General features: G+C 38.9%; 1 protein-coding gene across 1 annotated transcript; it reads left to right on the forward strand.

Moving 5' to 3' along the window:
• The first annotated feature begins 14,606 nt into the window (after nucleotides 1-14,606).
• Nucleotides 14,607-240,550, forward strand: fstl5 (follistatin-like 5). The gene is made up of 16 exons (XM_036568782.1): nucleotides 14,607-14,862; nucleotides 48,777-48,915; nucleotides 61,935-61,968; nucleotides 99,392-99,640; nucleotides 138,021-138,217; nucleotides 144,692-144,812; nucleotides 167,493-167,659; nucleotides 181,902-182,022; nucleotides 195,058-195,219; nucleotides 197,620-197,754; nucleotides 215,180-215,206; nucleotides 215,422-215,540; nucleotides 221,980-222,129; nucleotides 226,518-226,625; nucleotides 228,270-228,394; nucleotides 238,196-240,550. Exons 1-16 carry the CDS (start codon nucleotides 14,840-14,842, stop codon nucleotides 238,896-238,898), a joined length of 2,580 nt encoding a protein of 859 aa, XP_036424675.1. The 5' UTR covers nucleotides 14,607-14,839; the 3' UTR covers nucleotides 238,899-240,550.
• Nucleotides 240,551-288,358: the final 47,808 nt, after the last annotated feature.

Below are 288,358 nucleotides of genomic sequence, written 5' to 3' on the forward strand. Positions count from 1 at the left end.
TTGTATCACTTTGTATCACCAGCATCAAATCACATTTTCCAAGACGCAGAAATTAATGGATGACAGCAGTATTTAAATGTGCATTCTTGGTGAGCTTTTCTGGAGGAAAAAGAAATGATTAAACATACATGGAAAAGTGCTAAATGGCTTCAGCATCTAATCTAACAGCATGTTTCCAGTTTCTATGCATAAGCACAGGTCTAACATGAGACTACAGAGGGACTTATCATCATTAAAAAGCTATTTAGAAAAAGGACTGAAGATGTCAACCCCTGGACCCTAGGGGTCCGTATATGAGTTCACACTCCAAATTCACACTTTAATAACTTATGTATAAGCTTCATAGTGGAACACCTGTTCCTGAATAATACATTTTAAGAATAATGACCAAATAATAAGCTCACAGCTCGAGAGATTAAAGCAATTAAATGGAAGTTGTTACTCATGTCCTGAGTTTCTGTACATACATCTTACTTTGTAGTTCTCTGTATGTGAACATCAGACATTTTCAAAGTAGTGTAAGCCACTGAAAGCACAGACAGCTCAACAGACTGTGCTCTAAGTAGCCTGTCTAATAAGCTGGACTGTTTGGCTCCAGCGGCCGGCTTCATAGAACCAAGCAGACTGGAGATTCTCTTGGAAGCTGTCTGCATGAGGTCCAGATAATGAAGCAGCCACATTCTGCGCTGGGCAGATGACAGCATTCTCAATTGGTGGCATTTTACAACCAGAACCTTTTCATAGCTCATGAGATCAGTACAATGCAGGAATATCAAATGTGGTCATTTTTCCTAAATTTGGCGAATAGATAGCTGAGATTGGTCAGATGGTATTAGCCTCTGATGTCCAGCGTTTGGGCCGACTGCATGTGGATCCACACTTAAGTTCCTCACTTTCGTACATAACTTACAAATAACATTTAACAGGGACTAAATAATTTATATTAGTTGGTCCATTAACATGTCCTAAAATATCCAAATGACCCCTCTTATGATTGGATTTAGATACTTCAAGGTTCACCCATTACTGACACACAGGTTGTATAATCTCCATAGAAAAGCATTGAGAATAGAATGTGTTGGTCTGGAGTCCCCCAGCACTGGGCTGTGGAGCATTTGAACTGTGTTCTGTGGAGTGATGGAGCTCCATCCAGTACCTTTGGGATGAACTAATGCTGTGTTCACATGTTTACATTGAAAAACTGAGCTCCTGATGGAACGTTCCGCTTACTGCTATGGTCTGCAGAACGTGTGCAGGTACGAGTGGATCAGACACAGCAGTGCTGCTGGAGTTTTTAAACACTGTATCCACTCACTGTCCACTCTATTAGACACCCCTACCTTGTCAGTCCACCTTGTGGATGTAAAGTCAGAGACGATAGCTCATCTGCTGCTGCACAGCTTGTGTTGGCCATTCTCTAGTCCTTCATCAGTGGTCACAGGACGCTGCCCACAGGACACTGTTGGCTGTATATTTTTGGTTGGTGGACTCTTCTCAGTCCAGCAGTGACAATGGGGTGTTTAAAAGCTCCAGCAGCACCACTGTGTCTGACACAACACAACACACACTAACACACCACCAACACCATGTCAGTGTTACTGCAGTGTTGAGAATGATCCACCACCCAAATAGTACCTGACCACTAAAGAAGAGGGTGAAAGGGGGCTAACAAAGTATGCAGAGAAACAGATGGACTACAGTCTGTAACTGTAGAGTTACAAAGTGCACCTACATAGTGGAGCTGATACAATGGACAGTGAGCATAGAAACAAGGAGGTGGTCATAATGTTATGCCTGATCAGTGTGTATATATATATATATATATATATATATATATATATATATATATATATATATATATATACCTGGTGAACAGGCCAAATTATACTGGTAACTGTAGTCAATACTGCTCTACCAATGAAGTTTATTCACTCTTATGAGGGCTGAAAGCAGTGAACCTCATAGACCAGGCATTTCCAGTTTATCAGGCAAACATTAATGCCTTCCAACTCCAGCAGCAGCACCCCATAACAATCCCTACCTGAAATCTTCACCCATTCACTTGAAAGACCCCAAGGCTAGCTAGTTCTACCCCAAGGCTGTAGACTGGGGTAGAACTAGTTAGCCTATATATTACAAAGGTAGTTTGGTGCCTTCCCCCACCGTGGATGGTAGAACAAGCTGAACATGATCGCTTCTATCGGACTAACGGTTGACACCAACCACACCACACCCTCCTCCCAGAACGCAAATTACAGCACCCTAGGCTATTTGTGGGGTGCTCCTGTGAGGCGGAAAGCATGTTTCTTTCTAGTATAATTGTGGCCCGTATATGCATTCATCAGAGTGTTAGTTATCTCCTCATTATTTAGGACTGCCGCAACTAGATTTTGTCCTGACTCACTCATAGCCACGCACAAAAACAAGCCGCAGTTGTGACTAGTGGGACCAGTAGGCCTGTATGTTAAGGGGTTGAGACACAGGGCATGAGCTATGCTATGACTATGAAATTAAATATCGAAGCTTACTTTTCCAGTTGTAAATAAATAAATAAATAAATAAATAAATAAATATTGTGTTGATGTCCTGCTGACAAGGTCAGTCTCAGCAAGTTTCTCTCTTCATTTTTCTCTCTTCATTCCACATTCAGGTCCAGTCTGAGGTCAGAGCAAATGATAACATGCTGTACCTCAGTTACGGTCTCTGGATTTTCTTTCATCATGAACTAGGCTGCTATAAAAAGATCAGAGAGCATCATTCATTTTCATCATATCTAGTCAAAATAGAAATAAAGTTATTCATTTTCAGGAGATATTTCTGAGGAGAAAAACAAGAGTCTCCAAAACGTTTAAAATGATTAAAAGCTACAGAGACAATGGGACTCCTAACAACCATGCTAGACATGGTAGACACTAAAACTGTCTCCATCAGATAAACAGCACTTAAAGCTTTTATCTGTGAGAGAGAGGAGAAAATCAAGCCCCACTCTTACTTCAGATCTAAAAAAATCCACAGGTGTTAATGTCCATCCTTCCGCAACTCAACAGTACGAGTCTAAAAGGATGTGTAGCTGTCAAGAAGCCCTCAGTCCAAACCTCAACATCACTAAATGTGAGATTACTTGGATTGTGAGAAAATGCAACCAACTTCTAAGACTGAATTTTGGAGGTATGGAAAAAATCCCTGCAGATTCCTTTGAAAAACTGAAAACAAGCTTCCTGAAAAGAATGAAAGCTTTTTTTTTTTTGGTTGAAGCTTCTGTGTAACTACAGATGCTTTAATTATCAACAAAACTCTTCAGTGAAACTCAATTGATTAGCAACAGTTTAAAGGTTAGGGTTGACCTTCGGATTGGTTTTAGGCTTGGAGTTAAAGATAAGGATTAGGGTCGGGTTTGGGATTGGTTTTAGGTTTTGGGTTAAAGATAAGGATTAGGGTCGGGTTTGGGATTGGATTTAGATTTACAGTTAAAGATAAGGGTTAGGGTCTGGTTTGGTATTGGTTTTTGGTTTTGGGTTAAAAGTAAGGGTTAGGGTCGGGTTTAGGATAGGTTTTAGATTAAGAGTTAAAGATAAGGGTTAGGGTCTGGTTTGGTATTGGTTTTTGGTTTTGGGTTAAAAGTAAGGGTTAGGGTCGGGTTTAGGATAGGTTTTAGATTAAGAGTTAAAGATAAGGGTTAGGGTCGGGTTTAGGATAGGTTTTAGATTAAGAGTTAAAGATAAGGGTTAGGGTTGGGTTTAGGATTAGTTTTAAGTTATAAATTAAAGATAAGCCTAGGATTGGGTTTAGGATTAGTTTAAGGTTTTGGGTTAAACATAAGGGTTAGGGTCAGGTTTAGGATTGTTTTTAGGTTTGGAGTTAAAGATAAAGGTTAGGGTCAGGTTTGTGATTAGTTTAAGGTTTAAGTTAAAGATAAGCCTAGGGTTGGGTTTAGATTCAGGTTTAAATTTAGTCGAATTTGTTGTTTCACACCTACTTAACTCTCAAAATAAAGTGCTGTATCATGAATAATACTAAACAATTATTTAATCTCACCTCAGCCCTGATTGCCGTATGTGAATAAATAGTTTTAAGGTGACTTTTTCATTAATTTATTTATGCACAAACTCTAGGGCTGTTAATGTCCAATCCATTTTTATTGTACAGATGTCTTCAGCACAGGCCCAATCACTGAAATACCCCACACTGATGAATGACAGGATGTCTGCAATCTGAAAAACCTAAATTTAGATAATATCCATTCTCTGAGGGCACAGATCAATATCCCAGCAGGTCAATCAGAACATTACTGGCATACAGCCTGCAACTACACATGCTGATGTGGCATCTTTGACAGTATTGGTTGAGGTGGATAATAGGAAAGCAAACAATGAAAAAACAAAGCATTACGTTTTGATTAAATTAATTTATTAAACACAATTAAAATGTGTATATCATTTATATATGATACACATTTTTTCCTTCCATCATATATGTAGCGCCCCAGCTAGGTACCCAGTAGATAGGTGGTTATTTAAACGATTAAATACAGCTGGGGGCCCTGGGTTACTCAGTGACTTCTAAATTTGGTTAGGCATAAGTGACCTTAAGTGAGCCTTAAGTTAGCACTATACACTCATTATGAACATGAAATACAATTATAGCACTCACACATAACTTCTGAGTATGCACAAGATAGAACACATCCAACACTGTAGATTTTAGTTTAAAATATTAAATATTTTAAAACAAATTTAAAAAGGGCCCACACACACTCTCACACGCACAGCTCGCTCTCAGTAGAGTCTCCACTAGTTAAATGAACCAGTTCTCTACCCCCCTCTTCGCAGGCCTGATACGTGGCTCGGGTGCGCAGTGGCCGAGAAAACAAATAATGCAACTGGCCTCTTCACTCTGAAGAGCAATAAGCAAAACAAAAGTTACCTCTGCAGGAGTGGCTCCATCTCTCTACCGCACCTCTCTCACCCTCTCCCTCGCTCCCTCCTGTTCAGACAGTCGTTCACTCGAACAAAATAAACTTTAGGTCGCACATATAAGCTACGAGCGCCATTTAGTTCACTCCGTCTCCCTGCTCTTTTTTCTGCTCCTTATCGTATGTTTTTTCGTCTCTCTCTCTCTTTTTTTCTTTTTTTTCTCTTTCCCAACTCTGCTGTTGTCCCTCCCACTGACCCTGTGGATAGGCTAATAAAACGCCCCGTTGGATGTTATAGGCTCAGAAAGAGGAAGAAGTAAGAGTTATTTCAGAAACATACTTAATCAAATAACCAAACCTTTAGATACACATGAGTATAAACATTTGAACTGATAAATCAATTAAAAAAATAAAATAAAATAAAAAAACTGAACCGAAAGTTTCAACTGGGCTACATATGAAAAATATAAACACATCTAAATCAAGTAAACTTAATGCATCACTTTTTCAGTGGATATTAACATACTGTAGCTAAGACCCTAAATGCTAAATCTCCTTTGCTGTTGCTTACAGAGCTCTGGACTAAGGCCATATCAGCTATGGTGGAACTTAAATGGCATTACATAGCAGCTTTTAGCTGTATAAATTTGTGCTCTTTTGAGTTTTCTACCCTGTTCTTCAATACTCAGGGCCACCACAGATCAGGCATTATCTGGGTGGTGGATCATTTTCAGCACTGCAGTGACGCTGAGGTGGTGATGGTGTGTTTGTGTTGTGCTGGTACGAGTGGATCAGACACAGCAGTGCTACTGGAGTTTTTAAACAGTGTCCTCTCACTGTCCACTCTATTAGACACTCCTACCTTGTTGGTCCACCCTGTAAAGTCAGAGATGATAGCTCATCTGCTGCAGCACAGTTTATATTAGTCATCCTCTAGTTCCTCATCAGTGGTCACAGAACGCTGCCCACAGGACGCTGTTGGCTGGATGTTGGTTGGTGAACTATTCTCAGTCCAGCAGTGACACTCAGGTGTTTAAAAACTGCCTGATCCACTCATACCAGCGCAACACACATTAACACACCACCCCCACGTCAGCGTCACTGCAGTGCTGTGAATGATGTGTGAATGAAAACTTTTGTATTCATTTAGAAAGGAAACACTTTCACTAGGACTCTTTTGATCCAAGCTGCAGTCGTCTCCCAGAAAGACAAAGAAAAAGAATGAGACTACAGTACCTGATAGGAGAAGAGGAGCCAGAGAGAGATAAGGATCTGTATAGCAATGCAATACAAGACGGCGAGATGCAAGAAATGGATGACAGAGACAGATGTGGAAATGGAGGAACAGCAGTGTGAGGACGGTGTGATTAGAAAGTGAGGAAATGGGGAAGGAGAGTTAACTGATTTAGAGACAATCCTGCAGTCTTTCGAGTCCTGCAGGGATATTTTACTGCCAAGTTAATTCCAGCCCCAATCTAACACCTCTCAATTAAAAACTGGGAGGAAGATGGAGATAGATGCAGTACTGTGAGACCACCCTTCATTTATTTCATTTCCAGCCAAAATTTCCATTAAGTACAAGTTTTCAGAAAATGTATATTTAACAGAAAGTTACACAGAATCCTAAACAACTAAATATAATATGTTTTTATCATATTTAGTGTCTCCTCTTTACCTTTATTACAGCTTCCATTCTTTCAGGAGACTCGCTTTCAGTTTTTCAGAGAAATCTGCAGGGATATTTTTCCACACCTCAAAAGTTCAGTCTTAGAAGTTGATTACATTTTCTCACAATCCAAGTAATCCCACCTTCAGTGATGTTGAGATCTGGACTCTGAGGTGGTCAGTCCATTGTTCTGAGAACACCAGCAGCTTCTTTTCGCCTGCTAATGTCCTTTTTTGTCTGTCTCCTTTTATCAGTGAGGCTTTTTGATGGGTCCACATCCTTTCAGACCCACAGCGCTGAGTTGTCCTCTCACAGTGGAAGGATGGACAGAAGCACTGTGGATGTTTTCAGATCTGAAGCAGCTTGATTTTCTCCTCTCTCTCAAAGATGAGAGCTTTAAGTGCTGTTTATATGATGGGGGCAGTTTTGATGTCTACCAGGTCTTCCAGGTGGTTGTTAGGAGTCACATTTTCTCTGTATCTTTTAACACTTTTCTGAGCTCTAGTTTTGGAAACTCCAGCTTTTTCCCTCCCTTTTTTTCCTTCCTTATTAAAGTTGATTATCTTACTTCTAATTTCCTCAGAAATGAAATAGAGTATATATGAGCAATTTATTATTAATGACTATTTTTTTTTAACTGGGAATTAAATAAAAGAATGGTGGTCACTGATTTTTGTCCTGTAGATGGATGAAATAATTGACAATGTTCTGAAGTCTGGAATAAATGTTTTAATTAATATGGAACCAATTTAGTTGCAAATAAGATTCGTCAGTATGTTAGTGTTGTGCAACTAGTGCCAAATGATAGAATGCTGCAAAAAATGGAGAAATTTGAGATGTGCTAAGAATGATTAACTTCAGAAAAGTCTGAGAAAACTGTAGGAAACCAAGAATGAAGTTAATGTCTTGTATTTCAAAAGTGGTGGAGCAGATAACTTGGGAAGATATTACTATAAATAGGCAATTACTGTGTATTATTTACCATTTAATAGCTTTTTAAATCCTGAAATACTTGAAATGAAAGCTAAAAAAGACTTTTAGTTAATTTATGTTTATGACACGGTAATGCTAATGTTATGTAGCATAGTTTAGGTAAACCCATTTTTCCAAAATTTCTCTTACAATTAAATAGTACAGAAAATGGTTCTTTGGAGCAATTCCATAGAAGAATGACTTTCCATAAATAACTTGTCCACAGAGGGAGCCATTTATGTAAATGAGATATGTGAACAAGAAGAAACTTTTTAAATATAAGGAATTTCCAACAGAGAGAGAGAGAGAGAGAGAGAGAGAGAGAGAGAGAGAGAGAGAGAGAGAGAGAGAGATCCTTCAATAGCATCAGAAACCGTACAGTGCCTTGTTGTTTACGCCCTGAGGCTCAGAGCTGGCAAGAACGTCCTGTCCTTCATCACGCACAGCCAAGCTGTGAGCCTCCTGAGGTCACTGACATTTCATCCTCATCCTCAGCTCTTCGCTCTGTTACATACCCTCACCGTTCCCTCTGGCCTCATTACTGACCCAGTCACCAAGGCTACACACATCTAATTGCAGCTGTTGACTGCACTCGGGTCTGTGGAGAGTTCTGTTTTCGTGTTGACTCATTTCCCTTGCGGGACGGACCGCAGGTGCTGGAGCATCTCCGGAGAGCAGAGCTGTTGTGTTCAACAGGTGAGGAGATAAAACAGCCATAAAGCGTAAAACTCCGCTTGCGGTGCGACTCCAACAAACACGTTCAAGATTTGCACAACTTCAAACGGCAAAATTTAATTATGCAAAAGATAAATACATGCGAAAAGCAATTTGAGATTCATTAAAGGAAATGGAAAAAGCTGGAGCTCTCATTCTTTGAACTTTTGGCAACGTTTTAAACTAAATTAACCTTAAAGCTTGATCCATTTGTTATAACCTTTAGCTACTAAGTACATATCAACAATAAATTTGTAACAAATTACATCATACAATGTAATTATAATTGTGTATCTGTGTGTGTGTGTGTGTGTGTGTAGCGTTTCTCAACTGAGAGCAGGCAATTAGCTTGCTGCATTGTGTGGGTGGTTAAATCCTGCCACATTTTCTCTCTCTCTCTCTCTCTCTCTCTCTCTCTCTCTCTCTCTCTCTCTCTCGCCATCACTTTGATTTTGTGAGTGCTTTGATCAACTTCATTATGCTGAATGTGCCTATATCATCAGCCTGGGCCAAACGCAATCAGTCATTTACTCCTCTTTTTTTCCTCCAGTCTTACTGTAGTCGGGTGGGATTAGATCAGGGCTGCCCCACCTTCACCCTGCAGAGTTTAGCTCCAACACTCACCTAACAACACCTGACTCAGATAATCGGAGAGTTGTAAGATTAGATTATATACATGTATGTAAGGTTTAACTTGAATGTTTTGGATCTCTGGCAATGCCACAGCCATTAGCCAGAAAACACTGTATTTAACCCCTTAAATGGCCAGAGCCCACCAGCAGGCCCAAAGTTCTATTACACACTTCTATAACCTATGAACATCTCAGCCAGTTTGCAGTGAAGTCCCTGCAGTTACTGAATAATAAGACTTAGCATGTAATGAGTCTGGGATTTCAAGGGATTGAGTGTGTTCTCTGTAGAGGGTGTGTTCACTTATTTTCACGTAGATAATCAACAAAACACGTAATTTGTAATTTGATCAGTGGAACCAGACGTCCACATGTGAAAGCTTCCTCACAGAAAGTTATAACTTACTATAATATAGTTAGACATATGCTGCCTGATGTCTAACACATTATTGTATGATAGTTTTATGATAAAGTTGTAACTTAAAAATGTATTTTAATCCATTTAAATTAATCCATTCATGGTGACTGGATACATGCAGGGTGTTACAAAGCACAGTAGTCCCCAAAGAAAACTTATTTTTTTAGATTTATGGCTATTTAACATCAATATTACTCTAGAACTCAGACCTTTACATTTACATGCATGGCATTTGGCAGACACTCTTATCCAGAGTGACTTGCAATTTGATCATTTTACACAGGTAGGCGAAAGTAGTGTTAGGAGTCTTGCCCAAGAACTCTTATTGGTATAGTGGTCGTTGGTCAGTAGGCTATACACAACCCCATCCACTATGAGCAGTCCTAGTTTACATCACAAAGGACTTTTGACTAAAAGACCACGGCTACCTTTGCATCAGTGTAGGCTTCACCAAATGGTGCAGTAAGGGCATCTATAAACCCCAAAATTGGAAAAAGTCAAACAAAATAAGTAACACTTTATTTCAGTGGTCTCCAACCCCAGTCTTAAAGTAATTAAGTAATTTAGTCATTTCCCACACCAGCTGCAGCTAATCAACCACTTCCCAAGTCCCTGATTGGCTGAATCAGATGTATTAGAGTTAGGTAAGGGGCAGGGCAGCTTATTAAATACAGGCTGGGAGCAAACTTTATTTGGATAGCACATGTTATATGCTTTGCAGATACTTAACCTACTTTCAACTTACATTCAGCTAAGTATCGACTAAATTCCACAATCTTCCCTCATCTGAAAGCCTTAACCGTAAATCTAACTTCAACCTCGACCCAAAACATAAACATGACCCTTTACCCTGGTGCTAACCTGGTCCAAATCCTAGCATCACACTGTTGATAATCTGTCAAGCTCAGATAGTTTGTGTAAACTTTTAAAAACCCAGGGCTCACTTGTGGGCCCAAAGTGTTGTTACACACGTCTACTAATAGCTCAGACAGTTTGCATTGAAGTCTATGTAGTTGCTGAATAATAAGCCTTAGAATGTAGTAAGCCTGGGATTTTGAGGGGTAAACAATTTGAACATCAGTAAATCAATAGAGTATCAACAGGGGTCTACAGTGTACCACACAAATAAACTAAAGTGCAACCCAAATCATAGACTTTGTAAACAGTAAACCACTTTGTAAACTCTTTGTAAACAGCTTAACTCCCTCCCACTCATTATTCGACCCCCCTAACCACCCACCCCAAGATGACCAATGTCATACTGTTTGCCTGACTGCATTATTAACAGTTACAATATCTTAATGTGGAGATAATTTAATTTTTAATTTCTCATTAAAGTGCATGCTTTGTGTACACTATGTTCTTCACTATCTGGTGTCTGTATGTTTATAGGACAGTATTGCCTTGAGTTCTTTACATCATTAAATGGTGCCTAGATTAGCAGTTAGCAGATATCAATCTGCAGTTAGCAAATTATCAAGCTAAAGTTATCTAGAGTTCTGAAATCCTTAGCATGTTGCAAATAGCCTAATGCACATTATTGCGCATAGACATACAGTTATAAAGAACCAAGGCATCTAACTCACATTTGAAATTTCAAACTGTAGCAGACTCTGATGGCTCCACCTCTTCTGTTACGTATGGCATCTTGTGGTCTCTAAGTGCAAACAGTAGCTGTGTCCCAATTCAGGGGCTGCATTGTTCAGAGGACACGGTCTATGACGGCGTGTCCTTTAAAGGCTGTGTAGACCCGCGAAGACCGAACCGAATTAAGATGATCACAGCACCGCTGTTCACGCCCTTACCTTTGCATCGTGAAATGCCCCTCCTGTTGAGATCTTTTAAAGATGGAGCCAGAAACTTTAATTTTATATATTTTTTATTTTTTCATTTATTAAAGCTGGAGTGTATCACTACCTATTCGACTCGGTTTAAACCCAATACTTACATTAAAAAGTGTACTCCCTCAGCCGCGGTTCGCTCCTCTGCTGACGCTGCCATGTTCTTGAATCCTCGCTGGCACGCACTGAACCTCGGGATATGTTGGCTGGTGAAGGATCCACTCGTTGGGTCCTTCGTTGCCATGGAAATGAAGGACATATTTCTCAACTGCATATGAAAGAGCCTTCGAAATGGTCCAGCCTAGTCTCACCGCTGTGATGCAATCGGCCTTCAAATGCAGCCTCTGAAGTTTGCAGCCCCATGAATTGGGACACAGCTAGTCTGCAGTGCTCTAAACTTCATTAATAAAACAATCAGTTATTTATGTCACTATTTTTTATACCTTTATTGCATTTTCCTAGTTTGACCATTTAAACCATCTACAGCAGTCCAGGCTGAAACCCAGCTGCTCGCATTCTCTATGTTCCCCAATATGTTCCCAGTTGCATTCTTTTCACTCAAATATAGCTTTTAAAGTGCTGCCTTCGTCACCTTCAGCAGACCACACTGGACAGTGCTCATGGGAGAACGATGGATAAATCAATGACGAGCAAATTAACAGCAAAATGGAAAGCTCCACTTTCACCTTGAGAGCCTTCACTGCAACACGAATCCACGAGTTCTATGAACAACAGAAAGATGCAACAATTGTGGAGGAATTGGAGCCTCTGACTGCAGTGGTGTCTCTGGCACAGAAAGCCTGGTGGGGCACAAAAACTGTAGGGGCAGCAGCCGACTCGTCAATGAAACTACACACAAACCTGATTCAAACTCAAACACACTCCATCAATGAACTCACACATTAGTGGTGCAGTTGTTAGTGGAAGTGGAGACAGGAAAATGAATGGTATGATAACGACATTAGACCTCATAAAACCTTGTTATACAGCATCACATTACAAATCCAAAGTTATCTATCAATGTATGATCATTGTGATCTGCAACTACACACCCAAAGCAACATATCAGAGCAGGGAAATATGCTGCTTTCCGGGAATTAGGAATAACGCGTCTTGTAATAATGCAAAATGACTCACCAGTGACGTTCACTCCCCGAAAAGACAAGATGCATGACGATCTTTCATCTTGGCAAACTCGCCAAAAACTTTCCACCAATCCATGAATGAATTCAAGTGATAGCATAGCAAGGGCAGGCAAGGAAAGCAGATGAGTGTTTTTAGCTACACTCACAGTCAGCCATGTTTTTCTCTTGAACCTCTCTGGATTAAAGGAGCAGTTTTTTGTCCTTCCCGGACTGGATTATGTGGAAATCATCTGGCTGTTGTGTCCCAAATGTTTAACCTCTAATTTCTGCTCTAATGGCTGGTACCAAATTTAACTTGTATTACGACTCGACTCGACTCGTTATATTTCCCTGCTATTAGGAGCAGCTACCACAACTGATGAGGAACAGTGGTTAGCTGCGGAGCAACTCCCATACCCTAAACGATGTTTACTAAATGTCTGGACGTATGTAAATGTATTGTGAGCCCCACAGCTGGTTACTGAAAGTCCTAACTGCTCACTTGGTTGGATGAATGCTGACGGGCTCCACGCTCACCAAAGACTGCTAGGTGGAACAGGTAGCCTACTGGCATTTACACAACAGATACAGGAAGATATTTGGAATGTTTCTCCAGCTCTACCATTGTCATATGTTATATATGTGCAACATTGTTAATTACAACAAACAATAAATGTTTATTAGTTGTTATACTGAATTGTTGATCATGTCACGCACTACTCCACAGCGACATCTGGTGGAGCCCGGCCCCACCAGACCCTAATGTAGAGATGCCCCTGACTGACTGCATATATGATAATTGTGAACTTTAAACTGAGTGGTTGGAACATGCGGTCACTGTGGCTCTCACTGGACAGAAATGCAATTAATCAGAATTAACTGCACAAAGTAAACGATTAATCACAATTAATTATGTTAATTGTCTGACAGCTCTAGTTCTAGAGCAACATATGGATATTAGCAGTGCATTATAACCTGTTTCACTAGACACTGTGGGCAATAGTGGCTAGTACACTGAAGTACTCGATTTGAGACATGAGGACAGTGTTATGAAGAACTCGTGAGTGACCCATGATATGTCAGATGCTGAGAGTTTGAACAGCCTTCGTGTCTCCAGTGGTTGCATTAGCGTCTCGCTGTGGGGCGCACATCACACCCTTTCCCATCATATATTACAGAGGAACATGAACATGCTGTCATCTTGCAGTCATTTCCAATCAGCATCATGAAGAATAGCCTCAGTTATGGTAAAATATGAGCGTGAGATGACAGTCCAGGCGCACGTGGCATGAATGTGTCTGGAGCCTATAGAGCGAAAATACGTGGCGACTATTAATCAATCTAAAGCTTCACTCAGTGCTCAGAATGATGATGGTGACGTGTGTTACAGTCACAGTGGAGCAGCAATCAGGCACAAACACACACACACACACACACACACACACACTCTCTCTCTCTCTCTCTCTCTCTCTCTCTAGTCAGTCTCTTTCTTTTTCTCTTTCCTTGTCTCTCTTTCTATCTCTTTCTCTCTCTCACTTAAACTGTCTGTCTCTCTTTTTCTTTTTCTCTCTCATTCTATTTTTCACTTACACAGACCTCTGTTTGTCTTTCTTTCTCTCTTTTTCTTTCGCTCCCTCTCTAATTCTAACTGACATAGACTTTCTCTCTCTCTCCTTTAATCTGTCTGTTTCTCTGTCTCTCTCTCTCTCTCTCTCTCTCTCTCTGTCTTTGTCTGTCTCTCTCTCAGTCTGTTTGCCTGTCTCTCTCTCTCTTTCTAAGTCTGACCGTCTCTCTTCCTGTCTCTGTTTCTCTCTCTCTGTCTCTCTCTGTCTCTCACTCACATAGACTCTCTCTCACTCTCTCTCTCTCTTACCCTATCAGTCTGTTTGCCTGTCTCTCTTTTTTCTCTCTGTTTCTCGCTCTTTCCTCTTTCTCTCTCTCTCTCTCTCTCTCTCTTACCCTATCAGTCTGTTTGCCTGTCTCTCTTTTTTCTCTCTGTTTCTCGCTCTTTCCTCTTTCTCTCTCTCTCTCTCTCTCTCTTACTCTCTCTCTCTCTCTCTGTTTTTTTTCCTCTCTCTCTCTCCCTCACACACACACACACACACACACACACACACACACACCGGCCCGCGCGCACGCGCTCCTCCTTCGTCGGTAGGAGGAGTCAGTCTGCACTCTAACTCAAGGGCGATTCATTTGGAAAGGCTCCGCTCTTGCCAGCCCGCTGCATTTTGATTGGCTGCCTGCGTGATTGTATGCAAATGTGAGCGGGACGCAGCCAGTAGGCGCGGAGCTGCGCTGCTGCTTCAGTTAGCGCTGGAGACCCGAGAGGAGCTGTCCGCGGACAGGGTGCTGAAACCCGGACCCGCACTCCAGCTCAGGGACCACAGCTACCGCTCTCACAGGAATACAGCGACCTGCTGAACTTCGTTTGGAGGATTTAGGCACTACGAGGACTTCGGGACGAAAACAGACGGAGCTGGCTTTACCCGCGCCGCTCATACTGTTGCTCTGAAGTCACACTCTTATTTTTGGAGTATCTCTGTTGGGATTACGCTTCTGAATGAGCTGCAGCGGGACACACAGGTAAAGCCTTGCTTTTATATGTTTACACTCATTTAATATGCTGCTTCTGGGTGGCGAAATATTGCTCAGGAATGTTGCTTAAGTGGAGTCGTCCATACTGACCCAACAGGGAGTAAAACACTTTGCTTGTGCACTTATTATTTTTTTATATAATAGATATTGTTAAGCCTAGCAGCTACAGCTAACTGACACCCGCGCGAACAGCCACCGTCGAATGCAGTGAAGTTGAACGAGCGACGCTGTTACAGAGTTAAGTTTGCTCTGCGGTTGAAATGTGAGGAGACAAAACGTCCCTCAAAGCTAAAGCGGGCGCTGGTTAAGCGTGAAGGACCTTGGGTGAAGCTTCGTGACGGTTAGATGCCCAAAGCTTAGCGGGTTATTTTTTTCCTCCCGGCGCTAATCCCTAATCTCACGGGGATTATACTCTTGTTTTTTTTTACCCTCCTTTGCTTCCATCCCCGTGATGATCGGCGGTAACCGAGCTGTTGTCGGCTGAGTGAGTACCTGCTCGCGGCCCGGGACAGAGATCTGTTAGAGAGTGGCTGAGACTTCATTTCTCACACTTTCCTTTCGTTTTAACTCATTTTCATTGCATGAAGGTCAACAGTTACATCAGCAGCTAATCTTAGGTCTCCTTCTTCACCATCATCAGTGTTCAGAGACAGTCGCTCCCAGAGTTTGGACGTTTCTGACTTACTTGGGACACTGATTTGCATTTGCTTTGGAGTTACCAAGAATAAGCCCAACCCCCTTTTTCTGTTTTATTTTTTTATTTTTTTATTTTTACTTTCTTTCATTCAGCGGCTTTAAAGTCGTTCTTTGAATTTAGCCTTTCAGTGCTTTCCTAGAATTTAGCATTCTATATGTATTTTTAAAGCACTTCTACTCAACACACTTAAAATGAATGGTTCTTTAGTAAAGGCAATGGTTCTATATAGTACCATGAGTTCCATATAGAACCATTTCATGCTTAAATGATTCTTTGTATGGTGAAATGGTTCTTGAGATAGATATAATAATAGGGTTCTGTTATAGTTATGATGTCAAGCTTGTAGCAATAGATGCTTTTTTGAGCTATATAGAACCAATTTCCAAAATGTTCTATATAGAACCATATGCAACACATTCTCTATCAATCTGAAGAACCATTCCACCATGCAAAGAGCCATTTAAGTGTGAAATGGTTTAATATAGAATTCACTGTTTTAAATAGAACCATTCCTTTTACTTAAGAACTCTTGAAGAACCGTCTTTTTTAGGAGAGTGTACATTCTGAAGTTAAAGATGTTAAAAGGGTTTGTGGAGCGATGCCATAGAAGAAGAACCTCCTTTAGTTCCCTACGGAAGCTTTCAGTAGATTTTTTTAACTCCAGCATTTTTAAACTTCAATCTTTATGTGCTGCATCTGTTGTAATCATTTCAGTGCTACTTATTATAGGGGAGACAGGGAGTTGGGGGGGGTTACATGGTGAGTTGTAACACTCCAAGTTTGGCCATTTTTTCTGGACACATGTCTGAGGAGACACAGGTGTTTCCAAAATTGGACAAAAATGATTATAAAATGCAGAGAAAATGGGACGACTAAACAACCGTGGAAGACCTGGTACACACCAAAACTGTCCTCATCACATTAACAGCACTTAAAGCTTTCATCTTTGAGAGAGAGGAGAAAATTAAGCTGCTTCAGAGCTGAAAACATCCACAGATGTTTCTGTCCTTCCTTCCACTGTGAGAAGATAGTTCAGCGCCATGGGTCTGAAAGGATGTGTAGCTGTCAAGAAGCCCTCACTGAGAAAAGGAAACCACCCCAGATTGTAGACGTCAACATCACTGAATGTGCTTGATTCAGTTGCTTGGATTGTGAGAAGCAGAGAATGCAGCCAACTTCTAAGACTGAACTTTGAAGGTGTGGAAAAATATCCCTGCAGATTTCTTTGAAAAACTGAAAGTAAGTCAGCTGAAAAGAATGGAAGCTGCAATAAAAGTGAAGTGTGGCCCAAAAAATGCTGAAAAATAGTGATATTATATTTAATTATTGAGGCTTTTGTTGTTGTTGTTGGAGTAATTTTTTTGTTAAATATGTTTCCTGATGCTGAAAAATAAACACGTTTGATATAACTATGTTGTCTATATTGTCTATATAACTATAGTTTTAATAACTATATTGACTTGAAATTAATTAAATGCCAGGTAGTTCATAAATTTTATGCACTACAGTCTTTAAAAAGACGGCTCTTTAAGGGTTCTTCAGTAAAGGGAATGGTTCTATTTAAAACCATGAGTTCTATGTAGAACCACTTTATGCTTAAATGGTGAAACTGTTCTTCAGATTGACGGAGAATGTGTTGTATATGGTTCTGTTTGGTGTGATCTATACCAAAAAGGTTCTGTTATTGTTGGGATGTCAGGTTTTTAACAATAGAAGAACCCTATATAAGAAAGTTCTATAGAGAACCATATACAACACGTTTTCCATCAGCCGGAAGAACAATTTCACCATGCAAATAACTATTTAGTCTTGAAATGGGTCTAAACAGAGCTCATGGTTCTAAATAGAGCCATTCCCTTACAAAGAACCCTTGAAGAACCATAATTTTAATGAGCGTACTGTAAATGTGGTTTGGTCAACAGATTTGCTTTTGTTTAAATAAATAATAAGGAACACGTGTCAGTTAGTGGTCTAGGTAATTGACAGTATGCTACAGAAGTGGTAGGTTGAAAAGTAGTGCAGCACCAAAGAACCACTTACTGAAAGGTTCTTTAAGAAACCAGAGGTGGTTTTTCTACCGCATCTCTCCACGGAACCTTTCTGGCGCCTCTATTTTTAAGTGTGTAGACCCTGTTTGTGTCCAGACTACAAGGATCTTAGTGTTTGGTGCTGGCCCCACGCCCCATAGTGCCGTGCATGATTGATGAAGCCTGTGGGTAAAGTTTAGGGTCAGCTTCTGAATGAGTTCCCATGCTTTCCTGTCTGAGTGAATCTGATGTGCACAAGCTTGTATGTCAGATACATACTATAGATCCACGTTCAGCCTGGTCCTTTCATCGGCGCTCTCTATTGAAGCGCATGCTGTTGGAAGCCGCATTGAAAGGCTGTCCACGAAATATAGAGAAGTTAGACAAACAGTGTGCTCTCCCACACACACTCCCCTACTCTATTTATCCTAAAGCATGCAAAGACCACCACACACACATACACACATGCATAAAACAATGCAGCCTCTGATACTGCACTCCAAAGTGCTGCTGAGAGAGCTGTCCATTTAGAAACACCTGCAATGTTGATGGCTCTCAAAAGCAGTCCGGCTCATAAAGACACAATAAAATATGGGTAAAAAAAACACAATCACTGAACCGCTGCAATTTACATGAAAAAGAGGCGGCTAAAGTAACTGCAGCCTTGGCTTTGTAGAACATCTTTTCACACAAATAAACATCAGAGGCTTATTATTATCACAGCCTGTATGCTTGAAATAATTCACCATCTCTGTTCAATTTTTTTTATACTTCAGGTCAATTAGCATGGCTGCCTTCCATTCTATGGATAATCTGTAGTATTCATGCATTGAACACTGTAAAACAAATGAAAAGTCAGCTCAGTTCATAATTCTAAGTTAATTACACAGTGTTTCTTGAGTTAAAGCTTCAGGAAACTAGTTTACTCAGCTCAAACATCTTAGTTCAGTCAGAAGTTCTGCTACCTCCTATTTTTTTAGCTCTGCGTCTCAGTTAGGTAAACATTATGACTTGTTATATTCAATTTCCCCACCATCTAGGGCTGCGACAGACATTCTCTGCTTTTCTAATCCCACTTATGGATGGCTGAAGCATCACCAGGGTTCAAACTCACAATCTCCTGATGTTCTCCTGAGAACAAGTGATGGTTGCACCACATGCTACTGCATTGCTTTAAAACAACAATGTTGTGTATTAAATAATTTTGGATACAGAACATCAGGGGCCCCCGATTGGTACAGCCATAGATATGTATACCTAGATACCATGTTGGGTCCAGCCAGACATGTCAATGGCGCCACCATTTTGGGGCGGTCAACATTGCTGCTGGACTGCATTCAGTACCATTACAGAGCGGCAGTTTAAGAAAGATACTGTCCAAAATTACACTATTTCAACAATATTGAACTCAGAAAGTGGGATAGGATTATGTAACGGAGGGAACACAGTGATCCAGGCTCATGTTTGTGTGATGCGTATTGATTGTGTGATGTTTATGTGTAGATATGTCCGTGTGGTTGGTGAAACACAAAGAATCTGTTCATGTGATTGTTTTTCTCTGGTTTTATATTAAGCTTATTTCATTTAATTCAATTATTCAGGGGATCTTAACTTTATGTAGTAGTTATTTATTTACAGTGATGATTTGGTAAGTTATAAGCATTCGTTAACCTGTGTAGATATTCATAATAGATTAATGTTAGCAGCTTCTTACGCTAACCTGAAGTCAACATCTTATTTGCCAGCTTCTTGTTTGAATTTTCTCATTCCACCTTAAATGGGGCTACAGTCACTTTCTGGTTCCTGAAGCTGCACCGTTTAAGGTGGAACGGGAAAATTCAACCAAGAAGCTGGTGAAAAGGAAGCCGACTTTAGCTTCGTCCTTCTTACTGAGTTTTGGGGGGTTTATTTTATTTTTATCTGTATGAAGATTAGAAGTGATTCACGTGTTGATGGATTTGCTGAAGTGTGTGAGATTGTGTTTCTACCGGAGTGCTGAACTCGTTTTTAACGTCAGCTGCAGACTGAATACTTTCCTGCTGGTCTGGACGGCTAATTATCACGGTCAGTTGTTAAAGTAATAAAAACTACTGAGAGCAGTCTGTGCAGCCAAGATTAATCTATGTCTGAGGATTATAACAAAACAAATTTAGTGAAAAATCGGTTGAGTAATAAGGAAGTTGTGGCCAATTTAATCCTGAGACTCATCATCTTTCAATACAAGTGAATCTGTTCAAAAGCGGATCTTGACCATCGCTCCAACATCGTGGACGTGCAGACATATCACCTTAGATAGAGAACAACAGACAACACGGCATCTAGTTATGTATATCTATGTGTGCAACCTTCTACACGTTCACCCCAACATCAGGTGGTTGTAAATTTGAACCCCATCAAAGCCACAGACATCTGTGGGAGCCCAAGAGGTGAAAATGCCTGGTCAGACTGTTTGATTTCTGACTTGTACTCCCTTAAAATGAAGGTACTTCAAGGATTCTTTAGTAAACACCATGGTTCTATATGGAACCACACTCAAAGAACAATTAGCAAATGGCAAAATGTTCTTTGCATCATGAAATCATTCTTCAGACTGATGGAGAATGTGTTGTATATGGTTCTATGCAAGGAGCCCTATAAGCATGCAAATGGATCTTTAAACGCTCATTGTTTTTATTGAACTATTGTGTTTACTTACAAACCCTTGAAGGGCCATCTTTTTTTAAGAGTGTAGGGAAATTGAGCAAAAAGGATATTTATTGGTTACCTGACTGAGATATGAAACTGAAAAAGAACTTAAATTAAGAAGTTTGAGTTGGGTTAATGAGTGTCCACAAGTTGAGTTAACTCATGAACGTTGCCTCATTATTTTAAGTTTGGCGCACTTTCACTGGGGGCAATCCCACTAAGCATGGCTGAAACTAGCATGAGGACTCTGAGGTCTGGACCTCTGCAGTTTCAGAAGGGTTTTATGAGAAACAGCAGTGGAAAAAGTTGCAGAAAATGCAGAAAAGATTCCATCTGAAGGCTACCCAGTCAGCAGTGATTGGTTCTCCGCTGACCTCAGAACAACTGTGGCCTGTGTTTGGCCATAGACTTAAGTGCCTATGTTATCTCTTTGAGACGCTTTGCTATCCAGAGTAACTTTCACTTCTTGGGGTGTTCAGGTATGCGACACTCATACTGTAGGCTATCATATGACATTGTTATGATAAAAAGGTGATTTTATGAGTTTATTTGACAGATTTTTTGTAAAAATGCAAACCGTTTTAATTTGTTTTTATTTGGACCACTCTTCAGCTAAGTTCCAGCAACTGCTCAGTTTGGGCTACAAGCTTCATAGCTGCTATATTAGCAATCGAATGAGAACTTAATGGTACTGCAAAGTTACAGTTTCATAACACACAACAATGAGCACAGGGCTGTATTATGCCTCATTAGTTTACCTTCCTGTTAGCTGGGGTTTGGTAGAGACAGGCTTTTATAAAATATTTTTATCGTATGCTTTTTCAGTCATCAATGAGAATCAATAGGCAAAAGAAGAAGAGGTAAATGAAACAAAGTCAATGTAAAACAATCAACTGATTTTGTATATCACCGCTGTCAGAACCTCGTATCTCCAAAATGGTAACTTTACAGGACAAGGAAAAAACATACTTTACTTTTAATGTAGGTCAAATAATTTTGGGTCATTTCTTTTGGTCAATTCATCTTGAAATCTACACACAATATAAAGGACAGTAGTTTTTTTCAAATTATGTCAAAAAGTGAAAAACAACAAAAATGGAGATACAAAGTTTTGGTCAGACAGCAGTGATGTATAGTTTTTGATATGTATTCTGAGGTAAAAATAAATGGGTAAATATATAATTAACCCAAAGTTTTATTACCCATTTCTATAAGCTAAGAACAGCTCAACTAGTTTGCATTGGAATTCCCTTTAGTTAATGAATAATAAGCATTGGTATGTAACAAGCCTGGCATTTCAAGAGGTTAAATGTGTTCTCTGTAGAGAACCAACCAAACATGTAATTTGACCAGGGGTGTCCATACTTTTGCATATGACTGTGTCTCTTCTGCTGTGTCGGTCAGTTGGCTGTACATAACCCCATCCACTAAGAATGTATATAATGTAAGGATTTTAAGGGGTTCAATAATTTACCGAATAAATGTAAAGAAGGTAACTGGAGTCAAATCAGTCAAATCAACAGTAACAGCAGTTTTATAAAAGAATGGAGTTATGGGAAATGAACAAAAGAAAGGAAAAGGTAAATAAACATTATGCATGGATAAAAGCTGAAATTAGTTCATCTTATTTTTCCCCACCCACCGTGCCAAGCGACATAATCAAGACTCAGAATATATTGTTAATGCGGGTAAAACTCTCATGGTCAAAAAAGAAATTTTGCCTTTCAAATAAAATGCTGACCTGTCTTGCTTATAATGACCAGCAGCGTGGCCTGACAAGATAAGGTCAATTTTGATTTCAGGCTGTCTTTAAGTGGCTCCTGCAGCACCGCGCCTCAGATCTGCCTGAGCACAGCGCAGAGGAGCAGCTCAAGCGTAATCAAAAAGAACATGTGATTTTTCCACTTGCGTCAGATGCGGTCGATCAACCATGATTGGCTTCGAGTTCATGCTTGGCTTCTGTAGCTGTGCATTGGAGCAGAGAGGATGGCAATGACTAAGAGAGCAGCGGTAAAACTCAATGCTCAACTCATTGTTTGGTAAAGTAATGACACAAAGTACCTTCTTTACTGCTCAGGTGATGACAGATGAAGTGCCAAAATAGAAGTCATTTGTAAATAATTAGTTTTTTATAACAAATGAATGGTAATAGTGTACCTATACACTCTGCCTGAAACTAGTGCATGAGCCTAAACGAGCAGTTTATGAGTTGTGTAGATGGGAAAATTTGTCTGCATTTGTCTGCCTCATGCATATGAATTTTAGGGAAGACGTGAGAAGATCAAGCAAAAAGTAGGCGGAGGTATTACACGTGTGGCTGGTTACATATTCTAACTAATTCGCCAAAGTTTGAGCAACTTGTGGAGAGTTTGAAACCAGATGTATATGTCGCATTAGAGTCTCGACACACTGTTGAGAGACTTCACTTAACAACGGCAGCAGACACAGCTGGTAGACGGCGGCACAAACCTCGAGCATATGCTGAAACAGTGTTTACAGAGTCAGAATAATATGTAATGATGTGGCTGCAATATGCGTGCAGTCCGTGTTATTGCTTCACAAACTTTATTTTCTTAGCTGGTGTAAAATAACACCCCTGTAGAATGTTTTGCTGGGAAATTATTTCATTTTTGAGCACTGATATTTCTTCCTCACTGATCTTTCATTTTCTGATTCATCTTGAGCTCACTGACAGCTCCATAGTTCTACTGCCTTGTTTAGACCCTGTGTCATGAGGGAGCAGTTAGTGGGTGGGGCTACATGCAGTCTGCATAAGCTGCATGCATCGGCTTGTTCAGACTGCCAGCCCAAATCTGATTTTTGGCATATCCAGATTGTATCTGGATTGATTTTTGATAGTCTAGACAGCAAAACAACATAAGAAATTTGATTTCTGCAAATCAAATTCAAACCACATTTAGAGGTGGTTTGAAATGCGATTCCAATCAGATTTTTAGAGATGTGTCTCTGTCTGCTCTGTCTGGATTTCAAAGTATCTTTTGCATCACTTGCAACACAGGAAACAACAACAATGTAAGATCTAGAGTGACAGAAAGGCTGGGATTCTAGAAGAGCACCAAAGATTCAAACTTATGCCAGAGAATTTTGGGAGGGTGGGATGATGCACCTCCTGCATCCGGGTTTAAAGTCGGTAACACCAGCGTAGCTATGTATTTACTGACACCTTTTGTAACCACGGCAACCCATGCAGATAGGTAGGTAATGTCTGGACACATAAATCCGTTCTGATCACTTGCAAATAACAGTGTGATCAGGTGTCTCAAAAGATCTGATTTGAGAAAAAAATCTGATTTGTCAGCAGTCTGATCCTAGTAAATCACCAAATGGTGTCTTGTTTTGCTGACTTAGTTTCTTCAAGCTACATTGAGTGATGGTGTACCTATTAGTCTATTAGCATTTGGAAGTGCTGTTGGGAATTTTGCTTTGCTTTTAATGGAAATCCAGGATTCTTAAAGTGTTTCAAAGCAATTTCTGTGCGACATGCAGTTTGTGTGAAAAGCTGAAATTCTGTTAAATGCAGGTGCATTGTGGGCACAAATTGTGGTCATATAAAGGCACATTTGCTGTGTATACTGTAGGTGTTTAATGATAAACACTCACAATATACACAGCAAATTGTCTTAAATCCAGTCAATACATTTAATATTTCCTGTCTTGAGATTAGTGCAAGCTGATTATAAGTCAAATCCTCTCACTTAAGTGGCAGATTATTCTACTTGTAAGAAAAAAGTTTGAAAAACAAAATGATCTGCCAGTACAGTTAGATAGTTTGACTAAAATCACTAAAACAAGTAAAAAATATCTAGAAATAAGTTAAATAATCTTATAATAAGCTTACAAGAATCTCACAAGGAGAAATATTAGATACAGTGACTCGATTTAACATAATTTCACTTGCTAAGATCATTTTTTGCAGTGTAGGTGGACTTTGTAGGCTTGCAATTACTAGTTGTAGGCCATCTATTGTGTTGCACAATTGATCAAATTCAACCCCCTCCACCCCCACCCCCACCACCCCATTCTTAGCACTGACACTGACATAACAGTGGCATATCAAGTGTATCAGTCACTGCCCAGTTAGATGTTTCCAATAAAGTGGCCAGTAAATGTGCACAGTCGTTAAAAACCTCATCAGCGTCTCAACCCAGCACCTTTTTTCTTTATGGTGTTTTTGAGAAATGAGGGCCTGATGGGAGGCACTGTCAAAAACTTGTCAAACTAAAGAAGCAATTATTGCACATTAAAATGACAACCAATCATCAAAATTATCCATGTTTAAAGACAGACAGATTAGTTTGATATGGGCCTAAAATGTAGGGGGAAAGCAGGGCACAACCTAGCGCATTTTGGATGTTGCTTTATGATTTTATTTAAGCAAGATCTCTTTTTATACAGTCAGCCTACACATCTCTGCTGCAAAAGCTTTCTTTCCAGCACCAACCGTTTATGAACAATTCAGCCAAAAGTGTCAGGAGTGCAAATGGTACAACTAACCCTATAGGTGGGGTTAATTGTAATAGACTGAGGGACTAGTTGTTACGTCGCTAAAATGTTTGATAAATTAATCTAATACAACTCAAACTAGACAGGATGTCCAACCCAAATACATTTTACAAATCTGCATCAAAATAAATATAATTAATGAAAAAAAAGAGTGTCAAATTTATTTTTGACCACAAAGTAGAACAACAAATATCAAAAAATCAAAACATATTGTATTTACTTCACATTTGTTGTACATTTTTGATGCATCTGTGCATAAAACTTCCAAATGATGTGTTTTGAATCAATATGGGGGATATGTGGACTCATCCCATTCTTTCTCTTGGGAGGCTTAGATGTCACACAGTATGAAAACTAACCCCAGCATGTGGAGGCTGTACTTTAGCCTGGTTGTCTTTCACTGTGGGCTTTTTACATGCTTCAAAATGATGCTTGGAGCCACCAGAGGGAGAAGGAAATAACATAGAATGTGTGGATTCTGTGGCTTATACACATCTCAGTGATTAAAATAATGTTAATGTTCAAATACATAAATTATGTAATTTACTGTGGGCTAGTTAGTGGCCGTCTCTCTCCCAGTACAGAGTATTTTGTCACTGTCAAAACAAAACCTCGTATCTCCAAAAATAGAGTCTGGCTGCAAACATGCACTCTCAGGTTTTTGCATGCCAGCGACGGTTTAAACCCGCCTGCAATGCACACTTTCAGTGTTAAATTTAACCCTGATTAAAATTCACTCTACAAGTCTGAATTTCCTCTTATCTTGAAGACTACCAATCCACATATATCAGAATCACAGAGCTGAGCAAAATCTACAGCCTCTTTAATGATTCCTGACATCACACGTTGGTCAGGTCAGTACAATCCTCGACAAGCCCTGAATAACACACCTCAGCGCGCTGCAGACAGAGCTATCTTGCAGACTTACTTCAAACGAGGAGCTGGAGTTTTCCTTTCCGTGCTGAGAGTTGTGTGTGAATGTTTGAAGCTGATGTGAACTGCTTGGAAGGGATTATTGAAGAGAAATTGGAATAACAGATCTAGATGTTATCTGTTGATAAAACCTGACATTATAAATAGATTTTTCTTAATAGTCATTAGTTGCAGAGTAAATTTCAAGTGTCGGTTTATCTATTTGCCTCTTGGTATTTGGAAGTGCTGTTGGGAATTTTGCCTTGTATTTTATGGAGTTCCAGGATTCTTAAATTGTTTAAAAGCTAGTGGAGGAATCTTTAAAAGTTGCGTTTATGTCCGTAATATTGACTGTAAACTTTTAAGGATTAACAGATATGAGTGTCAAAGTTTTGCTGAGGAACGTTCATGAAGAAGTTCTTGATATTGGGTTGGCCTATATGGAGTTATGGAATAACTGAAGTTTGGGGGGAGGAACATGCCTGAAACCCCTCCTCCTTCTAATCTGACATCCTATAAATTCACATCCTTACATTTCCTGTGAAATTCTTGCAATCCCCACCACCTTCCATCTCCTTCGTGTTCCTTAGTCCTATGACAGTCCTACCACAGTTACAAGGGTGGGTCCAGTCCTCTAGCTACAGGCAGAAGCTGCCCAGAACTCCAGCCAAAGTTCCCAGAGTTCTCTCCCCTTCTTCAATCAGTCTCATACTACCACCGCCATGTGTCGAAGCAAATTATCTATCAGCCACTGGGATTCCTGCTCTGTGTTAGATGGTCCAGACTATTAAATGCAATGACTAAAATGTTGTATTATGTTGTATCAAACTTGTTCTTTAGAGAAAATCTTTTTTGGTGTAGTTCAACAAACTTTGAGGTTCTCTGGAGGCCAAGAGACGTAACTTCCTGGAGAGAATTTTCAGATGCACTGTATTTGTTTAGCACTGCTTTCAGAGACGGCAGGCGGAATGTGGGGGCTGGCAGTCTGCTGCCATTGTTATGTTGTGTGTGTGCATACACTCCAGTCAGTGTAACTTCTGGAGCGTGCCAGCCTCCAGACAAAAAGGCCATTCTCAATGGGTCAGTGCAGAACTATGTAACTCGCTCCGCTGCCGTCGTTGGTTAAGAGTTTCTCTCTGTATGTCTCTCACACTCTCCCACTCTGTATTGGAGGTGTGTCTTTCAGCGCAGTGTGAACACCTCAGCCTCGCCAAGCCGCGCAGCCAGGCATCGCATTTTAATGGGCACGGGTTGCAACCGACTGCACGTCGCAACATCTGTCCTGCGCCGTGCAGCTCAGGCTTTGGAAACCCTTGCATCTGTTGTGTAATGTGGCAGAAGCCGAGAGCTCTTCTTTCTAATCTAACCTCCGCTGGACACTACAGTCACATGTGTCCAGCGCTTGCACAGCATAGCTTACCAGGAAAAGACACTATGAGCCCTTGCTGTGCCTTACATCTAATCTGCAGCCAGACAAATCTGTTACCCCTCACACACAAGCAGAGCAGGGCAGAGTAGCTTAAATCCATAGAGCATTGACACTTCAGTGAAAACATTTTAAATATTTAAATTTGAATCTAAATTTAAATGCTTAAAATGAATTCTACAGATTTTTTAATTGTTAAATTTCAACAGATGTTTATAAAGTCAGTCAGAGTGGTTAGATGTGAAATGCTACATTCTGGAGAAACCCAGTCAGAGTTCACAGTTGTGGTGAGAGGAACCAGATGTCTGCCTCTAAAGGCTCCCTCACAGAAAGTTTTACCAAGAAAGGTTTATGAATATACTTGGGGTCTGAGACATTGTTTTCTGATAGTTAAGAGATCAGCTTTTGGCCAAAAACTTTTTTTTTTTAATTGATTCATGGTGAAGGGATAAAATGCAGGACATTGTAAGGCAAAATGGTCCATATTTATCACTGTTTTACCATCAGCAACATTACATATAAAGCTCAGAAGACATGTGTAGGTTCACTGGTCATGCATAGTAAATGCAACCAATTAATTTGTGTTATAGACGTTGAGAACCCTGGTTCCTATCACCACCACTGTAAAGAGGTATTAGAGTTTCTTTTCTGTGAACCAATTAATGTCAAACTGTTCTGAATGACTTTGTTTAACCCCTTTAACAGCTTAAAGGGGTTAAACAAAATCATTCAGAATGGTTTGACTACATGGGTTACACTACACGGCGTTTACCCCAATTTTAGCTCCAATTTTCAGTCCCGATTTTCAGTCGCTAAGTCTGTGCTTGTTGGCACTAGTCTGCAGATTTTTGGGTCAGTCAGAGTCGACAGTTGGAGAGAGAATCGAGTAGTGTGTGAAGGGCGCAGACTCAGATTTTTGGCCTCCTGATCATGTTTCAGACAAGTCGGAGTTTGTCACACATCTGATTTTTTCAGCCCGAGTCTGAGCGTGAGCTAGTGTAAACTGGTCAACGACTAAAGGATTCCTGCAACAGCCAATCAAAACAGAGAATGTGAAAGAAGAAAATGCAGCAAGTAAACAAAGAAAACTGGCAAAAAGTCACTCACATGTGAAGAAAAGCTTTTAAATGGGTTGAATTTAAGGCACAAACACAATTGAGTTTATGTACAATTAAAACTCTAAGTACCAAACTTATCACATGTTTACATCCATGATCCTCACTTAAACATGTTTACCTGCTGCTTCATTACTGTGTCAGCGCAAATGGCAGAGAAAACACCAGCAGCATCTCCACATTTATTTATTTGCGTCTCCTAGTAACAGGAGAATGCAAGAGTTTTCATGAGTTCGCAAGTTCAGTGAGCTCCATTCGATTCAGCAGCAGCTGAAAAGTTGAGTAGTATGTGATTGGTTAGTTTGTGATCCCCAATATTTCGGTCGCAAAAACCAGTCAGATAGTGTGAGATGCCCAGTTTTTATAATCTGTTCAGGCTTTAAAAGTCATGTAGTGTACCCAAGGCTTTAGATTGCAGGACTATTATTCCTTAAGACTTGCTACCTTATTAATTTTTAATTATTGGAAAATATGTAATTGGCAAAAAAGGCAGCATTTATAAGAATACATTATTCAACATAAGCCTTTTTTCCTGACAACTACATAAACATTTACAAAGGCTTATTCCAACAAGTGTCAGTTATCATAAAGTTTTGTTCTGTCTACTTCAATTTCAAACTGACATCACACTTATATCAATAAATATCATTTTTTTCTCAATATTGTGTGTTATCACAACACTTTACACTTTTTTACACACTAGTTTTCTCAAAGATTCTGACATTCTCCAGTGTTTTCTTATTTTTTGGGATTTGTTCTTAGATACGAACAGAAGCTTCACAAACTCAAGAGCACAATGGTGAGAACAGTTCTGCGGCTTAAGAACATGTCATGAACCTGACATAGACTTTTTCTCAAGAACACATTTGAGAAAAAACTTAGGAAGATACTGGTGAATGAGGCCTATAGTTCTCCTGTTTCTATTAGTGTTCATACTGGACTTGTCAATGTTAGTTTGGGCATCACTTCCAGATCCTTGCACATTTCCTAACCCACATATTCCCATAAGACTGCACAGATATCTTGATCAAAGCAGCTTTATGAAAACTGATGCTTTATGTCAGTTGTCATAAAAGGCTTCTGTAGGTTGTCATGTAGCCTTGTGAGTGCTGCCCATCAGTAAATGTTACCTAATAGGCTAATATGTAAGTTGTGTAGGTATGAGAGCGAGTAACTGAGGTGTGGGCCAACATACAGGGCCTTGTGGTTTAATCAAATTTAAAGCTATATATTTTGCAACTGTCAAAACTTACTTAAACTCAATATACAAAAACTTTCCCCTTAAACATTACCCTGAAGAGATTTCATTCAGGTCTCTTCAGGTACAGCTACGCTGTATGGACAAAAGTATTGGGACACCTACACATTACACCCACAGGAGCTTTTATGACATCCCATCCTAAATCCATATGCATTGGGGACCCTTTGCAGCTATAACAGCTTCCACTCGTCTGGGAAGCTTCCTACAAGATTTTGGAGTGTATTTGTAAGAATTTTTGCCCATTCACCCAGAAGAGCATTGTAAGGTCAGACAGTGATGTTGGACGAGAGGGCCTGGCCTCTAAGGGGCTTCCACTTCGCAATAATAGCACTTACAGTTGACAGGACAGAAATTTCACAAACTGGTTTCTGGCAGACTTAGCATACTATGACAGTGCCACGTTTGAAGTCACTGGGCTCATCAGTATGACCCATTCTACTGCCAGTACTTGTCTGCAAGGCTATGTGCTTAATTTTATACACCTGTTAGCGATGGGTGTGGCTGAAACACCTGAGAATTAGAAAGGGTGTCCCAATACTTTTGTCTATATAGTGGGTGTTTAAGTGAAATCTTATGGCTAAAATTCACTTTAGATGTTTTATGAAAGTGACCGCAGAAGAAAGAACAGAAGGATTAAAAAACACCTTGGTATTGTGAATTCTTAACTCATTGTCAATGGTTAAAGTAAAGGTAATCTGTCCTACTGTCATAATACACTTGCTTAAGCATCAGTAGTTTTGTCTTATCATACTTCTTGACAGTTTTCCTTGAAAATGCGAAAAATCCCATTGTTTCAAACCCCATTATAAGAGAAAGAGATTCAGCAGTACGGAAAGCAGTGCTATTCACTCAGTTGAATCGGAAAAGGGGCCCAGTGCAGCTGACAGTGTTCCATCTGAGTACCACCAGAAACCACATGTATATTTCATGGCAGCTGTTTTTTTAGCACTAGGTTTGGAACAGCCGAGCAGGATCAAAGCCTGGCAATCCCACAAGAGAGAGAGAGAGACACTCGCAGATGAGCTGGAGCCACGCTAAAGTGATTAGCTGACTGCTAGCGCCTGTCCAGTCTGTCTCCGGCTGTGAATGAAACGGTTTCACCATAGCGCTCGCAGCTTTAGCACTTCTGTCGTGCGGTCCGCATGGCAGCGTCAGGGCATGAAAATGTTTAAAGCCTTGGCCTTTGCCTACCGGTCACTGCTATGAAGCAGCTGAGTAGGGTTAAATGCAGGATAAAGGAGAGGTTTTTGGGAGGTTTTTGTCTGTCAGAACACACCGCCCTGGGGGCTGGGGAGGGCTGAGTGCAGGCTAAAGCGCTCCCTCAGGCTTAGCTTCTCCAAACACAGGCTGTTCCCATTGTTCCACTTCTGGTCTCATCCTCTTTCCAAAAGCATGACTACCAGGGCTGGAAATATGCATCGACATAGTGTGATATATCAGTCTAAAAGTGGCGTTGCAACTGCATCAGTTTTGAAACGTTAGGTTGTAATGCTTTCATGAAACTTAAGTTACTTGAAAGATACATGAAACTAAATTGCACTTAAGTGCAAATCATTTGAAACTTAGCTACAACAGTTGCAAGCATCTCTATTTAAAGAAACAACCTTCGCGAAACAGACTATCAAATAAATGATGACGCATCACATGATCATGCAGAGCAACATCATTTTAAATCATTTATTTTACTGGGACAACTTGGACAACAGACAAAAGTTGATTGGGTTCTCCGTATTAACTTTAAACAAAGTTGGCAGCTTTTCTTTTTGTCAGTTACCTGAGCCATGACAACTAATAAACATGAGTTTCTTTGAAGCTAACATTGCTGTAAACTTTTGTAAACAGCTACTTTAACCACCCAGCTAATGCTAACAGCTGTTCAAATGCCTGAGTATGCCAATGTTTATTTTTCTTTCTCCTGCAGCTAGATTTTCGAGCCATCATTATATATATATATATATATATATATATATATATATATATATATATATAAAACGACGGCTGGAAATCTAGCTGCATGGATCATAATAACAGCAGGAGAAAGAAAAATAAACATTGGCATACTCAGGCAATTTTATATATATATATATATATATTTATATATATATATATATATATATATATATATATATATAAATGCTATATATATCAGCCGTTGTTATATATATATATATATATATATATATATATATATATATATATATATTTATATATAACAACGGCTGAAAAAAGTACATGAAGATGCTGCATATATATAAACCTTGCGGATGACTTCATATAGCAGGAAAGATAAAATATATCAAAATATACAAGCTGCTAATTTGGTCACTTTGTAGACTAGTCAAATGTGTTTGCTGCGACTTTTTTAAAACTGATTCTTCTAACTGTAAAGTTGAATGCAAATCATGTTGCATGCAACTTGTAACTAGTTGCATGAAAGTTACAAAGCACAGCCAGCTTTAGAAACAATTTAATTCCAGTTGTAATATCTGACCTGAGCCATTTGAGGCTGTTGTGAAATACGCTAACCATACAAAAGAAGATTTGCTTTACTTTTTATGAAAAAACAACAAAAAACATATGACAAGAAAAAAAATGAACAACAAATCAAATTTATATTAAGTTGTCAGTTTTTCTTTTTGTCAGTTACCTGAGTCATGACAGCTGACAAACTTGAATTTCTTTCACTAAACAGATAATTTAATAAGCCAGCTAATGCTAACAGCTGTTCAAATGCCATTCATGAAGAATCAAGCCTTAAAAATTATTACAGAAGAGACCGAAAAGCAGTCCTTGATGATCTTGTATGTTAGTATTTTAGGGCATATATATATATATATATATATATATATATATATATATATATTATATATATATATACACATGTTATAAATATGTTTATAGATGCTTACAAATGCGACATATACACACACATATATATATGTATTCATAAGGCATTATAAACATGGTTATAAATATTCATAAAAAGGAATTACACTAAATTACACTTTATAGCCATGTTTATTATACATTATGAATTGGTAATATAATGCATTATAAATAGTATTAATAACATGTTATACTGCCAGTGCCAAAGAAGTCAGTCCCAGCTTGGAGAGCATAAAGTAAAGACAAATACCAAGCTAACGGTGGTGTACATTACCTTTCCCACATTGGGTAAAACACTGATGGCAGCTCTAGTTTAAACTCTGACATTTGAAGCCTGTAATGAGCTTTATTATGTATGTTTTAGTGTTTCAGTAAATCCTTCAGTAAATACTTCAACTTGAAGCCTCACTCTTAACACTGGAGGAGGCTTTAGTACAGTACGCTTCACTTTACTTAGAGTGGACAAATACGACTTATGAGCTCTTATAATTTGTTATGATCGTTACTTATAATGTATTATGTTAACAATTCATAATGCATAATAAACATGGCTATAACGTATAATGCATTTTTATAAATATTTGTTTATAACATGTTATGAAAGTGTTTATAGATGCTTACAAAGGTGACATTCATAGAAAGTGTTACCGAAAATCTTGTTTTTTTTTTAGCAGATATTAAGTCAAATGTCCAAAATTGAGCTGGACCCACTGGTGCACTAACTCTACATTGGCAGTCACATTTTCAAAGATGGTGTGGGAGGGTCTACAGCTGAATTCCTGCTTTGATTTCATCTGCTGAATGGTATATTTATGGTATATTTAATTCTTTGATTGGCCACCAAGTGATGACAAACCAACAAAAAAAAAAAATGGCTGATTAATTTTGATCTGTACTCACTGATCTAATGGACAGGTTGAGCAACTAACACCACTTAACCGTGGAAGAAATCATTGCTGATGATCCTGAATAGTGGCAAATGAATATATTCATGGTGTATTATGAGATGTAATGATGCATTAAATCATTAGCAACACTTTCCAAAATGCTTTCTCAAAGTAAAGTGTCACCAAAACACTTTCCAAAAACTTCTAATCAAACTCAGTAGTTTTCGAGGTCAGATGTTTACACACTTAAAAGTACACAAATCCCAACGGAGGAGTACAGTCATTTGGAGGAATCCTTGGACTCGTTCCCAGGGGATTGCCTTTTATTCCAGGCATGCCTCGCATATTACCCAGAATACTGCACCAGCCGTGGCGGGCGTCGAGAGTAGGCCGGAGCTGTGAGTCATCTGAGGTGGGCGAACACCTCTGGGATTTCCATGGAGTGATTGTGAACGCTGAGGGAATGAGGTTTCTCCTTGATCCACTGTTTGATTCGGCTGAGCGCCGATCCCGGAGGGACACGATCCTTTTATCGTGATGGAGATGAGAGAAGCACCACGCAGTCGCTCTCTCTTTAACAATACTGCCAGGTTGCTCTCTTCAGGCTGTTGGTGGCTATATGCGTAGCTTCAGTTCAGAATTTCAGCTAAACCTTGTTTATCTTCCCAGATATGTGCTTCTGGGCTGGGCTTTGGAGACAGATACCTTTAAAGAGTGCTTTAACTTTGAGCTTAATGACCAATTTGGACAAGAGCTGACCACCTGTTTTAAGCTGATGGAACAAGATGGGAAAGATTCAGTAAAACCGAATCCAAACATGATCTTAAAAATAAAAGATTCTTTGGAAAAGCGTCTTTGGAATATTACAACTAAATAACGTTTGGACTTTTGAACCAAGAACCATCCTTCCACAGGTTCTCACATAAGGTGCCACAAAGGGTTTTTTGAGGGATGTCACTGAAGAACCCATTTCGGTTCTGTAAAGTTTTGTTTAATTTTTGTCAATGAGATGTGGGAACCTTTTTGAAGTTCTTATACACTCTTAACATCAAACATTTCTAAATGGCTCTTGCTTTTGGCTTTGAAATTCTACACTTTGAAAAAAAAGGGTTCCTTAAGTGATGCCATGGAGGCAGCAATTTTGGTACCTTAAAGAACCCTGTTTGGGAAGGTGATTTGTGAACGTGAAGAACCTTAATGTAGTCTATAATGTAAAGGTGAAGTATAGGGTAATGCATAAGGTAAGGTAAAGATTCTATTAAGGGTTTTTTTATGATGTAGAGGTTTTTTAACTATAGAAAGGTTCTTCACACTCATTCCTACACTCATTTAAAAACATGGCTTTTCAAGAACCATGTGTTGGAAGTTTTTTAGGGAACCAAAATTGTCTCAGAGATTTGTAACTATGAAGAATCTTTAATAGGTTTAAAAAACCTTCACATAATGTAAATTCGACACCAATGTAAAGAGCCTTCCTTGAACCTTTCTAGAGGCTCTTTAAACTTAAAGCTTTCTACTCAAGGTTCTCTAAACTACCATCCATTGAACAGGTTCTGGGGATCCAAAAGTGGTTCTTCTATGAAAGTGCAAAGACCCTTTTTTTAAGATTGTAGAGAGCTGAAAGTGTTAGGACGTCTGGTTTGTGATTACTAAAAACAATATTCTTCCAGTCCACACTTATAAAATAACGAAGCAATATAACCAAGTATATTGCTGCTGCCGGGACAACCTACACTATTAAAGAAAATTGTTCTTCGAAGGTTCTTTAGTAAAGAAAAAGGTTCTAAAAAAGACTTTCTCCAAAGGTTGGAAAATGTGCTGTAGATGGTTCTATGAAGAACCTTTTTGAAAAGGGTTCTTTATAGCACCCAAAAGCGTTTTTTCTATTGTTATAAGCTTGACTTTATAACAAAAGAAGAACTCCTTCGGGTGCTATATAGAATGCATCTACAGAACATTCTGAAGAACGCTTTCATGATGCAAAGAACCCATTAAGGTTATTTGAGTGTTTATGGTTCTATCTTTACTAAAGAATATTTAAGGAACTATATTTTAAGAGTATAGTTTCGATTTGTTTTTGTATCTTTATATTTTTAAGTTACATTCAGTGTGAAACATTTTATTAAATCTATCCCTAATGCTAAACCTAACCTTGACCCTAACCTCAAGGCAAAACATGCACCTACTCCACCAGAAAGTTTGTTAATGATTTAAGTATCTGTAGAGCATCTATAGGTTACAGTACAAATAAAGTGTGGCCATATTAATAGAAACCTAAATTTTTGGGGATTTTTTTTATTTTTTTTTGGTATTTTTGGGTCAATTACAATTGCAATTATAAAGTACATGTCACATGTGACACATGCCATATGATGTTATTTTCAGGAGACCCTGGGCTACTCAGATAATGTCATTGTTTGAGATATAAATGCTAACAGAAATTTGGGTCATTTCTGATCAAAAATTTACCTAGTGCCTTCAAAATGTTGTATTTTTTAATTATAGAGATCTTGAAAACAAGTGCAGTAGTAGTTAACTTTTCAGAAATTGTTAGTCTGGAGTGTCTGTGAGCTGCAAGTGCAATAATTGTGATAGTGATTCATTCTATTGGTTATTATGAGTAAAAATAAACAATTAGCATAAGACGGACACGTTTTTATTGATTTTCTGTCCTCTTGGATTCATGCTAAGTGCTAAAACTCTGATACACAGCAAGACAGCCTTTATTTTTAATTATAAATTGAGTTGCGTATTTAATATCAGATATTTTTAATACTCACAATCAATGTAAACTGAAAGCGCTTTGTTTATAATATGAAGGCTAAAAGCAGAGATGTAATATAACAGTAGCGAGAGGGGTTTGGGTGATTTTGGAGCTGGATTGCTGGCTGATGGACGATCACAGGTGGATGAAATCACTCTGGATTGTGAAGGCATAGTCTGACGAGCGATCTGATGTGTGAATCGTGACGCTGTTTTAACCCTTTGTTGGAATATGAAGGCCAAACAGCAGAGCAATAATATGAGGATTTTAGGTGATTTTCCGAGCCAAATTACTCACTGATGTTGACATCACATCTTGAAGGCGTCATGCTTGCTAGTTGGGGCGGGTCTGCTGAACGTCCTGATATGTGGATCATGTGACCCACAAATTGCGGTCTTCGGGTCCTATTAACAAAGCTAAATCTGCTGTTGTGGAAGTTTTCTGGCTGTACCTATAACACAAAAGGCTGCTACTAATTTGGCGGAAGGAATTGCCAGTGTTAAACCATATTTGATCCAATATTAGGGGCGTTTTTGTTTTACTTGTTTCTTTATTAGGCAGAACTGTTGCATAAATGTCTATATGATTTTAGATATTAGCCGAGTGGGGGTACTTCCATGTGGCGTTTGAACATAGATACATATACAGACTCACACAGGCACCGAGAGGGGGGGCTCAGAAATTCCCAACCGCCAAACCGTTTGACATTTCTAAAAGAAGAAAAGAAAACCATTCTCACATAAGGGATTTGCAGGCAGATAGGCCATACAAGGCTAAGTTCAAAGCTGAATGTAATCACATTTTCTGCATTGGGATAGATATGTGAATGGAAGAGATAACAAGGCCATTTAAAAGGATTTGTGATAATAAATAAGGGCATCACAAACATTGAGACAAGGCGAAACTCACACTATCGCCTCCCTCATCTGTGATCGTGTGCTCCTGCCTGCGCTCTGTTATCTGCCTGGCATTTGGAGCAGGGCCCTGAGTGGAAGAAGCGAGGGATATATTCATGGGCCCTCCTCCCTGGGCCAGGATTAGGATTACGCTCCCCCCTCCCCTCCTCTAATCTGGTTAGAGAACCAGCGCATGTGCCCGCTTAGCCCTGCCAGACCACACGTCATGTGACCTTGAGTTCATCTGGTCACATGATCAGCACCAGGTGCCAGCGTCTGCTGTCCTACACTGACCACATGTTTGTCCTGGTCACGTATTGGACAGTTCTAATGAAACTAATGTTAAGGCATGTAAGTGGTTCAATGACAAAGTTTTCAAAATGATACTGAAAAGCAATTCTTATTAAAAAGGATATGAAGCTCATTTTTGTATCTACAAGAATATATTCAACATACTGTATTGATATTTATTTCATAGCATTTTTACTGGTATTGTTTCATTTTTAAACATATCATCAATTTTACCATCCAAAAAATGTCAATTGGTAAAACCACTTATTAATAAAAATATTTTTAAAGTTATTTAAAGTTATTTGCCATTACTGAATAAACTAGTCTTTGTACTTGGACACCTGTATCAATATTTATATAAACTAAAGTTTATACATTTTTTTTTAATAAATAACATTATAAAACACATTTTAATTGTTTTTGGTGTCACATCATCTGACTTCGTAAATTGAGGCTATATTGGTGTAATATTGGTGAATTACACCTTGGCCTTGCTGTTTAAGGTCACTTGAGGTCATCTTTATGATGCAATACAGTTTTCTTAATAGCATGTCAGAATAAAAGTTTAATCTGTAACAACTCATTCCTTTGCCCTATTTTTCAATGCTATTATTTTAAATTATGCCAAACTATTTAATTTTACATATTTTTGCTATAATAAAGCTACCTTTTTAATTTTAATTAATCTATATATGTGGACGGGCAGTCACACCACGTGAGAGTTTCATACTTTGGGACAAAAAAATGCCTAAATAGTTTTAGTAGCTTTTGTTTAAATGCACTGTAAATTTACATAGAAGAAGTACAATAATGTGAAATATGGTATAAATGTCTATGTCTGTGTATCTCAGTAATAGCAATGTATCAACAACATATCCTGGACACTTTATTAGAAACAACTACCTTTTAGCCTCACGTTGTTGGCATACAGTTAGATACTGTAGCTCATCTGTTTGTGTTATCCATCCTGTAGCCCTTCAACAATGGTCATTTTCTGACCACAGAGCTGTTCTTGTTTGGATATTTTTTGATGATAGACTGCCCAACTTAGTCATGTATAAAAGTCCCAGCAACACCACCAATCTCAATACACACCAGAACCACACATTACCATCACTATACAAGTACTATCTAACTGTCACTGCTGTGCTGAGAATGGTCCATCACTCAAATAACATCTGGTCAACAGGGGTTCTGTGGTTACAAACTGACCAATGATAAGTGGTGGCAGCTGATAGATTGTTCAAATGGGATACAGTCTGTAACTGTACACCTATATAGTGGACCTATAAGACAGATGGACCTCATAAAGTAGCCCCAGAGTGGAAGTAGAAGGTAGGGGTTTCTAAAAAGTGATAGTGAGAGAAAAATGTAATACTTGATGTTCCCCCAGTTTTATTTCTTCTTCTATAGCTGGGGAGAGAAGCTAGGATGGTGTGTTTTATTGATGAGAGCTTTCAGAGGTGTGTTTGAGGCCCAGAGCCCTATTTAGCAGGACTGCAACAGCCAGGGGACTTGCAGGTGACATATAGGATAGAATGAAAAGGAATCAACATTATTAATGGATGTGGCCTGTGATGGAATAGACTGAAAATGAATACTTCAAACACTCTATGGCCAAATAATGTGAATTAAAATTGGAATGTAAAAAAAATGAAGAGAATAAATAATAAATCAGATCAAAGATAGGCTAAATTGAATATGGTGTCCCTCCTCACCTGGTAATGTTAGAAAAAAAGAAAAAAAAAACTGTAAAATGTGTTTTTCCTTTACTGTCATGGATACCTTTTGTGAAAAAGCACATATATCGCTGTTGTCGGAAGAAAACCTTTTATCACCAAAAAGGAAAAAACCTACTTTACTTTTAATGTAAGTCAATGGAGCCAGACTTTTTTCCAAGTCATTTTGGGTCATTTCTTTTGATCCATTCATCATGAAATTTACACACAATGTAAAGCAGCAGGTATTTTCAAAATATGTCAAAAACTGAAAAACATGAAAAATGGAGATATGAGGTTTTCGGTAACACTTTCTATGAATGTCACCTTTGTAAGCATCTATAAGCACATTTATAACATGTTATAATGTATTCATAAGGCATTATAAACATGGCTATAAGTATTTATAAAAATGCATTATATGTTATAGCCATGCTTATTAGGCATTATGAATTGTTAACATAATACATTATAAGTACTGATCATAACAAATTATAAGAGCTCATAAGTTGTATTTGTCCGCTCTAAGTAAAGTGAAGCGTACTGTACTAAAGCCTCCTCCAGTGTTAAGAGTGAGGCTTCAAGTTGAAGTATTTACTGAAGAATTTACTGAAACACTAAAACATACACAATAAAGCTCATTACAGGCTTCAAATGTCAGAGTTTAAACTAGTGCTGCCATCAGTGTTTTACCCAATGAGGGAAAGTTAATGTACACCACCGTTAGCTTGGTATTTGTCTTTACTTTACGCTCTCCAAGCTGGGACTGACTTCTTTGGCACTGACATTATAACATGTTATCAACATTACTTATAATGCATTATATTAACAATTCATAATATATAATAAACATGGCTATGAAGTGTAATTCAGTGTAATTAATTTTTCTAAATGTTTATAATCATGTTTATAATGCCGTATGAAGGCATTATAACATGTTATAAATGTGTTTATAGATGCTTACAAACGTGACATTCATAGAAAGTGTTACCAGGTTTTCTTCTGACAACAGCTATATATATATAAATCATACGTAAACAGAAATGTCTGTGTCAAAGGGATATCGGCCGGCTTTGAATGGAGAAAAAATAGGGCCACTTGCCACTGCGAAGCCACTGTCTCTGACTCCAACAGAATTATTCACTTTATCAGTGGATAATCGCTCAACTTTGAAAGCTAAAACAGTAAATGTGAATGTGACTGACTCTGAGGTCCACCTTATAATGTTGTACATGTCATGATTTCCATTTTGTTGCAACTTTACCGTATTGGATTTCCCCAGTATGCATTATTTCATAGCACAAATTGAAATCTTGCAAAAATAAATAAATAAACCAAACCAAATAAACCAAAGTGCATGTAAGATGAGGCTATTTTGTTGCATTATCCTAATGATGGATCTCATAAAGTTCAATGATTAGATATGGCATTAAGACTTCTACAGCATCACAAGATAGCAAATATCACAGAGTAAAGATGCCTATTAAAAGAAATGGAATATGACAAGATCCTAAAGTTGTCTTTTTCTATTGCTTAGCAATAGCAATAGCATTGCAAGCTAAGCTTCTAATCATTAGCTGTTTCTGATACCATTTCAGAATTTGACATCAAGGCCTTCTTCTTTTTTAGTGCCAGACAAAAACAAAATATTATATAAGCTGTTAAGTTTGAAAATAAAGTTGGTCTTTGTACTTCTGCTTTAGAAGAAGGCTAAACCTTTGAAAACCACTGTGTCTGTAATTATAGCAACACTGTAACAGTAGTTAACATGTTAAGATAAATGCCAGATGGTGGTCCAACCTGTTTACATGATCCTCTTAGCTGGAAATGAAGGCTGGAGTGGTGTTAATGTGTTGATGTGCAACATGTTCTATCCATATATTTAGCACAATTACACAATTTTCACAATTACTGCACTGATCCACTCAGAGCAGCGCAACACACACGAACACACCACCACCATGTCAGTGTTACTGCAGTGCTGAGAATGATCTACCACCCAAATAGTACCTGCTCTGTGAGGGTCCATGGGGGTCCTGACCACTGAAGAACAGGGTAAAAGGGGGCTAAGTATGCAGAGAAACAGATGGACTACAGTCTGTAATTGTAGAACTACAAAGTGCACCTATATAGTAAGTGGAGCTGATAAAATGGACAATGAGCATAGAAACAAGGAGGTGGTCCTAATGTTATTCCTGATCAGTGCATATTTCCAACAAACCTACACCCAAGACAGTTGCTTCTGCCATCTTCAGTCAAGCTATCCCTATCATGAACTACTCAAGTCAAGTTCAGGATGCCCAACTTTTAGAAATGGGCCTGTGAGGAACTTTGGAGAAGCTTTTTAGAAGCCAGATGAATCATGGTGACAGATGGCAGCTATTCTCATTGATTGACTGAAAATGATTTATAGGATTGTGACCTCCTAACACTGCCTGAATGCTGAAAATCCCAGGTCAAAACACAGCAATAAGTGATTCTCCCAAACTGGTGAAAACCAGTGAGTCAGCTGCTTTAAGAAGCATAAAAGACAGCAGTCAGGCGCCTGAAATAGCTTTGCCTGCTGATGCACAGCAACCTCCCACAATCTAGGTATTTACAACCAAAATCAATCCTGACAGTGGACAAACTTTCTGAGCCAGCAGGACTGAAGGTGACCTTGGTGCCCAAGTGTGTCCATCCAGCTTGTACAAGCTTAGATCTAAACAGTTCATGAAAGGTTCAGAGCACTTCACTGAATAATGAATTCAATCAGATAACATTCATCTCTGCTTTTACCCTTTAGCCCAAGGCTCAGACTCAGAGAATCCAAAATCCAGCACCATCTTGTTAAACAGGGAAAAAAGCAGAGCAACTTACCGGCCTTGCTTGCTTGACGCTACTAAGGGAGGTTAAAAGTGCTTCGGGCTGAGTGCTCTCTTGACTGCCTCTGCAGGATCGCACTTTTGCCTGCAGTTGTCGTCATGTGATGCACTGTGTACATTGTGAGTGATAGATATCTCTCATTTTAAAGTCAATGCCAAAAAGCTTTAACATGCCACGGCCGATTTATGGCCGCCTGCTGAAGTTATGATGACTGTCCCTATAGTCAGAGCCACAGCTTTCAATCTTCTTCTCATCGCTCTGCTCTCTCGCTCCCTCTCATCCTGTCCCTGTTCCCCCCGCCCCCTCTCTCTTTCATCCTCGCTCTCCAGTGAGCTTGCACTATCAGTCTGATGTATGTCCGTCATGCATGGTCTGACTGCATTTTAAGCAAAGAGCATGACAGGCAGTTTCCCCTTTTAAAGGGGCCCTATCATAGGAAAAGGAGTTTTATTCACTTTTTATTTTGAAACCAAGATGTTGATGAAGAATGTAAACATAATTTGCACCCAGTCCATACAGTCCATATGGCATATATCTTCAAATCTGGACATTTAATCCAGTTTCCAGTCCTGGATTGTGCAGTCACTGGTAGGGAATAGACTCCATCAATAGTTCAATTAGCTTCCAGTGTTTACAAAATACAGGACTGGACACTGGATTCAAGGTCCAGATTTCAAGACCTCTGCCATTTGGAGACAAAGCTACAATAACAACCTGTTTGTGCTTTTTGTGATGTCCCAAAGTACAGCACATTTGGCCCAAAATAGGCAAGTATATGTAAATGTTCTGTAGGGTTTTCGCGGGTTCAGACATACTTTTTCAAATATGTGGTGGGCTCAGATCAGCTTTAAATATTATTTGGGTTTTTCACAATCCATCTCCCAATTTTAGTGGATTTATTAACCTTTTAACACATTTTAACCCCTTAAAATCTCAGGCTTTTTATATACTAAGGCTTATTACTCAGTAACTATAGGGACTTCAATGCAAACCGGCTGAGCTATTCTTAGGTTATAGATGTGTGTAATAGAACTTTGGGCCCTGGCCATTTAGGGGGTTAATCTGGCACACTGGAGTCACTCAAAATGTTGTTTGCTATCCGGTGTCAACCAGAGGAGGATGGGATCCCCTTTTGAGTCTTCCTCTCATTGTTTCTTCCTCCTGCTCTTAGGGAGTTTTTCCTTGTCACTGTCACCACTGGCTTGGTCATGGGGGCTTGGACCTGGATTTTTCTGTAAAGCTGCTTTGTGACAACACCTGTTGTAAAAAGTGCTATATAAATATACTTTGACTAGACTTTGACTCATGCTTTGTCAGTGAGATCCAAAGAGCTCCTATATTCAGCAGTTCCATTGCAGTGGTGGTATGTGAACATGTACTGTATCCAGAATAAAAACTTTTGGCATGTTGTTAAAAGGCACTGATTGATTGATACCTTCATTAAAGCAGAATTTAAATGTAATTTTATGTTAAGCGATGATCTGATGGTGGCCGTCATTGTTGCTACACTACAAGGTAACTTAACAGGTGCAATCATTGTCAATGTGGAGCTTTATTCAGTCTCCAGTTGGTGCTGGTTGGGTTCAGAGCAAAATATTAGCCTTGATTAAAGCTCTGATACAGCCACCTGCGGTTTAGCTCATTTACATGGAAGTTGTAAGGAGTGTTTCAGCCCATACTTCTGCACAATACAGGTCCAATCAGAACAGAAGTCATTTACATATATCAGTTTTAAATGCATTGCATTAAAGGCACCCTGTTTAGTCCTGCACACTTGAAAAGATGGTTCTTCAAGGATGGTTCTTTACTTTTTTTTAGTAAAGACAGAGTTCAATTTAGAATGGTTCTATGTAGCACCAAAAAGGGTTCTGCTATTGTGACAATGTCAAGCTTGTAACCATAGAAGAACACTTTTTGGTGCTATATAGAACCATTTTCAGAAAGGCTCTCTAAGAAACCATTTACAATACATTCTCCATTAATGCGAAAAACTATTTCCCCATGCAAAAAACACCGTTTAAGCATTAACTGGTTCTGCATAGAAGTCATGCTTCCAAACAGAACCATTGACTTTACTAAGGAACCCCTTTTTAGGTGTGTAAGGGATAGAAGATGGAAAATGGACATGTAAAAAAGATTATGACTGTTTTTGTTATGTAAACCTATGCTATTTTATGATGGAACGTATGAAAGTAAAATATAAGAAAACTTTAAAAAAGAGTGGTTTGGCCAGGAATATGTATGATTGCAATGATAAAACTAGTAATTCTGGAACACTTACAGCAGGGGCGAACACTTCTGGTCCTGCAGAGCTGGTGTCCAGCACAGTTTGGTAGTCCCCCTGTTCAAACACACCTACTAAACCTGGCAATCAACAGATGATTTGAATCAGGCATGTTTAAGCAGGTAAATCATTAACTTGTGCTGGATATCGGCCCTCCAGGACCAAAGTTGTGCATGCCTGATCTAAAGCTACACTATGTAAGATTAGGGGATTTGGAGACATCTCTGGTGAAAATGTGTAATTGCAGCATGCCATAGAATGTTTTGTAACATGAGTTGTGCCACAGACCCCTTCCCTGTGTGTGGATAAAAGTTCTCAAATCATCTTAAAAGAGAATATAAAGAGAACTCAGTTAAAACTTGGTAAAAGACACGTCTTCTGAAGATGTACATCTACTATTGTCATCATATCTTCATTATATCTTTATTATGTTGTTTAGTATAATGTTCATTTTGCATTTGAGACCTAAACATCCATCTGGACCTTCTTTTTGAGTGTGAACTTGTGTGTTGTGATGTTAATAAATCTCCAAAATTTAACCCAACACTTTGACTTCAGGCTTTACAGGGTGACTCGCAGCAACACCATATTTCAGCCTGTTTTTGTTCTTATCTTCACACAGTTGTGCTACTTCTTTCAGTTTTAACAAAATGATCATACACAGTGCAGCTTAAATTAATGAGATAAAAGAGGCCTTCAAAAGCAGATTCTCACTTAAAATAAATCTAAAGTCAAATATTTCCCATTTTCATATAAACCCCGTTGAATTGATTATGATGGTGGTACAGACCTCCTGTATATTAGTCCTTTTTTTGGTTTTGTTTATTTTACCCTGAGCGGGTGCCAAAAATACACAACGACATATGCATGAGTCATGTGTCAGTGGGTGATAACTATCAGCATGAAGTAGACCATGCTGTAGAGGTCATGTGGATCATGCTGTGAGAGTCATGCATATTAAACAGTGGGAAATGTCTCCTAATAAACCAAAGTCCTCTGACCTGGAAAGCCAAACCATTAAACATCTTGACACCTGGCAGGTGACACTATTATGTTTGGTGGCAGTGTTTCTGAGCCAACAGCTGATTTTGGAATTGTCGTGTAAAGAAATAAAGTATTTCTAACATAATCTCGGTGACACAATATTCAACAGAGTCTCAGTAACATGTCAAAAACATGAGTGTTAGGATTAGGTTTTGGGATGAGGTTAAGGTTAGGGTTAGGATTAGGGCAAGGGTTCGGTGTTGGGTAAGGTTGGGTAAGGTTAGGTTTTAGTGGATGCAACATATTAACAATACATCTACTTAATGCAAGTAATGTATCAACAGAACATCTGTTACGTTGCTGAACAAAATCTGTGATGACAACTTATGACAGCGTATGACATCTGCCATGAAATGTTTATGGCACACTTAGGTCAATGTTATGCAGAGTTCGAGTAAAGTGTTACCTCTTGTTTTTTGGAGTTAGTGGCCAGCACGGTAAGATCCCAAAGTGAGAACAAGTAAGAATCATGCAAAGCGAGAACTGTTGGTCAAAACTAAAGTGTTCTTTGGAGCAACTGCATTCTAATTCTGGTGAGCTACTGATGGAAATCATTCAAGTTGGTTACATATCCTACTTCTTGTGATCCAAGTGAAAAGAACTTGGCCAGAGAAAATCTTTAATTAAAAAAAATAATGAAAAAATATCTGAGTGAAAATTTATAAAGAATTCCTAGGGAAGATTTATATTTGAGAATTTTCAGTGAATTATAAAGAGAAAAACTGCTTATTATGAATTCAATCTGAAACCTATAAGAGAAATTCTGTACAGAAGTAATTCTCAGTAATGTATCAACAGAACATCTACAAGATATTACTTCAATGTATTCAGATGCTTCACTACTGCTAACTCACAGATATGTTGTTCATGTGTCACTGATACTCTGTTAAGAGTTTATTAATCATCTATAAAGGACCACTCCTGTTACCATTATCTTATTTGGTAACACTTTACTTGAACACTACTATGTAACATTGACATAAGTATACCATAAACATGTCATGGCATATGTCATATGCTGTAATAAGTTATAATGACAGATTGTAACCAGTGACATATCAGTGTCACGTTGCCCATGTTACTGGTAGTTGTCACAGCAGATACCATGATGGTTAATGCCATGACGGCTAAGTACAGTACAAAATATGGCACGTGCTATCATGGCATCAAACATTACAGCATCTGTCGGTGATTTTAACATGACAGTTACGTTGCTGAACAAAATCTGTGATGACAACTTATGACAGCATATGACATCTGCCATGAAATGTTTATGGCACGCTTAGGTCAGTGTTATGCAGAGTTCAAGTAAAGTGTTACCTCTTGTTTTTTGGAGTTAGTGGCCAGCACGGTAAGATCCCAAAGTGAGAACAAGTAAGAATCATGCAAAGTGAGAACTGTTGGTCAAAACTAAAGTGTTCTTTGGAGCAACTGCATTCTAATTCTCCAAATCAGTGGTTCATAAACTGGTCCTCCGGATGGCCCACACTTTTTCATTTGCCACTATGTGTTTCAAGTTAGGATGGAGCATAAATGTGGACCCTCTGAGGACCAATATAACTATTTTTGTATTTGAGATGCCTAAATGTGAAGAACCTCTTTAAAGTTTAAGTTACACCCACATAATATAAAATAATTAGTAATTAAATGGTTTTTCTATTTTCCATTTTCTATTTCTAGTGAAGAACCATTTAAAAAACCTCATTATTAAGAATGTAGACCAGGGGGTTTATAATGGTCCTGGTGACCTCACACTATGCATTTTTATACTTTGATTCATCTTCTCATGATTCGACTTATTAACTAATGAACAAGTTCCTGGTCTAGATCAGTAGAGTAGTGAAAACAGAAATGAGCAGAGCATGGGGTCAGTTGGACTGGGATTGGGAATGCTTGGAGTTCTTCATATAAGCTGTTGATGAGCTCTTTATATATAGTGTTTATATAGTGTTATCACTTTTTATTATGACACGTGCACGCGCATCAGTGGCATTTCTATCACTGAGAAGGTGGCATGTTACTACCTCTGTGAGACTGAAATGTCTGTCACAACAAACATGGACTTGTTTTTATAGCACATCTTTATGCAAAGTCAGGATGTATTCGTAGCTTCGTGTAGTATTGTATAATAGTTTTATTGCTCTGGCTTGAGCTTTAAGTCATTTAAAATCTGTAACCTTGTAATGGATGAGCATGTCAGAATCAACTTGTACACTTGTCTGCAATCAAATTGGTTTTATATTATTTAAACCAGTGATTCCAACCTTTTGAATGGTAGTGTAGGTCAATTTCGGCTTTGTTTTTAATACCACTGCTGTTTTTGGAACACATAGTCAGTCTGTTCTCGAACAGTCCGTCACTGTTTGGTGATTTCCTTACTCAAACACACCTGAGTCAACTCAGTAGCTAAAGAATAAGTGATTTTAAAGCAGACCTGAATAAAAGGCAACAGTCTGCACATATATTGGTTGTTTTTCTTCTCAGTGTTTCTTTTTAAGTTCACCATGTTATCAAGTTCGCTGACTTACACTCAATTAAGTCTTTAATTAACTGGATTTAGTGTGTCGGTGGCAGAACTTTTTGACAACATGCTGCTTTTTACACCAGAAATTAAGAACCTTGAAAATGATATTATTTTGTTAAAATAGAAATCAGAGCAGGACTTTAAGCTAATAAAACTTGTACAGTATTATTATTTACCAGGCCTAGTAGCTGTGTTTGAGCAGGAAACTCTCCTAACTGTGCTGAGTTTTGGCTGAGTTTTGGCTGAATTTCCTCTTTTATCCTGTTTATTTGCATATATGTATTATAGGTATAAGTTATATATCGCTGCTGTCTGAAGAAAACCTTGTATCTCCATTTTGGTCATTTTTCAGTTTTTGACATAATTTGAAAATGTCTGTTGTCCTTTACATTGTGTGTAAATTTCATGATGAAAGTAAAGTAGGTTTTTTCCTTCTCCTGTACCCTCCTGTATCCTGTTACCATTTTGGAGATACAACAGCAGTCCATTGTTCTGAGAACATCAGTGACTTCTTAGTTAGTTAGTTAAAATCTAAAAACTTTCGAAAATACATTTCATTTTGGAACCTACACAGTCAAAAAAATAAATAAATAAAAATCAGTTAAAAAACAGAAAACGTACTTGCAAAACAATTTCTGCTTTATTGCAGCTTCTTCCCATCTACCACCTTCCAACACACCTGCCATTCTTGTCAATCCAATATTGATGCAAATGAATTTTTGCACACGTAGCAGCAGTTTCACCCTCTCAACACTCAATCCAAATATAAGTCCTGCCACCTGGAACCGCAGCCTAATTCACGCTAAGTCGTCACAGCAATTATCTTAATGTATCACCTATTTGTCTTGCTTTTATCTTTATTTCCTCGTGATGCCTCTCTTCCCTTAATTGATTCAGGGGAGATTTAATCTTGTGTGTGAGCCTCTTATTGATAGCATTAGTTTAAACCCACTGCAGACTGGCAGCTCCTATTGTCTGCTCTAATTACTTCATCGCTGATGTATCTTCTGTGGCTAAACGGCTATCGAGCTCAGTGTGCTGCAGAGACTCCTGGGCTTGGTGTTTTTATTTATTTGTTTGTGTTTTCCTCTTGCAGGGGAGAGCCAATGAGGGGCTCTGGATGGTGGTGGGTGGCCGTCCTGCTTTTCAGTGGAGTCCTGGGGGTGGAGTCTCGGCCCAGCATGGAGGGACTGGCTCCTCCAGCCTATCGACCGCTCGTTAGATTCCGTCACAAGGTATTGATCTCTCCTGTTCCATTAGCCCTCCCTTAACAAGAGGAGACTTGGGCCTCACAGAGTATGATGCTAATTACCGGGGAAGTCAACAGTCACATTGATTGTCTCTGTTTTGATTTCTGGCTCCGCTGGCACTAGATGATTTATCGTATAGCCCTTCACCAGCGGACCAGATGTCAAGCCGGCATCACCTTTAGCAGCCTAGAGCCGGAACGGTATTGGAAGTAGAAGAAAGTGGGGAAGCAAAGCTGTAGGCAGCAGATTCCGACCAATCTGTGGCTGGAATAGAACTGCCCAGCATTATTGCATAATTGGATGTTTATTGACTGACTCACGCAGTAGGGGGTTTGATTGTGTGTGCACACAATCACACACAATCACACACAATCACGAGCTGGAGACAGGCTTTTTGTTTTCGTGAAAGCCTCTAACGAGCTTCTCTCGTGCCCTCCCTCCATTCGCCGCAGGAGCCAGCCCTGGCAGCACTGCGAGGCTCCACATTATGTAATGGATCAATTAAACCCTGACTGGGACGGCCCACTGGCTGGGGCCAGAGAGGGTGCCTCTCTGTCAGGACCGAGCCAATGAATGAAACACAGCCCCAGGCTCCTTGAGGGAACACAGACTCACACTCTGTCTCAAAGTAAGAGCAAAAAACAGGCTCTCCAGATCTCCACCAGGCGGAACGTCATCCATTTCTCACTGACACTTCTGCTCCAGTGAGCTGATTAGGCACTTCGGCAAATTAACCAAAGATTTCATTTGCATTTGTGGATTAGTGTCGACAAAAAGAGCACGATAGAGCAGGAATGACAGAATAAACAGAACCTCTGTGTGACTCTTAATAGAGCAAACTAAGATAAAAAGAAGAGAGAGCATGAGAGAAAAAAGAGAGACTTCAAATTATTACAGTAGATAGACTAAATTTAGGACAAATTCTCCATCTGTCTATATTAGCAATCATCTGAGCTGGAACTTCAGATGTTCTTCGCTCATCAATCTTCCATTCAACTCTGCAGAGATTTGTTCAAAGGATTTCTGCTGCAGATTTATAAAGATGCATTCCTAGTGAAAATGTATGACATATTCCCAGGAAAAATCTGTGTGGAAATAATTCCCTGTAAATAAATCTATAAAAAAGGTCAGAGAAGATATGTATGTTGAGAATTCCCATTGAAAATATGAAAAACATTCCAAGTGAAAATCAAGAATAAAATAAGAATTCCCAAAATGAAGAATTCCTAGTTTATAAAACATTTGCAGTGAAATTGTATATGTCAAGAATTCTATGTGAAAATCGAAAACAACGATGCATTCCCAGGAAGAATCTCTGTTAAGAGTTCCCAGTGAAAATCTATAAAGATTTCCCAAGGCAAATCTGTAGGTTGAGAATCTTCGAGTTTTAAAAAAAATCTCACATGCATGTTAAGAACTCCCCAGTGAAAATTTCTGATGCATTGCTAAAGAAAATCTGTTAAATGTCATGAATTTCAAGTGAAGCTCTATAAAGAATTCCCAGTGAAAATATGAAAAGCTTTCCCGGAGAAGATCCATGTGTGTAGAATTCTCTGTGAAAGTATTTAAAGCATTCCCTGAGACAATCTCTATGATTTGAATCACATGGAAATTCCATGCAAAAATCTATATGCTAAGAATTCCAAGAGTGAAAATATGATGCATTCCCAGGGAAAATCTGTCTGTAAAGAATGTTCCAGTTTTAAAAATTCTCACAAGTTAAGAATTTCCTAATCTATAAGAATTTTGAAAATCTATTTAGAATTCATAGGGGGCATCTGTATGTTAAGCAATCTCATTGAACATCTCTAAAAATGTCCAGGAAAATCTGTGAACAAAGAATCTCAAGCAACAATCTGCAAGTAAATCATTCCCAGAAAGTAAGAAAGAGTGTAAATTTGAACAGAATTCCTAGTGGAAGAAAAGATTCTTCTACGTAACGTGGAATTTGCATGAAATCTGCGATGACAACTGCAACTGTGTTCCTGCTCATTTAAAATGTACAGCGAAGCAAAATAGAACTGGGGTAAGCGCATTCTATTACTCATGCAAACACACTACACAATGTAGGGCATAATGGCATAAACAACCACAGAAATAGACAATACACTGAGCTAAATTTAGATCTGGCTATGAATAAAAAGACAATGTTCAAAGAGCTCATGGAGATTTAATGGTAAACAGATTGTGGTTTGATCTAAAAATAATGACAGTAATGTGGTTTTTCATCGCATGTTAGAACTTTGTAGAATTCTGACTCATATATGTAATATAGGTCACATGTATAGCCAATGAATGAAATCAGGATTAGATCTCTTTAATTGATCAAATATTGCCTAACACTGGATCACAAAGCAACATATGAAGAGAACAAAATAGCTTTTAGCCCTCAGAAAATATGACATGTAGAGGACCTGTGGAGCTTTCTGTCTCTAACTCTGTCGTCAGGGCAACAAACAGTAATTGTTGATGAAAATTGCAGCGTAGCTCTACGCACGTTTGCCTGCTGAGCTAGAATCCCTCTGCTCGTACTTCACACAGCGTAATGGCCATTAATGCCGCCTTGACCTTAACCATTATGTCTGTAAATGGTAGAGAAAATGGTGCATTAACTGAGAACATGCAATGTTTATTTTTGTTTGGATTTGGAAGGCATATCGTCATGGTTTGTGAATCTTTAGTCTAATGGTAATGCGAAACTGTCTAGTAATGGGAGAGGTAACACAGTCCAGCATGACAGTATAGTATGTTGCTGAGGAATGAGCCTTCAGAGCTCAAGAAAAAAATATGCCGTTTTTTTTTTCTCCTCTTTTGTTTGGAGTAAACAAACTCTCCTCCCTCAGGGTCAAACTGATGCACCTTCAGACTGAGGCAAATTGGATCCGCATTTGATTCACTTTTCACAACACATCTACTGCCAAACAAGCCCCACACTGTGTTTTCTCTCTCTATTCTTATACAACGTCCATTGTTATAAACAAGCATTGCATATTGAAAGGCCGACATTGGATGGACAAAGCAGAATGGAATCTATAGTTCTTTAGAATTGTTGAGTCATTCCATTCAAGTCTTTAATCACTGACCTACGCTTTTGAAAATAAGGGTGCCAGAATGAGTTCCTTGAAGCATGCAATAGAACAACCAATTTTGGTTCTCTAAAACCTTGGATATCTCAGATGCTGGGAAACTCAAACTTTCTGACTGATTTCTGCAGATCAGTATGTTGTTGTTCAACCAAACCAAACTTATCCAAATAAATAAGCATTGCAGCATGCTGTTGTTCATTTTGCTGCCCACTCGCACTGATACAGGAGAGAAAAGGCAGGTAAAACACACTCAGGTGAGGGTCATGGATGTGGGACATGATCCATATGTGGTACTTTATGTTTAATGCTCTCGCCTTAAACTCAGTTAAATAAAAAGCTGCACTAACTTCACACATGAATGTCTGTTTGCAATTCTTCTTTATGTATTTGCTGTACATAAAGAAAATTCAGCTGTGCAGAAATGTGTACAAAGAATTCCCATTGCAGATCTGTAAAGAAAGCCAATCCAAAATTCCCAGTGAAAACATATGATGCATTCTGAGGGAAAATCTATATGTAAGGAATTCCCACTGGACATCTATATGGCATTCCCAGGGAAATTCTGTGTTTGAAATATTTCCAGTGAAAATCTTTAAATAAATCTCAGGGAAAATGTACATCTAAAAACAATTCTCAGCATTCCAAGATAAAATCTGTATTTAAAGAACTCCCAGCAAACATCCATGCAGCATTCCCCAGGAAAAATCTTTCCTTGAAGAATTCCTAGTGAAAACATTTTGATTAAATCTCACAGAAAATCGTCATGTAACAAATTCCCAGCATTCCCAGATAAAACCAGTATGTAAAGAATTCCCAGGGAACATCTATACAGCATTCCCAGGGAAATTCTGTGTTTAAAGTATTTACAGTGAAAATCTTTAAATAAATCTCAGGGAACATATTCATGTTAAAAATTCTCAGCATTCCCAGATAAAATCAGTACAAAAGGAATTTCTGGTAAACATCTGAACAGCATTCTCAGAGAAAATCTATATTTATGAATTTCCAGTGAAAAAATCTAATTTAATCTCAAGGAAAGACCTGATGTAAAAAAAAATCCCAGGGATGGAATCTATGTTAGGAATTCTCAATGAAAATATATAAGGCATTCCCAGAGCAAATCATACATTTTAATTGATGTTGACAGGCTGTCTGTGGGCTAAGTGGATTTGATTCTGTCCTCACTGGAGAATGCTGACCAGCTAGGCAGGCAACTAACAGGCTAGGAGGCTCCCATAATATTCACACACAAACTCACAACATAAATCTTTACTGAATGAGCCAAACTGCATCATCCAAAGTAAAGTATACATTACTTGGATATGTTATGAACTTCAAATGTCCATGTTTAAGCTAGAGTGGTATAAAATGTGAATATACACTACCGTTAGCCTGGTGTTACACTGAAAATACTATAGGGAAGCAAGTGAAATTATCTTAGCAGTGGTGATCAGGTCAACAAAAGCTACTTACAAAGTGAATTACAGGATTTCTGCATTAAACCTTGTGGTATACTGACATGCATGGCTGGCACTGTTCATGATTTTATTTGCCTCTCACCTCCTCGCCATCCACGTCTACACCCCCAACCATCCTTCCTAAGTTGTGATGGCCAATGACAGTGAAAGTTTTTTGCACAGAAAGTTAACACTTAAAAATGGCCTTATCCTCACAGAGGAGTAAATGACAGTAAAACATGCTGAACAAATGGGGGAATTATGGTTTTAGTTCTGCACTTTTCACAGCTGTCTTTCAATAAGCACAGGGAACCGTATTAAATCGAAAATAAAAGTCTTAAATTTCAATCTCAATAAATAATGTATGTCCTGTAACTGTACTTAATGTTGACTTCTATTCCAATGAATGCAGGTTCATGTTGCAATGCATAGGTGATCTTTAAAAACACCTTGTCCTTGCAGCACTTCGTCAAAAATGTAGTCTTTATGGAGTCCCTTAGCCTGGAGCTAGTCCTGTTATACCTCGGTTTGTTTGTTTTATGGCCCAGAAAAATGGAGATAAGCTGTGACCCCATTAGCTCTGCATAAGCACAGAGAGCATCAATCACAGAGAGTAATTCAGCTTCCAGTGTGTGGCTTTGTCCAGCTCAGATGAATGCCAACGTGATATGTGGGATTCAAAGCTACATTTTCACCAACAAAGCCCCACCTCTTCATTTAAGCCAATCAAACACAACAGTATCCTGCATATCCATGCTTTCAGAACATCTCCATGTTTTCAATACCATTTGAAAGTGTAAAATGTTATGGTGAATAGACAAACAGAAATAGCCCAAAATTAAATAAAATCATTTCTGGTTACATTGACTTAGACTGGAATTTAAGAATGTTTTCCTTTTCCTTTTGGAGTTTCTGAAGAAAAAATGTTATTATTGCTTTAAAACATAACATGCACTCTCCAGTCAGTATGATTGCTGTATGGAAATTCATATTACGTCCATATTAAATTCAGTGTTTTTGTGATGTCACTCTAACCAACATATTGACATATATCCACCTATTCGGACTACAGCAGTTTAGCCCTGCCTATTCACACTGAAGTTATAAGGAGTGTTTCAGCCTGGACCACTTTTCGAAAGGAGGACAGCCAATCAGAGCTGAGCTTATTTACATATATCAACGCATAGCAACACAAACAGCCAGTTGAATTCTTAGGGACAAAGAGATATTGTAAACACGAATTATGACTGTTTTTAGTGCATCCAGTCGTATGTAAAAGTTTTGGCACCCCTGGTTAAACTTCGTGTTTTGTTGAAGTGAACACACCATCTACAAAGAACATGCTTCTTTTTTTTATTTTAATGTGAAATTGCATTAACATATAGTTTCCCAATATGTTAACCTCTGCAATTAAAGAGAAATTGTGCACTATTTAGGTTTTCTGTATGTAGAGATGGTGTCAACATCACTTAGGGTATTTCACAAAGCAGGATTTCTCATTAATCAGGTAACTTAAACCCAAAGTCAAGCCTGTCCAGTAAGGAAAGAGCTGAGGGACATTCCCATTGGACAGCCTTCATCTTTGGGCTTAAGTTGTCTGGCTAAATGAGATATCCTGCTTTGTTTAATTACCCCCAGGACTGCAATTCAGTCACTAGAGTTGGTTGGTCATGGTGCATTAAGCAAACATTTATCTGTGAGCGATGATCGTGTGGATGAAAACAGTTTGCAGATTACCAAGTTCAAGTGTCGGGTGGCCATATGTCCTCTTTTCCCAACATATGTCCCCTTTTTGGGACCTAAAATGTCAGGACAGGACTTCTATGAAACAAAATGTGTAATTTGGGGATAAACCAGGGATGCCCAAACTTTCACATGCAACTGTAAACCTAGGCAAATGCCATAGATGGAAAAAAATCAAGTACATAAAATGTGAGATACGGCCCTTATGAATCATGACAGAGGCACAGAATGAGTAGTAGCAGAGGCAGGTGCTCGCAGGAGAAAAAACGAAATTAATTCCTTTAATTCCTATCAGCAAATTAATTCCAGGAAGTTAATCATTTCATAGATAGAGCCGTAGTTTTCAGAAGATTGGAACAAAACAGGGATGTGTGCGCTAGAACCCCAATCAACCTGGACTGGAATATGTCTTTTCAGATAGCGAAACATCAAACCACTGCCAATGGAGAGAGTAATTAAGGTCTTGCCTTTATCTGACAATGCATTTTTAATGCTAATTGTGTCTTATCGGTAAGGACGATGAGGATGGAGAGGGAAAGCGCCAGCGGAAAGTAAGCAAGAGAGCGAGAGAGCGAGAAAAATACAGAAAGAGAGAGCAGCAAGGAGGAGGTCAAGCCAGGCATCGGCCTTCATGACCTGCCTCAACCACATAGCAAAGCTAGATTAGAGTAGGATAAGCTAAGAGAGAGAGAGAGAGAGAGAGAGAGAGAGAGAGAGAGAGAGAGAGGGAGCAGTGTTTTTTACTCAGGTTTTGCAGGGGCTGCTCTGGTGAAAGGGCTCTGTGGGATTTGTAGGAGAGATAAAGTTGAGGTAGTAAGCGTTCAGACGGCTGGTGGCCAGCTTATTTTTAGTCACGCAGATGGGCGCTCCAAGGCCCTGCTGAAAAACAGGAGGCGCTAGGAACAGAAAAATCAGCCGACATAGTAGGTCTCACACCAGCAACCGAGTAATCCATCTAGAAAGCCAAATTACAGATCTGTTACATAACAACGCTAATTACAGATTACCTAATGAGTTATTGTGTTTATGACCTTCATACATTGTGATAATTGTTTCATTGGAAATACCATAATTGCTCATTGCAGACAAATGAAAAATAATGGAAAAATGAAACCTTTGAGAAAAGCTTTGTCAGCAAACCTTTTTTGTCTTTTTCAGTCTCTTACTTCTTCTCTATGAGCTTATCCTACTCTAAGCTAACTTTTTTGCGTTTATAGATAAAATGTTCTTGCTGAGATCTCACTTTCAGTGTGGTTGTACTCAGGGGCTTGATTTTAGGGGGATGCAAGGGGTTGCTGGTCAAGAAAAAGACAAAAAACGCTTCCTTGTAAAGTTTGGATCTCTTAAGATGCCTATGTACAATAAATTCTTTCCTCAGTATTTAAGATTTCCACACTATGGAACTGGCTGACCTGCCCACTGCAGACTATCTTTATAAAGAATAACAGAAAAACAGGTATGAGAACCAGTTTTAACCAGTAAGAGATGCTTGAAGTTCCTAAAAATGAAAAGTGGAGCTTATAATCTTTGGTGATTGGCTTAATATTTGGTACATATAAGGTCCAAATGTGATAAAAAAGCAACAACACCAGCTGCAACATTACAGTAATGAGTGTTAACATCATGCCTGATATTCTAAATGTTGTTGGTAATTGCTCTGGAAAGTTTAGTTAGAGGGAATAAAATGTTGTTTAAAGAGCCAATAAGTCCAGAGGCATCAATAAATGATCTAGCATTCCATATATGAGCAACACTGAGTAGCTCATGTCTTACAATTTTCATGAGGATGGATGAGAGCTGAGCCTTTTGCCAGAAACCACAAAATAGCTGAGAGCCTGAAGGGATGAGGCTGACCCCAATGCTAACTGATGACAACAGAGTTGGTCTGATTGAAAACCAGCGGTTCAAAACAGTTTGCATGTATCATCAAATATGCATAAGTCCATTGTAATAAAATTAACAAATGAGTCAGGTTTGGGCTTCAGTTTCAAGCCAGTGCAGACCTTTAGTCTGGAGTTCTGGCAGGCCTCTGCTTTAACCTAGCAGGCCGGACCACACCCCCCAACCCATCCCACCTTATAAGACTAACATAGGACTATGGAACAGAGAGAATATGGAGAGGTGATGGGCTGCAAAAACAAAAAATAGAAAATAGAGATGGAAATTTGTAAGACGTTAAGTAGGAAAGAGGAGCTTCATGTGTTGTCCTTTCCAACTTCCCAAGCTATAGTTACAATATAACTTTACATATTATGAAGCAAACCTTTTACCGGTAAGAGAACATTGTACACCCCTTCTAATTAGTGAATTTGGGTACTTTAAGGTGCACCTATTGCTAAAACAGCTTGCAAATTCTCTACAGAAAATAACTGTCCATAAAAGAAGATGCCCTGTAGTTGCGGCACAGGAGCCTAAATTCAGAATCAATGTCAGGTAGAGGGGTATAAAGCCCCCAGCATTGGCTGGAGGGTGGTGTAACTGCATTCTCGAGGATTGGATTGATATTTGTGATCCAGAACTAATCATCCAATGTCAGTACAGTTTGACACAAAGAGATTCAAAACTAGGTTCAGAATGTGCCCACAGAAGCATTCAGTGGGATTATGTAACATCATAGCTATTTGCTGATTGGTTCTACGTTTATATCTGTATACTAACGGATGCCAAATAAATGAAAGCAGTGCACGGCTTTAAAGCTTCTAGCAGTGCTATTTAACATGTCAAGATATTAAACAGCACTGCTAACCAGGAGAGAAGAGTTGGTTAGCATTATCTCAGCTAGCACGCTGTCAGTTCTGCTGACCAAAGAATGCTCTACTTACACAACTGTGATGATAACGACTCAAATCTGAGGAAGTGAAGTCGAGCGGCAGGTGTTTTCTGTTAGGGCAGAAAGCCGAAATTAAACCTGAACTGTGGTGTTTGGAGCTGTAGCCTCCTAGCTGAGCTAATGTTAGCTTCCTTTCTCCTAGCTAGCTTAGCTAGTGAGATTCAAAACCAGTATGAGTTCGATGCGACTAACTGGTGCTCTGCTATCACAAGACTACAAAGCTTATAATAGTGAGAAAAGTCAACCGACCGGTGTTGGAGTCAAAGAAAGCAGAAATCAGTCCTGTTCTGTTGTTATTAAAGATGTGGACAGCTGGGTTAAGCTAATGTGAGCATACGGTGCCACCCACCACAGTTTAGGCTCGGTTCCTGTAAGTTGATACTTAAAAAACACCCATTTAGAGGATAAAAACTCATGTCTGAGAGCACAATTTAGAATGTCTGGTAGTGAAGTGAACACAAAAAGATAAAAACAGAATTGTTCTGTGATACATTTAGCTGTACCCTTCTGGGCTTAGCTGGGTAGGTAGGCAGGTAGCCAGCTACAGGTGCAGCCCACCGCAGTACAGCCTTGGTGTCAGTATCTGATACTCAAAACTTACTGGTTTAGAGGATAAAGAATCTGAGAACACGTCGAGAGACTGATGTCAGAGTGACGGCTGCAATCAAATGTGTTTTGTAGTGTGTGTGCAGGCTGTTAGCAGCATAGCCGCTCTTTTGTGTAGTTTTCTCCAGTATTTCCTGGTTCTGATTTAGCAGCACAGCAGATGGAAAAAGAACCATAATCGGTCTCACGAGTTGGCACCAGTGCGGAACAGAACAGTATGGCCCTGAGAACCATTTGGCTCCACAAAGAAAAAGAGACTGCACTCAGATTTACTGAAGACTTACAGGAATTGTCTGTGTTTTCAGTATAAGACAAGGAAACCACTGCCAAAGTGCTTATGTAACCAAATCAGGCACCCTTACCCAATTTGTTCTGGATGTAAGTGACACAAACACATACACGTGAATAGCAGATGCTGCTGTCCATTCTAAGTGATGGATTTCTCTCTCTCTCTCTCTCTCTCTCTCTCTCTCTCTCTCTCTCTCTCTCTCTCTCTCTCTTTCTCTCACACACACACACACACACACACACAGTAAGTGCAGGAGTGCTTTAGTAGTGGCTCTAGGCTCGCTGCATTATGCATCAACTCCATTATGCTCCTCTACAAGGAGCGAAGAAAAAGACTGAATCAAAAAATATGAATCCTCCTCATTCCTCATGCTCCTCCAGTCACACATCCAGGAAAATGAATCTCGGCAGTCGGAGTATCAAATATTCATGCCTCTGTCATTCCTATTCACAGTCAGTGGACCGGCCAGTCTTAATGGAGGATTCCACCCGCAATAATTGGGCTTTTTAATGCCCTCGTAATGGCGATGATTGTCGATATACATGAAATACGGATTGCCCTGAGGTAAATAATTTGACAGTGCTGCCCTTTGAAATGGCCGAGTTTAAAAGAATGATGACATGTAACATTTGCCTTGTGTCTTCCACAATGATAGAGGAAGGAGTTGTAGAAGCTTCCTTTAACCTTTAGAAATGGACTTGCTCATAGATGCAGCTCCGTCCTCCCCTGTCATGTGGTCTGGATGAATATACTGTTGATGTCCTTACAAAATGTAGTTAGTGTCATGTCATGTCAGTGTGTTTGAATGGTAAAGTTACTCTGGTAATTCAGCGAATTAATAAAGTTGCTGTTGTGAGAAAATCTTCAAAATCGTATCTTTATAGGAGAAGGACAATATATAAATATATATTCACCCCAATTTTTACATATTTTTTTTTATTGTTATGGCTAATTTCAACTTACTAGCTTGCTAGGTCTCCCCATCACATGATGCTATCAAGCTGGGAATGCGAAAGCATGATATTAATAAAGAAAATCCCTGTTTTCAAACATTTTAACATCTGTGTAAATATATATTGGTACAAGAAGACAAAATTTACTTAAATTGTTTACTAAAAGTGACTAACCTCACAGTACAAAGGCTATACCTAAGCCCAGTTAACGCTTGATGTGAGCTTGTCACCTGCTTCAAAATGGTGCTGCGATGTCAGCAACAAGATGAAGATGAAAATAATATAAGGTATCTGTAATGTCCTGGCCACCTCCAACTACTAGAAGGAGTCAGAGATCCGCAACAAGCTGATTGAGGCTAATCAGGTACAGATGTGCACGCTCTACTTAAGGAGAGCTCTCCCACAGATCACTGCTCAGTCTTGAGTTCATGCTACCATGTGCATGTCTCTCTGCTGAGCTGGTAAACCATATTCTCTAGGGTCTTGAGTTTTTTTGCTTTCCTTGTGTAAGTATTAAAAAAAAATGAGTGTCCTTTTCTGTTGAATGCTTTCTCCCTTAGTTTAGACAAACTCTTTTATTTGAAGATGCTATGCAGCCTTCTCCCTTTTATCCTGCTGTGGTTGTGTAGTGGTAATGCACTCATCCCACACTGTGCACAATTCTCGAGCCTCTACTGCTCTGTACTTGAGTCTATCTTTGCATCTGGTTGGTGGCTTATTCTAAAGCTTGCCGCATTTCTAATGCAGGAATTGTCCATTTGATCCCCAAGTGGGATAAACCAGCCACATTTTTGCACTATCAAAATATGTTTCATCAATGTCAGAGAATAAACAAAAATATACACTGAGGGTTGCAGTCACTATTGTGAAATGTAGTATTTAATTACAGTAACATAAATATAAGGTATGTTAATTGTAATGTTGCACCATTTCTATTAGCCCATTCATCATGCTATTTGAATGCTCTAGTGCCCGTAAATCAAATTAGATGTTTCTATAAATTTCTCTATATTTTCAATAATACAGCACAGAAATATAGTTCAAAGTTGCCCTTTCAATTCCATCTTATCATATGAGTCACATCTGGAGTTATGAGGCTACAAAGAGGGGTTGAAACATTTCACCTGCCTCTCACTGTGTGTAATTGATGGATTTGTGTGTCCAATAACATTTTTGTGTGACTGACCAATGCACACTCAGAAAATCACTAAGAACCTACCCATCACGTCGCAACCCTTTATTCTTCACTCAGAGACATCGGAGACACGTGAGATGGTGTGCAGAGAGTTTACAGTAGAGAGTTTACAGAGTTTACTGCAGCAGTTTTGGAAAATAGTGATAAAGATAATGGAGCATTTTGATATGAAACTTATGAATATCATGTTATATCCAAGTGCCTTTAAAAGGTGAATCTAAGAAGATATGCATAAATCGAGAAAATGCCCTCAGATCCCCAGAGGGTGAACACAATGCAAAAGGTGACTGGCATTTTTAAATAGCATAAAAAAAAATAAAGGGTCTTGATCTGACAGCTAAGATCTGGGAGTTAACAGACTTACAGCTTCTTCAAAGAAAGATACGTCAATGCTTCTTCAGAATTTCCCCAAAATAAAGATTTTATCAGACCGCAAATCTCCCTGGCTGAGACTGTTCCTGCTGGGAATGCTCATATGAAAACGTTTTCTTATGAGACAGCTCACTAGGCTTTAAATACCCCGGGTAAATATTTATAGGTCAAGTTTAATCATACAGTACGCGCTATGAATTTGATGGCACTGGCAATGAGAGAAAAGCAGGAATTGATGTGTAGTCGGTTTGAATCATCGTGAAACGATCATTGCCCTGGGCATTTTTTGATGTGACATTGCAGGGACGTGTCTCAACAGGCTTATGTCCCTGGGGTGTGTAAAATGTGTGACACGGCGAGGTGTGGAGTGTGTGACTGCTACTTGTTAGAGATCCATCGACAAGCTGTCTGGAAAGCACCGCTCTACGTGATGTTTTATGAGTTTTCTCTCTCTCTCTCTGTTCTTGTTCCAGCAGGATGGGATCCCAGAGAGTTTGCGGATTAAGGGTATGTACCGCCTCTCCTTTTCTTTTATTTCTTTCTCTCTTTCTCTCTCTCTCCCTCCCTCTCATACACTCCCACTTGTCCTGAGCTTGCAGCTCAAAATGTTGAGCTTTGCTAGAAATTGCTCACATTATTGATGACACTTAGGAAACTGGTAGCAATGTTCTTCACTTCACTGTGAAGGTACTGCTCACTCTCAAAAGTAAGGTACCAGAACGGGTCTTTGGAGTGATGTCATACACTTTAGAAATAGTTCATCAGATCAACCTTACTTCGTGTGGTAACAAGTAAATTAACTAGATTTGTTCAACTTAAATAAATACTTTGAATGAATGATTCTTTCAGTCAGTGTCATTTTTTGAGTTAAATAGAACTAGTTCAACTGCTTGTTACCACATGAAGTCAATTTTTTTAGGTTGATCTGATGAGCCATTTTTTACAGTGTAAGAGAACCCAAATGGAAATCAGATATATGGCCATAAGGGTCATATTTCAAAACATATGTACATATGTTATGTATATCTATAAATATTGGACATATATGCATAATATGTGGACCATACATACAGTGGGGCAAAAAAGTATTTAGTCAACCACTGATTGTGCAAGTTCTCCTACTTAGAAAGATGAGAGAGGTCTGTAATTTTCATCATAGGTACACTTCAACTATGAGAGACAAAATGAGAAAAAAAATCTAGGAAATCACTTTGTAGGATTTTTAAAGAATTTATTTGTAAATTATGGTGGAAAATAAGTATTTGGTCACCCACAAACAAGCAAGATTTCTGGTTCTCACAGACCTGTAACTTGTTCTTTAAGAAGCTCTTCTGTCCTCCACTCGTTACCTGTATTAATGGCACCTGTTTGACCTCGTTATCTGTATAAAAGACACCTGTCCACAGCCTCAAACAGTCAGACTCCAAACTCAACCAAAGAGCTGTCGAAGGACACCAGGAAGAAAATTGTAGACCTGCACCAGACTGGGAAGAGTGAATCTACAATAAGCAAGCAGGTTGGTGTGAATAAATCAACTGTGGGAGCAATGGTAAGAAAATGGAAGACATACAAGACCATTGATAATCTCCCTCGATCTGGGGCCCCACGCAAGATCTCATCCCGTGGGGTCAAAATGATCATGAGAACGGTGAACAAAAATCCCAGAACTACGCGGAGGGACCTGATGAATGACCTGCAGAGAGCTGGGACCAAAGTAACAAAGGCTACCATCAGTAACACACTACGCCGAGAGGGACTCAAATCCTGCAGTGCCAGGCGTGTCCCCCTGCTTAAGCCAGTACATGTCCAGGCCCATCTGAAGTTTGCCAGAGAGCATATGGATGATCCAGAAGAGGATTGGGAGAATATCATGTGGTCAGATGAAACCAAAATAGAACTTTTTGGTAAAAACTCAAGTTGTTGTGTTTGGAGGAAGAAGAATGCTGAGTTGCATCCCAAGAACACCATACCTACTGTGAAGCATGGGGGTGGAAACATCATGCTTTGGGGCTGTTTTTCTGCAAAGGGGACAGGACGACTGATCCGTGTTAAGGGAAGAATGAACGGGGCCATGTATCGTGAGATTTTAAGCCAAAACCTCTTTCCATCAGTGAGAGCATTGAAGATGGAACGTGGTTGGGTCTTCCAGCATGACAATGATCCCAAACACACTGCTCGGGCAACGAAGGAGTGGCTCCGTAAAAAGCATTTCAAGGTCCTGGAGTGGCCTAGCCAGTCTCCGGACCTCAACCCCATAGAAAATTTGTGGAGGGAGTTGAAAGTCCATGTTGCCCAGCGACAGCCCCAAAACATCACTGCTCTAGAGGAGATCTGCATGGAGGAATGGGCCAAAATACCAGCTACAGTGTGTGCAAACCTGGTGAAGACTTACAGGAAACGTTTGACCTCTGTCATTGCCAACAAAGGTTATGTTACAAAGTATTGAGTTGAACTTTTGTTATTGACCAAATACTCATTTTCCACCATAATTTACAAATAAATTCTTTAAAAATCCTACAAAGTGATTTCCTGGATTTTTTTCTCATTCTGTCTCTCATAGTTGAAGTGTACCTATGATGAAAATTACAGACCTCTCTCATCTTTCTAAGTAGGAGAACTTGCACAATCAGTGGCTGACTAAATACTTTTTTGCCCCACTGTATAATCACTGTTGTCGGATGAAAACCTTGTCCAAAATCCCCAAAATTGTAACTTTACAGGAGGACAAAACCTACTTTATTTTTAATGTAAGTCAATGGAGCCAGACTTTTTTCCAAGTAATTTTGTGTTTCTTTTAGTCCATTCATCATGAAATTTGCATATGATGTAAAGGGTAACAGGAATTTCCAAATTATGTCAAAAACTGAAAATTGTCTAAAATGGAGGTTCTCTTCTAACAAGAGAATATTTTAATGACCAATTTTTTTTTCAAATAATTGGCATTTATGTCACATATTGGTCTATGTTATGAATATAAGGTGGATATGAGGGAAATCCATATATGCTAATATGTCATATATTTGAAATCCATATATTGCCATATATTAAATTTTCATGTAGAAACCACCTTTGGAACTTTTCAATGTATGGTTCTTCAAAGAACCATTTTTGCGAATGAGATATGTGGCTGTAAAGAATCTTTGTGAAATTTGAAGAACCTCAGCATAATGTAAAAGTTCTTAACCAGTTATTGTTTCGTGCTGCACTCTACAAAAAAAGTTGCGATATAGGGCTTTTTGTGCGCTGAACCACTTTTGGTTCCCAAAACAAACTTTCTGTGAATGGTTTCTTAGGAAACAAATTTTGTTAATGAGATGACCCTAACCCTACACACTGCAAAACCCAAAATTACATTATGTGAAGGTTTGTTAAACCTTGTGTCATTTTAAAGGGGTGGCCAAAGTGGCCAGTGCCGTCTGTGACTCTGATTTAGATACCCCAGATGCCACCCAAAATGTCAACTACAACACTGGCTTCCACCATGTGGTGGGTGTTTGCGCCTTTTGAGAGGTGGCAGTTGTTTTTCTATCAGCAATTGGTTGAACAACTGTCCAACCTACCTCTCTCCAACTCCGCCCCTACCCTGCTCTTACATTCACATTGTATGGACCTGCCGTCTGACCCACTTTGCCTTTAAGGGGAGAGTCCTTTACTATTAGCAATCTGCAGAGCAACTGTCCAACCTCACTACACTGCCATACACCCTCCCTTCCACCACACATTCACAGTGCCACCCTGCTGAAACTCCCTGCCATGCCTTTACCATTCAGGTACAATTTTCTAGATCCACTATCTATTTAAACTTCAAGTCATGTGGACTTTCTTTATACTTAAAAAAATGTTCTCTGTAGTCACACACCTCACTGATAAAATGTCTCTTTAAAAAGCTTCCACTAAAGTCCAAGAACCAAAAGTGATGCATATCAAATGTGTTCAATAAAATATAAGGTGGATATGAGGGCAAATGAGATCCAGCCTTAAAAAAGGGATTCTTAAAGAGTTCTTTAGTAGAAGTGATGGTTATACATGAAATCATCACAACTCAAAGAACATTTGCCTACTATATACAATTATTTTGCTAAGACTGCATGTTACTATTACAGCTAATTGTCTTGACAGATATTGTAGTGTTTTAGCAGAGCAAATGTTGGTACTAGATAGAACTATTTTCAAAAAGGTTTCACCATGCAAAGAACCATTTAAACATGCAACTGATTCTACATAGAACTCATGGTACTTTAAAGATCCATCTATGAAAAGACTCTCCCATGGCATCACTTCACTGAACCCTCTTGGCACCTTTATTTTTAAGAGTTTTGTTAAAATATTTAGAACAAATCATTAAGAACGTTAACATGTGTTAGATAACTAAACCTTCAGGCTATAGATTGATCTCATATATGATGCCCCATGAGGGTAATTCTGCTTTCTATTTCTACAATAAATATACGTTTCCATTTCTGTGCATGTGTTTGTGAGCGAGAGATGAAATCTCACGCCTCAAGTGTTGCACTACATCAATAAGACGTGGGCACTGGTAAAGGGAAGCGGGGTATTGACCTTCCGCCTGCAGAGAAGAGAAATGGAAACAGAAAAAAAACAGTGTTCGCTCACTCTGACCAAATATGCTGACAGATAAGGACAAAGGACAGAGTGAAGAACAGGGAGAGGGAGGGCGAACAAGAGCAACATATAGAGAGAGAACGCATCGCTATTGCTAATCTACCGCTGCCAGATGTGCAGAAATATCGGGCATATGGTCTTTAGCTCTTACTCCTGGCGTGTGCGTCTCTCCTGTATTTATTAATAAATCAACCTTGGAGAAGAAACACTGTTTTCTGGAATCCTTCCTCCTCCCATCACTTCCCCTCACTGCTCACATCTCCCTGGAGGCTGAAAACAGAGAGATGGAGCATTGTGGGGGCTGAATAGTGGCAATTAGTGTGTGCTGTAGTTGTGTGGAGTGATGACTGGTCTTGCTTTGGTGATCATCTCTGACCTTCTGGTCTCCTAGAGGAGTAGGAAGAAACTTTGTGAAATGAAAAGGCAGGAGGAAAGTGGGTTTTAGGAGGGTCACTGCAGTCTGGTCTGCAGACTCGCTGGATGACTCAGAGTCGATAATAACCCACCTGATGTGGCAGGACCAAGAGGACATTTTGTCTTTAAACGTGGCTGAACTGTTCGTCAACACAGCTGCATACGCTGCAACCAAGATGTTGTTAAAAATACTGCATTTAATTTCAGTTTTATTTCAGTGAGGGATTTTTCTTCTTCCCATCGTTCTCCTATTTCTTGTTTTTGTTCTTGTCCTTTTTTTTTACTCTTGGATCTTCTTCTTCATAGTTTTCTTTTTAATCATCTTTATTGCTATCGTTTTTTGTCTATCGTCTTGGATCTTCATCTTTAGCTTTTTCTTCTTCTATCTCATCTTTAACTTAATTTCAACTCCTTGTTGTTGTTGTTGTTGTTGTTGTTGTTCTTGTTCTTGTTCTTCTTCTTCTTCTTCTTCTTCTTCTTCTTCTTCTTCTTCTTCTTCTCTTTTGGACCTTCTTCATCATCTTTTTCTTGTTCTGTCTTCATTGACTTCTTTTTCTTCTTCACCTTCTTTTCTTCTTCTGTCTTCCATTTTTTTATTTCCTCTCTTCTTATGGAAATTTTTTCCTTCTTTTTCTTCTTTAACTTATTTTTTTTTCTTTTTCTTTTTCTTCTTCATCTCCCTCATTGCTTTCCATTTTTGCCTATCCTCTTGCATCATCGTCATCCTCATCTTTTTCTTCTTCTACCTCTTCTCATCCACATTCTTCTCTTTTCTATTCTTTCTTTCTTTCTTCTCTCTCTTCTTCTTTTTTTACAGTCTTGGACCTTATTCTTCATCATCTTTTTCTATGTTATCTTCATTGCCTTCTTTTTTATCTGTCTTCTTGGATTGTAATCATCATCACCATCATCATCATCATCGTCATCATCTTTTTCTTCTTCTATCCCTTCTTGTCCACCTTATTTTCTTCTTCTCTCTTCTATCCTTTTTTCTTCTTCTGTCTCTTGTTTCTCAACTTCTTCTATACTCTTGGACCTTCTTTATCATCATTTTTGTGTATCTCTTCTCTGCCTTCTTTTCTTATTCTGTCTTCTTCTATCCTTTCTTCTTTCTCTTCTTCCTCAACTTGTTTTGACTCCTGCTTCTTCTTCTTCTTCTTCTTCTTCTTCTTCTTCTTCTTCTTCTTCTTCTTCTTCTTCTTCTTCAGATGATGGTGGTGATGATGATGATTATATTCTTCTTTTACTTCTTTGTCTTGCTGTTCCTTTTTCTTCTATCCTGTTGGATATCCTTAGTTATCCTTCTTCTTCTTCTTCTTCTTCTTCTTCTTCTTCTTATATTTCTTCTTATTCATCTTCTTTGTCTTCTAAAAATTTACGAAAAGCAAACATGTATTAGATATATTCAAATATTTAACATTTCAAGTGTTTTATTAAATTTCATCCAAAATGTTGACTGACTGTTAAACTAACTGACTTTTAAATTCTATATTCTTTACAGTGATATTCTATATAATGATCTTTATGCAGTAGTTCAGTGACTTGTGAATTCATAGTCAGCATGAGTTTGAGCTCAACAGCATCAGTCAGGCTGACTGGAGACACTGTGGTCATGCACATGCAGAGTTACATTAATGACCATGTTAACAAATAGCTACGCGGCAGTTCCTGCTGTAAATCTTGATCTGGCCTTAGACCAGAGCTCGTCAGTGTTATAGATGGCCCGGCGTCCATCAGTCGGTGCCAAGTGCCCTGAAGGGAGAGCTGGAAGGTTTCTTGAGGCGTGAGAAATGCATCTCGCCCCTCGGTCTCTCCATCAGCGTAATATGAGCTATAAACCCCCTGCGTGAAGCTGATCTGGGGTCAGTCCAAAGATATCAGCTCTGGCAGTGGCTCTGCTGGCAGCTAATCAGAGTCTAATGAAGAGCTCAGCTTACGACAGAACTGCCGAAGGTCATAGCTGTAATTGGAGAGGGGGCATTATCATAAAGGGCGGGCTCAGCTGTCGCCAACAATTCTGTTTAATGCACTCTTTCTTCCTTCCTCATCCTTTTCTCATCTTTGCAATGTTCTTTGGGCCAGGAGAAGGTTGTGTGAATCTGGCCTGCGTTATGACCTCCCGCAATTTACTCATTTAGTGAAGTCTATCGCGCTAACCCTGCAATCAGTGGGAGGATCCCACTTCACGATCATATAATACAGTCTATGACTTGACAAATAACCTTCCAGTTAAAGGAGAGACATATACGTTCAAAGAAACAGCACTGATAAATAAAAAGAACTTTGATGTATTTCTGTTCTATGAAATGCTCTTGAGCTGTAACTATTTGTTTTCTGACAGTTAAAAAAGTTGATCAAGTCCATCTGTCCATGCTCTCTTGGACTCCTGGCCATATCCTGAAGACAGGGCCAACACTTTGCGTGCAACAGGAACAGTCAGAGCAAGCTGGATCAATAATCCAATACAAAGTGAAAAAACTATATTTCAGTAAAATAACAGTAAAAGTAGAGTAGAAGTGAAAGCAGCATAAAACTACTTGTCAAGTACTGAGTTCCCCATAGAACTGCGGTGGAATTCCTTAATGTATCCAGTATCTCTCTCTCAATATAGGAACTTAGTAAGATGGTAGTTAGTTAGATGCTATTCTGCTATTTTTGGGATCCTTTTCACCAAAAATAAAATGCAAAAGCTCCAAAGTGAGAGCTGGGACCAATCTCAGAATAATGCTGGGCACAAAAGAACAGGACCTCTAAACTAAATGTGAATGGCTTATGAAAAAAGAATGTAAACACAGTGTAAATGTGTAAGTGAGGAAATGTTTCCAAGGGAAAACAAATACTGTTATAAAACCTACTTTTAAAATGAAAATACTTTGAAAAGTAAAAATGCATCAAGTGCTACTATGACAGCTTCTGCTATTCATGCTTCAATACCACTGCCGTCCTCAGCCAAGGCCATACTGACCCCCTCACATGAACACTTTTTGTAGACACCCCCCACCTCCCTTCATGAGAGTGTACCAAATGAAGGACAAGTGACCTCAGATGAAAAACATCAGTGGGGTTGTAGCATAAACAGCGGAAGCACCTGAGTTTGTATATCAACATTAATTATTATTTCAGGACACTTTTTTGTAGCAATTAATGAAATTCCTATCACATTCTGGCACCTGTCAGTAAAATATATGCCCAGAGGACAAAAGACCCTCCAGCTCTGTAAATGAGAAAATATGAAGAAGACCACCCAACATTCAACCAAAAAGGACAAAAAGGCATGTCTAATTGCCTGTCAACCAATCAGGTCAAGCAGACCTATCTACTTGCCTGTCAATCATACTGCACATCCACAGTACATGGTGGGAGGCCATAGTTTAGCCTTCTAGCTAGCCAGCTACACACGTGCGGTCTGATAAAACCCAGTACAAAAGTGTTGGTTCTTTAAATAAATGATAGCACAAAAATACAAATAGATTGAAAATAATACCAAAAAATGCCCAGTTTGCCACTGTTTATACCTTAGTGTCAAACTAAACAAAAAAAGAACAGATGAACAGAAATTGAAAAGAAAATGACCCACCTAATTCCAAGATTCAGCATCAGTATGGCTTTTTTAACAATGGAAAAAGCTAAGAGTAGCTGAAGAACATGAAGGATGACCTACTTCTCTCTCTTTCTGCCAGACAAGTAATCATTTTGCTGAGCACATCTGAAGCTATCAGTGTGCAACAACATCTAATTTAGCACCAGCATCCCAACCTAGCATGTGTCTGTTTGTTTTGGGGTCAAGGCTTGGGCAGAACATTGAAGAGAGAGGCTGAAAGGAGAGCTCTTCTTTATGTAAACATATTACACTGATTAAAGTGTATCTATTAACAGCTCACCTTTAGTATTAGGATGCAGTCCATGACCTCTGAAGATGCGTCCAAGAAACCCTGGATCTAAACCTCCATGGGAAAAATGAATGATATTTTTGAAAACTGACGTTATCCCCACGTGGTAAACTAAAATATTGCATAGCTGATACTGTGGTACATTTTTCCAGGGAAAATCAATTATTATGTAATTTAGGAGTCCAAATATGATTTTGTGCTACATACAAATTAACACTGATATGCATCGAATCGATATCATAAAATCGGCATCTTCACCTAAACACCCCATGTAAAACAGCAAGCTTTGTCAAATGTGATGGTTAAGTGGCTTTGGCAGTAGTAGCCTAAAATTTGAGTAGTTGGTGTTACTATGTCTTCACTGTCCAAAGAAAAACACGTATCTCCAAAATAGTAACTTTAAAGGAAAAGGCAAAAATGTTTTTTTATATAAGTGATTATGAAGCAGGCGGCACGCTGGTGCAGTGGGTAGCGCTGTCGCCTCACAGCAAGAATGGCCTGGGTTCGATTCCCGGCCGGGTGACCCGGGTCATTTCTGTGTGGAGTTTGTATGTTCTCCCCGTGTCTGCTCCTCCGGGTACTCTGGTTTCCTCCCACAGTTCAAAGACATGCAGTCAGGTTGATTCGAGATGCTAAATTGCCCCTAGGTGTGAGTGTGTGTGAGAATGTGTATGTCTGTCTGTCTGCCCTGCGATGGACTGGCGACCTGTCCAGGGTGTATCCTGCCTTCCGCCCAATGACAGCTGGGATAGGCTCCAGCACCCCACCGCGACCCAGAAGGATAAGTGGTTTAGATGATGGATGGATGGATTATGAAGCATTTTCTATTGGTCCATTCATCATGGAATTTTCAAATAATGTAGAAAATAAAAATCAACAAATATGGAGATACATGTGTTTGTTGGACAGCAACAGTATGAGAGTCTTCAGCTGGCAGTGTGCTTCAAACTGAAATTATGTTTTGAAGCAACACAATGTTTTTTTGTCTAAATAGAACTCCACTGCATCATTTGTTTTGAGACATCCCCTGACTCTGATTGGTCGTAATCACCACATTGTTTGTTGTGAGACCTTCCCTGACTGTGATTGGTCCAAATAACCACTGTTTTTCTGAGATCTCCTTTTGACAGTAATTGGTCCAAGTGACCATCTAGTTTGTCCCCCAACTGTGATTAGTCTTAATCACCATATTGACTGGTCACCTTGACTGTGATTGGTTCTAATCACAACATCGTTCGTTCTGAGACCTGCCCCTGACTGTGATTGGTCTTAATAATCACATTGTTGTTTCTGACACCTTGTCTTAACAGGGATTGGTCCAAATTACCATATCATTTATCCTGAGACCTCCTCCTGGCTCTGATTGATCTTTCTCACCACATTATTCCTTCTGAGACCTCCCTCTGACTGTGATTGGTCCTAATCACCACATGTTTGTTCTGAGACCTTCTCCTGATTATGATTAGTTCTTTTCACCACATGATTCTTTCTGAGACATCCCCTAACTGTGATTAGTCCTAATCACCACATTGTGTGTTCTGAGACCTCCCCCTGTCTGTGATTGGTCTTCATCACCATATTGTTTGTTCTAAAACCTGGACCTGGACTGTAATTGGTCCAAATAACCACACTTTTATTTTTTTTTTACATAGACCTGCCCTGGACACTGATAGGTCCAAACCGCCTCTGACTGTGTTTTGTCCAAATCACCATATTGTTTGTTCTGTGACAGTGATTGGTCCAAATAACCATGTAATGCGTTCTGAGACCTCCCCATGACTATGATTGGTTATTATCACCACATTGTTTGTTCTGAAATCTCCCTCAACTGTAATTGGTCCTAATCCCTCCCTCATACACCTGGTTCCTGTCACCACCACCGTGAACAATTCAGACTTTGTATGTTTTGCTAGAATGAAACATTTCACATCAACTCATTTTAATGATTCAATTATGCAAAAATTTTGAAAATATCTAATTAAAAAATATATATAGGGAAGTTTGGGACAATTTTGTTTGTATCATGGTGTCATGAAATTGTCTGAAATTGAGAAAAAAATTCTGAAAAAACAGCATCCTTTATTTTGGCATGTTGTCGACTATAAAGTGATGCACAACCTCAGAGGTCTGTTTGACGCAGCACTGCACATATTCAGTACAGTTCTACCTTAAACACATACACATCTCTGCTGGATGTTTAATGTATGAAAGCACCAGAATGCAGGATGATGAGAGTAGAGACCAGTTCCCTCCTGTCAGACTGCTCTCTTGTGGATAATCTTTGAAGTCTTAATAGTGAAAACGGCCTCCAGCAAGCTCAAGCACATACACCTGTCAGCTGTTGCTGTCACGCCACATTATTAGAAACTTTATTTGCTTAAAAAACCTGGATAATTGTCTCTTTGATGGAATTTGTGAACTTGATACCGAAATATATTTCAAATCTTTATTCACTCATTGGCTTTATGTGACCAGGCAAATGAAAGATTGATTAGATAATAATTACAATACAATAATGATTAGAATAATGTATTTGAAGTGTTGTTTTCTCACCTGTTTGGTGCTAATTATTGCACTTGCAGCAACTTTGCGAAAAAAGAAAAGCTCTCAATTAGCTTTTAGATCTTAACTCAATAAAGTTCAGAGGAATTAACTGGCTGGCCACCTAATTTATACCTTCCCTTAATGTCCTGTGTGTAAATTAGCCATAAATGCACTTTTAATTATTCAATATCAAAGTAATTATCTTTCTCTTGTTTTAAGTCTGATCCCTTAGGAGGCTAAGAATGTGAAAGGAAGCAAATGTTTCCTTTCACAGTCTGATATAATGGCCTGCCTTTAAAGCACAGTCAATTATGTAGCCTTTCATTATGGTACAGTTCTCGCAAATTGGCCGTTACGTTTGCGACTTCACTCGAGACGGGGTAAATGCCATGCGTTTTGTACATTCAGTTCATGGACAGCTGGCCATATGAAACAATAGACTCGGATGGATGAGCCACGACAGCATATAAAGCAAAATGAAATTGGATGTCAGAATTGGGGATAGAGAGAGAGATAGACAGCATACACAAGAACATCCCAGAATGCTCTGTAATTGGAATCTAAAATGAAGTGGCTGGCACATCCGCAGTCGCTGTGATGCTGCTAGAAAGCCAGTATCTCTGTGGTGACAGTACAAAATCACATTTCAAGAGGAAATAAGCTGTTTGTGTGATATTATAAAAATATCCCCATATACATTCTGGTAGTTTTGGCTCTGTTCTCAAGCACATTGGATTCGAAATGAAACATGAATATAAATTTAATGTGTTGAGTGTCAGATTTAATTCAAGGGTACATCTATATTAGGTATGTCATTTGAATTACAGCCCAGGCAGTTGCAAGTCCAGGCTAATTTTCATAGTAGTCCCAGCGGGGCTCAAAATCCTATGAGGTCAGTTGGGGGTACAGTGGAGGAGTTGTGATATAACTTTGTGACTAAAAACAGTCAGCAACACTTTGCTTGAACCCTGCTACATAACATTAACATTACCATGGATGTGTCATGGTGGACATCATGTAAATACCTGTAATTGTCATGACCAGAGGTCGGCAACCCAAATGTTAAGAAGAGCCATTTTGTGCTTTCAATAAAAATCAAACCACTTTGGGAGCCACAACATTTCATGTCCATTTTATTGAAGTAACATTTTACCATCTTGGCTATAAATGTCTTAATATGTGCTAATGTACTAATATAGACAAAAAGTAAAATATAAATAAGAACACAGACTTACTCGGCTCTGCTTTAAGCTTTAGCTCAGCTATAGTTGCTTTTCTCACATCTCTGGCAGGAAGCTTCTCCTCAAAAGTAGAACAGTTTCTTGAAAAATATCTCTCAACATTACATTTTTTTAAAAAAAGCTGAAGTCATCTTTTCATTTGCCGGCCTCTTCTTCTAATTTTCCCATTCCACCTTAAATGAATGACTGCAAAATCTGCACCACTTAAGCTGGAGCTTGTGCTAGCTTTCTCCCTCCTAGCACTAGTAGTATTGTGGGGAAGTCCAAACTAGTGGGTGGAACTTGATATGTCTAAATTCTCAATAAAATTGGGAAAAAATAAAAAAAGAAAGAAAGAAGCTGTCATGATATTATCCGCAGTAATTGTAACATGATACAGTTATATCACTGAAAAAAATGCAATGGCATGATTATGCAAATGTTATGTAGCTGGTTCAGGTGAAGTATTGCCAAATAGTTTTGTAGAGCAACAATTGTCTTTTTAGCATCTGAGAAAAATATAAGAAATAGCATTACATTTTTTATGCTTTAACTTAATTTGCATTAATACAGATTTAGGACACTACTTCCACTTCCTTTAGTCCCACACACCTTTAAATTGGCCTTCAAAACAGCTACAGATGTTTTATTGATGAGATATCATTTAGATTTGATATTTATTTAGTTAAATGACTAATTTTAACATTATAAGTGAACACACTAAATAGTAGTATTTAGTCTGGTTTCTCTGAGAGTGGGTTTTCCAGCCATGCGAGTCTGTTTTTGCTGGTTCTTGCACACATCATGACACTAAAGCACTCATGTTTTTACTCATAAAAAAACAAAGCTCTGCAGAAATGCTTCTTATATGCTTAAAAGCTGTGCAGTTTGATCCTAAACATGTGTAGAGAATTAAAATGAGAAACAACCATTTTCTCCTGGAGATACCCAGTCTTATCCAGGATTAATAACTTAATAATCAATCAACTATTGATTCTGCATATTTCTATGGAGGATAGCACCATGTCAAGGGGCTATAAATAAATAGACAGATCATGTATAAAACCATCTGTTTAGGACTGGGTTGCAAATCCGTTGCAGACGATGACTCTGTGAAATCTGTGACTATGAATATCTTCTGTGTTGAAGCTCTGCCAGACCTCTAATGCAGCCATTTTCAAGTTCCTGCTTGTTCTTTTTGCCTCCAATCTTGTTTTCAGTAAGTGAAAGTGCTGCTGAGTGGGGTTCAGGTCAGGTCAGTGACTTGTCCAGTCATGAAATTTCCCTGAAAAAGTTCTAGTCTGAAAAACACCACAGTTGCTTTAATAGCATCCTTAAGGTCTGTGTTTCTGTAAGGTGAAGTACCGTCAGCTGTGCTCCTGTGTGGACTTCAGAAGCCTTTGTGCTACCACTGTCAGCAGTCACATTGTCAGTAAGGACAAGTGAGCCAGTTCCACTGGCAGCTGCAGATGCCACTATGTTTGACAGCTCCTTTTTTCTCTGGTATAGATAAGCCTGCATCTCATTTGTCCATAAAACATTGTGCTAGTCTTCTACAGCCATTTTAAGGACTTTCTGCAAACTGCAAACTGCAACCTGTTTATTAGGTAGTCTTTGATTTATTTGTGAGAGAGCTCTTGTTATATTCAACAATTTTTATGTCATAATTGAATGATTCTTCCACTGCTGTGGTCTTCTGTGCTTTGTCAGGTTGTTTGCTTCTGCGTTTTTGCTTCTTCACAATGTCCCAAACATTTGACTTTGACTAACAGAATCTTTTGAGACTCGTGGCTGTTTTGGTCCTCCTTTTGGAAGACAACAACAAACAACTCCAGATGCAAGTGTATCATCTAGAATCATCTCTAAGAATTTTGATAGCTTTCTTAGCATGAGACACTATTGCAAGCACACATTACAATTACTTTTGGTTCCTCAAAATAGCCCTCTTAATACCCCTTTACCCCTATTTCATCCAAAAGCGTATTATTCAGTAACTACATGGTAATAACCACACTGTTAGAAATAAAGGTTCTGTGCAGGTACATTTTTCGTTTATGAAAGTACAAACAATGTAAATGTTCCCTCAAAGGTACAACAGCAGTTTTAAGGTCCAATTGTGTACCTAATAAGTTTTTCAAGGTGAAAAGTCTGTATTTGGACCTTATCATAACAGAATGTTTTAATACATAACAATAAAATAAAAGCCTGCAGACGAGACGGGGTGTGTGGAGTCAATGCAACTTAGAAAATATAATTTCAGTGGATTATGGTACAGTTATGTTGCCTGACTAAAGGTACTGAGATGTACCCTTGAGGGTACCACCCCAGCGACAAGAGAGGTGCTGCCCCAGAGACAGTTTAGCACCTTTATTTCTAAGAGTGCATGCAAACTGATGTTATTCTTCAGTTATAGAAATATGTAACAGAAATTTGGACCAGCTGACTCTGTTTTAGTACACAGTGGACTACAGAGCTAAAATGTGCCACCATCCGGGTCCTCAAAGACTGTATTGCACTTTCAAAAAAACTAAAAAAGAGAAATATTTAATTAACTCACAGATCATTCACTTCAGCAACAAGCAAAGCAATCAGCCAACTTCTGCCAAGCCACCTTCTGTTCTCGCCTTACAAAAGTAGATCCAACATACTTTAGAACTACCATAATATGCCAAACTTCCCTTAAGATTTTCTTCACGGACGCTAAAAAGCTTCATTATGGCATAATGCAAAAATCTGTATGCGGAGTCGGCGTCTTCTTAGCAATGGCTGATTTGAATAATTCAGACTGTTACAGACATATAGCTCTAAATTGTACATTAATCCTGGAATCGTGCTCCCCCTACGAGATTCAAGCACAAGTTTAATAATGGAAAGCAGCAGCATGCAGGATGAGAGATGAGCAGAGGATGGGGGCCGCTCTCTGCCAGCCCTCGCTCATTTCTGCAGACGGAATTATTTGTCGACAGCTCCCTGATGTTTTAGTGGTGACAGCATGTCCCAGAGGCCTGCAACAACTTAATATATGATCACTTTCACCAGCTGTAAGCAAGTTCTGTTATCAGAGGTTCCACTCCGTCCACAGAGAGAAGGGGAGTGAGGGAATGTGGGAGGGACGCTGAAGAAGGCTTGATGATGCAGCAATAGAAAATTAGTAGTGTCGGGTTCTAAAGTGGGACAGCCCTTTGGAAAGAGGTCACATTGGGCTGAACTTTTAGCTGACTTGACCATTCAATGCTTCACCCACAAATGCATTCTTTTATGGCAACTGTTGTGGGTTTGGCAACCTATATAGTCAAGTTCAATCTACTGAGATGACCGTTTAGTTTACTGTCCCTAATTTGGTGAAACTTAATTTTGGTTGGTCCTTTTAGATGAAATCAACAGATATAATCATTGAAACACTCAACAGGTCAATGATGACGCAGCAGTGAACACAATCAGTTTATCAAAAGACTTTTAACTGCCTAAATAAACTTTATTTATGATCTGATTAATTCAGTTTGTTTTCCACTTTTTTGGGAGGGTCCAAGTATCTATAGAAGTTTAACCTGAGAGGAACTGAACATATAACAGGTCTAATACAGACCATCTCAACATCCTAGTAAGCTGTTATAGACACACTGATACCATTCTGTACCTAGAGCTTCACTGGATTAGTGTTTGGTTAAAGTTAGGGTTAGGATTAGGGCCAGTGTGAGGTATTAGGATTAGGTTTTGGGTTGAGGATAAGGTTAGGGTTAGGATTAGGGCCAGGGTGAGGGTTAGAATTAGGTTTTTGGTTGAAGGTAAGGTTAGGGTTAAAATTAGGGCCAGTGTGAGGTATTAAGATTAGGTTTTTGGTTGAGATTAGAGTTAGGAGTAGGATTAGGGCCAAGATAAGGGCCATGGTGAGAATTAGGATTAGGTTTTGGGTTGAGGTTAGGGTTAGGATTAGGGCCAGTGTTAGGGTTAGGGTTAGGTTTTGGGTAAGGTTAGGTTTTGCGTAATGGAAGTAACATAAACACTACATCTACTTAATGTAAGTAATGGATCAACAGCACATCTTCATGATATTTACCTCAACATATTCAGATGCTTCACTACTGCTACTTTACTGATATGTGTAACTCTAAACAATATGTGGTATAATGTCTTAATAGGTTAATCCTATCTCACCTGCGATTCCTCAAACTATTTGAAATCTTCTACCAGGGGAATTATCACACATACATGTCCACGTTGGCCATAGTGGAACAAATTAGCTTGTAGAATTGGCCCTTTCTGATGCTCCCATGTTTACTAACATTTTATTAATGGAGAAGAGCAAATCAAATGGTGGAATTTACATATTTTTATGTTGGCCTTAAAGGGTAGAACATTGTGTAAAGTTTGTCCAACTTGGCAACAGGTGCTATTAACGAACACATCTGTGATTGGTTTAGTGTGGTAGACTCATCTGAATCCAGTTATGGATCTTACTCCACCAGACCATGGTGAAGGTGAAGGGGTTTAGATCATCCCCTGTAATCAAAATGATTTCTAATATAAGCTAAGATTTGCTTCTGTAATATGAATTTGTGAAAAATCTTATCTTGACCTATCAGATCTTAAGTTAAAAAGATTGGAGTTAAAGGAAATTATGGTCAATTAAGCAGCAATTTAGTTGAATGGAACTTGAAAGTAAATTAAGTAAAAAGGAATGCAAAATAAAGCATTTTGACTATTGGTCACAGACCTTTTGACCCCACTGTCTGTAGCAGGACCACACATTCACAGCTGGTTCTGTGGCTTTTCCATGCCAACATGAAAGACTAATGAATCACACGCCCACCAATCGCCTGTTGAAAACTTACTGATACTGAAGTTTTCAGCCTCTTGCAAAAGACCGCTGAACATCGGGAACATGTGGCCTCACAGCCTTTGAATATTCAAACCTGTAATTTAACTCCAGGATAGACTTTCAACACAGCGAGAAAAGTCAATATTTGCATTGCGTGAATATTCATGAGCTGTAAAGCCGGAGAAACAGGAGGGACTCTAATTTCAACAAAAGGATCTGTGCTTGGAAAGTAATGAATCTGAAATACTTGGCAGGGAGATTAACTCTTGTAGTAGGCACTCAACAGATGTTGAATCAGATATTTAGGAACATGTGAGGCCTGCTTTCATGAGCAAAGATCATACTCTGAGACACGGCAAACACTTTGTGCAAATTTCTTGGCCTCCCCACAAGCTCAATGCTAATACGATTGATTGTTATTCAGTATTAAGCGAAGCCTAGGCCTGTGTTAGCATAACGCTAATAAGACTCTCCAGCCAAAGTGGCCTCAGGCTGTTTCTTAGGCTCATCTCATTTTCCCTCGAAAACCACAATGGACCTAAATTAAACACTTTTCTTCTCTTATGGGTTTCGACACACATGCCTTACATCAGCACATCTGCTGTTTCTTTTCACGCAGGACTTGGAGGGACTTGTCCACTCGGGCTGGTGTATAAATAGGGAAGTCCAGTTATGAATAGAGGAATAAATCAGTAATGAGGAGGCCTGATACTCGTCTTCCTGGCTCTTTTGGTGTAATTGCTGAGGGCTTGTGTACTGGATGGTTCAAAAGCGCAATGCATAAACTCAAATATTTAGGCCTTTTTTCTTCCGTCCGTCTATCTGAATAATTAATGACACAGTTGGCCTGTTGCTACTGCTACTCTCTCTCTCTCTCTCTCTCTCTCTCTCTCTATCTCTCTCTGGCTGGGACTTGGGGGGAAAACGCAGCTGTTAGACAAGTTGCTTTAAAAAGCTCTTGTTTTCAATGGTCTGTCTTTTACTGTTAATGGAAGCATGTTTTACTTTCTCTCTCTCTCTTTCTCTCTCTCCCCTCTCTGTCTTTTTCTCTCAGTCTCTCTGGATCTGTTTCTCTCTCTGTCTCTTTGTTTTTTCTCCCATTCCTTTCTTTTTTCTCTATCATTATGTCACTTTTTCTCTCTCTCCCTCTTTCTCTTTCCCCTCTCTTGCTCTCTATTTATATTTCTTTCTCTTTCTTTCTTTCTTTCTTTCTTTCTTTCTTTCTTTTTTTTCACTCTCTCTCTTTCTCTCTCTCTCTCCTCCCCCTCTGTCTCGCTGTCTTTCTGTCTGTCTCTCTGTTTGTCTCCCTCTCTTTCACTCTTCTCCCCCTCTGTCTTGTTGTCTTTCTGTCTGTCTCTCTGTTTTTCTGTCTGTCTCTCTCTCTCCTCTCCCCTCTGTCTCATTGTCTGTCAGTCTCTCTCTCTCCTCCCCCTCTGTCTGTCTGTCTCTCTCTCTCTCTCCCTCTCTCTCTCTCTCTCTCTCTCTCTCTCTCTCTCTCTGTCTCTCTCTCTCTCTGTCTCGCTGTCTCTCTGTTTCTCTCTCTCTCTCTCTCCTGTGACTGACGGCAGGACAGAAGCTGATGAGATAAACAGCAGCCAAATCACTGTTGTATAATAGCTGGATTTGAGTTGGTGTCACTCTCAGCCTCAGTGTGTCCCAGTGGAAGCTTTGGCGAAATGGTGGCTATAAATAGAAATTTGACACACCACAGGGGTCTGCCGAGTTTTCGTCATTTGGTCAAATGATTGTAAAATCCCATTCAGTTAGCTGTTTTAGCCTGTTTTAGAGTGATAGTGAGACTCAGTGTAACAGAAGAATGTGCTCTCCTGTATTTGCAGGACATTGGAGTAGATGTATATTTGAGCCCAGGCACTTTGCACTTTCAGGTGACCACAATATAATCCCACACTGCATCTGAACTTAACGTTCAATGTGCTCCAGCTTATCATGTCAACTATGCACAACCCCACCCACTAACCGCACACCTGTGAAGCGTTGGGTTCAGTGATGAAGAGACAGTGGTTCTTTTTATCGCTTCAAAACCTTCTACAAGGGTGTTATTTTACTCCGGCTAAGAGTTTGTGATATAAAAAACACAAACTACTCATGCATGTCACAGCTGGATCAGGGTATATTTTGAGTCACATCTTCTCACGTGTTCATCTGATCCTGAGAGTTAAGACTGGGATATTTTGATGGTAAATATTCTCGCAGCATATGCTCATTTTATTATATTCAGATTTAATGGAAAACTTGTGTCCAGTTAATTTGTGGTTAATGTGAGATTAGTGAGATGGTCTCAATGGAGTTTGAACAGGTGAAAACATCAGAATAATGGACATTCCTAACTGTGACCTTAAACTTATCTGTGTGTTCAGAAGTATTATCCTACCGAAAAATGACTTCTGATAATGTCTCATTTATATGTACTTATACTTATTTTCCAATTTCCTATTATTATTTCCTATATATATATATATATATGTATATGAGAAATAAGTATAAATAATAGAAATAATGAAAAATAAAAAGCATGCTACCAGGCTAACAATAACACAAGAAATTCACACCTATTAGCCAGCTAGCATGTACTCTAGATCTGTGCGTGCTGAAACAATCGCCCTCTTCTGTTTCAGAGTTTGCTATTGCTTGACAATTTTGGGATTCCAGCCACTATGATTTATGAATATCAGAATATTACTTAGCACGTCACAAAGCATTGTTCAAAGCAGGGATGCAGGAAGGTGTTTTAAGTTGGGGGTGCTGAAATTTGAAGCAGCATATATGTGACGTAACTGATGAGGTCATGCAAAATGATTTGGATTTATTTATTTATTTATTTATTTATTTATTTATTTATTTATTTTGCTAATTTCCATCAGACAGAATGTGTTTTATAGTGCTACAATGAGGCTACAGATAACAACATATTGGTGCTGTTGGAACAAAACCTCGTATCTCCATTTTTGTTCAGTTTTTGTCATAATTTGAAAATACCTGTTTCACTTGGGTAAATTTCATGATAAATGGACCAAAAGAAATGACCCAAAATGATTTGGGGAAAAATGCCTGGTTCCATTGACTTACATTAGAAATAAAGTAGGCTTCTTGCTTTTTTCAAGGGTTTGTTCTGACAGCAGCAATATGAATATAGCCTACTTAACACATCAAATCACTGACGCACGTCATCTGTGCTCTCTCATGCTGGACTAACCTTATGCAAATGAACTGAGCGGCAACCAATCAGATTGTTGATATGTGGAGTGGTGATTGATTGCATCATGCTCACAGGCCAGTGATGAGATTTAACACTGAAAAGCACACAGAGCAGGTGATTCAATGGTTGACATAGTTATTATAACAATGTATGATTATTTTTAATAATATATAGTTTAAAAAAAACAATACAAGGCTGCTACTGGCCACTTTGAGGGAGTGTCGCTGAAACACATGCAGGTTGAGTTTTTTTTGTAAACCTCAACCTGTGCGTGTTTTAGTGACCCACCCCCAAAGCGGGCAGTTCCACTCCACTCTTGAACAGGCACATATGGGTCTCTACTATGCTGAAATTATTATAAAGTTCACAACAGTTTATTATTACTATTATTTTTAAAAGGGGCAGTCTTTAAATCAGGGGGTGCTGCAGCCCCCTCAGCACCCCCACTTCCTGTGTCCCTGGTTCATAGGACATTGAAAAGGCTCTTTAATTCTACAGCAGACTCTTTATAAATAGAAGCAATCAACAAGTATTCAAAATTCCTCAGCTACACAGGACAAGACAGCTTAGTGCTACATGAATTAGCAGTGGGAATTTAGTGGGGAGTTTACAGGCAGCCAAGCGCAGCAGTGCCTGACAAATAGGAACACTCAATGGGACTGGATGAAGCAGGCATTCTAATGGGGATTTGCTCTTTTGAAGAATCTGGCAACACACAAGAATCCAACCTCTTGAGCTTCCATTGATTGTAGGACCAGTGAGCGTGCCAAAGTGCTGGTTGTGTTGAGATGCTATAGCCGTTCTCCATTTAAATGATGCTATAATTATCTAATATTAGAGATTCAGTGTTGTGTAACTTTGCCAAGATGCAAATTTTTAACTAAAGCAGACCAAACATGAACAATGCTGCCAACTAATAGTAATTTCTATGAGTAACGGTGAATAATAATCTGGAAAATAAGAAGTCATTGCAATCTTATATGAACAATTATGTGCTAAATGTATTATTCTATTAAAGGGATTATGTAATGGAAAATTGGGCCTCTACCAGTTGATAAGAGGTGGGAAAATGGTCATGTGAAAATGAATTATTACTGTTTTGGGTGCATAAAACCACCCAAATGCTGAGCACAGTCTAAAGCTAGTACTCTTGGCTTAACACAGAATTTTCTGAAAGCAGATGCAACATTGGGCAAGTTGTAGGTCGCGTTCAGTATCTTTTATCAAAAGGATAGAGTAGGAGAACAGTCTTTGAGTCTGGTGGCCAGAGCAATAAGGAGATAGTCCCAGAGTCTCCGATCAACTCTCACTGCCAACAAAGCCTACCTGTAACTCCATCTTCTATTGTCTGCACCCAGCTCATTCCATTTTTACAAATGTACCTGTCAGACAGGAGTTGGCTACAGCAAAAAGCCATAAACCAGACACTTCTCTCCAGCTGTGGCGAAAATCATAGTCCTATCAAGTATTTTCCTTTAACACAAATTCTATTCCATGCTGTTTATGAGCCTTTTATGGATTCATTTCCATAACACGCATCCCCTGCAAGATCATCCCCACATATTTTCACAATTATTGGTAATTCCTTGCAAATATTTCCAGTTCACTCTTTCACAAAGCTCCTGCAAAGCCCAAACCACCTTTGGTTTTGCAGAACAGCATATTTTGTCACAAAATGCCAGACTGTCACCCAAAACCCTTGACACAAAGCCCGAAGCAAATAATCATGCCAATCAGTTCTGGCAAATACTCACACATAAACATTTGGCGAGGATTCTCTCAACAAGCAGATTTTTCTTGTAAATAATATGAGTGGGCATATACATTCATACAAGTTATGGCTTGCAATTAGATGTTGGGATTTCTGCACCAAAGCAACTGTAAAGAATGTAACACCTCACAGCTGAGAAAACACACCATGTGAGCCTCTTTGCATCACACATCCCACAAATAATCCAGGTGCTGCTAATCTGCCCTCCAGAAAGATGAAGACTTGGTGGTGAATTTGTTTTTTTTCATTTCAGTCAGTTAGTTTAATTTATTAATTTAGTAACAGCCAATTCCCACCTACTACCAAGGACTCCCCCATCACATGGGGTAAGCTGAGAGGGTGCAGACATGTGAAGCACCACCACATCTTTTCGAAATTGCTGCTAACACAGCATCACTGGATGGCTCAACACACTTGGAGGAGAATGCTAAATGGCAGTTATGTTACATCTGTTATGCCTGCACTGGCTAGCAATATGTTAAGTGATGGGAAGAGGGAGGACCATTGTACCCAACCAGAGAGAGCAAGGCAGTTAAGCTCTTTTTCCAATTTTTAAACACTTCAGTTGTGCATTGTGTTTATAAATGTTTGTGTTTAAACCATATTCATTTTCATGGGATATAATGAAATTGCACAAAACACTATTAAATATAGCTGACTAAACATAATGCATTACCCAAAATGTAGTAAAAACATAGTTATCTATATAACACAAAATTCAGACTACAGCACAACAGCTAGTACTGGTTTTAGCTACTGTCGTATGCAGAAGTTTGAACACCCACAGTGAAATGACGTTTTTGTTGATTTTCTAAGTGAAATAAGTTGGCACATCCTTTACAGAGAACACACCTGCAAAATTTAGTGCACAATTTCTATTTATTAGATGATTTTAACAAACTCAAACAACATAATATTTAAAATGTCACAAAACTTTTGCACAGGACATATTTTATTTTTGTTTTCCAATATGTTAAATTCAGCAATGAAACAGTAACTGTGCATTAAAATGTGCAGAGGTCTGTTCTCTGTTAGAGCATGTGTTCACTTCATTCGTCATTTGAAGCATATAATTTGAGCCACTCACTCAGCCTTCAGGAGTTTTGCCCCACCATTTACATTGAAGTTATAAGGAGTGTTTCTTCATGGGAGGCTTTATGTAAACTGTCTGGTTTTTATGGCTTCGCAAAAATAAGGAATTTTAGAGGATGCCATTTTTAAAGCTTAGTATTCCATATTGTATGAAACAATATTTACATAAATATCAAACTCCTTTATTCCAAATTAGTGCGAAAGATTGAGTTTTCCACAATATGGACTCCTTTAACCCCTTAACAAAGTTTTACTACACACTTCTATAACCTAAGAAAAGCTCCATTAGTTTAAATTGAAGTCCATGTAGTTGCTGAATTATGATTGTTAAAGGGTAAAGTAAACAGCTAAAAGTGAATCAATTTCTGTAATCTGTTTTGAAACCTGGATACCACATGTGACTTGGTGTCACATAAGCTAACAGTATTGGAAATGTTTATATCATTAGTGTAAACTGATAGCTCGGTTAAGAGCAAAATACAATACAATTTCACTCTTGGACATTGCTGATATCTTGTGTGCATAGACAATAGAGACAATAGAGCCTCTTCATAAGTTTGGTGTTTGTGGATTAATTCAGGTATATTACGTTTTGCCTTTTTACTCACATTATTCAACTGCTGCTGAGAATTCATCCCAAAAATGTAAAAAATAATTAGAGTTTAGACCAAAAATGTCAAATTCTAACAAATACACTGATCAGGCATAACATTATGACCACCTCCTTGTTTCTACGCTTATTGTCCATTTTATCAGCTCCACTTAACTATATAGGTGCACTTTGTAGTTCTACAGTTACAGACTGTAGTCCATCTGTTTCTCTGCATACTTTGTTAGCCCCTTTTTAAGGGGCAGTCGTGGGCTGGAAGTTAGAGAACCAGCCCTGTGACCGGAAGGTCACCTAACCCCTTATTTCTCCCCAGGCGCTGTGGATAGGGCTGCCCACCCTTCCAGGAAGTTTGCTCACTGCCCCCTAGTGTGTGTGTTCATTAGTGTGCATGTATGTGGGTGTTTCACCACACGGATGGGTTAAGTGCAGTGGTCTAGTTCCTCTGTGTGCAAACACAGTAGGCTAATGGTTCTGAATGAATGAAATGAATGAATTTACCCTGTTCTTCAGTGGTCAGAACCCCCATGGGCCCTCACAGAGCAGGTACTATTTGGGTGGTGGATCATTCTCAGCACTGCTGTAACACTGACTTGGTGGTGTGTTAGTGGTGTGTTGCGCTGGTACAAGTGGATCAGACAAAGCAGTGCTGCTGGAGTATATATTTTGGTGTATATTTGCAAAAACATGAAAACCTACATTTTAAAGCACATTTTACCGTCTTCAACAATGCTTGGAAGCATGATAGTCAATCGTACAAAAGCATAAGAAACACATAATCAGCATTACTGTGTCCAAAAGTGGCTGCATTTACTGAGGCTGAGAGTCCAACACCTGAAATGCAGAGAATATGCATTTGGATGAATATGTATTTGGAGCAGCTTTAAAAAATGAAATAAAATCCAAACCTTTGAGACTGTCTCATTTCTACAAGCACTATTTAAAACCTAGATTGGATTTACAGTGTAGTTTAGTAGTTTAGGTTACTTACATAGAACATTTTTGAATATATGATGCTGGATAACCATTAATGTTAATGGTGAACTCATCCAGCTAGTTAGCCACTTGGTTGCTAGCTCCGTCTACTCTTTTGTCAAGTGAACCATGTAAGCAGTACAGCTACGAGTCTGGAAAATCCAATGAATATGACTTCAGTTCATCCATCCATCCATCCATCCATCCATCCATCCATCATATCTAAACGCTTATCCTTCTGGGTCACGGTGAGGTGCTGGAGCCTATCCCAGCTGTCATTGGGACTTCAGTTCAGTGGATGCCTATTTTTACTGTGTTGGAAGGAACTCTATACAATCATTGTGGGAAAAAAAGCTGACCGTCCCTCACACGCGCATTGTTGTTGTATAATATGCAGTCTAGTAGTGGGAATAATGTGGTTGAGGTGGGGTATGTAGGAGTGGCACAGGTGGCACATTTGTGCGCCTCCATGTTGTCTTTCATGTGGAGTTTAAAGCATTGTTTGGTGGCTGTTTATCCGGATTTGTTTCCTGTTGTTGCTAGCAGGCGGAGTCTACAGGGGCTTCTTAACAGGCTGCGGTGAGTGGAGCTGAAAGCTGCCTACTGTTGTTTACTACATTACCCAGAATCCCCAAGGACCCTCACTGCCTCGGTTTTGGAAAACATCAGATGGGCCGAGACTTGCATCTCAGGGGGAGGTGGGGTGGGGTTGGGGGGTTGTGTGGGGAGTGAGAGAGGGAGGACGTAGTGCTCAGAAGGAGTTGTAATGTTTTGTGTTTGCAGTTAGACTTTAAAGGGCTTTTTTCCAGCCAGATCTTGTGAGAGCTGAGGGACTATGAACAGTTGCACGGCTGCAGTGAGAAATCTCCTCTGCTTCACCTCACCAAGCTGTCTCTAATGTATAGTCTCACACCAGGCTAAAGTCAACTTTTTTGTTCAAATCAAAATGCAGAATCCAGAGTCTTCGTAAAGACCTGTAACCGGGGAAAATGTCAAATGGACTTTCATCCAGACCAGCTTAGCACAATCAACTGAACAAATCAACCCTTAATGTTCCCATTGCAGCTACTACACTTTTAAACCTCTATTGCACAAAGTAGCCTCAGGGCAACAAACTCATTTTCCTCACTTTGCAGTAACATTATACGTATTTAAAGACAATAATAGGATTAACAATAAAGAGAAGAGTTTGAGTAAGTCAATAAAAGGCATGTACTGTCATACTATCTCTTATTGGGCACATTTAAACCTCTTTTTTTAACATTCAGTATCAAGTTTTTTTCTTATGAGAATTTGCAGAAATATGTTTGTTGCCTAGAAGCAACACGGCAACAGTGGAATGGATTTAGCCAGTCGCAACCACCTGGCTCTCAGCTGAACACAGCTCTGTGTCATTTCTTCCAGTAGTCTCACAATTTTGGCTCAAGGCAACATACTCCAAAAAGACCCCTGCACACATTATTATTTTTTAAATGTTTTGTAAATTTAATAATCAGGACCATTTTATCCAAGAGAAGTGAAGTTTTTAAATTGCTCTCATAAAGCGTGCAGCAGAGGGTTAAAAATAAAGGTGCCAAAAAGGGTGTTTTTGGAGCTATACCATAGAAGGACCACTTTGGGTTTTAAATAGCTGGTTATTTAAAGAATTATTTGTATTTTTATTTTTGTAAATGAAATGTTTAAGTGTAAAGAACTATTTATAGGTTTCAAGAACCTTTACATAACGTGAAGGTTCTATACCAATTAAAGCTTTTTCCTGGAGCCATTTGACTGAGTGAAGAACAGTATAGGAAACTTTATATTTAAGAGTGTAGTTAAATTGCTTGGTCTGCATGCCATGATAAAATTACCTGTAATGTTGAGCCTATATACTCTCTGCTGGGGCAACTCTTCACTCTGAGGATATTTAGAAAGCAGTGGTGAACCATAACTATTGGTCAAAACTTAACTAAAAAAAAAACAATATAGTGGTCATTTCTGTTAGGGCCCATATGGGATTTCTAATACTATATTAGCATTAAGCTTACACTTGTGCAAATGAACATTTATTTATTTATTGGGATTTCCCCCAATTTTCTCTCTAATTTAGCCGTATCCAATTCCATCCACTTGTTAGGTCTCCCCCAGCATATATATATATACATATCTTAGCATGGTAATTAGGCTCATATTCACAGTCGGTGACACATCTAAGGAGGCCTTGAGTGATGTTTTTTCTCATCTATTTGTAAATCAAAATGTGATTGGTTGATTGAACTCTTAATTTTCAGTTATGTTGGTGGTAAATCTAACATATATACAAGTCCTTCTGTCCGGCTCCTAAAGGCCTAACCAATGAAAGAGCTTGCTTGGCTGTATCTTGTTATCGACAAGATTCCAAACAAAAAACTGATTTGATCATTTGATCATTTTCATTGGCTGTTTCAGGAGTTTTAATACAACAAGCATGCAGTTCCCATTACACGACAATGAACTAAAATTCGATAAATATTTTTGGGTTTTTTTGGTGCATTTTGTTACTTTTTTCTTCCCTTGTTAAATTCACTTCTATAATAGGCTAATTTTTGGATAGTGTGATTGGACAGGTGCATTGAAGATCCAGTGTGTGTGAGAATCACTCATGTTGCCTCTCTCTCTTTCTCTATTTCTCTCTTACTGTTTGTAAACCAAAAGAATGGCTAATAGAGCAACTCAGCACAATTTTGATGGCCAGCTCAGAGCTGCCTTGTAAAGCTCTGTCCTGAGGGCATTAAATCTACCCACTGAGATTGATGTCAGTTTATGAAGCCCTGCAGTTAGTCCAGTTCATGCTGCTCTCATTAGTTTGCCAGCATGTCATGATTTTGCTTTGCCTTGATGTTTAAACCCTTCCCTAACACATGCAGAGAAACAGCCAATCGTAAGAAATATCCTCAGGAAAACATTGTTACAGTTGCATAACAGGTGTCAGTAAGAGTGGCCAGTATGATGAAATGTTATTGCTCTCATGGTAAATTACGTTACAGTCTGCTTTTCTAAGGATATGCTCAGTATTTCTACAACACTGACTGCATATGTCATAAAAGGATTTAGACCAATTATAGAGAGCCGGTAAACAACAACAACCACTGTATAATAACTGAAGAAACTGCATGATTGGATGTGAGGCCATTATGCCATTATCTTATTTATTTTGTTCTTAACCATCTGTTTGGTCGCCTGTAGTTAAAATACTGTGAAGTGAAAACAAAACTCAAGCTCCGCAGCAAACTATTTTTAAATTCCCACAGATTTTCAATATTTTTTAGCCAGGGGTCTGTGAAAGCCATTGCGAAAGTTTTAGCTTGCATTTTCATTAAATACTTCACCGTGGATTTTGGGATATGTTTTAGAGCATCGTCGTAAAAGTCAGCCTCTTTTTTATCTTCAGTTTCCTAACTGATTGTGTTTCTCAGTAAAAACCCAGATGTTCCGGCAGTTGGAACAAAATTGTGGGGAGGATTTTAACATTTTGGACATAGATTTCTTACCTCTAATCCAACCCCATGCTTAACAGTTGGCAAGGTATTCCTTTCATCAAGTGCTGCTCCTTTTTTCCCCAAAACACCTTTAGTGATTGTGGCCAAGTTCCATTTTAGCTCCATCAGTCCACAGAGCTTGTTTTCAAAATGTCTCTGGCTTATCTACATATTCTTTTGCGTACTTCAGATGTTGACTTTTGTAGTGAGTTTGCAGGTGAAGTTTCCTTTTGATGACTGTTTTATGCAGAAGCACAGTAAAATGGTGCACCACCACTCCTGATTCAACTAAACCTTCCTGCAAGTCCTTTGCAGTCATGTGGGGGTGTTGCTTTGCCTTTCAGTCCAGCGTACAAGCAGCTCTATCTAAGAGTTTTCCTGGTCTTCCAGATCTTGCTCGTTTACTTACATAGTTCCTGTAGAATGGCATTTGGAACGGTGGGAATTGAGAGCTGAAAGTGCTTAGGCATCAATTAGCTTAATTTTCCGATCCTCAGCCAGCTGTTTAGTATTAATAATTGGAACTAAAATAGCCATTAGTCTCTGCTGTCACATGGTTGCTGTGTAACATGGTCTGCATTCCAATGAAAGTGTTTGTTGCCCTTTGCTGACCCTACTACAGACACTCAATTCTTCCTCTTTAGAAAAAGACTCTGTGGAGAGCACTCTTGATAAATAAGGCTGAGAAGAAACAGAAACAAACATTAGCAGATAAGAGAATCAAAGTATTTGACGGAATCCTTTATAAAATATTTACAGCGATAAAATGCCGACGGATAGAAAGTCAGAACACTACTGCAATGCCTTGAGCAAACTGATGATCATGACTTATGACTTAACAAAAACAACAACTATGACTTATCCATAGAGAGACGAAACAGAAATAAAAGAACAGAAGTTCAAGAAGCACAAATACAAGAAAGAAGACTGGTTGAAGGGCATAATTTCAGTGTTTATACAGCAAAGAAACAACAAAAAGAAGAAAAGATCCCAAAAGTGTCCCCGCAGTCTGACAAAATGAATTATAACAGTAGGAATCCTTTTAACAAGTCAGCTGTTATTCACTTCCTCAGCTAAAAAATCAACTGAATTCAATGGTCCTTTATACCTACAAAGCTATTGTTTGCATTTGTGCATCCAGCACAAAAGTAAACACTGGCTGGCCTGCTATACAAAAGATGATTCACTTCATGAATCAGGAGTGGATGAAGCTCAAATGGAGCTCAGAGCTCTCTCTTTAGCTGATAAAGAGGTAATCCAGTGGAGTTCCTCTCCACCTGGACCTTGCTCTGTGAGTCATGCATATTTCATTTGAAGCCTGCTTGGTTGGCATGTTTTCAATGCAGTGAGAGCTTGTTTTCTACAAGGTTTCCGCATGTAGATTTTGTTGAAAATAGTGCTGAAAGAGACAGAGCCATCGAAGAATTGCTTTTGGATTCCTGAAGAGAATGCATACAGCATCTAGTAGTATATCAAATTTTGATTCCTCTTTTTTAATTTGAGGGTCTTGATATACTACCAGATCCAAAACCGAGCTTCGGATCTTTCATTGATAAGCTATTAGAGCTATAGTTTGCAGTTTTACTGACTCTCCTGTGAGATTTACAAACCCTTTGATTGATAAGGGATTGTAGGTCCTGCAATTTGTGATTTCACTGATATGAACAATTAAGTGATTCGGAAAGCTTATAATATTACTTTTAAATTTATGAACAGTGATCCATCTCATGCCACATTTTCAGAATGTTATGGATTATGTGTATTATATCTACATAGTACTTCATGGTACCAACTGGGACTTGGATTACTCACATTTAATTCACTTTATGCTTAACATGTGGCAAGGTGTTCCTTTCATCAAATGCTACTCCTTTATTTCTCCTAAAATTTCTCCTTTGGTGTGACTGTGGTCAAATAGTTCCGTTTTGACCTTTTCACTCCACAGCATTTGTGTGCTAAAATGTCTCAGGCTTATGTTGATATTATTTTGCATACCTCAGATGTTGACCTTTGTGAGAAAGTGGGCAGGTGAGGTTTCTTTTTGATGACTGTTTCATTCAGATGTCCAGTAAAATGGTGCACCACCACTTGTGTCGGCTAAACCTCGCTGCAAGTCCTTTGCTGTCATAGTGGTCTAATGGTCAGCATGACATAGCAGAGGCTATAGAATGCATGCAGTGAGAGTACCAATGAATGTAAAATTCATTTTTAAACTCTACTTGGATAAACATAATGAAATAGTCAATGTATCATGTTTGGCATCATTTTACTCACTGTTTTCTAGTGAAAAGGCAGGATGTGAAAAAAAGACTTGGCTAATAATGTCATCAGAGCTAACTTTCAATTAGCATTTGATTGTTTATCTGAAAGACTGGCCGCCTTTCTCTTGGTAAATGTAATAATGTAATCTACTCTATTCTGCGGGTTTTAATTAATATACAAAATGCTGAGTGGCACACTGGTAAACTGAAGTCACCAAGTGCCACTGTATGTTGATGTGAAATGGTTTTTAATGTTTTCAATTTCTTTTTTCGAATATCTCCTTTAAAATACATATTGTATACAAACATTGTACAAAGCCAGTTACAAAAAAGTCGGGGAATATAGAAAAATAGAAAGCAGTGACTTGTAAATCCATTTTGACCTGTGCATTAGTACAAATAAACTTGTATAAAATGTTTTACTTCAACAACCTCATTGTTTTTTTTATAAATACATCACTGTTGTCTGAACAACACCTAGTATCTCCAGAATGGTTACTTTACGGGAGAGGGAAAAACATTCTTCACTTTGAATGGAAGTTAATAAAACTAGATTTTTTTTCCCAAGCACTTCTGGAACATTTCTGTTGGTCCATTCATCGTGAAATTGTGGCACACTCTAAAGGTCAGCTGGCATTTTCAAATTCTGAAAAACAAAAGTGGTATGCTCATTCTGACATTGCTGCCTGCGACACAATTGAAAAAAAAAGCGCAATTCACGACTCTGAATATTGTGAAATGTTCAAGAAAAACATCATAAACAGGTTATGCAATCATGCTTGGGTATGAAAAGAAATCTTCAGCAAAGGCCTAGACCTTTACATGCAAGGATGGGTTGCCACTTTGCAAAAGTGCTTCAGCAAAAGTTTAAGAACAATGTTTCTCAACAAGCATTCGAAAAGATTTTAGGTTAAAAAAGCTATTGCTTGCATTTGTGCATCCAGCACAAAAGTAAACACTGGCTGGCCTGCTATACAAAAGACGATTCACTTCATGAATCAGGAGTGGATGAAGCTCAAATGGAGCTCAGAGCTCTCTCTTTAGCTGATAAAGAGGTAATCCAGTGGAGTTCCTCTCCACCTGGACCTTGCTCTGTGAGTCATGCATATTTCATTTGAAGCCTGCTTGGTTGGCATGTTTTCAATGCAGTGAGAGCTTGTTTTCTACAAGGTTTCCGCATGTAGATTTTGTTGAAAATAGTGCTGAAAGAGACAGAGCCATCGCAGAATTGCTTTTGGATTCCTGAAGAGAACGCATACAGCATCTAGTAGTATATCAACTTTTGATTCCTCTTTTTTAATTTGAGGGTCTTGATATACTACCAGATCCAAAACCGAGCTTCGGATCTTTCATTGATAAGCTATTAGAGCTATAGTTTGCAGTTTTACTGACTCTCCTGTGAGATTTACAAACCCTTTGATTGATAAGAGATTGTAGGTCCTGCAATTTGTGATTTCACTGATATGAACAATTAAGTGATTCGGAAAGCTTATAATATTACTTTTAAATTTATGAACAGTGATCCAGCTCATGCCACATCTTCAGAATGTTATGGATTATGTGTGTTATATCTACATAGTACTTCATGGTACTACCTGGGACTTGGATTACTCACATTTAATTCACTCTATGCTTAACATGTAGCAAGGTGTTCCGTTCATCAAATGCTACTCCTTTATTTCATTCTCTACGGTGTATAATATATCAAAAGATTCAATGAATTTTGAGAAATATCTGTGTGAAAAGAGCAAGGCTGAAAACCACAGATGATTGCCCATGACCTTCAATCCCTTCAGAAGGGCGCTGCATTAAAAACGGGCATGTTTCTGTGACTGTTACCGCATGGCTTGGGAATACTTTGACAAACCGTTATCAATAAATACTGTCGCTGCATCCACAAACGCAAGGTAAGGCATAGCAAAGCCATAGGTCAACAACAACACTAACTTAACTGAAATTGACTGGTGCTCCATGAAAATGTATATTGTGGTCAGACAAGTCAACCTTTAGAGTGTGTATGGAAATAATGTATGGTGTGTTCTCTGGAACAAAGAAACAGGCAACCCTGCAGATTGTTACTAGCATAAAGTGGGTAATGTACAACAGTTAGTTCTGGCCATGCAAGCTGATTGGTTAAGAAGCGCTCTAACCATGCTGTTATTTTGCCATAACATCATGTTTTTTTTCACAAACACTGTATCACTCCGCTGAGACTCCGTTGCTAAGCAACAACTTTGACAGCTATAGGAGATGCTTGAGCCATTTGAGCACTTTTATTTTGCGCACTTTTTACTTTACTTTTTACTATGCGCACAAACAGAAAATGGACACTTTTAAGATCACATTTGACCAACAGCCAATTTGGTCAGACTCTGTGGATGAGACGACACTAAATTCCCAAACTGTCATCACCACTGAGCAGCTTTTCAGTCGGCAGCTTTGACAGAACAACACCTAAACAACCTGGAAGTATCCAGAAATGAACTGAGTACCATTCGCCAAACAAAATGGGCTGTAAGATGCTTTACAGACTGGCTGGAACAAAACAACGTTAATGTTGATCTAGCAAAAAATGACAAAACTGAGCTAAACTTGATATTGTGGCAGTTTTATGGCTCAGTCTGTACTTCAAAAGGCGAGGCTTACAGCAGAATGTGCAGCGAGTGAGCGGCGCTTGTTACTCTGCCGCAGCAACAAGCTGCTTGTTAAGGAACTATAATTTGGCGGAAGGACCAGCTAACATTAAAATGTATTAAATGACACGTTCACAGCCCAATTTATTCATTTCTTACTTTATTTATCTAACTGTTGTATAAAAGCAGTAGAACACTCGAGGTCGTGTGTTATCGCGAATAACATCACGGCTGTGATGATCTACAGTGACCAAATCACAGCCGTGATGTTATTTCGCGATAACACACTTTCGTTTCATGTTCTATTGCTTAAATGTGCACATTTGTACTTTACTGCTAATTTGTATTATGTGCTGTAGACGGTGAAACACCTAAAATCTTTGGAATCCCTGTTTAAGGGTTATTATTTTTAAACTGTTGGATTTTTTGCTGGTGCATTTTTTTTAATGTGGTGAGCCTCAACTTGTCCCTGCTCAAAGAGGACTGAGTGATCCTTTTTACATTCTTATAAAAGATGACTCTTCAAGTGTTCTTAAGCAAAGAAAATGGTTCAGTATAGAACCATGAACACTCAAATATTCCTTTGCAAGATTAAATGGTTCATTGCATCATTAAAGGGTTTCAGATTGATTGAAAATGTTCTGTAGATGATCCTTATAGAATGTAAGTTTTACATACTACTAAAAGGGTTCTTCAATTGTTATGATGTCAAGCCTGTAACAAAAGAAGAACGCTTCTTGGTGCTATATAGAATCATTTTCATGCAGTGTGTTCATGGTTCTACAGGGAACCATTTTCTTTACTAAAGAACTCTTTTGTGTATATGCAAGCATAATTGGATCACTTGTTTAAGATGCTAAGATAATGTTTGTACTGTCTTTAATCAGACACAGGTTGAAGTAGATTTATAAATCACTTTCTGTTTTAAAACTTATGTTATTTTTTAATTTTACCTACTGTCCCAACTTTTTTGGAATTGGGTTTGTATTTGGCATGAGCATATATTGGCAAAAAAAAATGAAGTTCATATGGTAAAACATCAAATATTGTGTTTTTGTACTGTATTAAATTACAGGTCACACAGAAATTACTAATCACTACTTTCTGTTTTATTGGCATTTCACATACTATCCCAGCTTTTCGGCACTGGGTCTGCACTGGCTGCTTTGAGTGGAATTTGAGGGGTGGTCTCTGAAGTTTGCACAGTACTGTATGCTTACTTTGATTTCACTTTCGACACTTTCTCTTATATATAAGAAAGGTTACGCATAAGAAAGGTATCACCAGAGACAGTAACACCAGTGACATTTTTAATGAAAAATGCATTTAAAAATAAAAGTCCCTGCTACAGAGCATCAAACCACAGGTTGTCATTCATGGAATATCCACTAAAATATGTCATTTAATACATTTGTGTTCTATGTTTTCACAATTTCCAAAAAAATAAAGTCGGTCACACCAGTGACTTCAACTAAAAGCTTCATATGAAATCATGAGCTAAAATGAGAAAATTTCTGATAACTGAAAAGACACAGTGGACTTTTCTTCATAGATCTTCAGAAAATAGGTAAAAGGAAGTAAAGTGATGTCATCAGTGTGATTTTTATTTCAAAACAAGAGATTTGTGACACGACTCCTGAGGACCACAACTTTCAATGTATATTTTACAATATTTATTTGGGATTTGTTTTCTTTATGTCATATAATTCATATATTTCATAGTCATGTAAAGATAATTGCAGTTAAAATTGCAGAAAAACGTTTTTTTTTTTTTTTTTTAACCTCAAAATATGGCACTCACCCTTTACACACGGCTGTGAGGACAAGCACTTCTGTTGTGCTTGGAATTCTATATAATTGATTTAAAAACCAATATTTCTAAATTGAGGCTAAAGAAGGTGTAAAAGATTCTGTTGAATTTCGGTAGTTTTATTCTCAACTGTGTTTCCTCTTTCTCCATTGTAAAAGAGGTCCGCAGGCCTCAATGGGACATATTTTAACCAAAGAGTAACATATTTTAAAGGGCATTTTAGTCACAACACTGGAATCTGTTGTTAAAAGAAACATGATCAGGTGCTGAAAGGTTCATGGTGAGGTTTAGCTGGCGAGAAAGAGAGACAGTCTAAGTCTGGGTAGATTCATCAACACTAACAGCCCGGACTCTGAGGCATGGCCTCTGCCTTTAAAAAACTCTAACAGACAGTAGCTTTCAAAGCCCTTCATCTTGCTAGGATAACACGGTCAGTGAGACGGCTGGGTTTCGGAGCCTCGTCCTTCTGAATGTCTCTGAAGGGCAGCAGCCTTGACTGGCCTGTGATCTTTGGTCGAGATGGCCACTATTTCAGCGGCTCTCTGTTTGCTTCTTTCTCCTTGGTTCAGTGATCTCAGAGCCTGTGTATTTCCCCGCCTGTCACATCTGTTTACGACTGATCAGGTCTGATGCTTCCACCTCAGTGGTCTCATAGCTTTTCTAGCCTTGGAAAGCCGAGCTAACCCACCTAGGCTGAAGGCAGACAGAGATGGCTAAGAGGTTACTGGACAGAAGCATTATCCGTGCAAGCTTCAAACGCCTTCGGAATATTGCTTCTTTGATCCCTCTGAACTGAGGAAGGTACAATCTTTGCAGAAGAACTTGTCTGTCATGTTCAGGATTTTCAAACTTTTGACAGGCTTTCAGCATAATGTGCAATTAAAATGGCAAGAAAAGTCTCCTGGATTGTACAATAGTGTTCAAAAGTTTGGAATCACTTGCAATTTTAACATTTTTATTTTATTTTATATGCAACAATAATACAATGTGGACATTACTATTCTTCAAAAAGTGGTTTTACATTTTATTTTATATCTCAAGAAGTCTATGAACAAGAATGGAATAAAGTGATAAACAGTATATTGTAATTATTTATTTACATTCATTTTTTGTCAAGTTACTTGCCTTGAGATTTCCACTTTTAACATATGATAAATTCTGGTTATTAACTTTATTATGACTTAATTCCCAATGCTACACAGCCTTCTCTATCATTTTTTAATCTTCTATTTCTTTATGTTCAGTGTCCAGTTATTTGAAACCTGTGAAGTTGAATACGTCAAGCATATTAAAATCATTTTATAAACTTTCAAACCTGTTATTTGTTCCAAAAAAAGGAGACACAATCCCAAATTCTAGTGCAAAGTTCAATAAAACTAGCGAAACTGCACAAAACAGTCTGAAATAAGTAGAGATTCTAAGCATGCATGTTCACTACGGCATCCAAGAAACTTCCACATGTGCGTATTTCACTTGCTGGTTCTTTGCGCTGTGTAGGGTTTTTCTGATTCTTTCTAAATGTTTTACAGCCACCAAAAAAGTTTGATACTTTGATTTTATAGAGTATAAAGTAACAGTGAATTGGCTTATGTATTAATTCTAAGAAAAGAGGCAGAAGACAGCTTAAGGTCATATCTTTCTAAGGCCACTGTAAATATAAAGGATAAAGGCGTATGTGCACATGTTCACACAAAAATCAACAAGTTTTAATACACATTTCTATAACCCAAGAACAGCTCAGCCAGTTTGCACTGAAGTCCTTACAGTTACAATAATAAGCCTTTATATGTAATAACCCATGGAATTTTATTAAAGTTTATTAAAAGTTGATAGAACATTTGCTAGATGTAGAGAGAATTTCTTAAAAAGTTTTTTCCTTTTTTTGGCTTGTTTTCCTCAATTTAGTCATGTCCAGTTCCACCGACTAGCTAGGTCTCCCCAATTACATGATACTACTAGTGCATGGGGGGTAAAGGGTAGCGCCCCTTAAACCCCTTAAATCCCAGGCTTGTTACATACTAAGGCTTATTATTCAGCAACGGTAGGGACTTCAATGTATAGTAAAACTTTATGCTCTGGCTATTTAAGCAGTTAAGCAAACTTGGGCTGCCCATTCGGCTGTAAACTGGTATGCTCAACTAAATTCAATACGTGGTCTCCTCCCCATATGAAGTGTAAGAGTGGAGCAGTGAACAGATTTTTGATTAATACAATATAATTAGAAACATACATGAAAACAAAAACAAAATAAATCAGTAATAATTTACATATATTTACCCCTGATTGATTCCTGCTCTTACGTTCATGTCCTTCCCTCAAATCAAAGGTCCGCCAGAGCAGGAATCATGGGTAAATATATATGTATTACAGCATTAGTTGAAAAACCCAAGTCAGCACCCATGTTTGTATGTAAAATGAATTCTGTCCAGATCGATCTGCTTAATCTCGCGTTATCTACCATATGCATGTACACAGTGCACAGATTGTGTTCCGTTTACATTTCACACCAAAAGTTAATGCCCACAAATAAGAAATTCTCCTTTTCTTTTTTTGACAGGCTTTTTGAGCCACAACAGCTTTCCAAACCCCTGTGAACATAAGTACTGTGGTTTGGGCAAGCACTGTGTGGTGGACCATGAGACGGGTCAGGGACAGTGCCAGTGTCTGGAGCGCTGCAAACCACACTACAAACCCGTGTGTGGCTCTGATGGCAAACTGTACCAGAACCACTGTGAGCTGCACAGGGCCTCATGCCTGGCCCACCAGAGAATCACCATCATGCACAGTGAAGAGTGCTTCTACAAAGGTAAGGGACAAGCAGCATTTATGTGGATGTGGGTACATTAGAAAAAGAAAAGCTTTCTGTATTTTGGAGAGCTTGAATAACTTTGGCTCTCAGTGGACACTGGGCCCACTCAAGCCTTTTAAAAGCTCTGCTTTTGATCAGCGTGTTATATCATCACAAAGAAGGCTTTGTAAAGTTCTCTGAAGGCATCTGAGCTAATGGAGAGCTAAGCTGAAGGAAAGATAAACATATAAATGCTGCTGGCTACTTATGAAGAAGTCATTTTAAACCAAAGATAATGCTAAATAGCTTTTATACAGAAGATCTCAGAATTAGATTCGAAAAGAAGCTGCAAAATCGTTGAAATCACTGCAGCTCTTCATATTGATGGAGTATGAAAGCAGTAGCTCTGCAATTTGTTTCTGGAATGAAGTTCATCCATCAGCTTAAGTTAACAGATCAATAATGTTTTGCATTCATAATCTGATCTAGAACTGGGAATAGTGTTTGCTAAGCCATGGGCTTTTTGCAGACATTGTGGTTAAATTAGTGTGAAATGAGATTGGCCTTTGTGGTGCATAATCAGAGAACTTGCTGGCGTTGAAAACTTTCAGATAGTAAAATGAATTGATACATTTTTGTTGCCTGGTTAGGGGATAGATTTCAACTTAGAGTGCTTTATTTTAGTTTAGAAATACATTGTTTTAAGACAAAAGTGTGAACCCATGCATACAAATGGTTATGAATTTCTAATATTAGTCTACTGTTCTTCCACAGTACAATAACAGTCTCCCCAATACCTTTGATATCTTAATGCCCAGAACTAAACTGTCAGAGGACCTGTTCTGAACTCAGTCAGTTCTGGGATAATACTTCTATGACGTGCACATAAACATGCTTGCATAGGGGTTTATGGGTAATCAGAACATAAAGAGGCTTGCAGAGGATCTTCAACAAGCTTAAGTACATGTTCTGAGAATCAAGCAATTGCTAAATGAGTGAAAACAGGGAATTAGTGGTCTTAAAAAGGAGGGTAAACCCTAAATATCAGTGGTCACACACTTGTGTAACTGCAGAACGATGGACAAGTACATGCATACATCAAGTATATCAAAATAGAATATTTCTTTGTTAAAGCTCTATCATGAAGAAGTCACACCAAAATTGCTTTAGTCTAATGTTCCATTAAAACTATATTTAATAACTACATGTGTACTGCAGTGGCATGTTCGTGAAGGGGGGCTGAGGTGGCAAATTCACAGTACTTTGATTGGCCATTGCAGTCCACACAAGCCAGTAGTTGATAGGCTATTAGATTGTCGATCCTAGGGTTGGGTATTGTACGGTACAGTAGTTCCCAACCCTCAGGGACACCCTGAAGCGGTCCACAATTGTCCTTCACCCCTATGTGTTCCCTATGAGATGGAACAAAAATGTTGACCGCCTGGGGGGCCCTGAGGACTGGTTTGGGAACCACTGGTCTAGCGATTCTTTTCAGGAATAAGGAGAAGCTGTTTCTGTTTTACTAGAAGCAAATTATGTTACACACCTAAAAAACATGATTCTTTAAGGGTTTATGAGTAAAGAAAATTGTTCTGTATAGAACCATGAACAATGAAAGAACGCTTTGCATGATTAAAGGGTTCTTTGCATCATGAAATAGTTCTTCAGACTGATGGAGAATGTGTCGTATATGTTTCTATATAGATTATTATAGCACTAAAAAGGTTTTTACTATTGTTATGTCAAGCTTGTTACAATAGAAACACCCTTTTTGGCACCATATAAAACTCTTTTCAATAAATAGTCTATATAGAACTGTGTACAGCTCAATCTTCATCAATCTGAAGAACGCTTTCACGATGCAAAGAACCCTGTAATCATGCAAAAGGTTCTTTGAGTGTTCATCGTTGTATATAGAACCATTTTCTTTACTAAAGAACCTTTGAAGGACCATCATTTTTAAGTGTGTGTATGTATTGTGATTCCACATTTCCATTCTCTGCAGTTTCACATTGCACAATTTTCAGCAGTATCAGATGCCATGTGGCACTACATGCAATGTCAAAGTTTCTGTGATCCTGTGTTTCTGTGAATGAAAACCATTGTGGCAGTATTTAGTGCATGCTTCTAGTGGCATGATGTTTGTGCAAGCAAAAGAATTAGACTTGCATGGCACGTGGATGGTATAATTGTAACATACAGGCAAACTGCTAGGCCACCTCCGGCTGATAGAAGGAGCTAGAGAGCCAGGACTGAGTAAATAGGGCTGAGCGTTAGCAGCTGTGGGCACCCTATATAAGGCGGGCTCACATGCTGCTCACTGCTTAGTCTTGAGCTCATGCCGCCACATACACGTTGCTCTGACTCAGCCAGTTACCTCAGTATCCGTCTAAGTTCCAAGTCTTTGCTTTTTTTAAATTGTTCTCGTGAAAACGTTCTTCAGATTGATGAAGATTGAGCTGTAGACAGTTCACACAGCTTGTATCTTTCTCCTGACCCTCGATCGCTCGACTCTTGAGGCCATTCTCCAGGGTCTGCCAGGTGGTTTGTCCTGGAGTGCTCCCCCCCTGGTATGTTACACTAAAAGGCTATACTGATCAACATGTTCAACAGTTTCTTTGTGAGAGTCTGTGATATGTTTATTGTAAGCCTCATTAGCCTTCTCATTGTACTACATTGTGGTACTGTGCTTTTATAGCCTGTGCTTTTAAATGATTGGCATTTCTAGGCTTCTTCTTCATTTTCTGCACATTCTGGATTGGTAAATTGACACTGCCCCCTAGCGAACGTATTAATATTATGTGTGAGGCAGACAGTTGGCAACTATTCAAACGTCTGCCACACATGCTCACAGATTTTCAGGACTCTAGAAACAGTACTATAATTTGGAGTTCTGTGGGTGGACCTACTATCACTGAGCCATAACCCAGCCCTGACACAACTGTCTCCCAGCCTGTGCCCCCAATTCAAACCCTAATCACCGAGCTCCCAGAAAGGCTCATATTTGACTAAATTGGAGCAATCTAAGAAGCCCCAGAGATGCAAAAAGGAAAGTTGCAGGGTCTGGGAGGTTGTTAGCTGGCTTGCTGAAAAACCTCTCATTGCCATAATCTTCTCAACTTGCCTCCCCACCTAAACACATCTATACTTCACCAAATTACACATAATCAGTTTCACAGTGCACACAAGTGTCAAAAGAAGCTCTGCAACACCTGTTCGCTTTAACAGCTGCTAAATATTCATCATCTTACTAGCTTTTGTTTTCCCTGAACACTTTAACAACAGTGATTGTCCACTTGTGTGACCATGATATTCATGCACAACACACAAAGCATATTTCCTACATTCATTTCTTTCAAAACGATGCTCGCTGTAATAATCTAAAATTTTCCAGTTGGTGTATTTTTGATAAACTGTGAATATATCAATAATTGAATCAACACATAGGAGAAACAAACACTAATTATTTTCAGTGATGATTAGCAGTTCTGTCATTTCTTTCATGATGACTTTTACGAAAGGAGCATATTCCTGCTGCAATGCTCTTATTTTTAGCCCAGACATGAAAAGAATCACAGTTCAGAGTGGCAAGTGCTTTGTGGAGGTCTCTGAGTGGACGGGAGGAAAATGACTGTTTTTACTGTAGCCCTGCTTTGAAGGGAGCATCCAGACGCAGACCCTTTTTCTGACCCATGCGCTGGCTCTCTTATCTTTCCAAGAAAGAAGGAAGGAGGGAAAACTACAGGCAGGTTTCGATTTGGTTCTGGTTGGGAAACACTCAGTGACCCCTGTGGCCTCTCTCATTTCTCTCTCCCGCCTCTATCTCCCTCTCCCCCCATCCTCCATCTCCGTCTCTGAGCAAAAGCATGGGAGATCGGCTTGGCGGTATGCAGGATTAAATCAGATTGGAAATTAAGTGGCACTCAAAGTCATGTCCACTCTAGCAGGAGGAGCCACATGTGCTGAGGTCAGCAGCCTCTGCTGCAGTTGACTGACACAACGGTGGACGATTATGTGCAGCACAACTGCATACTAAACAGGGAAATTCAATGAATCCAACACTCGACTCCGCAGCACATTTCCTCGGTCTGTCATTTGAGCGACTGCTGGTAAATATTAACATTGATAGTGCTCGGCATACAATGCGTCGAAGACTTTTGCATATACCATGGCACATTAGCCAAATGTAGCTGGACCGATATTTCACTGTACATAAATATCAAGCCAGGATTTGCCAAACTACATGCTGACTCAGCAAAGTGGCTATGGCAAAACAGCGTATTAATCTTCTAACATATGGAGTGATTTTAAAACAGAGAAGATTGCTGAAGTAATGTTATCTTCAAGGTACAGCTGGAAAAAAAAAAAACTGCTACACACATTTCAGTTGCCAGAAAAGAGGCTGCAGATTCTTGCCCATAGGAATATGTGCTTTGGCATGAATGCAAATGTTTGGATAAAGTGGAGGTGCAAGCTGTTAAGTTGGCGAGTGAACTATAAACACATTATTAGCTAAATTGTACACTTGGCAATTACAGTAGGCCAATATGCGATTCCCTAGAGGTAAGGTGAACAACAACCGATGGAAAGTTCGACTGGTTCCATTGAGAATGAGAGACAAAAACAAAACTCATCAAGCTCACTTTGCTACATCAAAGCATACATATCACAAAATTTAGTTTCTTGTAATTATGCATTTTTGATTATCTACAGATTGCTAAGAGTCCATTAGGAGGTGAGAAAGGGAGGTCAGCTACCCAACCGCGGCCTGACAAGCCAGGTTTGGGCCAATTATTCTTCAGACTTAGGTTTGTTTCTTCAGATGAGCAAATTTTATTATATAGATTTCTCATTTGAAGAAATATGCCTATATAATGCTCCTGTCAGAACAAAACCCTTGTGTCCTCTTTCAGTTTTTGATGTAATTTGAAAAAATGCCTTTTGCCCTTTCCATTATGTGAAAATTTCATGATAAATAGACCAAAAGAAATGATCCAAAATTACTTGAAAAAAGTTTGGTTACACTAGCCAAGTTTACATGCAGCCTGATAATCCATTAATAATCCGACTAATAGCTTAATCAAAATGGATTACGTCCATGTGTACAGCTCAATCAGAATAGACTAGTCCAATTAAGGCCATTCGGACTACAATTTCTATTCATTTGAACAAGGTGGGTGATCCTGTAAACAATCTGTTAAATAGAAGAATAATAACCGTGTAAACGCCTGTATCTGATTACATTCCCAATCGGAAAGTTTAAGTACATTCTGCGCATGTGTGTTTGTGCCATAGCGAAAGTTAAACACACTTAATGACCAAAAGGGTGAAGCCAGGTCATTTTTATTTTGGCTATCCAGAAATTAGGCATTTTATTGAAAATAATTTAGTTTTTCAAAGTAATAAATGAAGGCTTTTATTTTGAAAAATGTGTCTCAGTAAAATGACACAGGAGTCCACACTAATAACATGTAAAAAATGTATGCTTTATAAATGTGTATTTAAACATTCATGAACATGTTCTGAAGTGTTTATGTACGATGTTATTAATGTGTTATGTGGACACCCCTCTAATAAAGTGCTACCAAAAAGTTAAGATTAGTTTAATGTAAGTTAAAGACAAGATATCCACACAAAGTTTTGCAGACAAAGATAAAAGTTCAGTTAGCATCCTGTGTTACTGATGTGGAAAAATATCCCGAAAGCTGCTCATTTCTGACTGCGGAGCTGCAATTACCCACCTTCAGTCATTCATTGCGCCATATGTATATCTCCACCAGGGAAATAAGACAGAGGTTTTTGAAGCATCTTACTCTAATCCACACACTGTTTGAGCCCGGCTTCTTTGATCTCCTTTGAAGGGCGGCTCACAAGGCAGCCATGAGGCGCACTAACACTAACTGCTGTATTATACTTACATTCTTCTCTCCCTGTTACTTTCCATCGCTTTTATCTGACTGTGGAGCTCGCGCTGTATCTCTCTGCAGCTCTGTCGAGCGTGAATCCGCTCTCCGCGCACTCTAATGTGGTATCTTTCATTTTACTCAGAAAGCAAGTAAACAAATGCAGCTCGCCCTCAGATGGAAGTTATTTTATAGAAATCAATACGAATTCGAAGCAAAGACAGATTTTGGGGTCAGCGTGAGGGCACGTTTTAGAAACGATCATCCGCCCCTGCGTCTCGGCTTTAGGAGAGCTTTAGTTTTAGATTCTCAGCGCACACCTGGACTCCACATCGTTCTGCGCAGCTCTTTGTCTTTTGTGATTATTCTTTCACACATCTAATTAAGCTCCTTTCCCTGGTGAGAGCTGGAGGGGGGAGAGAGAGAGAGAGAGAGAGAGAGAGAGAGAGAGAGAGAGAGAGAGAGAGAGAGACTGAATGAGAGAAAGGGAGCAAGAGTTAGAGAAAGGAAGTAAGAGAGAGGGTGGGACAGAGAGAGAGAGGGAGCCAAAGCAAGTGGGAGAGAGAGAGAGGAGAAAGAGAGGAGAGAGAGAGAGAGAGAGAGAGAGAGAGAGAGAGAGAGAGAGAGAAAGAAAGCAAAAAAAGTGAGTGAGTGAGTGAGTGAGTGAGTGAGGAAAATAGTCAGAGAGAGAGAAAGAGAGAGAGCAAATGTGAGAGAGAAAGCAAGAAGCAAGAGTGAGAAAGATGTGTGTGTGTGTGTGAGAGAGAGAGAGAGAGAGAGAGAGAGAGAGAGAGAGAGAGAGAGCAAACAAGAGAGAATGAAACAGAAAGAAAGAGAGATAGCAAATAAGAGAGCAAAATGAGTGAGAGAGCAAGAGAAAGAGAGATAGAGAGAGAGCACAAGAGTGATGAATTGAGTGAAAGAAAAAATCAGAGAGGGAGAGAGAGAGTAAGAGAGAAAGAGAGGGGGAGTTAGACAGCTAACAGGAGAGAACAGAACAGAGAAAGAGAGAGCAAGTAAGATAGCAAGTGTGTGAGAGAGAGAGCAAGAGTGAAAAGAGAAAGAGAAAGAAAGCTGGAGTAAAAGAGAGACACTAAAAGTGAGTGAGAGAGAGCACGAGTGAGTGACAGACAGAAAGAGAATGACTCAGACAGAGAGAGAGAGACTTTACAAACACATATGCTGAACATGTTGGCATTGAAAAAAAACGTGGTTCTGCCACATTGTGGTATCTGGCCAATGTCGGCCATGAAAACGTTGCCATGGTGACAGCATCACTGGTGGGCATAGATGATTATCAGAGGAGAATATTAGCAAAAAGTCAGTAGGGCTTTATGCACTCTTTTACAGAGCCCCACTGGTGAAAATAATGCATGGCCATGACTTAGTAAGGCATGGGAACAAGATAATTAAGTTGTGCCCATGGCTTAGTAAGGCAAGGGAATGAGATGCTGATGCGTGGCCACAACTTAGTAAGGCATGTGAACAAGAACCCAATGTGTGGCCACGACTTAGCGTGATGTGGAAACAAGATCCAAATGTGTGGCTACAACTTAGTAAGGCATTGGAATGAGATCCTAATGCATTGCCATGACTTAGTAAGGTGTGGAAACAAGATCCTAATGCATGGCCACAACTTAGTAAAGCACTGGAACGAGATTTTAATGCGTGGTAATGACTTAGTAAGGCATGGGAACAAGATCCTAATGCATGGCCACAACTTAGTAAGGCATGGAAACAAGATCCTAATGCATGGCCACAACTTAGTAAGGTGTGGAAACAAGATCCTAATGCATGGCCACAACTTAGAAAGCACTGGAACAAGATTTTAATGCGTGGTAATGACTTAGTAAGGCATGGGAACAAGATCCTAATGCGTGGCCACAACTTAGTAAGGCATGGAAACAAGATCCTAATGCATGGCCACAACTTAGTAAGGTGCGGAAACAAGATCCTAATGCATGGCCACAACTTAGTAAAGCACTGGAATGAGATTTTAATGTGTGGTAATGACTTAGTAAGGCATGGAAACAAGATCCTAATGCATGGCCACAACTTAGTAAGGCATGGAAACAAGATCCTAATGCATGGCCACAACTTAGTAAGGTGTGGAAACAAGATCCTAATGCATGGCCACAACTTAGTAAGGTGTGGAAACAAGATCCTAATGCATGGCCACAACTTAGTAAAGCACTGGAATGAGATTTTAATGCGTGGTAATGACTTAGTAAGGCATGGGAACAAGATCCTAATGCATGGCCACAACTTAGTAAGGCATGGAAACAAGATCCTAATGCATGGCCACAACTTAGTAAGGTGTGGAAACAAGATCCTAATGCATGGCCACAACTTAGTAAAGCACTGGAATGAGATTTTAATGCGTGGTAATGACTTAGTAAGGCATGGGAACAAGATCCTAATGCATGGCCACAACTTAGTAAGGCATGGAAACAAGATCCTAATGCATGGCCACAACTTAGTAAGGTGTGGAAACAAGATCCTAATGCATGGCCATCACTTAGTAAGGTGTGGAAACAAGATCCTAATGCATGGTAACAACTTAGTAAAGCTCTGGAATGAGATTTTAATGCATGGTAATGACTTAGTAAGGCATGGGAACAAAATCCTAATGCGTGGCCACAACTTAGTAAGGCATCAAGTAAATCAAGCTCTGTCACGGTCTCAGCTGAATAATATTCCATAAGAAAAGTGTAAGATCCCATCATCATCTGTCAGGACAAAAGGAGATCTCATGTTTTTCTCATTCATCACCAGAACTTCTCACAGTGAAATGCTGATTTTAATCTCCTCTTTCCTCCTAAGGGGAGTTTAGGAGAGACAATTCAGAAACCAGTGATCCTTCTTTAATATAATATTGAGATCTGCTTTATTTTTCTGAGATAAACTTAAGAAAGGAATGTTTTCCTCTGGGCCTGAGCATTGCAGTATGCTGCTGTGGCCAGTGGTGAATTTTTCTGTCGCTGCTCCATTGAAAACAATGGAATATCCAATTTGCCATTGATTGCCTACCAGCAATGTATACACGCAGCATCACAGTGCACTGCTTTCATATGACCCTGTCATGACCTTTCGGTATGCTCTACTGTAGATTGGGACATGCTGGAGGAAATGTATCTAATTAAAGCTCTTGCCATGGGCTACTGCAGACCTTGGCAAAATTCTCTCAAAATCTGTGTCCTTCAAGAGCAATAAAAACACTGTGGAATCCTTGTTAAATCATGGCTAACACAGAACATTCAGAACCAGAACACTGACTCTAAATGTTTCAGTTATACAGAGGTTTTAGACCTCATGATGCTCTTCATATTATATACTAAACAGTTTCAAATTCGTACATACAGAAAATCAGGTTAAACTTAAATTTCTAAAGGTTACCTTGAGCATCATAACATTGTGGAACCATAAACGTTTATCCTAAAGTCAGCTCTGGTAGCCATGCCGATAGGCGTGATTAAACATTTCAACCCAGATCTTCAGAGATTAGGCCTTTGTCGCTGCTCAGCGTACAGAAGATCACAGCAGCGTAGCTGCGATGAGCACACATTCCCGTCAAGGAACGTGGCACCAAAGCCCATTAACACCATAAACCATCACGCCAGACATGCAGATTTCTGTGAACATGTTAATCCAGGATGAAAAGGGTGGGCGCAAAAGCTGCAAAAGGTGAGGGAAATGCACCAAGAGTACAACAGTGACGCACAGCATTCCTCACCCAAGGAGAGTATAGTAGGTAAATCATGTCTTGCTCTAGCAAATCCATTTGAGACAAAGAGCGAAATGCTTTAACTGGAGAGCCCCACTGTTTTTAATACGATTGTGAATTACAAAGTTGAAGAGTTCTGATCACAGCTGCAGCAAAGCAATGGGACACTGGTGACTGCAGAGGAACATTTTATTAGTCAGAAGTGTCTCTCGACACTTACTGGTGATTTTCAGTTGTATTCAATTTAGCGACTTTTTGGAAAAAATATCCCTTCAGATTTCTGAAAGCAAGTCAGCTGACATGAATGGAAGCCATTAAAGACGAAGAGTGGACAGAACATTTTTGAGTTGTTGAGGCTCCAGTGCTGGTTTGGACTGGACGTTAAATCCATGACCGCACAGTACTGTACATGAGAAGAGAGAAGAATGATGTGCTTGATGTTTGAGGTAGAACTTCTAAAGAAATGAGGACAGGACAGCAACTTCTCCTGCTTCGCCTCCGCCAACCCCGACCCCAAAAAATAAAAAATAAAAAAAACGAGAGAGAGAGAGAGAGAGAGAGAGAGAGAGAGAAGCAGGAAGCAGGAAGCTGGAGATGGATGACACAGTTAGTGGAGGCATAACATTAGATAATTGACCCATTCTTATGATGGAGATGCTCTTTTCCTTCTTAGCACACTTTTATTACTGACCCCATGAATTTGACATTGTACGACAGATGTGCATGGCTATATTAGCGGACGGATGGGTTTGGCCAGAACTTTGTATGGCAATGAAATGAAGATGAATTCTGTGAATTTAGCTGTAATGATGTTTAGATGTATTCTGCTGCTTAGGGGGAAAGTCATTGACCCATTTTGAGCAGAATTGATATCATAAGGGAAATTGAAACTCAGAATGGTCTCATATGTCTTTTCATCTAGGCACTAGCGGCTGTTCCCATCAATCTTGGAGAAACATAGGAAGTGGCTTGAGCAACGGTCAGTCTTGCCGTGCCAGGCTCACATCAGAATCAGATTAGCTCATCAGCATGAGCGTATTTAGGTGATTAGTGAAAGAAGACGGACACTGCACTTCTCAAAGATTGCTTGAGGACAGTGACCTTTATTTTAGGCACTTTCTTTTGTAAATGAATCGCTCTGCTGTGCATTCTACCCACGTTCTTTTGTCTTTTGTTCTCTTTTGGATGTGATGTCAGTGTGGAGGGATAGAGCGCCAAATTAAGCATGAAAAGGCAGGTTATTTTTTCCCGAAAACAGACTTGACAGTCATTTAAATGCCGCCCTATTCGAAGAAGCTTGAGAGTAAACGCAGGTGAGGCTCAAACAGGGAGAACTCATGCGGTCTTCCATCACTCCAGTGATTCTGACAGGACACCAGCTAGCCTGAGGCACTGAGGGCTCCGACTGTGTGGAAGACTCCTGAAAGGGAGTCAGATTTGACAAGACCAGCAGCAGAATTTTTTTTTTTTTTACAGCAATTGTCCTCTCTTACAAAGACCCGCAAGCCTTTTATCCTTTAACTTTCATTTTGTGCTCCAAATAAGCCCGATTTATGTGTTTGTCGCTCTGTAGTGTTTACTTTGTGTTCTGCCCTGGCGGTGACCCAAGCAGGAAGGAGTTAAATCATATGCATGAGCTTCTTTTTTTATGCTGCAGTGCTACAATAGGTGCTTTTATGCTACAATGAGTGCTTCTCGCTTCACTTGTATTCCAAAGACATGCGAGTGGAATGACTCTTTGGAACACACATGCATCTGCATCAGGCTGACAAGGAGAAAGCAGTAAAGCTTTAATGCAGCTTTTAGGCAAATCAAGGTTGTAATGTGAGAATGGCTGATAGCAGACTTGAAAAGGTGCTGAGCTCCTCTTTGGGTGGCTCTACACTAAAATCCTCTTCCTCAGGATGGAGTTTAGTGGGTAAGCTTGGCTCTTTGTGACACAGTGGGATTGAGGCAGTTGGAGGGTTTTAAAAGCTCTCACACGTCTCACGCTGTCCTTAAGGATGCAGTAGACGTCTTTGTCTTAGCGCAAGTGACACACTTGAACAAGTCCAGTGACAAAATGTTCTTGACCATTTTGTGATCAAAAAGAAAAAATGCAAAAACAGATGCTGTTTCAGAAAGAGATACATTTGCATAAACAGATTGTGAGCCTTCTATAGTTCGCATGAGCCTTTTTTTAGACTTTGACCACCATGAAGCTTCCTGCTGTACAACGCTGGGCAAACCTCACCTGCATGAACTGACCCTCCTAATGATGCTGCTGCTGCACAGAATCTAACTATATAATTAATTTCTTGGTTGTATTTTGCACTGTTGGGCTGCAGGATCCAGTTTTTTAAATTCTTATGTAGTGCACTATGTAGGGAGCAGGGAGCCAATAGAGTAACAGCTCCAACATGAGAAGAGATGCGCTGCTGGATTGAATAAAATTTTTTTAAAAAATTAAAAAAATTAAAAAGCAAGAGTTTTTGCATTAAACAGTGTTGTGTTATTATATGTTTATTGTTATATGACAAAAAGTAAAAAAAAATATGAAATGACCGGAATATACAGCGATGGGCGACAGAACGTTCTCTTTATTCAGCAGTCCATGGTTGCTTGGCAACAATACCATACTCTAAAGGAACAAAACTTTTTGGCAGAATACTTATTTATATAATATATATTTATATTATTATTAATAACTTATTTTCTGAAAAGTCGTGTATTTAATCATATTTTACGTTGGCTGCCGTTTTCTAAAACCAATGAGCCACTTGAGGCTGTGCATTACTGCGATTTTATCATGGGAAGGGAGTTTTACTCTGCTTCGCGTCATGCCTAAGAACACCCTTCCGGTGATAAAATCGCAATAACCCACAGCCTCTCATGGCTTATTGCTTTATTATTATATTATTACAAGCTTGGCAGAACTCTTGTTCGTGCTACATAGAACCATATACAACACATTCTCCATCTGTCTGAGAATGATTTTAACCATGCAAAGAACCATTTAAGCAATCCAATAGATCTTTAAGTGTTCATGGTTCTATACAGAACCATTGTCTACGCAAAAGAACCATCTTTTTTAGGAGAGTATGATTAGTACAATTGATTTTCAACCCACATGACTTTTTACACTAATGGCTATAATATGCTACATTTTTTTCCAGCAACTTTATAGGACTCATGATACCAAATGCCGTACATTGTAGTTGTGTTTTTTTATTTTTATTTTTTTATTTTTTCGTTTATGGCCTAAATTGAAGGCCTTTTTTTTTAATTAGTCATTGTTTGTCACTGCTAGACAGAATAAACTGCAATAATCTGAAATAGTCATTTTATAAATGATCAGTATGTGATTCAATTTGCCCAGACAGGTACAGTAAGTTTACCCCTTAACATTCCAGGTTTATGGTGATTTTTCACATGAAACAGTTATTTTATCAATGGACATTATGACTCATGATGACTGGTCAGATTCTACAAGCTGTGTATTGTTTTTTTTTGCCATGGTACTCTTGTACTTCAGCCAACTCGGTTCTTCTGGGTTAGAAATAGACTTTTCCCAGAGCTATAATTTGCCTGCAGGGTAAATGTGCACCACGGGGGTTTCCAATATGCTGTTATGAAGTTAGATTCCCATAAATCTGTGAAAATTATGCCAAACTTCTTTCACTCAGAGGAACAGAAAGCATGTCAAGCAGTAGAGCAGCAACAGTCATAGCTTCATTGTGTAAAGATTCATGTAATTTAAGGAATATTGCGCCTTGCAATCTTGCAGTGCCTTTTTCTTAAGTAGCCCACACTCTAAAAAATGAAGGTTCAGAAATAGTTCTTGTAGGGAAAGCTTTCACTGGTATTACATGATGTGGAGGGTATTTAGATTTTATAAAGGTTCTGTACAATAAAGTGCAATATCTTGCTAGAATAATCTATGGTTCCAAAACCTCCCAATTCCTGCCATTAATGTAAAAGTTCTTGCTTACTTACTTCTCACTGCCTCATGTGGAATCTAACACAGTTTATTTATTAAAATTGCAACAAAACAGCCCATTAATATGCAATATTAAACATCTGTATGATACACTGGAAAATCCTAAGGCTGATTCTCAAATGGCTCAGTACACCTTAGTGCAAGTTATGAAATTTTACACTGTTTTACACTGAAATATTGCACTTTATGTCCAGTATGTAATTGTGCACATACGGCTGAATCCAGTGGTTCTTTGTTAGACACACTGAGCTCTGTTTAGATGCAGTAGCCATTATTTTAAGACCTAAGCAATATGAGCCATTTGAGATTCTTGCTAAAACAGTTCGCAGCAGGGTCACCTGACCCAAATACTGTGTGCTGATTTGCTGAATGGATTTATGGGGCTTTGCTGGAGAACAGCACTGGCGTTTGACTGTTTTTTGCTGTAAAACGTGAACTTGCAATGCCTTGAAAGTGGACAATAACAGCTTTTGTGACAAAATTTATTTAGAGTTCAGAATGTGTTAGGAACAACTTCTGACCATCAGCTTGTTTTTTTTTTAATTATTGCATTTATTGTTTTTTGCAAATGAACTCTTCATATATATCTCTAATACCTTTTTGGTTTTTGGTATATCTACTATATAAAATCAAAAAGAGAAGTAGATATAATATTTGAGTACTTTCATCAGGAATAGCATTTAGGTTCACTGAAAGATCTTTAATTGATTGTGATCCTCCATTCATTAAATAGTAACTAAGGGCTGGTTTAAGTAAAAGTGCTAACAGGAATGGATCTGGCACTTCTAATGATCTGTAAGCAGAAATATATCTTCATTTTTAATTAAACAAATATGCCACCAAAAACACAAATCAGCCTTTTTTAAAAAAAAACAGCATTCCACCCATTTTTTCGGGGGTGAAGGTGGGCTACCTTGATATACTAGACCTGTTAATAGAAAGGAAGCCAGTGCTATGGTAGCTACAGCTGCCAAATGGACATTATTTGATGGAGCTAGCTAAATAAAACCCTAAACCCTACGCCAATTTTATCCTCATTTTTCCCCATATAAATTAATAGTCCAATGTCAAGTGTTTTTATGTGAAGATGTCAAAATCTCTCAATATCTGAAATGTGAAACATTTAATTCAAAAGTTCATGTAGCAGGAATTGGTCCAGTGTCCACTCTTTGGACACATTCGAGCTGTGCCCTCTTTTTGGCCTGGAGAAAGTGTGAATTAAAACCAGAATATCTCCATTTTTTTATAACTCAATTTCATGATCTATAGCTGTATAAATGAGTATGTTTATGGAGCTTTTAATACATTCTGAGGAATACGCAGTATATGTCATATACTATTCAAAAGCAGTTCATTACAGCATTTTACTGACAGCCACATTATTACAGCATTAAGAATAATTTTAGCAGTTATGTTGCTTATATTCTTATTCACAGCTCCCAAAAAAGAGTAGCATTATTATAAAAGTTCTCTTATGCTTTAATACTGTGGCCAGCTTGGCTAGGCCAAGTGATTTGAGGCCAGGCAGGCCATGAATGACATATTGGTCCAACATTACTACTCCAGTACATAATTTCTTCTGTTTATAATATAAGCATTAATAAAACCTGGTTAAGCATTGTAAGCGTAAATAGATATGATAACTTCTCTGTCTCCTAATTTTACTTCTTGTAGACATTCATCATTTTAGATTTTAGTAATCAAAGGGCTTATTGTCAGAATATAGACAGCAGAGCTAAGTGGATGACCTTAGCACCCCTCATAATTTCAAAAGATTTCATTAAATGCCCATTTTCGTTCATCTGAATGCTTCATTTTGCATACAAACACATGATGATCTTTATAAACTTATCAGGAAAATTATACATTGTTAATACTTCCATTTGACATCAAACATTATGGAATCTATCATGATGGTAATGGTAACATGACACTGTTATATTAGACAACATCTGCCCACTTCTGACACCAAGTGACATCTTCCATGCCATCTTTATGGCATAGTCATGTAGCAGCATTCAAGTAAAATGTTGCCAAAGGTTTTTTAGGGAACCAAAAGTGGTGCCTCTATGGCATTGCTTCAAAGAACGTTGTTTCTAGGAGTACATTTTAAACACTGCTAGTGTGATTTCTGCAGCCAGTTGGACATTGAGGTCAGTTTATTGCATGTACATGTTGAGACACACTTTGCATTCACTCTCCCTGATCACAGTGCCAGTCGGTGAGCCAGCAGGTTAACCGAGCTGTTACAGCAAACTATTTTTGAGGTGAAAACAAGATATTTGAAGATGGAGAAGTACATATATCGCGAACACAAAAGAACGCAGCGGCTGCCCACAAGGGGAGCAAGTGTTTTGAGCTGGTCTGAGCCTTTGGACAGCTGTGTCACTCCCTTTCTTTTTATTGACCAAAGAGGCGGCTCTCTGCATCAAGGCTAACTGCTTATCAAAAGCGTGTTTTTTTTTGCACGCCGCATGACAGCAGTGGCTTTTGTGTTTGTAGTGGGGAAATAAAAAGGTGTGATGTGACGCTTTGCCCAGTGGGTTTGATCCTCTAAGACAAAGCACTGCTGCTTGCTTTTGATTGGCACGTCTATTTGCGGAGTCTGCACAGCTTCTGAACCCGTTAATGATCGCATGTTAATTACGCACTTCAAAGCGTGTAATTAGATCTCGCCAAAAAAAAAGCATGTGCGCAGATCATACGACGGCAGAAACAAAATAATAATATAACAAATTGGCCAATTAATACATTTTTGATGCAGCAACCCTCCTGATGTGGGCAATAACATGACAGAAGATAAATGACAGCAAAAGAAGCGCAAGGTAGATGACACGACAATGTGTGGTAGCAGATTATACATACGTGCTATTGTGGGAATTATGCAGCACTGTTTGTGAAACGTGTCATTTATCTGTGTCTTTTTGCTTTTTATTGTCTGTGTTTTGTTGTGCACTGATGCTTATCACATTTACCATTAAATGGGTGAACTGTCTGCATCTTAATACTACTAGATCAAAACAAAACCAAACACTCCATTGTTTAACAACACTGCATATTGTTTATGGTATACTGGTACTGTTTTAGTACTTTTAATTAATCAGGAAGCATATATTAAATAGAAAACTACCCCAACTCTAAGTAGAATATCAAATCTAACAATGTAATTTCACTTTTAAGAACCATGCAAGACCTGGTAGACCACCAAAAATGTGCCCATCAAATAAAAGTACTTAAAACTTTCATCTTTGAGAAATAAGACAATATCAAGCCCTGCTCTTGCTTCAGATCTGAAAAAATCCACAGTTGTTTTTCTGTCCATCTTTCCACTGTGAGAAGACAACTCAACTATATGAGTCTGAAACAATGGGTAGCTTTCAAGATGCCCTTTCTGAGAAAAAAGGAAAAAGATCGTTTGCACAAGAACACCCAAACCAAACTGAATATCTGAGGTGTGGAGTGAAATTTTATGGACTGATGAGTCTAAATTTGAGATCTTTTGAAGGAACAGAAAGCAGCATGTATGCCAGCAAAGCAAATCTTTGAACCATGCATACTGAAAAATCATCAGTTTTGTGATGTATAACAACATCTGGAGCTGGTGATTGAAGGCATCATGAATGTTGTATAAAATAAACAAAATGTACACTTTTTAATACATTATGCCATACACCATGGTAAGGGTCAGCAACATGCGGCTCTTTTACTGCCCTGTTGCGGCTCCACAGCAGAATTAAATGTGTAGGTAAAAATAAAATATTCCTCCTTTGCAGTAAAATAAAGCTCTGCTGATCGTTTTGACAATAAATGGTCTTAAACACTGGAGTTAATTATAACTGCTAATTCACCCTTTAAGCCTGAAGATTGGTGTGCAGACTGCTGGTCATATAGCAACGCAGACAACATTCTTGACTAGCTAATAGCTAACGAAAAGGCTTTAGAGAGAAACACTTTAGATGAATATTGATAATTTAGAGACGAATGGACTTTGCATTTCAAAGCACTCAGCTGGTTTCCTGATATGTTTAATCTGCAACAAAAAACTGTCAAACACTAAAAAGTTGTGAGGCTGAAGTCACCTTCTCATTCACCAGCTGCTTGTTCAAATTTTCCCGTTCCGCCTTAAATGGTGCAGCAGTTGCATTCCGGCACCTCAGGCACCATTTAAGGTGGAATGGGAAACTTCAAACAAAAAGGCTGGTGAATGAGAAGCTGACTTCAGCCTCATAAAAAAGTAAAATGTTCAGAGACAATTTACAAGAAACTGTTTAACTTCTGCGAATGTTTCCTGCCAGAGATGTGAGAAAAATGGCTATAGCTGAGCTGAAGCTTACAGCAGAGACATGTTAGTCTGCGTTTTTATTTATATTATACTTTTTATCCTATACTAGTTCATTAGCACATACTGAGACATATTTACAGCCAAGATGGTAAAATGCATACAAACACATGATGATCTTTATAAACTTATCAGGAAAATTATGCATTGTTAATATTTCCATTTGACATCAAACATTATGGAATATCATGATGGTAATGGTAACATGACACTTATATTAGACAACATCTGCCCACTTCTGACACCAAGTGACATCTTCTATGCCATCTCTATGGCATAGTCATGTAGCAGGGTTCAAGTAAAATGTTGCCAAAGGTTCTTTAGGGAACCAAAAGTGGTACTTCTATGGCATTGCTTCAAATACTGCGACATATTTACAGCCAAGATGGTAAAATGGACATAAAACGCTGTGGCTCCCAAAGTGGTTTGATTTTTTTGAAAGGACAAAATGGCTCTTCTTAACATTTGGATTGCCGACTCCTGCAGTATGGAAAATGTTTCTTTGGAAAGAAATTAATTCTAGGGTAAGATAATGACCCTAAGTACGCTGCTGAGATGATCAAGATGATGCTATTAAACAACGAAGCTGCTTTTATTTTCATAACACGGGACTGACCACCCCAAAGTCCAGACCTCAACATCACTAGATGGGTTTGGGATTACTTGGATTGTGAGAAGCAGTAAATGCAACCCACATCTAAGAAAGTCATTTGGACTTGTGGAAACATATCCCTGCAGATTTCTTTAAAAAATTGAAAGTCTCCTGAAAAGAACAGATGTTGTAATAAATGGTGGACACACTAAACACTAAATAAATAAATGAATGAATTGAACTTAATGGCCATTTTGGCTGGAAATCAAATACATGTAAGTGGTCTTTGACTTTTCCTCTTTACTGTAGATGGAAATATTTGATTAGTTGTCTTCAATTATGCACATGCTCACATTGCACACCCACAGCGCAGAACAATTTTCTGCCATGGTTGAAATGTTTGGAGCTTCTATTACTTTGTTGAAATGCCAATATCATTAGCACTTACATGCAGAACTGGCTGTGATCAAGCAGCACAGCACTCCTGGATACACCAGCAGTGGAAAAGAAAAAGAGAGCCAACTGCTGCAGTTCAGCTGCCTGTTTGTCATTCCATGATTTTGTAATTCTGCAAAAGCAACCATTCATCAGATTTAATTAAGTATGCTGATTCATATTGTGTTCGTATTGTGTTCTGATTCTTATGGAGGTTTTGAATTACATTCCATCTGAAGAACCTTGAACTGCAGTACAGTTTAAAATGAATTTGTGGGTGTAGGTTAAGTTTATAAAAGCAAGCTGTACAAAATATATCCATTGATGTATACACATATTAACATGGCTAAAGGCTGCAGTTTTAACCGACCAAGACAAAAGTACTGCATTGATTTGTGAAGGGGTTCATTTTTGTTAAACAAAGAAATGGTTTCTTATCTGTCCTCCAAATTCAAAAAGAGAATTTTTTCTTCAAAGGTGATTTTTTTTTGTTTTGGAAATTGAAAGTTGGCAGCACACAGCAGCCATTCTCTTTGAGAACTGAGCCAACAAAATTAAAGGGCTTGAAGATTCTTTAGGACAGACCCATCACTGTTCAATGTTCTAATAAGTGACTGTTATAGCTAGGCCATTATTTTGGGTCATACATGCCAAAACTTGGTGAAAATATGAGAAAACTCAGTTATAATTCTAGAGCTTCAGTTAGAGTCCCTATGTGATTCTAGTAGTTTATTAGCATTAAGCAAACAGGGATTTGCATGAACACTTTCTAACAATACTGAAATCAGCTTCTTATTCAATTTTCCAGTGTACTTTAAACAGTGCAACACTTACATTCTGGCCCCATCCACATGTATCTGAATATATTTGAAAAATATATTTTTTCTCTATTTTCAAATCGTCCACACCAACCATTTTTTTTAAATCTCTCTGTCCACACAAGAATGCAAAAATTACTTGACAACATTCACATGAGTACGCCAGCCCAGTATGAGGCAATAAAACTGCATGTGATGTGAAGTTAAATTATTAAAGAAGAATGATACAAACATGCGTATTGTACTGCAGTGTGAAAATGTAGTCACAGTGCTAAGTTAGCAACATGCTATATCTGAACAGAAAATACAGACTGTCGCAAATAAGGGAGGTGAATTTATATGGACTAGTGATGAAGTACAATCGCTGCTTAAAGTCAACTTTGAGTACAAAGTCAACAAGAAGAAGAATGTATGAACCTGAAGTCAGTTTCTTATTCACCAGGGTGGAATGGGAAAATTCGAACAAGAAGCTGGTGAATAGGAAGCCAAGTTCAGCCTCAGAAAACTGTGTTTTGCCTGTTCACATGAAAACACTGAAAACAGAGGTCTCTAAAATACCCACCCTGGAGAGCGTTTTCAAAAAATTCAATTTTCAGCCACCTAAAACAGCATGTTACTGTGGATGGGAGGCCGAAATGCTGAGAAAAAATATCCAGATATGTGTGTACAGGGCCTTAGGCCCAAAAATGTAACTGTTGCAGCATTTAAACAGTTTCTAAAAGACATTCAATGTTTTACTTGAAGCTTGTGACAGACATAATGGCATGTAGTTTACCTTGTAGCAGTTTCACAGTGACTCAGTAGTGAGCTCTGGTATAGAACTGCAGCCTCTGTTTACCATTTCCCAACAACCCACTGATTAGGCTGCTTGTGTTCAGTCAGTGATGTATGTAGGACTTCTAGAAGGCTTAGAGTGACATTTTATTTCTTCTTGATTTTGGTTCAACCTATTAGAAATTGAAACATGATTGGTTGATTCCACTGTTAATTTGTAATTATGCTGATAGTGAATCTAATGTGTTAGGACTTCTCTGCAGCTCTTGAAGTCCTGACCAATGGAAGAGGTTGCTTAGCTATATCTACCTGGAAAAATTCCTGATTTTCTGCTGGGCATTTCAAGAACTTAACCCTTTTGTTTATATACTATTCTTAACAATGAAACAAGAATAGTACTGTAATATTTGTGTTTATGTACAAGTATATTTGTGTACTTGAGTTTATATACAAGCATAGTTCTATTTAATTATAATATACCAAAAAATGCAAACATTGCGTTTTTTTAGTTCTCAGAAATAATCAGTCTTCTCTGAAGGCCTAGAAAGCCTTGAGGGTTCCCCTTCTGGATGTTACAACCACACAATTTAGGTATTTAAGATATGCTATGTTTCTAAATAACACTACAGTAAAATAACTTGTCAAAATATGACATTCTGGACTGATATGTTTTGGTTTTTGTCATACTTTTCTTTTATAAATGATTATTTTATAGTGTGTTTAGTACTGCCTTGTGAACTAATTTGACTGACCAAGCTGACGATTTGGCTATTAGTTAGTGTAATATTCTACAGTGAAATCATCTCTTTTTTAAATAAATGCATAGTGGTTTATACTCCAAACTTACTTATCTTTTTTCAGGTTTTTGTGGACTATTTATGTAAAATAACCATTTTATAGTCTTAGAGTGAAAACACAGCTTTCATGTTGTTATACAATAGCTTGCTCTTTTCTCTGAGATTTGAATGCATTGTTACTGCTTGCCTGACTAGTAAAAAAAAAATATTTCCATGATAGTTTCGCTTTCACTTGATTGAGACTTGCTAGTGAAAAACCTGGAAGGGGTGTATTTTGTGCATACCTCTGGGGGCTCACTGACTGTATTTCTTCTAATTCTAACAGTCCTCAAGGCCTCAAACAATGGCACCACACTTTCCAGAAGACGAGACAAAGTATGTTTTTAGAGATTCCCATCAATTTTTTAGAGCAACCCCCTGGTTCAGTCTAAGGAGCGAATCAAATGTTTATGAAGGTAATTTTTTGTCCAAGTGGTGTCAGAAGAAAGAAGAAATACAGTGCTGTGTTTGAGAGAGAGCTGGAGTTCAGATTGAGCTGCAAACCATTTGTACAGGCTCTCCTTGAGGAGGGACATGAGACGGCCTTCCTGATGACTATATCAGTCTGAATTAAAGCCCTGTTAAAGCAACCGTACAGAAACATGAGCAAGTGCTTTGCTGATACCCCTCACCCCCCAATTCATCACCACACACATACCAGGATATGAAAGTGATTGAGCTGAATTAGCTGAATGGCAACATGGAATGCAGAACAATTTTACACTGTATTGATTTGGGATTAAAATGATCAATTCATTCCATTATTTTTGATCTGACAGGTCCAGTTTTCCAAGTTTCCCTCTGTAATTGTTTGTGTGTCCTGATGTTTACAAAAGCTACATTTTGTATGTGTTTGAAAATCAAAAGACAGTTTTTATGTGATGAGCGGACCAATGGAAATGCTCCAAAATATCTTGAAAAAATGTCTCTTTACATTCACTTAGGTAAAAAGTAAATGTTGTCACCTTCCTATTTTGGGGATGCTTATGTTTTTGGACATCAGTGATACACAGGTTTGGTTACAGATTTCTTCTTGATGACTCCAACCATTACTTACACATACTTATATTTCATTGCTTACATGCACAAACCTTGTATTTCCATTCTGGAAAGTTACCCTTTCCATTGTGCTGGAAAAAAAAATAATGTTTTTATATCAACTTCAATTGCAATACTTCTAGAAAGTTATATAGAACATACAGATACACTGATCAGGCATAACATTATGACGGCATCCTTGTTTCTACGCTCATTGTCCATTTTATCAGCTCCACTTACTATATAGGTGCACTTTGTAGTTCTACAGTTACAGACTGTAGTCCATCTGTTTCTCTGCATACTTTGTTAGCTCCCTTTTACCCTGTTCTTCAGTGGTCAGGACCCTCATAGACCCTCACAGAGCAGGTACTATTTGGGTGGTAGATCATTCTCAGCACTGCAGTAACACTGATGTGGTGGTGGTGTGTTAGTGTGTGTTGTGCTGGTACTAGTGGATCAAACACAGCAGTGCTGCTGGAGTTTTTAAACACTGTGTCCACTCACTGTCCACTCTATTAGACACTGCTACCTCATCAGTCCACCTGGTAGATGTAAAGTCAGAGACGATAGCTCATCTGCTGCTGCACAGTTTGTGTTGGTCATCCTCTAGTCCTTCATCAGTGGTCACTGGACGCTGCCCACAGGACGCTGTTGGCTGGATATTTTTTGGTTGATGGACTATTCTCAGTCCAGCAGTGACACTGAGCTGTTTAAAACCTATAACAGCACTGCTGTGTCTGTTCCACTCAGACCAGCGCAACACGCACTAACACACCACCACCACCAAGTCAGTGTTACTGCAGTGCTGAGAATGATCCACCACCCAAATAGTATCTGCTCTGTGAGGGTCTATGGGGGTCCTGATCACTGAAGAACAGGGTAAAAGGGGGCTAACAAAGTATGCAGAGAAACAGATGGACTACAGTCTGTAACTGTAGAACTACAAAGTGCACCTATATAGTAAGTGGAGCTGATAAAATGGACAATGAGCGTAGAAACAAGGAGATGGTAATAATGTTATGCCACATATATATATATATATATATATATATACACACACACACACACATATACACAAGGGTCATTTGTATCGCCCCAGATCCTGGCATTGCAAAAAACACAGCATTTTTCTGTATATGTGTGTGGGTGTGTCGGTCTGTGTGTGTGGGTGAGTGTATTTGAGCTAACATTGATTTTAGGCGCTGGTGGGCAGAGTGTCTGAGGGATTGATTTCTGTATCTGGGATCATGGCTGCAGTAGGGCTGTAATCAGGCCTGTGTGTAGGGGGGCTCTTTGGTGGATCATGCTGGGTCTCTCATCAGGCCAACATGGACAGCAATCAGCTTGAAGGTGAAATAGCAAAACGGTCCTACACCTGTGAACCATGGTCATGATCATCTGTTGCATAAGCACTAATAGGAATTTTACAAATGTGTAGGAATCTGGTTGTAGAATTGTGTATACTAAAGTTGGGAAGACACATTAGAGTCACTGTTTTTGCTTTCTGTTCAAACTGTTCATAAGCCCTGTAGATGCAATTAACCCTCTTTCAAACCATTCTGTGAGCAACCTCCCTCTTGGTGAGGTGGAAGGTTGCAGTATATTGATAACCCAGACAATCTCTTAGCGTCCTGAGACATCATGTGCAGTGATATTTCAAGAAGCAGATATCAGGTGAAGTTTGTTTTCACTGCATTGATTGTGATACAGAAAGATCAAATAGGCTTATACGGTACATTAAGTGTCTCAATTTTCCTGAAGCAGAATGAATTGTACACTCTTAACAATAAGGTGACAATAAGGGTCCCTTGGAGTGGTGCAAATAGAAGTACTACTTTTGGTTCCCTAAAAAATCTTAAAGTGGAGCCTTCTTCAAAGAACCATATTTGTAAACCAGATATGCAAGTGTGGAGAGCCTTTTAAAAACCTCTACAAAATAAAATGTTTTGTTTTTTTTTAGCAATTAAAGGTTTTTAGAACCTTCTTTCCAAGCCAAGAACCATAGAAGAACTTTTATGTTGAATGAATTGCCATTAAAAAAAATCAGCAATTTAAAAAAGGCAGATGAGCCAATTACAATATGAATCTGAAATGCTTAACAACTGCCACTATGTTCAAGTTTACAGACTACTAGAATTTAAGCGGCTGCACCAAGTAACATAGTTTCAATGTAGCATTAAGTTATAACTTGAAATTTACATGCAACACCCAATAGTTGCGACCAGTCCCTACAGGATAGTTTATACCTGTTTTCGTCGATCAGAGATGGGAAAGATCACAGACCTCCTAGCCACAGATTTATATAACACAGACAGGAATGGAGCCCTGAGTCCTACTTTTTGTCTGGCACTGAGATGTTTTCTGTAGAATCATTCCAAAACCAGGTGGATGACTCTGTTTAAGTACACAAGTCAACTGTGTGCAGAGAAAAAAATGCATCAGTGCTCAGGTTGTGTGTGACGATTAAGAAATCTGATCAAGAGAGCTGGATTTTAGCTCAGAAATCAGATTTCTCAATGCAGATTTCTCAACTCCTACTCTGATTTCTTTCGGATTTCTCAGTCTGTGCATGTGCGAAAAACAGATTGCGGTACCAGAAATAAATACATGCTTGACGAAATAAAGGATTTAAATATTCTTCATCTTCTAGATGCTGTATGTTCATATTTTCAGGTAAAGTGGCGAGAAGTTTTAAAAAGCTGTGGCATTAAGTTTGAGTTTTACGTTACATTTACGTCACGTCTTCTTCTGTGAGTTTATTGGCTGGTTGCAAAGCACAAATCTGATTACTGCCTGACTCATGTAAACCCAGAGTTTCCCCATTAACTGATTACTCAAGTGCATGTAAACGTGTTGATCGGATTACTGACAAAATCTGGTTTTCTGTAGTTATCGGATTATTAAGTGCATGTAAACACACTCAATGTTTTACATCCCAATGTATGATCAAACTTACGCTCAGCTGGTGCAACTGGCTGCTGGTGTCTTTAAGCTACCAGTGCGTCGTTCTTGGGTATGGAAAGCAAAATTATACAAAATTGAATGCTGTGTTGAAACAAAATTACCTAACTTGGTAATTGAACATTAATTTAACCTTGTTCTTAAATACCTGAACTGTGCCTCTATGTGAATAACAATTTGTAACACTGCTAAATAGAAGGGTGCTACTACATAACTTAGCTGCCTTACAATATTATACCTCTCCAAACCATCACCACACCCCACCCCAAGCTGGACCGGTCTGTTTTCTTCTTGTCCTCTTTCTCCTTCTTATTTTTCTTAATCTTCATCTGCTTCTTCTTCTTCTTCTGTATGCATTAATCAAAATTTCTTAATTACAGTATCTCTCTCTCCACTCCGATTTGATCATAAGCATAGCTCCTCTCTCCTGCTGAGCCCTCTCCTCACTAGCCCTCCATCATTTCAGCTCATACGGCCAGCGGTAATACTCTCCTACTTCACCACAAATATTTCCATTCCCCTCTTTCTCTCTGTGTCTCTCAGCTCCCTCACGCACCCCACTGATATGATCATGAAGCTATCCCGACTCTTTCCTGGTCACTTGTCCTCCATCATGTCATCACACAAACCTACTTTAGGAACAGAACTGCCGTAATGAAGAACAGCAGGGGATCTCCCAGACCGAGAGAGACAGAAATGAAGAGCGGACACAGGGGAAAGGAAAGAGGGGATATGAAGAGGACAAAAAACTCTCCTAACATGGCAGAAAGAGTGGGAGAGAACTGGAGATCAGTGCATTATGTTCTGCCCTCCTACGCTGCCTCTCTATCATTGAGACACATGGTGGCTCATGAAGCAGCGCTGTGCCAAAATATTCCACTCTTGATGAGCTGGCCTTGTCAAAATCAATCAGTCATTTCTCACTGTGCCAGCTCCACACAGCTGAAAGCCCTCATGTTGGGAGAAAAGTACATGAAGCAGCGAAAGTGCTCAAGATATTAATTGCCTTTAAAAAAAAAAAGCTTACACATCTGTTTGGCTATGGAGGAAAATGATACCTGTAACACCTGTGTGAAGCCTCTGTGAAGTCATCTGACAGACTTAAATCCATAGATGAGTTATTTTATGGAAACATCCATTTTTGTGTCCCTAGAGTCTTTTTTGCATGGAAAAAAGTTTTCAGACATTCTGTGAGTACAGTATATACTATATGGGCAAAAGTACTGGGACACCTGCACGTTACACCCACAGGTGCTTTTATGACATCCCATTCTAAATCCATAGGCATTATTATGGAATTGGTTCCCCTTTGCAGCTATAACAGCTTCCACTCTTCTGGGAAGCTTCCTGCAAGATTTTGCCCATTCATCCAGAAGAGCATTTGTGAGGTCAGACACTGATGTTGGACGAGAGGGCCTGGCTCACAATCTCCATTCTAATTCATCCCAAAGGTGTTTGATGGGGTTGAGGTCAGGGCTCTGTGAGGGGCCAGTCAAGTTCTTTTGCACCAAACTCACCCTGCCATGCCTTTATGGACCTTGCTTGGTGCACTGGGGCTCAGTCATACTGGAACAGAAAAGGTTCTTCCCCAAACTGTTCCCACAAAATTGGAAGCGTAGAATTGTCCAAAAATGCTAAATGCTGAAGCATTAAGATTTCCCTTCACTGGAACTAAGGGTTCTAGGCCAACCCCTGAAAAACAACCCTATAGCATCATCCCTCCTCCACCAAATTTCACAGTTGGCACAATGCAGTCAGGCAGGTAACGTTCTCCTGGCATTCACCAAACCCAGACTCATCCATTAGACTGGCAGACAGAGAAACAGAATGATGCTTTGCACTCAAAGGTATCACAGTAATCAATTGAAAACTTCAATATGGCATGTAAAAGTATGAAAACATTAATGGGATGAACATTACAAATTGTTGAATGTTCTCTTATGGACAGCAAAAGCATAGCAGGTTATGACTACATCTTGTTTCTTTCTCAAAGACATTTTGTTACCAAGAGACCAACAACATCCAGCATTTTGTTACCAAGAAACCAAGAATAGCAAACAGCATCATTCAGAACGTTCAGGAAATTTTGATGTAGGTGTGTTGAAAGGTTCGAGATCACTGGTTCGAGCATCACATTTCTGCATTTCAATGATTATCCTAAAGGTTGGACCCAAAGTATTGATTGATTGATTAGCTTTAATATATCTGGAATGGCTGAATCAATGTACGTTTAAATATAGGAACATACTGTTCATTATATTAACAAATGAAATCATTCTTTTAAAAAAAGAACTGTTCCAAGGATACTCTTGAGCACGGCAGCCTTACGTATTATCTTCTCAGATGCCTGAGATTTTTACTTGGAGACCATTGGTATAAAACTATTTCTGTCTTTAATAGTTAATCCAGGGAAAATTGTGAAATTAATGAAACTAGCGACAGCATGAATACTCGATGGAATTTATTTCCTTTCTCTCCTGTGGCATGAAAGCAGACCAAGAGTGCATGAAATGGCCCAGTTTTAGTGTGTAAAGTCTCAGCCTCCCTTGGGCTTTGGGAGGAACGAGAGCCCCCGCATGAGAATTATAGAGAGAGGGAGAGAGAGAGAGACAGAGTATTGTTCTGTTCCAGGATTAGCACCGAGATAACAAGCCCGTGAGCCGTTTTAATGTTACTGTCACCTCCTGTCTGAAGAGCAGCCCCAGCCAAGTCTACTGGCAGGTAATGAGCTCCTCAAAGCTGTTGCTACCTCGAGGAAGCGAGGGATCACAGATAAAGGGACCAGAGCAGGGAAAGAGAATAAAGTAAACCTGTGACAGGAGAAAGAGGAGTGTGCAAATCAAATTATGGCTGGAACAGGAGGTAGCGGGTTTGCAGACGGGAGCGAGAGAGATGACTTGGTTTGCGGAGTGAATACAGTCTCCGCCATGGAGGGAGAGAGAATGGAGGAGCACCAAGAAAACCGAGGGGCATAAACAGTGTCAATTAAATGACAACACTTCAGGGCAGGTGCTGAAAGCGAAATCTTGCAGCAGCCACGGCACGCTGGGAGAGCCTGAATAATACCCTTGCAGAGAGCTGGAGAGTTGCCATCAGAGAATAAATCCACAGGCAGGTGAGCTTGTTATTGAACGCACAGTCTGCAGAGGTCTCCAGTGGGACCTCGCACTGTAGGGTGGCCAGGCATGGTGGAGAGGTGCAGGCTCTGTAGCCCTGCGCCCGCAAACATCCCATAAATAAAACATGGCCAGATTTCAAACACAGCCTGCTCACCTGTGGGACGCTTCTGAAAAATGCAGAGAGAACCGGAGGGTGGATGAAGGAGAGAGGACGAGAGAAGCTGGCACTGGTGGCTCAGCACTGTGCATCAGGAACTGAAAGATTGTTGCTTTCCCAGGGCACCAGGGTTGCCCGAGTTGTTAATGTGGTGCAGCACTGTAGGGCTACAGGTCGGAACGTTATTCTCATTCATCCTACTGCTGAAGCTCTGCCCTTCAGCCAGGCACTTAACCCCGGGCTGTTGCACCACTACCCTATACCCCTGACCAAGAACCTTGAAGAAGAAAAGGATGACTTTAGACCTCCACAGCCATTGAATACAAGCAACAAGAAAGAGATTCATAAGATTTCTGTCCTTTATTGAGCTCAATTCTGTATTGATTTCCAAAGCAGTAGTACACTCTTTGAACAGGAGGTTCTTTAGGTTCTTAGGAAAGGCAACAGAATATATCGTCACTGTCCAATGAAAAACAAGTATCCCCATAATATTAATTTTACAGGAGAAGGCAAAGAACAGTTTTACCTTTCAAAATAAGTCAATGTAAAGAGGTTTTGTTCCAAGTGATTTTAGAGCATTTCTATTGGTCCATTCATCATGAAATTTTTACAAAATGTAAAGGAGAGCTGGTTTGTTGAAATGATGTAGAAAACTAAAAATCAACAATAATGGAGATGCATGGTTTTGATTGGACAGCGATGACATTTTGGCATCTGCCACACATGCCATGTTTTAGAAGAGGCTTCAGAGACATGGTGCAGCCTACCCTTACAAACAGTTGCTGCTGTTTTGTTGTGGTTGTTAACCCTTTAAAGTCCCAGGCTTATAAGCTAATAAAGCTGATAATTCAGTAGTTACAGGGACTGGTTGAGCTATTCTTATATTTATAGAAGTGTGTAATAAAGTGACCTGCCTTCTCCCTGACTGTCTATTTATGTGCTTTTTCTGCTGGTGTGGGTAAAAGAGCACTTCTCATGGCAGAAATGATGACCTCTCCCATGTCTCCTTCTATGCCGATGCCATATCATCGCTGTCCGAGAACATGCATCTCCATGCATTTCCATTTTGTCAATGCTAATTTTTGTGTCAAAATCCCAGCTCTATTTGCATTGTGTCAAAAGTTCATGAAAATGGACCAATGGCAATGATCCAGAAGGATTCTGAATAAAATCTGCATTAACTTACATTGAAAGTTAAGAAGATTTAACTCACATTGAAAGTTTTGTCACATTGAAAGTAACTCACAACAAAGTTTTGTACTGACAGCAACTATCCGATGATGTGGTTATGTTCCAAAATGCATTAACCTCTTAAAATCCCAGGCTTATTACATACCAAGATTCAGTAACTACAGTAGAGTATAGGATAGTATAAGTATAGGATTTTTTAAATAAAATTGAAGCCTCTATCAATACATGTCAATATCAATATAATGATTCCTTTGATTCAAACTTTGGCACACGACTGAAGGGATGAGGCAGAGGCTTCTTCTGCCAAGTTACCCTAATATGAAAAGTGATTGCAAATAGTAGTTCTTTAAAGATCCTTTTTTAAAAAATCCCAAGTAGCACCGAAATAGCTTATGTTATTCTTACAAGCCATAGAACCTTGGTCCTATAAAGAACATTTTGCTAGAACTGCAGATCATAGCTGTCAAAAGTAACACCAGGGATACTCAACCTGCCAAGATAACAGACCATCTTTAGCAAGACACACTCGCATTAACGTGGATGGCACTGAGTAGAATCTCAAGGGCAGCAGTTACTGGTACTAAACAAAAGACAGCACCAACCTCAAAGCTTCCTTTATAGCCAGACCATCAAAGCAGGAGAACTTGATAAGCTCCACATCCCTTGAAACTGATCTTATGGTCCCAAGGTCCCCTGGTGAAAGACCCATTAAAAGTCAATCCACTGAGAAAAAAGTAACACGCGACTTAAATATGTCGTCTGGAGATAAAGCCGGTTAGATATCAACTGAGTTTTCTGGCATCTTTTCTTGTTTGGCATTTATTGAATTAATTAGAAACTCAGTGGCCTGTACTGCTGCCAAACGGAGAGAAAAAAGATCAAGCTTCCCTTTTTCTGAGCTTCATCCTTCTGCGTCTGCTGGCTCCTTGGTGCTTCATTTAAAAATTTAAACACACATTTAAACAGATCACTTCAGGCTCCTCTCGCAGTTGGCAGTGAATTGTTATAGTTGGACGAGATTAGATTATGTTACCGATGCTTTGGCATCAGTTTAAGCAGATCTAGAATCTGTTTGATATTTTATTGTATCATTTTCTTGCCAGTCATGTTGTTGCCTGCCATCTCGTAGTGGTCTGTTACTACTTTATGGTGCATTGAGCCTTACTTAATTCAGGTCAAATTCAATATTTTTCTCCTGATTCTGAAAAAAAGCCTGGGTGTTCAGAGACACTGCTATTGTAGTTATAGGGGTCTGACTGAAACAGACTGGTGAAGTTTTCAATCCAGTTTGGCTTTATTTGCAGACAGAATTTAAAAGTCCAAACTACATTTGGTTCATTCTAGAAAAGGTAATTTTTTTTTTTAATATCTTGAAATTTTAATGTTCAGCACTTAAAAGTATTTCAAGACAGTCACTTTCTTAAGACATGGATGTTAACTGCACTACAGTTTTGCTATTTTGAAAGTGAAATCTTTGATTCTTAAAATCTTAAAACTGCACTGAACACAGATTTATAATTCTAGAATTATTTTGTTCTTGTAGTTGAAGAGAAATTGACAGTGGGTGTGGCTTAACTGGAAATCTGTATGAGGTGCCGATGTGGAAGTGGGTCCATTTACTTATTGGAAGCCATAGAACAGGAAGAAATGGTTTTGGCTTTTTAACAATTTTCTGTGCCAACAACAGGATTAATGATAGTAGTTGTAAGAACAATGGAATAGAAATACATGTAATACATGAAATACATAGATATGATGTCAAACATGTGGAACAAGTATGACAATGAAAATGCACAGATGTGAGTTTTATTACACACTTATAACCTAAGTGTAACCTAAGAATAGCTCCCCCAGTTTGCATTGGAGTCCCTGTAGTTACTGATTAATAAGCCTTAGTATGTAATAAGCCTGGGATTTTAAGGGGTTAATGTTAAAGAGGTTAGACCTCTTCAAATTTGACGTTACTTCACATAATTTACAGGTTAAAGTTTGAAAATTAAGATGTATTTTTATTTGAAAAGATTTTTTTTCATAGAACTTCACATCCATAAACCATTAGTAGCTTTTATTTTTGTGACTGTGGCAGACAGAAGAAGGCGCTCGCAGACAAGGCGGCAGTTAAGGGTTCTGGGAGTTGTAGTCTGAGGCAGCAGCTTCGGCTGTAGTTCCAGCCGTGCCGGAGGGAGATGTGACACTTTTTCAAGGTGTGCCTTCTGTAGTAATAATAAGAGCACAGCAGTTTTGGGAATGAAAGTCCTTACCCAATAAATAAAGAAGTAAAGAAATAAATAAATAAACATCTATTGCATTCATGCTGAGAGCCTCAGTGTTGAAGTCCAGGGACACCAAGTATTATACAAAACAAAATAGTATCGAGCATCTGCTTAACAATTAACTCAATCAGTAATCAGCACTGCTAAAGCTCTCCTCCACTAATCACTCATCATTAACACATGCTTGCTGCCATCAATCACGAACCACTGTGAGGCATGGAATGACCTTTTATTTTCAATGCCAACATGTATGGTAGTAGATAGCTGACGACAGTTTAAGTGACCCTTATTAGTCCCACACAGTTTAAGTGACCCTTATTAGTCCCACAACAGGGAAATTTCACCTCCGCATTTAACCCATCCGTGCAGTGAAACACCTCATACACACTAGTGACACTAGTCACACACACTAGGGGCCAGTGAGCAGACTTGCCCGGAGCAGTGGAAAGCCCTATCCATGGCACCCGGGGAGCAGTTGGGGGGTAGGTGCCTTGCTCAAGGGCACTTCAGTCATGTGCTGTCGACTCAGGGGATCGAATCGGCCTTCCGGTCACAAGGCTCGTTCCCTTACCTCCAGCCCAGTTGACCGTTGACGACAAACCAGATATTGCATAGTTTCCAATCGTGCAGCGACGCAAAAACAACACTTATTTCCAACACCAACACGTAAACTCAACATTAGAGTGATGAACAATGGCGTTGTTGGTGCTCCCTGTTGGCAAAACCCCTCTGATTAAGAGGGGATAGATACTTGGATCAATCTTATCCTTTGTTGAACAGTGTGTTTATATTCGCGGATACGCATAGCAGGAGGAATCCTAGCTCTGGTAGTATTTCCAAGTCACTGAATATCTAGATTGCTCACCACAAACAAGGTCATCACCCACGCCAAGCCTCAATGAAGAATGTGACAAGCAGAATTCCTATCAGGATGGTCAACCAGCCATAGCAGTGAAAGCCCATCACCGCACGGCAGGTCACCCTGGACGACGGTGAATGTGTGCCATGATCAACCCTGTCACATTTTCAATTATGCAGGAACACACTCTGGGGTGAAGCAGGGCAGATGTTGGACACCATGTCATTACAAACAGGACTCATGCACTGCCATACATCTTGATTGAAATGAGATGGAAGCAAATAAACAATATCAGTGATGGATTCCTGATAAATATCATGTCACTCTCTTGCATACTTATTAAAGGATCAGTGCATGTGGAACACAAGCTGCGATTGTGGTGAGCTTATTCATGAAGAAGCCCTGAGGTCTGATCACTGGAAATGCAAGGACTAGAAGATCCTATATAAATAAGCAGTAAATGAGTCCGCTGGAATGTTTTTGAGTGTGATATGAAGAGCAATTATACTTATGAATATAGTAGCTACTTGGACCTTTACATTCATCAGGTTTCGAGCCCTGTGAAGTTGATAGATCACAGCGACGCTTTACAGTGACACATCTGGTAATGATGCATAATGCCATTTTTCATGCATGGAAAACTCGCTAGCGATAAAGGAATTCCTAATTTATTCAACACGGGCAATTCTCATTGGGCGCGTGGCGGTGCTTTGAGTGCTCCCATGGCGACCTGCTTCACAGTGTTACCAACATTTAGAGTTTCTATAAAAGAATGAGCAGATTATGTGTAATTGTTTAGGCTCTCTCATCATGCTCAGAGTGGACGTGTGTACAGTCCTGGTGAGATACACACTCTCACACACACACCGCCGACCTTCGTTTCCCTTGGGGAGTGGCAGGCAGCCATTTATCTTTTATTCATTCTGCCATTTCTGAGGCAGCTTTTCTGTCACTCTGGACTGTCAAAGTAGAGGCCATTCAGTGATGTGTGGGACTTAATGCTGCACACACATGTGCATATATGCGTATATCATATTTATTCCACACACACACACTTTTATTTTGTACCTAGTCAGGATGTGGGTTGCACATATGTCCAGTATCTATTATTACAAGTGTTATATATCATTACTGTGTCAAAACAAAGCCTTGTATTGCTAAACTTTGGCAACAGAAGGAAAAAAAAATTAATACAAGTTAAGGTGAAAATATTTTATTACCAGTAATTTTGGAGCATTTCTAATGGTCCATTTACCATGAACCTTTCACACAGCTGGCATTTTAAAATGTTGTCCAAACATGAACAGTGACAAAAATGGAGATACAGTTTTCTCAACAGTAAGGATTTGTAGATATATATACTTTCATATAATATTGTGTCAGTTTTGTGTAAGTACCTATGCATAATAATAATAATAATAATTGCTCATTATATGCAGTACTGTGCAAAAGCCAGAGATCACCCCTCATTTATTTCATTTCCATTAAGTACAAAAAAGAAAAGTACAAAAATTTTGAAAATATGCACGTAACAAAGAAAATCACAGAAGCCTAAACAACTAAATATAATACAATTTTCCTGTATTTATTGTGTTCACTCTTTGCTCAGCTCCTGTTCTTTCCAGGAGACTCACTTTCAGGTTTTCAGAGAAATCTGCAGGGATATTTTTCCACACCTCCAAAGTTCAGTCTTGGTTAGATTTTGTGCTTCTCACAATCCAAGTAATTCCAAACAAATTAAGGGATGTTGATGTCTGGACTCTGGGGTGGTCAGTCCATTGTTCTGAGGACACCAGCAGCTTCTTTGTTTGATTTGCAGCTTCTTGACAGCTACACATCCTTTCATTTCGCTGAGTTGTCTTCTCACAGTGGAAGGATGGACAGAAACACCTGTGGATGTTTTCAGATCTGAAGCAGCTTGATTTTCTCCTCTCTCTCAAAGACGAAAGTTTTAAGTGCTGTTTATCTGATGGTCTGATGGGGACAATTTTGGTGTCTAGCAGGAATTGTGGAGTTGCTGAAAGTCTCAGTAATGATTTTAACTCTGGTTTTGGAAACTTTTTTCACTTAGCTTTAAACTTTAACTTTACACTTAGAATTTTGCACACACACACACACACACACACACACACACACATATATATAAACACACAAAAAGCAGGTAAAGCATTAATGTGAAAATGAGCTCTGACTGTTTTGACATCTGTCAGTCCAGAAAACCCAGCTGCTACTCTTCTGTTCTTTCTGTCATTCTTCATACTTTTCATTCTGCTTCTCTGCTTTGGGCCCAGGAAATTAATGATCTAATGTCTAGATAGTGTCGGAAACAAAAACAAAAAAAATGTCTAACTCTAGGTAATGATGAAAATGTTGCATTTGCTTTAAAGCATCAGTTGACAAGATTGTTTCTTTAATGTGTGTATATATATATATATATATATATACACACACACATATATATATATATTTATATACATACTCAGTTGTAAGAATTGTTTCAAGTGCTTAACACCTTCATCGTGGCAGTTTTTCACATGCCATTACTAAGATGGCACAGTTCTTTGCCAACTGTCTGTGTGTGAAACATAGAGAGACGCTCTAGTTCATCAATGGCAGCACGCAGATGTTGTGTCCTTTTGTTCTTATGTGATGGGCACATTGATTGAAGTCAGTGTTTGCACTTGTGGGGAGAAACTTGACAAATAAAGTCATTTGTTATTCACATGGATCTAGAACACTCACCCTGTTGTTACTATATGGAAAAAATATTGTACTTCATATTCAGTCTTGCACTGTTATGAGTGACAATAACCCTACTTTAATGAGCGAATCACTGCTCAGATTTTGACAGTTGGGAGCATTTCAAGTAAACAGTTACAAGGAGTTTCTGCTAGCATTCCACTTCAACCCTCCTCCAGCGCCACAACACTGCCAATCAATTGAGTTTACGTGAGCTGCACGATCTATAGTACTGTCATGTTGCTGATCTTTGACTGATATTTTTTTATTGGTATGACAGTTTATAACAGTCAGTGGATGTTGCTATGCAGATATTCTAGGCTTTATGATAACTGTATATTATATAGAGTCTGTATATACATATATATAGTCTCTGATACATAAGACATATCATTTACATTACCACATTTGTGTTTAGAGGTGCTTACAATGGTTAATCAGGTTTTATTAATGCTTATATCATAAACAGAAGAAATATTGTACTGGAGAAGTAATGTTGGACCACATGAATATGTCATTCATGGCCTGCCTGGCTTCAAATCACTTGGCCTAGCCAAGCTGGCCACAGTATTAAAGCATAAGAGAACTTTCATAATAATGCTACTCTTTTTTGGGAGCTGTGAATAAGAATATAAGCAACATAACTGCTAAAATTATTCTTAATGCTGTAATAATGTGGCTGTCAGTAAAATGCTGTAATGAACTGCTTTTGACTAGTATGTGACATATACTGCATATTCCTCAGAATGTATTAAAAGCTCCATAAACATACTCATTTATACAGCTATAGATCATGAAATTGAGTTATAAAAAAATGGAGATATTCTGGTTTTGATTCACACTTTCTCCAGGCCAAAAAGAGGGCACAGCTCGAATGTGTCCAAAGAGTGGACACTGGACCAATTCCTGTTACATGAACTTTTGAATTAAATGTTTCACATTTCAGATATTGAGAGATTTTGACATCACATAAAAACACTTGACATTATACTATTAATTTATATGGGGAAAAATGAGGATAAAATTGGCGTAGGGTTTAGGGTTTTATTTATCTATCCATCAAATAATGTCCATTTGGCAGCTGTAGCTACCATAGCACAGGCTTCCTTTCTATTAACAGGTCTAGTATATCAAGGTAGCCCACCTTAACCCCCGAAAAAATGGGTGGCATGCTGGTTTTTTTTTAAAAAAAAAGGCTGATTTGTGTTTTTGGTGGCATATTTGTTTAATTAAAAATGAAGATATATTTCTGCTTACAGATCATTAGAAGTGCCAGATCCATTCCTGTTAGCACTTTTACTTAAACTAGCCCTTAGTTACTATTTAATGAATGAAGGATCACAATCAATTAAAGATCTTTCAGTGAACCTAAATTTCACATGCATAAAAAGTAGCCCTTGTATAGAAACTGGGCCTAAACTTTTCTGCTACTTCTGCAAACACTGTAGTTTCATGTCACTGCCAATGTCAACAGACCTCTGAAGTCATGCATCGTTCTGTAGTCGAAACGCCGCTGTTACATCCTGTGGCGGATAAAATTGCCCCAAAGTCAATATGTTCTGTCCTGTGTTGTTTAGCAATAAGAGTATGCACTGAAATGGTGGTGCATGAAAGTACATCTACTATTAAACTTCGACACTATTGTAAACCAACACCGGTTTAAACTGCCTAAAACTGGTGGGGTTGCCAGTCTTATAATGTACACTCTTAAAAGAGATGGTTCTTGAAGGGTTCTTTAGTAAAGACAATGGTTCTATATAGGACCATGAACACTCAAAGAACCATTTGCATGCTTAATTGGTTTTGCATGGTAAAACGGTTCTTCAGATTGATGAAGAATGTGTTGTATATGGCTGTATATAAAACCATTGTCTTTACTAAAGAACTCTTGAAGAATCATCTTCTATAAGAGTGCAAATTTAGTGCACAGCAGTTTTAGCTCACGTGTAGCAATAATTGTATTTAACAGCCATGAAATTTACAAGATCCAGCAGCGTTTGGAAGAACAGCAAAACATATGGGCTTTGGAACTTTATATCACCGCAGGTCATGACAGTGGTGACTTTCGGAGACACTATTATTTTTGTCATAAACAAGACCAGCTTGGACTTAAAGTCCCGAATATGGGCATGATGCCAACTACAGAATGACGATTCGATTTTAGAGCTCTGCAAGTTTTCTATTTGCTCTCACTGTTGAAGACACTGTGATATACAACAATTCACAAGTTCGGAAATAGTGTTGTCAATAATGTAAAACCAGTTTGGTTGCAGAACAATGTATAAAATCATTATAATTTGTTGTGAGGACTCTTCAACTTCAAACGTTTCAAGTAAATTTTGGAAGTTTTAGATGAGTCCAAAAAATTTAACGTTCCTGATGCCTCGTATTTAGTGGTGATCAATCATATAATTTGACAAGAAATGTATTTAGGATTTAAAAATGTCTTGTCATTCCCAAGAAACCATGAAATAATGCATAAAACAACTAGACAAATCTTTGTGTCTAGGTCAGGATACCACAATAATCCATTAGAACACTTTGTTTTGAAAGTGTTTAAGTTACTACTGAATAAAATAATAATAAAATAATTACGTAGATACCTATAGGGGACTTCACAGTATTCTTAACATCATTTCTTTTGGCATCTCCTCCCTACAGATGATAACTGTCGTCTTGGAGATTATAAGACACTGAAGACCAAAGTTCTGGACCTTCACGCTCAGCGGTATCTGGCACCAAGTAACCGGGACAGCTATGAGAAGAACATGGCATCCAGGAAGCGCGTAGCTGACCTGATGTTCAAACGTTTTGATGCTGACGGGAGTGGAAGAGTGGACAGCAGTGAGCTTTCACAGGTAGGAGATGCCAATTTTGTTTCGTTTATTTTATTTGAACTCTTAAAAGTGGCCATGGGAGTCCAGATCTCCTTTACATCAGCCAGTCTGAATTGCTTTCCATGTTGTTACTGAATAATAAGCCTTTGGATGATATAATGAGTCTGGGATATGAAGAGGTCAGAAACTAGCCATATTTATTGCTCATTTCCTGCGCAGAAAACTAATATATGGACAATCTATTACAATATACACTATATGGCCAGAAGTATGTGGACACTTCCTAATTATGGAATTCAGGTGTTTCAGTCACACTCGTTGCTAGCAGAGGTATAACATTAAGCAAAAATAGCCATTCAGTCTCCATAGACAAACATTGTCAATAGGATGGGTCATAATGAACAGCTTAATGACTTTAAATGTGGCACTGTCATAGGATGATACTTTTACCACAGATCCGTTAGTGAAATTACTGCCCTCCTACATCTACCGCAGTCAACTGTAAGCGCTATTATTGTGAAAAGAAAGCAACTAAAAGCAACAACAGCCCTGGGCCACTGAGTACTGAACCATGTAACGCATGAAAATTGCCTATTCTCTGTTGTGTCACTCACTACAGAGTTCCAAACTGCATCTGGAAGCAACATTCATGCAAGAACTGTCTTAGGAGCTTCATGAAATGGGTTTCCATGGCTGAGCAGCTGCGCACAAACCTAATATCACTATGTGCAATGCAAAGTGTTAGGTGGAGTGGTGTAAAGCACACCAGCTACTGGAATCTGGAGCAGTGGGAACATGGTCTCTGAAGCAATGAATCGTGCCTCACTCTCTGGCAGTCTAATGGATGAATCTAGGTTCTGCGGATGCCAGGAGAATGCTAGGAGAATGTACAATGTCAACAGTAAAGTTTGGTTGAGGAGGGATAATGGTCTGGGGCTCAGACTCTTAGTTCTAGTGAAGGGTAATGTTAATGCCAGAGCATACAAAGACAATTAAGAAAGTTACATGCTCTCAACTTTGTGGGAACAGTTTGGGGAAGACCCTTTCCTGTTCCTGTTTGACACCTTATACACAAAGTGAGGTCACTGTCTGACAGATTTGGTCTGGAGGGACTCCGGCGGCCTGCACAGAGCCCTCACCTCTTTGAACCTCATTGAACACTTTTCAAATTAACTCGATTGTTAATTGCAGCCCAGGCCTTCTCATTAAACGTCAGTTGATGCACGTTTCATTGAATGAGCACAATTTCCCACAGATACACTCTAAAATCTTGTGGAAAGCCTTTCTAGAAGAGTGGAGGCTGTTACAGACACAAAGAGGGTTTGTGGGGGACTCCATATTAATGCCCATGGTTTTAGAACAGGATGTACAACAAGCTAATATATATGTGATGGGCAGGTGTCCACATACTTTTGGCCATATAGTGCATTTTTACTCATATTTTTGATTGTACTGACAACAGATGGCACAGCAATATATTTCAATTTGTATTCAAGGTACATGAAATGTGATCCTAGACTTGCATTTGTACCTTAAGACACTACATGATCCAGAAGAGGACAGATCCCTTTATAACCTTCAGTCAGCTTGAACGGAGCATGAAGGTGACATGTTGTCCCTTTGTGTACTGGTTGCTGAGCATGTCATATTTACAGCCTTTTTGAGTGGAGGTGACGGGCTAGCGAGTACCAAGCGGCTTTCCTGGCCCTTCACTGTGAAAGGGTCAGAGCCGTGAGCTCCCTGGACTACGTTAAACGACTGCAAAAATAGACTGTGAAGCAAACCGGCTGTGCTAACTTCTATAAGCCAGCGTCAAGAACAGTTTTGGCCATCTGAGTTGCGGCCCACTGCAATATAAATGCTCTGGAGAAAAAGAAAGATATGAATGAAAATGAAGTTCAAACGCACTCCTGGCGTCCTGCTGTTTCTTGAAAAATGATGAGCGTTCTGAAGTGTGTTTGAAGCTCATTTTAGATATCAGATCAACCGGCCACTGCGAAATAAAGTCTTTGAAAATGTATGTCCCAGCAAGAAAGTTCTAGCTGGAATGTTTATCATTTATCAACTACAGGGATGCATTTTTGCTGCATTCCTTTGAAATATTGTGCGAGTAAGCAAGACTCTGTGGGTCCAAACTGTTCTGGACTTTATCCTGAGGCAGGGCCTTTGCACCTGCACACAGAGGCACAGCGCTGCATTAAATAGTTCATATTCATCTGCAAAGACTGCTCTCAAAGCACATCTGTCAAAGCATGTCTCTTTCTCTCTCTCTCTCCTCTCTGTTTGTTAGCATTAGCGTTAACTACATTAATACGTTAATTCAGTGCACAGTGTTTTCCTGTTATTTGCATCCTCCATATTGTTATGCATGTCAATTTGCATTCTCCACACTGGTGTGCTTGAAAAAGGTGATAAGGTGGCTTTCATTTAAGTACAGAGAGGGAACAAATCTTTAGAAGAGGAAACCAAAGGTGTGCTCTGCATGCAGAACTTTGGCTTTTTGTTGCGAGTCTGCTCAGAGACCCTCTCCCAGGGGAAGATGGCAATCCTTGGCGTAAAACACGTAATGGGTTGCGAGCAGAAAGATTAGGGGCTCAGCTGCTTGGATGGGAGAAAATGGAGGAAATACATGAACAAACTGCCATTTCGAAGATGGTCTTAATTATTCGGTCGTAGCTAAGACTGGTTTTCAGAGAGGACTTTACTCCTGTTACACCAACTAAAGCTACACCTAGGCGCAACTAAGACTAGTCTTAGCGGTGCAAGGTCATGTGAATACATACACCGATCAGGCATAACATTATGACTACCTCCTTGTTTCTACGCTCATTGTCCATTTTATCAGCTCCACTTACTATATAGGTGCACTTTGTAGTTCTACAGTTACAGACTGTAGTCCATCTGTTTCTCTGCGTATTTTGTTAGCCCCCTTTTACCCTGTTCTCCAGTGGTCAAGAACCCCATGGATCCTCACAGAGCAGGTACGATTTGGCTGGTGGATCATTCTCAGCACTGCGGTGACACTGACGTGGTGGTGGTGTGTTGTGCTGGTACAAGTGGATCAGACACAGCAGTGCTGCTGGAGTTTTTAAACACTGTGTCCACTCACTGTCCACTCTATTAGACACTCCCACCTTGTTAGTCCACTTTGTAGATGTAAAGTCAGAGACGATAGCTCATCTGCTGCTGCATAGTTTGTGTTGGTCATCCTCTAGTCCTTCATCAGTGGTCACAGGACGCTGCCCACAGGACGCTGTTGACTGGATATTTTTGGTTGGTGGACTATTGTCAGTCCAGCAGTGACACTGAGGTGTTTAAAACCTCCAGCAGCACTGCTGTGTCTGATCCACTCAGACCAGCACAACACACCCTAACACACCACCACCACGTCAGTGTTACAGCAGTGCTGAGAATGACCCACCACCCAAATAGTACCTGCTCTGTGAGGGTCTATGGGGGTCCTGACCACTGAAGAACAGGGTAAAAGGGGGCTAACAAAGTATGCAGAGAAACAGATGGACTACAGTCTGTAATTGTAGAACTACAAAGTGCACCTATATAGTAAGTGGAGCTGATAAAATGGAGAATCAGCGTAGAAACAAGGAGGTGGTCATAATGTTATGCCTGATCGGTATATATAACAATGATGGTTGCTAAGCAGCCTGGGTTGCTAAGAAAAACTGCTGTACACTGGCAGCTTGCTAGCTGATGCTACAAAACTAAAAAAAGCAGAAGTAATTTCACCAACAGTGAAACTTTCACATTGATTTCATTATAGAGTCTGATTGAAGTCATATTGATGGATAAAAAGTTAAAAGTTCAAAAAGACATAAACATAGGTGGGTCAAGAGGAGTGCACCCAGCAGGTTTCTTCAGCCTTTTAAGCAGCGATTGTTCAAAGATGCATTTTGGGGTTGGTGACCCCCTCTCTTGACCCCTGGAACACACCACAGCTATGCACATTTCTCTGTGGGGGAATGTGGATATTCTCTCAATTTTACCAAACATACAGAAGAAAAAAGGCCTAGAGTTTGACTTTATGACTGCTCCCAGCTAGGTATGCCTAGTTTTAGTGAAATTTCAGCTTATGACCAGTTGGTGAGTTTTAAAGCCCAGAATGTTTTGACTGACATAGCTTATGACCAGGCATAAGCTGTGTTGATGCAACATAGGTCTATCTTTAACATGTTTTCTGTTGCAGGCCCATTTTTTTTTATATGCCACAGTTTGTATAAAGCAAAAAAAAAGATTTTTGGTGGTAAAAGATATACTATGCACTATACTATACTGGACAAAAGTATTGGGACAGTTACACATTACACCCACAGGAGCTTTTATGACATCCCATTCTCCTAATAATATGGGCAATAATATGGAGTTGGTCCTTCTTTTGCAGCTATAACAGCTTCCACTCTTCTGGGAAGCTTTTTACAAGATTTTGTAGTGTCTCTGGGAGAATTTTTGCCCATTCATCCAGAAGAGCATTTGTGAGGTCAGACACTGATGTTGGACAAGAGCACCTGGCTCACAGTCCCTGTTCAAGTTCATCCCAAAGGTGTTTGATGGGGTTGAGGTCAGGGCTCTGTGAGGGCCAGTCAAGTTCCTCCACACCAAACTCACCCAATCATGCCTTTATGGGCCTGGGGCTCAGTCATGCTGGAACAGTAAAAAGGGTCTTCCTCTAACTGTTCCTACAAAGTTGGAAGCATACAGTTGTCCAAAATGTCTTGTTCTGCTGAAGCATTAAGATTTCCCCTCACTGGAACTAAGGGTTCTAGACCAACTCCTGAAAACAACCCCATATCATTATCCCTCCTCTACCAAACTTTACGGTTGGTACAATGCAGTCAGGCAGGTTATGTTTTCTTGGCAGGCTTGTTAATCAGACTGCCAGATAGAGTAGTGTGATTCTTCACTCCACAGAATGTTTCCACTGCTCCAGAGTCCAGTGATGGTGTGCTTTACATCCCTTCCACAGTGCAGGTATGCAGGTTTAAACGACTGTAGTTTGTAACCATCGTCATTTTAATGTATTACAAGCAATGACTTCATCAATACTGTTTTTCTAAAATCACTAACATTAATGCCTCAGTGCTACACCAGAGACATTTTTGCTATTCTTGAAGGGAATTGTAGCAATACATTGTAAATGACATCAAGGCTGGATGCGATTGGCTTATGACTTATGAGATTTGATTGGAAGTTGAGCATAAAGTGAAATCTATGTCTAGTTTCTCCTATAGCTATTATCTCCAAATGAAGAGAACCCCCAGTGGTGATTTTTTCAGAAGTGGCCAGCCTACCAAAATAATATAACTCCACATAAATGCAAAAGTAAATGAATTTGGAGCAAAACATATCGCTGCTGTCAGAAGAAAACCATGTACCTGTATTTTTGTCATTTTTCAGTTTTTGACATAGTTTGAAAATGCCTGTTGCCCTTTACATTGTGTGTAAATTTCATGAGGAATGGGCCAAAAGAAACTGCCAAAAACGACTTGGAAAAAAGTCTGGTTCCATTGACTTACATTAAAAGTAAAGTATGTTTTTTCCTTCTCCTGTAAAGTTACCATTCTGGAGATACAAGGTTTTCTTCCAGCAACAGTGATATGTAGACTATAAACCAACATCAGTAATGCATCATAGGTTGGTTTTGTAGATTAGAATTAGGCCTATTCTTGTCAACAGCAATGCCAATAGTGTTTTACCATGAAATATCTCATGTAGTCTAGGCTTAGGCATAATCTAGGTCTGGGAATCCAACCCTACATGTCCAAGAGTTTGTAGACAGCTACTCATTCTATGATTTTTTCTGAATCCAAGGGAGTTTATCCTCCCTTTGCAGCAGTAACAGCTTCTACCCTTATGAGAAGGATTTCCACAGGTTCCCAACTCTGGTCTTGAAGTACTGCACATTCTTGCGTTTTCCCAGTTTACAACACATCACTGAAAGGCTTGTTAATGAGCTAACTAGTTGGATCAGGTGTATTAGGAGCAGGAGATGCACTAGATGTGCTGGGCAGCAGGTACTCCAGGACCAGGGTTGGGACCACTGCATGAGCTGGATGATTACTTCTGGATCACAAACCCATCACAAAGGTATTGGATGGAGCTCCATCACTCTAGAGAATCCAGTTTCACTGCTCACCAGCCCAATGCTGGGAGGCGTTATACCCCTCTAGCTGACAGTTGGTATTGGGCATGGTGACCTTGGCGTAGCTGCTTCAGTGTCCAATTCTATCGGTCAGTACTTTTCTATGGAGATCATTCAAGCTGTCTCTGTGCTTGAACATGTCAGCATAGGTGAATTAGAGGGAATGTCCACATACCTTTGGGCAAACAGTGATAAAATCGCTCTTTTCACAAATCTCCATTTAGTAAAATTTGAGTGATGTTGCAAGATGTATGTGTTCCCTTATCACTTTACAAATACATGCTTGAAAAAGCGAGACAGATCAAGACTAATGGACTTCTCTGCCTGTTACTGTCCCTCAGGTCATTAAGCAAGAGGGTTTGAGCAAGACAGCATCGGAGTGCACTCTGTTCGACTTGCTGAAGTATAACGATGCCAATGATGATGAGCATCTGACTAAGGATGAGTTCTATGCTGCCTTCGGTAAGTACAGTCTTTAAAATGTGAAATGATGCCACACAACACATAAAAATAAACCGAAACAAAACCAAAAAAGGACGATTGACACCTTTGCCACATCAGCACTGATTGCATAGAGCCTCTGTTGATGCTCAAGGCATATCTCAGAGAACTCAGCCATCCCGAAGGGATCCATTCTATTTCTCAAACCTGCCTGACAGATATAACTCATAAGAGGCAAAACTTTGAAATCCAAGCTCTTGTTTCCTTTGCTTCTTTGTTAAACTTTGAGGCAATGTGCCTGAGGTATTGAGCTGCATCTATGGGATAGGTTTGGTCCATAGAGGTCCAGGTTTGTTATAAAACTACATCTCCCTCTAAATGAGTAATGAGACATTTCTGCAGGGTTAGTGGCCTTGGCAATGGACTGAAGCAGAAGCAGTTCCTGCTCTAAACTCACTTCTTGCTAGAGCCATAAAGGTGAAGAAAACCTTGTTAAGCTTTAATTGGAGCTTGTACTGATATCTCTGCTTAGGTCATTGAATAGTAACAGCATAAATAAGTCTATTGCCAAGATGTTGTTCTTATCTCCTTTCTCATTAAGGGATATGCAGTAAAAGGTGAGGCCTAATAATTACCTCTGTGACCCAGGATTCAGTTAGTACCTGTCATGCTGCTTCTCTGTAAACACAATGGTGTAGTGAAGTGAAGCTAATGTGGAGGGCATTTTGGTTTTGCCTGTGGTTATTATTCTACTCTATCTGTGAGTAACTGGGCTTTTTAATATGGTTTTCCCCTGTGTGTCTTACAATGGTAAATTGTTCGGAATTTGCACAAACAGAATTGAATGGAAATGTACACATTGTTAAGGTTACAATTAGGGGCAGGTTGTAGTAGTTTTTACATCAGTTGCATGATGTCCAGCCAAATCTGGCTCATTATAAATAATTTGCAAGACCAAAGTGAACTTGAGATTACCTTTGAGGTCCAATGCTCACACAAGTGTCCAATTGCAAAAACAACATATTACAATCTCTGTATAAAAGCATTGGCAAATAAATAGGATGCTCTAGAGTAGCCATACATAAGCCTAAGGTCACTCTACCCAATGTAAAGCATCGGTTAGAGATCCATGAAGCTCCCCAGCATTGGACTTTGGAGCAGTGAAATTGTGGTCTCTGGAGTGAAGTTCCTGCTTTAAGTGGTTTGTTAAAGGCTGAAATAGCAGAACATATCACATGTGCAGCAACAGACAGAATTAGATATTCTATAGGAATACAGTGTTAGAGGCTTACTATGCCTCCCTGAGCCAGGCTTGAACTAGAGGACTGCACAGGAGTGTTTTTTCAATCCCGCTCCCACAAGATTTCATCCCGTGTGTTCCTCTATATGCGTGCTTCGTTCTGCTCCCAACACTGAAAATTAGTTCCACGCCATAAGGTACTGTGGTTTGTCCTGCGGATCCAATGGGAGTCTCGCAGGAGTGCAGACCTCTAGCTTAAACCCCAGTCTGCTGTCAGTAGATATAACTTAACCACTCTACTATATAGCCAACAACTACCTCTATACTGTCACAACAAACCTGTGTCACTATAAGGAGCCTTTTTTGGAAATAACTATATATGTTTTCAGTTTATAGGGCTATAACTTATAACTATAACTATAATAAATAGTTAGCTTTTAGGGTATACATAATTAATTTTTGCTACATTGTCAATGTCTGAACAAAACTTTTTATCCTCAATTTTTTTTTTATTTTACAGTGACATTATTTGAAAATAGCTGCTCTTTACTTTGTCTAAAACTCTTATGATGTATGGATCAGTAGTCTGAAATTACTTTGAATATATATATATTTTTTTACACTGTACTTTTTGTCTGATAGATAGATAGATAGATAGATAGATAGATAGATAGATAGATAGATATGCAGCTGTGATGTATTTTATTCCTTTTATATCTTGCACTTTGCACAATTTTGAATTGTTCTTTTGTAGTTTTCTGTTGTTTGCTATGTAAAAAGAGAGGTTGCTTCACAGCCAGTTCTGACACACTAATTTAATCATAATGTCATTTTTTGCCATTGTAAATATACAACACCTTTATCAAACAACATATTTTATGTCCATATCGTACATCCATGTCTAAAACTACACTCTAATAAAAGCCTGAATAGTTGTGCATTGTGGTCAGATTTTTAGCTGACAGTCAGTCTTGCTGATCTAGCTGTTGATAGAGTGAGCTAACAATGACGTTTTGGATTCTGGTGAAGTAGAACTGAAGTGAATAATTTAAATTGCAAACTTTGGCTCCTTGGCTGTAAGGTGATTCTGGGTGATTCCTCACAAAGACCTTTGTCATTTTTCAGAGAATAAAAAACAAATATTGAGAGATGAGAGTGTAAAGCCTCTGAGGGCTGAATGAAGAATAGGGCCTGGTGAATCCCCCTCCACTTCCCTTCTATCGCTCTCTCTCTCTCACTCTTTTTCTGTCTCTCTCGTCCTTACATTGTCTGATCTATCTCTCTCTCCTCATTTTCCTTTTCAGTCTCATCCGCTTCTGGCATTTGAAATTCATTCAATATCCACTGACATTCTGCAAGGGCCGAGACATTCTAATAAGGGTATGAAAAGGTGCGGCGCAGGAAAGAAGAGAAAAGAGAGATGAAATGCATAATGAAGCAATGTTGCTTCTTACTGTAACTCATTAGTCTTTTAGGGAAAAATCTGGAGAAAAAGTATGAGTTTGGGGATGAATTGAATCCCACAAGTTTGCCGCTCTTGCAAGAAGTAGGAGTGTGTGTGTGTGTGTGTGTGTGTGTGTGGTGGGGAAATGGCCCTTCAGGCGAGGTACATCAAACGGGCCAAGCAGCAGTTCCTCCCTCCTTGAAGAGTCACTGTTCTGTTCTGTTCTTCCTATATTTCCGAGCTATTTTTCACTCTTCTGCCAAAGCTTGGACTTTAAAATGAAAAGACTTTGTGTCAACAGGTCCACTCAGTGAAGAGCTATTCTCCTCTCTTCCTCCTCCTCCCCCTGTTCCTCCACCCCCCCAGCAGTTCTATCTCTGGTGTAAAATAAAGAACATCCTTCGCACAATTGGAGGAGTTTTCTGAGAAGAAGCACATCCGAGCAGCTTATAAATAACCTTAATCTAAATGTCTAGCTATAGAATCTCAACATGTAAAAAAAACAAAAAAGTAATACTGCGACATTTAAAGACTTCACGATACATAATTTGTATCACAAGATTTCTAACAAGCTGGAACACACACAATGTAAAATACACTCACTACTTTATTAGATACTCCTACACTGTATCTACACTTTAGATTCCCCTTGCTGTGTTAACCCCTTAAAATCCCAGGCTTATTATATATATAAAGCACGGCTCCAAACTGCGACTAAAATGTTCACAATTCACAATTATTAATTATTACTTTTGTTGTTTTTATGTATTTTCATCTTAAAGCATAACTAATAGGCTTGTGTGCTCGTGGGATTTCAATCAGAGTGAAAGCAGATCAGCTAAACTGGGATTATTGCAGTGAAAAATCACGAAGCAAACAATATCAGATTTTTTTACACAGTTCAAATCTCTGTCAGACCTTAAGAGGTCATCTGCTCGACCCCTGTCTGACTCAGGACCAGCGAATTACGGAAAGAACCACAGGAAGATACAAAATGTTATGCAAAAGTATAACCACAGACAGATTTCAGAACTTCTTGGCTTCAGGAATTTATGTGTCTCAGGTATGGTAACATAAAGCCTATACTGCATATTCTGTTCCAAAGCAAGCAAAGATATAGCTGGAAAAATAGATTTCTTAACAGGAACGAATTATTTCAAAAAAGAGACGAACATGGCAAGAGTCGAACGCATAAAAATGCATGCATGTTATTGTCCAAAGAGGGCCCCTACCGTGCTGTGTCTCATGCACGTGAAAAAACAGCTGAAAAAGGATTCAAGGAGCTTAAAATTAAATTCAACACAGCCTACATGACAGCAGTAGAGAACTACCCTTCACCAAATTCATCTCCCAAATCTTGTTAATGAAAAAAGCAGACTGAATGTGTTGAAGATGTATGATAATATATATGACGATGGTCAGGCACGGTGGAAGGCAGAGATAATTTAATCAAAAGTGTGTTGAAAAGTTTATTTATTTCTATTTACCTTTTTATTTATTATTATTTGACACTCAAAAAAGTTATTGGCACCTGACTTTTTTCTATTAGGAGTCAGTGGCAAATTTTTTGTCTGGAGCCTTGTAAAGGCTTATTATTCAGTAACTACAGGGACTTCAATGCAAATGGGATTAACTATTCTTAGGGTTTAGAAGTGTATAATAACACTATGGTCCTGCCAGTGGGCTCTGGCCATTTAAGGGGTTGAACAGTGCTGTGCAAAAGTGAGAGCTCACCCTTGATTTCCAGTCAAAATGGCAATTAAGGACAAGTTATTCACTTTTTAGATGTTTCAGAGGATATTAGATGTAAGATAATCCACTTGAAAAAAGGGGGAATGTCGAAGGAAAATAAGTGAAAAAAACAGAGTTTCTAAAGCTTAGAAAAAGGTGCAGGGAAAATAGGATAAACAGTATTTAAGCTTTCATCTTTGAGAGAGAGGAGAAAATCAAGCTCCACTCTTACCTCAGATCTGAAAACGACTCAGCGCTATGAGTCTGAAAGGATGTGTAGCCATCGAGAAGCCCTCACTGAGAAAAAGAATGAGACAAAAAGAAGAAAATTTGCACTAGAACAGCAAAACTGTGGAGTAAAGTTTTATTGACTGATGAAGGTAAATTTGTGATTGGAATTAGTTGGATTGTATTAACCAAAAACCAACTTCTTGGGAATATGAAAACATATCCCTCCTTTTTTGTTGTTGTTTTTGGTCCTGTACTGAAAGCAAGTCACCAAAAAAGGATGGAAGCTGTAATAAAGATGTAATAAAGGCAAAATAGTGGACACTACTAAATACTGAAAAAAAAGATATTATATTTAGTTTTTCAAGCCAGATTGCTCACTCATGCTTTGCTTCCCCTGTGTAATTTTCTGTTAAATATGTTTTCTGTTTTTTTTGTTTGTTTGTTTTTCTCTACACCACTTAATATTAAACGAATGGAAGGGTGGTCTTGCACAGTTCTATAATGTATGTGATATAATTGCATACTGCCATGTGGCCCACTTCCATTTTACAGTACACAGAGCTCCCTTACTGTCCACTTACAATAAAGCACAACAGCTTTAACTATTATGTATTTTACAACTTGCTACTCTGGACTTTTGTCCTTCCACTTTACTTGCTAAGTGAGTCAAAAGTCAAGCATCTCACTATGAAAGGGTGACATTGACTTGGCAGCTTGTATGTTCCGTATCAGAAAATTCAATGCCAGATAGCATAAAATGCTCTTCACAGGAGCTGAGCAACCTGAGATATGCGAGGCTGAAAATGTATACATCATATATGTTCAGATAGGATGATCGCATCAGCATTTATCTTTGCATAGCAAAGTAGGCTGTCTGAACTCTTTGCATTTTGCCTGATTTTGTTGAATATTCAAGCATTTGCTGCATTGTTTGTCAATGCAGAGATAACACATTGTGCTTATGAATAATTCATCCCTCACACTCCCCATTGCCCACCTGAACCTCACCCCCCCACACACACACTCACACACACACAAACAACCCAAGCTACCACAATCAATGTTCCCAGTGGTGTGCTGTAAGGAAAACTGAATATTAATTCCATCATGTCACTGATATGACTGAGTCTCGCTACATTAAAAAAAAAACTTATTTCCCAAAAAGATCAATGTGTTTGCAAAGACCATGGAGGTTGAAATCACATCATCCTTCACATTTATTCTGTATTCACTCTCAGCCGATAGAGCGATCTGGAGATCAAATGAACATCTGATCAGAAAGCCGTAGCTGATGGGCTCAGATAGGGATTGATTAAGTGGGCTTGTGAAAGTGAATGAATTGAGGTTTGTTGGTTTGTGGAGCCCAGACTGTGCTGTAGGGGCTGTAAGTCAGTGTTCTAGCTATTGATTGGGGAACGTGATGGAGGGTGACAGATCATGAGGGCATGAAATGGCCCAGTTTTGGTTTGCAGAGTCTTAGACTCCCCTGAGCTTCAGTAGGAGCTACAGGCATGGCATGAAAAAGAGGGAGAGAGGAATTGTGGGAAATACAGTAAGACACTGTAATTAGTCTTTATGGGAAGGATGTCGTTTACACAGAATAGATAACAATTACATTAGTTCCTGCTCTCAGTGCCATTGATCCAGCTAGGCATTTAACCTTGAGTTGCTGTACAGGGACTGTCCTAAGAGATGAATCATGTAATAGGGTTAGCATTTGTTTTCCAACTGCACCATAAAAAAAACGGAAACTTTGATTTTTTCATAGACTATCCAGTACTAAAGGCTCTGGTTTTATGGTTTTTGGTACTGCTCAAGTGACCTAATGGTACCAAAGGGTGTTCTCATTTGTCTTTGTTAACATTTGCTGCACGAAATGTGCAGAAGAACATTTTGTAACGTGGGTTATGTTGCAATTTTGTCTCCTTTACCACAGAAAACTGATAGCTAACAACAGTACTATTCAAAGACGGCTGGGTATCACGCGTGTCCATTAGTTATGCAAGCATCCCCTTAGTCAGACATCTATTTAGGCAATGTTAAATGTTAGCTCTGTAAATTTTATACTGGTTGTGTTTATGAAGGGAGACAGATGGTAGCACTAGAAATGATCTATGCATAATGACTAGCCTGGTTTATCAAACTATAGAGTTTTAAACTTGAGCGCGAAAAAGACCAATATTAGCAAATTAGCTAGCTAACATTGGCTATACAGCTACAAGTTTCCCAAACAGAGACTGAACTCTGATGTAAAAATAGCACTGTTAGCCAAGTAACCAGATAATATTAGCAAATTTGCCAGCTAACGTTAGCTGTATAACCAAAACAACTTCACAATTACGATGGTACATTTCATTATGTTACAAGGGTAGCACTAAATTTCACAACAGTAGTAATCTTGCTGGCTATTTTCAATAGCTAGCTAGTAAATGACCAACATAACTTACTTGTCCAGCAAGTAAAAAGCCAATTCATCATCACTCCTGAGTCCCTTCAGGTCTTGGAGCTGTCGCCACCTCTGAAAAGCCAAGCCAATGTTGATTCTGTCCTACCACAAGTTCCGTCGCTCTCCCTTTTAGCTCCTTTTAGCTTTCTGCTACCTTGTCAACATGTCCTACTGGAGTGCATATGTAGACATAGACCTTCACATAAAACTGTAGGCAGGATATTTTTATAGCTCAAATAACATGAAGCTGAAATTAGCTTCTTATTTGCCAGCTTCTTGTTTGAATTTTCCTGTTCCACCTTAAATAGTACAGCAGATACATTTGACATCTCAGGCCACTGAGGCACTCAGGCACCATTGTAGAATGGGAAAATCCTTCACCCAATGGGAAGGACTTCACTCCAAAGGAAGGACAGATTATTAGAACACCGGTTCTCACTGGTTCTATGTTTTTTTTTGCTTCAGCCATGGGTGATGCCGCAGAGGATGACTGGGTCTCCATATTCAGCGATATCTCTCTCCTTCCTTTCACCAATTTTCAGCACTGTGAGCACCCCACCAATGTTGCTCAGATAACCAGCCCATATCGAGCTGGACCTTCTTTTTGAGTCTGTGCATGTGACATCAATACATAAAGATGTCTGATGTGATCTGAAAAACTCCTGCCAAATCCCAAAAGCTCTGACTTTTGAATGAATATTCCAGGCTTTACAGGGAGATTCACAGCAGTGCAAGAACACCATATTTTAGCAGATTTTTTTTTTTCCTCTTGACTAATAATAAAGGATTCTTTCAGTTCTAACAAACAAATCTTACATAGTGCAGCTTTAATCCAACAAATAGTTAATTCTTTACTCTTCCAGGTGAGGATCAGGTCACTAAGCACTACTACATCACCAATAATTGCACCAAAATGTAAACTCGAGTGGTATGTTGATGTGTTGATTGCTTTGTAAAGAGTTTGCTTAGGAAGCTAAAGCTAACGATATTTACATTTGTAATTGTCTTCATGGAATGAATGTTTTTGCTCATATTATCACACACAACAAATAATAAATATAAGCTTTGCTTGATGCTGCATGTTTCTGTATAATTGTCAATGTTTTGTGCTAATTATGTTAGCATTAGCTTCCTAACTAGCTTATGTCACCAGTTGTTACTGTTACAAAGTATCAATTCTAAAAATAGCAATCAAAACATGGACATAGCATTCTAGTTTACATTCTGGGGCAATTATTAATAATTAGTAATAGAGCTTAATGACTTCATCCTCAACTGGAAGAGTAAAGAATTTCCTTAATTGTCAATGGCTTTGGCTGAAAGTGTTAAGACTTACAGCTTAAAGCTGCACTTTGTAAGTTTAGCAAATATGGGGAATTTGCGGCCTCTCTGGTAGAAAAATGTAACTGCACAAAATGTGTGGAGGAACTTTTTTTTCAGTGTGGGTTATGCTGTGGTCAACACATCAACATAGCATATTAGTTTACATTCTGGAGCAATTATTGGTCTCAAATAGTGCTTAGTGACTTCATCCTCACCTGGAAGAGTAAAGAATTTGCTAAATTGTCATTGGCTTTGTGACTAAAGATAGAGGAGAGCACCCTTGAGTACCAATTGCATCCACTCATAAGCAGGTACTGGAATCCATAAAACTGGAACCTTCAGTACCTGAAAATGGAAAAATATCTACAGGAAAAACTGCCTGTGATCTCACGAAGGTTGTAGGACAGTCTGTGAAGTATTAAAGTATGAATTGGTGCAAAAATGTTAGGATGGCATGATGACACCATGAGATAAGCAAGCTTCATGACATCCTACGAATGAGTCAACTGTAGCGTGTCAAATGCTTGGGATGTTCCCACTTCTTGGTTGAACTGACGAAGCCTCTTTTTGAAAGGCAAAACTTTTTTTAATAATTCCTCCACAAGTCAAGCAGCCTAGACTACCTATTACAAGTCAGTTGAATGAGCTGGATGACTAATAAAACCTTCACAGACATATTGTATACACAGTGTAAATCCCTTGTTGTTCTCTCCTGCCCACAGTGCAGAATGATTATTTCTCCTCTTCTCCATGCACAGAGATCATCTTTTGTTGCAGGAAGGGCTTTTCAAGACATACTAAATGAGTGTACAAAGATTCCTGCACTCATCTCCCACTCCAGAGGCCATTTTCACTTCGCCTTAGGCCAACCGGAGCACGATTGTGACGCTTTTAAGGCTTGATTGCAGGGAAGAGTGGTCTGGCTTATTCATGGCTAGCAGTGCAGTGACAATTAATGGCTCCTCATACATACTCCCCTGCCGGGTGCGGACCCAGCAGGCTTTCTCACGCTGGTAAATTGAGCTGGTGATGCTTTGCATATTTTTTAGCCTCCATTTAGAAGTGACAGTTTTCGGAATACAAACTTAAACTTAGGCTGATCTGGCAGAAGACATACCAATGTTTGCAAAGATGGAAAAACCGGTTCATTAAAATGTAACACAGATCTGAAATCAAAGACTGAAGATCAACCACGTAGTCCTGCCTGTGTGATACCGCGCATTTTACTGTATGCTGAAATCAAGAAGAGGTTAGAAAAGCTGGAAATATCAGGCTTAAGGAACAATTCTTTTGACACATCAAACACAACAAATTGTCAGTTATTTTTTTTCTAGCCGAATGTAGCATGAAAACCGCTCCAGCGCTTTAGAATCTCCTGGAATGTCCTGCCTCGGGGCATCTGCAGTAGTATGTTAATGAAATAGTAAAGTTTCTTCAGTACAGACATTAAAACAGCAGTTAGGTTTCATAGTCCTTGCAGAATGTTGTCTAAAACTTTTTAAGTAAGCCATTAAGCTATTTAAAGCACTCATATAACAGAAGCACTAGTTTTCTTTGCTTTTGTATATAAATATTGTTCAAGGTTTAAGTGACTTTTCAGCCTCCTGCTTATATAATTAAAAAAACATCTAGTTTGGAGCTTATCAGGGTTGTACAATATACTGTATACAGTATACATAGCTGGCTTATACAGTATGCATATTTGGCTTAGAGTGTTGGGCGCCCAAGGCTCATCAATGCGCAAGAGCAATCAAGGCCATCCCATCTAGTCAACTGATGATGGTTCCAGAAGGAATGTGTCACAGTGCGTTGCTACCTCCTGCATACAAGGTTGTGTCACCGCAGTTCGGTCAGAGCACCCATGCTAACCTCTGCCCACTGTCAAAAGCACCTACAATGCACATGCGAGTGTCGGAACTGGACCTTAGAGCAATGGGAGAAGGTCACCTGGTCCAATGAGCTCTGTTTTCCTTTACATCACCTGGACAGCCGGGTACCTATGGCCAGTTTTCTTTGGGAGGTGATGGTACCAGTCTCAGTGTCCTGCTCATACCATAAAAAACAATCCACAAAAACAGGTAGTTTTGAATTTATCATGGCTGTGATGTGAGATGGTCCAAGACTGGAGTTCAGAAGGAAAAAAAATAAACAAATACAAAGAAAAATATATAATGGTTGGCACTTTAACACAATATAATGACTGTACGCACCTGCTATTTGTGATTCACGTACTGATTGGTGGGTCGCTGTTGCTCTGCGTCATGATTACTGGATGACTGCATATCTGTAGCGTGATTAGTCCAGCATTGCTGTGGCCGTAGGTGGGTCTTTAAGCAGCTATGTAACAAACACATAAGAAAAAGAGAAGTAGAGCAGCTTTTCAGGAGGAGAAAGCTGGATTTGCCACCTTCACACTTTGCCTGAAGGCTTTCTTTACCTTCATTGCACTCGCACAAACACACAAACCTACTGAAGTGGGTGAGGAGATGCACGGATTTGGGATGTGATTCATCTCCATACATCTACCTTTTTTCTAAGAAAGGGTCTATGTCTTTGTGCTTTGTGCTTTACACTATTAAGATCCTCCTGCGGAGTCAGAAAGCAATTACTGGCTCCCCGGCCAACAGGCAGCGCTCAGAATTGCCATTCTTTTCATCAGGCAGCGTTGATATGCCTCGACAAAGAACTTAAATCCACCACTGCCCCATACACACACACAACACACACACACACACACACACACACACACACACACAATCACAATTTTCAATGTCATTGGCAGCGGAGGACTGTGTAATAAGAAATGGGGTCTCACTTGAAAACAAAATTGACTTCAATAAGAAGTCATGGAAGCTGTTTAAGATGTGGAGATGTGGAGATGAGAGAAGGCGAAGGGTGAAATCACCAAAGAGAGAGAGAGAGAGAGAGAGAGAGAGAGAGTGAGAGAGGGGTAGAGACAACTAGCACGCAAATTAAAAAGCACACCTTCCACTCTATCAACCTAAATCAGGAAAGTTCTCCCCTTTTCCTCCAGTTTTTCCCCGATCCCTCATGGAGGTGTATTAAAATTAGAGCAATTAGAGGCCTGTGCAGAGCGCTAGCATGCTAATGCGCTGGCGTCTCTGGAGGCTCGGCCGGCAGCTGTGGTGGAGATCAGCGGAGTACTCAGTAAAATCAGCCTTTGTGCAGCCATTTTCACATCCGTCACTCACATTGATTGGATCTCACCAAAGGTTTTATTCCAATTGGCCCAGCTGAGCCGTGCTTTTGAAAGATTCGCCGACGATCAAAGTGGCTTTATGGGCTTATAAATTCACCGCAGGAGGGAAGACGGGGGGGGAAAAAAAAGAATAAACGCATCGTGTTTATGAGGCTCATGTCGACCTCCTTCCTGCCTCCAGCTAAGGATTTGCTGCTCCTCAGAAGCCTGGAGACTCGCGTCTTAGACAAGTGAATTAGCCATATTGCCATTTGAAAAGTTTTTGTTGGATACTTTATAATAAATTACATTTTACCCTCTTCTGCTACTGGCAGAAATATTGGAAGCATTCCCATGTATGATTGTACATGTTCAAAAGAATAAACAAAAGAGATTTGTAAAAACAGCAGATAGTGTAGGCAAGTAAAATTTTTGTCCCAAGGAACTGAAGAGCTATGGTGACACACCTACATTCAGGACTAGCTATTTATGCATTTAAAGAGAGTGTATACCCTTAAAATGGGGTTATTCTAGGGCTCTTTAGCAAAGGCAATTGTTCTATATTCAATTGTGAACAGTGAAAAAACAATTTGAATGCATAAATGATTATTTGCTAAATTAAATGTTTTTTATGGCAGAAAACCTGATTTAAAAAAATGATTCTTTATAACACCAAAAAGCGTTTCACTACCATGAAAATATCCTTTTTTGGATACTATAAACTGTAAAATATACTGTATACAGTATACATAACTGGCTTATACAGTATACAAAACTGGCTTAGGGTGTTGGGCACCCAAAGCTGATCAGTGCCGTAGAGCAGAGGTCAGCAACATGTGGCTCCTGAGCTGTGTGCAGCTCTTTTAACTGCCCTGTTGCAGCTCCACAGCAGAATTAGATTTTTAGGTGAAAATAAAATAATCCTGCTTTGCAGTAAAATAAAGCTCTGCTGATCATTCAAACACAGTTTTAACAATAAATGATCTGAAACGCTGGAGTTAATGTAGAACTGCTAATTCAGCCTTTAACCCTGAAGGTTGGCGTGCAGACTGCTGGTCACACAGCAACACAGATAATGATTTTACCTAGTTAGTAGCTAATGAAACAGAGACGAATTGACTTATTTGCGTTTGTAAGTGCTTATAAGCATTTATAATATTTAAAGTCACAAGGTCAAAGTCAGCTTCTTGTTCGCTAGCTTTTTGTTCCACCTTAAATGGTGCATCAGCTACATTCTGGCACCTCAGGCACCATTTAAGGTGGAACGAGAAAATTTGAAAAAGAAGTTGGCGAATGAGAAACTGTTCCTGACAGAGATGTGAGAAAAGCAGGTATAGCTGAGCTAAAGCTTAAAGCAGAGAAAAGTAAGTCTGTGTTTTCGTTTCTATTACATTTTCAGCATATTCTATGGCATTAGCACATCCTAAGATATAGATTTACAGCCAAGTTGTATAAAATGTTGTTGCTCCCAAGGTGGTTTGATTTTATAGAAATGACCAAACGGCTCTACCACAGAGCAGCTTCAGAGACTGCCCCCCATGAGTGATGAAGGTCTCCCTCTAACAGCTCTAACATTCAGTAATGCGGACCGAGTGCAGAGTAAATCAAAACTGTTCTGCAGCTCAGCTCTAATTACACATACTGCAGTTATTGGTGGCAGGTTTGTCCTCAGGGAGAGCCCACCCATCTCCCCCACACTGACACACAGCGAGCTCCAAAATGAAGGAACACACTTCAGCGGCGTATATCAGACACAGTCCAGTTCATAAAGTCTGTGCGAGTTCCTTCTGCTGCATTCATTTATTCTGTTCACTCTTATCTGAATGGAGTCCTCTTTACTGTGATACTGTATTCAGCGTCTGTTTCCCATCACAGAGTAGTTCCTATCAAAGTAGGTAGGGTTCTCTGGAGGTCTGGTGTGATGGTGACATGATTTTCCATGTCATGCTAGTGTTAACAGAAAACACAGGCAACAGCAGCAACAGTGGAGCAGCTTGAAGTACTGGTTTATAATGTATCCTACATTTAACAGCAGCTCTCTGTGCTGATTGTGCTGAACCAATCAAATTCCCACACTACTTCTAGCTCCACCCATATGTTACCTGACATGAAGGGCAATCAAATTCAGCATAGGTGAGTCGCTTAGCATTGGAAATAATGAAAAAATGTCTGATTATGAATTAAAAAAAATTCTGTGGTCTGGTGGAAAAGCACCAAGAGCCTCTCTCTCTCTCACTCTCTTTCTCTCTCTCTCTCTCTGTCTCTCTCTCTCTCTCTCGCTCTCTCTCTTTCTCTCTCTCTCTTTCTGCCCACCCTCTCTCTCTGTCTTTCTGTCTTCCTTCCTCTCTTTTCTATTCTTTTCTATCATCTATTCTTTTTGTCTGTCTGTCTTTCTTTTTCTCTTTCTATTCTTCCTCTTCTCCATGCTTTTCTTTCTTCTTCTTTCCTCTCATTCTCTCTCTATCTTTCTCTCTCTCTCCCTTTTTTCTCTCCCTAACTCACTTTCTGTTTATATCTCTCTATCTTTCTCTCTATCTCTGTCACGTTTTCCTTCTTCCTTTCCTTACGCTTTCTCTTCTCTCTCTCTCACTCTTTCTTTCTTACTTTCTGTCTCTCTATATGTCAAACGTTATCTTTCTGTCTATTGGTATTTCTCTCTTTCTCTCTATCTCCCTCTCTCTTTTTTTCTTCTCCTCCTTTTTTCTCTTTCTCTCGCTCCTCTTTTCTCTGCTCAACTCACTTTCTCTATGTTTCTATTTTTATTTCTCTCTATCTTTCTGTCTATCTCTGTCTCTCTTTCTCTTTCTTCCATACCTTTTCCTTTCTCTCTCTCTCTCTCTCTCTCTCTCTCTCTCTCTCTCTCTCTCTCTCTCTCCTCATTCATAAACATTCCTATAACTTCACATCTTCACATTTCAATCCCGAGAGACAGCAAACCAATAGAGTGACTGGCCCCGGAGCAGATTCCAAACCTATTACGATACAAAGGAGTGTAATTGAATGGTTAGGGAGGATATTATCGAGCGGTGGAGACGGTGTCAGGGTATTATCCATGCCTAACACACACACACGCACACGCACACACACACACACACACACACACAGTCACGCTACAAAGCTTGTTTAGAATTTGTTGTGCATGTGTTCTGCTGTTATAGATGTTGTTAAGGCAGCAGGTTGAAAGAGAGGAGACAGAACTATGTTTCAAGGCACGAATGTTCAAAGTTTAATTAAACACAAAGGACATTCTTCCCCATTAGTGTCAAGAAAAGAGAGCTAAGACCCAGAGCTGACAGCGGGGGCTTTCTCTTTCTCTCTCATCCTCCACTGGCCTGTATTGTGCTTTACATGAGGGTGAGGTAAAGTACACTGATCCCTTACTTCTGCTTTCATCACATCAAACAGCGTTTCAACTTTGTTAAGCAAAGAACAGAAGGTGTTCACTTTAAATGAAATGCTTATTGGCAGCACATTCCAGGCTTATTACAGCTGTTATGCTGTCAAATTTCAACTTCCCCATCCCCTTGGACTTAGGCCTTAATCTTTAGCCTTATTATTCTGTAACTACTATAATTATTTAGTAATTACTATGTAGTTACTATGCATGTTTTCTTCTGTAACAAAAGAGGCTACACATTAAGCTTTGAGGCTTAAAAGGTTAAACTCATGCGCACATGGACAGGTAATGACATCAGGTCCTCATTCTTACAACTAAATAATGTGTCTATCAGTTTCCTCAAAAGAATTTACCAAAAAAATTAATTTACCAGATAGTGGTTGTAGACAAGACAATGAGAGGCAGGTCCTAGTCAAGACCAAGACCTGGACACATTGAGTTTGAGTCAAGACCAGGACCTGTAGTAGTCGTGCCTGAGTCAAATCCAATCAAATCATGTTTATTGTCACTTCACATTTACACAGGTGTGTAGCTGCTTTATAGTATTTAAATATAAAAATAAATACAAAGTATATAAAAATTATATACACATTAGACTAAACAAAATATTCATAAACAACATTAATATACACAGTGTTGCGTACTTTTCAATGTATAGTGTAACATAGGTAACACATTTTTTATAATATAGGTTAAGAAATAAAAGCTATGATATATGCAGTTGTACACATATATATGTATGTACGTACACACACACACACACACACACACACAGACATACACACACACACACAAGGGGCAGTCATGGGCTGGAGGTTAGGGAACCAGCCTTGTGACCAGTAGGTCATGGGTTCGATACCCTCAGCTGACAGTACAGCCCTTGAGCAAAGCACCTAACCCCCAACTGCTCCCCAGGTGCCATGGATAGGGCTGCCCACTGCTCCAGACAAGCGTGCTCACTGCCCCCTAGTGTGTGTGTTCACTAGTGTGCATATATGTGGGTGTTTAACTGCATGGATGGGTTAAATGCAGAGGTCTAATTCCTCTGTGTGCAAACACAGTTGGCTAATGGTTCTGAATTCAATTCAGGAAATTCATCATCACTGATTATACATGGTATATATTAATAACTAATATGATATTTTTATATTTTGTAAATTCTAATACATTTTGTAAAATCTAATAAATATTTTGCAAAATCTAATAAATAAATAACCTATAGCCAAAAAAATGGTATTACTTATTATTATATTATGGTTTTAGTGCAACTTTGCATTGTAACCCTTGGAGACCAATGATGGTGAAGTTCTTCTTTGTCCTTTCTTCTTTAAAACTTCAAAAGTCAATAGTTTAGAGTAAAGTAACTATTAGGCCAGCCACAACGGACAACTGTTGCACTATTTATGAATATTCTGCTCTTTAGCTTCTTTCTCAGTGTCAAAAAAATGGTTTATCATGTAGGCTTATACACATTAGCAGCCTCAGAAAATACAGAGTGAATTCTTATGGCAGAGCACTGCAAACATTCAGAATGTGGTGAAAAATAACACTTAATAATAGGTTACAGGCTATAAAAGAAAATATCTGTTATATAATTGGACATTTTTTTCTAATGCACCATCAAATATTTTGCACTGAAATGGACCCTATATATAAGACCCCAATATCAGTTAATGCTATCAGCTAACTGATGCATCATCATGGGCCCTAGTGTAGATCAAATGGATGGTCACTTGCACTTCAGTTACATGTTGCACCTGTACAAATCCAATCCAGCACTAATCAGAAAGTGTTCCATGCAGCTCAGCTCACTCTGCCGGCTCCAGCACATGCACTGGAAATGCTCACTGTAGGTTGTTCAGTTGCTGCTTTCCTTCTCACTCCCCTACTGAGCGCGCTCACATCAGCTCCTCCCATTGGTCGCCTGCTCTCATACTGCACTAATGACTCAAAGAGCAGAATGTTAAATCCAGGGTTTCTGGAGGTGCAGGCCACTGCTGTACTTCTACCCACCTGTGCTTGAGGCAACTCAGCGAAAAGGAAACGCAACCAGGTTAATTTGTTAAATTAACTTTTAATGAAGGTGCAGTGAAGAAAAGACAGAATTGCTGCTTGCATAGAAAGAAGCTTGTTTGTCTTGAGCTCAGACTTGTTATAATTTCCCAACTCCATAATTGTGCAATCATTCGAGATACCCCCACCAAGCGCCGCTCTCATTTGTTCCCACCCGAACTCGATTATGTTTTCCATGTGTGCGAATTTAATTACGCTCTGTCAGATATCTTAAATAATTCATTCGTTTGTTAATGTGGGTGATGTTGCATCAATAAAGTGCTGTATATTTACAGGAGAAATTTATAGCTGCAGACCATCCCATCATGCTTCATACTGCTGCTTGTTTTTGATGGGCTTCTGCATTAGAGCACATTTGTCAGAGTCAGAAGACTCTGCTCATTTACATTTGCCAATAGATGCATACATTTTCCCAGTGAATTGCCACGGCACAGGAAATGGAGAAATTGTTGCTTTAATTGCACAGACAGTGCCATATCAGATCTTATTCTGTCATGACTCACGGTGGAAAAGACTGGGGCTGTTTGCTGTGTTTGGCCTTTGTTAACCTTTCGACAAAAGCTCAATGTGCCTCCATTATAACTGAATGCGTGGGCTGAAGTTAGGGTGTAATTTGCGGGGGATTACATACTTGGTATTTAGGAGTGGAGGGCTTTAACGGGTATTTGGCTTAATAGGTTTAAAATAAAATGGGCGAAAATAGTCACAATTATTTAACACAGTGGTTCCTCAGCCAGTACGTGGGGATGCCCAGCTGGTTTATATTATTATAATTATTATTATGTTCCAGCTCAAAACACTACTGCTTCAGGTAATTATTATTCTACCATCCTTGATTCCATAGTTCATGTTGTGTTGCGGTCTGGAATAGAACTAATGTGTGTGCTGTCTGAGCATCCCTGTGGTTTGAATTAGGAACCTCTAATTTAACATGTTGCTGTTGTAGGAAGAAAACCTCATATCTCCAAAATTGTAACTTTACAGGAAAAGGGAAAAACATACTTTACTTTTAATGTAAGTCAATGGAACCAGACTTTTTTCCAAGTCATGTTGGGCTGTTTCTTTTGCTGAAAATGAACTACTAATGCACTAGTTAGTCATGGTGAAGCCAGGTACGACCGGGTCAAACAGGTTGAAGTATCCCTGTGGATGCCTACAATGTGGGTACCTTGGACAGCGACATCAATAAATTTTAGCAGCTTGAGAAACTTTTGAGAAACGTTAGAGTTGCTTACTACAAACTCATTCTCAATATAGTCACAAAGTTTCTTAATAAGTTATGGCTCTGGCAGTAAAGCAGTAAAACCCTGATCACTTGACCATGCCAGCTGCTGTGGGTGGGCCTCAGGGGGCCTTGTCCACCCGGTTATATTGATAGGCCCACTTAGAAACTGGTAGACATACAAATGATATCAAGACCAAAGATTTTTTTGTTTTGCACCTTCAATTGAGGTAAAAAAAAATAAACAAAAGAATTTGTTATTTATAATTTATTATTATTATTATTATTATTATTATTATTAGCATTATTGGCAGTTTTATATTTTAGACTTGAGTAATAATGACTGGTGTATTAACTGCAAACTGATTCCAATGTGTGATTACACAGAACTTACTCTTCTGTTTAGAAATATCCTTAACTGTTCATATATAATCAAAACATTGACGATTATCTCATTCTCAAACTGGAAGTCAAAAAACACCATTACTATCACTCACTGGACAAATTCACTAATAGATCATATATCTATGGAAAAAAAATGTCTACTTCTATCAAACACAAGAACATTCAATAAGACCTGATCTGGACAACGGCCATTAACCTTTTACACAAGTAACTGTCCCACTAAATCAACCTTACTGGAGATCCAATATCCAGTTCCAAACTACTCTATACATAAAAATATCTTTAAAATCATAAACTCTTTCCCCTTATTCATCACACGCTTGTTCACTGTTACCTTTTTCCAAGCTAGAACAGACACAAATGGTGAAACAGCCTATACTGAACATCTTCTGCTACATTGTAATTGGAAGGAGCTGCGCGATACTAAACTGTTACAAAATTCTGATGGACAAGTGAAAAATGTTTATGCAATTTTGATTAGGTGATTTAAAAATGACAACATTCCCATATAATTCATTGTGATTGGGTTTTTGAAGTATAACCTCCTGCTCTGCTCTGCAGATACTGGAGAAAGTAATGGACAGTAACAGATAAACTTTGCAACAAGTGTCTGCCTATAGCATTCTAACTGCCCAGCTCAAAATTTGGTGCTTGCAATCCAACACTCTCCACTAAATCCAAAGGTTGGTCTGGTGTGCAATACCTGTATTCGAACGCTCTAGCCCTATCTATTAGTTCTAGAATGATCTCACCATGCATACCTGGTTCTATAGTGATCTAGCCCATCCCATGCTGTTCTAGAATGTTCTCCTATATTCCCACGCTTCTCCATACTCGCACTGTTCTACAGTGTGTACTCATTCACACTGTTCTAGAACATTCTCCTCATCTCACATTGTTTTCAAATGATCTCACTAATCATACCAAGTTCTATAGTGATCTAGCCCATTTCATCCTGTCCTAGAATGTTCTCCCTCTATTCACGCTTTTCTAGAATGTTCTTTGTTCTTACACTGCTCTACAGCTGTGTCCCTAATTCACCCTGTTCTAGAACATTCTTCCCATCTTGCTTTGTTTTTGAACGATTCCACCCATCATGCCCTGTTCTAGAATGATCTAACCCATCTCACACTGTTCTAGAATGTTCTCCTCTATTCATCCTTTTCTAGAATGTTTACAGTACTCACACTGCTCTACAGCTGTGTCCCTCATTCACACTGTTCTAGAACCTTCTCCCCATCTGGCATTGTTCTTGTATGATCTCACCAATCATACCCTGTTCTAGAATGATCTAACATATCTCACACTGTTTTAGAATGTTCTCCATTCTCACACTTTTCTACAGTGTGTCCCTCTTTCACACTGTTCTAGAACATTCTCCCCGTCTGACATTGTTTTTGAAAGATCTCACCCATCATGCCCTGTTCTAGAATGATCTAACCTATTTTCACAATATTCTAGAATGTTCTCCTCTATTCACACAGCTCTACAAAGCCACCCCAGTTCACAATACTCAGTTATTTTCCTCTGTTTTACACTGTTCCACACAGATCTCCCCATTCACCCTGTTCTAGAACATTCTCCTCATTCACACAGTTTTCAAAAGTTCCTATTCATGTCATTCTACAACATTCATTTGGTTGTCTTTTCTTATTTATAAGAATATAAAGCCTGCTGCTAACATTATATTGGGTCAGTTGTTCAGCCAGTGTGCCATGCTTTACAGATACAGTGAGGTATTTCAAATATGACGGGTTTTATTTAAAGAGGAGTAAAAAGGGGTTGAATTGGTTCTATTGGGGAGGTTGTTGCAGTCAGTGTTTGGCTCATTCCTCAGTTTCACCTGTGTGTAAGTGGAGTTTAATTTGTTTCTTTAGTTCTATACACGTTCAGAATGTGATTCGTATCACTATGGTAATGGATATTATTGATTTGCTTCAGTAACAGTAAAACCAACTGAAGTGTGAAGTATATTCCTGTTATTTATAAACAGCTCTTCATGCTAACAACAATGTATTTCTAACCTGTGTTACGTTTATGTGACCTGGTTTAATTTCCTAGTGTCTGTTGTTCTTGAGTGTGTAGATTCATTTATTCCCTTTTATGATGACAATTTTTAGAACAGCAGATAAAATAGCTGCCTCATGCCTCTCTAACTCGATAGCAGCTAATTGAACTGCTCCTTGAATCCTAAATGACACTTTAGACTCATTCAGTATAAGTATGTGCAAACCCACATGGATACATATACACAATGTTAAATCTCTAAACTTTCTAGTAACTTTTTTCAAGTTTTAAAAAGATACTAAGGCCAACAATAACACAGACAGAAGGACCCTGACTGATGTTTATAGGTAACGTGTTCCAGATCTTTGGTGCATAAAAACAAAACGCTGCCTCTGCTGTCTTTTTAATTTTCATATGTGGAATATAGAGAAGCAGCACTAGATGATCTTAAAGCTTGATGTGAAACATATTCAATCAGGCACTCAGAGAGGTATGAAGGTGCTGAACTATTAAGTAGTAAAATTTTATGGTCAATTCTAAAGGAAACAGGCAGCCAGTGCAGTGATGCTAAAGCTGCTCTAATATGATCCTGTTTTCTAGTCTGTGTTAATATTGTTGCTGCTGAGTTTTGCGAAAGTTGTAGTTTGTTGGTTGTGCTTGCAGGAAGTCCTGTGAAAAAAGCATTACAGTAGTCAAGTCGAGAAAACATGCCTACTCACATCCAACAACGGTGCCGCAGTAGTTTCTAGAGGGAGAATTCCCAGTTTAAAGACTAGGACCACCCCCTTCTGATGATATATCTTGAAGGTAGGAGGGATTTTTGAAAAACTAATACTTTGAGGTGGATTTTTTTAGGTGATTTGTTTTGATTTTCCAGACAGCTAACATTAGTGCTGAGACGACAACTCTCACAACTATCATCAGATCATCATTGCTCTGCAGATGCATGAATTCCAAATGGCAGAAATGACTTGTCAGATATGGAGGACAATAAGCTAAAAGCTTCAGGCTACATTTAGCAATGCTGGTCCTCAAAAAACATCTACGTCAGATTCATGATGTGTTCTTAAAGCGCAGAACTTCTTACCTAATAACAAATCCCAAATAAGAAAACATTGGTGAATGTCAGAATCTTCGTGAAAACTGTGTAAGTGGGTTTTTGGTGAATGAGGCCCATTCTTTGCATCTCACATTGTTTTTGAATGATTTCACCGATCATACCCTGTTCTAGAATGTTCTAGCCTGTCTCACACCCTTGTAGAATGTTTCTCCATTTAAACAGCTCTACAAATGCCTCCCCAGTCCACAACTTTTTTCAAGTTTCACACTGTTCTACACTGATCTCCTCATTGCCCTTGTTCTAGAACGTTCTCCTCATTCACACAGTTTTTGAAAGTTCTTTGTTATTAATACCAATGCTGGCTGTCTAGATATCTTGCCTCTGTTTGTCTATTTTCTGTGGCTGAAGAGATAAAAAAAAACAAAAAACTTGAATGTAGATTGTATGATCTTGACAATCAAGGTTACACTAATGCTAGCTTAGTTGACTAAGCTAGCATTCGAGATTGGCTGACACCACAGGGATTCCCAGTAGTTGTATAATGCATGCTGGGTATTGTAGTGAAAGAACACTGTAAGAAAAACATGAAAATGATATAAAATTGTGGATTCGGTCAAACTGATGAGGTTGAGGGATACAGTGGTGCATTATGGAATACTGTACATCATTTTATTCTATGTAATTTGGAACCATTTGTATTTTTCCATTCATCATGAACTTTCAAATAAATAAAAGACAGCTGTATTTTCAAATGCTTAAAAAAAGGAAAGAAATAGAGTTACAAAGTTTTGTAGTGTTGTGAAGAGCAATTAGCACTCTGTGAAACTAGCAGTACCATAATATTTCAAAACTATTTCATTTTGATCTGGTACTGATCTGGTCCTGAAACACACTCTGACTCCCCTCTCACACTCTTTTTTCAGAGGTGTATCAGCTGAGTCTTGCTGAGGAGCAGAAAGTGAGCATCACCACGGTAACGGTGGGTCAGAGCGTGGTGCTGACATGCGGCATCACGGGCGAGCAGCGGCCGCCAATTATCTGGAGACGCAACAACCACTCCCTCAACACGCTGCAACTGGAGGACATCAACGTGAGTAACACCTCTCAACACACACTCATTCCTTCAGCACTGAGACCTCTCACACTCCTTTTATTCCTTTTTATTCCTGTGCTGAATGGACCAACAGAAATGCTACAGAAATGCTAATGGTGGTTTGTGTGTACTGTGCTGGTCTGAGTGGATCAGACACAGCAGTGCTGCTGGAGTTTTTAAACACCTCAGTGCCACTGCTGGACTGAGAATAGTCCACCAACCAAAAATATCCAGCCAACAGCGTCCTGTGGGCAGCGTCCTGTGACCACTGATGAAGGACTAGAGGATGACCAACACAAACTGTACAGCAGCAGATGAGCTATCGTCTCTGATTTTACATCTACAAGGTGGACTCACAAGGTAGGAGTGTCTAATAGAGTGGACAGTGAGTGGACACAGTGTTTAAAAACTCCAGCAGCACCACTGTGTCTGATCCACTTGTACCAGTGCAACACACACTAACACACCACCACCACGTCAGTGTTACTGCAGTGCTGAGAATGATCCACCACCCAAATAGTACCTGCTCTATGAGGGTCCATGGGGGTCCTGACCACTGAAGAACAGGTTAAAAGGGGGCTAACAAAGTATCAGAGAAACAGATGGACTACAGTCTGTAACTGTAGAACTACAAAGTGCACCTATATAGTAAGTGGAGCTGATAAAATGGACAATGAGCGTAGAAACAAGGAGGTGGTCATAATGTTATGCCTGATCGGTGTATATATATATATATATATATGTATATATACACCGATCAGGCATAATATATATATATATATGTTGTACACATATTTATATGTGTGTGTGTGTGTGTGTGTGTGTGTGTGTGTGTGTGTGTGTGTCTGTTGAACATTTCTAGTAGCTTTTTTTTTTTATAACTGTTGTCGGTCAGCCCATGATTTATCGAGACTGATTATGATAATGACAAAACACGTCAAACTATGATAAATCACATACACCAAATAAAACCAATGTTTCCAGGAGAGACGAGCAGAGAAAATGGATTCGGAAGTAAAAGTAAATCACTATTCCACGCTGCCTCAGGCTCAACACACACACATATTGAGGCCAGACTGCACAACACCCTCAACAAGCAGCGAGTGATAGTGTGTTAGTGAAGGAAGGTGTGAGCTTGTGTATGTACAGACTGTATCATTCATCATAGCTCCAGCTCAATAAAGGATCCCATTAATATGAGTAGAGGCCCAACAGAAAGTGCTTAAGGTGAGCAGAGCAGCTTTGTCAGCCTTTTACTCCGACTGAGTTAGCCTGCCAAAACGCTCACTATAGGAGACGAAGATGCTTTGAGGGAAAATGTGTAAAGAAAGAACAGAATGGATGATCGCTAAGAAATATGAAGAGATGCTGACACAAGAACCAGAGAGAAAGCTCCATCCATCCTGCGTTGTAGGAGGTTTTATGCCATTTCTATGCAGTGTTCAGTTTTGTCCCACTGCATTTATTTTTTGTACATTTTTGTGTGCTTTTCGACATTAATGTTCTGTTTAAGCTAAAACAATGACTTATTTTCTCAACATTTTTATTCTGTAGGTGTAATAACGTTTTGTGAATCTCAAAATAATCACTTATTACATTGACTTTTATTATTTTTTTAATTAAATAACCCCCTGTTTCAATACATTATGTTGACATTTCTTAGTAACACAAAATCATGAGTCCGTAAGATAATTAACCCCTTAAAATCACAGGCTTATTACATACATATTTATTCAATAAATACAGGGACTTCAATGCAAACTGGCTGAGCTCTTCGTATGTTATAGAAGTGTGTAATAAAACTTGGAGCCCCTTGTCCATAAATCAACATTTTGCAAAATTTCAAAATTCAAGATACTACTTTTAGAAAACAACTCAATATTTCAAAATAGTAAGTCAAGAATTTGAGACAACATGTCATTATTTTGGGATAGTAATTCAATCTTTTGAAGTAAAAAAAAAAAGTCCTTATTTTCAGACACTAAGTGACAATGTTGTGAAAGTTTTCAGACATACTACATCAAAATACTGAGAACATAAGCAGGGATGTGGGAAGGTTTTTTAAGCTGGGGATGCTGAGGCTTCAAGCAACATATATGTGATGTAAGCGCTGACATTGAGCAAAATAAGTTGCCTTTTTTAACTGGAATTTTTTTTTTGCTAATTTACACCAAACAGATTGTGTCATAACGTGCTATAATGTAGTGAGAGATGACAACATACACTTATAGTTGACAAATTAAACCACTCATACACTCTCTGTGGTGTTGCTCTCTGTGGTGAACACTCAGATTGTTGATCTGTGGTGCAGTATCTCACTATGTCACGCCCACAGTCACATGATGAGATTTAACACTGGAAGATTAGACTATTTGTTTGAAGTTTAAAAACAATATTAAGCTGCTTTGGGGCTCAGAACTGGTCTATAACTCACTTTCCCTCTTTGCACCTCAACCAGAGTGTGATTTAACAGCGAGCCCCCAGAGAGGCCAACAGCTGGCAAAAGAAGCAATTTGGCTCATTAACTTAAACGGTGCATGGCTACTGCAGCTTTTAAAAGCCTATAAATACAATGTAAAAACTCCACTCTTAAACAGGCACATGTGGTACTTTAATATGCTTGAATTATTATAAAGCTCAGAACTTTATTATTATTATTATTAGTAGTAGTAGTAGTAGTAGTAATAGTAGTAGTATTATTAATATTAACAGTTGTAGTCCTTTAAATCTGGGGGTGCTACTGCACCCTCCTCACACTCAGCATTCCCACTTCCTATATCCCCAAACATAAGTGATTATTTTGAGATAATAACTCTAAATTTAAAAAAAGTATTTTTTTGAGACAGTAAATCAACATTTAAAACATTTTTACTCTCACTAGAAATACAGAAAAATAAAAACAAAAAAAACAAAAAAAAAATTCCCCAAAATAAATTTGGAACTTTGGAATCGATCAGTTAAATCAGTGTTTTCAAAAATATTAAACAAACTTGTTTGCAAACACAAATATAAAATAATACCTTTTCAAACAATTAGAAGCTGAAAAAGGTCAAAATTGTAGGTGAACCCAGAATAGGGAATGCTTTATAGGGTCAAGAATGCAGTTAGAATCAATAATGTCCAGAAGTAAAGATCAAAATTTGCCACAGATAATTTGACCAAAAATATTGGACGTTTAATAATTTCTTGCTGAGATGCGAATAAAACATCTAAAAATATCTTTTGGTCAATAGTTGATTACAAACATTGAACTGTTATGAACGTTTGTGCATGTGCACAGGTATTTTTGCATTCCTGGTGTCCTATATCTATAAGCGAGTCAACTCTGTGGTCTGCAATAGCACTAGCCGCTCCCAAAAACATTAAATGCTGATGGGCCCCTAAAGTCTGTGAGAAGCTCCAGGCTGCCAAGATCCATCTCTGTCTCCAAACTCCCTGAGCTCCACCTGCAGACCTCAGAGACCTCAGTCTGTTCATCAGTCATACGCTGAGATCACTCACTCCGGGTCGGTAGAGCCGTGTTTTTGCACCTTTGGCTGTAAATAATCTGCAGCCTCCGTCTTAAAGCTCATGAAATATCAGCTGAGCTTCTGTAGGATCAGTCTCTGTGGAGAAACTTTTCCTCACGGCCCTGAAGCAGCCTGCCCCCTCCAGCACTTTAGCATCATCGCACAAGCTTTATAGCTCCCAGGCTGCACTCACGAAGGCCATGCTCTGTGCGTCCTGCTCATGCTGCAGCCTCACATTCATTCATCACATGTATCTATTTTTGGCTCAAGCAGTGATCCTGGAGATCAAGGTCTTCTTTTCAACATTTCTTTTCAATTTCTTGCCATTTCTTGGGGACTTTAAAAGTGATAAATATGTGAACAAACAGGAAACAAACTTTTGTTGCTGATTTTAAGACATCGAGAAAAAATAAAACCATAAAATATAAAATGTGCCATTTACTTCCATTAATTGACCTAAACTGCCTATATATATATATATATATATATATATATATATATATATATATATATAAGCAAAAAGTTTATATACTTTTTTTCAAGTAATTTTAGGCTGCTTCTTTTAGTCCACTCATCATGACATTTACACAGTTTAAAGGACAAAATATATATATATACTTTTTTTATAAACCTACCTAAGTCTACACTCTTGATGATGGTTCGTTAGGGGTCTTTACAAAATACTGTGGTTTTATATAGAACCATGAACGCTTAAAGAACCATTTGCATGCTTAAACGTTCTTTGAATGGTGAAATCGTTCTTCAGATTGACCAAGAATGTGTTGTATATGGTTCTATATAGAACGTTTTTGAAAAGGTTTCTACATAGCACCAGAAAGAGTTATTTTATTGTTACAAGTTTGAAATTGTAACAGTTTAAGAGACCCTTTTCGGTGCTAGATAGAATGCTAAAAACAGTGATATATGATGACAAGTGTAGGAGAAGTGTAAGTCTTATTTAAAGCTGCTTACTTCTAGAAAACACAGTTCAATAATGGCCATAACAGTCCACAACTACTAAATATACCCAACATCGATTGGCCAATTTGATCTTATGCAGAATTTATAGGAATCATATTAAGCATCAATTTTTGGGCTTCGAAGGAAATTGTAACCGCTTTGCCCTAACATTAATCATTCATGACTTATCATGAAACTGCTGGATGTTATGACACAGATACTATAAATTATTACTCCCTGGCTGAGCCGTGCTATCAGAATTGAATCACTCATTCTGGATTAGCCCAAATGTAGTTTTTCAGATGATGTTTCTCTCGTCTGACTTTTTAACCAGCCCACGATAAGAAGCGTGAAAATGTTCACACACCTGCGGCAACCACCCAAAAATGAGTGGATTTCCAGATCATCCTGAGCAGGGCTCGAAGCAAAAGCCGCTTAAGCACGTTAAACGTGAAAATGAAGGCTCTTGCCGCGTGTTGCATCACTGTACACAGCTGGGCCCATTAGGATTCTTTCAGGGAGGGACCAGGGACTGCACAGCCAGTGATATGACCTGCTGCTGAATAAATGGAAAACACATTCAAATTTTTTCTTGCAGTTTGACGCATGGCACGAGTTTGCTTGCAAATGTCTTAACAGTAGGAAACTTTTTCAAACTATGTTCCTAGAACTTGTCACTCTTCTGTTACTCATATGAATAAATTTCATACATATGTGGAATTTATGAGTTTTAATGAAATTCAGACATACAGATAACCTGAATACATGAACAGTTTATAGGATCTTTAATGTGTGTGAGCAATTTTTACTGGATTTCAAATGTAATTGTAAGAAAAAGGTTGCTAATTTTGTGCCAATCATAACTTTATGAAGGAAATGTCTGGCGAAAAATCAAACTAATTTTCCACTTATCTCAGATGTAGGCGATCAGCCAAGACGTGTTTGGGGAACAAAATTTTGCTTCTTTAGCTTCACAAATGCTAGAAGTCAATAATCTTATCCATAAATACAACCCAAAAACGTCTCTCAACCTGCCCGAACCTCATCCAGGTATTCATTAAGGTCGCACAGACTTGTCAATGTGGTTTAGCGTGTGACATGACTTACTGTGAGCTATAAGAATGGACAAAACATTGTATAGTCTGAACACAGTGGACAGCCACGTCAGACAACATATGTTGTGCTGAATTCCACCTCCTCTCCAGAATTTGACTTTTTTCTTTTTTTGAAACATGTATCTTTCAGTTGGAAAAAAACATGTTAACATTTACTTATAAAAACGAAACAACATAAATCACAAAAGTAATTTTTTGCCATCGATAAGCCTGCATGATTTGTGTGCACACAAAGGGGAGTCAGGATGAATGTTGTCTAAAGTGGCTGCCTTCACTGCTCAGCGGTAAAGTTGTGTTCATTCTTACAGTTCACAAGTCTGTCACAAGTCACAATACTCTGTACTAAACCACTTTCACAAGTCAGTGCAACTTTACTGAAGACTTTTGATGCAGTTTGAGCTTTAGGGATGTATTTCTCAAAAAGATTTCGGTGCTATTGACTTGTGTTGGTCCAGTGCTAAACTAAAGTAGCAAAATTTGAACACCAGACATGACTGCATCTGTAGTAAGTGGAAATTGTGTAAATTTAATGATTTTTCGTTAGGCGTCCTTATATTTTCAAACTATCCATAGCTTTTCAGACCAGTAACATGAGGTAAATTGTGAGATCCTATTGCTTAAGAAGAATCTGGAAATAAATGGAAGGTCTCTGGCCAATGATGTACCACTGACTACCAATGACATTCTTAAAATCCATAGTATAGTAGATGCCTTTATTTAATCAGTTCACTGAAAACACTTTACTGGTGTTACCTTTACTGAGTTTACACTGAACATGATTTACTCTGCCTTGAAAGGGTTCTTTTAATCTAGTTTGTCTTAACCTGCTGTCTGTACTGATTTGCTCCCAACAGATCCCATCACAGGTAGGTTTCTTCACCTGTCCAGGACTGCATGCCTACAAGCCTTACCATCACCATCACAAAGCCCTGAAGCTGATCAGGTCTGGCATTACTTCGAAACTTTTTTCAGGACTTATTCTCTTTACTCTATCCACACCTATCAGAATTTCGTCAGGTACACGCTCACTGACTATCTGCACTTCCATGGGAAACAAACTTTTATTATTCAAAGCTAAATCCTTGCTAATTGCCAGCAGCAAGCAGTTGGTCCACACACTGAGACAACAATGAGTCGATTTGGAGCCAAATATAGATGCTGAATTGAACAAGAGCTGTGAAGTTCACTGAATCCTGTCTTTGAAAAGTGTTTGTTTAGTATTAATGACATAGCATTTCATGGTAGTTGCCGAGCTATTGTTTCCCTCATGTTGTAGCACCATAGCAATTACTTGCCTCTGCAAGTCATTTTAAACAACTGCAATTGGTCATTTTGCAGTTCGTCAGTGAAATTGTCCCTTCCTGTCAAAGTGGGCAGTTCTAAAAAGACACCAGACTACTCTGTAGAGCACCAAAGACAGGGATGATTGCACTAAATAAAGGTTCTGTGCAGGTACATTTTTCATTCGTCAAGGTACAAACAGTGTAAATGTACCCTCAAAGGTACAACAGTGGTTTTAGGGTCCAACTGTGCACCTTCAATAGGTTTTTCCAGGTGAAAAGTACATATTTGTACCTTTTCATAACCGAATGTTTTAAAACAGAACAATAAAATAAAAAGCCTAATTTCAACAGATTATGGTACAATTATTTTCTTTGACTAAAGGTACTGAGATGTACCCTTGAGGTGTACCCGCCCCAGTGACAGTTTTGTATCTTTATTTCTGATAGTGTAGAGGGCAGGGTGTCAGGGTAGTTGCCCATGTCATCATATTTTTCCTTTCTCTTTTCTCTTCTAAACCTATGTATTCCATCTGCTGCCTGCAGTTGATTTCATGTGATTTTTTTTTAGTGCTGGTTAGGTCATGCAGAGGAGAGTGAAAAGAGAAAGGCCAGCCGGGGGCCATATTTGGTCTTTAGAGAGATTGTCATCTATTAATATTCAGCCAGCTTAACATTTCTGTTCCCATATCCACCCCTCCCCCCACCTCAATACTGTAGTGTGTATGGAAGAAAGAGTAGAGTAAGTCAAGAGAGGAGAAAGTGAAGGAGAGAGGAGGGAACGAGGGAGAGAATGGTGGTGTTTTGTCACCTTTTTTCATTTAGGAGGGCGAAAAAATACACAGCGCTGCTAGCAAAAATGACACCATCAATTCCCATTGTGCTCTGAGGCTGAACACCAACCATGCACCAAAGGAGAAAGCACACTACAGCTTACAGCCTCCACTCCCACACATGCTGTGCAGTATCTGTAACAGGGAAGCAGCAGACTTGAAAACTCAAAAATAACAGTGTTTAATATTCTACTATTATTACTAATAATTATTACTAACATATAGGCACGTATGTGGAACAAATTAAAAGAAAAACCAACAAAAAGTGTTTGGCTACCATGAGAACCAGAACAGCTTCAATCCACTTTGTGATAGGATCTACAAGATATAATAGAATCTAACCCTAACCCTCAGTGGGTGTTTTGATGATGATGGTGGTGGAGAGCACACTCTAACCTGCTGGTCCAAAATCAAAATAGGTATTCCATTGAGTTGAGATCTAGTGGCGGTGAAGGCCATAGCAGGTGATTTTCATCATTTTCATGCTCATCAAACCATTCAATGACCCCTTGTGCCCTGAGAATGGGGCATCATCATCCTGGAAAAGACCACTCCCATAAATTGTATTGATTTACAGTGACCCAAACTATGCCAGCAAAATCCCCCTCCCACTGCGTAACAGAGCCACACCAACAAACACCCTCACAGTAGGGGCTTTTCTTATATAAACACTGGTCAGATAAGCAGTCTTGTGGCAGAAGCTCCTGCCAACCATGCACTAATCATGAACCCATGTGCCAAGGGCATTTTTACACTTGTCCACAATACTTTAGTCCACACCCACAACTGATTCTGGGCTCATTTGGGGGAGGGACTCCACGCGAGTTCTCTAGAACTCCACCCGACCCACGGATCAATCGCGCAATTCCATGCATCAGTTTTCCACGTTCAGGTTCGCAAAATGGCACTAGCTTTATCTGTTTGCTGCTTTTTATTATTTTCCTTGGATACAACACCCTAGCAGCAAAGAACAGCACTTTTGTACAGAAAAATCCTTTCCCTGCCATCACGAAACTTGAAAAGGGAATTAACACGACAAGTCACATTACAGAATGAACAAATCACACAGCCCCATATGCGGCACCAGGAGCAAATAGCTTCCACATATGCAGTGGACCACACCAGAGTTCTCTGGAAGTGAATTCTCAACCACTGATGTCAGGAGGACCAGAGATCAGTTCTCTAGGCCGCTTCTGAGCTCGAAAACAGCTTTCACACTTGACCAAATGTACCGAACTTGCAGAGCAAGTGGCCTGGGTCTGGAAAAAACTCTAGTTTAAGAACAACCTAAAGCTCTTAGATCTTTTCTTGTTGCCATCTTGATTCAAATCCATGGTTAACTGGGCCTTCTCAGTATTTTTATACATGCCACAGGGCATGGTAGTATTGCATCATGTGGAACACCTGTCTGGAAGCATCTGCATTAGTTATGCTTCTCCAGTCATTTTTTTCTGGTTTTTCCTTCAGCTTGTCAGAATATATTTATATATTACCATGTCAACATATGGCTATTACAGCCTCTCTCCATTCATCGTTGGTCAGTTTTTGACTTCAAGACTGCTACTATATATCTCTGACCCGAAATTACAGTACTTGAGTGTTCAGACATTCTTAACACAGTAGTGGCATAATACTGTAAGTGGTGCTGGAATGAGTTTATCAGGCACAGTGGTATCCAGGAACGTGCACAGACATTTTAGGGGGCTCAGTGGAGAAAAAAGAGCAACATGAGAAAGAATTAAACCTAATTTAATTTACTGTTTATTGCCTACACCAGGGGACGGCAACCCAAATGTTAAGAAGAGCCATTTTGTCCTTTCAGCAAAAATCAAACCACCATAAAATATTTTATGTCCATTTTACCCTCTTGGTTGTAAATATGTCTCAATATATGCTAATGTGCTAGTTTAGGCTAACAAATTTAATATAAATGAAAATGCAGACTTACTTTGCTCTGCTTCAAGCTTTAGTTATAGTTTCTTGTAAAATGTCTCCCAACATTCAATTTTTAACAAGGGTGGAGTTAACCTCTTATTCACCAGCCTTGTTGGAATTTTCCCATTCCACCTTAAATGGGATGGGAAAATTCAAATTAGAAGCTGGAGAACAAGAAGCTGACGTCAGCTTCGTGACTTTTTGGTGTTTGACAGTTTCTCAATGCAGATTAAATGTTTCAGAAAACCAGCTGAGTGCTTATAAATGCAAATACGTCCATTCGTCTCCAAATTACTGATGTTCATCTTAAATCTTTCTCTTTGCCTTTTTGTTAGCTACTAGGTATTATAGCAGTTATACAATAACTCCAGTGTTTAAGACCATTCATTGTTCAAACGGTGTTAGAATGATTTTATTGCAAAGGAGGATTATTTTATTTTTACCTAAAAATCTAATTCTGCTGTGGAGCCGCAACAGGGCAGTAAAAGAGCCGCACGCAGCTCCGGAGCTGCATGTTGCCGACCCCTTGCCTACACTCTTGTCAAGAGAGACTGTGATGTGTAATCATGTTTTAGATCAAATCAAATGTAGTGTTAAGAATTTCACCCAAAGGCAGCCAAAAACACTAATGTTACTACTATCTGTGTGGGGGTTTGAACCTCAGTCACCAAGCTATAGCATAACCCACTGCATTATTTAAGGTAGTTTTGAGTTTGAGACTCTATTTAAGAGCTTAACAGATTCTTATCTAAATCTAAAGTTATTAACACCCTTTATCACCAACATTATGTTTGATTGTTGTCCAAGATAACCATATTATGGAACCTGATGCCTTTTAAAAGAGATTATCAGTGTGATTTCCAGCGCTGTGGTGATAGATGCATTCATGACAGGTCCACATGTGGTCAGTACTCTGAATTAGGATGTACTCACACTTGCTTTGTACCATGTACCTCCCCACTCCGCTGACCTGCGCTCACATTGCTCTTAACGTCCCAGGCCGAAGCCCACTTACGTCATCACTATACAACTTTTTGTGTTTAAAAAGAAAAGCACTCAAACAGCACAACACAGTCATGATTGTACTTGCTTTGTGGCTTATTTTGAGTTGTTTCAGGAGTGCTAACACACAGCCCTCTCACATGCCTTGTAGATTTATTGATTATGCAATGCAGTGATTTTCTGTTAATAGTGCTGCATAAGAATAAGATTTTTTTCAGAGGCAGCTGATGTTAAGAGAGAAAATTGCAGTTTTACTCTCTAGAAAGGTGAGAACCAGACCTGTTATTGACCCACATATTCTCAAAAGAGTTGAAAAGTGGGACAGTCGCATCAATGACATCATGTTCGGGTTTTGTGCTCAGGCATGATTAGTGATCACACTAGATGTGTACTGTGCCTGAGTCCAATTGAACCGTGCCTAAATCCATCTCTTTAAGTGGCACAGAGCACGGTAGAGAGCATTCACACTAGTCAAATGAACTGGACTTTGGGTGTCGAACATGCATGCGGCTCTTTTACAGCTCTGTTGCAGCTCCACAGCAGAACTAGACTTTTAGGTAAAAATAAAATATTCCTTCTTTGCAGTAAAATAAAGCTCTGCTGATCGTTCAACACAGTTTTAACAATAAATGGTCTTAAACACTGGAGTTAATGCATATCTCCTAATTTACTGACCTTAACCCCGACGGTTGATGCACAGACTGCTGGTCACGTAGCAATGCAGACGACAATCTGGACTAGCTAGTAGCTAATGAAAAGGCAAAGAGATAGATTTAAGATGAACATTGATAATTTGGAGATTAATAGACTTATTTGAATTTATAATCACTCCAGCTGGTTTCCTGAAATGTTTAATCTGCAGAAACTGTCAAACACTAAAACGTTGTGAAGCTAAAGTCAGCTTCTCATTTGAATTGTCCTGTTCCACCTTAAAAGGTGCTGCGGTTACATGCTGGCACCTCATGCAACATTTAAGGTGGAAAGGGACAATTTGAGCAAGAAGCTGGTGAATGAGAAGCCTCATGACTTCAGCCTCATAAAGGGTTGAACGTTGAGAGACATTTTACAAAAATCTGTTCTACTTTTGTGGAAAAGTTTCCTGCTGGAGATGCAAGAAAAGCAGCTATAGCTGAGGCATATTTACAGCCAAAATGGTAAAATGGGCATAAAATGTTGATCTTGAATTTTGAAAGGACACAATGGCTCTTCTTAACATTTCGGTTGCTGACCTCTGGCCTAGTGTCAGTACACCCTTAGAGGGGGCGTCCAAGAGTGATGAATCTTGAGTCAACACACAAGCTCTATTTTTGGGGAGAGTCTGAGCCAGGAACAGAGGCATTATAAATAAAGTGTAAAATATAGAGTATAAAATATACATACCAGCCAAGAGGGCAGGGCGTCAAGTTCTCTCCCGCTCATTATTGGGGTTCTGTGGTCAGAAACTGACCAGTAATGAAGAACTAGATTAGGCAAATACAACTGTATCAACAAACAATTTGGAAAGCAATCATTTTAGTTTCTGTTAAGTTACAATAACAGATATTAAGTTGGGTATATGGAAATTTTTTTTACAATACTGACAGCATTTTGCCTCTGGGATCTTACACACTCAAACAAATAATTATCCACCATAAAATGAATGGAAGTGCAGGCAGTCATGGGCAGAACTCAATCTCTACTTGTAATTAACACACCGAGAAGGAAAATAAATAGAAGGGGGGGAAAATGAAACAAAAGATTTTCAATCTAGCCGTTCTGTCCTCGTTGTCTCGGGGTGATGCGGCCTAATCAAATTCAGATCTAATCAGAAGGAGGAGAGAATGGGAACGCAGTCCTCAGAGGAATGGCTGAACGCTTCCCACGTAACTGCGCTCTCCACGATGACACTGCCTAGTATTGAAGGAGTGCTGGACTTTGCTCGTGTGAATTAATTAGCTTCGGGGCTTTTGGTGACTTTCTTGGCTGATGCTGTTTTCTTTTCAGGGACTGTTTTCTGTTTTGTCTCCGTCGCTCTCTGATTGTGCCGCCACTTGTTGGGCTGCATGCTGAGTCCTGTTGATTTTTTTTCTTTTGAATCACAGAAATATGATCAGGCTTTCAATAGTCATCGTCTCCTGCACTTTAGGCCATTTGTGGAGCTATTTTTGCGCTGCACTGTTCCCTCTAAAACTCTGTCTGTTGGTTACACAATGCCGTGCACTTTGTTGTTGCTGCTCTCCACTGGCAAATGATCACAGCTTTGTTCCTTTATCAGATGAGAGAAATGGATTGCACAGCAGCAAACAATTTACCAAAGATAATTCTTGCTCCGAGGATGACTTCTCTGAGTCTGTCCTCTCTCATAAACATTGAACTTTTCTTGCTCTCTTTTTCTTTTACTCTCTCTCTCTCTTTTCTCTCTGTCTCTCTGATTGTGGCTCGCAAATGTTCTTTAATGTTAGCCCACAGCAGAACTGATGCAAATGCAATCTGTTCCTGTTGATTACCATTTTTTTACATGTCTCTCTTCTCTCTCTCTCTCTGTCTCTCTCTCTCTCTCTCTCTCTCTCTCTCTCTCTCTCTCTCTCTCTCTCTCTCACGCATCATTGGTCTCTATCTATCTATCTATCTATCTATCTATCTATCTACCTCACTCATTCTCTTTCCATCTCATTTTCACTTTCTCTCTCTTTCTCTCTTTCATTCTCTTAAACCTTCTCTCCCTTTCTTTCTTTCAGTCCCCTCTCTCTCACTCTCTCTTTCTCTCTCTTTTCCATCTATTTCTCACTCCTCCTCTCTCTCTTGCTCTCTCTCTCTTTCTCTATGTATCTATCCACCTCACTCTTTCTCTTTCCATCTCATTATCACTTTCTCTCTCCCTCTATTTCTCTGTTTCTCACTCCTCCCCTCCTTCTTGCTCTCTCTCTCTCTCATTCTCATCATTGGTCACCCTTCTTTCTCTTGCTCCTCTTTTTCTCTGCTTCTCTCTTATCCCTCTCTTCATCTTCCTCTCTCGCTTTCTCTTCATCTCTCTGTCTCTCTCTCACTCTCCCTTTCTCTCCCTCCCCATTTATTTTTCTGTTTCTCACTCTTCCTCTCTTTCTTTCCCTTTCTTCCTCTGTTTCTTGCTCTCCCTCCACTCTCTCTGTCTCTCTCTTCCTCTATTCCTTTCTCATTTTCTTAACCTCTCTTTTTCTTTTTCTTTCTTTCTTTCATTCTTTCTTTCTTTCTTTCTATCTTTCTATATTTCTCTTTCTCTCTCTGTCACTCTCCTCTCTATCTCTCTCTCTCCTGTCTTTCTCTCCCTCTCTGTATCTCTCTCCTCTTTTCTCTCTTCTTTCCTCTCTTTCTTGCTCTTTCTCTCCTTTTCTTTTCCTCTCTCTCTCTGTCCTTTTGAAAAGTCATATAATGCCACAGCCGTTCTTTCTCTCCATCTGCGCTCCTAAATTAGAATGCTTGATAATGCTCACGCTCTTTTATTTGCAGATTTATGCAGATGCCTGCGCTCGTCCTTTTTTATTATTTGACTTTGCCTGATTGTGATTGAAGAGTGCTGTGATAGTCCACACTGCCGGGCTGCTGTTTTTGATTTTGCTGTCATTGAGCCTGATTTGTTTGCTTCGCAGGACTTTGGAGATGATGGAAGTCTGTACATCACCAAAGTGACCACTACTCATATGGGCAACTACACCTGCCATGCTGATGGCTATGAGCAGCTTTTCCAGACACACACCCTGCAGGTCAATGGTAAGTAATAACATTCACACACATTTATATCATAAGCAATAAACATAGACACATTCAAATTTTCAAACATTCTAGCCTGTTTCAACGTTATCATTTCAGTTCATTGACAGGCATGTGACCTGCCATTTTTCAAAGTATTGGGGCGATGCCCCACCATTTTTAATTGAGTTCAGACCATTGAATATAGTAATAATGACCCCTAGTTGAATTGACCTCTGATCTGTGGGCACAAATACTCTTCAAACATTTCTTAAAAAGTGAAAGTATGACTTTGTGTTTAGTAAGAGATGCACAAACTAATGCATTTCCTGTCAGCTGCTTTGCTAAGCTAGGATTTGACGTTTTATGGAGATGTAAGCTAATGAAGTGAGTCAGCCACTGTTCCTCCAGCATACTTTGGCCAAGAGGTTTTTTTAGAACCAATAAATTCTACTGCTAATGTGTTCTCTTGCACAAATCTTCATTTATAAACATTTGAATATGCTTTTGTGAAAATATAAAAAAGTTACATTAGAACATATACCCTCACTGGCCACAAGAAATCCCTACCTTCCTGGTGCATAAATAAAGACTGAGTTTGTTGCTCACAGCCTAGTCAAACTTCGCTGTCATGGTGCAAAGACCCTGGCTGGTGGCCTAGCCAAACTTCACTGATGTAGTGCAATACCCCCAGCTCATGCTGTAGTTAATCTTTGCTACCAAGGTGAAAAGTGACCCTGCCCGCAACCTAGTCAAACTCCACTGTCATAGTGCAAAGTCCCCAGCTCCTAGTCCGGTCAAACTCCACTGTCGCGGTGCAAAGTTCCCCGCTCCTGACCTCATCAAACTCTGCTGTCATGGTGCAAAGTCTCCAGCTTGTGGCCTAGTTAAACTTCACTGGTGCAGTGCAAAGTCTCTGGCTCATGACCTAGTCAAACGTTGTTGCCACTGTGTACAGTGACCATGCTTGCAACCTAGTCAAACTCTGCTGTCATGGTGCAAAGCTCCCAGCTCCTGGCTTAGTCAAACTCCACTGTTGTGGTGCAAAGTTCCTGGATTCTGGCTTAGTCAAACTCTGTTCTCATTGTGCAAAGTTTCCGGATCACCTTCTAGTCAAGCTTTATTGGCGCAGTGAAAAGTAATCCTGCTCGCAACCAAATCAAACTTCACTGTAATAGTGCAAATTCCCCAGCCCATGGTCCAGTCAAACTCCACTGTCAAGGTGCAAAGTTTCCAGCTCCTGGCCTCATCAAACTCTGCTGTCATGGTACCAAGTCTCCAGTTCGTGGCCTAGATAAACTTTATTGGTGCAGTGCAAAGTCCCTGAATCATGATCTAGTCCTAGCAAACAGGTCAAACTCTGCTGGCATTGTGCAGCTCATGGCCCAGTCAAACTCCACTGTTGCGGTGCAAAGTCTCCAGCTCGTGGCCTAGTTTAACTAAACTGGCACAGTGACAAGGCCTAGTCAAACGTTGTTGCCACTGTGAAAAGTAACCAGCTTGCAACATAGTCAAATCCCGCTCCTGGCTTAGTCAAACTCCACAGTTGCCGTGCAAAGTTCCTGGCTCACCATCTAGTCAAACTTTGCTGCCACAGTGAAAAGTGGCCATGCTTACAACATAGTCAAACTCTGCTGTCATGGTTGTTCTGGCTTAGTTAAACTCCACTGTTGCAGTGCAAAGCTTCCGGCTCTTGGCCTAGACAAACTCTAGTGTTGTGGTGCAAAGTCCCTCGTTCATGGCCTGGTCCACCTTCACTGCCAAAGTGCAAAGTCCTTGGCTCACAACCTAGTGGTCTGCCACTGTGATACAAAGGCTTTTGGCTGGTCAACAATGGAAAAAGTCCCAGAAAAGTTCAAAACAAAATAAATTTCAAATATACCACAAACAGCACAAAACAAACAAACAAAAAAAATAAATAAATAAAGCAACAGCCACAACGTGCTCACTGCTGCTCTTACACTGGACACACATATGCACACACCATCCGGCACTTGCACCCAGAACCACCCCACATACACATACCTACACCACATGCTACTACTGCTGACAAATTGTGCATGACAACAGATGGACTTGAGTCTGTAATTGTACCTATATATGTGGACCTATAAAGTAGGTGTTTCTAATAAAGTGGCCAGTGTGCATATGTAAAATGTCAGCAAAATGAAGACTACAGTTAATAAAAAGCATTTGAGAAAGCTTTATAAATCCAAAATGCTTATAATTAAAGTCTTCCACTGTCTTTTGAGTCCCGCAGTCTAGCAGAGTGATTTCACTACATTTCCTTTAAAACGGCAAGGGTGTGTTGTATTGTCACACCTAAGCACACTCAGATATGTGCAGCAGATTCATTAAGTCATGTTGGATGTGATAATCAGCTTGATCTTGGGAAGTTGAAGTTGGGAAGTGAAAAGAGATATTTACAGAGAAACATTTCCCATTTTCTGTCAGCAGCTGCGTGAAAAGTACTGAAAAGCATCACTTTGTTACTGACTAATTCCACCATGTGGGTCTGAATGTGCCCGGCGCGTTGTGATCTCCCAGCACACTCTTATTAATGACCTTAAAGCTCACGCCAATCAAAGTAGGCTTAATGATAAGATCACATTTTAATTGGCTGAAAAACAACTTAGCTGGCCTCGGGAGCTGTTGTCAGGCCATTGATTTTTGGATGTAGGGAAGGAAAAGTTAATTAGCATGACACATGTTGGCCCTTTTGTGCAGGCAGCCAGGGTCTCCCGCCAGCATCTTGCTAAATTATGCACCATGACAACCAGGAGCCATGGCGTATATTGTGCGGAGCTCATTTTCTGCTTCATCACTGGGTTGCAGAGGCTGCATCGCTGAAGTGATGTTCTGAAATAACATATGCCAAAGTGGCTTAGGCTAGGCTTAAAGTAGTCACTTAAATCCTCATGTAGCAACAAGGCTTTTTGGATCCATCGTTTTGGTGCATGGGGGCTGGTTTATGTCCTGGCCGCTTAACACAATTGACACAATTAATTTTTTCATTTAATGTGAAAGAACTGCCTGATGTTGCTGAGTTTAGCTGCACTGGGTCACACTGTACTATGAAATGCTAAAGCACTAATGAGCAATTGGTGAAACTGTGCTGGACAAGAGCACAAATATTTAACATAGGGCAGGGACGGGATTCAATATGGTGTAAATAACAAGCCTTTTGTTACAGAAAAACCTTCAGACTGAAGGACAGAATGAGGCAATAAGTGTGGTAATTAAAGAAAAGAGGGAAAGCAACTTCAAATGGTTGGCTGGCATGCAGTTTGGATAGCAGTGTTCTAGGTAGCGCAGGAGGTAATTTAACTGGAGTTGTCAGCAAATCCAACATTAAATTACAGATAATGTTCCTTTAAAGCTTTAAAACTCAGCAAACCTCATATGAATCTCAGTGACTCAATATTCGCCTCAAACTCGCATCCCAGTGACTCAAAACTCGACTAGAACTCAAACCCCGCTCAAGGCATGAATTAGATTTGAAGCCCAGTGAGTCAAAGCTTGACTTGGAATTGAGCCCTAGTGACTCAAGACTAGACTCAGACTTGCACCCCAGTAACTCAAGACTCAACTCAGACTCTTACCCCAGTAAGTCAAGACTTGGTCAGATTTAAACCCCAGTGACTCAAGACTTGACTCAGACTCGCACACTACTGACTCAAGGCTCGATTCAAACATAAACCTGAGTGACTCAAGACTTCGCTCAGACTTGCACCCTAGAGACTCAAGACTTGACTCAGACTTGTACCCCAGTGACTCAAAACTCAACTCAGACTCGGACCCCAGTGAGTCGAGACTCGATTCGAACTAAACCCTAGTGACTCAAGACTTGACTCAGACTTGGACACCAGTGACTCAAGACAAAGCTCAACTCAAACTCAAGTGAGTCAAAACTTGTCTCAGACTTAATCCCCCTAGAGACGCAAGGCTTGACTCAGACTTGCACCCCAGTGACTAAAGACTTAAATTCAGATTCGGACCATAGCGAATCAAGACTCGACTTAGACTTGAACCTCAGTCACTTACGACTCAACTTGGAATCAAACCCTAGTGACTCAAGACTTGACTCCAACTTGAAACCTAAATACTAAAGACTTAATTCAGACATGAAACCTAGTGACACAAGATTGTCTCCGATTCTAACCCTAGTAACTCGTGACTCGACTCGGACTTGAACCCTAGTACCTCAAGACATGACTCAGACTAGAACCCCATTGAGTAAAGACTCAACTCAGACTTGAACACTTGTGTCACATGACTCAACTCAGAGTTGAAACTTAGTGAACCTCGGACTCAAACTCTAGTCACCTGATTTTTGGGCCAGAAATTTTGGTCCAAACCTAAACAGCCAATTTGGACATAACACACTGCATCATGTTTTGAGTCTGAACCTCACCCACACCCAACAAAACTCATTCAACATGACACATATCATCAAGTTTTGAGCCCAAAACTTTGACCAGAATAAAACAAAATTCTATCCGAAATCAAATCACCCCCTCATCACCCGAAGTGCAAAATGAAGCCTGACAGTGCTGGTTAGTGCTGGCAGCTACAGATAAATAAAATATACTACAATCTGCTATAATATCTATACAACAATATCAACTGCCATTCTATTTAAGGAAGAATTAAGCAAATGTTCGCTTTTTTTCCACTTAACCTAGATGTAGTCAATTAGCCAAGACATGTTCGGTGTCTGAAGTTTGCTTCTTTAGTTTTGTACAGGAGACACAAGGCTAATGTAGCTAAGACATGATGGTGATTTTATACCCGAGCAATAATCATTGTGCAAAATGCATGCTGAACTCTATCACTGGCCTCAAACCATGTTGAGTTGTTAAGTAATCTCAAACAGACTTGCTTATGTGGTGTCTGACACTGTAGGGTGTAAAATTGGGCAAAGTACATCGCATAGCTCAAAAAATAGTAGCAGTCTGAATTTTGTCTGTGCTTTTATCCATTTTTAGCAGCAGAGCAGTGTGATATTTCTCTCTCTCTCTCTCTCTCTCTCTCTCTCACTTTTGCTCACTCTCTCTCTCCACGCTACTGTGTGGTCTTACACTGCAAGCCCAGACCCATCACCACTCCTTGACCATAGCAAATTATCACAGCTAATTTTACTACCCGGCAATGTCAGACACAGCATGGTCACTTAGCAACTAATTCAAAAGAAGGAAATAATTAAATCCAACACAATACCTATTTGAGCCCTTAAGACATACATGGGTGGTCTACCCACAGACATCTTAGCACTTAGCATAGGTTTGCATTGCTGTATCAAATAGGTAGCTGAGTATTAGAGGCTGGCATTGGCTGTATTAATGCCTCCAGCACAATATGGGTGGTCAGATCAATACTGAGGTATCAATGTTTATTAACCTGATTCTTGAGTCTGAAAAATAAGCATTTTCTTCAACCAATCATTTTAATCACACACACAAAGGCAGAGTCAGCCAAGCAGTGAGACAGAGTGAATAATCAGCTCTAGAGGTGGGAAAAAAGGAAAGCATCATTAGTGAGAGATATTTCACTCCATTTAACAAGTCTAATCTTTGGCAGGTAATTTAATATTAATGCAACGGCTTTAATATCATTTTAATATACACATTTCTAAAGTGAAAACTGTTCAGTCACAGATATTTTCCCTTTTTATGTGTACAAGAAGACTAAAAGTAAGCCTATTTGTATCAAGATAATAGCATTGTTACTCGGTAACCAATGATATTGCCCATCTCAGTGCCTACCCTTGCAGTAGTGGCTGAAATATAAATATGGTGAAGGCCTTATTGAATTACTAGCCCATTTGCTCTTTCTAATTGTACTATTTTTAGCTATGTAATGTACTTTTCTCAATTTTTATAGAAAACATTATGTAATATGGTGTCAAAATCCACATAAGTCTGTATGAGATACTTAACATACTTAACAATGTAAGATACTTATAACTTCAGTTTGAGGTGTGATTTATACATGCAGTTTGCACAGTGCTAAATGCCAGAGGACAGCCCTTAGAGCTTTCTAGGCCTTGACAGAAGGCCTAATAATTTTGGAACCTTTTTTCTGGGACTTTAGTTAGCAGTATCATCATGCTTGTTGTTTTTAAACTCCACAAATATTGTAGTTATACTCTTATTTCATTGTTAAGTTTTTGTTAGAAATTATAGGCTTAAAATCTCAGTGAAGAGGAAACTTAAACAATAAGGCCTTTTTTCCCTATTGTGTCTAGGTAGATACAGCCAAGACAACTCTGCCATTGGATAAGGCCTTCAGGAACCAGAATTAATCATGAATGTAATTGAGAACTAACAGTAGAATCAACCAATTGTGTGTTATTATTATTATTATTATTATTATTATTATTATTATTATATTATTAATAATAATAATAATAATAATAATAATAATAATATAATAATATTAATGTCTGTTACAAGCTTCAGATTAAACATTTGGAATGTTTTTGCAAGCTTCAAATGTCCATGTTTAATTGAGAACTGCCAAAAATGTGCCAAACTACTGTTAGCTTAGTTCTGTTAGTTACTGTTAGCTGGTTCGCTACTGCTAATTGCTAATAAGCTTATATTGCCTCATTGGACGTAAGCCTTGTAGCTTTAGTGCAAAACTAAGATGAAACATGCCTTGAAAATGAGAAAATTACTTTTAGTTTCATGTTAATCTCTCTCTCTCTGTCTCTCTTGCTCTCTGTCTCTCTCTCTCTCTCTCCCTCTCTCCCTGTCTCTATCTATCTATCTATCTATCTATCTATCTATCTATCTATCTATCTATCTATCTATCTATCTATCTATCTATGTCCATGTTTGATCTACAGCAAAGAAGTTGAAGTACACCACTGTAAGCTTACATTACAAATCCCATAGGGATGCTAGTGTAAATTAGCATTCTCATAGCAGTTTTGGCTTATTTCTTGAAGTTTTAACATCTATGGCTAACATTCCCTCGCCCACTTTAACTTACCACTCTGATATGAGTCACTCCTATATTACACAATGGCCACTCAGTGAAGAAGAGGAGAAGGGAACAGTAAAGAGTGGATTACTCAAACGGAATGCACTTGACCTCTACAGGTTAGCCTCAGTGTGCTAATTAGCTTATCATTGCAAACCTTGCAATGCAAATGTTTTTTAAGATGTTTGAGCATGACGTACATAACGTGTGAGTACTTGCTTTGTCTGGCTTTAAACTTCTGGTGTAACGCCTTTTTTGTTCTTGTTAGCCTCGTAGCCTTTAGCATGCTAACGCCAGCTATTAGAGTAAAGTAATGAAGCTGTACCAGCGTTCATGTGTAACAGATGGAGTGTTTGCACGCTTAAGCTCAGCAAATTGAATGTTATGGTTTTGCAACGTTAAGATTTGTAAAGTAGTTTATCGCTATAGCTTATAAACAGCTTTGTCTGCCATTATTTTGGGGTTTGAAAAGGGAAATGCATCCGGTTGCAGTGATTTCTGGGCAAGTGGTGCTGAATTTGACATTGTTGTTCACTCGATCCTTCACCCCTCCGAGGGCTCATCTAACACCCTTCACTTCAGTTTATAAAGTAATGGAACAGCCCTTAAGATGGCGCTGGGGATTCCATTGCGGGGAAATGATGAGTCCAAGTGAATGAGGGCTTCTTAAAATTGGTATTGAAAAGTTTAATCTAGAACTGCCGAAAAATGCTAGTGTGCATCATCGTTATCTTATTGCTAACATAGCATATCCCATAGTGTTCCTAGCAGAAATTAGCATTGTTTTTTCAGTACTTTCTTGACCAAGTTTGGATCTGAAGGCCTAGCTGTAATAGTCACGGTTTACCTCTGCTAATAAGCTTTTATTAGTTATACGTTACTCTTCTAGCTTTAGCGCTTCTTCTCCTGCATCCCACAACTCAGGGGGAAGGAATACACTGAAGTGGGGGCTGTCTATCTATCTATCTATCTATCTGTCTATCTATCTATCTATCTATCTATCTATCTGTCTATCTATCTATCTATCTATCTATCTATCTATCTATCTATCTATCTATCTATCTATCTTACTGTCTTCCTCTCAATCTGTCTAGCTCATAGCTCACACCTAGGGGAGACAGGAAACAGGAACAGATGGCAGAGGATGTACTCACCCCCTACTGTCGCTGTCTAACACACACACAGCGAAGAAAAAAAAAGGGAAGCACACGCTCCCCTCTAAATGTCCTCAGTCTAATACATCAGTCTGCCACACTCTCCTCCTCGCTGGCCTCAATTAGAGCTGACAATAATACATCTGTCAACTCAGAGCCAGCATTACACGTCACATTCAATATCATACGTCCCGCCTGCTCACACACTTGTCTGAGGTATACCTGTGCCTTTGTGCAGTGACCTGGCAAGCTGCCAGACCTGGCACTCTTCACATTGACCTTGGCTTTGCACAGAATCCATCACTGTATGTGTCAGATAGGGTCTTAAGGTCCACAGCTGAAGACGAGTTACCGCACAAGTGCTTTAATCCTTCGATGTCTGAAGTTGTAGTGTAGTTGATCATGTAAGTATTTGAATGTAGCTACATAATTGCATTTACGTTCAGTTTACATTCTGTACTGACAGGTTGAAGTCTTGGCAGAATTTTGGCAGATTCAACCAAAAGACAAAGTTGTAGTATTGTTTTGCATTATAAATACTGTCTACTTTTTATTTTAAATGCATGTGTAGCACACTGCTTGGGTGCTTTTTTGTCATATAATGATGATATTTATAGATAAATATCTGACTAAGCAAAAAGAAAATCACTGGCTTTAACTGTTTAAGCAATGCTAGCTATCTAAGCTACACTATATGGACAAAAGTGTTGGCATATGACATCCCATTCTAAATCCATAGGCATTAATATGGAGTTGCTCCCCCTTTGCAGCTACAACAGCTTCCACTCTTCTGGGAAGCTTCCTACAAAATTTTGGAGTGTGTCACTTATCCAGAACAGCATTTGTGAGGTCAGATACTGATGTTGAATGAGAGGGCCTGGCTCACAATCTCCTTTCTAGCTCTTCCGAAAGGTGTTCGATGGGGTTGAGGTCAGGGCTCTGTGTGGGTCAGTCAAGTTCTTCCACACCAAACTCACCCAATTATGCCTTTTTGGACCTTGCTTTGTGTACTGGGGCTCAGTCATGCTGGAACAGAACTGTTCTCACAAAGTTGGAAGCAGAAAATTGTCCAAAATGTCTTGGTAAGTTGAAGCTTTAAGAGGTCTAGGCCAGCCCCTGAAAAGCAACCTCATAGCATCATCCCTCCTCCTCCAAACTTTATAATTGGCACAATGCAGTCTATCAAGACTGCAAGACTATATGTTTAATTTTATCCGCCTGTTATCAATGGGTGTGGCTGAAACACCTGAACTCAATAATTAGGAAGGGTTTAATACCTTTGTCTGTATAGTGTATATCAGGGGTCTTTAATTAAAAGGTCCAGTTACAGAAAATGCCCTCAAGCAAAGGTCCAGAACATCATAATGTCTAACTTGCATTATGATTCAGTGCCATAAACTGCAGACTGAAGTAGCCTAGTAGTTATATCAACATCTGATGTAGTCAACAACTGAATGTCAAATCAAATAAAGTACAACTCAGTCATATTTCAACAACATTTATTGGCAGTTTTCTCTTTTTAGAGCACGCTATGTGAAGTAACTTTCCTCTGGCTCACTTTCTTCTCCGACTTCACTCACTCGAGTCTCAGTGCTCATCTGATTGGCTGAGCAGTGTCACGTGTGATATTTACAACACATGTGATTGGTCTGTGAGATTCCCGGGCCGCTAAAGCAGTACCGTAAAGGCTAGAAAAGCTACGCCGATCAAAATAGGAGCAGCCTGTCGAAATTAAATAATTCTCCATAGCTTGTCGGTTAAAGGTCCAGGTCCACATAGGACAGCACCTGGGTCCGAACTCGGACCGCAGTCTGCCTATTAGTGACCTCTGGTGTATATCAATAAAGCTTCTGAGTGTGGAAGCTAATAGAGGCAGAAATCTTCAGCATTCAGAATGGGTCCTTAACTTCCCGAAGTTCTCTACAGATATCACTCCAGTGGCCTCATGTGGAGGTAAAAAACAGAGATGAAGCTCTGCTTCCCACATTTCAGGCTTCAAAGAGTTCAACTCCTCATACCTCTGCACTATACACCTGCACGCCAGCTTTGGTCTTCAACTTCAGGGCTCTTGACATATCCTTCCTTAAAATCAAAACATGCCCATAAGGCTAGGCCATGCTGCGTTAATGTTTTTGGCATTCAATATTGGAACAAACTTACCACTTATACTCACCAAAGCTGGTCTTTGTCCATGATTTATCTCTTCTGAACATATAAGTTTTCGAAATGACTTCAAGAAGTCAAAATTGACTGGTCAGTGGTGTTTCCTCCAGTATTTTTCTGCACTCCTGATTGGCTAACAGCAGTGCATGGATGGAAAATCCACAACTGATATGTTCAGCTTCCTACAGCTCGAAGACAGTGAACACTGTCGCATCCTCTAGCTGTTGTAAATACGATTAATAAACTTGTATTTATTTTTTTAACACTACAGTCAGATTCTCACTCGTCAAACAAAAATTAAAATATTTAGTGGAAAAAGTTATGTTTCAATATGGTTATCCTTTTTTGCTCATGGTAACGAGCACTAGCACCCATAATGGATGAGTCACAACTAGCAGTAACTAATCCAGCTGAAGTTTTAGTAAGTTTTAAAGGAATGTGGTCCCTAATTCAACACACTGCAGCTAGATGAGCTATTGTGCTAGCTAGAATACCTACTTTCCAAACTACATCCTAGCCAAGTTGGTTTATGTTATTCCTTTAAACACAGCATTTACTGCATGTAATGCTTCAGACTGAAGGTTTTCTATAATGAAAGGCTTATTATTTAAAATTTAAAAAAATGTTAAATATGACGCTGATGTGAGCTGCGGGAGAACAACACTACCTAACGAGTAACTATAACCGTAGCAAACCTGACAGGTGACATGCACAAGTTTGATTTAAACATTTATCTAGACTCCTTTATTATTTATTTATTTGTTTCCTTTTTGCCATACTGAAATTTGATGAGTCTTAAGTCTCTGGCTCTTTTGAGTTGGGAGGCAGTCAACATGCACCTCAAGTTTTGGCAAAGTTCTATGAAACATGGTAGGCAACAACTGTTATGAAAAGCACATTTGTTGGCAGAGCATGAAAAAGCCAATTTAAATCATATTAAATGCTATCATTGTCTACTTGCAATCACAAATGGGATATTGATTTAACGTTGAGAATCCTCAATTTGAACAGAATTTTGCTACTTTACTACAACACAGTTTTACTTACCAGCTGAATTAAGGGTTTCAAGAAATGTTTCAATGTGTTTTAAATGATGACACAACCCTTCGTTTTGGTTGATTCAGCAAAGAATGCTAATGGTAGGTTTTACAGCTACCAAAACTGTCTTACCACCTTGGAATGTCCCACAGTTTTAAGCTATGAAATTCTAGGTATCTAGTTTTCAAAATGTAGTTTGAATGAAATATCTTACAGCTAAGCTTAGCAAAGCAAAACAGTCAACAATTAGTAATTGGGAGAATTTATGTGACTCTATTGAAGAATTTTAGTTTCTAACTAAATTATGGGTACCACTTTAAAATAAGACCACCCTTATAAAACGTTTATGAATGGTTTAAAATCAGCTTATTAATGGTTATTAATTAGGCCATAAACACCTAAAAAATCATTAATAAGCAGTTATAACACACAAAAAGGCAAAAGTGATCTGTTATTTGCCTAATAGTGAACCCACATTCATTTATATACACACTTAGAAATTATGGTTCTTTAAGGGTTCTTTAGTAAAGAAAATGGTTCTGTATAGAACCTTAAACATTTGATGTACCTGTTGCATGATTGAAGAGTTCTTTGCACCATGAAAGCATTCTTCAGATTACTGAAAAATGTGCTGAAAAGGGTTCTAAATAGCACCAAAACAGGTTCCTCTATTGTTGTAATGTCAGGCTTGTTACCATAGAAAAACCCTTTTTGATGCTATATAGAACCCTTTTCAAAAAGGTTCTATTCTCCATCAATCTGATGAACCATTTCATGATGCAAAGAACCCTTTAATCATACAAAGGGTTTTTTGAGTGTTCATGGTTCTATATAGAACAAATTTCTTTACTAAAGAACCCTTAAAGAACCATCATTTTAGGTGTGTAGATAAACCATTAATAAACCAATTTTAAGCAATTCATAAACCACTTATAAGGGCAGTCTTATTCTAAAGTGGTACCATATTACGCAATGATTATTGTCTGGTTGTTTGTTTTGTATTGCCTTATCTTTGATATGTGTGTTTTCCTAACAATGTATTTCACCGTCCTGCCTTCCCTGCCTTCCCCCAACTTGTTGTAAAACAGAATAAAAAATTGATCACAAAAAAAGTTTGGACACTCTTGCACCAGCCTCCTGCTTTTGGGCCCATTTTGCAAACGTTTCATTAAACGACTGCCAAGTTCCTGAGGTGCCACCACACCATGACCCTAACTTCCAAATGACTTTTCTCTTTCGGAAGAGGAAGAGTTCATACAAAGGGACCCTGTTAGAGGAAGGAAAGATGATTAATTGTTCTGCTTTTTGCTTCCTCTGTCCCCTGTGCACCTCTCTTCCTGAAAGAAAGCTCCTGAAATCAATGGTCCTCAGTTCAAAAAAATCAATGGTTCCTCAACAACAGGCTTCTTTACTATTTATCTAGCTCATTTGTTTGGCTGCTGCTGCGCTGGTGAGCACACAGAGCCGATTTGGTGCCACACACAGGATGTTGGAAAGCTTTCGCCGTGTCATTGATACCGCGCTCGTGTGTGATGGGAATTCTAAATGAGCTTGGCTTCCCGTCCCAGAAAGAGGCTTTCGTTCTCCTTTCACGCTCAGCAACCAGGAGGCCATGAAGCCTCATTCATTTCTTGCTCACTTACTCGTGCACTGTTCACATGCTCACTTGCTCACTCATTCACTGAATCTCTCTCTTTTATTGTCTCTCCCCCAGTTCCCCCAGTTATCCGGGTGTACCCTGAGAGCCAGGCACGGGAGCCTGGGGTCACTGCCAGTTTGAGGTGTCATGCTGAGGGCATTCCTGACCCACAGCTGTCCTGGCTGAAGAATGGCATGGACATTGCCACCAAACTCTCCAAACAGCTCACACTGCAAGGTGAGGAAGCTATGGTCACTACATTCTTGTCACCACTGCCACAAAGCCCAGTTCAGGCTCACAGAATGTCAATTTTTTATTTTTCTACATCATTCCAACACACCAGCTGTCCTTTACGTTGTGTGAAAATAATGAATGGAGCAATAGAAATGCTCTTAAATAACTTTGAATAAGATCTCTTTACATAAACTTACATTGCAAGGTAAGAGTGTTTTTACCTTCTCCTGTAAAGTTACAATTTTGGAGATACTTGTTTTTCTTTAGACAGCGACAATACTAGCCTTCAGGCTGGACAGGTTTATGTGGTCTATTACATGTTTACAATTTACCCTTACATTTGTCCCATAAATCTTTTTTCTGTTGCATAATATTTACATCTGAATATATATATATATGTCAAAATATTTGTAATATTTACATCAGATGGATAGCTACCCAACATAAGCTAAAGAAATTGAGAAACTATTCAAATGAAAACCTGATAAAGCATGGCTATTAGCTCAAACTAGCTAAGCTAACTAGTTAGCTAACTAGACTGATAGCTAGTTAAAGCTGCCTTTGTGGATTCATTCATGACAGAACAGTAGATACAACTGATCAGAATTAATAAATAAATGGATATATCAAATGAATCCACTGAGAATGCAGATTAAACCACTTTGCCTACACTTCACACACAATAATTTCACTTGTGTTCAGCAGGAAAGATGATACTATCACAGTAAACATCTCATATAATTATAGTGTAAAATGTAAGTTTACTTGATTTGGTATTTTGTTACTACTGCTAATAATAATAACAAAAATATACTTTTAAATAATAATATTAATAAGTGTAGTAGATGTAGTAGTAGGGTTTTTTGTGATGACAAAAGAATTACTTATAAACATTGACTAAGCTGCACTTAAACAAGCGCACGTTATATAGTTAAGATCCATACTCAAAATTCTGTGATGCTCCTTGCACTTTTTCAACTGGGCATCCTTTGAAAAGACCACCTAGGTGGCCCCCAGGTATATTGAGTTTGGTTTCCATCCTTTCAAATAATTCCACCCATCAGAGTGTTTGGTTGTAGAAGAGATAGATGGAATGATCTCACTGTTAGCCCTGATATGCCAATTATAGCACAGCATTCACAATTCATTAATGATTTTATTGCTGTATATTTTAGCACTGCAGTCAAACAATGAAGGATGCAAACCCACAGAGTTTGATGTAGTGTGTAAACATTGTGAAAGTTTCAAAGCATTCATTTCACTCTCCACTCTAGAGAAAACAGTTGGAAAATGGAAATTAAGCTGCAAAACAGCCGATTATGAATTCATTGGTTTTTTGATATCACAAAAGGGGTCCAATCACAAAGTGGCAAACCTTTAAGTTTTTAATGGTCTTAACAACAAATTACTAGTCAGTACATTAGCAAGAATTAAATAAATGTATAAAGTAACTTAGTGTAGGATAGCTTTTCACTTTAACATCTGTAAACATTTGTATTTTGGGTAAACTTGCAGAAAGCCTTTTATAGAAAAGAGCCAGTATTAATACACTAAGCATTTACGGCTTCAAACAGCTGGAAAAACATTGCTGAGCTAGTTTCTGTTTAATGTGAGACCAAATATTCTCTATAGAGCTTAAATCTTATTTGCTTCCTAAAGAGATCTTCAAAAATAAATCATGATTTGTTTCCAGTTTAAAGAACTATAGTCATATGCAAAGGTTTATGTGCCCCTGGTCAAATTTTGTTTTGTATGGCACATTTTATTTTTATTATTATTTTTTATTGTTAAACTCCAAAAAACAGTATTTGTGTTAACTTATTTTCAATTGAATGAAAAACATGTAATTTGACTGGGGTGGTCATACTTTTGCATGTATCCCAACACTGGAAAGTCATATTTATTTCCTGTTCAAGGACCAGCTACAACAAAGAAGTTTTGCTAAGCTGTGCAAGTGCTTTTTGATACTTAATATGTCCTCCCCCACATCCCTCACATTAGCTAATGGCTAATGGCTAATGTCTGTCTAAGTCATTTATAGTGCTTTAGCACCTCACGGGTATGAAAGACAGGCATGTTTGTCAGGATCTAGAGCCTTTTCTCACATCAGGAATCCTCCCAGTGGGGCTATCATCAACAGAAACAGTCCTCCTCCACAACGCCTGCCTTTCAAACCAAACCCAATGTGACAACTCGGGAACAACATGAATTTTTCTGCCGCTATCAAAAACACTCTCAATGTCCTATTAGAGAGGCTAACAGAAATGGAATTGCTGCAGTTCCAGTGTGTAGACAGGGGTCCAGTGGAGTTGTTGGAGGAAAATATCTATTCGTTTTTCAGTCGCACCTTTTTTAAGTTGTCCTTTTTGCTCTGTTCTTTTCTTTTCCTAAAAAAAACAACAGCAAATGGAAGCGAAGTGCACATCAGCAACGTTCACTTTGAGGACACTGGCGCGTACACCTGCATCGCCCGTAATGAAGCCGGCGTGGATGAGGACATCTCTTCTCTCTTTGTGGAAGATTCCGCCCGGAAGACGCGTATGTTTAAATCATGATGTTCTCCTCAAATCTCACTATAATGGGGCTTCACTTTTTACCATAGTTGTGCATTATTTATCTGTCTGTGCATTAATAGTTCATAACCTTCAAATGTAATAATAGAACAAGGACCAAGTGATCAAAAATGCCCTTTTATGTGGCCTGTGGCAAAGACTTAGATGTTGCTGTGAGCTGTGCGGTTTGATAATAGTCAGTAAATATCAATGCCTAAAACATGAGATGACTGTCTATGACTTGACAATAGGAGCGAGCTTCCCAAACTACAGAGGAATTGTGACAATATTTAAACATCTCTGTATAATTCAATAAGTCGTTAAGATGTAAACAAAGTCATTTATAGTGGTTTGATGTAAAATAGTCAACTGTAGAGAAACGTACAGAGTCAGAATCGTTCACAGTGGTGGTGATAGGAACCAGACGTCCAAAGGGTTTAATGCCTCTAAAAGTTACCTCACAGAAAGTTATTACATGAAATGGGTACAAATATGTTGCCAGATGAAGACATTAATTTTTGATAAGATTTAAAAAAACAGGATATGACTGAAGTGCCATTGAGCAAGGCGTCTAACCCCTAACTGCTGCTGGGTAGGGCTGCCCACTGCTCTGGTTAAGTGTGCTCACTGCCCCGTAGTATGTGCGTTCACTAGTGTGCGTGTGTGTGTTTGTATGTGGGAGTGTGATTGCACGGATGGATTACATGGGGAGGCCAGATTCCTCTGTGTGCCAGCACAATTGGTCAATGGTTCTGAAAACTAAAATTCTAAATTCTAACATTTAGGCCAATTTTTTGTTGTTGTTTTTTTTTATTTATTTATTTTTTTTGCAAATAATTTTTTTCCAAGAAACATGTAGGTTCACTGGTCATTTTGGATAGCTGGACTACATTTGGGCAGACATTGTGACCCCTGGTTCCTATTACCACCATTTGAAAGAAATCAGAGTCTGTAAGTTTCACTATGATAAACAATTTCACATCAAATTTGACTGAACGATGCATCATTTTTGAAAATTTATGAAATTCCTCTTAGTCTGAAGTAAATGACATTTCCAAAACTGACCTTAAAAGTCATGACAACAGCTTTAGGAGGTTAAATAAAGACAGACTTATAGTGACTTATGGCCTTGCTAACTAAAGCCAATAAAACACTGGAAAAAACACTTTGAAGAGTCACAGCACAATCATTACAAGTAGAGTGGATAATGAGAGGTTTCTTATCTCATGGATTGTCTCATATCTAGTTCTAATGCTAAACATATTTTTGTTCTTCACTTGCATGACTTAGTCATGCAACAGCTAGAATATAATGTTTTCACTGAAGGACTAGCTATGGGTTAGTAGAGCAGGTTCTTGGTGCGTTTCTAAAGGTGGCAGACATTTCAAACATTTCAAAACTTCAAAGCAACTGACATTTTCAGGCCACAAGCCTGAATAGCTTTCCCCTGTAAGCTGCTTTCACCCCAAAACAAGCTAATGTTGCTAAAAAAAAAACATGTAGTGCCATTTAGCACTATACAAATAAATCATGCAAGCTGATTCATATTAATTTTCATTTGTTGTTAGCCAAAAGCTATTTCTTTGCTCAAGTAAGTAGCAGGTGTTTAAGAAAAGCATGGCTGTCAGTTTTGTTTACATGCTTGAATTTGATATGATTATGGATGAAACAAATGTGTACCAGTTTGGAGAATATGATGGTATTAGCTAAGGGGCAGAATTAGCATAAGTATTGGATCTCTTGGAGCCGTAGTAGCAAACTTATACCATATATAGAGTTCATGTCCAAAGTTCAGTCTTAGAAGTTGGTTGTGTCTTCTGCTTGTTATGATCCAAGCCATCCCAAACACATTCAGTGATGTTGAGGTCTGGACTCTAGGGTTGCCACTGATAGTGACAGTTTGGTGGTCTGCCAGTTCTTGCATGGTTGAAATCCCATTTTCTCTGAATCTTTTAATCATTTTTTGAACTCCAGTTCTGGAAACTCCAGTTTTTTTCACTTATCTTATTTAGACTTTACCCTTCATTATGCAACTGGACCATCTTTTGTCTAATCTGCTCAGAAATAGCTTTTACTTAATGCTTATTTTGGCTGCAAAGGGTGGTCTCTGAGTTTTTGCACATTTCTGTATCATATCTTTGCACATCTTATGGACCATTTACAGCTCAGGTCATCACTGGATCTAAACATACATGCTGACCTCATGATTTTCTTTCTGCACATTAGCTATATAGCTCTGAGCCAAGCCTCTGCAGAATGAATGCAGGCACAACTAAAATGAATGGAAGTGGTCACTTTTTATGACTTTTCCTGCATAACCCATGCATGAAACCTATAAGCCATTTCATTTATGGGTTTCTTTTATCCGCATACAGCTTCCATTGAATTATGACCGTGTATAAGCCCTGCTCAGCTCAGAATGCTGATAGTCTGCAGGCTAGCACAGGTACCATTAACCTTTGAATGCGTCTACATAGAGGTTTTAATCTTAACAGACATGAAACATGTAATTCAAAGAAAAGATCAAGGGGTATTATGTGTCCCGGGAGATATTAAATGATGTAGGTGCATTTTGTGATGCACTCAGCAGTGGAAGGGCAGGCTATCTCTCCCTGATTGTCATGTAAGGGAGTTGGGAGATGTAGTCCACAGACAAAGTTCAGAAGGTTGGGTTTTGAAGTTCAAGGGCTGAGAGATTGGCCTGGCAGTGCCCTGTACAAACAGAAGGAAGGGTTCCAACATGGGTCAGGCAGCTTGAGACATGGCCTGTGTTTTGCCGGCATGCATAATATATGAGGGAGCATTTTTCCCTTTACAGTGTAGCTCTGCCCACTCATCTGGAGCCTGCTAATCCTTGCACTTTGATCTCTGCTTTGGCGGGAGAACTCCCCCTCCAGCTGGTCCACACTCCTGGCTCTGCTATTATTATCACTGCAGACTTCACTGCAACATTTTATATGAAACTGAATATGAAATATTTCAGTGATCTAATTGTTTGCTTGGACAGCAGTTCAAATACCTTTGAAGATGTATGGCTATTGTTGTCGGATTTGACACGTCGTTTCCCATCCGTGTTAGTCTTTTTACCGCAGAGTGAAGCACATTAACCTGGGATAGCTGCCAACCCTACTAGGGAGAAATACATTTTCATCACTTATTCCCTCTTTCTTTCAGCCAGACTGGTCTTTTAGATAGTATGGTCTGAGCTTTTTGACTGTTTTTTGCATGTATGAACTTAAAAGCTACGTTTTTTAAAATGTCGGCATTTGGAGACCTCTCCGGTGGAAATGTGTAATTGCACATAACATGCAGAAGAACATTTTCAAACACTGGTTGTGCTTCAGACCCTTTCCCCCAGCCGATAAATTGGATGATTGCAGAAGTGTTAAAGGAGTTTCAAAGGGAACTCGTTCAAAACTTGGTGAGGGACACCAACTGAGAGAATATGAGTGGTTGATCTACTATTGTCATCATATCTTCATCAATATTAGGGATGCATTGATTCTGATGGTGGTATTGGGTATCAGCCAGATGCCATGCTCATTTACTCATACTGCTACTTACAAAAATGCACCAATGCTAATATCTGATAACAGTGGGTACCTGATACGTGATGTAGGCTAAGGCTACGTTGCCATATCAATAAAAACATGCATTAATGAGGGTCTGCTCACACAGATAAGTGTTGCTGAACTGTGGCAGTCAAACACAAAGTTGTCATTTTAAACATTCTGCCTTGGCCAATTCCTGCCAGACCTGCAATGGGCAATTTGAGCTCATTTTTAAACACAAAAACACAATTACCACCACTTCCCCAAAATAAGTGGATACACAGAGGCTAACAACATGGCGAAAAAGTCAACATTTGCTAACAAAGGGCCTCATTTACCAACCGTCCTTAAGAATGAATTTCTTCTTAAAACCCACTTACAGAGTTTTCATGAAGATTCTGACACTCACTAATGTTTTCTTATTTGGGATTTGGTCTTAGGTAAGAACAGAATCTACACACACTCAAGAGCACAAAGGTGTGAACAATTCTGTGGTTTAAGAACACGTCATGAATCTGACATAGACGTATTCTTCGGACTTTTCTCAAGAACACATTTAAGAACAAACTTAGAAGGATGTCGGTGAACGAGGCCCGATGTCCCTATATACCAACTTTACACTGTTTCACTAAACACAATGGTATAAATTATACGAGATATAAATGTTAATACAGTGATATTTTAAAATTGTCTTTGTAAAACCGACTGTAGAGAGACCGTATAGTCCATGTACATCACTTTCTGCTTTTGGTTTCAGTTAGCTGAGCTGCTATAGCTCAGTTTCTTCAGTACTCCAACATGCAGCGTGTTATTTTGAAGGTAACAGCTTTATTGATCATTTTTCATTGACAGAGGCAGCTCTCTGTAGAGGCTGCCTTCCTCATAGCCTGTCGGTGGCTACAGTGTGAGCATTTAAATCGTAGCCTTTGTCCATACACAGTGGTCTATTCAAACATACAGTGTGAATCACCAGGAAAAAAATTCTAAAAATGGACAGTGTATGCATTGCTTAAGAGGACATTCAGTTATAGCTTGACCAGCTAATGCCTTAAAATTCGCAGAAAAAAGCCATATTTTAGTTTGTGTCCAGTAGAGGATGTGTTATTAACTTATTCTCATGTACAAAATCTATAAAGCATGTCATTTGAGCAAGGGTGTTGACCAGAGGTGTCCAAAGAGGTGTTTGCTTCTTTAGTTTCTTCTTTAAGCTTGCTTGCCTGATCATCATACACTTATCCAAATAGCCTCAAGTAGACATATTATATGGTTTCTGATGTTGGATCACATAATGTTTTATAAAATGGCCAAAAATACAAGTTAACCCTCTATTGCACAATGTTGCCACAGGGCAACAAACATTTTCCTCACTTTACAATAACATTATACATATTTAAGGACACTGACAGGGTTAACAATAAATGGCAGAGTTTGAGTAAGTCAGCAAAAAAGCATGTATTTGGTCATATCATCTCTTACTGGACACTTTCAAACCTATTTTTAACTTTCAGTATCAATTTTTCAATGATGAGAATTTGCAGAAATAAGTTTCGTTGCATAAAGCAACACTGTGTGACAGTGGAATGGGTTTAGCCAGTCACAACCCAGGTCTCACCACTTCAGGGAACATGGATCTATGTCATTTTGTCCCATTTCGTCCCTCAAGGCAACATACCCCAAAGGACCCCTGCACATTTTATTATTTAAAAAAATATTTGAATTCAATAATCAGGTCATAATGGCATATTAATAAAGTTCTATGGCAAAACCAGAGTTTGAATGTAAAATAGGCCAGAATTTAAATGTAGCGTTTTATATGACATAAGCAGTAGATCTTCAGTATTCAATTCAGTATGTAAGCAGTGCTGGGATTGCAGTGACTGATGGAGAATCACATGCAGAGATCAAAATGAGGACAATTGACTGAGAAATTGTGTTCAGAGACACCTGGAGAAATGCTGTGAAAATTGCCTTTTCATTCTTCTATAGATTTTTTGATGGACATAGAGTGAGAAACAAAGACTACTGGGATAATGAGGTGATATCTTTTGTCATATTTTCATAAAATGGGTGTTCTAGATCAAACAGTAAGCATGAGACTATAGCACCATATTTCAGCTTTTATTTCTGAACACTGTTTCCCATTCAACATAAACCACACAGGGACAGCATGTCATTTGTTGTGTTTACTCCTTATATGTGAGCTGGGCATAAGTTATGGAACAAACTAATTTAAAACAAAATAAAGTTATCTGAAGTTAGCATTGGGATCCAAACCCTTTACATGCAATAACTTTCTGAAGAGTCTTGATAAAATCATTTGGAATGCTCTTTCAATTGGTTGTTTTGGGGGTTTCTGACTTCAGTTTCCTCTTCAACAGGCTCAGTTGGGGTAAATGTTGGTTGGAATCCTGTGGTGGTTCTGAATAGTATTTGCTTCTATCTCATGTTCAAAACTCATCATATGCAGTTCTCTAGTTTTCATCTCAAGGGGCGTCTAAGTGTTGGCCCTATCATCAGGATAGTGCAAGTTCAATCCCTGGTGATGCTACAGCCATCCGTGGCCAGGAGTCCAACAGAACACAATTTGTCTCGCTCTCTGGGTGGGTAGGATGCCCTCCCATCTCCCCTCATCACCCAATGCTATGCTAGTCAGCACAGGCGTCTGTTAGCTGACATAAAGATCTGGTGGATGGCACTTTCCTCCGAGCGTGTTCGGCTGTCCAGTGTCTTTAGAAAAGATGTGGTGACGCTCCACATGTCTCGGAGGAAGGCTGTGCCAGCCTCACCCTCCTAGCACTGGTGTTATCATGCGATTGCAGGAGTCCTAACTAGTAGGTGGAATTAGATACGACTAAATTGGGGAGAAAATTGGGGACCAATAACTACAACCAGCCCTGCACATTCACAGCTTTTTTATGAGTTTACAATGAAGGGAATATGGAACACCTGAGAAATTGGAATCATCTGTCATTTGTTTGCACCAGTATTTATGCCTAACTGAAATTGGTAGAGTTCCCACAAGACTTGACAGAAAAACAGTGGTATAGAAAACATTGCTCAGAAATAAAAGTTGACATTATGGGCGCAGGTGCAGTGCGAAACATGCCGTGCAGGGAGACAGTTTGCAGGTCACTACTGACAAGAACAATGCAGCTTTTTTCTTTAACTTGCGTGGCTTTTTATATTAGGCTTTGGAAATGGCTATTCTCTACTCTGTCGAAGTATGAGGTCTTGCTTTTAGAGACCCCCAGACACACCTTTTGAATATCTGTAGCTTTGAATTTAAAGTACATTCAAAGGAACACTAGGTCATTGCTAAAACAACTGAAAGCCTGACCGAGGTGAGGGCGGGCAGTGAAAAGTTTGCTAAGCAGAGATTGGAGAAGAAAATGAAGCAGACGTTCAAAAAGATGTGGTGAGCATCAGGATTATGAGCCATAAATTTGAAATTTGGTTCATTTTTTTTTTTTTAATTGTGCCACGAGTGGAGTTAAAACCTTGAGTCAAAACAGCTGTTTAGATATTCTCATAAATGCTAAGTGCCAGTTTCGTACGTAACATGCAGACAAAACGCATCCAATTTGCACCTTAAAGTGTTGCATAAGGCTTATTACATTGAGCCATCTGTGCTTTACTCTCATGCTGTTCTTTAGATTGGGTTTACAAATGTGATAAATATATCACAAAAACATAATCCATTGTCCCAGTCTGCTTCCCAGTATATACGTCTGCAGTCTCACTGATCTTTGTGTGTGGAAGAAACTAGCTCTGCAATCTTACAAGATTTACAGATGCAAGTAATAAACCATTTCAGTTTGTTTTCTAGCATTTCTACATCTCTTTAATCTTCAGTATTTTCCACCATCTCACACAGGATACTCAGCCAAAGAAGCATCTTATAAACAGCCCAATTTACTGTGAAAGCAAAGACGCTGTTTCTTTTTCTGAAGTTTCTTGTGCTCTGATCGAGAGTTCAAAAGTGTGTCTGAGAAGCATTACCAGCAAAGTACAAGATAATCTGGCATGATTGAAATAATGCGCACACCTCAGGTATAATCACGCTCATCTGTTCAAAAGAACAGAGCAAATGTCATTGCCATGACTCAGAGTAGACAAACCTCCAGTGCTTCAAGGCAATGAGATGAACAGCAGTTATTCAAAAGCCTCAAACAGCAATAACACCGCTCTCCAGTTGGTGGATGAATAATAGGGATGCCAAGGCGAGGTATCATCCGGAGAGAAACAAGACAAAAAGAATGGATGCAAATTAAAAAATGCCCCCAAAGCTAAAAATATATATTGCATAACAGACTGCCCTGGAGTGCACATTTGAATTATTCTCTGGCACTCCAGCAATGCTCTTGTCTCACAGAAAGTTCTTAAGTTAGCCAGTCATTTGTCAACCTATCAGGGTCCAGATGCATTGGGTTGTTGTTTATCTGGACCTCGCTGTCTGTCTCTTCTCCAGCTCTGCGTTTGCTGTCAGGATTATCTCTTTGCACTCTATAATTTGGTGTTCCACAGTGACACACACACTGAGCCGGGTACAGCAACACCAGCATCACCCTGCCATGGGCATGCTGGATGTGCCCACATTCGCTGTCCACTGCCCCATTGCCAGTGTCCTCCAAGCAAAAATAACAGTGCCAGGTGGAGTGGATGTCATAGAATAAGTACTTTTGGTTCCCTAATGAACCTTTAAATGTAAAAACCATAATTGTGAATGAGATGTGAATGAGTAGTTTAAAGAACCTTCATTTAATGTAAAGGTTCAATACTAGGGCTGTTAAAGTTAACATGTGAATGAGTTTCTTAATGCTTTAATAAATGAATAATGCACTAAAAAATTATTAACAGCACTGTTTATCCTTAATGCTGTTAACGTATTCTCCTAATGGGACCCTTTAAATCATCCATGGTTCCAGGCTAAAGTCCAGCTGCTCACCTGCTGTAACTTGTTACAACAGAATCTGTGACTCTAGTACCCAAATACAGTTTTTTAAAGGCAAGTTCAATCGATGGTTCATTTGATAAAAAGTTATTTCCAGCTAAGGTGATAGTGAATTTGTTTATCACTGAGGTACATCGAGTCTGAAATATCATTCACAAGCAAAATACACCAAGTTAATGTCAGTTAAATGTTTAACTTTGTAAGTGAAAACAAGTTAGCACATGTTCAACATGGGACAAACTTAAATATGAATTTTTTTCTGCAAATTATAGTGCACAATTTCTATTTTTTACTTAGTTTAAAATAACAAAAATGTGCTGTAGCTTTTGCACAAGACTAATTGTAAGTTTAATTTTTCCTTTGTGTTAATTTCAGCAAATAAATAGTAATTGTGCATTACAATGCGCGAAAGTGTTCTCTGTATAGGATGAGACATCAAGTAAAACAACCTTTTTGTTGGCTTTATTTTTAAGAATGTAATGTGACCACGAAAGTTTCAGACAGCCAGAAGAGTCACTATTCATCTGTGGGGAAAAAAGAGAAGAAAAATAGCAGACAGTGTAGGATCAGAAGGATTCTTCTACATGAAGCTGCAGGCCAAAAACTGCAAAACTTTCTTAGTGTTCTTTGGCCACACTAGACAATTACATACAGAATCCAGAAGAAAAAAAAAAAAGATTTGAAATATTTGCAGAATATTATTGATTTGAGTGGGTTATAATGGCTGAAAAGATCTCTGGAGCGTTCCATTAAAGCAGCTCCTGCAATTCGCTCAGCAAATCAGAGACGCCAGCTGAAACTACAGAGCCAGTCTGAGTGCATTGGAACCTTTTTTTTTTCTTTTTCCCTCGCTTATGTACAGGTTTTATTGGTTCAGTCACATGCCTGCCACCATAAGCTAAGAAAACAATTATTTACCCTCAGTCATTCCTGTCTACCTGCCAGAGCATGCCGCTCTACTGACGAAGCAAGACGTCCAGCGAGGCTCAGCCTTTCACTGGATTTTCCTGGTGCAATTACAGAAACTTTTGAAAGATTCTTCCTTTCTCCAGCTCTTCCAGCACTCAGTCGGATTGGATGTTGTCTGAGACAGCCTATTTTGGCTTCAGCCTGGGATTTTCACAAGTGTTGATGTGTGGGTTTAAGCCTGGCAAAGCACCTCCAGCAAAATTGCACTACATGAACACTAACACATTTATATACAGAACTGAAGCAAAACTGGAGAGCTATGCTTTCTGTAATTCACGAACGATGTAATTGCTAGCAAATTTATCGAAAATCCATTTTGGTTCTGAATTTTTAATAAAACTTATTCACAGCTACAGAACCAGGGTTGGTACTTTTAAAACTTTTAGTTGAGGATTTTTCACCCAAGCAATAGCAGCCTGGAAAATATAGAACCAAATATCTTAAAACAGGGACTGTGGCCAAAGTGGAAAAAATGATACATGCTGCATTGCTACAATGGTGTCTGAAGTGAGCTTCTTCAGTTTAAAGACTAGAAAAACTGATTTCTAATGATGTGTCTTGAAAATTAAGGGACATTCGAAAAACAACAACTTCTTTGGACTGCATTTTGAAGTGCAGTCTGTTATTTCTTTTGTTTGATGCTAGCTAGCAATTGCAGAAAAAAGGCTGATAGCTAATATTATTACTAGCGTGCCAAATATCTTATTGCAACTTATAATAATTTTGGTAACTGGCTTTAAATCATCACTGCAATGAGGAGAATGAATTACGCCAACAACAGATATGACTCTGTTGTGGAAGACAACCAGCTAAAGCTAAAGTTAGCAAGGTAACTGCTAACTAGAAATCTTAAATATATAAAAAGATAGAACAATAACTGAAGTAAGAGTTACACTTAGGCTAGCTCGGTTGTATTTATTAGTCCATAGATCAGTGGCTAGGAAATGGTCTGGATTGGTTGACACCACAGGGATGTCTAATGGTTGCATGATGTATTTGTGAAATGCATGCTGGGATTTGTAGTGACAGATAAAGAAAAGCATTAAAATGATACAACATTGTAAATTCTATCAAACCATTAAAACTGAGAGCGATAATTCTGCACTACCGAAAACCACAATATGACAAATGCCTTTTTAATATTTCTTAGCATTTTACACATCACGTAAAGCAATCTAACCAATAAGCTACCACAAAATGCAAAAAATTAAAAATTAATAAATAAATAATTGAATGGCATCAGCTATTTCAAGACAGACTAGTCAACACTGTGTTTAATTAATTTGTATCTTGTTTTGTTATTTTGTCTGGGAGAATTTGCATAAGACGCAATATATATTGACATGGTAGAAACGAAGCCCCATGCATTGTTTCATGAGTCAAATGAATGATTCAGTGCGAGAGGGACTTTAGAAAGACAGGCCCCGGGCACTCATCATGATTAGTTTTCCATTCGTGTTGCCGAGCTAATTAGTTTGACTCTGGCCTCTACCTGATAGGCAGTTGCAATGCGCCTCGCTCTGCTGCTTGTCTGACCACTGGCGCTTTCGCCAAAGTGTCGCATAAACAAATGTTCGGTGCAGTCTTGCTGTTTGGAACATCAGTACCTCATAGAGCTGGAACTGAGTCATGTGGTTACGCTCTGTTTCACCTACTGGGAGACCAAATGCTGGCTTACAAATGTGTCAAAAAAAAAGAAAAAAATACACATTCCAGAGATCAAAAATGAAAGAAATTCTACACGCATAGATCACATTTATTTGCCAGCAAGCTCATAAGAATTGGCCTATCCATGGCCCGCCCACAGATGTGTTCTTTTATAGATCCTACTCAACCTAATTAGAAGTCATTATGAGATACTACATTCAAATACATCCATATATATATATATATATATATATATATATATATATATATATATATATATATATTTAGGCATAACATTATGACCACCTCCTTGTCCTTTGTAGTTCTATGCACATTGTAGTTCTACAGTTACAGACTGTAGTCCATCTGTTTCTCTGCATACTTTGTTAGTCCCCTTTTACCCTGTTCTTCAGTGGTCAGGACCCCCATGGACCCTCACAGAGCAGGTACTATTTGGGTGGTGGATCACTGCAGTAACACTGACGCGGTGATGTGTTAGTGTGTGTTGTGCTTGTACGAGTGGATCAGACACAGCAGTGCTGCTGGAGTTTTAAACACTGTGTCCACTCGCTGTCCACTCTATTAGACGCATCTGTGTTGTTAGTCCACCTTGTAGATGTAAAGCCAGAGACGAAAGCTCATCACTTGCTGTACAGTATGAGCAAATCATCCTCTAGTCCTTCATCAGTGGTCACAGGATGCTGCCCACAGGATGCTGTTGGCTGGATATTTTTGGTTGGTGGACTCTTCTCAGTCCAGCAGTGACACTGAGATGTTTAAAAGCTACAGCAGCACTGCTGTGTCTGATCCACTCAGACCAGCGCAACACACACTAACACACCACCACCATGTCAGTGTTACTGCAGTGCTGAGAATGATCCACCACCCAAATAGTACCTGCTTTGTGAGGGTCCATGGGGTCCTGACCACTGAAGAACAGGGTAAAAGGGGGCTAACAAAGTATACAGAGAAACAGATGGACTACAAAATATGCACAAAATATTATTATGCATAATATGCAAATAAAAATCCTCTGTAAAATGCTCACTTTAATGCAATTTTGCTTAGTAAAGTAATAATAAGCAGCTTGTTATTTAGTTACTACTTTTGGCTTTAAAAGGCTTAATTAGAGCTGACAAAGAATGTTTAAAACATGCAAAATATAATGATGTATAATACACATATGCAAGTACTCTGGAAAATTGTCAATTCAGCCTAGTTATTGCTTAATAAAGTAGTAATAAGCAGCCAGCTATTTAGCAGTCATTGGCTTTATAATTTGGTAACCAGCTATTGGCTTGATTAGGCTTAATAATGGCAAAATAATGGGTGTTTAAAATGATGTGTGAAATATTTGCTCTGGAAAGTGCTTATTTTATTGTAGTTATTGCTTAATAAAGTAGTAATAAGTGCCAGCTGAAAAATAAGAGAATTATAATGCTTACCTGTACTGAGAAAACAACAGTGTATTTACTTAAGATAATAACACTAAGTTTAAAACATTTAGAAATAAATCTTTAAAAGCAGTTTCATTGTGAGAAATAGTGGTATCATTTTATGAAATATTATTTTATTTACATCATTTATTGTAACTAATGAAATATTACAAACATTATTAATTTCTTTCAAAACTAAATTTTGGCAGCATCTGTTTTTGGCAAACACGGCTTCTCAGACCAGGTCAGACTCAAAGTGGCTCCACTCTTGTTGCCCCCCAACATGGATGAGCAGCAGTGTGATATATGAGGCGTGTATATGATCAGAACTCTCCCAATCTCCCTGCCTGGTGATGAATAGCATCAATACCCAGCGTTATTGGAAAAGACTGGACCTGCACAGATCTCATCTTTTAAAATCTGACTCCCTGCTGGCTACACGCACTGAAGAAGCACAGCGTTTTCCCAACAGTCATTCTCACGCTTTTAATATCTCCTTTTTATCTCTGGTGGTCTCATGTTACTTTTAATGAACTCGATTTTGAAAAAAAAAGAAAGTTTTCACAAATGTGTATAAATGAAGGCTCAGCACTTTCAGTTAGTGCAGCTGGCTCTTCAAGTCTTCGGGCACCTCTAGAACAAGGCGGCGAGAGAATACTGTGGGTGAGATTAGAATCAGGGGTGAACTGGGGGAGATTGCTTTGCAGACTGCTGGGCGATAGAGGAAGGAAGAGAATTAGACAGAAGGAGAAAGGTGAGAAAGCATTTGAGGTCATGTCGCTGCAATCTGGAAGAGAGCGCCATCACAAAGGAAGAAGTCGTGATTGGAGCCATTATGGGCGTTAATGTAGCGGTCATTTTTTGATAATGAGGCATATTCATCAGTAGCACGTTGCCCTGACAAATGCCATCCATAAATAATAATGGCACATCTGTTGTGTCTGTTTTCCTGGAAAATGGCCACATGCTTCATGATGAAGCTTTAGAAGTTGGAGCCATGAGCAGATCCTTCCCCTTTATGGAAGTGGAAAAGCTCGTTAATCCTGCGCTGAAGTGCTTTGGGAATTATTTGAGAGTTAATTGTGCAGAGCACTTCTCTTCATGCTTCATAGACAACTGATAGCTGTGAGACTAATTTTATAGGTTTTAAATTATTAGCAGTTCGTGTTATTGATTTAAATGTGAGAGTTCTCGTGTTTCATCCTGTTTGTGATGCAGACATAAAGAACTGTTGCAAAATGCTTAAAGGGGAATTTTGGTATAATTTCCGAAAAATTGTTCACAGTGGTGATGACAGAAACCAGACGTACCTCCCAAATGTGCAGGGCAAAAAAGATTCCGAATGAACTTCCTTTTTAAAATGTCCCTCTATTTTACCATCATCAAGATTACTTATAAAAACTCAGAAGACTTACAGATTCACTGGTGGTTTTAGCAACTAACCCGGCTATGTTTTTGACATAGAGATCATAACACCCAATTCTTATCACCACCACTGTAAAGAAAGCAAAGTAGAAAACATTTTACAATCAGACTTCTCTGAATGACTTTGTTTGTAGCTCAACCACTGAGTTACATAGAGAGTCTGAGAAATTAGTTAAAAAAAAACTTTATATATGTCCACATGTACGTGGACACGTGTGCTCAGACCCAGCGAGCTGACCTTGTAATATGTTAGCACTATATTGATAACATTTGAGAAGAGATTGCAGAGTAGCCTGTTATTACTTCAGCCATATCTAACCTAAATTCTACTATGTGGAGATAAAAGCGAACATTGAGAACATCGTGGAATTAAAAATTCTGGCTAATTCTGGCTAATCTGTAATATATATATATATATATATATATATATATATATATATATATATATATATATTACAGATTAGCCAGAATTAGCCAGAATTTTTAATGGCATAGGAACAGCAGACAAACTATGTAAAATGATCGCACTGCAAAAAGTTTGAGTACAAAAAAATAATTTCCACTAGCTATTTCTTGTTTCCTCTGTCTATACTTAAAAGTCAGCAACCCAAATGTTAAGAAGACCCATTTTGTCCTTTGACCAAAAATCAAACCGTCTTGGGAGCCACAACACTTTATGTCCATTTTCACCATCTTGGCTGTAAATGTGTCTCAGTATGTGCTAATGTACTAAGATAGATTAAAATATATAATATAAACAAAAATGCAGATTTACTTTGCTCTGCTTTAAGCTTTAGCTCAGATATAGCTGCTTTTCTCGCATCTCCAGCTGGAAACTTTTCCACAAATGTGGAACAATTTCTTGTAAAATGTCTCTTGACGTTCGACTTTGTGCAAGGCTGAAGTCAGCTTCTCATTCGCCTGCTCCTTTTTCCAATTTTCCCGTTCCATCTTAAATGGTGCCTGAAGCGCCAGAATGTAACTGCTGCACCATTTAAGGTGGAACGGGCAAATTTGAACACAAAGCTGGCGAATGACAAGCTGACTTCTGCTTTGAGACTTTTCAGTGCTTATAAAGGCAAATAAATCCATTTGTCACTAAATTTTTAATGTTCATCTTAGATCGTTTCCTTTGCCATTTCATTAGCTACTAGCTAGGCGAGACTGTTATCTGTGTTGCTGTGTGACCAACAGTCTGCGTGCCAACCTTCAGGGTTAGTATAATTAGCAGATATAGGCTACATTAACTACAGCGTTTGAGATTATTTATTGTTAAACCTGTGTTAGAATGATCAGCAGACCTTCATTTTACTGCAAGGGAGGAATATTTTCACCTAAAATTTTTTTTCTGCTGTAAAGCTGCAACAGGGAAGAAGAGAGCCAGAGCTGCATATTGCCAACCCCTGACTTGGATACACTGTGTGGCATTTGGTTATCAGTACTAAACCAAACTAAAATAACTTTAGAATGTTTGTCACATAGAAGTACAACTATTCAAAACATTTCTTCTTTAACATTCCATTTCATGACAGGGGGTAGGAAACTTCAGTTCTGGTGGGCCAGATTCCAGTGCATATTGACGATTTTCCTGGTCAAGAACACCTGATTGAACTCTTCAGTTAATTACCAGGTGTGGGTCATGTGCTAGAGCAGGGAAATTGCCAAATTGTGCTGCACTCTGACCCTAAGTTCCCCACTCACGATTTAAGTCATTTGGCAGATTAGATTAGATTAGATTAGATTAGATTAGATTAGATTCAGCTTTATTGTCATTGTGCAGTGTACAAGTACAGAGCCAATGAAATGCATTTAGCATCTAACCAGAAGTGGAAAATACAGTATTACTTATATGTGAACTGCGAGGAAGTAACTGTGGTAAGTGATGAAGTGGTTACAATACATATAATTAAGGACTGTAGATTGTTAAATAAAATGATAAGAATGCAGAATAAAAGCATGTACAGTAACTGTCTGTGCAAATGTGAATAATGCAGAAATAGACTGTGCAAATATGATTAAGGCAATAATACTAGGACAAAGTACAGTAACAGTGCAGTGAGTGCAAAGATGCAGTTAAAGTGTGGAGTTCAGCAGGGTCACAACCTCAGGGAAGAAGTTCTTCCTGAGCCTGCTGGTGCAGAAGCAGAGGCTCCTGTAATGCCTGCCAGGTGGGAGGAGAGGGTAAACAGATAGACAGGTAGTTGTAGATGCTCTTATCCACAGTGATTTATGACTTTAAGCATGTTACAGAGGTAGGCTGATGTAGCGTTAGTCATCTTGCCCAAGGACTCTTATTTGTATAGCGTCTTTTGCTAAGGAAGGGAATCAAACCCCAGTCTGCCATGTGAACCTCTGCATAAATACAAAGCCAAAAAATACACAACTGGGTCATGTATCATAGGATGTATAGGATACTCCATGTGCTGCATACAACTATTAATGTGACACAGGCCATGTGACTTAATATTTGCACATTATGGAATTCTGAACTGTAGAAGGATGCTTCAGATTTTTGCATAATGACAGATATTTTATTGTGTATTATGTTTGATATTCTTAAGAGTCCTGTTCTACCTGTGCGAAATATTTCATGTTGGGTAAACCTAATAGAATCTAATCTAGTAATATGATTTTATCACCAAATTTGACTCAACCCAGGATAATAAGTTGACATATCGGCTTCATTTTAAGTAGGAAATCTTTTTGCAAAGTGTGATAAAAATAGTCATTTAAATAGTTATTAAGACAGTTTTTTTACAACCACTTTGTTGATACGTTTACAGTTATACACCTTTCCACACAGTTTGTGTCAGTCATCTTCTACCCTCCATCAGAGCTCAGTTGCTGACCACAGGACCACAGTTGGTAGGATTCATTTGGTTGGCAGTTGTTCTTAACCCCGTAATATCCACAGCATTCTGCTATGCCTCATATTTGTACCAACTAAACACAAACTAACATGTTCCTACCATGTTAATGTTACTGCTGTGCTGTGTCCCCACCTGTGTTACATCTGGTCAGCAGTGGTCCTGTGGTGGTACCTTTCCATTGATAGATGGGGACACCTGCGGTGATCCTGGAGATACTTTTATGAGGAATCTAGTTCCAACCACAGTCTGCCACACCTTCTCCAGCTAATTAACTGTGTGATTGGCAGGTTCAGGTGTATTAGTGTTAGGTGGGGTTGTTAGGTGGTGGTTGTGCAGCATGTTCAATGCAAGTTGGAACACAGTAAGTAGCTGTAAACCTACAAAGTGCACCAATATGTTAGGTTTAACGGATAAAATGGTGAAGGTACCTAATCCCTAATAAACTGGCAACTTTGCCTGAATATGCTGCCTGGAAAAAAGGATTTGTGCAACTTTGCAGATGAAGGTTTCTACAACGAAATTACTTCTGTCCTCTCATGTTTCCCTCTCTCTTCTCTTATAGTGGCAAACATTCTCTGGAGGGAGGAAGGTGTGTAATGTTCTCATATTTCTCAAGCTTGACCATTCAATTTGAGATTTGGTTCAGTGTTGATAATGCTCAGATCTGTTTTTCTTTCTTTTTAAGAAATCTTGTTGTATTAAAATTTTCGGCCTATGTTGTTTACTCCATATATCTTCTAGTGTGGCTGAGACTTTTTTAAATGAACCTTGCTGCCCAACGTGGGCATTTCTCTCCCACTCCAGGTCTGGGGATTGGTAATATGTTCTACGTTTTTTACGAGGACGGTATCAAAGTCATCCAGCCGGTGGCCTGCGAGATCCAGAGGCACATCAAACCCAGCGAGAAGCTTCTCGGTCTGCAGGTGAGCAGCCTCATAAACCAGGAGGCATTACGAAATATGAAAAGCCCTCTGTTTCACCCTCTTGACTCTGAATTAATCAGGTTTGAGTGATGCTCTCCAAACAGTGTTTACAAAATTACTTTCATTTCACCAATTCTAGATTTCTGATCTGTGTAGAATTATAGAGAATAAGTTTCATATGCTTGGGTAGTTTTAGTGTTTGGTCACTAGCTTCAATGCAGTATGAGCAGTGCATGCATTAATAATACATAAATATGTGCAAACATGTTATAGATGACGACTCAAGCTAGTGTTTATGTACATAAGGCAAAAATGGTCTAGATCAGAATTGTTTTTCAGGGATTTTTTACAATTAAAACATGAAATTAATCGCTTGCAGCAGTTCCCTAGTTTAGATTTCTCAACTTCAATGTCAGTAAAGTATTTTAAGACACTTAAGGCCAGACATACATATGTGAGAAAGCACAGCACAAAATGTGCCTTGACATGACCTTAATATGCACTGCATCTTAAATGAACTTTCAGAAGGCAAAAACATTTGTAAAATGCTGGGTTTAAAAAGCACTTAAAGCACTGAAATAACAGAGCAGCCAACACTAAAACATTCTATAGTGATAAGTAAAGTTTAAGAACAATAAACATAAAGGCTAGTGGCATAGGTGTCGCTAGATAAACTCTTACATTCTGACAGTTAAAATAGGGTTATTATGTTGGAACAATAGTGTTCTTGGTGTACAAAAGAACAGGAATACCACAGGACCATTGGCCATTTTATCAGAAACACAATAAAAGTGTACATCATAGGTTTACAATTACTCTCTGTAATCCATCTGTAGCTGAACCTCATCAATCAATGGAAAAGGACCACCAAAGGGCCACTGTTGACCAGATGTTATTTAGGTGGTTCACTTTGTACTTCAGTGAAAACGTGTGGTGGTGGTGGGTTGACAATATATAATGTGCTGGCACCAGTGACGCAAACAGTGTTAGTGTTGATGCATGCCTTTCCTGGCAGAATCAGTTCTATTTGCACCTAAAACACCTGAAATCTGCCACAAAAGACTTAATGCGTCTGGCCCTCTGTGAAGGCTCAAGGATGAGAATGAGGATAAAGGAGAGATTAAGGGTTGTGATTTATAAGTCCAGAGAGAGAACGCTCGGTTTACTCTGAAAGCTGTTTTCCTAGAGGCTAGTGGTACCAGCCAGTCTTCTGTAGAGTCATGTAGAGAGACCTTCAGTTTGCCTGGATTGCCCAGCACGCTGCTGGTGTTTTTCCCCTTGCCTCAAGTTTACACACAAAAAATTGACACAAGCTTTGGCCCTGTCATAACTGATGTTTCAACTCTATCTAATTAACAATGAGCTTCCAGTGAACAGGGATGCTGGAAACTCCCATGAGGCAATGATGTAATGAATCTGGATCTTCATATTTGATATAAATGAGTTTTCTCTCTTTCCATCTCTTCCATCTTTCACAATTTAGAGTGGCTGATAGATGGCTGGAGATTTACACATGTTCTTTAATGAGCGTTTTACCCTCTTCTGGCCGTTGATGAGGCAGCAGCAGCAGCATGAGTGTGGTGCTGGCACGAGCGTGTGTGAATGCAGAGCCTGACTCCCTCAGCTTCCCGAGAGGTTCTGGGCGTTTATTAGGACATCAGTCACATGTCAGGATATAATGGCAGGCCTCAACACAAACGGTGTCTAGGGAGGAACGTTAAAGAAGCATTACGACAGCGTTTCTTCTCAACTCTGCTTATGGGCCGTGACCCTGATGTTTCCTGCTTCTGCTTCCCACATGCAAATGCATGTGCATTAATACATCATGAAGGTGGTGAACAATCCATTACTGTTAGCAGCGGTATAGTGGGAGAGAGCAGGGAAAGGACGGTCAGTAGAGTTGCTCCCTAGCTTTGTAACTTTTAAAATCTAGAGGTATTAGTGCCATTTTGCTACTGTTTAACCCCTTAATCTCAGGCTTATCATATACAAAGGCTTATTATTCAGTAACTACAGGGACTTCAATGCAAACCAGCTGAGCTATTCTTAGGTTTTAAGAAGCCAGGTCTGCTTCTTAATGATTACTAAACTATTAGCAAGCAATTAACAGTACAATACAACAGTCAATAGAACCATGTCATTTGTAAGCAAGCTTTGAAACATAGTATACATTTAGACATCATAAACTGTTATAAATGGACATTAGCTCCTAGACTTTTTAGCAAAATGCAATGGGCTAGCAGACTGTTCAGGGTGTTTCCTGCGTTCCGTCCAGTGACCGCTGGGATAGGCTCCAGCACCCCCCCAGTGACCCAGAAGGATAAGTGGCTTAGATAATGTGTGTGCATTGTAAGTTACTGTAAAATTACAGTATTCAAGTGTTCACAATTAGCATTTAACTTATTAGTCAACAACAGTTAATAGCTTACTTTATAGAGGACCTTATTAACATATATAAATCATTTTTGGAACATTTCTAAATTTGCTTACAAATGATATAGTTCTATATTACCAGGCTGTTAATTGCTTGTTAATAGCTAATAAATTGTAAAAACCTTATGTTACTCAATCCAAGTGTTACCCCAAAGTCTAGTAATAGTACAGTATTAAAAGCAATACCATGACTTCTAAAGGCCATTGCACACCAGACACACTGCTCCCCATCGCACCACGCATAGTTCAGTATAAAGCACAGCTACATAGAACGCATTACAGTGAGAGAGTTGATGAAAGTTCCAGTTCATTTTTACATGCTACTCACGTAAATTTAATAGACCTAAACTTTTAACATTGTGTTTAGTTTTACCCCCAGTAGGTATCAGCTAACTAACTCTTCACAAACTCAGTGTTTTTGAACTAAAGGCTGTGAGGTGAAAAAGATGAGGCTAGTAACGCAGCTGAGGTGATAGAGGATTAACACTTGTCTGTTTATCTTAAATGACTGCCTTTCTCAGTGTAAATTTCAAGCCACATGTAACTTACTAAAGCATTTTGTGGTCTGGTTCTCGGTTTAATTCAATACAGCAATGCCAAAAGGCTGAGTGGCGAGAAGACAAATTGAATAGCACCAAATGTGGCACACTGGCAGGGGGACATTCATTAAAACAATGATTTTGAATTTTTGGACATCTTTCAGCATGAAACATCCATTGTTAAACATAATTACTTGTCTAATAAATTATAATTACATGTGACATGTAATGAAATCATTTCATTTGCATGCTGTTTCAACATCCCTGCTAGAAAAAACAGCATAGACCAGCATGGCAGGTTACCAGCAAAACCAGCATATGTTGTGTTTTGGATGCGGTGATGCTGGTCAGTCGCAATGGAAGTTAATACGCTATCACCAGCAAAACCAGCCTATGTTCTGTTTTGTAAGCTGGTCATGCTGGGTGACCAGCTTAACAATCACCAGACCAGCATAAACCAGTGTAAACCAGCTTAGACCAGCATGAATCCATGCTAGTCTGTTTCTTTCAGCAGGGAGGTTTGAACCTGTACCTCTGATTTATTATCATTTGACATAAATTAAACAAGAATGTCCTAAAAATGTGAAGGCTGGTTGTATTTCCCACAAAATAAGATGGCATAACTTTTCATAAAATAGAACGTCCCATCTTCTCCTTAAAAACACAGATGTGCCATCAATAAGCCATCTATAAATGTATAGAATCTGCATTATTGACATAATTTCTCCACTTGGTTCAGAGAGCTACAAATGAGAAATATGTAAAATGAAATTACGTCATGCTTTTGTTATTGCCAGCAACAACTGCAGCTTCTAAGGCCTTAAAAACTTGCATCCCTTTTATTTCAACATTAGAAGACCTTAAATGCATACAGTCTTTTGCTCAGGGTCTTATCATTTTAAGCCTCTTTTTCAGTTTTCATACAGTGGCCTCTTTTACTGACCAATTTGAACTCTGTATGAATACAGAGGCCCTGAACTTCTTAAAGCAATTATCACACATTGGGCCAGTTAAGTAGCATGCAGGTAGGCAGTGAGTAATTGCAAGTGGATTGACCATGGGCAGCTTGGTCTCCATGGCGGCAGACACAGTAAGATGTGTTACAGAGTGGGTTGTGGGCCTAGGGCTGTATGCTCCTGCGCTAAAGAGGTGAGAACTCACTCGTCTGATGACCACAGTGAAGTGTGAAGGAGAGGCTGTCTCCCGTGGCAACCGGGTCGCTCAAGTGCAGTCAGGCTCAGTCAGGGCTATCAAGTCTCATGTTAATCTTTGAAACCTCAGCTTGAAACAATGGTACTTGTTATCTCAAGTTAAATACTGACCCATGGGGTGGTGAGGAGTGCACTTGGAGGAGCTGCGCTGATTTGCACCACTGAGTGTTGTTCAGTAATCATATTAACTCCAGAAAAGCAGAAGGATCTTGTGATTCTTAGTCAAAGGGGGGCAAATCAGCAACTGCCTCATTGATTTTTGAGAACTCTTATTTTTTTTTAGCATCAGCTAACTGTGACATCTATGCTCCACTAACAAATGTGTTCTATTATAACAACTTTTGGTTGGATTAGCTTTACAAAATGTTGGCCAATATCCCGTTGAACCTAATGTGAAGTTGCAGTTTTGCCTATCTTCTTATATTTAGATTGTGTTGTTCATTTCAAATGTTATTTTTATATGCATGTGAAAAGTCACACTGTTACGACAGTGTAATAGAGCTAATTACAACATGGTAACAAACACTGTACTGTTGGCCTAGTCTAGATTAGATGCAACGACATAACTCATCATAGTTGCGTACAGTGTCAAACCATGGATATTAGGGCTAGACTTTCAGCTGGTCAAAATCAAGGGACAAGAACATCTTTAAGATAATGATAATTTCTGCTAGCTCGCTTACGGGATTCTAGTAGTATGTTAGCGCTAAACTAAAGACAATTCACATAAACATTTTTTGGCTAATCTAGATTAAACATGAACATTTGAAGCATGTAAAAGATATTTCATGTTTTATAAATCACTAAAGTCATGTCTTCATTTTGTAGTCGTTATGCTCATTTTAGGAATTCTGGGTCTAAACTGGATTCCTCTGTGGCACAAAATGGCCAATCACACCCTGTTGTACACAAAATAGTTCCATTATTACTTATGTACATGTTCCCTCTGAGTGTCACAGAATTCTCTGAATTATGAGGTTGTTAATGAGTCAAGATATCAATTTGACAACATGCAGGGTTACACTGCTGCACACTAAATTGACATCACAAGACTAGAAACCTCACCAAAATTCCCCACACAAAAAAGCAAGCTGTCACAGGTGTGATTGTAGCATTTTTCAAAAATCCCATTCATTTTTGTCATAAAGAAATCTAGTGTAGACCCACCGTCACTAATATGAGCATGGTGCTGAATACAGAGTGATGCATGACTTCAGAAGTCTGTTTGAAGCTTTCAGTTTCATGATGACCCACATTGATGAGGTTCCATTTCTAACTGAAACCTGCTTAGACTGCTTCAGCTAGAGTCATATGTCAGACTTTCAGAAGGTCAAGTTTTTCTCTTTTTTTTTTCTCACATAATCAAAATGTGATTAGTTGATTCCACTGTTGCTTCCTATTAATGGTTAATCTGACATTTTAGGCTTTTAGTTCAGTTCCTGAAGTCCAAACCAATGAGAGAGCTTGCTTGGCTGTACCTACCTAGATCTATGTTGATCCTGATTTGTTGCAAGAATTTAACCCGTCTTTTTCCCAGTCAAAACACAATAAAATATGCATATTACAAAAACACATGCAGGATTGAAATACAACAAGCAAAATGATTAGGTTAAATAAAAATACATTTAAAATAACAAGTTTCAATGGTTCCCCTCTGGTAGAGTAGCTTTTTAAACTGGAAACTCTGTGTTATATAGTGACCCTAAACAAAGTTCACTAACACTTCTCATTATAGTTCATTATGGTGTATTTCTGTAAAGCTTAACCAGCTTCACAACAGTTGCTACAAAAGAATGCATTTGTGGGCAGAGTTTATATTCTTTTATACTTATTTACTTATACTCTGACAAAAGGTCAGTTTCCTGGACATGGATTAAGACAGGTTTATGTTTAATCTGGCTTTGGGGAACTATCCCACAAATAGATACTTTCTAAGTTATCAACATATGAGTAGCAGATATAGACATTTTTTTTTTGCTATTTCAGCTCATTTAAAAGTGCAGTCCTAGAGATGGGATGCAGATTTTCAAATCCGCATGTGGCCTCTCCTGAGTCCAATGCACAGGCCTTAATGCCCACTTCAGCTAAACCCACTGAGGCCATGGAGAGCTACGCTACACCATATGTTGCACAGTGATATTCTGAGAGCTCTTTCTTCACAAGAGAGTTTCTTGGCTCAGCTTTCAGTGAAGTCTGTAACATCTGGTAAATTACAATGACATGGTCTGTTCTTTCTGTGTTTGTTTGTTTTTAAAGGAGGAAGTTTGTCCAAAAGTGGAGGGGGAGGAAGAACAGAAGTGTGTGTGGACGTCGGCAGTGAACGTGAAGGATAAGTTCATCTATGCCACCCAGCCGCTGCTGAACAGAGTGCTGATCGTAGACATCCAATCTCAGAAGGCTGTTCAAGTAAGCCAGCAAATCAATGATAACTACTTCTACGAACAGTATTCTGGGAGCGTATTTCAGACTTTGTCTCCAGTTTATCTAATGAAGCTGCAGTGGGAAGTGGTCCTTCGATACCAGAAACACCATTTCCTTGCATAATTCATGTACTGAGAGACTTTAAAGTGTACGCTTGTTGCTACATATCATTTTGTATATTTCTCCCAGATATATTGTAACATCTAATGAGCTCATTTCAGCCCAAACACCATTCCTCATGCCACCCAGGGCAATTTTAGATGGTTCTTGTACTTAGTGCAAGTGCTTCATTTCCATAGTAATCATGCCATGTCCTGTTCTCAGTGCCAGCGCAAACCACAAAACATCCCTCAGCCATCCTGAGTGACTTGTTTGGGTTAACTCAAAAGTACTCACCAGCATAACTGGATTCAATTCATGCACCAGGTTCTTCAGATGCATCAGAACTTTGCTGTTCATTTTAAAAGAATAGTACACTGATATGTATCAGATTGAACAAAGGCTGACTGACTTGTCCAAGCCTTCATCATGGTCTTTGTGGTTCTGTGATGCTATACCCCCCCCTCAACCCCCACCCCCATTCTCTAGAACACAAAAACCCTTGTTTTGTAGGCTGGAAACTCCAGCCTTTGTGCTTTTGTATGCTTGTTTGGCACTCAGATACGTTTGTGCTGAGTTGAAAGATCCATTTGCTGTCTTTTCCGAGAGCCTGTTTACATCCATATCCATTGTTGTCTATTGAGACAAAGAGGGTGGCTTCTAAGCTTGAGAGAGACTCTGCTAGCGGCTAGTGCCTAGCTAAATTTAGCACTATGTTGTCTAGACAAGGGACACCACAGCGATGGCAAGGTCATTTTCGTACCAAAGGATTTTTTTCCCCATGTTTGGAGCAGATCGCATTAATCAGAAACTTGTCTGCTCTCAGGATTGGTTGGCTTTTAATCTGAAGTGTCAGGTTTCTAAAGAAAACCCAGAGAAGTTGGCACTGCTCAGGCAAAAACCTGAGCGTGAATATTTCCTGAAATTTGAAGCTTTTGACAAAATCTCAAAACATGCGCCGGAATAAGCAGAAGTAATGCTTCGTGCTAGACAGCTTGTTGAGAGTACTTGGGGAAAGGGAGGAGTTCCAGAGCAAGAAAGGGGTCGAGTTACTCTGGCCAAACATGTGATTTATGGCCTACAAGAGCAGCAGGTCAGTCTCAGAATGTCAGTCAAGTCAGCAGCTTCTGAGATGCCTGCTTCAGGGTATCACCAATGCTTTTCTGCTAGAAACTCACTGGCAATACCTGGGTGGCTAGAAGGGGGTTGGCAGGAACCTGGCAGATGTGTCAGGCAGATAAATCTGGCTGTCTCTCTTGGCCAACGCCCTGATTGGTGCCAGCGGGTGTCTCTTTCTCTCTCTCTCTCGCTCTCTCTCTCTCTCTCTCTCTCTCTCTCTCTCTCTCTCTCTCTCTCTCTCCCTCCCTTTCTCCTACTCCCTTGGCCAGGCTTCCAGAGGCGGTAGCTCATTGGAGTCGCATGCTCGTTATTTCATCACCTGGAGATTTGGCTTCATTATCTCCGATTATCAGGTGCTAATTAGCCACCTGATCCAGCAGAGACTGAAAGACAGGGAGGCGCTTCAAGCATTTGCCCATTTGCGCAATAGAAAACTAACCAAGCCATGTTAGAATCTTTCAATTTTCTCCTGACCAAATGTATTTATAGTTTTTCCATTTTGATTCTGTATTTAATTTTGTATATCATTGCTATTATAACAAATCTTCAAAATGTTAACTTTGTAGCGAAAGTGTTTATTTATTATTTTAATTTGAATCCAAGCAGTAACAAAATACACAATCAACAAAAAACAACCCACAACACACACACATTGACACAGTTTCCCAATGGGCAGAGGGAAAACTACACAGACCACAGTGCAGAGTCTAATGATTGGCCTGGAAATAGCTCTTAGCTGCAGAGGAAGGTCCCTCTCAGCTTGGGAAACCTTGCAATGCGGAGTCACTCAGGTAGCCGACCTTGGCTGCAAGAGTCAAACAACCTGGGAAGCCTAGAAGCCAAAATATAGAGTCACTCAAGTGGCCGGCCCAGGAAACCTTGTGGCCGCAATGTAGTCTCTCTCCACAGCCGACCTCAGAAGCTTCCGAGACAAGATGTAATGCCGCTTAGGCAGCCGGTCCAGGAAGCCTCTGAGCCATGATGTAGAGCCACACAGGCGGCCCAGGAAGCCTTGTATTGAAGCATTGTAGCTGTAATGTAGAGCCAGCCCAGGAACCCTTCAAGCTGTGCTGTAAAGTTGTTTAGGCAGCCAACTTGAGAAGTGTTATAGCTTTAATAAAGAATTGCTTAGGTGGTCAGGCTAGGAATCCTTGTGGGTGAGGTGTGGAGTCACAATGGCAGCCCAGGAAGCCTTGCAGCCTTATGTACAGTCACTCAGGTGGCCAGCCCTGGAAGCTTCTGAGCCAATGGGGAAGGTCAGCCACTAAATAAGTCAGTGTATTGGAGAATAATTAAAACAGGCTCACAAGCAAAACAATATTTACATTAATGAACATTAATATGCTTTTAACATAAGGGTGGAACATAGGTCAAAAATAGAACATCATGAGATTTGATGGCATTTTCATGATGCACAATAATATCACAGTATTTCACGGTTTGCTATCAAGGTGAAATGAACAAAGTGCACCAGAAAACAAAAACAAGTTTGAATTTGTAATTTATTTTTTGCAAAAATTCAGGAGGAATTCAAATTTTTTGTAAGATTCAGGAGGAAAAATCAAACATTCTGTTAAAAAAATACATGATCATGTAATAAGATTACAACCAATCAGCTATTTTCTAATATGCAGTTTAGGCAGTTACAATGTAGTTATTATCTGCAAGCTTTATATAATTGGTATAAATATGTCTTTTTTGATTAATGCATTGTTTCATTGTTGTAGAAGTACTAATGATACTCATGGTGTCCTCCTATTATTATATAGAATATTATGTAATTTATCACAACAATAGTAACATACTGTCATATTGCTTAACCCTTATGTTGACATAGCAATATTTTATTCCAAGTAATTATGCACCATTCATCAGTCCATTTATTATGAAATGTTCACACATTGAAAAGGGTAGATGGTGTTTCTGAAGCCACAGGTTTTGTGGATAAGCAATAGGGAAACTTTGGAAGCAAAGACTGGCTAGTGCTGAGCATTAGAGTTCATATGTGGAGAAGAGTCTCTGTGAGTGCCAGGCTAATCCTCCGAAGGATGAGAGAGATGTAGTGGAACCGAAGCACAATGTGCACATCTGTTCTCCCTGATGACCGCATGCATGGAGACTGAAGTCTGAGTCAACAAACTCTGAACCTTTTTCATCCTTCATGAGAAGTGTGCACATTCTCCATTCTCACACCCATCTGTAATGCTAGACACGGTCAAATTAAGCTGTATAAATGCTGTCAGTAGGATACTAAATAAATGTCTAATGCTCATCTGAATTGTGATAACATTCTCTCTCTCTCTCTATCTCTCTCTCTCTCTCTCTATGTATATATATATATATATATATATATATATATATATATATATATATTCATTTTTGTCGTCTGTCTATTTTTGACATGAATTGAAAAGTCCTGTTGTTGTTTACATTGTGTGTAAATTTCATGATAAATGGACCAAAAGAAACGACCCAAAATGACTTCTGGTTCCATTGATTTACATTAAAAGTAAAGTATGTTTTTTCCTTCTCCATATATATATATGTGTGTGTGTGTGTGTGTGTGTGTGTGTGTGTGTGTGTGTGTGTGTGTGTTTGCATGACAAGATGTGTGAAATTCATGAAAAAGGCCTTTTCACTTCAAAACCAGTTATTCATTTTTCAGTAAAGAAAATCCCTCAGCGGGTGACAGGAAATGGATACAGACTGAGAGCAATTATCCCAGAGTAGCTGAACAATTGTTACTGACAGTGCTCCATTACGAAATATGGCCCTGTAACTGAACCCACTGAATTCATAAAAACCTTCCATCTGTTCTTTTAGAAGAAAGATGTGTGCTTTCTTTTTAGGCTGAGTGGCCTCCTAAACAAATAGAAAGTGTGAAGAGTGTTTAAACAGCCAGGGTGAAGGGCAGGCCTATAATGATTTTAAGCCCACAAGCACTGTGTGCCTGGAACAAGCCAAGGATCAAGGAACTTATTTTCGTTATATGAATCTGGTAGCTTAATGAATGGCCAATAAAAATACATACATACATACATACATACATACATAAATAAATAAATAAAAGAAATAATAATCAGTCAAGCTCCATAGCCTTATGTGTTTTTCTTTGATGATTTGTAGAGGTTTCACTTTTATTTTGTTCTTTGCAGACAGTGAACACGGACCGGGTTCCAGTAAAACTCCATTATGACAAGTCTCATGACCAGGTGTGGATTCTGAGCTGGGGGGATCTGGAAAAGAACTTCCCAACTCTCCAGGTAAAAAAACAACACCATGTTACAATAAGTTCACAGCAAGATCAGTACTACCTAAACGTTTTACAGTCTGAGACTACCCATACTTTATTTAATTAACATTCAAAACAACCGTTAAGTAAAAGTTGTCCATTTTCAGGAGATATTTCTGAGGGGATTAGATAGACGATAATCCACTTTTATAAAGAACGAAAATAAGAGAAAAGCATCCCTTTACAAAACCAGATCTGGTAGACCACCAAAACTGTTCCTATCTGATAAATAGTGCTTTGTCTTTGAGAGAGGGGAGAAAATCAACTTTAGATCTGGAAATTGAAAGCCCACAGGTGTTTCTGTTCATCCTGTGAGAAGACTGTGGGACTGAAAGGAGTCCAGACCGCAACATTATTACATGTGTTTGGGGTTGCTTGGATCATGAGAAGAGGAAAATGCAACCAGTTTCCAAGACTGAACTTTACATGTGTGGAAAAATATCCCTGCAGATTTCTTTGAAAAACTGGAAAAAAGTCCCCTAAAAAATAATGAAAAGAAACTAAAAAAGGTAAAATATGGACACAATAACGAAAGTTGTCATTTTTAGTAATTTTCTGTTAAATATGTTTTTTGCTTTTTTCCTGACACTGAAAACTAAATGACTGGAAAAATAAATGAAATGTGGTCCCTGATTTGCATAATACTTATATAAGACATTTAGCCCTGAATCAATCCCTTGTAATGTATAGAACATGAGTAACTTTCCAGAGCTTAATGATTATGGTGTGCTTGACACGGCATACAACAATGTACCTCTGCAATTCCACAGTGTTGGGTTCTATTTCAATCAGAAATTATCCACACTCTGTCTGGGCCTATATTTGGTTTGTGGTAGCGAGAGCCGAGAAGCAACTCTTGCCAAGGTACATTGTTGCAAAGAGCAGGATACTCTGCATGCAGCACTATCAGGCAGCAGCGTTTGATTAACCTCAGTTTTCAGAGAGGTATTTCTAAGAGGCTTGGAAAGTGGAGTGCAGGGGTGGCAGAATTGTTTATGTCATCTGCCTCTGGGACATGTTTGCATAAACGCGTGGCCGGCTAATGAAATTGAATTCATTAAATACCTGACTTTTTGACGTAACCCAAGCGTCACTGGACATACCCCAGGGGGCAGGCATAGCTGAGTTTGAGAACAGTGGATGTAGAAGATTACCTCTCCCACCTCCTCCTCCTCTTAATGTTACAAATCAAGTTTAAGAATGTGCTAATCCCCAGGTTTACTCCCAGCTCTCAAATCTGTCACTCAGCATCTCCTGAGTGTATATCACACCTTGTTAAAGACTGCTCTTGACACAAGTGGAAGAACACTCCCAACCTCCTCCTCCCCCTCTTCCATTCCCTTAATGATTTTTACTGACATTTTCAGGCCATCCGCAAATGATGTAACATGATTGAATCAGCATAGCAGGGAGTCCCTGTGGAAGTACCTTTCAAATTACTGCCCCAAATAAACCTGTAAGCAGCAATGTCCCCAGTGCAGGCTGATCAGTGTGAGAGATGAGATGATAGCTCTCATAAGCAAGGCCGGTGTGCCAGTGTGAATTACCAGTCCAATGAAAACATGTCACATTATTTTTTGATGCTTGAATATGTGTGTCTCTTGCTGCGGCTCAGGTGATTAAGCAGGCCAGTGGCAGCGCGTCCCACCACACCATCCACACCCAGCCGGTGGGCCGTCGCTTCGACAGGGTAGACGACTTCTTCATCCCTCCCTCCAGCCTCACCATCAATCACATCAGGTATGCCCTTGCATACAAATGTACATGTATATTATATGCTAAGATGTTCACAGATATGTATAACAGATTCATTGGCTATCCATACTGCAATATATATGCATTGAACGCGAGAGCATTACATTGTGGAAGCAATTAGTCTTCTGGATGAAGATGTAGTCTCTGGTTTAAAAAATGTTTGTGAAATTCACTGCATCCTGTCTTTGACTTGAGAGTTTCGACATGTTCTGATGTCCACTGAGCCATTATATTGCACTTTGTTTCACCCCAGTCTGTTTTTGTTGCACTGTTCTGACAATACACAACAGTCTGTGGTGGTCAAATGGCCCCTTCCTGTTAAAATAAGGGGTTATTGAGTAAAGAAACTCACCAGACTTTCTAATGTTATGGTGAAGTCTGGCTACTAGAACCATTTACAACCAAAAAGTGATGACAAAAGGCGTTTTAATTTGGTTGTGCTGAAATGTTAAGCAGCACAAGCAAAACATGTAGTAATAAAGCTGTCTGAAAGGTTATTTGAAGCATTGCCAAAGAAAATACCATTGGTCCACCTTTGAAAGCATTCCCTAGGGAACCAAAGGTGGTTCTTCCATGCACTGTAGGCCCGGATAAGTTGAATTTACTTAAAAAATTTGAGGAAACCGGTTGCCTTAAAAAAATTAAGTAATATGTAATGAAAACTTGAGTTAGAATAACTAACATTTTTGTGTTAGGCTAACATGAACACATGTTTGTGCAACTCATAAATTCTAATTGTTTTAACTTAACATCTTGAAACAGCAATTAAACTACGTTTCATTAGACAATTGACAACTTTTTTCCAATTAAGTGATACTGAGCACCAAACAACAAAGGGTTAACCTTTACTGTGAACATGGTCACTGACCAACAGAAACGCCCACTCATCAGCAAAAAGAATGATAAACTTCACTCTTAGCCAACACCACAATGTCAGGTAACTGAGTAAAGCGTATGTATATATATATATATATATATATATATATATATATATATATATATATATTAGGCCTGAGGAAAGGCAGTCTGGGTAGAATGAAAGCACACTGACGGTGAGTAAAACGAATAGAAAGATACCCTCAATATGCAAATAGATGGAGCCAGGAGCCAATGGGAAAGAAATATATGTTTAATCCAACAAGATCATGTCAACAAAACAAACATGTAACTGTATTTTACAGCTTACTTATCTTCACCCAGTTTCACACATTCATTCAGCAACTTTAATGGGAAACAAACAATTAAAACCAACAGAAATGTCATTTTTTGAATGTGGGGTTTCAAAGTTGCCATAGCAACAGACTAGTTAATTTAACTTAAAAATTCCATTTGAGTGTACAAAATTATCCAAAACATTCCCTTAACTTAAAATTGTTGAGCAATATGTGGGATATACCGAGTTTTATGTACAACAGACTTAACTTATTTGAGTTAAAACAAAATCCGGGATCACAGTGTGGCATCACTCCAAAGAAACCTTTTGGAATCTTTATTTTTTAAGAATGTAAAAATCAAGTACACAACAATGTCATACTAAACAAAACCTCATTTTTTTCCTCTGTTCTATAGTCTCTGTAGCTGTGATTGTAGGAATAGCTGTTGAATAAAATCTACGGTTCTAAAATGCAGTATGATACATCCATAGCATCACACAGCAATACCCATAAACATACAGTTGTCGGTTGTTTATGCACCAGGTCTATGCGCCAAGTCCAGACAAACTAGCTCAAGCTGAGTAAATCACGCTGGAGGATTGACATTAGGCTCTAATATCCCACATAATGCATTCACAGTCACTTGCGTTCTGGAGTAGCTTTAGCAGTTGAGGAGACAAGAGTCGTGAGATTAAACCCTGAATAAACAGCGCAAGAGGAGCTGCCTGGAAAGGAAAATCTCATTTGATTTGATTAAATCCGGGCTGAAGATTACTGAGCATGTACCTCTGATCCTCTTCTTCTCCTCTGGTGACAGATGGCTATTTGCCTGTGATTTCATGCCATGCTAATTTGAAATAATGAGTCAATTCCTGGTGAAACTGGCGAAAAATTGCAAAAGTTTTTTATTGAGGACTTGAGAGTTTTTTACAAGTATACAGTCTTACTGTACATCACTAAGAACCAAGCAAAAGACATGTTTAGATGATTAAATGTTAGATTTGCTGTAGTTGAGTTTTTTACTACATTGAGTGAAGCAAATGTAGTATTGTGCAGTATGGCCAAAAATGTATATCATGGTATAATTAAAAGTTCTGACATTTTTATGATATAGTGTAGTTTAGAATAGAGTGTAAGCCAACATATTTGTAGGTTGACATTGGCTTTTTATTCTGGGATGTATTTTTTTTTTCCTTTTAATAAGAGCATGGCAAGCTGTTTTAGCTTTTAATCCTTTTTTCTTGATATCAGGAATTCAATTTACTCGTAAAAAATGAATTTTCACATGTAGAAATTTAATTCTTGATATCAAGAATTCCATTTTTACTAGTAAAAATGTAATTCTTAATATCAACAATTGCATTTTTACCAGTGAAAATGTAATCTTTGATATGAAGAATTTAATTCTTACTATCAAAAATTCAGTTTCTGAGTGGAAATTAACTTGTAAATTGAATTCCTGACATCAAGAAAAAAGGAATACAAAGCTAAAATAGTTTGCCATATAAAAGACATATTTAAGTGTAAATACACAGCTGCTTTTCTGGGTCCAGGATTAAATGTTTTATGTGTAAATTTTTTCAAATAATTTGTCCCACAAATGCATCGCATGCACTCATGTATCTTTGGCCATCAGATACTGATATTATTTTGTAAGTATTACAAGAAATTCATGGTTTCATGACTGAAAGGTTTTTTTTTGATGGAAACATTCCTAACACACTGAAAAAAAAAGGTTCATGATTCAAATGTGTCGAGTGGTTGCACACAAACAAAATATATCACATCAACGCTGTTGCTTTCTTTCTAAGTTTACTTATTTTAGCAATAATTGTTTTCATGCAATGTATTTTATTCATTTGCAAACACTTTGCAATTTGAAAGTGCATTTTCTGTTCAGTGCACCACTTAGCCATTAGCCATTTAGCTAAACGGGTTAACCTTAGCATGTTGCATTGTTCATATACATATTTGTGTCATACTGGTGTAAGAAAAACTCATACCTTATGGAGAATTTGAACTGGTAGGCCAGATGCAGGGGTGGTCTTTGCACTAGGCAACAGTAGGCAGCTGACTAGGGCCCCCATGAATTTACTAATGTTTAATAACCCATTCTGATATTTGCAAATGTAGCGATTATTTTTAGTATTTTCAATTCAGCCCCACCCCCTGGTATAATTTTAATTGACTGTTCTATGTTGTTACATGGTGACACAACTGCTTGAAGACTGGTATGAATAAGGCAATTAAGCAATAATCTACATTATGGACGAGGTCCTGCAGTGTGATCCTCTAGGTGTTGAGAAAGGAAATCATCAATAATTTCAATTAACTAAATCACTCCATACAATTTAACCTCTCAAATGGCCATATACCAGTGGTAGGCCCAAATATTTAATACACATTTCTATAACCCAAGAATATCTCAGTTTGTATAGAAGTCTTAGTAGTTACTGAATAATAAGCCTTAGCATGTATTAATTCTGGGATTTTAAGAAATTAAGTAAAATTTGAGTAAAACTTGTGTGTAAAATGTGTAGAAATAAGTTACATAATCTTATAATATTCCGACAACAATGTCAGACTGAGAAATATTAGAGATATCGACTAGATTTAAGATTATTTCACTTGCCAGGGTAGTATTTCTTGGAGTGTAGATAGTTGCACCAGTCAGGAGCCCAGAGCTTGACTACTAATTTCAATGAGAATCTAGTGGGACACATTTCTGTATTCCATCTTGGGCCTCAGAATCACTAAACCCAGCCCTGACCAGTATACTGCCCAGTGCTAAGCACATGTGTAAGGCCTTTTCTTGAATGTTTTTATTACTTATTATAAGATTTAAGATACTTTTGTACTTGATGTGAGTTAATTATTTCCAAATCACCAGTTCCACCATGTTTAATTTATATCAATCTCATATGCCTGACTCAGCAAACACTGAAGATCAAAATCGATTCCTTGATGACTAATGGCCAATTAAAATCTGTTCAGACTAAGCCAGTTGAAGCAAAGGTGGCCTGTTGAGCATCAAGTTAAATTGGACCAGTGATATAAAGTACAGTTATTGGCATGTAGTTTTTGGCATGGAGCCAATGCCCTTCTCGATTGATTTTGTATACTGTGTCAGATTTTGGCATCAAAATTAATTTTGTTGTAATATCAAGTGCTTAGTCGTTGCACGTGGCTGTTAAAATGCTGACAGATTGGGGGTCTTCAATTGAGAACATGTATATTGCAAGAGCCCTATCATAGGCCATAGCCCAGTTCTATTCCAATGTCATACTCGCAGATTCATAAAAACACAAGCCGAACGCACCTGAAAAGCTATTAATGGTTCTTGCGGATTCTTCACGGATCAGGTTGCTCTGCTTATGTTCTCCCACTGATATCACCTCACAAAAATAGACGATGTAATGCCTTAAGCAGTTTCTTAAATAGAACTGTGAATTGTATTTCCAGATTGGACCAGAAGCCTTAGTCTCGCTCCACTGTAGCTTTGCACCTCTAGAATGTGATGACATTTAAAAGCGCTCTCCTCTCCATGACCCCCCTTGGTGGTTTAATATGTCTCAGTGCTACAGGTCAGCAGTATGTTAAATGAGGGCAACGCAATGCAAGAGAGGGGTCACTGCAGTCTGGCATTCTGTGCTGGACAGCAGGTTAGATTAAGGACATGACATCAGCCTGAGAAGATGCATTCAAGCTTTGATATGCAATGAAATCCAGTGCAGGCAATTTGAGTAAACAAGAGAAAAGTGGAAATGAGTGGTTCTGTAGGTACAACAGATTATCATATACATTTGACTGCATCTTTCTTTATAAAATGTCTGTGTTATAAACAATGCTTGTGGCAGTCACACTAATTGTTTGCATTCTAATAATTTCTCTGGATTTTCTGTAACACAGCACTGTGAAAAAGTCAAAAAACATGAACCATTTATTTAATTTCCACTCAAAATGACAATTAAGTAAAAGTTATTCATTTTTCAGATGTTTCTGTGGGGGTTAGATGTAAGATAATCCACTAGCCCACCACCAAACCTGGAACCACCAGATAAACAGTACTTAAAGCTTTTATTTTTAAGAGTGAGGAGCAAGCCCTACTCTTGCTTCAGATCAGAAACAATCTAGATGTGTTTCTGTCCATCCTTCCACTGTGAGAAGTCAACTCAGCGCTAAGGGTCTGAAAAGATGTGTAGCTGTCAAGAAGAACCTCACTGAGAAAATGAAAATAGACAAGAAGCTGCTGTTGTTCTTACAACAATGGACTGACCACCCCAGAGTCCAGACCTCAACTTCTCTGAATGTATTTGGGATTACTTGGATTGTGAGAAGCAGAAAGTACAACCAACTTCGGAACTTTGGAGGTGTGGAAAAATATCCCTGCTGAATTCTTTGAAAACCTGAACACAAGTATTCTGAGAAGAATGGAACCTGTAATATAGGGATGCAGAGCACACCAAATGCTGAAATTTGATATCATATTTAGTAGTTGAGGCTTCTGTGTAATTTTCTGATAAATGTGTTTTTTTTTTGCCTTTTTCTGATGCTGAAAAAAATGAATGACTTGCATTTAAATGCTGCTTTGACTGGAATAAATAAAACAGTACTGTCATTACTATTATCACAGGTTAATACCTTTAGTGAATAGACTCATTAATACAGTGTAAGAATCTAATAAGCATCCAGCTGATTGCCCATTCTGAAACTACAGCAGTCATATGAACTCACATAGCTGTCAAAATGTTGCAATCAATTCTATTCTAAAAAGAATGTCTTTAAAACATAAAAGATTTTCCAAAGATATTACAAATTATTTGCACATAACTTCCACAGAAACATTTACTCCTGGTGTTCAACTGCTCACATACAGCTTATAATCTCCATAGAAGGACACTGATTAATAGAATGGGATGCTCTCGAGTGGTCACACATGAGTCAAAGGTCCCCATGCCCAATGCCAGTGGTACAGAATCCCCCAGAATTGGGCTGTGGAGCAGTGGTAACTCTGAAGCGATGGAGCTCCATCCCATACCTTTATGGTGTTTGTGATCCAGAACTGTTCATACAACATCAGTACCTGACCTCACTAATGCTCTTGTGGATGAATGCATTCAAATTCTCACAGCAATGTTCCAATATGTAGTTTTGTAAAGTCTTCCCCAAAGGGGAAATTCCCTATTAATACCCTTGATTTCAGCAGGTGTTTACAAATGTTTGGAAATATAGAGTAGTTATAAGCTGCAATGACAGCAAAGCAGTAGATAAATTAGCAGGACTGCACAATTTCTTTGTTCACATAGTTCCAGTTTCAGCCTTTAACAACGTACCTAATAAGGACCCACATAGACGTCGTATTCAGAATGTCTCTGTGATGTACGACGATGTAAGCCATGCATTGTAGATGTAATCCATTTCATGTTTTATACAGGGTCTTTTTTATTCATTTATTTGGAGATCTGTGAAAAAGGGTGCTGCAGGTTCAGGCAGCTTGCCAAATTTTTTCAGCGTCTCCAGACCTTCTCGCTAATAACTGCAGAAAATAACAGCCTGCAGAACTCTCATTCATTAAGTTCATTGAGCTCCTGTCATGCTTTTATCAATAAACTTGTGAGTGGCAATCTCATTTATTAGCCGTGCTGCAGGCCCTGTGGTTTTTTTTTTATTGTTTTTTTAGTTTTTTTCTTTTTAGGTTTCTCTCAATTTAGTTTTACAGCAGTGTTTTCATGTACTAGATGAAGGCTAAAGTGTTTGTTGAATCAAGCTATTTAAACAGAGGCCTGAAACCGGCCTTTATTTGGTTTGCATTTAGGAAGAGCCCTCTGAGCGTGGAGCTCAGCATTGATTTGGGAGAGGAAGTCACTTCCATTAATTGCTCTACAGTGGGACCGTATAAAACAACAAACCCACAGCAAGTCATAAAATATACACAAAGGTACAAAAACAGTCCAGCTAGCTTTGGGCTCTTTTATATAGAGCTGGTGCTATTCTTTATTATACCTTATGTCGGTGGACTTTATAGAGCTGCAAAAAAACAGGCCTTATCACTTCTGCCAGAGGAGCTATAGGCATTTAATACCATCTCGTCTGCTACCTGAACTATAGGCAGCTGGCAGAAGAAACCTCAGTTATCCTCAGTTATCCAACTTATGTGGACACCTCCGTGCAGCGCACTGCTTTTAAAGCTCCTGGGATAGTGCTAGGCTAGGATGCATGATTGAGCCTTGTTGAGTGCTTGCTACATTGCAGCAGAGATTGAGATGATTCTGTGATTGCTGTTAGCCAGAGGGATTGCTCCAGAGAAAAGAATAATCAAAAGGGATCTCAGCATAAGAGGCATATCCTATATAGGCTACCCTAGCTCAACACTGTGGAACACTTCTACTTGGGGCTATCAAGACATGGACTTTGGAGTTGGAGAAAAATCCTGAAATCTTACTATGTCATTGGCTGTTTGAGGGATTTCAGAGATCTATATTCTACTTTTGTAGGTAGCACTTCACTTAAATCCTGCTACATAACATCATAAGAGATAAGACGTGTCATCAGGTGATAGATTTCGTGTTACCATTAGTGACAAGTGACATGAAAGATGTCATGACAGCTTGTGTCACATACTAGTGTGCTCTAGTTTGCCAACATAGCTTCAAACATAACATCATCTGCCACAACAATTACCGGTAATGGTAACATGACATGGATACATTACTGGACATAATCTATCATAGCATGTTTATGACGTGGTTATGCCTGTGTTATATAGTAGTGTATTAATTAAATGTTACCTATTTGTTACCTATAAACAGTCATAATTCTTCTTGCTTTAGAATTAAATAGACTGTTTATGTTTTTGTTGTTTAAAGCTCTGTTGAAGCTTGGTTAGTTTAACCAGAGGTGGTCTGGTTAAGTGATAATGGTATGATTTTACTGGCCAATTCATACAGATAATCTCTGATCTCTGTAAGAGATCTCTGTAATTTCCCCAAATAGCTCAGAAATAACTCTGTATTATACCTCACTCAAGCTTTTTTAGACTCAAAGGACCAGAACAAACTGTCAAGTTTGGGCAAAAATCCTCAAGGTTGTCATAATAAATAAACTTTTGCAACCTTTTTTGGATATCTGCATACTTTTGCAATCCATTTGCTTGCTCAGAGCCATGAACAGCACAATGTTTACCTTACTGACTGGCTGCAGTAACAACAATCTTTATAACTTCCATATGAACTGCCTAGGCTGAATGGCTAAACAAGTAATTTGGCAGCATAGTTTCATGTATGTGCTGTATGAACCATAAGAGGAACAAACAATAGTTTCAAATCACTCATCATATGAATAGTTACTTATAGTTACTCAAAAATAACATACAGTGTCGATTGTATGGTTACTATAAGCTATGGATGGTGGCAGCATCAGTCCCTGTGGTCCATATTTAAGTTTATATGAGAAAGAGTTTCAAAATCACTAGGCATTCCATGTTCCTTGAAAACCCAGCTTCACTTTAGTGCACTACGCTCACTTTATAGCTGACTTTTTTTTTTTTTAAAGTAATGGATACCAAACAGAATTCTAACACTCAACCTGCTGAGCCGAACAGACAGAAAAATCCTGGCCTAAACCACTAATGGACCTCAGCATCAGCCAATCAATGCAGCTCATCATTGCAAATGATAATGTGCCCATCAGTCTGAAGCAAATGTCACGTAGCAGCCTGACCCAGTCAGCAGCCACAGTCTAAAGTGCCGAAAAGCAGCTGAATGACAGTGTGTTTGAAGTGCATGGCAGAATTGATCAGCGGGCAGTTAGATTAATTGAGGCTTGTCGGACGCTGACATTTCCTCTTCTAAAGTTTTCTCTCTGTCTTCTTCATCTTTTTCTAAGAGATAACTAATGGTCAGTGGTTGGCTTCTTTGAATTTTTCCCATGTAATGCATGTGCATGATTGAGATGTGAATAGAAGTCCATTACAGAGCTGGGCACTTGCCGGCTAAGATTTTTCTGCCTGTGAGGTGCCTGAAGATGTGGAAGTAAAACTCTCAAGTGTTCAGCTTCTCTTTCCACCTGCAGGTTTAGACCTCCTTCATTAAGCCTGGTTTGTCTCAGCTTGTGATCCGATCAGTATGTCTCACTCTGGAACCGGCCAGAGTTATAGAGCCAGCTAGTGGAAGGGGTACTGCAGTCCACTAAGCCTGAGGGCAGATTTCTGTCTCTGTGGGAGCAGGTCTTCCACAGAGTTTTATCCAGTTCTGACAGAAGTTAAAGCTGATTTTCTTGGATATTTAGTTGGATTTACAATGGTTTGTACTACTGTTAATACACTGCTATTTTATGGATGGTTTTAAACCATTTTTTGTATGTTAGATTTGCGACCCTGAGGAACCTTTTTAAAGTTTAAAAAACCTCCTCCCACACTCTGGCCAGGGGTTCTTTGAGCAATATCACAGTTGAACCAAGAGAAGTACCATGTGATGGTCATATTAAAAAGTTTTTCTAGACCCATACATTCAAGAGAAGAAGCATTTAGGACCCTTTAATTTTAAGAGTGAACTTTAAATGACTGCAACAGAGTAGGAAGCGTGTAGGAGTATCATGGATTGATGTTTACAATTGATTGTCTTCTCAATTGTAGGTTTGGAATCATCCTCCATAAGAATGAGCCGGCCCTGCACAAGATTGACCTGGAGACCACGTCTTACGTCAAGAACATCAGTTTGCGGGAGTACGACTGTATCCCGCAGTCGCTGGCCTACACTCACCTGGGCGGCTACTATTTCATCAACTGCAGACCAGACTCAACAGGTGCTCTGCGCCCCCAGCTGATCCTGGACAGCGTGACAGATGGTGTGATTGGCCCTAATGGGGACGTGAGTGGCACACCCTACGTGTCCCCTGATGGACATTACCTTGTGAGCATAGATGATCGGGATGGTCTGATGCGTCTCCAGCCCATTTCTGTCCGAGGCCAAATTGGGCAACCTTTCGACATCCATACCAACCTGCACCTCTCTGACCTGGCCTTCATGCCCTCCTTCACCGAGGTCAACCAGTACAATGTGTTCGGCAGCTCGGGCCACCAGACAGACGCCCTGTATGTGGAGCTCAGCACCGGCAACGTCAAAATGATCAAGAGCCTCAAACAGCCCACGCCGGCTGCACAGTGGCGCTGGAACCGGCAAAACCGTGTGATGACCGGGAGCGGCCTTTTCGGACAGTACCTCATGACTCCTTCTCAGAGTTCCCTGTTCATCCTGGATGGACGCCTGGACAAGCTCAACTGTGAAATCACTGACGTACCCATGGGGAATACTGTAGTGTGGGTGGGTGAGGCCTAGGGCTCCAAAAAAGAAGATTCATGGAAAAACAAACAAGTACAATTGCACTGAATTTGGTCTGTGTATAATTTATTGAGAGGAATCTCAAGTGATCCTGAAAAAAAATACCAAAATTGACTGTTCTAAAACCACTGTATCAAGGGAACTTTATTCAAAAGTAGAGTGGGGTAGAGTGGGATATGCTCGTTTTTGTATGCACTGGATAGGTTTCAAAGTGAAATAGCTAACTATTAGTCACTCCACTGTTAGGTCAAATTAGCCCTAGTGTCTAAAGGGATTTAGTACAACGTCATTCCGTCTGGAGACACAAGGTAATACATGTAGATCCCAATTTGAATATAGCAAATTTGCTATGATATTCAAAAAAAACTGACATCAAATATATGATGGCTATTCTAATAATTTGGGTTTAATACTTTTTCTCTGCCCCATGCCCCCAGTCCTTTATTACATTCACATGCGCGTTTGGGCCCACAGTTTTTCCTGTGCCTTGAAGGAACACTCACTCAAACAGAGAAATAGGAAAAATAAAATTAATTATTCCCTCTGCGACTGTGGATAACACCCTCCATGACCTTTCCGAGTAGGGTGAGAAAAAGACAGCAACACTTAAATTCCACCTGTTTGTACATTTGAAATTCCACCAACCCTCAGCAATTTTAGCTAATTAAAAAGGCCCCTCGCTCTGAGATTGTCCTCGTTTGAAGTGGAGACCATTGTAAAAGTCAGCATGGCAACTTTAAATCTCTCATTAAGGTTTGTAAACGATAGGGATGCATAAATTTTGGATTTACGACGAGTCAAAAAAACGTGAAAAATGTAATGGTTAGGCAGGCAGATCATTTATTCTACACTACATGCTCATAGAGGAGATAAATGGTAACTTAACACTGGAATGTAATGGCTTTGATGAGTTTAGGGTCAGGCTGAGTGTGTGACATAGCTATTGTGCATACTGGGGCTTGAGGGCTGGCTTTCAGTAAATCATACAGTGTGTTTCTTGGTGTGGTGTGGTGTTAGACAAGCTTTGTACATCGCAAGGTTTATATAACCGGAGATCTTTAATTTGACAGGTCCAGACATGAGTCACAATGCTACATGAGGTCAGCAGCATGGGCAGAGGAACCTTCTTAGCGTAATTGGAAGCACAAATACGTGTGCACGTTGCGTCGAATCTTCTCCTCGATGGCCAGAGTCTATGCATTTTCACTGACACTCAAACCAAGTGCTTGGATTTGAGCTTTCGTCACATGGTTTGGTTTAATTCCTCATCTGCTTCAGTAATTGGACTCTTTTCAACGTGGTTACGTTTCAGTTTTTGTATATTTGCTTTTGAAGACTACTGGAGAACCATTTTTTTGAACTCTGATTTCATTGTACACCCGCTGTGACTTTGTTTGTGTTCTGTACATAGCAGAAGGGTGTAGGTTTCCCCAAATCGTCTAAAGCTTTAGCTAGTTGAGTTCGGCACCCCCTCCTTTTTCTAAGCGAAAAACGACTGCACTGTTCTTTGTTCCACAAAATGAATGAGTACATTTTGATGTCACATCCGACCCATGTAGCCATGTATGTTGACTCGTGTGCTTGTTATTTATGTAGAGAAATCATGCTTGACATTTTACCAGTTAAATAAAGCCTATAACTTTGAAAAATTGTCCAAGGATTCTCCTTCATTTCTTGGCCTAATCTGTTTTCAGAAAGATTTCGAAAGGAATAATCAATGGAAACTGATAAGGTGAAACCATTTAGATCTAAACTCCACAATTGTGTGTGTGTGTGTGTGTGTGTTTTTTTTTAGTTTTCCCATAATGTGCGCAGAACGCTGTGATGAAATTTAATGATTAGCACTCGCTTCTTTTCAAAGGAATTATCTCCACTCCAGTGGTCTCATTATGCCTTCATTATTTGACATAATGAGACCTGACTTTAAAGAACTACATTGGAAAGTGGAGGGTAAACTGGTGTTTGCACTGCACTGAAGGCTCCAAAGGATCACCTGTTGTGCTATTTGTAAAGGAGTGTATTTAGAGAGAATAAACATCGTTAGCAAATCACTCTTAGGTCAAATTAGCTCTAGTGTGTAAAGTAGAGGTGTCAAACTCAACCACTAAAAGGGCCATATTAAAAAATCTCAGTAAATCTGTGGGTCAGCTGTGTTTTTATATCATTTTTACTTAATCTTTTGCCATGACCCAAACGGGCCACGGTTTTCAAAATATGCCAAAACTGCAACAGCGAAATAGGCATTAAATACTTGCCTATTTGCTTGAACTAGAAACCAGGCATCTTTTCATTTTGTGTTATAACTAGCCCATAGATTGTTGTTGGGGGAGGGGGTCAGAATGCACACTGTGTTGTAGCGCATCTCAGGGTGAAACAGGATACTAAGAACAGAAAATAAAAAAAAAAAAATTGGGCTGAATAGGACTGTCACGGGTCTGACTTGATCCCCAGGCCTTGTGTTTAACACAACGGGTGTAAAGTTCCTTTACACCCCTTGTGTTAAACACAAGGCCTGGGGGTCAAGTCAGACCCATGACACAGTACAACATCATTACATCTGGAGACACTAGCTAGTACATGTATAAAACAATTTGAATATAGCAAATATTTTATTATTTAGAAAACAATAAAAATCAAATAATTGGCTATTCTAATCATTTAAGAATTCATATTTAGAAAGAATGAACATCATGAACAGATAAAAGCCTTTTTGATGCATTATTTGGCCCTGGGAGGTTCCTACCTTCAAATATAGTAATAACAATAACAATGAATAAATATGTGCAAAAACATTTTTCTACATAGGCCTGTATGATGGTGATGAGATATTTCATGGAGGAAAACAACATTTATATCGTCAACTGCTTTATAAGTTCCATTTCTTGTGAATAATGCTTTATAACAGTGTTATAAATGGAACAAATGTCACTTTATTTAAGGCCCTTAGTGTCAATACAATCTAATTTGCTTCATTTTATGATAGCTGGCATAAGCTGTTAATAACTGTACAAGTGTCGTTTTATTAATACATTATTCATTGTTTATTCATATGTTATGCAGTCCCTATGTAGGTTTGCCTTCAAATAAAGCATTATCAAAAATTGTTACAGTCTGTGCCCAAGATAATACACTAAATTCCACTGAAGTGTTCATTTGAAAGATGATTTCATGTTTGCTTAGCGAAATCCAACAAACCTCTCTAAACCTCTTTGTTTGCTTCTGGCATTTAATCCACAAGGCTGCTCTTTGTCTTCAATAAGGCATGAGTGCTTCTACATAGATGAAGCCCATCCTTGTGCATCAGTGTTAAATCTCATTTAACAGACTAATGAATTCTGTATGAAGATTTTCTTCACATGGCTAACCTTCAGAGATACACCCAGAAGATCAGAAATTCACCCAGCTGTACTAGCCTGAGAGGCTCCGTATGGTACGGTCCATTATTCAGGAGCTCTGCAGGATGGAAGGTAAGGACAGGGAAACTGGTGAGCACGTTTAGTCAGCCTCCTCCTATATCTTTAACTAGGGGTGGGAATCTCTAGGCACCTCACGATTCGATTCGATTACGATTCAGAGGGCTGCGATGTGATTATAAAATGATTATCGATGCATCTTGATGCCTTTTTTTTTTTTCTATACATCATTTCTATTTTCTCACTGTGTGAGGCCTTGGTAGTTTTAAAGCAAAGTATTAGTAATGATCCATAATGAATTTACTTCCAATATCTTTTATTAATAAATCAAATGGAAATGATGTGGCAAGTGAACTGGAAGGCTCTCATTCACTGCCTTTGGAGCACATGAGACGCTGCTGCCACTCATCTGCGATAAAATGCGCAGTTACGGTGAAATAAGATCCAGTGGCAGTGGATGTCCATGCAGCGCGTTACAGCCGTGCTACCCGTTTTTAGTGACTTTATAACTTTGGTTTTGGTCTCGTTGTAGAGAAGGGGGTGGGGGGGGGTGGGGTCGCTGTGTCAGTAAAATATCCCTGAGACGGGACGTGTGCAGCATAACGCGAAAGCCCTGTTTCGCAATGACTGAGAATTGCCGTGCGGACTGCAGGTCACATAGTAACGATGCGTTATTCGCATTTATAAGCAGCGCAGTTGGTTTTCCTGGCCAGTTAAATCTGCAACGAGAGACTGACGAACAGTAAAAAGTCGCAAAGATGAAGTCGCTTCTCTTCCGAATTTTCTCTTTCCACCTTAAATGGTGCCGCATTTACATTTGGCACCTCAGTCAGAATTTAAGATGCAACGGGAAAATTAAAACACGAAGCTGGAGAATAAGAAGCAACTTCAGCCTCATAAGACAGCCAAGACATTTTACAAGAAACTGCTAGGACATATACTAGGACATTATGGTTATGGTTTGATTTTTGTTGAAAGGACAAAATGGCTCTTCTGAACATTTGGGTTGCAACTCCTGACCTAACCTGGCTTTAATGCAGAGGGAGCCGGTCAGATTTCTCGCTCATCCAGTAGTGTTTTTGTTGTGTGGCATCACAGACTGTCCAGGCGCTGCACTTACCCACTTCCAAGTTCCGCCATGTGCGTTCCATCAAAATTACGTTATAAATTAAATATTTGGAAAATCGATTTTTGACATTTGTGAATCGATTCAGAATTGTTCACGTCCGCATCGCGATGCATCTAAGAATCATTTTTTTTCCCACACCCCTATCTTTAACATTTGGCTATACTTTTAGTAGAGCAAGGCATGTACAGTCTCAAGCAGTCAAAGATCTTAATATAGAGACATAAAAGCAACATTTTCACTCTGAGGGAAAGATGGACATATCCAGTCATGATATTCTCCAGTTTAATTCAGCTAAACTTGATCACTTGATTCAATTCATTAGTGTTTGTTAAGTCATGAGCACATCTTCTTTATCAGCTTGCATTAGTGTAACACATAATCACTAATTATGTTTGTTTAGGGAAAAAATAACATCATGAAGGTAAATATTACTAGTAGTGATAGTGCTAGCTTGGAAGGAATACTAACTACCATGCATTTCATCCCTGGTTGTGATGTCAGCACTCATCAGCACTGGAACCTTTCACTTTAAACCAAAATAGTAACAGTATGTGCTTTAAAAATACAAATAAAAGCTGCCAAATCCTTATTTACTTTCATACCAACAAGGACAACCTGATGACCATAAATCTGAAAGTTGTAAAAAACATATCGTGGTATACCAAAGCTGTTTTATTTTGGCAAATCCTTCAAAAGAAGCCATGGTGTCAAAAAACATTTGATGGGCAGTTGATGACCACTGAATTTATATTGGACCAGCAAGGCAATGGGGGTGATTGTATCCCATCTTGAAATTCAATTGAAATGAGGGCCTGCTAGATCAATATTTATGTAATTAAGGCTTTACTTTTTTGTAATAATCAACAGAAATGTATTGTGATCATTAACCCCTTAACAATCCAGGCTTATTATATAGGTTTCTAAGGTTTATTATTCAGTTGCTACAGGGATGTCAACCAAATTAATAGAGCTATTATTAGGTTATAAAAGTGTGTAATAAAACTTTGAGGCATGGCTTATTAAGAGGTTAAGCTAATTAAGTAAATACTTTCCAAAATGTTGATTGCGATCTGTGATCTTCATATATTAACATCCAACCAATCTTTTTCTTCCTATATAGATATACAATTTTGGTGGTAAATGAGCTGTATAGTTGTATATGAGTGTTTTGGTAACACTTGAATCCTGCTCCATAACGTTGACATAACCATGTTATAAAAATGTCATGGCAAATATTGTTAAGTTTTCAAGACAGATTTTACTCAGTAATACAAGTGTCATGTAAAACAGGGCCAGTAAATGTCATGGCAAATGCCATAATGTTTGATGCCATGAGAGCTTCTGTCACATCATTTTTACTAAGTGTACTATAGGTAGTGATTATGACATCAAAAATTATGGCATCTATTATCATCAAAAATTATGGCATCTATCATGGCAGTTAACTGTAATGGTAAAATAACTGTCATATTACTGGACATATGCCATCAGTAATTGTCATGATAGATTATGGCATCTGCCATGACATGTTTAAGGCACGGTTATGTCAGTGTTGTGTAGCAGGGTGTTGCCTTTTTTCTTTCTTTTGTTGTTCTTTCATGTCGAATGGAATGTTTTGAATGTGGAACGAATGTTTCATATGATCTGTAGACTGAAATCATCCAAACACCACCATCCCCAACAGGAGAAGTAACAAATAGCACAATGTGTCTGTGTAATAAGCCCTAGCACCAGAAGTTTTTAAATGGGCTATTTATTTTACACGGGTGACCACAAAGTTTTGACATCAGCCTATAACAGCAGCAGTACAGTCATCCTACCAAATCCAAAGCTACAATACAATACAAGATGTAAGACCATGTATACATCAACAGCAATGCATGCTTCACATAAGATAACCTACACTGCAGTACTCTCCCCTAAACAGCATGTATCTGCTCATGACAGGCAGAATTTATACTCCAGTGAAGGCCACATGAAATATTATATATTATATTTTATATTTTATATTTTATTATAGAGCAAAGTCAGAACAACACCAGCAAATTTAAAAACCACTAACCCACCAAGCATCCTAGACTAATACATATTGCAACTGCAGGCATGAAAAACATTTATGGACCATTTATATCTCACCTTTGTTGACTTGATATTTGAAAGTAGACATTTGCTTTGAAATTGTATATTTAAGGCTATTTTAAAACAAATATTTTAAATAGGAAATACATAATTCACTGACAACAACAATACTCATGCAGCAACTTAAAAAAAAAATATGCAAACTTTTTATTTGTGGTGTTACATGTCACATGTCACATGTCCCAGGCACAACTATTGACCATATCTGGAACTTTAAATACAAAACATATACACAGAAACACTGCCTGTGAGACTGTCTGATGTAATGGTAGAAAGCAATGGTTGCTAAGCAGTGATTGGAGGACTAGGAAGATAAAGTGGGACTACATTGGGCTACTGTGGAGTCATTATCACAAATTAAACAAATGTGTATATCTTAAAATATTGTAATTTTCATGACCAATATGGTGCAGAACCTTCGCTTAATGTAAAGGTTCTGTACCAGTCAAAACAAAACAGTTAGGTAATTTCATTCCAAACTTTTGCACATCTCATTCACAAAAAGGGTTATTTAAACCCAGGGACCCCCACACAGTCAAGTGCTCCAACCTAACTTGCAACAAGATAAAGAGCATCTGGGGGTCCCTGAGGACTAGTTTGAAAACCACTGCTTTAACCCATCATAGAAAAGTTCTTTAGAGAACCAGAGGTGGCTCTTCTCCACTTCAAATAACTTTTTTTGATACCTTTATCAAAAGTGTACATTTCTGTGTATATTTCACTGCTCTACTCATAAAAATGCACCAGGAGTCCATAAGTAATTTAGTTTTTGAGACTGTGGCAATGCTGTGATTATCTTTTGCCAGCCGTTCAATTCTTTTCTTCCATTTCCACCTTCCAACAAGGGTCCCCCGAGAACGTGGTGCACCTTTGTTCACATGGCTCTCACTATGCTTTTTTAGACTCTTAATGGTGAGGAAGAAGTCCAGAAGGCCAAACCCAAAACAGCTTCACTCATTTTTCTCCCATTGTCGTTCCTCTAGTTGTTTTCCGTGACTCCATCTGTCCCGCTCATCTCTCCTCAGCGCTGAGCTATCAGAGCTGCCGAAATTGGCTGAGCCGAAGCCCGGGGCACTCACCTCTCCGCTTTCACAAAATCCAAGACGGAGTGTGCAGGGAAAAAGCTGACACACACACTTACCATGCTGTGTGTGTATATGCGGTTTTGAGTTCGCACTGCCCTCTGCAGTCACCCTTCAGATGTTGTGCTGAGAGTTGATCAGGTGCTTGGACCCCTCAGCTGCTCTGCATGTGAGCACCCATCAGCATCAGGCAGTGGAGCACTGAAGCTCAGGCGGAGTAAAGCTGGAATCCTCCTGCTCTCACCTCGCTACCAGCCTGCTTTTGTTTACCACACATCAAAGCTCCACTGCACTCGCACTCAGGAAGTCAGCCTGTCAAACTCAGCCGGGAACAAATGTAAAGTGTCTGCAGGCCCACAGTGACAACTGTCAAACCACAAAGCAGCCTTTCGAGAGTGAGCTAGAAACAAAGGCTAATCACAAACTTGTTGGTAGCATTAGGCTGTCTATAATTCTACATTACTTTAAGCTCCAAAAGCTTTATCTGGGTACCAGATTAACAATAGTCATTTCTACATTGTATGTGTTTTTTTTTCCCCTTAAAAATCATAATTCAGTCATAATTCATTTTATATTGACAATCTTCTAACTGCTTTTAACCCTTGGAATTAAAAGCCTATTTTATTGTTGTACCTTTAACACGATACATACTACATAGACAAAATTACAGCGACACGCCTCTTAATCATTGAATTCAGGTCTTTCATTCAGTCCCATTGCCACAGGTTTATAAAATCAAGCACCTAGCCATGCAGTCTGCCTTTACAAACATTTGTGAAAGAATGGGTCATTCTAAAGAGCTCACTGAATTTAAGTGTGGTAATAGTATACCAGTGTTGCAAGTCAGTTTGTGAAATTTCCTCCCTCTTAAATATTCCATGATCAACTGTGAGTGGTATTATTGAAAAGTGGAAGCATTTAGGAACGACAGCAACTCAGCCAACAAGTGTTATGTAAAGTTACAGAGCGGGTTGCTGAGTACTGAGGAACATAGTGCATAAAGTTGCCAACATTCTGCTGACTGCAGAAGTATACACCTAACTGCAGAGTTCAAACCTCCTCTGGCATCAACATCAGCACAAAAACTGAGCACCGGGAGCTTCATGGCATGGGTGTCCATGGCCGAGCAGCTGCATACAAGCTTCACACAAGCAATTCCAAACATCGGATGAAGTGGTGTAAAGGACAATGCCACTGGACTCTGGTGCAGTGGAAACATTCTGTGGAGTGACAAATAACATTTCTCTATCTGGCAGTCTGATGGACAAATGGGTTAGGCAAATGCCAGGAGAACGTTACCTGCCTGACTGCATTGTACCAGCTGTTTGGTGGAGGAGGGATGATGCTATGGGGTTGTTTTTCAAGGGTTGGCCTATAGGCCCCTTAGTTCCAGTGAAGGGAAATCTTAATGCTTCAGCACCAAGACATTTTGGACAATTGTACGCTTCCAGCTTTGTGGGAACAGTTTGAGGAAGGCGTGTTTCTGTTCCAGTATGACTGAGCCCCAGTGCACAAAGCATAGACCACAAAGGCATGGCTGGGTAGGTCTGGTGTGGAAGAACTTGACTGGCCCTCACAGAGCCCTGACCTCAACCCCATCAAACAACTTTGGGATGAACTAGAACAGAGATTGTGAGCCCGGCCCCTCTCATCCAACATCAGTGTCTGACCTCACAAATGCTTCTGGATGAATGGACTAAAATTCCCACAGACACTCTTCAAAATCTTGTAGAAAGCTTCCCAGCAGAGTGGAAGCTGTTATATCTGCAAAGGGGGACCATGTCCATATTAATGGAGTTGAATGTGATGTTATAAAACCTCCTATAGGTATAATGTGTAGGTGTTCCAATACTTTTGTCCATACAGTGTATGTAAATGAGGGTGTGTCTATTGTGTTTTGGGATTGTGTGGCAGTCATTGCATGGATAGAGAGAAGAATGGATTTCATAAAATATGCGTGAAGTTCACAGGCAAATGTGACACAGTCAGTCTAGAAACTGTCTGGCTTAAACAAGGACAATGACCCAAAACATACCTTAAAATCTACCATGCACTACTTATGGAATGCTAGCTAAAGCTTATGGAATGGTCCTCATGGTTTCCTGACTTGACCCTCATTGAAAATCTTTGGAAATGCTGTTCATGGGGAATAGCCCAATAATATCATAGAACTAGTGAAAATGTCTAAAATATGAATATAAAGACTCCTAGCTGTCTACAAAAAGCTTTCTCAAGCTATAATGTCTGCTTAAAGGCAATGATACTAAGTTCTGTCGTGGGATCTCCCCTCTGCTGCAATGTGGGGGACAGCAAATGGACTCCCCAGCTTTGCACTGGTTTACTTCAGCTCCAGCTCCACTCTGGTGCTGCTCAGTCATTATTACACCCAACTCCAGCTTGTTCTGGACTCATTATCTCCTGTGTGTTTATAGACACCTTTGTTTGGTTTGCTCTTTGCATAGTCTTGTAGTATTCTGTGCAGGTCTAAGCCATTTTTTTCAGATTTCTGGTTCTGGTTGTTTGTAGTTCTATTGGTATTTTGACCCTTGTTTTCTGGTTTTCTGATCACGGATTTGCCTTGTGAGCACCTGTCTGCTTGTGTGTTGGCCTCTGCTCTGATGACTACAAGTGATAGAGTGCCCCTAATAGAGCCCTATGCACATGCATCCAGCCTCACCTCCCCATTTGTTACAAGTACTGGCTTAGTAGAGTGTCCAAACTAATGCACACATCATAAGTATTATTTTTTTTCTGTTTTTAAAGTTCATCAAATATAAACTAATTGTACATTAACATTTGCTGAAAATGTTTTTATAATACTTAGCTGCAGAGGCTGTGTTTACTTTTTTCACCTTAAAATTCAAGTCAAGTCTTTCTGATGCTGCTGCTGCCCAGACTCAAACTATTTAATTATTACCATTGCTTCACCTGTTTTTTTCCTGTTTCTGTATTTTAATGTTTTATACTAATGCAGTTTCCTATCCAGTGTCGACCAGAGGAGGGTGATTTCCCCTTTTGAATCTTGGTACTTCCCAAGGTTTCTTCCTCTTGCTCTTAGGGAGTTTTCCTTGCCACTGTCACCATTGACCTGGTCATGGGGGCTCGGACCTGGATTTTTCTGTAAAGCTGCTTTATGACAACACCTGTTGTAAAAAGTGCTATATAAATAAACTTTGACTTGACACTTTAAAATTAACCAAATTTGTCATTTGGCCAGGGGTGCCCAAAAGTTTGCATGCAAGTAAGCAACTATGGGACTGTACAGTATAATGAAAAGCTTTCCTCAGTCTGAGTCAAGTCAAGTCAGCTTTATTGTCAATACTACAATATGTACAGGACATACAGAGTATTGAAACTGTGTTACTCTCAGACCCCATGGTATAGCGATAACATTAAGTAGACAGTAAACGAGAAAAATGTGAAGACACTAAAAAAAACACTAAACACTATTCATATTTCTAATTGTAGAAAAATAGAATAATAAAAAAATAATAGAAATATAAGAAGATCCTGAAATTAAACTGAACGTGTAAGTATACATGTAGTAACACAATAAATGCATCAAACCACACCACATAACTGGAAACTGCAGTATAGTGCAGCACATTACACAATCAGACAAGACAAAGGGCTGTAATACACAAGAAATATGTAAATAGACCTGTTAGTTTATTAGCTTATCATGACAATACAATGGATAGAAGGTCATACAGAATAGTCTCGAATATACTATCTGCCTAACTGCTGTAATGTTCATAATCCTATTACATTGTGCAACAGAACTGTATGTCACAGTATGTCAAATCCAGCAGCAGTAATGTATCAGTACAGAGCCAGAGAACAGTTCCTGAGATTTTGAGGCAGGCATGCTCTCTTCAGTGAGAGTGTAATTTGGTTCTAAGAATAAGGCACCTGATACATTAATATCAATGTCAATTCAAAGTCGCTATTATTTGCGTTCATTTAATGGTCAGACAGAGCCATAAAGCACCTGTCAGATACGATTTAGAGGGAAAATATTCACTTCTACCTGTAATAGCATTGCTCATTTGATCTCTTCAGGACCTTTAATTGGATGTTGGTGAGGTTTTAAAAAAATCTTGCTAAAAGCTTATGCTAACATCCTCCTAGCAACCTTGACAAGTAAAACTTATGTTGACGGGAACTCAGTTTCTATGACAACCCTTCTTTTTTTCTTTTTTTTTTTCCCTGCATCTGTCCCCATTCAATTCCATGTCAGAGGTTTGTCATGGTTACAAATTATGCATCCTCTCATTTTGCAGGGTGAGGCTGGGGAGATGGAAGTGGGCTTCTGTAGGGTCCGCACGTCCGCACCATCACTCAGCTCTTAACATGGCTGTGAACAGAAGCTAGCCATGCACTAACTGTGTCACAAATCAAGACGAAGGACCTCCGCAGCCTGGGAGAGAGGAGAACTGTGTGTGTGTGTGTGTGTGTGTGTGTGTGTGTGATAGAGGGCACTTCATCCACAGCAAGTCTGGACTGGGCACTTGCCAGACGGGCATCATTAGGGAAATATTGCTCCTCCTGCCACTCAAGATGCTGCACACACAGCACAGACCCTCTCTCTCTCTTTCTCTCTCTCTCTCTCTCTCTCTCTCTCTCTCTCAAGCTTGGCCATGTGTAGAGGGAGCTGCTCAAACCAAGAGACAGCAGTTGGAGATGGCAAACACAGAGCATGTGAAGCCAGAACTGTGACTGGGACAAGAGCACAATATGTGGTGAAGTAATTATAGTTTATCATACCAGTGATAAGAGAATGATATAAGAGAAAATATAATAAGCTGTTCACTTGCAATCACTGAATTAAAAAATAAATAAATATGCATCGTTCAATAATAGGCTTATAATAGTGTGCTAAAGGGCCCCTTTCTTCCCTGAAAGTTCTGTTATGGTTCTGGGTTTTATTATTATGTTACGACTTTTTTACAACTACATAACAATTTTAACTAATTTTACCGATAATGGGCAAATGGAAATATATTAATCTGACATCACACCCATTAAGAATTGGAAACACATTCATGTTTACATGACCACTTTCCCACCTCTGTCTTTCCTATAGAATACAAGTTTGTTTTTTGCTGCTGTCCCTTTAAGACTGATCTATGTAAGCCTAACTTCTGATAGAATATAAATACATTATGTTGACAAAAGTATTGGGACATACCTCTTAATTACTGAGTTCAGGTAAATTAGTCACACCGATTGCTAACAGGTGTATAAAATTTTGACATCGTAACAATAGTAGAACCCCTTTGAGTGCTATATAGAACCCTTTTCAGAAAGGTGCTATATAGAACCATTTACAGCACATTCTTCATCAATCTGAAGAGCCCTCTCACCTTGCAAAGAACTCTCTAATCATGCAAAGCATTCTTTGGTGTTCATGGTTCTTTATAGAATCGTTTTCTTTGCTAAAGAACCCTTGAAGAACCAACCTTTTAAGAGTGTTGAGATTGTTAACTTGCTGTAGAATGAATTTCTTTCTTTCCGGTCTACCAAGTCTTGCAGGTGGTTGTTAGGGGGTCTATTTTCTCTATACATTTTAATCAGTAACTCCTGTTTTTTGTTTTTTTTTAATTGTTTTCCTTTGACTTTCTTCTTCCTTCTGCAAGTGGATTATCTCGTATCTAGTCTTCTCGTTTAGCCATTTTAGATGTGCATGAAAAAGTCATTTGCAGGGCAGCTAAGGTGTGTTTGGGTAGATGTGTGTGTTCCCTTTAACATGCCTTTTTAAAAGGCAACATGATGTCAGGGACTCCTCTGGAAACAGCTTTGTTTGGGAGGACACAGCTGTAACTGTTTTAAAATTGGAAGGATGGAGGAGTTAAAGTGCAGTTGGTGCACAAAAGTGTTGACAAACTAATGAAATGCACTCACATTATATGAAGCTTTATTTATTTATTTTAAACGGTAACTTGGTTTAACAGCAGTTTTAGGACACAATGCAAATTCAGGCTATTCATCAATATCATTTCACTGGATAAAACCCCTCACAATAGGATGTAATTGTTTCTTGTGGTAAGCTTAGAATCTCAGCAGTGTGTCAGCCTCCTTTGGAGGGCCAATTGTTTTAGAACACAATAACTTACAAGAAATCAAGAGACGAGATATTCAAGCCAAGAATTCTCAGCAATACAATAATACTATCTCCAGAGACATTACTGTGATTCCTAAATTCTTCTGTGGTGCAGATTTTGACTGGTTTCATTTAGACTGCATTTAGTTCCATAGAAACGGAAACCTATAGGCCTATTTATTTCTGAGCTGTAATATTCTTTACTTGCATCAGTAAGAAACGGTCCAGTAAAAGAAACAAACAACATGAAACCTTTGCACCTAACCCATAATATTTTCTTCCATGTTTTCCAGCTTGGTGCATTCGTGCAGGTGGTAGATGCTGCAGTTAAATGCTAAATGCTGCTACTCACACAGCCACTGAAATATACAGATGGCTTAGAAAAGCAATTCCAATGCAATGGAGCGCACAAGGATTTTTTATTTTTTCTCCACCCAGTAGCAGAAACAAAGTGACTAGCTTTTACACTCGAATAGTGCACAGGCTTCACGACCCTGGGGTCAAATGAGCTCTTGCAGGGTCTCTTTTCATCCTGTCCACTCGCCAGCTCTGACTAGTGAAAACAAATCACCTGCTACAGAACACAGAGCCAGACAAACTCTACTGCGTAGTACATGGAGTAGCTATGTAAGTGCTTGGTGAAGAGATTACACAATTAAGAAAAGATTGGTATAATTAAGCTCATTGTACTTGAAGGCAAATGAGAGTTCATGTTGAAAAGTGTTGCCTGCCATACAGAGGGAAACATGAAGGAGTACAGTTAGTTTAGGGCCGTGAAAAATGTTCTATTTTTGCGTATTTGTCATGCTAAATAATCTTAAATCCCCATACAAAATGTAATATACCCTCTTAAAAAATAGGTGCTTCAAGGGTTCTTTAGTAAAGAAAATGGTTTTATATAGAACACCCATGAACACTGAAAGAACCCTTTGCATGGGTTTTTGCATCATGAAAGGGCTCTTCAGATTGATTGAAAATGTGCATGAATTTGGTATAGATGGTTCTATATAGCATTTTTGAAAAGAGTTCCCTATAGCACCCAAAAGGGTTCTTCTGTTCTTCTGAGCTTGACACCATAACAATAGAAGAACCCTTTTGGGTGCTGCATAGAACCATTTTCAAAAACATTCTATATAGAACCATCTATAGCACATTCTCCATCAATCTGTAGAACCCTTTCATGATGCAAAGAATCCTTTCATCATGCAAAGGGTTCTTGGAGTGTTCATGGTTCTATATAAAACCATTTTCTTTACTAAAGAACACTTGAAGCACCAATGTTTTTAAGAGTGTAGTATATTTATTGAAGGAAGAAAGTTTTGCAACACTTGTTGCAACACCTTTTCCACAGCATCGTGACAGGGTTCAAGTCAGGACTTTGACTAGGCCACTCCCAAACCTTAATTTGGGAGCCATTCAAAGGTGAACTTGCTCTTGTGCTTGGGATCATTATCTTGCTCCATAATCCAAATGTGCTTCAGGTCGAGTGGTTTTTACTGTCATTCCTCAAAATGACTTGTATAAATAGAACAAAATATTGTTAACATTCTGTAAATGTATTTTCTGGTGTATTTAGTGCATATTCTGTACTCGTTTCATACTGTTGTGTATCTGCACTCTATTTAGACCATTGGAATGTGCTGCTGTTGTGTGTTGAAGCCTGAAGAATGGCATTTAGTTCCATGTATACAAGCTATATTGACTGATGACTGGACCTTCTCCTGCAGGATTTTTTAGAAGAGAGCTATCAACAATGGAAAGTTGCCCAAGTTGACCATCACACTACCTCCACCATGTTTGACTGTTGATATGATATTCTATTGTGGATTTCCTTGGTTAACTTTATAGTTTTAACAGAACTCCTGTCTTCCAAAAAGTTCCACTTTTTACTGTCCTTTTTGCTTTTATAATTTGCTTTCTAATGGTGGAATCATGAATGCTGACCTTATCTGAGGCAAGCCACATCTGCGGTTCCTTGGATGTTTATAAGCCTCTTTAGTGATTTCCTGGATGAGTCGTTGCTGTGCTCTTGAAAGATTTTTTTGGAGACCAACTTCTAGGAGGACTCACTACTGTTGCAAGTTGTCTCCATTTGGAGATAATGGCTATTGTTGTGGTTAACTGGAGTCCTAGATCCAAAGAAATGCTTTCTGACCTTTTCTAGACTGATATAAACACAATATGATTGGTAAATATGAATTTTTTCCTGCCTTCCAGTGCATAGTGATGTAATTAAAGCTGAGCAGGCATTTCAGGGATGGGGAATAGTCATTCCATTTTGATGAAAGACTTTTGTTTTAAATAATAATAGGCATAGTGTTTAATATGACCAGAGACATGAACCAACAAGCTAAAAAAAAGTTTTTAAAATGCCCATGTAAAAATTAATTATGGATGTTTTTGGTAGGTAAATTCACACAAATGAGTAGAAGAATGCAAAATACAGAATAAGAAATACCTTTTATTTAACTTTTTTAAATATTAAAATAACATTTGCAAGCCTACAAAGAGAAAGTTCTCCTCAAACTGGGCTTGAAGTTCCTCTCAAAGTTGCACTACTTTTAAATGGCACTTGCTTGTTTCACTAGTGCCTTACACAGCCAATGGGGACAGATGAGAAATTTATTCATTCTTCATTAACTTCTATAACAAGCATGTCTGCTGGCAAACAAAGACATGTGCCTCTGTGTGAATCAGAAACACACTAATTGGCACTCTTTCTGGCAACGGACTCATTTGTCAGGAGGAAGCGTCTCAATTCTTCAGAGCTTTTTTTTTTAATTAAAACACAAGGATGTTTCACATACAGATAAAGAAATAAAACGGAAGAAATTGTCTTTCATGAAGTGTTTCATGAACTGATTAAATGTTGATCATATTAGTCATTTTAGTAACACAGAGAAGATGTCTTCTGGTCTGTTAGTCTCTTTCTGTCTCTCAGCCTGGCTTTACACTGAAACTTTCATGCAACTTTAGTTGGTTGAAGTTTGTATGAAACTGCATTTTATTGCAGTAGCATAATGTAAGGCATCCTACAGTTGAGTTTGAAACTCCGTTGCAAGCCTTTCTACTCTGTGAAACAAGTTTCATGAAATAGATAACACATGATAATATCAAGCAATGATGGGCCTCGTTCACCAATATCTTCATAAGTTTTTTTGGTAACACTTTACTGTAGGGTACAGTTCATAAAGCTACATTACACCTACATAAGCTTTTCATGACAACTGACATAGACCTACATAAATGTTGATAAAAGCTTATTCCAGTAGGCGTCATTCGTTGTAAAGGAAAAATGTGCAAATTTTGATCAGTTAGCGAAAATGGCCTTTATGACAGATGATGCCCATTGGAATAAGCATTTATAAAAATTTATGTAGGTCTATGTCAGTTGTCATGACTTATGTAGGTGTAATGTAGCCTTATCAACTGTACCCTGCAATGAGGTGTTACCATTTTTTGTGTTCTTGAGAAAGATCCTAAGAAAAAGTCTATGTCAGATTCATGATGTTGTTCTTAAACCACAGGATTGTTCACACCTTTGTGCTCTTGAGTGTGTGTAGATTCTAACCTAAGAACAAATCCCACATATGAAAACATTGGTCAATATCAGAATCTTAAAAACTGCGTAAGTGGGTTTTAGGAAGAAATTTCTTCATAAGAACAGACGATGAATGAGGCCCATTGTTTTAAGTAACTGACACCAAGAAAATCATCTCTGTGGGACAAAAAAACTGTGTATCTCTAAAATGGTACTTTCCAAAAAAAGAGAAAACCTTTCCTAACTTCGAATGAAAGTTAACATTTAAAGATTTTTTTCCTAGTAGTGTTCAAAAAATGTCAAAAAATAAAAACATTTTGTTCCAACAGCGACAAATTTAACAGAAAATGGTTTATGAGGTGGTTAAATAGGAGATTCTCCTGACTAACTTCAAGCAATGTAGGTCATTTGTCAATTTGTCAGTTTCTAAATCACGACAATAAATAAATGGGAGTTTTCTGACACTTACATTTCTGTAAGCAGTGCTTCTAGGACAGAATGAGCAAAGTCAAGTACCTCCATAACAGCTACTGAAAAATAGGTTTTCATAGAATTTAACATACGCAGAATAGAGCACAAGTCAAATATATAGTAAAGATCTATATACAGACAGACAAAAGATGAAAGACGACAATGACCTTGAAAAATTATACAAAGATGATATGGGAGCTTCATTTTTGTGTTTTGTGCTTCATAATGCTCCACATATTTTCAGTGAGAAGCAGGTCTGGACTGCAGGCAGGCCAGTCTAGCAACTACAGTCTCTGATTACTCAGCCATGCTGCTGTAAAGAATGCAGAATGTAATAGAACAGAACCAGCCAGATGCTCTGGGTAAAAACAAGAAATGAGGATTTACTTGAAAAGGGCTTGACAATACTCATAGTGAAAAGACAGGTGGTGGTCAAATCCAAAAAGGCCAAAATTACAGAAAAAACAAACATAACAAACAATATCAGGCAACCTGACCCAAATGGGCAAAGTCAAAAAGTCAAAAAACATGATCAGGGCAATATAACAAAGAGAAATGCTCAGTACCGCTACAGAGGGAAGCAATACCTCGCAAAGACCCTATGCTAAAGCCTGGGCTTATATACTAAAGTAAATCTAGTCATTTTGCATACATCACAGGTGCCACAGGTTAGTATTCGGGTGAACTGCTATGTTGTTTGGTGAATATTGCAAGTTCATGGGTGATGTGATCTTCCAGAGAGTTCTGGGAAATAGAGTCCTTACAAATGTCAGAGCCAGGAGGATGTGTGACATAGAATGTGGCTTGCAGTTGTCATGTTGAAATAAGCAAAGAAGTCCCTGAAAAAGACGTCATCTAGAAGGCAGCATATGTTCCTCCAAGATGTGTGTGTATCATTCAGTGTTAATGGTGCCTTCAAGTATGTGAAAGTTTTCTATAGGCAATTAACCCCTTAAAATCACAGGTTTATGACACACTAAGGCTTATTATTCGGTAACGGCAGGGACTACAATGCAAACTATCTTAACTGTACTATATTCCTAAGTTATAGAAGTATATAGCAAAACGTGGGCACTCTATATCATGACAGACACTGGCTTTTGAAATTCATGATAGTAACAATCTGGCTGGTCCTTTTCTTCTTTGGCCCAGAAAATGCAACATTCATCATTTACATAATCAACCTGAATGCTTGTTATACCACAAAACATGTTTCCTCTGTGTATCAGTCCATATAGTACAGTCTTAACTCACATTTGTGGATACAGCAACAAAAGTATTTCCAAAATATTCCAAAGTATTCCCAAGTGGATGTGGTGATATCCATCTCAGAAACATCCTTTTTTTTAATCGTTTTTAATGCAGTGCTGTCTGAAAGTTTGAAGATCATAGGTATGAATCTTGATGATTTTTTTTGCACCATAAAGGGTAAAATACCTAAAATCCTGGCAAACACTTGTTGAGCAACATGGTTTTTAATGGTTGTTGGATTTTCCGCTGATGCCTTTTTGGGCCAAGTGGTGGACATTGACCCATCTTTGCTCAAAAAGGATCCAGGCCAAAAAAGATCAAAGCTTTTTCTGCATGTTCCTTTTATCCTTAACTATGAATGCTTCACTTGTTTAAGATGTTTTTTGAACATTTCACAAAATTCCTAGCCACTGTCCCAACATCTTGCTGGCATCAATTCCAGAATGAGCACATATTTACAGAAAAAAAATCAGTTTTCAAATTTCAATCAGTTTTTGTTTGAAAGCAGGTAAATTCACAAATCACCACTTGCTGTTTTTCTTTGCATTACACATAGTTTTTTGGAACTGAGGTCTGTACATACATATCCATCCACTTACAAACTCTCATATTATAGTGTAAAATCCCACAGAGGCCCTACAGAGTTAAATCTACACCTACAGGAATCCCTTTCCATTTAACTCTGTAGGACTTGATTCAATAATGGTGATTACACCTCAGAGAGACTGTATAATCTTCTTCACCTGCCACTATATGATCTTGTGTGAATGACAAGCGCAGCCTACAAGAGCAGCCATAGTAAACACAGAACATCACACTGAAGTGCTTTTATATTCCTGCTGCTCTCACAGGCACCACTTTGCATTCTCTGGCCTTGAACTGCCACTGAACTGACCAAGCTCATCACCCTTCCCCGGAGCAGTTCGTTCACACACACACACACACACACACACAAAGAGGCCTAGTCTGGAATGCTAATTTGACTCAGGACAATGACTGTCCTCTGGAGGAACATGCATCATCATCAAAGGGGGTCACGCTGGACCTGATGGCCGAGGCTCAATTTAACCTCCTCGCTCGTCCTACCACACTCTCTCTAATCTCTTCCCTCTTTACTTCATAATGGCTACTGCTGCTTTATATAGACAAAATGATGCAGGGCAGGGGAGTAATCTGGCTACAATTTAGAACAACTCAAAGCATCGTCAAATGTCAATAAAGTGTCGGTCATTACGTACACTTTACAAAATTGTGTCTGGGTTTAATGCTTTTCTTTATACTTTACATGGTCCTGGGTTAACATATTACAATATAAATAATCCACAGTAACTGCGTAAAAGTTACACTTAATAAGTGAACAGTTTCTGTGTAGTTGTTATGTAGGCAAGGATGCAGGAAGGATTTTTTAAGTGGGGGAGCTGAAATTTTAAGTAGTGTGACATGACCGATGCCATCATTCAATATGATTTGTCATTTTTTATTTGATTGTTTTGTTTATTTTATTTTATTTTTTGTTTTGCTAATTTACGTGAAACTGAGTATTTCATACAGTGCTACATTGAGGCGAGAGAGGACGATATATACATATAACTAACACCTCAAATCACTGATGCACATTAGCACTCTGCTCTCAGACTTTATGCAGATCTGAGCTGAGCGCTGGTAGATATGTGGCACAGTCAGACAGTAGATGTCTGATATGTGGCACAGTCAGACAGTAGATGTGGCAAAGTGACCGACTGATAGATGAACACTGAAACAATTACATTTAAGGCATTTGGCAGACACTTTTATCCAGAGTAACCAACAATTTGATCATTTTACACAAGCAGGCGAAAGTAGTGTTAGGAGTCTTGCCCAAGGATTCTTATTGGTATAGTGTTGGGTACTTGCCCAGGTGGGGGATTAAAGTCCAATCTACAGCGTAAAACGAAGAGGTATTACCCACTACACTATACCAACCACAGAGAAACACATAGAACATAAAAATACTGGTTGATAAAAGCTTCATTATTTACTTTTTTAAACAATATTAGGCTGCCTTTGGGTTCAGAACTGGCCTCTGTACAGACTTTCCTTCTTTGAAGCTCAGAGTGTATATGAGGACACGACCCCAGCTGTTTTTGTCTCACTGTGATGAAAATACACATTCACTTGAACAGTGCAGGACTACTGCAGATTTTTAAAATATAAAAATACAAACTCCACTCTAAAACAAGCACACATGGCTCTATAGGTGGGTAGGTGCTGCAACCCCCTCAACACCCCCACTTCCTACATCCATGTATGTAGTTACATTGAACTTACAAATTCATAATGCAGACATTGCTTTAGGAGTAGAATAATACAACAATGTGTTTCGATTAATTTTATTTAAAAAGTTACTTTTAAAAATATATGCTGTTCCTGTGTAAACAGTCACATTACAGAAGGGTTAAAAGCCAGAACTTTGGTTTGGTCACCATGTTACAACACAAGCATACAACTACAGCTCACTAAATCTTGAGAAGGTTTGCATTTTCTGTGCAGATGCAATGCAAGTACTCTCATAATGTAGCTAATTAAACACCTGTTACAATCAGAAAAGTCTTGTTGGAAAGACAACAGTTCAACATATTATAAATGTGTAATTAATTACATAGACGAAAATGTGCTTTTACAACCAACTACTACTATCTACTACTATTAAGATACTCTTGCGCAATTACACAAGTAAAAACTGAAGTTGACAGATGTGTATTTCTAAAAGCTGTTCATAACAATGAACGATGCTAAAATCTGATTGGCTGAACCATGTTCGAAGCCATTGTAAAATCCAGGATATACACACACCTATGACGCCTCACAATAATTGAATTGTGTATTACTATGGCACAAAAAAAAAACAATCCTTGTGCCGTTAATGGAATAGTCTTTTAATCTTTCACTCTCATGTTGCTCGCATGGACCATGTTCTTAACTAGAACCAGACTGGTCAGCTAGCTAACAGGCTAAAAGAGCCAACAGCCTAAACACCTCCATCATTAATATCACAGGCTCGAATTAAGGTACATAATGTTTCATTAACTGTAAAACGGCAGTATAAAAGTCTAAAAATGTCACTTGAATGTCTTACATACTTCAAATGTCAATGTTTCAGTCAGAAGTCACGTCAAACCCAGGCTGAATCCCAAACTGCTCCGTACTCCCTAAATAGTGTGCTAGCTATGAAAGTTTAGATATTCTGGCCTCTACTGCCAAATTATTATTATTATTATTGAGTATGGATGTGGCTAATAAGTCCCAATTGGCTCTTTCTTAGCTATATTTTGCACTGTGGGGCTGCAGGAACCAGTATTTAAATTCCTACATAGTGCACTATGTAGGGACCAAGGATGAGAAGAGGGCACCGCTGGATTGGTGCTAAGTAAGATTCACAGTGGTAATTTGCGGCTGTGCATTACTGCGATTTTATCACAGGGAAGGGTGTTCTTAGGCATTACGCAAAGCAGAGACCTTTCCCATAAAAATCACCGTAATGCACAGCCTCTGTTGGCTTGCTGCTTTATTATAAAAGCTTTAATGTGTCACCAGTAGTTACATTGTTGTTGCAGGTATTGTTAATGTGTTGTTAATGTGTAACTACATAGTCTGCCTTTTTCAACAATGAACTCTTGACAGATGGGCTGCTGCTAATGGCAGGCAAAGAATAAAACAATAGCAATTGACACTTCATAACAGTGCATTTAATCTTGACACATGGACTGCAGGACATATTTCTAATAGACTGAAAGTGGCTTTAGATCCTGATTGGTTACATTCAAACTGTTGCATAATAAAACCAATAAATCATAAAGAGTCAGAGATCAAATGAAGTTTATTTCTATTGTGATTAACATCACAGAGACAAAGAAGAAAGTGAAATGCTCACAGTATCTACTAACCAAAGAGGCTCCACTGATCAAGAAGTAGATTTGGTTCTCTGCTCTAAACTTATCCTCTGTTGGTAATAAGTGAATGTGTACGATAGCAGAGGGAGTACTATTCTTATTATAATAAGCACTGCTTTAGGAGCTAGACGCTTTTGTGAGACTGAGGAAAATGTAGAGGCACATTACTGGGCCATATCCATTTACGTCTGATAGAACACATGTAAGACTTTAGTGGTTGTTGTTATTTCCGATACCTGTTTAATGACCTCATAACACTCTCAAGCAGAGGTTCATGAAAGGCTAGGCTGTAAAAGTTTATCTGAGAGTTCCTGAAGTCTTACTCTAAGCCGCATTTCTGCAGTTTTTTTTGGACTGGAAGCACAGAGAGGCAATGAATAAACCATGACTAGGTTAAATATGCATGATTTAAGGTCTCAAAATGAGACTAAATTCTCTTCCTCCGTGATGGCTTGCATTTGCATCTAGGTGCTCCTCAGGGACTTCTGTTCAACTTGACAAAATGATGAAAAACTCTTCACGAAGCAGCTCCTCTCTCACAGGGACGACATGTAACTGCGCCAGAATGAGATGCAGTGACTACAATACTTTCCAGAAATGACATTTGCCAGATTAATTGAATCAGAGCTCAATGAATTAAAGAACAGTCTTACAAATTAGAATTTGTAATTCACTTAACTGCTCAGGCGTGTGAATCTGGTTTTCCGGGCCTAGCATGACGCTCTTCAAACTCAGTTTGTCTAATTTCCAAAGAAAGTCTCCGACACTCTTGTCATGGTGAATTACTGGGACACAATCCTACAGAAAAGAGCTAGTAAAAAATATCATTAGATATTTGGCTTAATAGAGTTTATGTGTTTTATATTTCTCATGAATTCAATGCTAAAAACAAAGTAAAAAAATAAGCATATGTATATTTGAAGGCTACTTATATATGGATTTCATAACAATTATGAGCCAAAAATAATGTATACAGAAAGCAATACTTGACTAATTATGAACAGCTTATGTCAGTATTCACAAGACAGCTTAAGATGTTTTACTATGCAAATGACATTGCAGTAATATAAGGTCCTTTTAACTAAAGAGACAAACATTTGTTTAATTTATAACACTGTTACGAAGTGTCATTTCCAAGAAATTAAACTATGACAGAGTTACTATGTAGAACTTGACACACTGTATTGATTTGTGAGTGAAAAAATTCATACGCAAATTTCAATATAATTTGGTTCGAGAGCATCTTTCACAGAACTGATACAAGTATGTGATGTCCTTAACTTGGCCTCTTCCAACGTCTATGTTCTTAGTTAAATAAAAGGTCATTGACTTAATATAACATGTTATGTCATTTAGCAAATACATAAAGATACATAAAGAAGCAAATTCATAAACACTCAAGCATTGCTTTCTAAAAGCACTAAATTCCAGAAGTATGGGGACACCCATCCTAATTACCGAGCTCAGGTGTTCCAGCCACACCTGTCACTAACAGGTATATAAAATCAAGCACATAGCCATGCAATCTCCATAGACAAACACTGGCAGTAGAACGGGTTGTACTGAAGAGCAAAGTGACTTGAATGTGGCACTGTAGGACACCATCTTTGTCAGAAGTTAATTTGAGAAATTTCTGCCCTGCTAGATCTGCCCCAGTCAGCTGTAAGTGCTATGGAAGCATCTATGAGCAGCAACAGCTCAGCTATGAAGTGCTAGATCATGCAAACTCACAGAGCAGGACCTCCCAGTGCTGAAGTATGTAGGGCATAAAAAGTACTATCCTCTGTTGCCTCACTCACTATAGAGTTCCAAATTGCATCTGGAAGTAGCAAGAACTGTCATGAGTTTAATGAAATGGATTTCCGTGGTCGAGCAGCTGCACACAGGTCTAAGATCACTATGCGCAAAGCCAAGTGTCGGCTGGTGTGGCGTAAAGCAAGCACTGGACTTTAGAGCAGTGGAAACGTTCTCTGGAGTGATGAATCATGCTTCACTATCTGGTAGTCTGATGGGCCAATCTGGATTTTGCAGATGCCAGAAGAACGCTACCTACTGGAACACATAGTGCCAACAGTAAAGTTTGGTGGAGGAGGGATGATGGTCTGGGGCTGTTTTCCAGAGTTTGGGCTTCTTAGTTCCAGTAAAGGTTAATGTGAAGCTACTGCATACAGAGACATTTTAGACAATGATATTCTTCCAACTTTAGTTTAGAGAAGGTCCTTTCCAGGTTGACCATGACTGTGCCCCGTGAAGAAAGTGTGGTCTATGAAGACATGGTTTGACAAGTTTGGAACTCCAGTGGTCTGCACAGAGCCCTGACCTCAACAACTGATCAACTTCGGGACAAACTGGGCACAAATTCCAACAGACACACTCCAAAATCTTGTAGAAAGCCATCCTAGAAGAGTAGAGGCTGTAATAGCCAAAAATAGGGGGGCATCTTTATATTAATGCCCATGATTTTTGAATGGTATGTCCAACAAGGTCATATAGGTGTTAATGTCAGGTGTCCACATAACTTTGGCCATACAGTGTTAGTCAATATTTGTTCATATGTTGTGAAGTCCCTATGTAGATAGCCTTTAAATAAAGTTTTTGCAAGGCAGTATTTTGCAGCCAAGTCAGATTCAGTTGCCTTATACTGGCACACTGCTGAACATTCAGTGCATACTGGCCAATTGAGTGGTCATTATTTCTCTTGAATAGCTACTGATAGGATCAGTATTTCTAAACCAAATTGCTCTTTATCACATCTGTCACAGTAGTTTCCCAATTTAGCACTACATGTCTTTAGATAAAGCACGTTCAAACTGCTTATCAGTGCTTGTTTGCAACATATCTGTATCCTTTTATTGGAAAACTTGAGCAGCATTGAAAGTCCTTATCAGTTCTCTTTAACACAATATCCAGTTTGAGATAATGTTCTTGTTTATCTCTAACATGACATTATTCCTGCAAAAGGGACGTGGATGGATGTATGATGTAAATAGTGTTGCTAAGGCAAGGCAAGTTTGTTTATATACAACATTGTAATGTAACATCCTTTACATAGTCAGTAGAACTGAGAGATAATAAAATTAGCACAATCATTTAATACAAGACTAAAAAAACAAGTCAATCGTAAGTAGTGTGAATACTGTGAATATTAAAAGTGATGGTTGAATGATGTTCTTCAGTATGTATAATGCACTTCATTGAGGCTTGCAATACTGATTCTTTATTGCACGTAACATAAATGGATCCCCATTGAAATTCATACAACCGTATTAATAATGCACCAAGAGTTTGTAGACACCTGCTCATCCAACATTTCTTCAGAAACCAATGGTATTAATAGCGAGTTTGTCCTCCTTTTGCTGCAGCAACAGCCTCTACTCTTCTGGGAACATTGCTGTGAGGGTTTGAATGCATTCAGCCATAACCGCATTAGTAAAGTCAAGTGCTGATGTTGGATCACAAACGTCGCTCCAACTCATCCCAAAGGTATTTAATGGAGGTCTTTCAATCTAGCAGTTCCACTGCTAGACAGCCCAGTGCTGGGGGGCTTAATACCCTTTGAGCCGATGCTTGGCATTGGACTTGGTGACCTTCATCTGTTCATCTGTTCATCTGTTCATGCATGGGTTATTGCATGCATTATTTATTAGATTAGCCATTATACATTTCTAAAGAGTGGAGGGTTCACCAATAGGCCAAAGCAATTGGTGATGTTTAGTCAAAGTGTAGCTGGACACGTGTAACAGCACTGAGCTACATTATCTTTCTGCCATCTGTATGGGAGTAGTAGTGGCATGACGTGCTATCACCCAATGGGGCCTGAAAAATGACAAAAAAGTCATTTTAATAATGCAAAATATGCAAAAATTAAAGCCATTTGTGAGTCAGCCATTCGAACATACCTGTCATCTATTTGCTAATGGTAATTAGCTTACGAGTTAGATTACTGACTACTACTTAATGATTAATGTCAGGAGTTTACAAGCTGAACTTCACCCTGTGGTAGCTGGTTGTCATCATAAAAAACTGGTAAATGTAGCTTATTTAATCAAACTTATAAAGACCCATCTCTGACTGTCTATATCACAAGAGCGTTTGAGTAGACTTCCGTCATGTACATTAACCTCTCGGTCGGCAGGCCTGGAGTTTCATTACACACTTCTATAACCTAAGAATGGCCCCATTCATTTGCATTAATGTCCCTGTAGCTACTGAATAATAAGACTTTGTATGAAACAAACCTGGAATGTTAAGAGGTTAATAACATAATAAATAACATTTCACTGCTATATAACATTGACCTAACCGTGCCATGAACATGCCATGACAGATGTTATACGCTGTCATGGGTTGTATTGACAGATTATGTCCAGTAATAAAACAGTGCCATGTCACCTTTCACCAAACCATTTTTCATCAATAACTAAAGTAAAGTCAAGTTTTGCTCAGGGCCACAGGAAGGTTACGACTGGCACTACAGGAGGTTGTCACCTATAAGCACTTTGACTCAGTAACATTTTTGCTGATGCTATGCTCCCATTGTAAATCATCGTAGTGTGGTGAAGCAGTGTCACATATATCTAGAGTGAATATATACTTGTGTCAAATCCCCTGTTCCATTTCAAAAACATTATTCAGCAGTGGCGAACCATAACTGTCACAACTAGGCCTTTAGTTCAGGCCGTGAATGTCAAAACTTGGCAAAACACCGCTGTGATATTGCTAATGTCTCCTATGGGAGTTTAGTAGTAAGTTAGCATATGCTACCAGCCAGCAGTAACTCATAGCTTGTAAAAGACATCATATCTTTTATTTGAAGCTTGTAACAGATATATTAACTAATCTTTTACCTTGTAGCAGTTTCACAGTGTCAGAGCCTAGACATAGAGCTGCTGCTGTTCTCACTGACTGACAGTGGTGGACAGTAACTAAGTAAATGTAATTCGTTACTGTACTTAACTAGTTTTACTTTACTGAAGTATTTCCATTTTGGGCGACTTTTTAATTTCACTCCACTACATTTCAAAGTCAAATATCTCACTTTTTACTCCACTACATTATGCGAAATCTGTCGTTCCCTTTTGGCTCATGTGTGTATAAAAACGTAACATCAAAATGAAAGAAGCGTAAAGCAAGAACACCAATCAGGGCACAGGGCGCACTTTATTTTGAGCTTGTTTTGACCTGTTGGTCATACCGACCCAGTGCAAGCATACGGTTCAATGTCAGTGCAGCAGCGTAAAATTTTGGGAGTGTCTATTCAACATAAATGATGAACTAACCTAACTTTGTGTAAATAGACCACAATATAGAAATATGTACACATATGCAGTTGTGACTGGGGTGTTTCTTTTTTCTGAATTTATACAAACACTATTTCATTTTACTGTAAATTTGTTTTTTGCTAGTTTATGTTTATGAACAGAGACCTACAGATGCAATATAGTAAAGTAAAACTCAGTTGTGAACCTGAGTTTATAGCAAGTCTTTATTAAACTTGAACTTGTAACTAAGTTGCAAATAAATCTTAAACTGAAACTTTGCTTGTTTGCAAAAGGTTATTTCAGAGCTACTCAGTTCTACCTAATGGAAATTGTTTGCCTTCAGTGTTTTGTGCTTTTGATAATTTTAATAGACATCAGCGTCACTAATTACACTGCGACCCAGAAGGATAAGCGGTTTAGATGATGGATGGATGGATGGATGGATCAGCGTCACTAATTAATGACATTCTATTAAAAGATTGTTTGACCAAGAGTGACACTGGAGTATTTTCACCTAAAATGAGTTAATAAAGCAAGAGTCTTGCTACAAAAATGATAATAGGACATTAGAGCCATAATTAATCTTTTAGTACTTTTAGTTTCAATACTTAGGTACATTTGAAGGCAAATACTTTTGTACTTTTACTCAAGTGGAGGTCTAAAGGGAGGACTTTTACTAGAGTAATATTTTACCTTGGGTTTCTCTACTTTAACTCAAGTACATGATTTGTGTACTTCCTCCACCACTGTTAACTGAAACATATTGGTTCATGCTATCACTTGTACTCATAGTCAGTATCTAGGACTGTATAGTGATATTTGCAATACTTGCAGAGTTTAAATTCAAGTATCATGATTATATTAACCAAAAATGAGCTGTAAATTATAGAAATTTTACAGAAATCACAAAGCCTTCTCTGAAGGCCTTGAAGGCCCCAAGAGTTCCTCCCTGTTATTAATACAGGGTAAAACATTCTGCACAGTGCCTCTATGATTGTCCTGCCCAATCTCACTTGACGAGTGCCTCCTCACACTCAGAGGAGAGCACAAAACCCCTTGAGTTGACCATGTGACTGTGCAAATGTCCTTCCCAGCTGGTGCATTCCTCAGGGGGAGAGGGAAACTCTGCATACTGAGCGGAAAGAGAGAGATAAGGGAGAAAATGAGAGAATGGCTTTTCTATATTTGTCTCTAAGTGCCTATTGATCAAATGTTGGCAAATGCAGACTCACATTCCGCACCCCCTCTTTGGAAGCCCCGAAGGCCCCAGGAAGTCCAACTATGTAGAGTAACAGAAGAAGAGAGAGAGAGAGAGAGAGAGAAAGTGCCAGACCTTGACCAAATCTCCAGCCTCACTGCATCCATCCTGCTCTCACCAGCTGACAGATCAAGGCCCCCCCCCTTGCTCTCTTTCTCTCTCTCAGGCAGCGCCGCACCAACGTGTTCATCCAGCAGCAGCGGAGCAGAACGCGTCAGATGTGCTGCCTTATTTTTCATCAGGAACAGCCTCAGTCCATCAGTCTATCTCTCTCTCTCTATGCCTCTTACTGCATTTCCTTTCTGTCAGCCTATTCTGATGCGATAAGATAACTTTACCTTGGTAAAAAAGGAGAGGGGCAAGAAAGCGGCACCGAACGCAGAGGCATCCCTGTCTCCCGTGCTTATTGCAAGAATTACGCAAAGTGGAGCTGCAATTTAAACCCTTAATTTGAGCTCATACCCCGATATTGTTTTGTAATTGAATTTGAGTGTTGTAATTCCTCATGTTTTCAGCAGGAGCCTGTCCTCCAGCACTGCCTGTAGCGTGGAAGGTGGATGAGACTCTGGTAACTGGCAGTGTAATTTAGTGCATGAGCGATTCTTGTTCTTTTGATATGAACATTTCAAAGTGTCGCATGCGCCTGTTTCTCGCAGGCTGCCCGCTCTTATCCAGCAGAATTACACAGGTCAGTGCGGGAACAAGAGCCGGCTGGGAAACATGATGTAGGTGACCTGTCAGAAGCAGCAGAGTGGGATTAATTATGGGAGCACACAGAACACAGCTGAGCACTGCAGTGAGGCTGCTGGATCTTTACCTGTAAAATGTACAGCAATGTACAGCATGCCCTGCTATCAGAGACACGAAAGGAAATAATTATTTGCTGTGTAGCTCCTTACAACCACTTACTGTGTAAATCCTTCAGTAATTGACAGCACAGCGATGCTTGTGATGTGTAAATGAACCAGGCAAAGCCCTCAGCACTCGATAATTAGTGGTTAGTGACCTTCCATTTAAAATGCTTCTATAAGATATTGGTGCTACAGTAAATTCATAAATGTATACAATGTTACCTAATGTACATATTTAACATCACAAAATGTTCAAATGATATTGGTACTGAGATATTAGTAGTAGTATCTAAAATTTTCAAGTGATATTGATACTAATATCTAATATTTGAAAATGATATTAATAATGATACCAGTGCTGGTGTAAAAACCTTTCTAATGACATAGGTACTGATGTCTAAACTCTTTATATTGATACTGATATAATAATAACTTTTGAATAATATCATGGCTGATATTTAAACCTTTAAACGGTATTGATACTGATACCTACAATTTTCAAACGATATAGGTACTGATATCTAAATGTTTCAAATGATGTTGGTACTGATATCTTTTAAAATGATATGTATATATGTATGAGATCCAAACTTTCATGTGATAATGGAACTTCTATCTAAAATTTCCAAATGTTGTAAGTCATAGTATCTTAAGTTTTTAATTGGTATTGGTACTACTATCTAAAAAGTTATTTTAATATTATATTAATAGTGGTATCAAAACTTTCCAAATGATACCAGTGCTGGTGTAAAAAGATTTCAAATGATATAGGTACTGATGTCTAAACTTTTCAATTATATCAATACTGTTATCTAAACTTTTTAAATAATATCATGGCTGATATCTAGACTTTTGAAATGATGTCAGCAGTGATATCTTTTTAAAATGTGTTGATACTAGTATCTAAAATTTTCACATGATATGGTACTGATATCTAAATGTTTCAAATGGTATTGGTACTGATATCTTTTAAAACAATATTGATGCTGAGATCCAAACTTTTCATATGATATTGGAACTAGTATCTAAAATTTTCAATTGATATTGGTACTACTATCTAATATTTTAAAAAATATTAGAACGCAGCTTTAAGTTGACCTCTGGAATCTCACCAAACAGACAAATAGTGTGGTAACAGTGCTGGTGAAAAAAAACAACAAAAAACTTTCAAATCATATAGGTACAGATGTCTAAATTTATAAATTAAATATCGATACTGATATCTAAACTTTTTAAATGATGTCAGTACTAATATCTAAAAGTTTTAGATGATTTGTTACTGATATCTTTTGATAAGTGGTGCTGGCATCCAAACTTTTTCAAGAGTATTAATATCAAAACTTTTTAAATTATTTTATATTCATATCTCAATTCAAACTAAAATTATATGAATGCAAATTTCTTAAATTGACACTGGTATATGAAATTTTCAGATGATATCAATTCTGATATCTACTTGATACAATTACTGGTTTGAAAAACTGTTAAATAATATGGGCACTGATATCAAACATTTTTTAAATAACATCAATATTTATTTCTAAATGTTTAAAATGATTTTGGTACTGTCATCTAAACTTTTTATTAATATCAATATTGATACCTAAAATTTTCATGTTTCATTGAAATATCACCAATGGCCAGTACATATTGAGATAACCACAAGCTAACATCCACTGTGCCAGTCAGGATGAATCAAATCAATTCTGTTTGTCTGTTTGGTCAGATTCCAGAGGTCAACTTAAAGTCATTTTCTACTAAGCTAAAGATAAAGAAGCTTTTAAACTGGCACACTGCACAAATTGGAGCGTGAGCAGAAGATTTCACATTCTGTCAATCTTCATTAGACCTCTGTCAATTAGGAATTCACCAGCAAACAAAAGCTTAACATACATTCAAGTGTGGGCGTTAAGTAATTAGTTGGCTCTCTTCCAAGTAAGAAGTACATTATGTATTTATTCTTTTATACTGCTTTATATAATTAGTAAAGAAACATACTGCTGCTCTGATAACAAACATTTGACATCCATGATAGAAAAATACCAATATCTGAATAACTAAATCTTATTTTAGTACTTGTGGCAAGAACAACATACATAGTTGATATGTAATGAAAATGAAGATGGACATATTTATTTATTCTTCCTGAACTTATTGCACTATATGAAAGAGTAAACTATCCTCAAAAATCCTACTGAAACTGAGCAGAGCTGACTGGACTCTCGCCTTGTGTTTACAACAGTCCTTCATTTTTAATGATTGTGAACTCACCACACTGCCGATCTTGTTTTTGAGATCTTTTCTAGATGCTCTTTCTTTGTATTTCCAGGTGAAAACAAGGGCAGATTCATCATTTAGCCTGTGGCAGGTGCTCGCAGGTATCCTCCTGACCTGCAAGTTGTTACCCCAATGTACCCCAGGAAGTTTCCGCCATGATCAAGAGCCTCAGTGAAGGCTGCCATGAAATAGACATGGAGTAGAAAACAAGGGAATTGAAGGTAAAGCTCTGTTATCTCCACTGCTGTGTGGAGATGGAAGATGGGGCAGTGAGTCTGATGGGGTTTCTTCTGTTCTGAGATGAGAAGAGAGTTTGTAAGCCGGTCAAATCAGACACAGCGTCGAATGATTTCCTGCTGCAGATATGTAACTGTTTACTGTTGTGCACGTATGTTTGAAGCCAAGGACGTTTGTAGAAGCATCGAGCAGTTCTAAAAGAGGTTCTGCTCCATAGGGCTTCTTCAGGAATTCAGGGATTGTCTTATTATTTTGATAATAAAAGGTAAGAATGATATAATAAAGTTGCACTACCTGCTGCATCTCCAGAATGACAGCTGCTAAAGGGTTACTGTTAAGGTGATGGGTGTCTGATAGTCTAAAAGTTGTTGGTCACGACAAAATAACTCACCCATAACACATAACTAAACACACACACACACACACACACACACATTTTTGTTGATTTTCAGTTTTTGACATGATTTGAAAATGCCTGTTGGCCTTTGCATTGTTTATAAATTTCATAAAGGATGGGCCAAAAAAGACCAAAAAAATGGGCCAAAATTACTTGGAAATAAATCTGGTTCCATTGACTTTATTTCCAAGTAATTTTGGCCCTTGGTCCATTCTTTATGAAATTTACACACAATGCAAAGGCCAACAGGCATTTTCAAACAGTCACCTTTGTTGAATTTCCAGGTAGAAAATTGGCCAAGATTCATCTAGTTAGCTGAATATACACAGTGGGGAAGCCTCATGAGGCTTCAGAGAACGTTTGATGATTTCTGTGAATTAAAAAAAAAAAAAGTTAATTTAGTTCATTTTATTTAATAGAATCATAATGTATGTTGAATTCAAAATCTGTAAGTATTGCAGTTAAACTCATTTTACTTTTAAAGTTTGGTTGGAAACAAAATGGCTAAATTATTGAAACAGCCAATGGAAAATTATCCAATGATTTTTTTTTCTATTTTGACATCTGGGTACAAACAGCCAAGTGAGAGTTGTCAGGGTTGGGACTTTCAGGTGCTGGCCTGAAGGCCTATTGTGCCAGATTAACCATCAACATAGTCAGGAAGTGACAGTGGAGTCAAAAAATGAGGTTCTTATTTCTGTTGGGCCTAATTTTTTGAGAAAAAAATCACTCTAGGGTCACCAATCTTATCCACAAATCCAGTCTGGCTGCACATCTTCAGTCAATTCAAGTAAAAGCACACCTGATTCCACTTACTTAATCAGTTGGTCTCAGTCTTCAAAAAAAGTTATACGCTGTTTAAAAATTATTTTAAAAGGGTTCTTTAGTAAGTGACCCTTATTAGTCCCACACCAGAGAAATTTCACCTCCGCAATCGAACCATCCGCACAGTGAAACACCACATACACACTAGTGAAGACACACACTAAGGGGGCAGTGAGCACACTTGCCTGGAGTGGTGGGCAGCCCTATCCGGAGCACCCGGGGAGCGGTTGGGGTTAAGGCAAAGGTTCAGTCCTGAACACTTAAAGAACCACTTGAATCAAAAAAGGTTCTTTGCATGATTAAATGGTTCTTCCATATTATGGAAAACCAGTTATATCTGTAATATCTGACGACTCCTTCAAAAGCCTGTAGACTGGAAGTCAGAAATGCCACCTCGGAAACATCCAGCTGGACTGAATGGACTGAAATTACTCTATAAAAAGGGCAAATTTATAAGCAGTGAAATTATGTAACGTACACACTTTCATAAGTCTCTCAGGGACAGTGCTTATCTACGGCTCTGACCCTGCACTGACCATCAGACACTGAGTAGGCGGACGCATATGGCTGCCAGTTTCTGGAGTGCTGCAGCTCTTGGTGTAATTGTTTGCCCTTTGTCAGCTAATTGCCTCTCTGGCCGTTCCAAAGCATGCTGGTCCTCTGATGAGTCACCGCTCTTGATTGCTGTGGCATCTGCTTGGCAAAGGCCTGCACTAGACTCATAGCATTGTAGAGAGGTTCTAGCTTCAATACTTACATGTTTTGAAGTACCACTTAAGAGAGTGGTCATTTGCAACTCTGAAAAATGAGTGTTTTTTTAGACCATGTTTGTTTCCTTTCATAAACATAGCTCAAGTGTATCGCTCGCAGAATATGCACACTGATATGAATGCAACAAGACGATTTACCAAGGCCTGGGGGAAGGCGCAGGTTGAAATGAATGGCCAAAGAGACAATTGAATGCAAGGTGCAATCACGGCTCTGGCTGTAATGGTCTTTTATCGACAGGCTAATTCCAAGCTGGAATTGGATGTGCCACAGAGGAAAACAAATGGCAGGACGAAGGATGCTGTATTTCCTTCTGAATGTCCACTCTTCCAGTTCCTCACTCAGTCTTCTACTGTGTTCTAGTCTTGCTGAGTTTATCCTTCTGCAGACAATGATACATAAACATTGCTGTGTATCTCAGTACAGTATTGCTTTTAGGTCTATGTTTATCTTCGGTGTTACTGTTTCTGTGGATGAATCTTGCCCAGTTTTCTAGCTGAAAATTCAACAAAGGTGACCGTTCTACTGTACATTTCTGAAGTATGAATTCTATTTCTGTGTTTGCACATGTGGGAACATGTGCAGGCATCATGTGCTCTCAGAAAAGAAAGGTTCGAAACGGTCACTCGGCAGTACCCCTTTTGTCACTGGGGTGGTATCCTGAAGGTCTCATTACCACTGTTCAGGGATCAGAATTGTACCATACATATATACATCATCTAAACTGCTTATCCTTCTGGGTCACGGTGGGGTGCTGGAGCCTATCCCAGCGGTCATTGGGCAGAAGGCAGGATACACCCTGGACAGGTCACCAGTCCATTGCAGGGCAGACATACACAATCACACACTCACTCACACCTAGGGGCAATTTAGCGTGTCCAATCAGCCTGACTGCATGTTTTTGGACTGTGGGAGGAAACAGGAGTACCCAGAGGAAACCCACGCAAACACGGGGAGAACAGGCAAACTCCACACAGAAATGACCCTGGTCATCCGGCCGGGAATCGAACCCAGGCCCTTCTTGCTGTGAGGCGACAGCGCTACCCACTGCACCACTGCGTCACTGTGCCGTCCCAATTGTACCATAATCCATTAAAATTAAATTATTAATTTTCTAAGTTGTACTGACTGAAAAGGTACTTTTCCATTGGAAAAAAATGTGTTTAAGTTACATAATTGGACCTTAAAACCACTGTTCCTTTGTACCTTTGAGGGAACGTTTACATTGTTTGTATCTTGACGAATGAAAATTTTACCTGCGCAGAACTTTTATTTCTAACAGTTTACAGCTGAATAAAGCAACAGCAAAAGAAAAAGTGTTGGGACAGAATTGGTAAGTTGATGTTTCAGAACCACGGACAGCTCCCCCCCACTGAACAATGCAAAAACAGTCCACTCTTGAAAATAAAGGGAATTACAGCTGTGGAAAAAAGTACAGAGAAACTATCGTTGAGTGAAATTATGGCTGTACTTTCCATTCCCACTTTGCTCAATTGAAAAGGCAAGTATGAAGCTAAAAGTTTGCCCTCTGTCAATGTGAAAAACTATCTACATTTAAGCATTCTCAGGTATATAAGCTTGAAAAGTAAAAGATTTATACGTTTATATAAATCTTTTGTTTTTGTGGTGTGTGGTGCTGTGACTAATGCATATTTCTGGTCCTCACACATAAATGAACTACCATAGTTGTGGGCAGATTCATTTTACATAGATATGAATTTGTTTGGATGAATTAAAAAATAATAAAACTAAATGTGTAGAAAGTCGACTGACTGCGAAAAGAGAAAATAGTCAAATCCTGTGACATTGATATAACCATGTAATAAACATGTCATGACAATTATTGGTCATGGAAACATGACATTGTCATGTAACCAGACATAATCTGTCACAACAGCATCTGACATCTGCCATGACAAGTTTATGCAAGGTTATGTGAATGTTACTTAAAAAGGTGGTTCTTTGGTAAAGGCAATGGGTCTGATAACGGCAGTGAGTTCTATATAGATCCATGGCATTTTGCATGCTAAAATTGTAAATATATATATATAACATTCCACCATGCAAAGAACCATTTAAGCATGTTATAAATAGAACCATTGCCTTTATTAAAGAACCATTGAAAAAAATGTCTTTTTAAGTGTGTAGAAGGGTTTAAGTAAAGCATTACTGAGAACATGTTATTCTTTGAGATTATAACAAGAATTTTAAAGGTATAAATGATAATATAAGAAGTAAAAAAGTTATTTTTGTTTCTGTTAGACACATAATTCAATAACACCCAAATAAAATACAAACATTCTAAAATAATATATAACCATAGTAATGAAGCACAATTTACTTTGCACTTTTTTGGAAAAAAATATGTCCTAAAAATGAAGAATGTGTACTTAGTGGCCATTTTGTCTGGAAATTAAATAAATGACTTTTGCACAGTTCTGTAGTTCTAATGACTGTGCGGATTAGAGAACAGGTGGCCATAAATACGCTTGAACAAAGAAACTCTCTCATTCTTGCTAGCTGGTGAAGCATCCACTAAATTGCTCAGTTGTGAAATGGGACTGGACTCCAGCTGTAATCACGACTAGGCAACAAAACATCTGAATCCTGCTCATAAAACAACTGCCCCATTGGGAGGAGGCAAGTGAAGCTTTATAAATGATGCCCCAAAAGGTACCGGCAGCCTGCTGACAAAGGAATCTGAGGGAGCTGCGCAGTTCTCCTTTGTTCCCTGTTTCAGCTGAAAGAGTGATGAAATAACACTGTGGAGTTACACTGCACTGCATGCTGCATGCTGAAAATAAAGGTTCCTTAATGTTTCTTGGGTCGAATGTACAGTCCTAGGAAGGAACTTTGATTTAGAAACTTTACATTATGTAGAAGGTTCTTTAAACTTTAAAAAGGTTCTTCATCCTCACATATCTCACAAGAATGGGTGTTTTTCCTTTGCACAAAGAACCAGAACCGTAGGCACCAGAAAACTGGAACTGTACTTTTACCACTGGCTTTGGAGCTTTGGAGGCATAGCCAATTAAAGAGCCATGCAAGGAGGCTCATGGGAGGTGTGCATCCTCTGCAAATGGGACTCATTATTGTTGTTTATGTTGGTGTTTGTTAGTTTAAAGGTATGTGTTATTTGTGTTGTTCTGTTTCGGGGGTTGTATTGTTTTTGTGTTGGCGGTTGGTCACTATGGGGTGGAATCCTATGGCTGGTGGTGAGATTCCCCATGAGGTTTAGCGCCTTTTCTGCCTGGTGTTTAATAAAAGAGCACTTCTTGTAGCAGAATCGGGTCCTCCCCTGTGTCTTATTCGATGCTGATGCCATCCTATCTTTTCTAATTGCATTTTTTTGCATAATTTGTATAATTTATCAAACAAATGTGCTGTAAAGTGACAATAAGTTGTAATATACACATATAACTGACAAATGGCTGGTGTTTCCCTTGATCACTGTAATTTTTCTTTCATGACCAACTCATTTTAAATTTGCTTATGCTTCAGCAAAATGTCCAAAGAGGCCAACAGTGGGTGAGGGAAGCAGTTGATGTAATGAAAATGGAGCAGTGTATGGCTACCGCAGATTTGGAAAATATATAAATAAAACATAAAATAAAAAAATTGTTGTCATATTATTTTTCTTTGTTTTATCAGTAGTTGCAGTTAAACAAACCTGAAATCTGGGGGTGCTGCAGCCCCTTCATTCCAACCTCCCTGCTTCCAGGTGAAGATAAAGTCACCAAGCACTATTACAATATTAATAGGTGCATCAGAATGTATATATATGAATATAGGAACCATATATGAATGTGTCTTTTGCTAATTTTAAAATGATTACTATGTAAAAAAGTTTGCTAAGGTGACAGAAGCTCTTTAGTAAGCTGAAGCTAATGTCATTAGAGTTTATGCCTCCTCAAATAAGTCTTCTCTCTTATTTTCACATAGAAACATTAACGCTTTGTTTGATTCCATGCATGGTTCTGTGTAACTGTAGACCTTTGTGCTAGTTTGGGCTTACACTGCATTACTTTAAGTCATCACAATGACTGATAAGCTAAGATATCTACTGACTAGGATAATAAGCCCAATTAAATTTTTTTGGGTGATATTAAATTACCAAAAAAAACAAAAATGTAACTATTAATCACTGTAATCATGATGGTTCCAGCTGTGTCTCAAGAAAGGGGAAAATGCACTAGAACTAGAACTATAACCATAAGTTCCACAGGTTTCCATTTGGGTCGGTTCTTGTTCTTGACTGTGTAGTGGAAAAATGCCCAATGATTCTTAACCCCTTTGCAGGCCAGGGCCCACCGGCAGGCCCAAAGGTTTATCATACACTTCTATAACATAAAAACAGCCTGGGATTTTAAAGGGTTAAAAAAAAGCATCCATTGAAAGGTTCTTCGCGGAACCAAAAGTGATTCTTCTACGGTATCACTCCTTATTTTTAAGAGTGTCAGGTGCGGTCTTGTAGCACTTTCCCAGATTTCAAGGCTTCTACACAGCATCCGTGCTATTGAGGTTCATCTGATAAGACAGGGGAACTTTCTATTGTGATGTGTGGGAAGGCGTTTAGTCAGCACTTTTGCAGTTTCTAATGCTTATGTGGCACAAATTGAAAATACTGAATCATTTATCTCTCTAATCAAATCATTCAAAATCCATTGAACATCGTGGAGGTAAATTGCGCAGCAGAACATGGGTTCATTTACTCAACTAAATATTAACAAAGGACGGGGAAAAAAAAATTGTCCAATCTGTAGGCCCAGTGGGGTATGATGGAGTGCGTGTAGGTCGATATCAGGCTCTAAGCTTACAGTCAGTTATTGCATCTCACCGCCAACAGAAATTAAGTGCTTTCAGGTCCTGGGCACCTGGAGCCTCAGCATTGACCAGAATTTCTTCTCTGCAGCTGCCCTGGTGAGGTATATCTCCAAAACAATCTGCACTTCAATTCCCCCAACCGCTTCACACACACAGCAGGAGCAAAGACTCGGAGACTCTTCATCCCTCTCTCCGCTCAGCGGCCACTTCCTGCCGTCCCCGTTTTTAGCCTGCCGCGCTCCTTCAGATAACACTGACCTAATCACAATGCACTCACGAAATGATTTCATATCTTGGCTCGGCCTCGTCTGCCAAAGCCTCCGCCGATGCCTGTGGCGTGTCAACAACTGCAGAAAAATCGTGGCCATTTGGAGCCTGCAGAGCTTGAGAAAACAAAGGCCGAGGGAAGGCCTGGCAGTGTTTGTACAAAGCTAAGACATAATGCAATGCAGTCGCTACAAAGCGCTACACGAGAAACCGTCTACAACTGGTCAAGGAAAATCTGTCCTTGAGGACCTGGCCATGCCAGAGGAAAACATCAAAGAGAACTCTAACAGGCGAGAGGGAATCGTTTAAAAAAAAAAAAAGAAGACGACGAAGAGAGAGAGCAAGAGAGCAAAGGGAACGGTATGTTTTTAAAGGCCAAAAAGTGAAATGTTCTCACCTGGCCAAGTCAATCATCCAACTTGAATCCCACTGAGCATACGTTTCACTTACACAGGACTAGAATGAAGCCAAGAGGTTCCAGAACGAGCAAAAATTGGCTCCAATACAGGCCTGACACTGCATCACCAGAGAAGACTCATAGTCTGGCGATGTCTACAAGTCAAAGAGTTCAGACAGTCAGTGACCTGCAAGCAAATGCTGAACACAATAGTTATGTTCATTTTCTGTAGGGCCTGAAATTTACCTAGTATAAAAACCATCAAGTTAATGCAGACACTCTGCACTTTTACCCTCAGAAGTCACAGTTATCACTTACAATAACAAAAATTTTTAAATTTCGTAGAACATAAACACACTTTAGTTCATTATCTGTTTAATAAGCAGCAGTTAGTACACAGTTAGTGATTAATTAAGTTGTGAACTAAGAACAACTAAACTATCAGTTAATAGTGTAGTTCTTAAGTACTTAAGTACTTAATCAGTAACTAATGCTTAATGACCATGTATTTGATATATAAATAATGAGTATTTAATTACTAATTATCAATTAATTAGTGACCTTTAATGTACAGTGTTAAATATTTCAATCAATATCAATTTTGTTTGTAAGTAGAAGAGGAGATGTTTTTATTGTGATTTGAACATGGTGAAAAGTTACTGTTTGTTCAGTCTCATTTTGTAAAAAGACATCCATTACATTTTTGCGATGTGTCATTTGCTGACATCAAGACAAATGGAAACAGTCAGAAGTGCAGACCTAAATCAGAATATAAACTGAAAATAAATGTAATTGCTTACATAACTTTCTAATTATTAGACATGCATTGGTCCAATTTTTTGCCCTCCAATCTGATCCAAGGTCTTTTCAAGATGCAAGCAATATTTTTAGTTTAAAAACGTCCAAAATTAACTAAAATTATCAGCTTGATGTGAAGAAATAACAGTTTTGACATTATGTCAAAGACATCCATGTATCATGTTGCAGAGATAATAACTGAAGGTAGCATGCTGACCAGCTAGCCCCGGCCTGTCCTGTCTCGTAAACATGCGCGGTTCTAAAGGGGTGGCCAGAGTGGCCAAGGGCTTCCTCTGAAATATGACTGGCCACCCCAGATGCCACCCCAAAATTTCTGCCAGGTCACTGGCTTCCACCTCGCTGTGGGACGAGTGTTTGTGCCTTTAAAAGGAAAGTTGTTTGCCGTTGGTGGAACCACTCTCCAACCCCATGCTTGCATGTTCATAGCCCCCGGCAGTGCCCCCCCCTTGCACATTTTCATTGTGAGCATGTGCATTAGCCATCAGCGAAACAACTCTCCAACACTCCACCAACTGCTCGCACGTTCTCTTAGCGAGTACTATTTGCGAACAGTGAAACTAACACCACCCCTCCCCCTGCTTGCACTTACAAACACACTCCCCCTCATACACTGAACACATGTTGCATGTTCATATTGCCACCCTGCCGAAACTACTGGCCCCCTCTTTGCCACCCCAGGAAAATTCTCTAGAACTGCCATTGCTCGTAATACCACTCTGTGCCTCAAGAGGCAACAGTGAGTCGCTGTTGTGTCAAGTCTGCCTTCAGTACAACATGAGAGGATGAAGAAGCAGCACTGCTCCAAGGGTGTATTCTAAACTTTTGTCAATCATGTTGAAGTTAGCGACCATTATCACCGCTGTTGGCCACTCCCAGCAAGAAACCATGTTCAGCAGAAAAGAAAGGAAGTGACATAAATAGAAGCAAAACCAGCTAACATTGCCATTGCTCTCCAGCTTTTGGTGAGGAAAGGGATGAAGTTACAACATTTCTTCTATACTAGTAAGGAGGGGGAGGAGTGAAGATGGAAGAGGAGGGACGGCACATTTCCCTGTTTCTTTTGATAACTTTCTGGTGATATCTTGCCCCCTATTTGTTTAGAGTGGGAAGTATGACAGGTTGCGACAGGTTTAATGCTGAGTATCAACCAATACAATCTGACCCAGATCTTTATATTTTCACAGATAATATTGTACACATTTTGATATGCTAGACTGGAAACACTAAGAACACAAGAAACACTAGTAAAATTACTCTGCATAATGCGACATTCTAGACTAATGTGTGTTGTTTTTGGTTCTACTTTCAACTGACCAATTCATAGTGAGTTCAATACTGCACTGTAAAAAATGATTTAATGTTTTAACTTAAAAAAGTAGGTAACCTGGTTGCCTTAAAATTTTGAGTTAACCGAACTTCAAAAATAGCTTAACAGAATGTAAACTATTGCTCTGTTAACTTACTATTAGAAGTTCAACAAACTCAAAATTTTAAGGCAACCAGGTTACTTCCTTTTTTAAGTTAAAACATTGGATCATTTTATTTATGAGGTTATTGTGGCCCAAAATGATTGATCTTCCTGATTATTTGGCTACCAGTAAAATTGCAGAGTAAAATTAGCATTTTTTATATGTGTGCAGTGATATAAAGTCTGGACTGATACCACTCTTTTTGGGACAGCTTAGGTGAAATTACCATCTTACAGTGTTTTAGGCTACATTCACATTACAAGCCTCATTGCTCAAATCTGATTTTTTGCTCAAATCCGATCTCTCTGACACAATGGTTCACACTCGTTTAGGTAATTGATTCAAATCTGTCATTGATGTGAATGAACTGGCGTCCTGAAATGACTGCATGTGCACATCCTACTTAGTAACGTCACGTGAATGAATCAGATAATCAACTCTGAACAGCTTTCAGCTGCATTATTAGAGTGAGACGATGGCGAAAAGGTGAGTTGTGTTGCTTTTCCATCATTTACATGCTTCAGCTTCTGTTTGGCGCTGCTGTGATATGCTGATACGTATCCGATCTAGGCCCTTAAATGAAAGTGGCTCAAGTTGGATTTAACAAGATCAGATTTGTGTGTCTAGACAGCTCTGAAAACATCAGATCTGAGTCACATTAGGGCAAAAAATCAGATTTGTGCCACTTCAACCTGGTAATGTGAACGTAGCCTTATTGTCTTATTGTGGAAACACTGTGAACTCATTTCTCACAAATGCATGCATTTACCTGCTCCCATTTTTACCACCTTGATGCAGGTAAAACAGAAAATTTCTGTTATTTTCGTTTTTAAGCTTTTGTTGTGGCATATGAATGAAAAATGGCAAAATTGGTGGCAACATTTTGTGTTATAATAACCTGCACTAATAACTCTAGACATGTAAGAGTTTAAGAGAAACATTGTTATGATCTGGTCATTGTTTCATCCTAAATTCAGTATGCTGAGGAATTTTGTCTCCCTACACAAACACATACTGAATGTACTGTAAGTTTTATAGCATTTTTGGTATGGATTTCCTTCAGGGTTGCATTCTTTCTCTGAGAGAACTGCTTATACAGTTTGTATGCACTGTATGCCAGCAGTTACTTCTTCAAACATGATTTTTTAGAGACTTAAAAAGTTGTGCTAAGTTTGATCTTCAACACAAAATATTTCAACTTAAGTAAATATTATGCTCAAGAATGCTCACTAGACTAAACAGTGGCAGGTAAGGGAATGTTGACACTAAACCAGAGCACAAAAACATGCTGCAAAGACAGCAAACAACTCTGCAAGAAATCCCATCTGAGTGTTGCCTTACATTCTGACTTATTCCTACAGCCAAACTCTAAATCAATCTAAAAGACTATAGCAGCGGTCAGTGAGATTTTGAGGTCTGCTTACTCTGCAAACTCAACTCTTTACAACTCAACTCTATTACATTCAGTGCTGAGATTTCTTCTTAACTATTGCTGTTTTTAGATCACTGTTACTGTACTCTTTGAGTAATTACATAGTAACTACTATTAATTACATAGTTATTAGCTATATTTACATTGGATTGCCATTTGGCAGGGCTGAATCTGCACTTTTTCAGTTTATTTCAGTGTTAAAAATTTACAAAAAGGCAACAATATGAAAAAGCATTTCTGTAAGGATTTGACTGCACTCATTTCCAACAGCATTACTAAGATCAGGTGCTAATGTTGGATGATTATCAATCCAACTCATCCTAAAGGTTTTGGATAGTGCTTCATCGCTCAGTAAAATGTAATTCCACACAATTTACAGTGTTGTGCTGACATCGCTCAGCAAATGTATAGACCTCTTTGTGTACATGTTCACTAAGACATGGTAAATTTGCTCAAATATTGCTAGAAACACAGAGACTAATGCTTCTGCTGACATAAGCATATAAAGCTGAAATGCTGCTGTAGGTAGCTTGAATTCTGTCCTGGATGCTTTGTTCCAATCTGGAACGTTTATGCTCCAGCTCCACTAAAACTGACCATTCCCTGCACTGATACCAACTTTGGGTCTAGATATTTATAACTCACAAATTCTTCCTCCTTGTTTTCTGCTGTGGACATAGCATCCCTGTTTGTTGTGTTTACAGTTGAGGATAAGCCTCGAATAACCTTGTCTGTATGTTCACTGACCACTGCTTCTGGAAACGACAAATGACATTTGGAACTGCCGTGACAATAAACATACTCAACAGGTATGTCCAGATATTTGGGCTCCCTGTTCTTATATGTTTGTTGAACTGCTTCTATAGGTCATTCAAACACCTGCTGTTGGTTTACTGTAGGAAGGTGACCTTGTGGTAAATAATAAATGAGTACTCTACACTATATTAAGAATTCAGAACAACTTCTAGTATCAAATCTGTCCATTTTTTTTTCAGACTGAAAAGTTCCAGCCAATAGGGAGCAAGCATGCAAATTAGGACTAAGCAGGACTCAGAGTCAGTCATTAAGGGTTTATAGTTGAACAAGTCAATGAGGCAGTAGAGAACAGGTCAGCCAATAAGGCGGCAGAGGAGCAGGGAATTTGGACAGCAGATGGTGGGGTGAAACAGGAGTCAGTGTTAGAGACTTCACGCAAAAACACACAAACAAACAAACACACGCCTGTGTAGGTGTGTTTTTATTAATTGACAGGACAAAGGGGTATTATATGGACAGGATATTGTTTATATACAGTACTGTGCAAATTCTAGAGGCCAACCCTATTTAATTTCCAGTCAAAATGGTAAAAGTATAAGTTATTCATTTTTCAGCGTTAGGCAAAAAAACTTATTTTTCATGTGAATATATAAACATGTAAACATATTTAATAAAACATTACACAGAAGCATCAATAACAAAATTTTATATACTTTTTACACAGTATATTGTGTGTCCACCCTTTGTCTTCATTGCAGCTTCCATTTTTTTCAGGAAACTTGGGCTCAGTCTCATTTCACCCCCTTCCCACTACCACTTAGGGAAGTGTTAGGGCTACATGGCCCTCCAAACAGAGGTGTTTTAAAGGCTCACTCCAAACAAGCAGATAATATAGCCCTTTACACTTTAGAATTCATCCTCCTGCTTTGGTCAGCGGTCACATCCTCAATAAATACAAATGAACCACTGCCACTGACAGCCATACATGGCTATATAATAATACTACCTCCACCATGCTTGACAGATCACAAAACGGAGGTGTTTTAGAGGCTCACTCCAAACAGGGTGTTATGAGAAAAAAATAAAATCTGGCAAGATGGCTGTGCAAGCGACCAAAGAAACCCACAAGTGTGATTTTTTTTCCATAAAAATTCTGATAACATTTAAATTATCTTAGTTCAATGTCATTTCAATGTGTTATGGTCCTTTTTTTCCTCATAACAAGCATTAAAAATCACTAACAGTATGCTGATGCCTCAGCAGCTAGCTAGCTAGATTCCCCGTTCCACCTTAAACAGTCCAGCAGTACCAATGCTTGAAGCGCCAGAATGTAACTGCTGCTCCATTTAAGGTGGAACAGGAAAATGCTAACAAGAAGCTGACCAATAGCTGACTTCAGGTTCATATGCCTGAAGAATTAGTGGTGGGCGATATTAGGTAATTGTCATATCCCACCACTTTGAAAGCATATGATTCCCTAAATGTAACTAAAGCCCAGCAGTGAGGAGCTGAACTTCACCCTCCTCTGCTATCACTGCAGACTGGCAGGGTCACCTACAGAGCATCGCTAGTAGCCTGTAAATGAAGTAATATTCTTTCTATTTGAGGGTCCCATTTTATAGGGGAAGGTTTCTACCGCTACCCCTTGTAATTCAGTTCCAAGGGGCAAAGTGTCATGCGAAAACAAGGGGTAGGGATAAAAATTACTTACTTAGTTTTTTCACACCTCCAAAGTTCAGTCTTACAAGTTGGTTGCATTTTCTATATCTCACAATCTTACAATTTAATGGTTCGTTTGACTGGAGATAAACAAATAATGGTCTCTGACTTTTGCACAGTATTGTACGTACACAAAAGTATCCAGACACCCCTTTTAATTAGTGCTATCAGCTACTTTCACCACTGGAGCATTTATTGTCCAGAAAATGTCAAAGCACATGCACCCTACAGGCCACACGCTCACACTCATGTTGGTTCTGAATGAGCACAGAAGCAACCAGGGCTCAGGATGTTCAGGCTCATCGCACATGACAGAGGAGGCTTACAGAAGCAGCAGCAGACAAGGTTCAATTATAATTAATAGACTATGTGGGAGGGGACATACAAGAACACATAAGCACTGCTTATTCTAATATATGCCCTACACTTTCAGTCCAATGATAATTGCAGGAGTGCACCAACAATGCTCAGTGACAGCAACAACAGAAACTCTTTTAATAACTGATACACAAGTTGAAGAGGAACTGTTTGATACCTCCACATATAGTAAACAAATCATTAAATCCAATCACTGTACTGGAGAGCTGCTTTATAAACATATTGCACTGCATTAGCAATTCAATCTGAAGCTGTGCTGTCTTTATAGCTTTGATCTTCAAATGTGACACACTAAACAAAAAGACCTTTGGGTAGCACTTCATTGTAGGGCAGTGTTTCATTAGGCTACACAACACCTTCATAAGGCCTTAATGACAACTGACCCACATAGACCTACATAAACATTAATGAATAAGGTCCATAAATATTTGGGTGTCGACAAAGTAACCATGTTCATACATACTACACACACAGTTCTTAGGAGCTTAAATGTAACTGGACAAACAAATGATCATAAAATAAGTTGCCGTTTTTAGTACTTGGTCTGGAATGAAAAGAGATCAGCAGATGCTGGGTTTCTTCCTTGGTGATGCTCTGCCAGGCCTACACTGCAGTTGTCTTCAATTCCTACTTGTTTCTCAAGCCCATTTTACCCCAATTTTGCCTTCAGTAAGTAATATGCATGCTCAGTTAGATTGAGGTCAGGTAATTGACTTGGCCACTGCATTCCACATGCTTTGGGTCATTGTCCTACTCTGGGAAAAGCCGTCCTTTAAGTTCTGAAGTAAATAATGCAGACCTTTACACTTTAGAATTCATCCTCCTGCTTTGGTCAGCAGTCACATCCTCAATAAATTCAAAGGAACTGAGCCAAACCTGCCCACACCATAACACTACCTCCACCATGCTTGACAGATGAGGTGGTATAGTTTGGTTCCTGAGCAGTTCCTTCTCTTCTCCATATCCTTCTCTTCCCATCATTCTAGCACATGTTGATCATCATCTGTTACTGAGATATTGTTCAAGCACTCTTTTCAAGCTTTTTTAGATTATGGCAAACTCTGATCTTCTGTTTTCAAGACTGACCAGTGGTTTAAGTCTTCTAGTAAACCCTCTGTATTTACCCTGGTTAAGAGATCACTTGATTGTATACTTTAACAGCTACTTTCACAAGGGTGTTCCACCAGGGGAAGAACTCCTCTGTCATCCACCACAGTTGTTTGGAGTGGTCTTCTGGGCCAACAGTGCATTCTTCCTTTTTTAAGAATTTTTAGCCACACGTAATGTTTTTTTGCTGTCTCTCTAAAGAGTCTGTTCTGATTTTTCAGCCTGATGATGGCTTGCTTTAGTGGCCGTTTGGGCTTAATATTGAGAGTTAACAGCAACAGACTCCAAATACAAATGCTAACTCCTCACAGACCTGGCCATGGACCCCAAAATGGGGGGTTATATATAAAAATGGAATCCCTATTCTGCTGACCAATTTGGATGTAAATACCCTCATAATAAATGTGAAAGTCTGTGCGTTGAGCTCATATTGATTATTTAAAACTCCAAAATGTTGTTTTAGACAACTAAAATAAAAACTTTGTCAAAATATTTATAAACCAAATTGTATTCCATTAGGGGTCATTTGTGATAAGGGTTGCATTTGCCAGCTTTGATGTCAATCTCAGGTGACATGAGAATATGTTATGACACTTTCTGTCATTTTTGTGAAATGATATAGACTGTGTAGCTCAGTGTAAGTCACAGTGGTTTAACCCTATAACAGGTCAAGGCCTCCCGGTGGGCCCAAAGTGTTATTACACACTTCCATAACTCACAAATAGCTCAACCAGTTTTCAAAGTCCCAGTGTTTACTGAATAATAAGCCTTAGTATGTAATAAACTTGTGGTTGTAAGGGGTTAATTCTGATAATTTGACATAGCTTGCAAAGTCAGATTCGTTGAACAAAAGTGAGCTCTTTTTGTGGCCCAACCTGACTTTACAGCAGATGACGCCTAATGGAAAAATCCTTTATAAATCTTTATGTAAGGTCATGGCAGTTGCTATGACTTGCTTATGTATGTGCCATATAAACTTTTGAACACTGATCTAAAGTAAATTCTAGCGTTTTCTAGAGAGCATTACAAAGTGAATGTCTCTGTACGCTGCTTTATGGTTGGAGTTTTTAGTAGGTGTCCTTTACATGTAACACTGCTGGCATATAAATATAACAGAGACTAAATCACATGGCCAATGACAAAACTGCTGTTTGGAAAACCCATGCCATTAATCCCATTAATCTAAAATTACACTTATTCATATACTGATACTATGATTGCCATTCAAGGCCTGCATTTGTGTATAATAGGCCATCTAAAAGCAGTAAATGGAAGTACTATGGACTAATGAGTCATCACTCTTTCTTCCTTTTCTATTTGTACTGCATTGTTTGAAGAGAATCAATCAAAGCCGCAA

This window comes from Colossoma macropomum, unplaced genomic scaffold, assembly GCF_904425465.1.
Source record: "Colossoma macropomum unplaced genomic scaffold, Colossoma_macropomum, whole genome shotgun sequence".
NCBI lineage: Eukaryota > Metazoa > Chordata > Actinopteri > Characiformes > Serrasalmidae > Colossoma > Colossoma macropomum.

Bases quoted from the DNA above. Each gene is read 5' to 3' on its own strand.
- fstl5 (XM_036568782.1), top strand. From the start codon at position 14,840: ATGAGCTGCAGCGGGACACACAG. The intron at 144,813-167,492 runs GTAAGTACAGTC...CTCTTTTTTCAG, and splicing joins TGAGTTCTATGCTGCCTTCG to AGGTGTATCAGCTGAGTCTT. The intron at 226,626-228,269 runs GTAAAAAAACAA...GCTGCGGCTCAG, and splicing joins AGAACTTCCCAACTCTCCAG to GTGATTAAGCAGGCCAGTGG.